General features: G+C 38.5%; 14 protein-coding genes, 2 long non-coding RNA genes and 4 pseudogenes across 23 annotated transcripts; 10 read left to right on the forward strand and 10 right to left on the reverse strand.

Annotated features, from left to right (window-relative positions):
• Positions 1-1,647: 1,647 nt before the first annotated feature.
• LOC143849920 (pentatricopeptide repeat-containing protein CRR2, chloroplastic-like) lies at positions 1,648-4,083 on the forward strand. The gene has a single exon (XM_077359217.1). It carries the CDS (start codon positions 1,831-1,833, stop codon positions 3,835-3,837), a length of 2,007 nt encoding a protein of 668 aa, XP_077215332.1. The 5' UTR covers positions 1,648-1,830; the 3' UTR covers positions 3,838-4,083.
• A 355-nt stretch (positions 4,084-4,438) lies between these two features.
• On the reverse strand, positions 4,439-7,341 carry LOC143849919 (putative receptor protein kinase ZmPK1). The gene has a single exon (XM_077359216.1). It carries the CDS (start codon positions 7,098-7,100, stop codon positions 4,677-4,679), a length of 2,424 nt encoding a protein of 807 aa, XP_077215331.1. The 5' UTR covers positions 7,101-7,341; the 3' UTR covers positions 4,439-4,676.
• Positions 7,342-14,946: 7,605 nt separating this feature from the next.
• On the forward strand, positions 14,947-21,592 carry LOC143850033 (pentatricopeptide repeat-containing protein CRR2, chloroplastic pseudogene; annotated as a pseudogene).
• A 464-nt stretch (positions 21,593-22,056) lies between these two features.
• Positions 22,057-25,015, reverse strand: LOC143850720 (putative receptor protein kinase ZmPK1). Its single transcript, XM_077359948.1, has one exon. It carries the CDS (start codon positions 24,555-24,557, stop codon positions 22,158-22,160), a length of 2,400 nt encoding a protein of 799 aa, XP_077216063.1. The 5' UTR covers positions 24,558-25,015; the 3' UTR covers positions 22,057-22,157.
• A 1,711-nt stretch (positions 25,016-26,726) lies between these two features.
• LOC143851895 (putative receptor protein kinase ZmPK1) lies at positions 26,727-29,751 on the reverse strand (annotated as a pseudogene).
• Positions 29,752-35,990: 6,239 nt separating this feature from the next.
• LOC143851119 (myosin heavy chain-like protein) lies at positions 35,991-52,350 on the reverse strand. Of its 3 annotated transcripts, XR_013236215.1 has the most exons (16): positions 52,232-52,350; positions 52,028-52,106; positions 51,877-51,914; positions 50,253-50,345; positions 50,111-50,164; positions 49,941-50,018; positions 49,632-49,700; positions 49,395-49,550; positions 49,157-49,283; positions 45,742-45,782; positions 42,069-42,158; positions 41,871-41,975; positions 39,597-39,776; positions 37,398-37,507; positions 37,133-37,297; positions 35,991-36,401 (listed from the first exon to the last, which is right to left on the reverse strand). XR_013236215.1 is itself a non-coding variant. In XM_077360448.1 (15 exons), exons 1-15 carry the CDS (start codon positions 52,265-52,267, stop codon positions 37,222-37,224), a joined length of 1,329 nt encoding a protein of 442 aa, XP_077216563.1. In that variant the 5' UTR covers positions 52,268-52,350; the 3' UTR covers positions 36,951-37,221. The 3 variants fall into 3 exon arrangements, 2 of the variants coding, with proteins under 2 accessions (XP_077216563.1, XP_077216562.1); XM_077360448.1 differs by lacking the exon at positions 35,991-36,401 and having other exon boundaries at positions 36,951-37,297; positions 50,253-50,342; XM_077360447.1 differs by lacking the exon at positions 35,991-36,401 and having other exon boundaries at positions 36,951-37,297.
• Positions 52,351-56,432: 4,082 nt separating this feature from the next.
• On the forward strand, positions 56,433-71,377 carry NEDD1 (Transducin/WD40 repeat-like superfamily protein). The gene is made up of 11 exons (XM_077360585.1): positions 56,433-56,729; positions 57,439-57,686; positions 58,780-58,892; positions 61,365-61,625; positions 61,761-61,865; positions 64,475-64,540; positions 64,924-65,145; positions 68,183-68,767; positions 69,533-70,165; positions 70,274-70,456; positions 70,982-71,377. The coding sequence occupies exons 2-11, from the start codon at positions 57,527-57,529 to the stop codon at positions 71,087-71,089; spliced, it is 2,436 nt and encodes an 811-aa protein (XP_077216700.1). The 5' UTR covers positions 56,433-56,729; positions 57,439-57,526; the 3' UTR covers positions 71,090-71,377.
• Positions 71,378-76,364: 4,987 nt separating this feature from the next.
• LOC143851528 (transcription factor ILR3-like) lies at positions 76,365-86,078 on the forward strand. 3 transcript variants are annotated; one of them, XM_077360988.1, is made up of 6 exons: positions 76,365-76,569; positions 76,642-76,764; positions 79,812-79,868; positions 82,852-82,929; positions 83,075-83,249; positions 85,647-86,078. In XM_077360988.1, exons 1-6 carry the CDS (start codon positions 76,562-76,564, stop codon positions 85,899-85,901), a joined length of 696 nt encoding a protein of 231 aa, XP_077217103.1. In that variant the 5' UTR covers positions 76,365-76,561; the 3' UTR covers positions 85,902-86,078. The 3 variants fall into 3 exon arrangements, with proteins under 3 accessions (XP_077217103.1, XP_077217104.1, XP_077217105.1); XM_077360989.1 differs by having other exon boundaries at positions 83,075-83,237; XM_077360990.1 differs by having other exon boundaries at positions 76,365-76,545.
• Positions 86,079-86,856: 778 nt separating this feature from the next.
• LOC143851529 (PRA1 family protein A1-like) lies at positions 86,857-93,493 on the forward strand. The gene is made up of 8 exons (XM_077360991.1): positions 86,857-87,302; positions 88,112-88,152; positions 88,236-88,314; positions 90,691-90,777; positions 90,856-90,944; positions 91,069-91,140; positions 91,327-91,460; positions 93,119-93,493. Exons 1-7 carry the CDS (start codon positions 87,145-87,147, stop codon positions 91,428-91,430), a joined length of 630 nt encoding a protein of 209 aa, XP_077217106.1. The 5' UTR covers positions 86,857-87,144; the 3' UTR covers positions 91,431-91,460; positions 93,119-93,493.
• A 1,996-nt stretch (positions 93,494-95,489) lies between these two features.
• LOC143850034 (cytosolic sulfotransferase 12 pseudogene) lies at positions 95,490-98,029 on the reverse strand (annotated as a pseudogene).
• Positions 98,030-98,815: 786 nt separating this feature from the next.
• UPP (uracil phosphoribosyltransferase) lies at positions 98,816-108,908 on the reverse strand. The gene is made up of 12 exons (XM_077360402.1): positions 108,712-108,908; positions 108,510-108,614; positions 108,354-108,432; positions 108,177-108,235; positions 107,210-107,287; positions 106,873-106,954; positions 106,510-106,558; positions 102,983-103,044; positions 100,634-100,701; positions 99,341-99,396; positions 99,218-99,265; positions 98,816-99,129 (listed from the first exon to the last, which is right to left on the reverse strand). Exons 1-12 carry the CDS (start codon positions 108,829-108,831, stop codon positions 99,078-99,080), a joined length of 858 nt encoding a protein of 285 aa, XP_077216517.1. The 5' UTR covers positions 108,832-108,908; the 3' UTR covers positions 98,816-99,077.
• A 1,059-nt stretch (positions 108,909-109,967) lies between these two features.
• On the forward strand, positions 109,968-119,428 carry LOC143852013 (uncharacterized). Its single transcript, XM_077361521.1, has 6 exons — positions 109,968-110,009; positions 111,965-112,001; positions 112,258-112,341; positions 115,587-115,749; positions 118,213-118,486; positions 119,204-119,428. The coding sequence occupies exons 1-6, from the start codon at positions 109,968-109,970 to the stop codon at positions 119,393-119,395; spliced, it is 792 nt and encodes a 263-aa protein (XP_077217636.1). The 3' UTR covers positions 119,396-119,428.
• Positions 119,429-145,018: 25,590 nt separating this feature from the next.
• Positions 145,019-147,020, reverse strand: LOC143850035 (zinc finger BED domain-containing protein RICESLEEPER 1-like). The gene is made up of 2 exons (XM_077359362.1): positions 145,157-147,020; positions 145,019-145,047 (listed from the first exon to the last, which is right to left on the reverse strand). The coding sequence occupies exons 1-2, from the start codon at positions 147,018-147,020 to the stop codon at positions 145,019-145,021; spliced, it is 1,893 nt and encodes a 630-aa protein (XP_077215477.1).
• A 1,048-nt stretch (positions 147,021-148,068) lies between these two features.
• Positions 148,069-153,869, reverse strand: LOC143850036 (zinc finger BED domain-containing protein RICESLEEPER 1-like). Its single transcript, XM_077359363.1, has 5 exons — positions 153,716-153,869; positions 153,060-153,124; positions 152,187-152,276; positions 148,207-150,226; positions 148,069-148,097 (listed from the first exon to the last, which is right to left on the reverse strand). Exons 1-5 carry the CDS (start codon positions 153,867-153,869, stop codon positions 148,069-148,071), a joined length of 2,358 nt encoding a protein of 785 aa, XP_077215478.1.
• Positions 153,870-174,317: 20,448 nt separating this feature from the next.
• Positions 174,318-177,235, forward strand: LOC143851409 (uncharacterized). Its single transcript, XR_013236317.1, has 2 exons — positions 174,318-174,623; positions 176,569-177,235. It is a non-coding gene; the product is annotated as an uncharacterized LOC143851409 (long non-coding RNA).
• Positions 177,236-179,831: 2,596 nt separating this feature from the next.
• On the forward strand, positions 179,832-190,161 carry LOC143851275 (uncharacterized). Of its 2 annotated transcripts, XR_013236275.1 has the most exons (4): positions 179,832-180,481; positions 184,675-184,948; positions 185,666-185,920; positions 189,512-190,161. XR_013236275.1 is itself a non-coding variant. In XM_077360629.1 (3 exons), the coding sequence occupies exons 1-3, from the start codon at positions 180,351-180,353 to the stop codon at positions 185,855-185,857; spliced, it is 597 nt and encodes a 198-aa protein (XP_077216744.1). In that variant the 5' UTR covers positions 179,832-180,350; the 3' UTR covers positions 185,858-186,027. The 2 variants fall into 2 exon arrangements, 1 of the variants encoding a protein (XP_077216744.1); XM_077360629.1 differs by lacking the exon at positions 189,512-190,161 and having other exon boundaries at positions 185,666-186,027.
• A 15,080-nt stretch (positions 190,162-205,241) lies between these two features.
• Positions 205,242-208,159, forward strand: LOC143851416 (uncharacterized). Its single transcript, XR_013236324.1, has 2 exons — positions 205,242-205,547; positions 207,493-208,159. It is a non-coding gene; the product is annotated as an uncharacterized LOC143851416 (long non-coding RNA).
• A 2,614-nt stretch (positions 208,160-210,773) lies between these two features.
• On the forward strand, positions 210,774-218,688 carry LOC143851718 (CASP-like protein 5B2). The gene is made up of 3 exons (XM_077361200.1): positions 210,774-211,405; positions 213,785-213,917; positions 218,121-218,688. Exons 1-3 carry the CDS (start codon positions 211,275-211,277, stop codon positions 218,319-218,321), a joined length of 465 nt encoding a protein of 154 aa, XP_077217315.1. The 5' UTR covers positions 210,774-211,274; the 3' UTR covers positions 218,322-218,688.
• A 5,230-nt stretch (positions 218,689-223,918) lies between these two features.
• On the reverse strand, positions 223,919-228,034 carry LOC143851023 (mannose-1-phosphate guanylyltransferase 1). 2 transcript variants are annotated; one of them, XM_077360348.1, is made up of 6 exons: positions 227,877-228,018; positions 226,503-226,622; positions 226,212-226,378; positions 225,273-225,335; positions 224,947-225,186; positions 223,919-224,859 (listed from the first exon to the last, which is right to left on the reverse strand). In XM_077360348.1, exons 3-6 carry the CDS (start codon positions 226,320-226,322, stop codon positions 224,188-224,190), a joined length of 1,086 nt encoding a protein of 361 aa, XP_077216463.1. In that variant the 5' UTR covers positions 226,323-226,378; positions 226,503-226,622; positions 227,877-228,018; the 3' UTR covers positions 223,919-224,187. The 2 variants fall into 2 exon arrangements, with proteins under 2 accessions (XP_077216463.1, XP_077216462.1); XM_077360347.1 differs by lacking the exon at positions 226,503-226,622 and having other exon boundaries at positions 227,877-228,034.
• Positions 228,035-239,221: 11,187 nt separating this feature from the next.
• LOC143850037 (metal-independent phosphoserine phosphatase pseudogene) lies at positions 239,222-240,448 on the reverse strand (annotated as a pseudogene). The gene is made up of 3 exons (XR_013235943.1): positions 240,280-240,448; positions 239,873-240,181; positions 239,222-239,531 (listed from the first exon to the last, which is right to left on the reverse strand). The product of XR_013235943.1 is annotated as a metal-independent phosphoserine phosphatase pseudogene (transcript).
• Between the last annotated feature and the right edge of the window lie 8,762 nt (positions 240,449-249,210).

Consider the following 249,210-nt stretch of genomic DNA (forward strand, 5'->3'; position numbering starts at 1 on the left):
TCCCTTCCCTTCTCTAGGTCCTCCTTTTCTTATCCTTAATAATATTGCATCGTTTCCAAAAAAAAAAAAAAAAACACTTACAACTAATCAAGCACAATCATAGGAAAACTAATTAGTCGCGGTGGAGCTGGAACTTGGAAGAGCCTCTCATAAGAAAACTAATTTAGATGTTAACAAATGGTAAAAGCAATTCATATAAGAAGGACTAACATGGTGCAGAATGCTTAGTTTTGGTGTCGATACCAATTTATTTTCAGAAAGCATATTAACTCAACTCAACTCAGCTACTAAGCCTTTGTCCCAAACTAGTTGGGGTTGGCTAATGAATCCTTCAAAAAAATTTCATGAAGAAGGTGAAAGAATCTACCTGGCTCAAAGTGACTAAGTCTAATCTGACACTAGTTGGGTTTGTCTACATGGATCATTTTCATCCATTCTCTCCTATATAAGGTCATGTTCTCTGTTATGTTCACAGCCATCAAGTATTTCCTCACTGTTTCTACTCAAGTTGTTTTCAGGTTCCCCTGACCACTTTTTACTCCAACTTGGCACGAGTCACTTCTTCTCACTGGAGCATCAAAAGGCCTACATTGGATATGCTCAAGCACTCTTAAGCGCTAGAAAGCATATTAATAATCCCTAATAATTGATACATGACAAAATCATAGTTATGCACATTCTAGCAATCGATAATTTCATTGAGTCCAAAGTTGGTACTAATTTATAATTAATGTACTCTAAAATGAGTACGAATCAAAGATGGACACCTGTAAGTGTAGCGTTTTGTTTCATATTGGGACGAATCTGACGGTGGATTTCAAAGCATCATATTTGGCGACTTAATCTAACGGTTGTCACCCGTAGTTATGTAAGGACCCACACTTAATCTATTTCTAAGTGGGTCCCCCCACATTGGCTGATTTATTGTTCTGATTGAACATGTTTGATTTATTCTTGGGGGCCCATCATCATATTGCGTGGGCGGAACTCTATTCTAGTACACGTGGCACGGGTATATAGAATCTAAACCATTCATCTTGAGATCTCTGCCATGGATGGGGCATAGCCAAGAAATCATGCCAATTCAATGATTAGAATCTAGCCATTCAACCAATGTGTAAAAGACTTGAACTATCATCTATCAATAACATGATACACCAAATTAATGGTCTGGCTCATCACATTACTCAATATGCATAGAATCAAAGAACAGTGCATAGAGTCAATCACAGAGAATTTATATGATGGGGGGCCGTGAAAACATGTGAAGTCTAAAAAAAGTAGGTACGGCCCACTTTTTTTAATGATCCGAACCGTTCATCTGTTTCGACACAACATAAATAGGTTGTGCCCCAAAAATCAGTTCAATAGGATGATCCTAACCCTCCGATCTGTAGAAGATTCCATAAAGATTTTTTGGAAATCTCCATATTCAGATCATTTCAGATGGAGGGTTAGATTCATCCTATGGAACTGATTTTTGGGGCACAACCTATTTACGTTGTGCCCAAACAGATGAACGGTTTGGATCATAAAAAAAATTGGACCATACCAACTTTTTTAGACTTCAAATGTTTTCACGGCCACCCATCATATAAATTCTCCTCAATCACATAACTTGTTTAGACAACTCTTGGAGTATGTCAATCAAAGTATAAAACACAATGGCGGGGAGGGGGGAAGCTAAAGATAAACCCTATCTTCAAAGCTTTTGTATTGGATGGTTAGGGTTTTGGAAGTCCAAACCCTCAAAAAAAAAACCCCCAGAAAACAAAAAAAAGGGGTATAAAAGCATAAGGTCATTTTACTCACCCTACTTCAATTTCTCTCATGTGGGCGTTTTGCACTACTCCATCTCTCCAACTTCCTTTCCCTCCAAAATCCCAGTCCCGCCTTTTTTCAAACACTTCTCTTCCAAAATTCTCTCTCCCCTTCTCACGCCATTCTCCTTCCAAACCAACCTCCATCAAGTCCTCCTCTCTCTCTGCCTCTTTACAACCTTCCAATAACAACCATCTAATCCAATCTCTCTGCAAAAAAGGCAACCTCAAACAAGCCCTCCAAATCCTCTCCGCCGAATCCAACCCCACCCAACAAACCTACGAACGCCTAATCCTCGCTTGCACCCAACAACAGTCGCTTTCCGATGGATTAATTGTCCACCAACACCTAATTGAAAATGGGTTCGATCAAGACCCCTTCCTTGCAACCAAACTCATCAGCATGTACTCGCAATTCGACTCCCTTTGCCACGCCCGCCAAGTGTTTGATAAAATCTCTAACAAGACTATCTTTGTATGGAATGCTCTCATTCGAGCCCTCGCTTTGGCGGGCGAAGGCGGAGAGGCTCTCGCTCTTTACCAAGAGATGTACCGAATTGGTGTTCATTTTGATCGATTCACTTATCCTCATATACTCAAGGCTTGTGTTGTTTCTTCGTCGTTAGTTTCGATTCTTCGAGACGGGAAAGAAATACATGGTCACATTTTTAAACGCGGGTTCGAGTCTCAAGTTTATGTCGCGACTACTCTAGTGGATGTTTATGCAAAATTCGGATGTGTTTCGTACGCGCGCTGCGTGTTTGATGGAATGCTTGAAAGAAATGTGGTTTCTTGGAGTGCCATGATTGGTTGTTATGCGAAGAATGAGAGACCCTTTGAAGCATTGGAGCTCTTTCTTGAGATGATGGTGGAGACCGACAATGCCGTACCTAATGCGGTTACAATGGTTAGCGTGCTTCAAGCTTGTGGAGCTTTGGCTGCTTTGGGACAAGGGAAGTTGATACACGCTTATATTCTTAGAAGAGGACTCAATTCAATCGTTTCAGTGAGCAATGCGCTTTTGACAATGTACGTGAAAAGTGGTAGTTTAGAGGCTGGGCGTCGGGTCTTTGAACAAATGTGCAAGAAGGATATTGTTTCATGGAATTCCATGATTTCAGGTTATGGAATTCACGGCTTTGGTGCGGATGCAATTCGGGTTTTTGAAGAGATGATTGATGCGGGCATTTCGCCGAATCCAATAACGTTTGTGAGTGTTTTGGGGGCTTGTAGCCATGTTGGACTTGTTGAAGAGGGAAAGAGATTGTTTGAGTTTATGGTTAGCAAATACAGGATTAGTCCTCATGCTGAACACTATGCTTGTATGGTTGATCTCCTAGGCCGTGCTGGGCAATTAGAAGAAGCGGCTAAGGTCATTGAAACGATGCGGATCGAACCGGGTCCCACGGTCTGGGGTTCACTTCTCGGTGCATGCAGGATTCATAGCAATGTTGAGCTTGCAGAAAGAGCAAGCCTTCGTCTTTTCAAGCTCGAGCCCACTAATGCAGGGAATTATGTACTTTTAGCCGATATCTACACTGAAGCTAAAATGTGGGAAGATGTAAACAGAGTGAAGAAGCTTTTGGAAGCACGGGGATTGCAAAAGGTACCCGGTTGCAGTCGGATTGAAGTGAAAAAGAAGGTCTATTCGTTTGTTTCAGTTGATGAGTTGAACCCACAGATTGTACAGCTCCATGCCTTGTTAGTCCGGTTGTCGAAAGAGATGAAGGAGAGGGGTTATATTCCTGACACCAAAGTCGTGCTCTATGAGCTCGATAGAGAAGAGAAGGAACAGATTGTGCTGGGCCACAGCGAGAAATTGGCTGTTGCCTTTGGACTCATCAATAGTAATAGTGGTGAAACCATTAGGATCACCAAGAACCTAAGGCTTTGTGAAGATTGCCATTCTGTCACAAAGTTCATTTCGGAGTTTACACATAGGGAGATCATCGTTCGAGATGTGAATCGCGTCCACCATTTCAGGGGTGGGGTATGTTCATGCGCAGATTATTGGTAACAAACATCACTTTTGTATGTAAAACAATCCGATTTGGACGTCTTGGTCATGAAATCCATTCACAGCATCTTTGTTAAATAGCTTATCTGTTTCAAAATTCTTGTAAGCAGTGAGATATTCTGTAGGTGTACAGTATCCCACACCAACTTCAAATAGAATTTAGACAGTTAAAGTTCAAAGACCGGGAAGTTACGGTTCTGTTGCATATTCACCATTTTGCTTATGATTCTACTGGCAGTTGCTTGCTATCTACTGTTAAACTAATGCAGAACATTCAGTTGAGTACAGAAGGAAAATCATTAGTTGGGTTGGGAGATATGTTTTTAACAAGCATTGGTAAGGAATGGAAAGCAATTTAGCATATTTGTGGGTTTAACTCTGACCTACTTATATAGAATATTATGTATAGAAGGCATTCTCAAAGAAATTAAACTTTTGGCATGAACATGATAATCTTACACTCTTTATTTTTGAGTGATAAAAGTAGATTTTATTAGAAGAGCAAAGAAGAGTATGTTCTTTTTGATGAAATTGTATGTAGTTTTTAATTTTGTTCTTCCTTATGGTTCAGGAGTATGCTCTTGAACAGATATGCTATGTAAATGCAAGTTGGGACCTCTGGTCCCCAATGTAATTCTCATAGTATAAATATACTTTCGTCAACTTTCAAAAAAAAAAAAAAGGCAAAGAGTAGAGGCGCTCACGACCAAGATGATCAGAGCAACAAGAAAAACAGGAAACTAAAAATAAAGAACAACTATCAGGAAACTAATATTCTTACACTTTTATGGAACAATTGCCTCTAAAATACAGTTTGTGCAGAATGAAATTTGCGTGACTTACAGGAATGCACTGTGGGGGTTGGGTTCACCTTCACAAGCAATGAGAGTTTGGACTATCATTTCCATGTTTGGTCTTTTGCTTCTGTCCTCATCCACACATGCTATGCCTATCTCCACTATCCCAAGTGCCTGCTTGAAGTTGAACTGCCCATTCAATCTGGGGTCCACAAAACCCCCAACCCATGATTCTTCTCCACTCTCCAGCTTTTCCTTTGCCATCCTAACAAATCTTCTCAGCCCCACCTCCTCTTCCCCATCCATCACCCAATTCGAAAACCTACTCCCCCTCACAATCTCTAAAAGAACAACCCCATAGCTGTAAACATCGACCTTGGCAGTGATAGGCAGACTCAAAGCCCATTCTGGAGCCATGTAACCCTTCGTTCCTCGGATACGAGAAAAATTAGAACCAGATATTCCTCTCTGAGACAACTTTGCCAGTCCAAAATCTGCTATCTTTGCCTCAAAATCACCATCTAAAAGTATGTTTTCAGGTTTCACATCACAGTGGATTACCCACTCAAGACACTCATGGTGAAGATAGGCCAGCCCCCTCGCTGCCCCTATCGCAATTTTATATCTCTGGTTCCATCCAAGTAAATTACTGCCACTGCCATCATAGAACAGGTGCTTGTCCAAAGACCCATTTTCCACATACTCATATACCAAGAGTCTGTGGAAGCCTTCCAAACAGTATCCCCACATTATCACTAGATTCATATGGTTGATCTTTCCTATCATGCTCACTTCTGCCCAGAACTCTTCTTCTCCTTGAATCACATCTCCTAATTTTTTCACAGCCACCACTCTGTCATCAGCCAAAATTCCCTTATAGACAGCCCCAGAACCTCCCCTCCCCAGCTCCTCCATGAACTTCTTAGTTGCCTTAATCAATTCTGTGTATGTAAACCTTCTGAATTGATCGTATATTGCTCGGTATCCTTCCTTCAACGACTTTGGCATCTCATGTTTCCTAAAAAGGTACCACCAACCCGACGCTATAAAGAGAATCTCAATTACACCTACAGCTAAAACAAACCAATAGAGATGAACATTATTGAATTTGTTGTTAAATATATTGAGTGAGACTCCTTTAACTTCATCTTCTCTTGTTTTGCAGATGAGCTCAGAAACTGTGTATTTGGAGGAATCTAAGGTTTCTACATTTTTGGGCAGTTTTAAATATAAGCTGCCAGGGATATTTGGAGATAAGCTGCCAGGGATATTTGGAGACCTGTAGCCATTAAACAGTTCAGTTTTGGGGTTACATGAGCCCGTGCCGTCTACTGTGTGCCAAAAAGCATCACAATCGCAATCCTCCAAGCATATCTTCTTGCAAGATTCTAATGATATATTTCTGGTGACATTGAGATCAAACCCATAGAAATTTGTGTTATGAAGCTGTATGAATTTGAGCTGCTGAGGGTCACAGGTTGGGTTGAACTTGGGTTTGCAACCTTGTTTCAAATCACTTTGGTCTCTGATTTCATATCCCGGAGGACACGAGCACTTTGGTGTTGGCATATAAACACAAATCGCATTCCTACCACACTGCCCATGTACACCACACAGCTCTGAAAGAGCTACCCACGAAATCTCCCATAACCCGGTTGACTCCTTCAAGCTATACATTCGAAGATTGCCATCATAATCCAAAGTCAATCTCCTTCTAATCCAAAAACCCATATCAGAAGCGTCAAAACTCAGTTTATCACTGGATCGAAACCGACCCATTTCATCCAGAACCGCATATCTGCTACTGTTGTAGTTTGTTCTACCATTTAACCATATATCCCTACCAACATAAGGCCAATACAGACTAGATATATCAGGCCCATCATACATCATTTTCAAAACATTATCACTATCAAAGTATAAACTGTAGTATCCTGAAGATAACACTCCTTTTCCTTTTGCAGAGATCAGAGTTTTGCCTCTGGTAATGGGTTGTGAGGGGAGAAGAGTATCAGTAGGATAATCAAAGCTCTGCCATAGAATTTTACCATGTGGGTCTTTTAGAACAAGATTTCCGCTATTCAGAAGCTCCGCCCTATCGACATTGGTCTCACTGGTATTGGTGTTCCAATTGGTCGAGCCGTCAACATCAGTTAGAACCATTTTTCCATCTTGGAGCAATGAAACTTTCGAGTTTCGCCCATTGACAGGCAGGTCTCTGTTCGCCGTCCAGACGACAGTTTTGTCAGCTGATTTTGTAAACCAAATTGAGAAATAGTAGGCATTTCTGCCTACCATGTAAAACCCACATGTGAATGAGTGATCTAAGGATATTAGTACTTGTGGCTCATCTTCTGCTGAGAGGGAAGATCCTCTTTTCAAAGAGCTTTGGGGTGTTGAAGACAGAGCAGAAGAGAGGAAGGGAAGAAGAAGAAATGGAAGCATTGAAGCAGATGAGTTTCTCATGTTTGCAAATTGAAGAGAGGTTTGGAGTCTGTACAACAATTTATTCTATAGAAATTGTTACTGGTCATATAAACAAGAAAAGAAAAGGAAGGTGCTCAAATGGACAATTTGGTTTTGGATCTCTGGTTAGAAAAGTGTCCAGATGATTGAACAAATATTGAGAAAAATTTGAATTTTTTGTGGCCTCCAAATTCTAAAAATGGCCATACAATTCGAAGTTCCTGTCATTTTTTTTTTCAAATCAAACCCGAATTTTCCAAAATAAACTAGAATTTTCTCGATTGAACACAATGTTTTTGACAAATAATTCCTCAATTTCTTATTTGTTATTAGTAAATCTCATGGGATATTCAAAATCATTGAAAGTGACATTGTTGTGAAAACTCAACTCACTTCCTACTTTTAGCAAACGCGTGCTCTCAAGTCTTAACGATCCTTTTTGTTGACTTTTCCTCTATCTCTAAATAACTCTTTTATGCCGTTTGTTGCAAATTTATTTATATCTTATTTAGAAAATTAAGCAGATATTATTGTCGATATATGTGCTGTAAATAGAAATTTTGACATAAATTTGCCAATTTTTTTCAAATATTCCAAAATATTTACCAAATTTTTCGAACAATCACCGCATCGAATTATTCTTGAATCCGAACTTAGTAACAATGGGGCAGACATGAAGTAACTGATCATTTTCCGACAGAGTTAAACGGTACCAATGGACCCAGACAGTCCGATGGATCCAAAGGATACAAATGTTAATGGACAACATTTGATAGGGCTGTTCACTATATGGTTATAACCGAAATAACCGACCGAACCGAATTCAGTCGGTTATTTCGGTTCGGTTAAATGGTAATTCGGTTCGGTTTCGGTTTCTATTACTAATAAATTTCGGTTTTCGGTTTCGGTGTCGGTTTTATTAAAATAATTCGGTTAGAACCGAAAAAACCGAATGGGGAGGAATGCCATATGCTATTTTATTTGTCCCCATCTGTCCCTTCCTATGCTCATTTGTTTTTTAGTGAATTAAAAAATGTATCACTCATCATTGCCTTTCAACAGCTTTGGACTGCTTTTGACTAAAACCACATGGTTTCCTTAAAACCATGGGCTGGTCTTCATTAAAACCAAGTAACCAACAGCTTTTTGACTACTTTTGAGCAAAACCACATGATTTCCTTCAAACCATGGGCTGGTTTTCATTAAAACCATGGGTTGTCAATTTCAAATTTTCAAGTTTGTATGGTCAAAAGACTCAAAACAGGGAAACACCCCCTTTTCAGATTTTCTAGTTTTATCAGGGCATGAGGTTTTCCACTTTTATTTTTGCCCTAACAACGCTTTTGAGTTCCCCACATGGTTTCCTTCCAACCATGGGCTGGTTTTCATTAAAACCATGTGTTGTCAAATTCAAATTTTCAAGTTCGTATGGTCAAAAGACTCAAAACAGGGAAACACCCCCTTTTCAGATTTTCTAGTTTTATTAGGGCATGAGGTTTTCCACTTTTATTTTTGCCCTAACAACGCTTTTGAGTTTCTTCCGATGGCATCTCCTCCATGGCTCCACCTCCTCTTCTCTGGTGGGATCTCCTCCTCCTCCTCTTCTCCGGCTCCCGGTAGGACTCCAATTCCATAGGTTAATCCTAATCCTCCGATCTAAATGTAGAGGGTTGATCCTACCCTCTATAGATCAGAGGGTTAGGATCAACCTATGGAAATAATTCTTAGAGCACAACATATTTAGGTTGTGGCCCATCTAATGGACGGCTTGGATCATCCTGTGGTATGGGCCGTAGGGTACTTTTTAATAAACTAAGGAAGTGACTCAAGTGAGGAGTGCCATTATAAAAAATACAGCAGTGCTGATAGCCTGAATGCCTGATACCTTTGTGACAAAGTCATAAACTTCACTTTTCGGTTTTTACCGAACTAACCGAAAAAACCGAAATATTTATTCGGTTTCAGTTATTTCGGTTGGAAGCAAATTCGGTTTCGGTTTCGGTTCTCATTTTTAACTAACCGAATTAGGGTCGGTTATTTCGGTTCGGTCTATTCGGTTCGGTTAAAACCGAATGGACACCCCTAGGATTTGGGGTTCAGCCAGTAGCTCAATGGTTGAGACTTGGGACATTGTATCTCAACCTTGAGGTCATAGGTTCTATCCCAGCTTACCTACCAAAAAAAAAAAAGGATTTGTGTACTGCAGTTGGATCCGAATTATGTCCATTGGATCCATATCATAAAATCCAAAATAATTTCTGATCGTGTCCCAGACGGAGCCACAAAATCTGATGGAGCATCCCATATCCAAATGGAGGCCGCAAATCTACGACTATACCCTCATATTTTCATTTATTTATCTCAATTCAAAAGGGGCATTTTCTTAACATTCGAAAGCCCAACAGACGTGTGCTTTTTTTATGCCAAACACCGGCAAACCACGCGGATAAGAAATTAGGAGTTGGACTGCATGCATTCATTCTGTCGTATTGACTAGGCTTTCCGCTTTTGTGTCAACCAAAGACTACATGGTTGGCTGAGAAGCTAAGACCATCAATTCTGATGACCCAAACACGGACCGAAATCTCTGATAAAAAAATAGATCGTTAGGCCTTGTTTTGTTTGTGTTGGATTTTGAGAATTGACTTTTAGTCCAAGCCCTGTTTTGGCTTGGATTTTGATTGGAGTGCTAACCCGGGTGGATATTGTTAGATTTTGGTTTTCAAAATCTTATTTTTTTGGTCAAAAGAAAGTGTTTGGAAAATGTTTTCTAAGTGTGTTTTGGAAAAGGAAAAAATTTTCTTTTGAAAGATTTGCTTTTTGCAAGAGAAAGAGAATAGTACAAAAGTAGTGTGAAAAAGATAGTCCCGTACCGACTCATAAGAAAAGAAAAATTGGGCTTATATAGCTTTACTCTTTTCTCTTCTTTATTATGGTGCACAACAGGTCTTAGCTATAGGTTGAACCGCGAGACGGTGCAACGCACCGCGAGCAAGCCCGCATAGTGGCGCTTTTTTAGGCGCACCACTAAAAGGATGCGCAGAAAGGGTGTTTTCCAACGGAAAAGGCCACCACAAGCTCTATAAAAACAGTAGAAATTGTCCATTCAAAAAGAATTCGGATTTCTACTTTGGTATACCCAAAATTGCTATTTCCAGCACAATTCTCTCTCTAATCCCCTACAAAGTTTCTGTTTTACTGTTTTAGAAGTTTTGTTCAAGTGTTATGTTTTCTGCAGAAACAGACACTTATGTCTCAAATACTTGCAAAATTCAAAGGTGATTCAAGGCTTGATTCCGTTCAGTGCAGAACGTCGTCAAGCAATCGGTTTAGAACCGCCGAACCGGGCTTCATTGTATCTTGGAGGCGAGTCCGTGGTCCCCTTTGCACACTACTTGTGGAGGTGAATATCGTCTTAAGGAGAGCGTTTACGTGCCTTGAAGCATCTTCCTATCTTCTTATCTTTTCTTAGATTGAACCAATACACAAATTTCTCCAACAGATTTTTAGGAATTCGGGTTGAGGTTTAACCTTATAATCGGGACGGGTTCGGGTTAATTCCAAATATTTTTTAGCCAAAAGCTCAATCCGACCGAGTGGCAACCTTAATTTTGCGAATCGATTTTGAGCGTCCGATGAAATTTTGAGTCCAATTATAAATTTTTGACTCAAAATCCAAAACATACACGGCCTAGAACTGATTGCTGAACCTAAACTTGCCTTTAGGGCCCGTTTGGATGCCTAGGAGATTTGGATTTGGATTTCTCACCTTTGCAGCCTACTTTGCATTGTGATTTGGATCCGGATCAAATCCTTGGATTTCCAAATCAGCAACTGGCCGTCAAACAAAAATAAAATCAGATTTCCAAATATGCTATGGAAATAAGTAAATGGAAATCCACAGATCTGGGAGTTTCCTTCACCCTCTTTGATCCTCAAACTCTTCCCTCCAATAGGAAGCACATCCTTCCATCTCCGTCTCCCTCAACATGAACTGGCGGATCTCTTCATTTTGTATTCAAAACTCAATTCCAAATCCAAATACAAAAGATGAGGTATCCAAAAGGGCCAGGGTTTAGACCTGGCTTGATTTGGGTTTTGACAACCTACTGTGAGTTTAAAACTGAATATTGGACTCAAATTCATTTAATTTTAAGTCTAATAAACAGTTTTGGACACATAATCAGTTCTCAAAGTCCAAAACAAATTGGGCCTTAATTTTGATTCCATTAATTAGTTTCCTACTCAAAATGAATTTTCAAACTCCAGTAGTCCTCGAAGTGTCAAACTTGCCGTACCGGCCCGCGGCGTGCCAGGCCTGGCACGATTTGCTACAGTGGCAGGCACCTGCGACATGATGAAATGGGCCGGGCTGGGCTGGGGTTTTAGGTAGGGCTGCAACTCGGGTCGGGCGGGTCGGGTTTTGGAGAACCCAACCCTACCCGAGAAATATCTCGGGTCGGGTCGGGTCGGGTTTTTTTTTCGGAAAACCCACGATTCCCAAACCCGGCCCTACCCATGATAAATCTCGGGTCGGTTCGGGTCGGGTCGGGTTTTTTCACGTTGACGCAATTTTTTAAGGAAAATTCTTGTTTGGCAAGGCAACTCAACTCATAGAAGCAGAAATTACACTCACATTACACTTGAATCAAACAATGATGTAATTACACTCACATCACACTTGAATCAAACAATGTTGTAATCAAACAATGTTGTAATTACAATCAAACAATGCTGAATCAAACACTGGAATCAACTCAACTCATAGAAGCAGAAATTACACTCACATACAGTAACAGTGGGTGCGTGGGTTTTCACTTTTAACTTTGGGATAATTACATTTACACCCTCTCTAGTTTCTGACACATCCACTTCCACCCCTATAGTTTAAAACGTGACAAATACACCCCTGTAGTTTCAATTTGTTTAATGTTTGCCCCCTCAGCTGAAGGTTCATCCATAGATTGAAGGGTTAGGATGATCCGATGGAGCTGATTTTTTGGGCACACCCCTATCTATGTCAGGACCCATCAAATGAACGCTTTGGATCATCCAAATAATGTGGGCCCCTACCTGAATCCAAACACTACCAAAAAATCATCCAAATAATGTGGGCCCACATTGTTTGGATGATCCAAACCGTTCATTTGATGGGTCCTGACATAGTTAGGGTGTGCCAAAAAAATCAGCTCCATCGGATCATCCTAACCCTTCAATCTATGGACGAACCTTCAGCTGAGGGGGCCTACCTTAAACAAATTGAAACTACAAGGGTGTATTTGTCACGTTTTAAACTATAGGAGTGGAAGTGGATGTGTCAGAAACTAGAGGGGGTGTAAATATAATTATCCCTTTAACTTTTAACTAACAATAGAAAAAAATGTACATACTATAACTTATGTAACTCAGGTCGGGTCGGGTCGGGCCCCTTCAAACCCGGCTCGACCCGAGATTCATGCGGGCTTTTGAATGCTGAACCCGGCTCGACCCGAAACCCATGAAACTTGAACCCGACCCAGGCTATTTTCGGGTCGGGTCGATGCGGGTCGGGTTTTACCCGGCTCGAGTTGCAGCCCTAGTTTTAGGGTAGCATGGTACGGTGTAAAAAGTAGCCGTTATTCTTGCTTTTTTTTACAAAAACAGCCCCTCAACCGTTAAAAACGGCTAGTTTGGCGAGTATTTTTATAAATTACACATTTATACCAAAAATACGCCTCAATAACTAAAAAAAAGACTAGTTTTGGAGGTATTTTCATAATTTGAACATTTTTTAACCAAACACCCCCTATCAACTAAACAACCAAATAACGTCTAGTTTTTTGGGGTAATATGGTAAGGTAGAGTAGAGAAATTATATGGTGCAAGGCCTTACAACAATAAGGCCCTTGTACGGTGGAAGTACCAACCTTGATATTTGATCCAACGGCAGCTTCTCAAAAAGTGAGCTGCTGTTGGATCAAATATCAAGGGTGGAACCCCTACCGTATTGTTGTAAGGCCTTACACCATATAAAAACACAGGTAGAGAATTCCAAATATACGCCTCCCCCAACAACTAAATAATGTCTAGTTTTGGGGGTATTGATCATCTTCTAGCCTTACAACCTCAGAGTATATTGTTGTAAGGCCTTACACCATATAAAAACTCAGGTAGAGAATTCTAAATATACGCCTCCCCATCAACTTGGCACGAGTCACTTCTTCTCACTGGATCATCCAAAGGCCTACCATCTTAAGCGCTAGAAAGCATATTAATAATCCCTAATAATTGATACATGGGAAAATCATAATTATGCACATTCTAGCTATCGATAATTTCATTGAGTCCGAAGTTGGTACTGATGAATAATTAATATACCCTAAAATGAGTACCAATCAAAGATGGACACCTGTACGCGTAGCGTTTTGTTTCATGTTGGGGCGAATCTGACGGTGGCTTTCAAAGCTTCATATTTGGTGACTTAATCTAACGGTTGTCACCCCCGTAGGTATGCAAGGACCCACACTTGATCTGTTTCTAAGTGGGTCCCCACATTGACTGATTTATTGTTCCGATTGAACATGTCTTTGATTTATTCTTATGGGCCCATCATCATATTCCACGGGCATAACTATATATTCTAGTGCATGTGACACGAGTGTATACAATCTAAACAATCAATCTTGAGATCTCTGTCATGGATGGGCCATAGCCAAGATATCATACCAATTCAATGATTAGAATCTAGTCATTCAACCAATGTATAAAAGGTTTGAATTATCATCTATCAATAACATGATACACCAAATTAACGGTCTAGCTCATCACATTACTCGATTTGCATAGAATCAAAGAAAAGTGCATAGAATCTCAATCACTTAACTTGTTTAGACAATTCTTGGAGCAGATATTAATCAAAGTATCAAACACAATGGAAGGGGGGAAAAACGCTAAAAATAAACCCTATCTTCACAGCTTTTTGTATTGGATGGTTAGGGTTTTGGGAGTCCAAACCCTCGAAATTGTTAAAGATTTTTCAAAATCAAATGTCTTATTGTCAAAACAAATTTTGAAAAATATTTTCTTTTAGTTGTTTTGGGAAAGGAAAAAGTTGCTTTTTGCTTTTGCTTTTGGAAAGAGTGTAGAAGTGCATTGAAAAGATAGTTCCACATTGCTCCAGAGAAAAGTTGGAGATGGGCATATATTAGTTCACCCATTCCTTTCTCTTGTTTGTGTGCACGTGGGGTCTTAGTCATGGGACGCACCGTCCGCTCTCGCGGCGTGGGTAATGGGCTATAGGGCGCATAGTGGCGCCTTTTTTAAGGCGCAGATCTAACGGACAGAATTCAAACTGAACTGGAAAGACACTAATTAGGGGTGCTTTTCACACTGAAAAGCCACCAGAGGCTCAATAAAAAGTGCAGAACCCAGTCATTTCAACACAGAAATGAATTTACCCATTTCTGAACAAATTCTAAAACTTTCAGTACACTTTTAACTCTCTTTTCTATCCCACCAAAGTTATTTTTCTACTGTTTCATTCTTGTTTGACTAATCACTGTTATACTACAGAAACAATAAGTAGATTGATTCTCTAAGGCTTGTTATTCTCGCATTTCGGATTTGACTCCGCTTGTACATAGCGTCGTCAAATATAGTAGGACATTCCTACTGGCTTCATTGTATCTTGGAGGCAATTTGCGGATTCCCTTTGCACACTTCTAGAGGGGGCCAAAATCTGTCTTAAGGAAAGCGATTTCGCGCCTTGAAGCAAATCGGTTTCTATTCTTTCTTCTCCAACAGATAAACCACACAAAAAACAAAAAAGGGTGCATAAGGTCATTTTACTCACCAACTTTAAATTCTCATGTGGGCGTTTTGCACTACTCCATCTCTCCAACTTCCTTTCCCTCCAAAATCCCAAACCCGCCTTTTTTCAAACACTTCTCTTCCAAAATCCTTTCTCCCCTTCTCACACCATTCTCCTTCCAAACCAACATCCATCAAGTCCTCCTCTCTCTCTCTCTCTCTCTCCCTCTTTACAACCCTCCAACAACAACCATCTAATCCAATCTCTCTGCAAAAAAGGCAACCTCAAACAAGCCCTCCAAATCCTCTCCGCCGAAACCAACCCCACTCAACAAACCTACGAACGCCTAATCCTTGCTTGCACCCAACAACAATCGCTCTCCGACGGATTAATTGTTCACCAACACCTAATCGAAAATGGGTTCGATCAAGACCCCTTCCTTGCAACCAAACTCATCACCATGTACTCGCAATTTGATTCCCTCGACCACGCCCGCCAAGTGTTTGATAAAATCTCTAACAAGACTATCTTTGTATGGAATGCTCTCATTCGAGCCCTCACTTTGGCGGGCGAAGGCGGAGAAGCTCTCGCTTTTTACCAAGAGATGTACCAAATTGGCGTTCATTTTGATCGATTTATCCTCATATACTCAAGGCTTGTGTTGTTTCTTCGTCGTTAGTTTCAATTCTTCGCGAGGGGAAAGAAATTCACGGTCACATTTTTAGACACGGGTTCGAGTCTCAAGTTCATGTCGCGACTACTCTAGTGGATGTTTATGCAAAATTCGGATGTGTTTCGTACGCGCGCCAGGTTTTTGATGGAATGCTTGAAAGAAATGTGTTTTCTTGGAGTGCCATGATTGGTTTTTTTTTTTTTTTTATAAAGATAACAGTTTATTTAATTCCTGGAAGGAAATTACACGAAGAAGGGACAAGATGTCCCTATGTAATACAGTGAATTACAAGAGATTCGCTCCCGGAGCATTAAATACAACATTCGAAATCGATAATCCCACTCCCTCCTTCGCTAAACGATCGGCCAGAGTGTTAGCCGTACGCCTTCGGTGCGTTATCAACGGACGTATGATACCCATGAGATCTCGTATCTCATCAATCTCGTTTGCAAGCCGCCAAGGTCCAGGACCTTGATTCGTCGCCCATGCAATGACGTTGGTTGAATCACCTTCCACGATTAAGGGCCCCAAATTATGATTCCTAAACCAACGAAGGCCGAATAATAATGCTCTAGCTTCCGCCTCGTTCGCATCACATACACCCGCCGGTCTAGCAAATGTCATAATGGTGGTTCCAATAAAGTCGCGAATTGCTCCCCCAAACCCCGCAGGTCCTGGATTTCCCATCGAGCTTCCATCAAAATCAAGTTTAAGAGTGCCCTCCGGCGGTGGTAACCAAATCGGCTTGATGGCCTTTACACTCAGCTTTTCCGTCATGACTGTGAATCCATTCCGCAATATATGTGATATTGAATATGGTACGCCCCCTTTACTGCTTGCCCATGTGAGGATTGCTATAATAATGGAGAGGCATAAAAATTTAGGAGCCTTGCTCCGATCATTGAAAATTCTGTTGTTACGTTCTATCCATAAAAACCATGTTATTGCGAACGGAATAGCGTTCCACATCTTCTGCCCCAAGCAGCCATGAAAAGCTCTCGTCCAGTTCATGAGCAACTCTGAAATGTTGTTTGGGAGCACCCAACACATTCCGAAGAATCTAAGAATCCCCATCCATACCTCGTAGGAGTAAGGACATAACAACAACAGATGGTCAAATGATTAATTGCTATTACAACATAGAGCACATCTGCTTGCCAACCGAACAATCCTCCTTTGAAGCCTTTCACAAGTACTAATACATCTGTATGCAACCAACCAAGCAAAAGCCGCTATCTTCGGGGGTATATAGGGTAGCCATAAGTGTTTCCATTTGCTGTCCCGTCCATCTCCCATTGTTAATTTCAGGAAAAAACTTTTTACAGTAAAACCCCCTTCAGAATCAGGTGTCCATATCCACTTGTCCGATAAAGTAGGGGATAGATAGGTGTTAGTTAAAAGATTGAGGAGAGATGTGAAAGATTTGATCTCCTCATCCTTTAAATTCCGCCGAAACCTAATATCCCAAAAAGAAACCCCTCCGTCTTCACCACGGATAACATAATCCGAAATTGTTGCTTCCCTTTTTAGAACCACTCTGAATATATCCGGAAAAGCTACAGATAGAGGAGAGTCTCCTATCCATAGATCAATCCAAAATCGGGTTTTGTTGCCCTTGCCCGGTCTAAATCTTATAAATGGTTTGAAAAGCTCCCGTGTAGAGTGAATAGAACGCCACACACCGGAACCAGTCCTGTTTGACGGTGTTCCACATTCCCAATCCCCCCAACCCTGCCCATATTTCCTTGCGATAGTATTATGCCATAAAGCATCCTTCTGAACCCCGAACCTCCATAGTCATTTCCCCAATAGAGCTTTGTTGCGCAAGCGGATTCTTCCAATACCAAGCCCACCACAATTCTTTGGTTTGCAAACCGTTCGCCAAGATAATAAGTGTTTGAGCTTCTTCGATTCGCCCTCTCTCCCTTCCCATAAAAAATCTCTTTGAATCTTTTCGATGCGGTTAGCCACTTTGGCCGGTATTTTAAATAGAGACATATAATACACCGGCATGTTGGCAAGGGCGGCTTTAATTAGAGTAATTCGACCCCCGAGAGATAAGAACTTCTTTTTCCATGTGGCTAATTTTCTTTCAATTCTTTCAACCTACATCCCACAGTCCGATTTTAGGAATGCCAAAACCCAACGGTAACTCAAGATAAGTGATAGGAAATTGACTCACCCCGCAACCAAGGATGCGAGCATGAGTCCCAATGGACTCCTCCTCCAAATTGATGCCCGCTATTGTACTTTTAAAGAAATTAATTTTAAGTCCAGATGCCATCTCGAACCAGCGAAACAACCTCTTTAAATTTGCCGCGTAAGATACCCCATCCTTGATTAAGACTAAGGTGTCATTCGCAAACTGCAGGTGATTTATGTGCTGAGAAGACCCTTGCTTTCCGCCAAAGATAATAGTTTGCTGGAGCTTCCACGACAACAATGAATAGATAAGGTGATAAGGGGTCACCTTGTCGGAGACCTCGAGTACTATTGAAGAACCCATGAGGGGATCCGTTTATAAGTATTGAAAAAGAGGCAGTTGAAACACAAGAACGCATCCATTTTCTCATTTCTCCCCAAAACCCATCTTCTCCAAGATGAAATCCAACATTCCCCAGTCAACATGATCATAAGCTTTCTCAAGATCCACCCTTGCAATGATACCACTCTCCCCATTCCTCTTCATAGAGTCAAGAACTTCATTAGCAATAAGCACCCCATCAAGTATTTGCCTTTTGTTCACAAAAGCCCCCTGAAACTTGGATATTACTATATCCATAACCTTGCAAAATCTCATAGCCAAAGTTTTCGCCAAGAGTTTATAGAGACTGTGGACTAAAATAATCGGCCGAAAGTCTTTAAGTTCAATTGCAACCTCCCGCTTAGGAATAAGCGTAATGAAAATGGTATTTATTCCCTTGTTAAGGATTCCATTTTCGTGAAATTCATTGAAGAAGCGACATACCTCCTCTTTTATCAAATCCCAGTAGCGAATATAAAACGCCATTGGAAAGCCATCCGGTCCAGGTGCCTTATCCTTTTTAAAGCGTGCACTGCAGCCTCAATTTCTTCCACCGAAAATATCCTTTCCAGCCAGCACTGCCTTTCTTCATCGATTCTGTTGAAAGAGAGACCCCCCAAACGAGGCCTCCACACATATGCCGAGGTATACAATCTCTTATAGTAATCAAGGATATAGATTTTTATACGATCCTTGTCTTCCACTAGCCCACCATTTATCAGTAAACAATTGATCGTATTAGTCCGCCTCCTTGAATTTGTCAATTTATGAAAAAAATTTGTATTCTTGTCCCCTGCATCAAGCCATAAGGCACGGGATTTCAGCCGCCATTTAATTTCCTCCCTACGAATCAATTCTTCGTATTCCAGCATTAAGTTGACCCTCAACTGACAATCGGCCTCCCCCAGTGGATTCGATTCTTCTTTTCTTTCTAGATCCTCCAGACCAGATAACACTTCTTCCTTGCGAGAATGCTTCAATCGGTGTTCCGCAGTTGCCCAAGCTTTGATCTTGCCTTTGACTTCCTTTAGTTTTTGACAGAGAACAAAACCTGCCCAGCCTTCAATCTGAGCCGATAACCACCAATCATTCACCTTTCCGTCAAACTCTGGATTTTCACAGAGAGACATATCCATCCTGAACGGGTAGGGACCACCCGCAATTTCACCGAGCTCCAGCATTAAGGGGTTATGATCGGATATCGGCCGTGGTAATGCTCATTGATAAATGTTCCGATAGGATTCGCCCCATTCCTTGGATATGAGGATTCGATCAATCCGAGATTGGACTAATCTGTCTTGATTTTTCGTCCACGTGAATTTGGCTCCCTCCATGGGTAGATCAATCAACTCACAGTAATTGATCAAATCTGAAAAACACCGCATACTTTAAGTAATACGCCCCATTCTGTCCTTTTCGTGTGTGTACCTAACCGTGTTGAAATCCCCTCCCAAAATCCAGGCCCCCGGCCATTCGTCCCGGATGGACCTTAATTCCGGCCAGAAAGCATGCCGATTCCTAGCCCTTACAGGTCCATACTCCGCCGTGAACATCCATTCATTATCATTAGAAAGAGAGGAAAAAATCAGGGATATTGAAAACTCCCCGATTGATTGCCGCACCATTCTGAATTGAGATTCTTTCCATATGACAATAATCCCCCCTGCCGATCCAGTTGCATCTTTTACACACCACTGACGGTTGACATTTCCCCAAATCGCATTTATTATGTTCTCCTGCACCCCACTTAATTTTGATTCTATAATTACAAAGAGGTCTGGTTGTCGTCTTCTACAAATCTCCTTCGCAGCCAGCTTCTTTCTATCCGACCCCAACCCCCTTACGATCCCTACCTTCCATCTCCATAAACATTCTCTTTGTGCCTTCCACATCCTCCTTATACAAAATGCCCATATCATCACCCGTTGAAGTCATTGCGGCAAACTCTTCCTCGCTTTCATTTGTCTCCAGTGAATCAACTTCATTTTGGCTGCGATTTAAACAGGACTCTAATTTGCAGTTCAATTCCATTTCCAGAGTGGTTGCCATGATTGGTTGTTATGCGAAGAATGAGAGACCCTTTGAAGCAATGGAGCTCTTTCTTGAGATGATGGTAGAGACAGACAATGCCGTAGCTAATGCGGTTACAATGGTTAGCGTGCTTCAAGCTTGTGGAGCTTTGGCTGCTTTGGGACAGGGGAAGTTGATACACGCTTATATTCTTAGAAGAGGACTCAATTCAATTGTTTCAGTGAGCAATGCGCTTGTGACAATGTACGTGAAAAGTGGTAGTTTTGAGGCTGGGCGTAAGGTCTTTGAACAAATGTGCAAGAAGGATATTGTTTCATGGAATTCCATGATTTCAGGTTATGGAATTCACGGCTTTGGTGCGGATGCAATTCGGGTTTTGAAGAGATGATTGATGCGGGCATTTCGCCGAATCCAATAACGTTTGTGAGTGTTTTGGGGGCTTGTAGCCATGTTGGACTTGTTGAAGAGGGAAAGAGATTGTTTGAGTTTATGGTTAGCAAATACATGATTAGTCCTCGTGCTGAACACTATGCTTGTATGGTTGATCTCCTAGGCCGTGCATGGCAATTAGAAGAAGCGGTTAAGGTCATTGAAACGATGAGGATCGAACTGGGTCCCACTGTCTGGGGTTCACTTCTCGGTGCATGCAGGATTCATAGCAATGTTGAGCTTGCAGAAAGAGCAAGCCTTCATCTTTTCAAGCTCGAGCCCACTAATGCAGGGAATTATGTACTTTTAGCCGATATCTACACTGAAGCTAAAATGTGGGAAGATGTAAACAGAGTGAAGAAGCTTTTGGAAGCACGGGGATTGCAAAAGGTACCCGGTTGCAGTCGGATTGAAGTGAAAAAGAAGGTCTATTCGTTTGTTTCAGTTGATGAGTTGGACCCACAGATTGTACAGCTCCATGCCTTGTTAGTCCGGTTGTCGAAAGAGATGAAGGAGAGGGGTTATATTCCTGACACCAAAGCCGTCCTCTATGAACTCGATAGAAAAGAGAAGGAACAGATTGTGCTTGGCCACAGCGAGAAATTGGCTGTTGCCTTTGGACTCATCAATAGTAATAGTGGTGAAACCATTAAGATCACCAAGAACCTAAGGCTTTTGGAAGATTGCCATTCTGTCACAAAGTTCATTTCGGAGTTTACACAAAGGGAGATCATCGTTCGAGATGTGAATCGCATCCACCATTTCAGGGGTTGGGTATGTTCGTGCGCAGATTATTGGTAACAAACATTACTTTTGTATGTAAAACAATCCGATTTGGACATCTTGGTCGTGAAATCCATTAACGGCATCTTTGTTAAATAGCTTCTCTGTTTCAAAATTCGTGTAAGCAGTGAGATATTCTGTAGGTGTACAGTATCCCACACCAACTCCAAATAGAATTTAGACAGTTAAAGTTCAAAGACCGGGAAGTTACGGTTCTGTTGCATATTCACCATTTTGCTAATGATTCTACTGGCAGTTGCTTGCAAAAACTATCTATGTTAAACTAATGCAGAACATTCAGTTGAGTACAGAAGGAAACAAGCATTGGTAAGGAATGGAAGGCAATTTAGCATATTTGTGGGTTTAACTCTGACCTACTTATATAGAATATTATGTATACAAGGCATTCTCAAAGAAATAAGACTTTTGGCATGAACATGATAATCTTACACTCTTTATTTTTGAATGGTAAAAATAGATATTATTAGAAGAGCAAAGAAGATTATGCTCTTTTTGATGAAATTGTATGTAGTTTTTAATTTTGTTTTTTCTTATGGTTCAGGAGTATGCTCTCGAACAGATATGCTATGCAAATGCAAGCTGGGACCTCTGGTCCCCAATGTAATTCTCATAGTATAAATATACTTTTGTCAATTTTCAAAAAAAAGAAAAAGAAGAGGGGCCGCTCACGACCGTGATGATCATAGCAACAAGAAAATCAGTAAACTAAAAATAAAGAACAACAACTATCTGGAAACTAATATTCTTACACTTTTATGGAACAATTGCCTCTAAAATACAGTTTGTGCAGAATGAAATTTGTGTGATTTACAGGAATGCACTGTGGGGGTTGGGTTCACCTTCACAAGCTATGAGAGTTTGGACTATCATTTCCATGTTTGGTCTTTTGCTTCTCTCCTCATCCACACATGCTATGCCTATCTCCACTATCCCAAGTGCCTGCTTCAAGTTAAACTGCCCATTCAATCTGGGGTCCACAAAACCCTCAACCCACGATTCTTCTCCACTCTCCAGCTTTTCCTTTGCCATCCTAACAAATCTTCTTAGCCCCAACTCCTCTTCCCCATCCATCACCCAATTCGAAATCCTACTCCCCCTCACAATCTCTAAAAGTACCACCCCATAGCTGTAAACATCAACCTTGGCAGTGATAGGCAGACTCAAAGCCCATTCTGGAGCCATGTAACCCTTCGTTCCTCGGATACGAGAAAAATTAGAACCAGATATTCCTCTCTGAGACAACTTTGCCAGTCCAAAATCTGCTATCTTTGCCTCAAAATCACCATCTAAAAGTATGTTTTCAGGTTTCACATCACAGTGGATTACCCACTCAAGACACTCATGGTGAAGATAGGCCAGCCCCCTCGCTGCCCCTATCGCAATTTTATATCTCTGGTTCCATCCAAGTAAATTACTGCTACTGCCATCATAGAACAGGTGCTTGTCCAAAGACCCATTTTCCACATACTCATATACCAAGAGTCTGTGGAAGCCTTCCAAACAGTATCCCCACATTCTCACTAGATTCATATGGTTGATCTTTCCTATCATGCTCACTTCTGCCCAGAACTCTTCTTCTCCTTGAATCACATCTCCTAATTTTTTCACAGCCACCACTCTGTCATCAGCCAAAATTCCCTTGTAGACAGCCCCAGAACCTCCCCTCCCTAGCTCCTCCATGAACTTCTTAGTTGTCTTATTCAGTTCTGTGTATGTAAACCTTCTGAATTGATTGTATATTGCTCGGTATCCTTCCTTCACCGACTTTGGCATCTCATCTTTCCTAAAAAGGTACCACCAACCCGACGCTATAAAGAGAATCTCAATTACACCTACAGTTAAAGCAAAAAAGTAGAGATGAACATAATTGAATTTGTTGTTATGTATATTGAGTGATACTCCTTTAACTTCATCTTCTCTAGTTTTGCAGATGAGGTCAGAAACTGTGTATTTAGAGGAATCTGAGGTTTCTACATTTTTGGGCAGTTTTAAATATAAGCTGCCAGGGATATTTGGAGACCTGTACCCATTAAACAGCTCAGTTTTGGGGTAACATGAGCCCGTGCCGTCTAATGTGTACCAAAAAGCATCACAATCGCAATCCTCCAAGCATATCTTCTTGCAAGATTCTAATGGTATATTTCTGGTGACATTGAGATCAAACCCATAGAAATCTGTGTTTAGAAGCTGTATGAATTTGAGCTGCTGAGGGTCACAGGTTGGGTTGAACTTGGGTTTGCAACCTTGTTTCAAATCACTTTGGTCTCTAATTTCATATCCCAAAGGACACGAGCACTTTGGCGTTGGCATATAAACACAAATCGCATTCCTACCACACTGCCCATGTACACCACACAGCTCTGAAAGAGCCACCCACGAAATCTCCCATAACCCGGTTGACTCCTTCAAGCTATAGATTCGAAGATTGCCATCGTAATCCAGAGTCAATCTCCTTCTAATCCAAAAGCCCATATCAGAAGCGTCAAAGCTCAGTTTATCACTGGACAAAAACCGGCCCATTTCATCAAGAACTGCATTTCTGCTACTGTTGTAGTTTGTTCTACCATTTAGCCATATATCCCTACCAACATAAGGCCAATACAGACTAGATATATCAGGCCCATCATACATCATTTTCAAGACATTATCACTATCAAAGTATAAACTATAATATCCTGAAGATAACGCTCCCTTTCCTATTGTAGAGATCAGAGTTTTGTCTCTGGTAATGGGTTGTGAGGGCAGAAGAGTGTCAGTAGGATAATCAAAGCTCTGCCATAGAATTTTACCTTGTGGGTCTTTCAGAACAAGATTTCCGCTATTCAGAAGCTCTGCCCTATCGACATTGGTCTCACTAGTATTGGTGTTCCAATTGGTAGAGCCGTCGACATCAGTTAGAACCATTTTTCCATCTTGGAGCAATGAAACTTTCGAGTTTCGCCCATTGACGGGCCGGTCTCTGTTCGCCGTCCAGACGACAGTTTTGTCAGCTGATTTTGTAAACCAAATTGAGAAATAGTAGGCATTTCTGCCTACCATGTAAAACCCACATGTGAATGATTGATCTAAGGATATTAGTACTTGTGACTTATCTTCTACTGAGAGGGAAGATCCTCTTTTCAAAGAGCTTTGGGGTGTTGAAGACAGAGCAGAAGAGAGGAAGGGAAGAAGAAGAAATGGAAGCATTGAAGCAGATGAGTTTCTCATGTTTGCAAATTGAAGAGAGGTTTGCAGTCTGAGCAACAATTTATTCTATAGAAATTGTTACTGGTCTTATAAACAAGAAAAGATAAGGAAGGTGCTCAAATGGACTTGCAGAATGGACTACACCTCAAAGGAAATTTGGTTTTGGAAAAAGTCTCCAAATATTGAGAAAAATTCGAATTTTTTGTGGCCTCCAAATTTAAAAAATGGCCATACAATTCGAAGTTCCTGTCATTTTTTTTTCTCAAATCAAACCCGAATTTTCCAAAATAAACTAGAATTTTCTAGATTGAACACAAGTTTGACAAATAATTCCTCAATTTCTTATTTATTATTAGACAGTAGCTCGATGGTTGAGACTTGGGACATTGTATCTCAACCAAAAAAATGGATTTGTGTACTGCAGTTGGATCCGAATTATGCCCATTGGATCCATATCATAAAATCCAAAATTATTTCTGATTGTGTCCCAGAGAGCCACAAAATAGGGAGTTCTTTTTTCTTTTCTTTTTTTGACATGGGGTACCCCACCCCAATTTTTAGGGCTGGACTATTCCCTACGGATGCGTGCAATCACCGGTAAACAACGCGGATAAGAAATTGGGAGTTCTTTCTATGGTTGTTATTTCCATTATTTCGGATCGAGTTAGCATTAGACTTCAGCCAACGTTGGAAAGCATACATTCATTCTGTCGTATTGACTACGGTTTTTTGTCAACCAAAGACTACATGGTTGGCCGAGAAGCTAAGACCATCAATTCTAATGACCCAAAACATTGACTGAAATCTCTTATAAAAAATAGATCCTTAGGCCTTGTTTTGTTTGTGTTGGATTTTGAGAACTGACTTTTAGTCCAAGGCCCTGTTTTGTCTTGGATTTTGACCAGGAGTGCTAACCCAGGTCGATTTTTGGCCTTATAATCGGGTCGAGCATTAGGCCTTCACCCTCTTTGATCCTAACCTCTCCCCTCAGTAGGAAGTACCCCCTTCCCTCCCTGTCTCCCTCAGCATGACCCGGCGGATCTTTTCATTTTGTACTCAAAACTCAATTCCAAATCCGAATACATAATATGAGGTATCCAAACGGGCCCTTAGGGTTTAGACCTGCTTGATTTGGATTTTGACAACCTACTGTGAGTTTAAAACTGAATATTGGACTCACTAATAAACAGTTTTGGACTCACAATCGGTTGTCAAAGTCCAAAACAAATTGGGCCTTAATTTTGATTCCATTAATCAGTTTTGTACTCATAATGAATTTTCAAATTCCAATAGTCCTCAAAGTGTCAAACGTGCTGTATCGGCCGGTGGCGCACCCGGCGTGGCACGATTTGCTACAGTGGCAGGCCATGCAAGGCACGAAAGATGAAATGGGCCGGGCCGGGGTTTAGGCATGGCATGGTGCGGCGGCACAACACAGGTCGGTGGCATGGTTTGGTGTAAAAAGTAGCCGTTGTTCTTGCTTTTTTACGAAAATAGCCCCTCAACAGTTTAAAAACGGCTAGTTTGGGGAGTATTTTTTAAAATTAAACATTTTATACAGAAAATACACCTCAGTAGCTAAAAAAACGACTAGTTTTTGGGGCAATATTAATAATTTGAACACTTTTTAACCAAAATCCCCCCTAACAACCAAACAACCAATTAACGGCTAGTTTTGGGGTATTATGGTAAGGTAGAGAATTCCAACTACATACGCACCCCCCACCTAGGGGTGGCAACGGTTTGGTTTGACCCCCAAACCGAAACCGAACCGAACTTGCTTACCTTCAAACCGAAACCGAACCGATGAAAAGGGGCACATTTATCATTTTCCTATGAAAAGGGACGCATTTATCATTGTCCAAACCGAACCGAAATTTGAATCGGTTTGGTTTAACCGATTAACCAAACCGAAACCGAATTTTAGGTCTGGCTTCGGTTCGGTTGATTTTGCCACCCTTACCACACCCCCGCGCACACACGCACCCACCCCTCAACTAAATAATGGCTAGTTTTGGGGGTATTTTGGTTAGTTAACCCCCCCTCCATTTCTCAGCACCACACACAAATCTCTCTCTCTCTCTCTCCATTCTACAACCACTAATCACCGATTGACGATCAAGAAGACGCGCTCTACAATCTACAACTGCTAAAATACAGTTTGTGTATAATAAAATACAGTTTGTGGAGCTTTGGTTCATCAGGAAACTAAAAATAAAGAACGACAACTATGAGGAAACTGATAATCTTACACTCTTATGGGACGATTGCCTCTAAAATACAGTTCGTGCATAATGAAATTTGCGTCACTTACAGGAATGCAGTATGGGGGTTTGGTTCATCCTCAATACTAGGAGAATATGGACAATAGTATTCGTGTGTGGTCATGTGCTTCTCCAATCAGTAGATGTTCACCTTCACAAGCAATGAGAGTTTGGACTATCATTTCCATGTTTGGTCTTTTGCTTCTCTCCTCATCCACACATGCTATGCCTATCTCCACTATCCCAAGTGCCTGCTTCAAGTTGAACTGCCCATTCAATCTGGGGTCCACAAAACCCCCAACCCATGATTCTTCTCCACTCTCCAGCTTTTCCTTTGCCATCCTAACAAATCTTCTCAGCCCCACCTCCTCTTCCCCATCCATCACCCAATTCGAAAACCTACTCCCCCTCACAATCTCTAAAAGTACAACCCCATAGCTGTAAACATCAACCTTGGCAGTGATAGGCAGACTCAAAGCCCATTCTGGAGCCATGTAACCCTTCGTTCCTAGGACACGAGAAAAATTAGAACCAGATATTCCTCTCTGAGACAACTTTGCCAGTTCAAAATCTGCTATCTTTGCCTCAAAATCACCATCTAAAAGTATGTTTTCAGGTTTCACATCACAGTGGATTACCCACTCAAGACACTCATAGTGAAGATAGGCCAGCCCCCTCGCCGCCCCTATCGCAATTTTATATCTCTGATTCCATCCAAGTAAATTACTGCCACTGCCATCATAGAAAAGGTGCTCGTCCAAAGACCCATTTCCCACATACTCATATACCAAGAGTCTGTGGAAGCCTTCCAGACAGTACCCCCACATTCTCACTAGATTCATATGGTTGATCTTTCCTATCATGTTCACTTCTGCCCAGAACTCTTCTCCTCCTTGAATCACATCTCCCAATTTTTTCACAGCCACCACTCTCTCATCAGCCAAAATTCCTTTATAGACAGCCCCAGAACCTCCCCGCCCTAGCTCGTCCGTGAACTTCTTAGTTGCCTTCTTAATTTCTGTGTAGGTAAACCTTCTGAATTGATCAAATATTGCTCGGTATCCTTCCTTCACCGACGACGATGGCATCTCATGTTTCCTAAAAAGGTACCACCAACCCGACGCCATAAATAGAATCTCAATTACACCTACAGCAAAAACAAACAAATAGAGGTGTTCATAACTGAATCTCTTGTTATATATATTGGAATAGTCTGCTTTAACTTCTTCTTCACTAGATTTGCAGATGGGCTCAGACACTCTGTATTTGGAGGAATCTGAGGTTTCTACACTTGTGGGCAGTTTTATATATATGCTGCCATGCAAGTTTGGATACATGTACCCATTAAACAGCTCAGATTTGGGGTAACATTCGCCTGTGCCAAATTTGTACTCAAAAGCCTCACAGGAGCAATGATCTAAGCATATCTTCCTGCAAGATTCTAAGGATATTTTTTTCGTGACATTGAGATCAAACCCATAGAAATCTGTGTGCGGAAGCTCTATGAATTTGAGCCCATGAGGGTTGCAGGATGGCTTGAACTTGGGTTTGCAACCTTGTTTCAAATCACTTTGGTCTCTGACTTCATATCCTGGTGGACACGAGCACTTCGGGGTTGGCGTATAAACACAAATCCCATTCCTACCACACTGTCCATGTCAATACATAGCTCTGAAAGAGCTGCCCATGAAATCTCCCATAACCCATTTGACTCCTTCAAGCTATACAGTCGAAGATTGCCATCATAATCCATAGTGAATCTCCTTTTAATCCCAAAACCCATATCAGAAGCATTAAATCTCAGTCGATCACTTGACAGAAACTGACCCATTAACCCGGGAGGGTGTGGCTCTTTGGCGTAAAGTCATGGGTATGCTCCCCAGTGACGAGCGTTCAAATCCCCCCTTGTTCAACCGATGCGCGTGGTATACCGGGTGCCTGAGTGCATCCCTAGGGACTAGTCCCGCCCCACGAAGTGGGGTGGGGATACCCTATGGCATCAAAAAAAAAAGAAACTGACCCATTTCATCAAGAACTGCATATCTGCTACTGTTGTAGTTTGTTCTACCATTATACCATAGTTCATTATCACTATTAGGCCAATAGTTACAAGATATATCAGGCCCATCATACATAATTTTCAAGACATTATCACTATCAAAGGAGAAAATATAATATCCTGAAGATAACACTCCTTTTTCTTTAGCAGAGATCAGCATTTTCCCTTTTGTAATGGGTTGCGAGGGGAGAAGAGTGTCAGTTGGATAATCAAAGCTCTGCCATAGAATTTTATCATGTGGGTCTTTTATAACAAGATTTCCGCTATTCAGAAGCTCCGCCCTATCGACATTGGTGTCACTGGTATTGGTGTTCCAAATGGTTGAGCGGTCGACATCAGTTAGAACCATTTTTCCGTCTCGGAGCAATGAAACTCTCGAGTTTCGCCCATGGACGGGCCGGTCTCTGTTCGCAGTCCAGATCACAGTTTTGTTGGGCAAGTTTGTTGTAAACCAAATTGAGAAACAGTAGGGATTTATGCCTACCTTGTAAAACCCACTTGTGAATGACTGGTCTGAGGAGATTAGTACTTGGGACTCATCTTCTACTGAGAGGGAATATCCTCTTTTCAAGGAGCTTTGGGGTGTTGAAGACAGAGCAGAAGAGAGGAAGGAAAGAAGAAGAAATGAAAGTATTGAAGCAGATGAGTTTCTCATGGTTGCAAACTGAAGAGAGGTTTGAAGTCTGAACCACAATTTATTCTATAGAAATTGTTGCTGGTCATATAAATAAGAAATGAAAAGGAAGGTGCTCTAATAGAGTTATAACAATTGAAGACTGATGGACCACATCTCAAAGGAAATTTGGTTTTGGATCTTGCATAGTTAGAAAAGTCTCCAAATAATTGAACAGATATTTGAAAGAAAAAAATTGTTATGCCCTGCAAATTTTAAAAATGCCCAAATAATTCATAGTTCCTCTCTTTCTTTCTTTTTTCAAATTAAACCCGAATTTTCCAAAGTAAACTAGAATTTCCCTAATTTAGCACAAGTTTGACAAATAATTCCTCAATTTCTTATATATTATTAGTAAATCTAATGAGATATTCAAAATCATTGAAGGAGACATTGTACTGAAATCTGAGCTCACTTCCTAGTTTAGCAAACACATGCACTTTATCATCCCTCTATTCCGTTCGTTGTATCTTTACTTTGTTGTATCTTTACTTATTTCTTATCTAGTTAACTAAGAAGAGATATTGTACATATATGTGTTGTAAATAGAAAAATGAGGAATGCTAAATTCACAGGCGCCCTTGCAAAAGAAGGGCAAAGGCGCCCCTATTGGTAAAATTTCATTAAAGGCAGTTAAGATCATAATTTTCTATTCTTAAATGGAATTTGACCAATGGTGGCGCCCGTTGCCCTGTTTTTTGCAAGGGCGCCTGTGAGTCTAGCATTCCTCTAGAAAATATAAATATATCTGCCAATTTTTTTCAAATATTCCAAAATATTTACCAGATTTTTCAAACATTTACCTCATCCAATACTCTTGAATCCGACCTCTTTTTAATACATTTACCTCTTCTTCCTCTTTTTTTTTTTATAAAAAAAAGGTGTTTTTGTAGGTTCTCCATTTAAAACTTTTTTGGAACTAAAACGTTTAAAACACGTTTTAAATGTATTAAATGCCTTTTTAAACCACTTTCCAACCCCTATCCTATATATATAAGTAAAGCGGAATCCTCTAAGCTGTGGTGGTGCCACGTGTCAGCCTCTATCCCGCAATTTTAAAAAGCCTTATTTTCTAGGGAAGAAAGCTATTAAATCTCCTATTAAAAGCTATTAAATCTGACTTTTACGCATGGCCTATTCCAATTAAATCTCCTATAATCTCTCTCTTCTTTATTAATTACGTTTTAAAGAGAAACAAAAAGGTTAAATGGGGTGTTTTATCCGTCTCTCTCTAGAATACGAAATGATTTTTTTTTCCAAAACCGATACGCATGGCCTATCCCAATTTAGGAAAAGAAAACCTAAAACCGGAGTCTCGAGCATCTTCTTCTTGTGGACGAAGATATTGAAGGTTTTTTTTGTGGGCTAAAGTTTTTGCTCTTTCGAGCCTTGTTTTGGTGGGTAGAAAGTTAGGCATTGAAACTCCGCCAGAAATGTATTCTTTTTTTTAAAAAAAAAAACTTCATTTTTTACAATGTTGAGAAATTTTGAAACCAATAGGTTCTTTTTTATTTTACTTCTGTGGATCAGCATCCTAAGATTTCTTCCTTTTTTTTAAATTTGATTTCCTTCCCTTTGCAGGTTCTGTTTGGAATGACATCCGGCATGGTAGCATCACCATTTAATTGGTTTCTTAGCATACTCATGCTGCATTGTTTTTAATCTTTGGACTTCTATTTGTGAATATATGTACTTAAGTAGGCAGCTTGGGTATGTCATTACTTCTATTTGTTATGATCTCTTAATTTTCGGTTGTTTCTTTGGAATAATTGAGTGGAAATTATAGTCATAAATTTAGTAATAATTGAGTGGAAATTATATAGTCATAAATTTAGTAATAAGTAAATTGTGTAATTAAAAGAGCTTTAAAATGGAAGTTTTATAGCCATAAATTTAGTAACGGCTTAGTAGCTTATTTTAATTGAGATAACATTTCCTACACACTTGTGTAGGTAAGTTACCTACACACTACCTTAAAATACAGTGGGGGCCCACATTGTTTGGGTGATCCAAACCATTCATTTGAATGGTCCTCACATAGATAGGGTGTCCACAAAAAATCAGATCCATAGGATCATCCTAACCATTCAAACTATGGAGGCAAAAAATGGACTAATTTGTGAAGGTTTATACACGTCCATTTTACCTCCACAAATCGTAGGGTTGGGATGATCCTATGGATCTGATTTTTTGCGGACACCCTATCTATGTGAGGACCATTCAAATGAATTGTTTGGATCACCCAAACAATGTAGGCCCCCACTGTATTTTAAGGTAGTGTGTAGGTCTCTCATTTTAATTATGAATGGATGTAATTTAAGAAAGACCCATGAATGGGAACTGAATCGGTCACAATGGAAATGGAAATGAATGGGTTAAATTATGGAAAAGCAAATCTTTGGGAATCGTTCGTGAAGAGGTCGTTGTACTCTTGCACTTTGGGGAGCCGAAAACGCAAAGGTTTTTTTAAACATGGAGTATGCCACGTGGCACTACCCGAATCTATATATATCTTGCAAATGTAATTTTTCTCGCCCATTAATTCCTAATTTGTTTGTACATTTAGCTTCTTCTTTTTTCTTTTTTCTTTTTTTTATAGGGTTATCAACATTTATCCTCATGGATCTCTTTTAAAATGCATCTTTATTTATAACAGTTTTAAAGCTTTTTTTTTATTTTCTCGCCCTGTGCATCACACGGGTCTGCAACTAGTTATATTTTGTAAATGACAATTTTAAATAGTATTAAACATGTATTTTCATGTTTTCATTTATTTGAGTTTTTTCACTACATGTTTTGAGCCAATACCGCATTAAACCCTGAATATTTCTAGTCCCATTCTTTTGCTGTATCACGTTTTGCTAACTAGTAATACTACTCCTGCTTGCCCAAATTGGAAGTGATGTCAACGGACCTAAGACAGTCTGATGGATCCAAAGGATACAAATATTAATGGACAGGATTTGAACACTGCAGTTGGATCCGAATTGTGTCCGTTGGATCCTTATCATAAGATCCAAAATTATTTCTGATCGTGTCCCAGACGTAACCACAAAAATCTGATGGAGCATCCCATATCCGAATGGAGGGCTCCAATGTACGAATATACCCTTCATATGTGCGTTTATTTATGTCAACATTCAAAAATCCTAACAGACGTATGCTTTTATGCCAAACAATTCAAATATTGGACGACATGCACCCCATCGTTGTATAGACATGCATTCGTTCTTTGGTATGGACTACGCTTTTGTGTCAACCAAAGGCTACTTGGTTCGTCGAGAAGCTAAGACCATCAATCCTATAGACCCAAACATTGACTGAAATCTCTGGTGAACAATAGATCCTTAGGCCTTGTTGGATGTTGAGAATTGATTTTGAGTCCAAGGCCCTCTTTGTCTTGGATTTTGAACAAGGGTGCAACCAGGGTCGATTTTTGGGAATTCGTGTTGAGCCGGCTAAAGCAATTTTGTGTCCAATGAATAGTTTTGGACTCAAAATCCAAAACAAACATGGCCTATAATGGCCTATAACTGATTGTTGAACCTGAACTTGCGTTCAGGCCCTGTTTGATTTGGATTTTTACAACCGATTGTGAATCCAAAACTGAATATTGGACTCAAATTTACATTTAATTTTAAGTCTAATAATCAGTTTTTGACTCACAATCGGTTCTCAAAATCCAAAACAAACCGGGTCTTTATTTTGAATCCAATAATCAGCTTTGCACTCAAAATGAATTCTCAAACTCCAATAGCCCCAACTTAGAACAAGCCCACATGGTCACCATTTTGCTCCCCCATTGGTCGCCCCTCGTTTATATGACATAAAAAACAAGGAGTAGCGGATAGTAGGGAATTAGGGATGCAGGGTTTTTTTTAGCAGACTCAAGGTTTATAATGATAAAGGCACTCACTTTTTCAGTTTTTCTCTTCTAACTTTCGATGCCGCCCATCAATTTTGATAATGGCATCACATTGCACTTAACTTCACATCCCTTTCACTTTTGGCAACGAAAAACTTTTAGCTCTGTTCACTTGTGTTCCTTGGAAAGCAAATCCCTGGAAAACAGCCTCTTTTTTCCTTGACAAGACAGAATTCTGGTGTTCACTTGCTTTCTAGGGAAAATAGAATCACACATGTGAAATTTCTGCAATAAGTCAAAAAATGACATGGAAAAGCCTATTTTCCCCCCTTTTAGGGATTTCATTTCCAACCAAAAACACACGGATTTCGTTTCCCTGAAAAACTAGTGCAAAAAGAAAGGCAGGCAGTTTCCTGGAAACCTTTTCCTGCACAAGTGAACAATCCAGAAACAGTCCAGGGAAACCTTTTCCTGCACAGATTCCCTGGATTCCTTTTCCTAATGCCACATCAGATTCCCGGGAAACATTTTCTTTTCCTTTCCAAGGAAAACAAGTGAACAGAGCCTTAGCGTCCCCGTGACTCTCACTTCATTAGGATGCCACGTCACATTCATAAATTGATGATGGGGCCTTCCTGATCACTTTCCACCAGAGAAAACCCTCTTTGAATAGTCTTTCAATGTGAAAATACTGTTCAAGCAAGAAATAGTAACCTCACTTTCTTTATATCAGACAACCAAGTTAAAGAAAATTCTATTGAGTTTGAACCATTGCCAAGACTTGTAATAAAGGTCCTCTTTTCATTTGATTTGATAGAACTGATTTTGGACTTGTCTAAAGACTTTGAGGTTCAATTCCTGTGCTCTTGGCATGATAAGATTTGAGGTTATTGCATGGTTTTGCCGGGTCCAACACATTTCTAGTTTGTTTTATTCAAAACTGATGCATGATCTGTTTACCAACACAATTAATTTGATAATCAAGATATAAAAATAACTTTATTTCTTATATCTTGATTCATTAGACAAAGCCCAACTATATAACTTGAACTTATTTAGGATGCAAATATTTATGCTCCTTTGTTTGGAAATAAACCCTTTTTCAATGGTATTTCGACAGTCTTCTGGATCTTTGCAAAAGGCAGGCCTCTTACGAGAGAAGGGCTTCGGTCGAAGTTGAATGACTGACCTTTTTCTTCCGGAATTGTACCAGCGACAAATTTAATTTAAAATAAGGTATACGTTAACGGTAGGATGGTTGAAGAAGAGTCATTTTTATATAAAAAAAAGGATGGTTGTAGAAAAATATAAAGTCATATTATTGGTCATATTATTAGGGCTCACTTGTTTAAGATAGGTCACTTAAAGTAGCTTATTATGTAACAATAGATCTACTGCATAGCTGGTCCTGGGCTTAACAGAGGCAAGACCTTATGGAACTTTGTGGAAAGAGAGGAATGCTCGCACATTCAAGAATGTAGTCAAAAGTGCATCTGTCTCTTTTTCAAGGATCATCTCTGTAGTTGATTCATGGGCTAAAGTTCTCTTGGAATTTTCATCTAGAAGGAGGTGAGCACTTGCAGAGGGGGTGAAAATATAGTTGCTCCTAGATGGACTGGCTAACCCTAGGTATTGGAAGTGTTCTTAGAGACGAGAACAATATCACAAAGTGAGCCGGGACCGTTAGGAACTACAGATTCAAATGAAGCAGAAGTGAGGGCAAATCCTCCAGGGAATAAGATTGATGTTGGAGAGAGATATGGATAATCTAGTAGTAGAGGGTAGATTCCCTAAATGCCATCCAATGGGTGGATCGTCGATCACCACACTCTTGGAGATTTTCAGAGCCCCTGAGGAGTTGTTTGTCTTGTTATTCGTAGCTACATTGACCGCCTTGGACATGGTCGTTTCATTTTAATAAATATCCACCATTTCAAAAACAGAACAAGCAATAGATATGGCCCATTCACCAATGGAAAGGCATTTCCTTTAGTTGCGTGTAAAATAATTGATATAAATAAACAAGTTCATGGGGTTAGCAGAACACCCACATGAACAGTTCTCTCTCCATTTGTTTTTCTCTGTTCTTCCTCTCATCTTTTATATTTCTTTACTTTCTACTTTTTGTTTCACTACTAAAGCTTCAATCCTCTTGCTTTATAATTATATAACATTTTATCAGAGTCGATCAAATCTAAATTTAAGTTAGAATGTTAAGATCAGATCTCACAGATTTTCCTTTTCGGAGTGTCAAATAGGAAGATGGATAGCATAGTAGATTACATGGTGAAAATCCAGGGTGTGTTTTTCCCCACGGTTCCATGTGCTTATGTTAATTTTGGATTAGATCATCTTTTGTTGCTGATACTCAAGTAATTCCGAAGTTAAGTAAATGATCAAATACAAATGAAGAAATTATTTAGAGTGGGAGCAGTCTACTAGAAGTAGTCAGAAGAAGTGGATTACATAACCAAATACGTTAATTAACCTCTGCATAAGCTTAACCATCCTATCAGGGTTTAGAAAGTACGAACCTTTCCACCATGGCTTGGATTTTTATTTTATTTTTTTGAGGTAACGAAATTTATTCCCAAATCAAAAACTGAAATACAACAAGCTCTCCCGAAAGCTACAAGCCATAGCCAAGCTTACAGTGTATCCATAATACTACTACCATGAAGAGATTACAAGCATTCCAAGCAAAACCAAAAACCCCTGCAGTAATTCGCTGAAGCTCCTACCAACCAGGGATATTACCCACTGCATACCAGTCCAATCCAACAACTGATCTATATGAACTTGTAGTTTGGATCTACTAGGTACATAGGGAGATTGCAAATGTGCAGAAAGGTGCTTCATCCATAGAAGAGTAACTTAGGGTTGTCAAATATCAGTCGGATCCTAGTCGGAGTATTCTTCGGATCCTACTTTTTAGTGTTGCGTCACGATCCACTTTGAATTGGACCGTCCATTGGAGTGACCTAGGTCTTACCTAAGTCGTACACTGTTAGAATTTTGGAAAAAATTTAGAATTATTTGTTGACTATTTGAAGAATTTATAAGGTGCCCGACCGTCAAGTCCCTTGTGGTTGGTACCTCAAAAGTACCACCCTTGGTGTTTGATCCTACAAACCTCTTAAAAAGTGCGCTGCTGTTGGATCAAATATCAAGGGTGGTACGGCCCACATGGGACTTGAAGGCCGGGCACCATAAAAAAAAAAAACTCGACTATTTGAGTGTGTTTATTCATTCAAATCAATCCTCATATGTGAATAATCTAAACTTCGAAATAAGTAAAAAAAAAAACTTATGCAAAAAGGAATTAATCTGAACTGCATACAAGAATATAGATTCTAAAGTTAGGTTAATGTGCAACTAATTAGTACCATCAGACAAATGATTACTACAAGTCTAGGAGACGTTAACCTAGCCATGGGATGCACCAACCGACGGCCTTGGTTATTGATTCCAGGGAGTGGGAATATCAAACCCCACATATTATTATTATGTTATATGGAAGGGTTTTTATACGGTGGCCATCTGTGTCCGTAAATGCGCAACCAAAAGTATAGTGGTGTCCATATATTTAGATGATTTGTCTCCACCATAAATATTCTGTGCCCATAAAAAAATTTCTCCATAAGATGATCCCAATCCTTCGATTTGTGGAGATTTTTAAATTGTACCTTTCATTTTACACCAAATATATGTGAAATGGATGTGTGCATGAAGTACCTGTGAGCATTGAAATTCTGTTCTTGCATATGATCATCTTTAGAGAGAGCAGCAGAGGGATGTGATTCTACTGAAAACAGCTATCCTTATCACTGGACTGTCATAAAGTTGTCCTGTTTCATTTTGATGAGGTTCTTCTCGATGTTTTGAAGTGTTGGTTTGTATCTGCAATAAGTTATTTAAACTTTTTTTAATAAGACCTTAAATGGACATATCAGCAAAAGAAACAAGAAGAACAAAAAGAAGGCTGGAGCAGAAAGATTACAAGCGTGTGAGATTGTTGTATGCTTGGATGGCGTGTTTGAGTTCAGATGAAAGATGCAAGACCTCTGCGGACAGTGCCTCTGCTCTGCTCTGCTCTTTTGCGAGTTGTCCCTACATAGAACCCACAAGTAAAGACTAGGAAAAGATGCAAGAAGATCCACTTGGATTGCTAAACATAATGAAATGCAAATATATATCAAAATTGGCAAAGAGAGAAGGTAATTAGAGAAAAAATAATACACTTGGCCCAGATGGGTCAGCCAAATTGATCATTTGGCAATTGCACGTGTGAATTCTAGTTCAGCTAAGGTTACGTTCGTTAAACATTCCCAACAGCACTCGTGCGCATTTACATTGCAGAGAACGAAAAAACCAAGGCATTCAACCGTGCTTCCTCCTCTCGATTTAGATCAAGATTCACTACCTTATGCCTTCCTGTCTTGAGATCGAACACGCCCCGGCCTGTTGTTGACATTCATGACAAGTCCATCCGCCTTGGGTTCTTCCCCGGTGGCCTTCTTTATCTTTTCACTTGCAAGGAGGGCCGGCGTTACCTCTGTTGTGACCAAGGTATCCTTCCCAAAGACAATGGTTGTAACTAAGTGGTTGTAGGACCCAAGAAGGGACGCCAAGAGAAGTAGTGCCTCATCATCCTCTTCCAGCTTGCCTCCAACGTTCAACAGTTCTGAGACCATTATGTTGAACGTGTTGAGATGTCCCAGCTAGCTTGAGTTTTCTTCCATCCGAAAAAAATTATAGTTTCTTCTTGAGAAACAACTTGTTGGCTAGCGATTTTTCTCTATAGACTCTAGCTTGTGTCAAATCTCGGTTGCAGTCTCTTCGCCAATTACGTTGTAAACAACTTCATCCGGCAAACATAGACGGATCACACTAATAAGCTTTCATACCCAACTCTTACCAATCGTCATCGCTCATCTTTTCTGGTTTCTTGTATGGGTAACAAAGCCTTCACTAGACCTTACTGCACCGAGAGATGTCTCACTCTTGTTTGCCACAGACTAAAGTTGTCTGCCCCATTGAATTTCTCTACCTCTAACTCCAACTTAGCGCTCGTCATTGTTTCAATCGCCCAAAATCTGATCGCTTTGATACCAGTTTGTAGAAAACCGAGGAATACCTCCCTCGCAAGGATCAGACACGATTTCCAGCAACCAACAAGCAAAAGATGCGAGAAACACACTCAAACGAGAAAGACAAAACTTAAGTGGTTCGGCGGTGTGCCCACGTCCACGGGAGAAGAGAGCTTCATTATTTCGGTCTAGGGTTACAAAAAATCTCCTTTGCAAAGAAACACAAAGAAAGCCCTTGCTACCCCATAACTCTAATATGTGCTTAAATATCAATGCTACCAAATCAAGAAAATGACCGAAATACCCTTTACAGTAAAAATGTTAATTAAAATTTTCCTTCTGGGGTGGTGCCCCCCCCCCCCCAAACACACACGCACACACAAGAGAGAGTTGACCGCATAGCTCGACTTGCGTGTGTGTCGCATACTCGGGTCCGTGTAATCTAGAATACAAGACATCTGAACAATAGGAAGGTTGAAATTTATATGTGCAACCGGTTCACATTGAATGCCATTGATTGAAGGGATACCATCATTCAAATGGCAAGGCATCTACACCAGGAACCATCCATGGGGTAGTCCATCCAGTGGACGTTTCTAGTTTAACAAATATGTGGCATATGTACGACTAAGAAGTGCATAATAAGATAGTTACATATTGGTCTCTCTCTCTCTCTCTCCCTCGCCCTCCCTCCCTCCCTCCCTCCCTCCTCCCCTCCCTCCCTCCCTCCCTCCCTCCCTCCCTCCCTCCCTCTCTCTCTCTCTCTCTCTCTCTCTCTCTCTCTCTCTCTCTCTCTCTCTCTCTCTCTCTCACACACACACATATACATATACATATTATAGATATCAATGAGTAGCCAAGGACGAATATTTCTGGCCTGATTCACCAATGTGTCGGGTCAAACATCGACACCTGGTTTGTTAAAGCAACATAACAAAGAAAAACTTTCTCTACACGGGCATACTTGAAACTGAAAATGAATGTATTACTCATTAAATGTAAGAAAAGGGGTGAAGAAAATATATGATTCTTTTGGTATCAAAAATTTAGGAAGTGCAGGCAACCTATAATTTATATGATAACCTTAGGTAATGGTCTAAAGAACTGACCTTGAGTGACAGAATATCAGCTGAGTACGCTTGAGCACCGAATGCATTTTTAGTATCTATCTCAGTTCCCAAGCCCATCTGATTCTCCCTACCATTTAGATGAGGCACACTAGCCTGTTCAGTTCTCAGTTTATCTAGCAAGCCACGGAGCTCCTGATTCTGCGTAAGACAGTCTTTCACCTGCAAGTATCATGGTTTACCTCATTGTTACAAAATTCTCTGAATAATTTAAAATTTCTTGAAAAAATACCGAATCTTTTATGACGTGAATTGAACTTGAAAAAACATCGAATAAATAAAAAATTATCTCATTTTTCAATTTAAATATCATTTTTTAATATAAATCCATTTTTCCAAATTAAACACGATTTTTACAAATAATTTGTCAGTTTCACATATATTATTTGTATATCACACTAGAAATTCCAAAAATCAAAAAATAAATTTCCCTTTTCTCGCTTTATCCCTGAACTCTTCTCAACCATTTCCTGAACTTTTGCCTCACAGATTTATTCCCGAATCTGAACTTTGTAACTAACTAAATCATATATACTGAAAAGAGAGAGCACAACACAGAGAAGCCAACTTGGTAGGAGAAATGAGATCACTTCCTGAATATGTAAGAGCATATGTTGAGTTAAAGGAGATTTACTCGTCTGAAATGGACACTAGAAGCAATTATACAGGTTTGAGGCTAACTAAGAGAGTTTGTATAAAGCACTTCATGATGTGGCTACTCACAGTTTTGAGCTCACTTATAGATCTCGACCGCTTGGCTATTCCCAGAACCTTCTTTTATTGTCCTCCGATGTTACTGTGGTGTCAGAATTCATTTTCAGTTTTTTTTTTTTTTTTATTTGAAAGCCAACAGATTCATTAGACAAAGCTTTAAGCTGGTTGCTACAAAGGGAGATAAACATTTACCCAACTCCCTCCGGGTTTATATTGCCAATACTAGAGCTTAGTTTGGGAACAGTGAGAGTTGGCTCCCGTTTTACAGGCTCTCCTTTTGAATGTACACTGCTATAAACAAAAAAATCCCAATATCTTTGCAAACCCGAACAAGTGATGTACTCGTCGATGCTCACCCACAAAATTAATGCCCAAATAGAATTCTGTGACAGTGATGAAGATCTTTCTCTTAAATCTGAAATTGCCTGGTGTGTTCTTCCCAAGTAGACCACAGAGAGGCCACCAAACTTAGCTTCCATAGAGCCCTTTTCCTAGCTGACAGAAGGGAACATGAACAAGATTCCAAGGATGCTGCAGTCAACCTTGGCATTAACCAAAGAACATTGGAAGGGGTGGAAATGTAAACCCAATGCTTGGAAGAATAGGGACAGCGTAACGAGAGATGGTGAGGCACGATGCATAGGACAGCGACTAGGAAGGAGCACCGTCAACAATGTATCAGGTGATCCACTGCCAAAATTAATCATGCAGTCCAACAAAACAACAATAAGCCTACGAAGACACAAGAAAAAACACAATCTACTCACAGGAGATATAACCTCGCTAGACCCTAACAAAACCAAATAAAAATTGACATAAGACGCGACTTTTGACTCCATTACCAGACCCTTCAATCCCTCCCATTCTATGAACGTAGTTACCCTCTAGTAAGAGAAGAAGCCCCTCTAAGGACTCAATTTCGCTTTTGACAAAATTCCACGTCCCTCCTTATCAGCGTTCAATCACCTTGACTCCCTTATCTCTTACCAATACCATTATATAAAACAACCATTGGAAAACTTTAAAGGGTACATTCCCACATAAAAGGTTCTCCAAGAACCTAATCTTATTGCACACTACCTACTTCGCTGTGATCCTGAGTCTGAAGTAACCGATCACCCCATCAATATGCCTTCAAATGCCCGAGCCCACTTTTCTGGTAGCCCATTTGGAGCCCAACTGCAACCTTCAACCCCGTGTTTTTTAGCAATCACTGGCTTCAAAAAGCACCTCTCCTCACAAATATCCAAATCCATTCCGCTAGCTGCATTTCTTTTAAAATTCAAAAATCCCAGCCCCCATATCATTTCAAAGAGAACCCTTCTGAAAGCGGATGCACACGCATATACACACATATGGCAAATGGTATCTAGACAGATGTACCATTTTCCACTCACTCAGGAATTTGTATGAAGTGATGATATGATTCTAATTAGAAATGATGACGGAAACTACCAAAACAATTTTGTGTACGCGGGTAGGTGGGTGGGTGGGTGGTTGCATATACAACTACAAGCAAAAATCTTCTCTTATAATGCATACCTGGTTCTCCCATTGTACCACAACCCCCATGGCATCTTCATAGGATGCTGACAGATTAGAATTTTCCTCAAACAACTTCTCTATCTCGGAAGATTGTGAGTCAATCTGCAATTAAAATATAACTTAGTCATGAGATAGCCAATGCATCCCTTAAATCATAGCCTGATAATTGAAGGAAACAGAATAAGCAAATGGTACCTCCGTCAGAAGTTTCTGTCTGCTACTTTCCAGTCTCTCAACCATCACTGCCATATCGTGCAATCGCTTCTCAAGTTTTTCCTTGTCTTTCTGCCAAAGAGAATGCAATCGTCAAAAAAATATAAAGCAAAAATGGCATTAGATGACCAGTAACATTTAGTATGATTTCTGTGAAGTAACCCTTGTGTTACTGTCATAATGTTGTTCATACTTTAACAACAAGAGGTCCATAATATGTAAGCAAAGTTCGAGTCCAAGTGAGTCAGCAGCAAGATATGGGACTTGATGATATATTTTAACAGGAAAGTCAAAGGAATAGGCGTATGGTGAGCTGAAACAAGGGATTACAACAAACAAGACCTAAAAAGAATAGAAGAAGGCAACTTATATGATGTGTATTCTTAAATTAAAGGATAAAAGACCAACGACAGGAATTCCTACTTCAACTCAACCAAACTGCAAATCATAGGGGGTTGAGCCTCTAGGTCAATTGGTAAGGATTATGTTCTTCAACCTTGAGGCCGGAGGTTCAATCTCAGTTTACCTACCAAAAAAAAAACTGCAAACCATAGAACTAGCAAGAGAGATTTCCAGTTGACAGTGACATGCGTAGTTAATTCGATTCCAGTGGGAGTTCCATTTTTCACATTGGAATGGAACATTCCTGTGTTTAGGTCGTTCCGGTGTTCCGTTCAGGAAAAGACGTTACAACCGATGGGAAATTTTTTTACATAGTTCAAAAATCAAGCTTTGGGTAGGGTTTCAGAGAAGACTTGGATTTTGCAAAAGTGTAAAAAATGAGGGATTTTGATTAGTTTTTTACCTTCAATAGTTTGGAAGGGTTAAAAGTATCAAATGCCCTTCAAATGAACATAAAACGGTCGCTAACAGGGGTATAAAAGGGAAACCCCAAAAAAATACCACAAAATGATGAATCTGGAAAATTTTCCATTTTCTCAATCTCTTCAACACAGAACAGCCAATCTTGCCCTGTTTTGTCCCAATTGGACCAGATTAGACCAGATTTTGGGCAGGAACATCGCTGATTTGTTCCATTTCCCAAAATGAAGAAGAGGGGTTACATCCATTCTGGACAAAATGGAATATATTTCATAACTAAGATGACATGCCAAACTTTAGCCTAGTAAAATAAAGGGGAAAAGGTTGTTGAAGATCTTAATGATAGAAAGCCATTCAAAAAAACTGATAGAATCAGCAAAATGAGCCAACTTCATCATGCTTACTCCAATCCACTTGGTAATAAGAATACTTTAACATACAGCCATTGACATTGATAGAAATGAGATTACGGTTAGAAGAGAGGAAGAAGAAGAGGAGTGAAGGATGGAGAGTCTCCACTAGGGAGCTCCTCATGAATATGATGTATACATAGGCCCAAACTAGGGCAACAACATACAATGACTACAATACCCCTAACTAATACAAGTAATGTCTAAACTAACCTAATACATTATTCAACACTCCCCCTCAAGCTGGACTGTATATACTATGAAGCTCCAACTTGCTACAAAGAACTACGTCAACAACTAAAAAAGTACAAGAAGCTCATGCACATCCAGCTTGGTATAACATGCACATCCAGCTTGGTATAACACTCATCCTTAAGCTGGTGTGGTACATACATAATGAAAAACATAAACAAAAAAACAAAGGCCACCATGAACAACATCGAGATCAATGTCCATAAAAAAAGTAGCTCCCCTGAAGTAGCACAACAACGAGAGCGATCAAATAGGGCCTCTCCCTGAATGAGAGCACGGCGAACATATCCGCATATCGAGGGCAATGGAGGCGCCATGGCAAAAACAGTTACAATCCAGCAAGCAAAAGGGGCACACCAAAGGTGCGCAAAACGAACATCGGCGAAACAGCACAACGCCAAGTGAAGAGGATAGCAATTGATGGGGAAACCATCGAAGACAAGGTTGACGGAGAAACCGTTGCCTGGAGAGAAGGGATAGAGAGAAAGAGGATAACCAACCAACAATGGGGAAACCATCATCTGGAGACTAGGTCAACGGCATGAACATCGTCACCTGAAAAGATAAGAAGATAGGAAGAGGATAACCAACCAGCGATGGGGAAACCATCGTCTAGTGATAACGTCGACGGCATGAACATCGACGCCTGAAGATAAAGAAGAGGAAGATAACCAACCAACGATGGGGACATCATCGCCTGGAGACAAGGTCGACGGTATGAACATCGTCGCCTGTAAGAGAGCCGACCAACGATGGATATGAAAGCCATCGCCCGGAAAAGAGGGAAGAAGATAACATGAAGGGATAAGGCATAAGGCCGAACAACACGAAGAGACATGAAAAACAAGATATGAAAATAAGACAACACTCCCTCAAGAAGACAAAGACAACACTGACAACACTCCCCCTCAAGAAAAGAAAACAAAGTGGACAACACTCCTAAGAAAAGACACAAAGAACTACATGAAAACACTCCCCCTCATGCAATGAAAAGAAGACAAACAAGGCACTACACCGCTTTCGGACATATGATCAAACACTTTGTGTGGGCCGTAGAGAAGAAGAAAAAATGAAAGATAACAAACAAGGCACTACACCTCTCGTAAACATTTTATCAAATACTTGGTGCGCGCCTTGAAGAACTACATAAAAGACATAGAAGGTAATAGAAAGAAAGAGATGATAAGAAGACGACAACAAGACAAGCACAAACAAAAAGAACACTTTCAAGGCACAAAACCCCTTTGAGACATTTCATCAAACACTTGGGGTGCACCTTGAAGATGAGATGAGAAAGACAAAGGCCATAGGCCAAAAAAGCTATAGAGAAGAGAAAATAAAGAGAGCTTTGGAGTGGAGGAGAACCCAAAATGGGTTTACACAAGTAATACAAACATGATTTTTGTTTTGTTTTGAGATATACGATAGAGGGAAAATGGGTTAAAAATGAAATGGGTTTGACGAAATGAAAGAGAAAGAGTAAGATTTCTAGGGTATAGAAATGGTTTTTTTTTTTTAATTTGGGTATTGTAGCGGGTACTGTAGCGGGTTACTGTAGTGGGTTACTGTAGCAGGGAATGGAGGGGTTGGGGGAAAGGGAAGAGGGACAGTGGGACAGTGGGAGGAGGAGGAGAAGAGAAGGACACGAGCGCGAGAGAGATTTTCTTCAAAAAAAAAGGGTTTTAAAGACAAGGAAAGAGAGACACTACGACAGAGATATTTGAGGGATTTGAGATTTGAGGGAGAAACTATAGAGAGATAAAGAGAGGAAAATGAGATACGAGAGAAAGGGATGATGGCATGGAGGGAGATACTCTTCTTCTTTCCTTCTTGAAGGATCAGCCCATTGGCTTTGATATCATGTTAGAAGTAATCTAGGGTTAGAGAAGAGAGGAAGAAGAAGAGGAGTGAAGGTTGGAAAGACTCCACTGGGGAGCTCCTCATGAATATGATGTATATATAGGCCCAAACTAGGGCAACATACAATGACTACAATACCCCTAACTAATACAAGTAATGTCTAAACTAACCTAATACATTATTCAACAGACATGTAATTGCAGTAATGTCACACGAATTCCTTAAGATACAGCTATTTTCATGTGCTTATCAAGAAATAATGTAGAGAAGGAACAAGAGCGACAAGTGTGAATATGGAACTAAGATTTTACCATTGAATATGCCTTCCAAGTGGCTTCTTCTAAGGCTTCTTCTGCAATAAAGAAAGATAACACACAGCGCATGCAAATCAATCATAAAAAAAATACATCTTATTTGACAGATATAAGTTATTCATAATGAGCAGAAATCAGTGGCATGCATGATCCATAGAGAAAGCAAGAAAGAACAAGGCACCGATATAAGTAGATCCTACTGCAAGATGAAAAGTATCAATAATTTCAATAGACATGGTTGAAGTGTCTAATCCAAAATGTAAAATAAAATAAAGGTGTCTGATCCAAAATAAATTAAAATGAATTAATGAACAATAAAATAAGAAAAATGATTGACCATGAAGCCGTAAACATGCAGAAGCCTCTGCGGAAAGCACACCAAGCAAATTGTGATATCAGAAACTAACACCATAGGTGGCCCCTCCCTAATAGCAACATATTACTGTTTTAACTTGCAACTCATTTGAATGATCCTTTAAAATAGATATCGAGGTTTGCAGTCAAATATTGACTGCCAAATCATCCTAGCTTTTTTTTTTGAAACGTAACAACTTTATTAGTGAAGTGATAACAGGATTACATCTACGGGGACAAGATGTCTCACCGACGATAACAGTGGCTACGCCAAGCCCAGAGTACAGACATCAACACAACCCCCCAGCCCAAAATCACTAATGCCCTGTTCGTTTCAGATTATGACAACCGATTGTCAGCCCTAAACCTATTATTGGACTCAAATTTAAATTTGAGTCCAATAATAGGTTTAGGGCTGACAATCGGTTGTCATAATCTGAAACGAGCATGGCCTAAATTTGAGTCCAATAATAGGTTTAGTGCTGACAATCGGTTGTCATAATCTGAAACGAGCACGGCCTAAATCGTGAGCAAATTACAAGTGTTTTCCCCACCCCGCTAGGCTCAATCACTGATTGTTGCTAGGACTCATCTGAGATTGAATAGATTCAGCAGTTTCCTGCACTCTTCTAGCATGTTAACTGTGAGTTCCCATAGGATTACATTCAAATGCTGTCAGGCTTTCCAAATACTCTGCAAGTGACTATCTAGCTTCATCAATCCTCAGATAAGCCCCAACGTTTTGAAAGGTAACAGAAATGCATGCCTACCCCCTCTCATAGACATCTAGACACGTGACACATTATACATGCATTTATCCACAGATCATGATCTTCTAGCTGAGAAGATCCATCGACCTGAGACGAAGAGAAAGGTCTATCTATTTTATTTAGTTATTCACTATGATTTGTGGACACGGACACGGAGTGTCGGACACGGCAAACCCCCAAACTTTAGAAACGGAGACACGGCTAAAATAGAAAGTATATGTGATCATGATTTGTGGATATGGTTTTGTGTGTCCATTATCGACATGGATACAAGTTGTCTAAATGAGGTAAACACAGTATTCAATAAAAAAAACATAATGTCACACTTGACACGGTACAAAAACATGTCCACACACCCACATTAAGTCTAGCGCTTCCAGCAATACAAGTAAAAGTGTCCAAAGGAGTGTCGACACGTGTGGACACGGCAGGACACGAGAGTCAGCAATAAATTCGAAGTGTCGGCCAAATCATAGGTTATTCAGTTAAACCTACTTCAAGATCCATTACGTGTCCAAGGGTTGTTGTTCTTTTTGGCATCTGTTATTCTGGCACAAATCTTTTTGGTTCTTAAAAAGAAACAGTTTGAGAAGGTTCAATTTGTTCGACAACGCGTGATTCCATCAGAGCTATCTTCTGTAGGTGAATAGTTCTATGAGATTTCAGGTATTCGATAGTTCCTTCCTGCGTTAATTACCAATTCTTGGTCATTGAGATTCATGGGTGATTCGGATTAATATTGACCTCAACAAAAAACTGAAGAGTAACGGCAGCAAGTGATCGAGTTCAGTAGTTCCTCATATAAAATTATTGACTCTAGAGATATGGTAATATGGAGAAAACAAAATTGTTTTGGCACCAGATATCCGGAGGTGTGGAAAGAGCCCCTCTCAAAACTGCACCACACAGCCGGCATTTGAAGAAACTAGAATTGGACCATATTCCACCTCTGTTGGATAGCCCCTCATTTCAGCATTGAATTAGTCTGTCCGCATATTACTGGATCAACTGCCCTCAGCTGACCTGGAACAGTTCAACACTCTAATGGATAGGAATCCAGTAGTGAAGAGGCAGGATATATATATAAACGAGGAGATGTTGAAATGACCAAACAATGATGAACTTCGGATCGTCGATTTTGAGCTCTCTACCTCGCTCGCTCTACTTGTTAGGAAATCATTGTCCATTCCTACCTAGGGCCTTTTATTGCTATCTGTATTGGGGCTTCACTCCCCACCACAGCTCTCCTTTCTTCACCTCACTGCCAGGGAATGCAAATCAGATTTGAGTCCAGCAAGAGCTTAAATGATCTAAGACAGCCAGCACAATAAGATTAGAAAACTGATCTGTCATGTCAACACAGTGATCGGATTTTTCCACAAGTCCATAGGCATTAGACAGCAGAAGTCAATCTGAAACTAGGATTTCCATATACAGAGGTTCTTGCTCTGTATCCGCAACACGGCTCCAGCGAGAAATGTGATCCGGCTTCCCTTGGGCATGAAATATCCCACGTCAGATGGTACTCTTCAAACCAAGCTCCTAGATCATCCCACTATGTTGGGGGTTGCAAACATTTCTAACACTACAACTATATGACTAACCATGAAGTTTTATGCAGTATCCAGGTAATGTAGGACTTCTCAGTGCATTGAATGTATACTTTCCTCATGATTAATGCATAATCACTTGAACGAAATAGATTGACGAAACAAATGGATAGGCATACTTATGTGCAATGTTTAGCATTTTAGGCTGTACAATGGGTAAAAGTTTCAAGTTATTTTCTGAGAACTTGATTTGTCGAGGAATTCCATCTGAAGAATGTAATGGAGATTGATAGGATGTGTCTGCTTTGAGAATATTATAGTTTTCGTATCTTTTTTTCCTTACTTCTCATATATTGATATTATTATTTTAATATGTTAGACAACTTCAACATATTGGAATTAACCATGCATTTCTACAAACCGCTTATTTAATTTCTAGACAATCATCATTCAAAAACATATTTAATTTCAACATGACAGTTTCAGGTTGCCCATTTTGAAACTACCTTCCCATGGTCAAAACCGTGAGAAAGATATTCTGTCCAATGACTAGGAGGCAGAACGGAAGATCAATTAAATCATAAAATCGGCAAAAAAATGAGAACATCTGATGTGAATCAGACAACAATTTCAGGGAAAATTCAATATTTGAAGCCTTTACTGTGCAACCCATTACAGATCCTTCTTGACACTAGCTAATTGATGCCAAATGCAAATCACATTCTTTATGGGCAGTACCTGAGGCCTTTTTGGACAAAGCAGCTAATCTTGCTTCCAGCTCTTCCTTTTCACCCACAAGATTAGAAGTTCGGGATTTCTCCTCCACTAATCTATGTTGTTCCTGTTGTCTCAATAGTGACTCTTGCTGTGCAGTTACCAGCGACAATGAAGAAACACATAAATAAAACATTCACAGGGATTTTACAATAATATAAGCATACACCTATCATTCAAACAAAAAAACCAAGTTATGCACCTGTAACAACGACTTCAAATCTGCTATTTCCTTTTCCATGGCTTGGACTTGATCTTGTGATTTACCAATAGAGGCAATGCCACCGAGTGGATTCCCCATTACTTGTTCCTGCAGAGAATTCACTTCTGCTCTCAACGATGCTGCATCTTCTTCGGCCTATTCAGATATTACCCGTCAGAAATAAAAGCTTCCTAAGAGTTGTTTTGGAAACTCAAAGCAAAAATAAAACTTACATACTCTGTACTGTTCCTCTTCTGCCTCCTTTAGACGTTTCTTAACTGAACGGAGTTGGGCGAGCAGATCTTCCTATACTAAAAGATCAGATAATGTGATTGTAGTAAAGAAGCAAATTGATGTGGAACCCATAAGGCTTAGGCCCTATTCATTTAAGATTATGACAACCGATTGTAAGTCCAAAACCTATTATTGGACTCAAAATGTAATTTTGAGTCCAATAATAGGTTTTGGGCTCACCATTGGTTGCGATAATCTAAAACGAACAGGGCCTTAGGTAACTCTAATCAAGGCAGCAAAAACAATACGTACCCGTGCTACAACTGCAGCATCTTTCTCCATTTGAACATCCCTAAGAGCTTTCTGCAGTGATGGCAAACTGTTCTCTTCCTGCAATGTATAAACAACAATCATATTTACATAAACAAGTTACCAAATTTGTTGTCTCAGACAACTGGCATAAATAAGAGCCGTCCATTTACCACATCATGTAAACGCTTTCGCAAGGTATCGTTCCCAACCTCCTTCCCCTCAAGCTGAAATAAAAAAGAAAGCAATTATTCATAACAAAATGATCAAGACACAGAAAATCATTTTGCGTAAGTGTAAAAAGAATCACAGTACCTTCAAGACTAATTTTTTGTTTTCATCTTCCAATTCCGCATTCTTCTTCTCAAGGTCATCCACTCGAGATAACAGACCATTAAAATCCTTCTGCTGTCAGAAAGAAATCCCATTATTTACTTGGATTCGGGTATAAATATCCTTCTGCTGTCAGAAAGAAATCCCATTATTTACTTGGATTCAGGTATAAATATACCTATGATTTGGCCGACACTCCGAATTTATTGCCGACTCACATGTTCTGCTGTGTCCGACACGACACGCGTGTCCACACGTGTCGACACTCCTTTGAACACTTTTACTTGTATTGCTGGAAGTGTTAGGCTTTATGTGGGTGTGTGGACATGATTTTGTACCGTGTCAAGTGTGACATTCTGTTTTTTATTGAATATTGTGTTTACCTCATTTAGACAACTCATATCCATGTCGAAACTGGACACATGAATCCATATCCACAAATCATGATTACATATACTTTCTATTTTAGCCGTGTCCCCGTTTCTAAAGTTTGGATGTTTGCCATGTCAGACACTCCGTGTCCGTGTCGACACACGACACTCGTGTCCGTGTCCACAAATCATAGAAAAATACATGTTGATTAATAATAAAGTTACATTAAGGCTTCCTATTTCTATCTCCCATCAAGACACATTTCAAGATCATCATAGCCAACAACTTTGAATGAATGGTTAATCAGAAGGATAAGAAAAATGCATTCCTAGATGGACACCTAAATGAAGAAGTATATATGAAGAGGGTTTTGACAAAGCCGATAGAGATGTGTATGTACGTAGGCTTAAGAAAGACATTTATGGCCTTAAGCGCCCGAGAGTTTGGTTTGAGAGGCTACATCAAGCTTCTCATGCCAGAGGATACAGAAGAAGAGTATGCAACACTTCACTATTCTTCAAACACAAGTCATGTACAGTTCTCATATTGACACTATTATTATTGGGAGCGATAATGCATAACAACCCCCGGTGAGGGTTGCTATGATTGTCCCCTAGTGGCCAATACTATTATGTGTGTTTTCATTTCATTTTTTTTTTCTTTCGCTTTTATATATTGTATTGACCATCACGGTCGCAGGGTAGACCCCCGTTTTCTTCCTAATCAATATATTCTTGTCATTCGAAAATAAAACCTATGAAAAGGATTTGACCAAAAGCACCCTTCAGAATCCCATCAACATACTAACCAAAACCCAATCTGCCCACTACTAGACACAGACCTCTTTTTCTTTTTTTTTATTTTGAGAGAGAGAGGTTAGACACAGACCTCTTTAACCTCCTAACTCTCTGCTGAACAAGTGAATTCCTCCTTAAAATTTCTTCTAAACACAAACTCCATACTACCCAATCACCACGACTCTCATGCCACTCTCCAATAATTATCCTTCATTCTTAAGCATCCTATATAAGCTCAATCACATAAATCCTCATTCCTCAACCAAAGAGGATTAAAAGGCACAATTCTTATACTAGAGAAAAAATTTAAAATTGGTAGAAGGAAATAGAAGGTAGAAGTGACATTTTATTTTAACATTTTCAACAAATAGTCAATAATTAGTAAAACAAATAAAACACCATAGTCTGATATTTGTATACAAATACTGAAACCGTACCTCGGTGATACGATTCGCGCTATCTGATTTTTTCATCCCTACGATAATTAAGAAATTATGAAAAATTAATAAAAGGAGGGAAAAGAAATAACAAATTCAATGTACAGAATAATTCAATCGAAACGAAATACAAAAGATAATTCAAACAAACCGTGCAGATTTGACAGATCTGATCCTGAAGAAACCTTGTTCACCTTTTCAGCTGCTCTTTTCTGACGAATTTCTTCTAACTGGATAAATATTCAAACATATTATAGGATATTAAGAATTCAGATACCGAAATATTAACAGAAAAAAAAAAAACCTAGATCGAAGGGTTGGATGTAGATAGATGGAGAGATGAAGAAATCTATACCGTTCGTCGACCTAGAGATGCGTGGCGCGAATCCATGTTTTGGAGAAGGAGAAAAAAAAATTTCCGATCTGTGATGGGAAGAAGGAAGACGCGTTTCGCACACAAATAGAGCGCGTGAGGTGACATAAAAACGGCCTGAATTTTTTCTTGGAAAATAGTTTACTGGAAAAGCTAGTAAACGAAAAACTTTTCCAAAATTTCTTAGGGATCAATTACCAATGGGGGACAAAAATTAGGTGGAATTATCAACAGGACCCATACTTTTCAGAAATTATCAACGAGGGACAAAAGAGGTCTTTGTCATTAAAAGCCGGACAAAAATGCCCTTTCATTAAGCAACACGTTTTGCTTTTCCACTTTTCCCTCTTCTCTTCGTTTCCCATCTATCAATATCTAGATTTTGTTTTTCATTTGGTTTTGGGTTTTGCATTTCTCCTTCTCCCTTTCAATGGAGGATGAGGAAGATGAATCGTACGGTAGAAAGAAAAAAAATATGAAAATGAACGAGTGAAAAAAAAAAACAGGAAGTAAAAACGTGTTCATAAGGGACTTAATAAGCCCATTCGGAATTTGGTAACCCCATTTTGATACTGGATAACCCCAACTCCAGAGACTTGAAAACTCCCTTCCAAAACTCCAGTACCCCTGGGCAATTTTAAGGGACTTGATAAGTCCATTCGTAAATTGGTAACCCCATTTTGATACTAGATAACCCGAATCCCAAATACTTGAAAACCCATTTCCAAAACTCTAGTGCCCTCGGCCAATTTTGAGGGACTTGATAAGCCCATTTCTGAAATTGGTAACCCCATTTTAATACTTGATAATCTCAATCCTAGAGACTTGAAAATCCCCTTCCAAAACTCCAGTACCCTCGACCAATTTTCAAGGACTTGATAAGCCCATTTAGAAATTGGTAACCCCATTTTTTATACTCGATAACCCCAATCTCAGAGACTTGAAAACCTCCTTCCAAAACTCTAGTACCCTTGGCCAATTTTGAAGGACTTGATCACCCCATTCGGAAATTAGTAACCCCATTTTGTATACTAGATAACCCCATTCCTAGATATTTGAAAACTCTCTTCGAAAACTCCAGTACTCTCGGCCAAGTTTCAAGCACTTGACAACCCATTCGAAAATTGGTAACCCTACTTTTGAGAGTTACTAACCCCCTTCCAGGGAGATGATAAACCCCTAATGCTACAAAACCCCCCTGCCTATAGCAACTCTTCTAATGGCATTACAATTATGCTCATGATAGAAATAACAAAAGAAATGGATGTTGTTTTCATTAAATGTGCTTCATATATTACATCCCAATTTGCGTATTACAAAAAATATATATATAAGTAAATCAAAAAATGTGTAGCCTCCATTCATGTATTACATCAACTTTTTTTAATACAACCACTTGTCTTCCAAAAAAGTGAGTGAAGCCATCCATGCATTATTTCCATAACTCTCCTTAAAAAAATAGCTTAAACCCTAAACAAGATAAATCAGAAACAGAGAAATGAAAAATAATGCAAAACCCTAAAAAAAAAAAGAAAAACAAAACCCAAATACAAAGAGATAGATGGTAAGAACTCAACATTCAAGTTTTCAAGATTTGCCAACAACAATGGTGGCTTGAACAAGGAGGAAGATGACTGGTAAGGTAAAAAAAAAAGGTGATAATGGAAAAGTAAAAGAAGAGGGAAGAAGGAAAAACCAAGGTCTAAACGTGTTGTGAGTGCCAAAGGGCATTTTCGTCCAGCTTTTACTGACAAGACCTCTTTTGTCCCCCATTGATAATTTTTGAAAAGCATGGGTCATGTTGATAATTTTGCCTAATGTTTGTCCCCCATTGGTAATTGGTCCATTTCTTAGTTGTCCATTGTTTGATAGTAAAGGGATTTGCTAGGCCATGTCGGTAAAATCCATTTCGCGGTTGACTTGTGCAAAAGAGAACAGCCACCTGGATGAATTGAATGAATAAGACAAAACCTGCTAAAAATTGAGCCTGTGTGGCTATTCACCTATGCAAAAGTCAGCCACGAAATAGATTTCTACGAAATTGCCTAACAATTCCCAATATGGTTTTTTTTAAGTGCGATGATCAAATTTAGGGAAAATTCTCAAAAAAAATATGATGTTTATATGAAATTCTAAAAAAAGGGTGAAACGCATCCCAATGAGTGCTTTTAGACAAAAATGCCCTTGTATTGGCTTTCCCTCCAAGAAAGTAAGCAACAAATCCCAATGCATTTCGTAGTAATTCCAAGCTATAAATAGTGATTCCAAGGTATAAATAGTTGTTCCAGAGTATAAATATTGCTTCACACAATCTAACAGTGCTTCATTGGGTGTCAATGTTGCAATGAATTTATGAACAATGGGTCAAATAGTTTTCTAAACACTCGGATGTTATGGTGGTTCATAGTTTAGATGGCCTAATACTTGTGAGAATGACTGTATTTATAGGGTTTTAAACACTCAAAATCTACCTAGGAAGCACCAAATTATACTTAGGAACTACTAATTATACCTAGGAACCACTATTTGCCATCATGTAGTGGTTCCAAGTTATAGATAGTGGTTCCAAGTTATAAATAGTGGTTCCAGAGTAGAAATATTGCTTCACACAATCTAATAGTGCTTCATTGGGTGTCAATGTTGCAATGAATTTATGAACAATTGGTTCAATAGTTTTCTAAACACTCGGATGTTATTGTGGTTCATAGTTTAGATCGCCTAATACTTGTGAGAATAACTGTCCAATGTATAAATAGTGGTTCCAGAGTAGAAATATTGCTTCGCACAATCTAATAGTACTTCATTGGGTGTTAATTATTGCAATGAATTTATGAACAATGGGTTAAATAGTTTTATATACACTCGGATGTTATAGTGGTTCATAGTTTATATTGCCTGATACTTGTGAGAATGACTGTATTTATAGGGTTTTAAACACTCAAAAGCACTTATTATACCGATGAACCACTAATTATACATAGGAACCACTATTTACCATTATGTAGTGGTTCCAAGGTATAAATAATGGTTCGAGTAGAAATATTGCTTCACACAATCTAATAGTACTTCATCGGGTGTCAATGTTGCAATGAATTTATGAACACCTATATGACGGAATGGTGGAAAGGTCGACCTGTAATTGGTCTTCCTACTTGTTTGGTCAAATGATGAAAAGGTCAACCTATAAAGGCAAATTCCCACATGTTTGTACATATGCTATAAAGGTTGACTCGCAGGTCGACCTATTATGGCAAATTCGCACCTGTTTGCGAAGAATGTAAAAAGGCCGACCTTCAGGTGTGACCCATACAGTACTATTTGCATTGTATTTCATTAGATCACCCTGTGGAAATGATTTTTTAAGCACAACCTATTTGCATTATGGCTCATCTAATGGACGGTTTGGATCATCTTTTTTGAAAAATGCTAGAGTATATAGGTTTACACCATATAAAAACTTTTTCTCATGAAGAAACAATATAGGTCTTCCCTACCACTAAGTCAAAAGCCAAAAGTACTTATGTAATTGAACACAATTTGTAGAAGGGCAGTGAAAAATTCACCTCGTATTTTTCAAAATGGACTATACAGCCCACACCATAGGATGATCCAAACCGCCCAATTGATGGGCCACAACATAAATAGGTTCTGCCCCAAAAATTATTTACATAGATGATCCCAACTGTCCAATCTATAGAAGTTTCCATAATCTAAGTCCCTCTTTATATCGGATGGTTAGAATCATCCTATGGAAATGATTTTTGAGGCACAACCTATTTACGTTGTGGCCCATCAATTGGGCGGTTTGGATCATCCTATGGTATGGGCTGTATAGTCTATTTTGAAAAATATGGGCTGAATTCATCCTAGAAGGGGGTTGTACAGTGGAGTTTTACCAAAGGCAAGACTTTCAACACTTCGCATGGGGAAGAAGAATCTAGAAAGGTAAATAGGGTTTATGAAATGCATTGGGATCCGTTTCTCAAAAAGGTGGAGGGAAAAGCAACTTAAGGGCATTTCTGTCTTTAAACATGCCCAGGTTGCGTTTCACCCATTTTTTAGAATTTAGCCAGCTCAACCCTTATTTTGAGATTTTCAAGTTAAAAATCACATTTTTTTGAGAATTTTCCTTAAAATTTATCACCCCAATTTTCTCCTCTTTCCCCCCTTTGAAGCCAAAATTCGGTAAAATCTCTCTCTCTCTCTCTCATTCCTTGTTTCTTTTTGTTGGCGTTTCAAAAGAGATCGCCGAGGTGGGAAAAGGAAAGAAAGAGAGAAAACCTAATCTTTGCTTATACTGATAGGAGAAAGAGCTTCGTCTCTCCTTGCTGATCGGAGGTGTGCCATAGTGGGTTCCACTATTGATTGATCTTAACCGTCCATTTTAAGGGCTTGTTTTGGAGGAGTAAGCCCTAAGCTCCACCGTACCGAATCTGACTATTTCCGTCCATTTTACAGTGTGGAATTTGAAAATATTGAGGTACATTTTTCGTTATTTGTATTAGGTTTTCATTTAGATGAGTCTCTTTTTTGAAGAATTTTTCATCATTTCTTTGATCGCAAGGTTTGTGCATTTTGAAAATTTCAGAAATGATAATTTTGGTTAGCAAGCTCGTAAAATCTAATTCCTCTTTTGATCATTTTGTTATAAGTAATTACTGTTTTTTCCAGTGTCATTATCTTGGATTGTTGTACTCTTTGCGAAAACTAGGGCATCCCATTGTCTGTAATTCTTTCATTTTCTTTTGAGAGGGAATTATCGATAGAAAATCACGCCTTTTGATTGTTGTCAGAACTATTTAATTTCCTCAAATCTATAATCTTCCTCTTTGCAAATCTCTGATCATGGTGTTTCTTTTATATTTTTTATAAATTGGAGCATTTTAATTCACCTGTCCAGAGTATTCTTAAAAAGGTTTGTAAAATCTGTGTAGTTTATTGTCTATTATGCTTAAATCATGTATTGTGCTATCATTATTTCAATTTCTTGTCACGTTTTCCTTGAATTTCCAACATTTCAGGAGCAAAATTGCAGGCTTTAATTGTTTGAGTCTTTGAGAGCTATTTAATTTTAGCAAAACAATCATTTGGACATGTCTAATCACATTACTTTTTTTTTTTTGCAATTCATTTGCTGAGAATACTCGACCGTTTGTGAATGTTGATGACTTATTGTCTATTGTGCACAGATAATATGTTTTTTTTCACATTGGCCCCATTGAGTGTATATTAAGACGGATCCAAAGAGGAACAGAGGTGCAGAACTTGTAAAAACCAATGATGAGCTCTGTGGATCCATCGACGGCTCTTTTGGCTGCTTGTGGTGGTGACACTGTCAAGCTGTTTGACATTTCTGTGGAGCCGAATGATCCCTGCACCTTAAGCTATTCACCTTCACCTGGATGCCAAGTTAACTCTATTAAATGGAATCACACTAGTAAGTTATGATGAATTCAATTTCCTTGTTCCCTATGGTTGGTTCTCTTGGTGGATTCAGAAGGGTATGGATTTTATTGTTCTTCTTTCTTCCTCCCTTTTTTCTTCCTATATTCTTCTCCTTATTCGTCTGCATTTGTCTTGCTGTTGTTAGATTAGATTGTGTTTTGTGTTTGCAAACCACGAGTTTGCAACTCATGGAAGTAGACAGACTGTCCTTTTCTTTTTTCTTTCATTAAACCTTTTGAATTAGTTGTTTAACTGTTTCCTTCTTTATTTGGGTACTTATCGAAACAAGTGCACAGAAGTTGTGTTGGGAGTTAAATATTTGGGTCAACTGAACGCAGACTTGAGCTAATGTGTTCTATACAAAGTTGGCGGTTTGTTGGAGTACTTAGTCCATGTTCAGGCTCATGGCATTCAGTTATCTACTAGAGACATAGCCAGTATTAGTTCAACACTCTTAATTGGTTCGTTTTCAGATTATGAATCTGAATTGCACAATTAGTCCTGTTCACTAATCTAAATCACTCTGGTGAGACTCCTAGCTCGTGTAATGCTAAAAAGGGTTAGATAGTCTAGTCTCTACTCTTCTGTCTTGGACCTAGTCTGCTGTGTGTGATCCAACTTTGAACTTGGAGCCAAAATATAAGGTTTGAGCATGGTACCCAAGGGTCTGGGATTGGCTTATTTATATAGATGAGTATGATAATGCAATTTATATTCTCCAAAGTCATTTGTGAAGATGAATCATGCCATTGGTCACTTTGCACTTGGACTCCACTCAATGTTTCTCTCCTCGCTCTCATTTGAATTTTTATGTCACTTTATGACAATGAGAAATATCAGTGCAGTGGAGCACCTTTTGCAACAATTCTACAGGTCACTTTTCCTAAGAGAAGAAATGCGTAGAGTTTATGTGATGCATTTCTACCTCTTTTGGGGAAAAAGGCCAACCATGGTTCTGGGCCACTATTACATTACTAATAGAAGAAATATAATGGTTCTGTTTGCTCATTGGCATGGTATATTTGATCTCAGAAACCATGGGATATTTCATCTGTTAGTTGCTTGAAGCTATGCTACCTTTGCAGATTTAGTTGTGGCCAGTGCAGGAGATGACAAGAAGATTTCTCTGTGGCGGAAAAATGGGCAAAGTATGGGGACAGTACCGCTTTCAGGGAGTGACATCAGAGAGAACATTGATGTAAGTTTTCTGGCAAGCAATAAAACTAAATTTTGATCAATGGTTTCCCCTCGAAATGTTAAACTTCTACTGTTGATGTATGTTTTCCTCGGAAGTGAATTAATAACAGCCTTCTCTCAATGTTAGTTTAACTCTATAATGTTGCGCTGAATGGTGCTTTGTATCAAAGCTGTAAGGTTGAGGCTGACAACCCACCTAACCTCCCCCACCATCTACACAGACGACGCACACACACAACATTTCAAGTGGAATCTATTTCATAGTGCTAAATAGAAACTATGGCGTCCTATGCTGATCGTTTGTTGATTACAATTAGTTCATGTTATTTATATATTGGCTAGCTTACCTAAACACATGCCCATGTCAACATTCATTGTAAAATCCTTGTCATATACTTTCCAGCATAAGTGTATTGACTGAAGTTTTTATGCATGTATCCTTTCATGTACAAAAAATTAAGCTGGTGTATGTCAGTGACTACTTTTACTGATATATTGCTATGCAATTGGTATATATAGTATAATTCAGAGACAGTTCAAGATGGGTGTAATGCTCATGTCAGTAAGTTCAGCATGAACACCATATTTCCCATGCTTTCCAGGGCACTAGTGTTTTGGCCGATATGTATGTGCATGCATAAAATCATGGTTTTAAATTTCGGCCGAAACGAAATGAACTGGCTGAAATATTTTGGTAACGAAATTTTCATGAAGTCGTTTCTTTTCTAGATTTCGGCGAAATTTCCCCCAAATATTGCCGAAATTCGGTTGAAATTTCCTTTTTAGCCTTTTTTTACAAAATTTCCACCGAAATTTCAAATATATCCACCGAAATTTATGAAATTTCTACCGAAATAGCCGAAATTTCCGCCAAAATTTACACTAAAATTTTAGACATTTTGGTTGATTTTTTTTTTAAAATCGAAATCATTATCATATTTTTTACATGATTTCGGCCGAAACCGACACCAAAACCAAAATTTAAAACCTTGCATAAAATTGAGTTGGGTTATATAACTGGCTCCTGTTATTGATATATTTTGGATACAATTGGTATATATTGTATACTTTGTGTTGCATGGATTCGGATTCGCGTGTCGGGATCTGCGTGTCGGGATCTGACACGGATTCGAGGTGTCGGATTCGGCAAACCCCAAAAAGTAGGATTCGTGGATTCGGTAATTTTTAAATAAAATTTTAAATTTTAAATTATATATAGTAAAATGGCATTGGGGACCAGGAGTCCCGTCCTGATTACAATATATCAATGGAAGATGGACCGGGAGTACCCGTGACCAGATTAAGGAAAGACAAAATATAATAACGTCTTGATTTCTTCCCTCCATCGATCTACGAAGGATGTCTTCTTCCACAAAATCCCAGCACCGCCCTTACCCCGTGATCCTCAATTAGGAGGAGCATTTTTCCAGTTCCTCCATTAGGTGTTGGAGGTGGGAAGAAGACAATTTTTGTCAATTCCCTATCAACAATATGAACTAATCTTATTTTTCTCAATTCATATTATCTGTTTTCTATGATGAAACAATGAATCATCCCACTGCATTACTGAACATGGAGAGCTGCCACATGTCTAGGTTGTTTTTTGAAGCAAATAGCTCCGCCCCTCCCCCCCCCCCCCCCTTTTTTTTTGAATGGTATTCCCCATTTTTTTTTTCTTAACAAAATAGCCATTTTGCCTTCTCTGTTCTGTTGATGACTACTGTAATTGCCGTATCCGTTTAGCCTTCATGTGTGGAATCATCCACTTCAACCTGCCTTCCAAGTGAGACAAGAACGAAAGCTGGTAGCTTTCATGATCCAAGGGTGGTGGTTTATGGTGTCTGCGTCCTTCCTGATTATGTCATTGGACAGGTGACATAGATCTTTGCCATCTACTCAAAAGACATTGTTGGGTTATGAACAGCAGACCCTCAACACCCTCGGTTCTTCAAGGATTTTGGCTCCAACGTTTGAATCCTTTCTAGAATCATCAATGAGGTCACCAGCCATGGGTTATCCTCATCATGGGCACTGCCATGAACCTTGGAGTTACCTCATGATCTGGCCCACTGACCAGATTGCCAGTTCCCACATCTTGCAGACGAGCCTTTACATCTGCATTGTCGCCAAAACTGGTACCCTCATCACCTATGTCAAGAACTTCACGGAGAGCTGTGGCATCATGGCAAGCCTCCTAAGGACTTCAGTGGCCTCATGGAGTTGCTAAATGGAGAAGATAACGGTTTTCCTTTTTTAGTTTAATTTCTTTTTCCTTAAAAGATAAAAGAAGAAGAAAACCTGAGGCATCCAGTTTTATAATTGCTTCAAAAAACAACCTGGACGCATCGCATTCTGGTATCATTATTCTATCCGTCATGTGTGCATTTTTACTCTAGGACATCACGTTTTGAGTTTTGACCTGGATTTATGATTCCATTCCTTTTTCTTATGGTCATTTCTTATGCCCTTTCAGGAGTCCATATTCACTATCAGCTTTACGAACAAAAGTTCTAGATACCTTTGCTCAGGGGGAACTGGTCAAGTTGTACGGGTATGGGATTTGCAGAGGAAGCGCTGTATCAAATGGTTGAGAGGTCATACTGATACAATTACTGGTGTTATGTGCAATTGCAAAGATGAGTATTTGGCATCCATCAGTCTAAAGGGGGATCTTATCCTTCACAACCTTGCTTCTGGAGCACGAGCTGCTGAACTCAAGGACCCAAATGAACAGGTTGACTGTTTCTACCTTGCCACTAATAAGCTCCAGCTAATTTTTATGCATTTCAGTGTCTGTTTTTATGTTCGTTTCTAGATTCATATTATTTGATTTTCTGATGCCATATTTCTTTCAATGCTTTAAGGACAGGTGTTGAGAGTGATTGATTATTCTCGAATTAGTCGGCATGTTTTAGTGACAGCGGGTGATGATGGATCTGTACATGTTTGGGACACAACTGGGCGAAGTCCAAAGGTTAGTAGTAATTTCTGAAGCCCCATGGTGTAAAGTTACAGAAGCAATAAGATAATACTTACTACATCACTTAGAGTAGAGATCAATCCCATTAATTTATAGCTTCAAGCAACTTACTTGAAACTTCTCATTACCATCCAAAAAAAAACTTGAAACACACTGGTTTCAGCCAGCCCAGTCAGTTGTAGCAAGTAATCAAACTTCAGAAGTTGGCCCCCATGAAAGTGGAAGTATTTTGTGGAAACTCATGGAAGGCCATGTAACTCTTACAAATATTATGGAAGTTCATGGAAATAATGAAAATTTAAAATGAAACTTCAAGAAATGTTAGAATAAGCACAAATACATACTTAGATACCATCACACAGGCAAGACAACCGTTAATAATAGTTTAACAAGCTCAAACACCTAGTGACATACATTGTTAGACCTGTTTGGTTGGGGACACAATGACTAATGCTTCTAAGATCTCGATGGCTAGTTGAAAACGGAGTGTTGGTGTGTGCACATATAAGGTCTCTTTTGCAGTTGGTGCATAGACGAGTTTCCAGGTTGTAGACGATGGTGAGGAAGTGACAATTCCTGCTATAGGGGAGGACCTCTTCTAGGTTGACTGGGTGAGTCAATCATTTGGTAGCTACACATCTGCATTGGCCTTGTTGATCAAGTCAGGTAGAATCAGAACCAGGATGATTCAATGGTTTGTAGCTGGTACATTGGAAGGCCAATGGCGGTTTGCGCCAACAACGGCTAAACGGAAAATCTTGATGTGGTTGGGAAACAAGCCAAGCTGGAGATTGTCTGAGTAATTAGGGTTGTAGATGGAAGAAGAATAGAGTATATGTCTAAGGCCTTAGATCTGATAGTAGAAGGGAGTGCCAAAAGACAACAAGAGGGGAATTAGGGCTTCAAATAGATGGAAGAGGATAATAGAGAATAGCTAGTGTTTTAAAAAATTGAGAGATACTTCTTCTGAAGAATATGAGATCTCCTCTTAAGTCTTTGATCACCTTGGTGAATAAGCGAGCAAGAGAGTAAAATAGGAAGTGGAGAGAACATGAGAGAACCCAAGCAATTCGTCTGGTTTGTATTGTGGTTGTATGATCAATTTACAGTTAGGGATGGAGTGCCATCAAAGAAGCTTTTTAGAGCGTGGAGAAATATGGAGTAACGGGAAAGAAACTTTCCATCGAAGGGTTGAGGCGGCGGAGACAGAAACTAGGGTTGTCAGGGATGAGGAAGACACCAAGTGGGAACCAAGCCTTCGGAAGAGGAGATCCATCCCAAAGCTGCCACCAAACAAGGGCAAAGTCGGTATGGGTTCACTTTGATCGTATCCCACTCCATGCCTGGGTTAGGAAGAAGGTGGAAGGGTTGGGCGGCATCTTCGAGTTGGTGCTGGAGATGGAGCTGGTATCAATGACGGGGCACTCTGGAGTTTGCGTGGGCCTTGATCTTTGCGTCTGACTTGGCCTTATTGCTCTCCACGGTGAGATTGAAGGTCTTGAACCGATGGTCTTCCATCGAGGTTTGTGGTGAATGTGGGGTGGAGTTGAAACTCGCGGCAAAGAGCCTGACAAAAGAAGAGCCAGTAACCCGCTTGCCGAAAGAATTGGGGGCAAGAAGGAAAGGTAGAGGCCGTGGGGGAGTTGGCAAAGATGGCCGAGTCTGGAAGGAGAAGGGAAGCTTTCTTCATGCCAGAGAAACTAGAATTCAACTGCCTTTCTCTTTGTCACCAACCAGCGTATCTAGTCCGTATAGAGAGGCGGGGATGGAGAGTTTGTCAAGGGTTGGCCGGAGTTATAGTGCTGGACTTTCAACATCATGAGTGCAGAAGGCAACATGGAAAAAAATAAAGTTAAGTCAATTACAGAACTTGCACTAAAGAAATGCATCATAACATAAGAATGTACTTAAAATCATGTGACTTATTTATCTTTCAAAAAAAAATCATGTGACTTATTGTTATTTCAAACAAATCAATGGGTTCCACACTTCTGCATCTAGACTTGCATGTAGGTCATAGAAGTAACTTCTAAAATGTTGGGAATGGAGATATTGTCCTCAAGTGCTGACTTCTATGGGGGTTGGCCCGCATGTTTTACGTGATGGGTTGGTTGGGTTAACTGGGACCCATTTTCTTTGTGTGGGGCGAGTGTTTGAGGGGATGGGTCTGGTGGTGATGTATGTAATTGTTGTTTTCCAAGCTGTTAAACACTCGCAATCAACTTGGCTGATTTTATTGAGAGGTGTGTAGCTAGTTTAGTATACAAGTCTGATGGAGTTTTTTCCTTTTGCTTTTGTTTATGGATCTTCTTTTTTGTTCTTATTTTCTACACGTTACTTAAAAATTTTAATTTTTTATTATATAATAATTTTATGTGCACCAAATCTGTGTTTTCAGTCATTCTCTGAATGCCGGACACCTAGACTTGCTTTCAATTATGATTATTTTTATGTTCATCTCAGATGATCATGTTTCTTTACGCAAAACTGATCTATGACAATTCTATCAGTTTTTTTATATTCTGCCTGATTGTGATTTTATTGATTTCCACTTTAGATTTACGATTAGAAGGTATTTAGCTCTATACCTAATCTCGTTGCAGGTTTCTTGGCCAAAGCAGCATTCTGCCCCGACAACTGGCATTTGCTTCTCTCCAACAAATGACAAGGTCTTCTCTTTGTTTTATTAGCTTTCTGTTTCGTCATTTGTTTAGGCAGAAAGGACAGCATTTATTGATCATACATGGTGGCAACACATTTACTTAAAAGGGGAAGTAAGTGCCTTGGAATAACTTGGGTAACTAGGTATCGAGCTCCCCATTATGGGTTTATGGTGTTTGGCCCTTCTTAGGAAGGATTCAGACGCTAATGAACTGCCCTAATTCAATTTTTTCTGAATTCATAAAATTAGTAGTTGCTTAACATGGTGAGGCACTCTTTTTTTCCTTTTTTTGATAATGGTAGCCAAAACATGGTGAGGCGTCTTAAAATCTGAAAGCTGTGAATAACGAATTAACAATTACTGAAGCCCATGTCTTTCCTCTTGCAACAGATGATTGCTAGTGTTGGTCTGGATAAAAAGTTATATACTTATGATTCAGGGATTCGGAGACCAACATTTTGTGTTCCCTATGAGGCACCGTTTTCTTCTCTGGCTTTTAGAGATGATGGATGGATATTGGCTGCTGGAACAAATAGTGGTCGTGTGGTATTCTATGACGTTCGAGGAAAACCACAACCTTTCACTGTACTTCGTGCTTATAATAGTTCAGAGGTGAATGTCTTTTTCCTTCTATCTTCTAAAAAATGTGTTATCACTTGAACGCTATTTAATCATGGGATGAAATCTCTGTTTCTTATGTAAATAAGTATGCATATGTATATGCTTGTTTTTGGTATATATAATCGCTGTCTAAAAGCTCTCCTCGTCAATGATTGGCCTACCTGATTTAACTCTGTTTTGCTCCTACGTAGTCAATACAGAACTCATTTGACTCTCCGAGTCAATAAAAAACGTACCCCGCCAATTATCGACTCTTTGGGTTTTAACCTTGGGCAAGTTCTTGTCTGAGTACAAGGTTTTAAACACTGTAATTTGATTATAATTGTTCAGCATTCTATAATTCTTTGAGAAGGTTGTTCTATTTTATTGTGGATGCTTATATACAAGGCTTTAAATTTCGGTTTCAGTACGAAATTTTGGCCGAATTCTTGTAAAATCACAGAAACAACATGGCCGAAATGGTTTTTCTTTTAAATTTTTGCTATTATGTTAGAAATATCTTTAAAAAAATCTCGTGGTTCTTCTCTTTTCTATGAGTGGAGTTGATTTATGTCAGGGTTTCTGTCTAAATGTCTTTGTTTTTTATCTGAAAAGTTGCCTGTTTCGCATATTTCGACCGAAACATTAATGAAATCATGAAATTTCAGGCAAAATTTTGTATTTTTCCGAATCCAAGTGGATTTCATTTCGGTAGGAGCCGAAATCGAAATCTTTCGGCCGAAATCGAAATATTTCGGATGAAATTTAAAACCATGCTTATATATAAGCTATTGATATTGGGACTATCATGCTTTGATAATTGCACAAACTCAACTTGTCTTTTCCTTTTTAATTGGCTTCTGAGAGCTTTTGGGGAACTGTAATAACATCTAACAGCTGTATAAATGATAAAATACAAGATTAGTTCGGGCAATTAGCAAAATTGGCTACTGATATTGGCACTATCATTATTTAGTGTGTTTATCCATTTATTTTTATCTTTAATTTCTTGGGTTTGTGCTCTAATTCAAAGCTCTTCCAACCTTGCCCCAATTTCATTTTGAAGCCATCTACTTAAGCCACAAGTTCTCAAATTCGAAAGTAGGATCCAATCTTACTCTCAAAAAATCATAAATCATCATTCTATGATCTGACAACAGTCTAGGGAGCACTCTGATTGATCCATTAAAGTTTCCTTTCCTACTCCAATCTAGCCCATCATCGGATCATCCTAGTTATTGGTCAAGGTGAAGAGTGCCCCTTCCAATCGATGGTGGATGAATACATGCTAATAAATAAACTCCGTGAATCACTTCATATTCGTCTTAGTTCTCTCTTCCGTTTCCTCATGAATGAAACGAATGTTGTTAGTCTCCTCCATGCATCTACTATCGTTGACCTATTTCATTACTGAATTTTTTGCAAAACTTTGGATTGTGCATCTTCAAGTACTTTTTGGGGCCTATTCTCCTGTTGTTTCCGGCATAAAGAAAAGCCATAATCCTATTGTGGTGTGTACTGTAATGATTGAAGACTTGCATTGAAGTCTATCTGTGTTTCCTAACTAGTGACTTATATTTGCTATCCAGTCTTGTTAGTAGACTATAAGGACTCACTTTTATCTTTCATTTAACTTGAGATCTATGATTTGTCTGACACTTTGAATTTATTGCCGACACACGTGTCCTGTCGTGTCCGACACGACACCCATGTCCACACATGTCAACACTCCTTTAGACACTTTTAAATATATTCTAGAAGTGTTAATAACTTTATATGTCAGTATGTATATGAGTGTGACACTATTCCTAGATTTTTAGGGGTTTCCTTGTCAGATACCTCGTATCCGTGTTGAAACTTGACACACGAAACTGTGTCCACAAATCATGAGTATACGTACTTTCTATTTTAGCCGTGTCTCCGTTTCTAAATTTTGGGAGTTTGCCGTGTCCGACACTCCGTGTCCGTGTCCACAAATCATAGCTTGAGATCATGTTCAACTTGTATGAATGGATGGATGATTCGGAGTCTTTAGTATGTGTAGGTAGCTATTTTAATCTTGTTAAAGATAGGTGAGTTGATAATATGTTAAGCATTTTACGTTGGAGGTTGGTAGTGATGTCGTAGTCGACACTCGTAGTCATACCTCAGTAATGTACTGCGTTTTCCCATCTCAGTTGCAGATTACACTGACATTCCAAACTAAATCTTCCACAGTGACTCATGGATCCCCTTGCAGCATCAATGGTTACCTTATTTATCATTTTTCGACTTTCGAGCCACAGTGGATTCGTTCCTAGGACCCGTATTGTGCATGTCATCTCTCTCAATTTTGCTCACTGTGGGTGCCGTTGGCCATTTTACTTGCTTGGAATTTTACAGATCTTTAATGTGGTGATGTCCAAGGCATATGAATCCGATCACTTCTTGGAAATACTTGCCAATTATGAATTATTTTTATTGTGTTTCTATATGTTTCTACTTTCTGCTTTCTGTGCTTTTTCTTCATGAAATTTTTCTAAAGGATTCATTTAGCCGACCCCTACTAGTTTGGGACAAAGGCTTTGTTGAGTTGACTTGAGTTGCTTTCTGTGCTTTATTATCTGGAGGTCTTCTTGGGGTTGATTTTGAGGCATAATTGTAGGAAAAATAAAGACTGGTCTTCTTTATGTTTGACTAGTTACCATAACTGTGTAGTTGCTAATGTTGTATTTCATGCTAGTTTTTACTAGAAGCTGCTGAAGTGATGGCCTTGTTATTTAATGTCACCCACTGTTTAGATCTTTTTGTATTTGGTACTTAAGTTGAGAACCTTTTTTTTTTGAAAGATACTTTAGTTGGAACTTGAGATGGCATATTGCTGGAAATTTTCAAAAATGTTTTTTTTTTTATCTCATACCTATTAGTTACTGTCGGAAGTAGGTATTACTAGCACTTTTACCTGACCAATTATTTATTTGGAACTTTGGTCCATGCAGGATTGCTGGGTTCATTGCTTTTAGTTATTGATTTTGTCTTGATTTTTGCTAAAGATTTCTGTTTTAGTCAGGCTGTTTCAAGTTTATGCTGGCAAAGATCAAAGCCTATGATCGTAAATGAGAGTACTTGTACTGCTGAGACTGCCCTTCTGGGAGTCACTGGAGAAGATTCAATCCTTATGCCGGACCCACTTCCTTCCGTGACATCATCGGGCCTTTCATCAACAACATCAATCACTGGGTCCCGTAATTCTGGGCGCTCAGTTTCAGCCGTTGATATGTCTCCACTTACAACTACCAGCAGTGGGTCGATGCCCGCCACATCATACCTATCAATGGCAGAGGAGACTCCAAATCGGAATCATTTATGGACAGGTGGCAGTTTGTCAAGGTTACAGGCCACTCGTACTAGTCACGACTTCAATGATGATATGGAAGTGTTTTCCCCACTTGTGGATGTTCAGCCAATTACTCCCTCACTTAGCAATTGGTGGGTTGATCATGAGGAAGCGAGAAAAGATCATGTGACTGTTGATAAGAAGTCTGTATCGCTGTTGTTTCCTCCATCTGTCAGGAGATTTCCTTACACAGATGAAGGGAGTACAGATCCTCATCCAATTTCAGATTCGAAATCCAATTCATCCTCCTCCAGACAGGTTCTATTCTCATTTTATGGACTCCATTTGAATCATTACACTAATCATGTATATGTGATGGGGATCGTAGACATCCATTGCGAGTTTATTCTAGGCGGGGCCGCACTCATGGGGGGGCCGTAGGGTTCTTTTTATTGTTCGTAGGGATATTTTATTGTTCATATGATATTTTGGGGATTATTTGACATTATTAGGGGTATTTAGTCTTTTGATGATTAATTGAGATTATTGCTTGAGTTCTCTTTCCCCTGCAGATTTCTTTCATCCTTTTGTACTTCTTCTCTCCTCCTTTCTTCTTGTTTTTTATCCCTAGCCTACATCAATATGTAAATCCAGAAACCCCTGATTTTCAAACCCTATGATGTTTCTCTATTTTCAGTCACCACACGGTTTTAAATTTCGGTTTCGGGGTTAATTTCGGACCTCACTGAAACCAAAATTTCAGGCGAAATCCCGAAATTTGGTAGTGGGGCTCGAAATTTCATTTTTTGGGCCGAAATCGGCCAAAATTTCTGTAATTTAAGTCGAAATTTGGTAAAGGATTAAAAAATTAATATTTTTTTTAATATTTCGACCGAAATCCAAATTTCCGAAATTTCGACCGAAATTTTGGACATTTCGTCAATTTCGGTTTCGGTCTTGACCGAAATCCTTCAGCCGAAATTTAAAACCTTGGTTTTATGGGTATCATTTATTTTTATTTTTATTTTTGAAAGATGGGTTTTATGTGTATCAAGTTTGCTGATATCCTTGTGATCACTGCAGGACGATACTCAATCTGTTTTGTCGCAGACAAGTGCCACACCCGCTACATCTTTAAAGAGTGATCAATCTTTCCCCCTAACTCCTCCTGAAGCTTGGGGTGGCAATGGATTGCCCGATAAATTCTCCCAACTCCGTCAGCCACTTTCCAAGTCATCGCGCTTCATGCCTGGTGGATCATTGACATCCACCGCGCTTCTATCTGGTTCCATATTCGCTGGCATACAAGATTCTTCCGCATCCACAAGCCATACCAGTATCAGCTATCTGACAAATACAAGCCTATATTCTACAAACCTACTCAGCAAAGACGTGTCTAATCTTGATAATCATTCTGGGTTTTCAGAACCATCTTTTTCAGGTTTTAGTTCTACATCCTTGGGAAGCAAAACCATATCAGGGCTGGTCAATCCAGAGTTTCCAGGATCGCTAAATTTGACACTCCCTCGAAGATTTTCCACGTACGCCGAGAGAATAAGTACCACGTCTTCCACGAATGATTTAGGAAGTCCCGTGTCTGGTTCACCAAAACCGAAGAAAACAGGAGCAGAAACAAGGGAAGAGCTTGTAAATAGCTTGTTAGCAAGGTCGGATACATCTGCTGCCACGGGAATGGGTTTCCTTCCAACGATCAATGTATAACGGGATGGTTAAATTTTTTTTATTACCTTCTTTATTAATTTCTCCATTGCTGCATTTTATTGATTTATCTGTTTGTTTCTGTATAATTTTTTCATGTAACAGGGACCCACATTGCAAACCCAAAGGGGCTTAGCTCAGCCAGACCAGCAGCAGGGAACTTCATCATTTACGCATCAGTTGTTTCAGCGCACTCTGGAAGAGAGTCTTGCATCTGTACAGAAATCCATGCACGAGGAGTTGCGGAACCTTCATATCGAAGTACTAAGACAGTCTCATATACAAGAGGTAGACACGGTGCTCATTCCCGCGCCATACTGATTCACACTCCTCTCTTCTTCTTCTTTTTTGCTTTTTTTTCTTTTTTTTTTCTAAATGGCGACAATTTACAAATAGTCTTCACAGTTAAGTGAATTTTGCAAATCCCGTCATGCCATCAATTTGACCAAAATACAGATGGTAGATTTTTTTTTTACTCATAAAAAGACCAATCAATCTGTGACCAAACTACACAAGGTAGATATTTTTACCCATAAAAAGAACAGAATGTCCTTATATGTGAAAATATGAAAATTATGTTGTAAAAAGACCAAGGTATCCATGGAGCTCAATAAAATGTTTTGAATCAAGGGTGTGGGAATATCATTTCGGTATATATCTATATATACTAGCATATTCTTGGTCCATGCTATGCATTGGTGTAAATTGTCAAACAGAAAACTGTTTTTGCAAATAAAGCAGAGTAGAAGACTGACTTTGCAAAACCCCCCTTTTCCCCCTAGCTTTTCTCATGAAACTTTCTTATTTTTACAGACAAAAATGTCGACATTGTTGAATTCTGTTCTAGAAAACCAAGCTGAGCTGATGAAGGAAGTTAAGTCTCTTCGAAAAGAAAACCAACAGCTTCGGCAGTTACTTTAAGTCTTACTTAAAGCTCATCATCCGACCCCAATTCTTCGTCCTTTTTGCCTTCTGTGGGCATCATTTTAGTAAGGTTTCCAATTTACGTACTATGGGAGTGTTTGTATTGAATATGGCAGCCAAGATTGATAATCATTTGTGTTCAGATGTACAGATAGTTTGTTTAACCAGCTCCAATTATGGAGCTTAGCATTGATTTTGTTGTTTTGTTCCTGTGTTTAAATATGTTTTTATATAGAAATGTATCGATATTGGTTTGCATCAGTAATTAGAAGTTGTTTTCTTAGAGATGCATCATTCGGAAGCCGACGCAGTAGGTAGTAAATTGAATTTACATGTCTGTCTTCAACGTCTTGTGATTATATTGAAAGGAAATCTAAAAAGCAGTGGATACATGGATTTACATTCATTGATTATAAAAGCCAGGTTTTAGCTTAAAAATAGTGTTTGGATAGATAAAATCCTGGATTTTACAATCCAGCAACTTGGATTTTAAGTGAAAAAAAAAACCTAGATTTAGAAATCTCTCTCCCATCCAAAGGTTTCTAATTACCTGTTTTAAAAAACAGGCGACGCATTTAGTGGCGAGTCTGGTGACAGAGATGAACATCCTCCATTTTTAAGCCTTGAAAAGTGATAAATATAAACATGACATAGGAGTGGTGTTTATCTCCTCAACTCAAACTTTTAATTCTACACCTTGGTTATCTCCCAAAAGAGTTGTTTTAGCAAAACATTAATTTATACTATTGATCTCAAACTCTACCTTAGTCCAAATATTAGTTTCTTTTAATTCCACATTAAAAAATCCCCAACTCAGACCCTATGACCGAATGGGATAAAATCAACGGACTGAAGAAAATTCTTAGCTAGTTACTATGTTGATTCCGCAACTGAACAACAATTCTCATTCCAAACCTCTTTGCGAGAGCCAAATATATCTGCCAAGCAATTAGAGAGCGAGTCCAATAGCACAGGAAAAGCTCAGGATTCTTGCTTCGATTTAAGCATAAAAGGGAGGCCTTTTATTTAATACATTTTTTTGAAGGTTATATCTTATACTGTTATACAGTATATAATTGATTTCTAGTTTCATTTCAGGTTTATATTTAATTAGGGCCCGTTTGGATACCTCAGATTTTGTATTTGGATTTGGAATTGAGTTTTCAGTACAAAATGGATAGATCTGCTAGCTCATGCTGAGGGAGACAGAGAGGGAAGGGGGTAATTCCTGCTGCAGGGGAGAGGTTGAGGAGCCAAGAGGGTGAAGGAAACTGTCAGATCTATGAATTTCCAATTTCTTATTTCCACAGCTTATTTGGAAATCTGATTTTTGTCACGACCAGTCAGCTGAATTGGAAATTCAAGGATTTGATCGGGATCCAAATGTCAACTCAAAAGGAGCTGCAAATGTGAGAATTTCAAATCAAAATCTTCTCGGCATCCAAACAGACCCGTAGGGAAGTTTCAAATCAATGGTCTCTATAATTTCCTCCACATAATAGAAGGGAAAAAAACATAAAAGTTTATATAAGAAAGTTCCCGCGAACCTCCTATAGTGCGGAAACTCCTCCTAAACTTAAAAATAATAACTAAATCCCTTTTTGTTACAGAATTTCAAAAATATCCCTATCATTAATAACTACCCTCTTTGTTTCACATACAAAATATATGAGATTGGTAATTTATTCTTTTTTTTTCTCTTTCTTACTAGTATATACATAAAAGTTTTTTTTTTTTTTTGGGTGCAAAATGGCTTTTTTTTTTTGCAACCCAAACATTTTTCTTAGATTAAAGACTTCATCTCTTTTTTAAATAAAAGTATTTTGTAACTATGTACAAATTAGGGCTTTGTTGCAATTTCTAAATTTAAGAGGATATTGTTACAACATAGAAGGTCATGGGGGCTTCCTAAAAACAACAACATATGACTCTAGGCCTTATGCATGTTTCAATATGGCTGGCCTTCCATGAGTAACTTACCTCCTTAAAGCTAAGTCATAAAAGCATTTTTTTTTTTTTGTTTTTTTTGTGCATAACAATGTATGTTTGGAAGGGGAAATAGTAATCCCACTTCACACCCATAAGCCTGATCGGAGATATTCATCATAACATGTAATTTTTCAACTGAAATTCCAATATTTGATTCTTTCAATCTCTATCCACACCATTAACAGTACCCCTTTTGTTTCATTTAACTGGGAAGTCAATTGATTGGGACCTCCAATAATGGCATCTCTTTTGTTTCACTTTATTGGGAAGTCAATTGATTGAGACCTTTAAGGTGCACCTTTCTTTTCAAGTCAGTCACTCTTTCGAAATGATGCTTTAATGACACACTTTCAAGGAAGCAATTGAGAGAGAGAGAGAGAGTTATAAGTCTAGAAACAGTGGACTTCACCTAGTGGGACTATGATAACGAGCCAGGTTTATCTTATCCTACAGTCCTTTGATCATTTACTACTATAATATTAAAGAAATGTTGCTTCCCAAATTACCCATATAAGTTGAGCATGATCATTTTTTCCAATGAAACTTGGGCAGTTCTTTCCAAGAAATTTCACAGGGGTAATTCAGTCCGATTAAACCTGTGTAATTTCTAAAAAAAAAACATGGGTATTTGGGTAAAATGACTTAGGAAAAACCTAAAAAGCATTCATTTAAATAGGAAAATGATAACCAGTCACCAAGCAAATGTCAGCTTCTCAGAATTACAAGATGGGAAATGATACATTAGCCCCCTTCTTACTTGGGCCAGGGAAGAAAAGGGTTGAATTTATCATTTTCCTTACAAGAATTACAACAGTAATAGAAAATTAATTTTTTTATGCAAATGGAGGTAGGGGTGGAACTAAGGCTGGGTTGGGTTGGGGCCAGCCCGACTTAAATTTATCTCAACCCTAATCAGACCCAACCCATACCTTAGGTTCAGGAGGGTCAACCCTGATCCAGCCCGTAGTTAGCAAAACATGATATGACAAAAAACAGGACGGGGAAAATTCAAGTTTAATATGGTACTGGCTCAAAAAAAAAAAACTTTGTAAAAAATAGTTAAATAAATGAAAACACGGAAATGTGTTTAATACGTTTAAAATTCTGTCATTTACAAAATATACAAGGTGAAATTGGAAAGTTGGTTAAAATGCATTTAATAGGTTTAAAGCGTGTTTAAAATGCATTTTAAACTTTTCATAAAAATATTTAAACGAAGAATTAAACATCAAACATACAAAATGTGTTTTTTTTCGTTTGAAAAAAAGTTTTGCTAACTATGATCCAGCGAGCCCACCTTTAACGCTCTCAACCCGTCCAAGCCGTTTTCCAAATTGAGATAGGATGGGTTAAATTGGCCTGGGATAAAAAGAAAGAAATACAAAAAGGAAACGAATATGGGATTTAGGGTTGGGTCGGATTAAGCTTGAAATAAAGTCAAGATAAATGTAGTTAGTAAAATGTGATTCGGCAAAAAAAAAAAAAAAAAAGCATGACGAAAAAAATTCAAGTTTAGTACGGTATTGGTTCAAAAAAAAAGGGAAATGATAAATGAGCCCCTTTTCATCACTTGGGACACCCAACTGCAGTGTACGTGGCAATCTAATCCGTTGAATTTTTCTGACGTGAAGTACATCAGCCCCTTTGCAGTCATTGATACACTGCTGCTAGGTAGGGGTGCAACTCGGGTTGGGTCGGGTTGAGGCCAACCCTAACCCAACCCGAGATAGCATTCTCTCAACCCTAACCCAACCCAACCCGAGCCTCGAGTTGAGGATGTCAACGCTAACCCAACCCGCCTCCAACTCGGGTTGGGTTGGGTTGGGTTCGGGTTGAGTAAGGTTCATCTCGGACCAAACAAAAAAAATACAAGGAAAAAAGCATAATCCTGAGAAAACTAGAGGATAGAGGTCGGGTTCGAGTCGGGTTGCCAAGGCCTCAACCCTAACCCAACCCGAAATTAAATCGGGTTGGCTTTTCCCAACCCTAACCCAACCCAACCTGAGAAAATGCCAACCCAACCCGACCCAAGTTGCACCCCTATTGCTGGGTGTCCAATTGGTGAAAAGGGGCACATTCACCCAAAAATGCATTTAAAACCGGGAAATGATTTAAGCACAAACATATTTTGACACATGCCCTCACTTGCTTGTCTTTTAGTATTTAAAGAGCTGTAAAAAGGTTATCATGATTCCCAAAAAACACTTTCAAGCCAATAAAATGCTAAACGACAAGCAAGGTGCGCGCATGTATCAAAACTTGATTGTGCGCTTGAGCGCATATAAGCTTATATGCGCTCGAGGGCCCAAACACATGGATCCCACATTTTTTGTGGTGATCCAAACCATTCATTTGCAAGCCCCCATCAAAGATAGGGTGTGTGCAAAAAATCAGCTCCATTGGATCATCCTAACTCCAAAAGTAGAGGAAAAAAATGGGCAGATTTGTGGCAAAATGGTGTCTGTCCATTTTGCCCTCCGCTTTTGGAGGAGTTAGGATGATCCTATGGAGCTGATTTTTTGTACACACCCTTTCTATATAAGAGTCTTTCAAATGAATGCTTTGGATCATCCTAACAATGTGGGCCCACATGAGTTTTGTGCCCTCGAGCACATATAAGCTATATGGGCCGGAGCGCACAATTATATTCCTCTAAAATTTTATCATTTACAAAATATAACAGGTGCAAAGTTGGAAAGTTGGCCGAAAAAACATGGCATTTTAAACATGTCTTAAACGTCTTGCTGAAAAAAACTTCTTATGATAAAAGTTTTTAAGAGGAATGCTAGATTTACAGGTGCCCTTGCAAAATAAGGAGCAAAAGACGCCCCTAATGGTAAAAAAACCATTAGAGATGGTTATGATTGCAAATCTGTGCCATCTTTTATGATATTCGACCAATGGGGATGGGCGCCCTTTGCCCCTATTTTGCAAGGGCGCCTGTCAATCTAGCATTCCTCAAGCTTTAAACGTAAAACAAGTTTGCTAACTATGGGCCCAACCCAACCCAACCCGGGAAGGCAAACCTAACCCGAGCCGAGTTCGGGTTAAATCCGATTGGGTCCGACCCAAGTTGCACCCCTTAAATGGATCATGTATGTCTGACTTTGTACTGTGTGTGGCTCAATAACATAAAAATAAAAGGGAAGTGATATCCCCCCCTGAAGGATAAAATCCCTTCCTTTAACGTTATCCGTTAAGTTTAAGGGAAAAGAAAAACGTTACAGGGGATGAATTTATCCTCAAGCACTGAACCATTGTCACAGAAACCGTCCAAAGGGGGTGGGCGGGGGGGATATCATATCCCAGATAAAAAATTCTGGACCCAGTTGGGAAACGAGATCATTTTGTGTGTGAAAACGTCATAATCATAGCTTCTGTTTTAGCATGACGTGATCTCATTCGCTCGTTTTTACTTTTTCTAAAGACCCAATCTCTCAATCTGGGAAAGTTATATTATTTTGGTTTGAGTTCTAGCCCATGTACATGTAAATCTCTCGATTCATTGAACTGGGTTCTTTGCATTTCAACCATCTCTTGTTTGATTTGTTGAATTCTAGGGTCATGGGTTCTGCCCAGAACGGTGGTTGGATTCTAGATTACAATTTCAATCTCATGGATGATGTACAAGCTGCTGATTTTTTATGGGCTCCTCAGCTTATCAATGATCAAACGGTTGGAAGGTAATTTGTTTTGTTTCTATCTTAATTTCAAGTTTGTTGACTTTGATTTTTATTTGTTTTTTCTGAATTGGGTTTCTGTGAGTTTGTTTTGTTTTGGTCAATTTATCTTAATTTGAAGTTTGTTTAATTGGTTTTTTATTTATGTTTCTGAATTGGGTTTCTGTGGTTTTCAGAGGTCTGCATTATGTTGCTAGGGTTATGAGTTTGAGATGAGTAGGAAGGACTCTAAGCTGATTTTTTTAATGTTGTATTGACCCTTTTTTATGTGAGTGTCTATATTGTTTCAAGTGATTGGTTAGGAATTATTATGGGTTCTGTTTATTTTTATGGAACAATTTTTTTTCTCTTGATTTATTGATTTCCGTGATTCTCCCTTTCTTGTTTTGGCCCCTTTATGCTTCTTTTCAGAGTCTCAAGATTCTTTAGTTAGTTTGTTTTTCTCTTGATTGGTTAACTTGGATTGAATTCCCGTCCTGAACTTTGCAGCTGGACATCCTAGATGCTTGGAAATTATGGTCAGCTCCTACTGGGTTCTATTAGAACTTAGGAGGGCTGTTTATGTATCCATCGAAGTCCTTTAGATTTTGAAAGAATTAAAATTTTTTTTGTTGACCTTCCCTATGATTATGTTTGTAAAACATTTCTCTCCACATTAAGATTTTTTTTTTCTATTAAGAACTACATCTTTTTATGTTGATCTCCACTATTATTACATTTGTAAAACATTCCTCTTCATATTTAGATTCTTTTCTGTTTGTAAATTCTGAGTACCGGATTAACAAATATTAGAGTCTGGCTTCACTTAAACATTTTTGCTGATAAGTTTGAGACTTAACTGATCTAGAAGGATTTTTCAGTAGAGTCTGGCTGGAGGAACGGGTAATTTTATTCCCGTACACAGATGTGGGACAGTTCAGTGGCCCGAGTAATGGCTTTGACATAAGTTTTAACAGTCTGAACCTCCCAATCCTTAGCTAAATCCTACTCTCCTTGGATAATCTGACAATTCTCTACATATTGTTTCCTTTGTCAGCACATTGTACAACATTTAGGGTCCCTCAATAATCCACTTAGAAGCCCTATTGTTGACGCACTATGAATAACTAAGTGATGCGGCGCAAATCCATAGATTCTTTGAACCAAAATTTGACAGGGGAGGATAGAAAGGAGTTTTTATGAATTTTGTTAACTCTTTTTGAGCTTTCAGAATACTTTTCTTGGGTTTTTGAAAGTCCCTGCTTTGGGAGAAGATGGGGCTGTTTGAAGCTTCCAACATTTATACTTTGAATTGAGTGGAAGTAAGACTGAATTATGATCATAATTAAACTGCTTGGGATATAAAGTAATATTCTTAAAGCAGATTGGGAGTGTTATCTTTGGAAGTTTATGTTGTTGTTATAAAAGAATTCTAGCTTGTTTAGGACCATCGTAGAAGTGCTTTGAAGTTAAGAAAGTATATAGGGAAGGTCTAGAATGTTTTTGTCCAAGAGGAAAATGTTTCACAAGTGGGAAAAGGCTATCGATATGATTTAGCACTCTCTTGGGAGAGTTTTTGATTAATCAGGTATTTGAAGTTTATTCAAGGAGTTTCACTCTTTTCCATGTTGTCTTCTCTTTGAGGCAACACCATATCCTACTCTTATTCTTTTCTTTGATTAAGGTGTGTACTTGGTTTTGTTTTGGGTTTAAAGTTAGTTTGAAACTTGTGGTATTCCTTTTTTTGCACCATTTAGGCCCATCCCAACGCTTTGGTTATGGTCATAATAGAATCCATCTCACAAAGCGTGTCTGATATAATCCCACTTGAGTCTTTGGAGTAGGTTGCCTTGAGTAAGGCCATCAAACTTTAGTTTAAGCTCAACATTTGGCAGATTTCCTTGAGTAAGTTTGCAAAAGGCTGATGGATTGACGACTAGGCATGACATCTTTCAACTTGCAAGCATATTTTCATAATAGCAGTTAAAGAAAAACACCTAATTTAGCAAGAGTAAAGGCAGTTCGTCTACTTACTCTGCAGTTGTCACATAGTGAAGTTTTGCGTGGAATTTTCCAACTCATATTGAAAGACCAACATAAAACTTGCACACCCATTAAGAGAAGTGTGCACGATTCGTTTAAAATAGTCTCGTCCACTAAGCTGGAAGGGGGAAACTGTTAGGATGTGGGAGATTAGTGTTGAAGGGGGTCAGCCATAGGTATCCTTTTAGTTGCATCCTTCATTGTGGAACTAAGCACGCTCTGGCCTGTGATTCCCAAGGCCTTTTACAAATAAACAAGGGACCCGATTTTTGTCTCCTACAAGGTTATGCAGAAAGACTTGGTTGAAAAGATCTTTTAGAGCTACCAAACCCAAACCACTGCATCTCAAACTCGCCAATTTGGATTGGAGATCTTATTAACATCTCCTATGACAAAACAAACTCTATAAAATCTTTGCTCAGCATGACCTTTTGCACCTTGGTAATAGTCAACTAACTTACTGGCCTTACATGTCTCTTGTTTGTTTTTTTTTTTTTTTGAAAAGTAACCTTACATGTCTCTTGAAATTGTTGCCCTAAAAGAACTTCCTTGCTCAATTGCTCCAAGGGTAGAGTCAAAATCGGATGTGCCTCCCATCCTCCAGCCTTAACCCCCTAAACCATATTTTGAAGATGGTTCTCTTACTAATCAAAGGCAGAAACTTCCTCTTCCACCTTGTGGGCCCTCCCTAACATCCTTCTCTCTTAAAATGGTGAATCCTTATCGTGCACTAACAACCTCGCTTTATTGAAACCCATATCTAGAGTTTCTCCTAACTTGAACTTCCATATCTTGCTCTACCACCATCTTATCTATTTCATTTAAGTTTTGGCTTACTCTTGAAGGCCTTTGGTATGAAGAAAATTGTCTGATGCATGTTATTTAATTGATATTCTACATCTACAAGAGACTTTATAAGTGACACATATACCACAGATACTTCCTTCTCTTTTATAAGTAACTATGCTGCCAGAATATATTATTCTCATCGAAATATCATATTATGATTTTTAAGTGTTTATCTGCAGCGTGAGTGTTGGGTGTGACATTTCAAGCAAGGACAAGCAAGCATTCTCAAATAAAAGGTGTCATATCTACTTTAATTTTCATTAAATTTAGTAGAATTATTATTTTATCAATAAACTCCCTTTCCTGCTTTCCAAGTTGATGGAATAAAAACTAGAAGAAATGACGTTATTTATCATTTTTATATGCATTATTTCTTTCTTTCCATATGTTCACCCTATGTTCATTTTTTTGAACAAGTGATATACTAATCTAAGAAGGTCTGAGACAAAAATGAGAACTTAATCTAATACAATCTTACAGAATTCGCATGTAATGCCACACAACAGGATCCTACAACTACAAGACACTCCACTATTAGCTAAGAAGTTAGCCTTAGGAGACTGTAAATAACCACTTAAATCCCCTAAAACAACCCATATAACCCTATGGCTACGCCCATGGGTTTTTGGTTTACAATTTCAATTGTTTGAACTTGGGTTCCCTTAAGATTCCTAGGAGGTGCTTTATGAATTGAAACAAAGTCCACAATGGAAGGTAATGCCACACAACAGGATCCTACAACTACAAGACACTCCACTATTAGCTAATAAGTTAGCCTTAGGAGACTGTAAATAACCACTTAAATCCCCTAAAACAACCCATATAACCCTATGGCTACCCCCATGGGTTTTTGGTTTACAGTTTCAATTGTTTGAACTTGGGTTCCCTTATGATTCTTAGGAGGTGCTTTATGAATTGAAACAAAGTCCACAATGGAAGGACTTTTCCAGCTAACTTAAAATGTTGATTATTTTATTTTCTCAACATGTGTTTCTGCTTCTACCATTTCAAACTGCCTTCTGTCTTCGTGACTATCAGGAATATCCCCATTCATAGGTCTGAGATCCGCATTTATGAATTGAAAAGTCTGAATGATTAACTCCGCAATAAGTTGTTAGAATCAATAGTTGTTAATAATAATGATGTCAAAGTAAGTAATTCTTGAAACCATTTTCGTGATTCCTTTATCAATCCTTAGATACTCGAAGAAGTGTGAGATTGTCTCTTTTTGCTCCAGCTGATAAAACTTGTTGTTTGGGACGATTCATAGGTCCGAGAGCAAGAACCATGTTGTGGTGGAAAGATCAAGTGTTGAGGCTGAATACAAGGCTATTGCACATGCCACTTGTGAGCTTTTGTGGCTTAAGATACTCTTCACAGAGATGGGAATTGGAGTGGACAGTCCTATGAATCTTTATTGTGAAGTAGTTATTCACATTATCTCTAATCCAATTTTTCATGAGAGAGAGGTCCACTTCCACTTTGTTAAGGAGAAGGCGGAAACTAAGACCATTAAAGTTCTTTATGTCAGGTCAGAAGATCAGACTGCCGACATTATTACCAAAAGATGTTTCCTCATATTCATTTTCAAAATATTCTTTGCAATCTGGACATGTTCGACATTCATGCGCCAGCTTGAGGGAAGAATCATTCTTGCCATGAAGAATCTATTGATAAATTTACGATTTTGTAAGAAGAGCCCATGAGGGAAAAATCATTCTGGCCACGGAGAATCTATTGATAAATTTGGGATTTTGTTAGAGAATTTTGTGCAGTGTTGATCCAAGACCTTTTTAGGAATTGGCCAATACTTACTGGGGCAGGGATTTAATAATAGTGTATACTGTATAGCTACTTGGAGATCACCACCAAACTCGATCAAGCTCAATTTTGATGGAGTTCCCTTCGGAAACCAAGCTTGTTGGAGTGGGGTGTGTCTTAAGGAATGATAAAGGGTAGGTTCTTAAGGCGTTTTATGGATCAATTGGCTTGTCAGACACAAGGAAGCCGAAGGGAGAGCATTAGCTACCGGCCTTTGATTTTTCTTTGACGAGATTGGAGGGAAGCTTTGGGTTGAGGGGAGTCTCCGTTTTTTTTTTTTTTTGAATGGTGGTTGAGGGTAGTTTCTCTACTAAAATATTGTGGACAATGCATACCCCATCTTACCCTAGGTCTTTGGAGATTAGAGCACATCACAGTAAAATCCTAGATGTAGATTGAAATGCTGATATGTCATTTTTGCGTTTTTTGAAAGATGTGAACAAAGTGGCTTACTGTGTTGCGTTTTCGGAAAATTTCGGTTTCGGTCCGAAATTTCGGATTTCGGTCGAAATTTAAAACCATGGGCACTACCATGTTTTAATAATTGCAGACTCATCATGTCTTTTCTTTTTTAATTTGCTTAGACCTTTTTGGAGCAGTAATAACCTTTTACAGCTGTTCAGATAATAAAAGAAAAAAATTGATTTGGTGCAATTACCAAACCATGGTAGCCCCAACATCTGTAGCCTTCTATTATTGCTATGATTCTTTCTAAAACTCATTATAATGTTTCCAAATGATAGGAAAATCAAATTAATAAAATATGTTCCGTGTTTGTTTACCATTTTAGATATTTACAAATTTCAATATTATGTTTTATGAACAAAAGGACTGAAAACAAGAACTGCTCTTGTCCTTAACTTCAATTTCTTTGGTTCAAACTTTGATTCAATATGTCTTAAAAGTATGCAGTCTGGTAATATATCAACAATTAATGGTAGAATTTGATGTTCTATAAAAATAATTCTTGACCTCAGTGGTCGATTGTATTTATCATTTTTTCATCAGAAACAAATTGCTGAATACATACCTTTTCTGACTGTTCACTCATTGGATGCATATCAGGATTTGGTCCTTTTAAATTTTACAGTAGTGAATACTGGATTTATTGATACCTTTTATCACTTAGTAGTTTTGAGACATAAGTAATCAGACAATAATGCCCTTGCATCTGCCAGTTGCTATGTTTTTCTTTTCTTTTCTTTTCTTTTTTCTTTAAAAAAAAAAAATAATAACGGGAAGAATCTCGTAGAAAAAAAAATACAAGAGAGCGACCGATATGATCAACCAGGATATAAGCAAACACCTCTAGTCACCATGTTTTTATAGGCACTTTTACAGATAGTTGCTTTTAACTATCCAATGATTGTCTGATTATTTTAATTCTCTGTTATACAGAGCTCGTGTGGAGTCATGTGCTGGCCCAGGAACTAAAGCTTGCCGTGAAAAACTTCGAAGAGACAAGCTCAATGATAGGCATGGATGTGTTTGTGCATGCATGCATGCATGGATAGATGAATACATGAGGACATGCATGCTCACATCTGTTTATTTTCCCAGTTTTTTTCTTTATGCACCAGAAATTAATTGCATAACTGATGGGTGATTTCTTTATTTTCAGGTTTGTGGAGTTATGTTCTGTTTTGGAACCTGGGAGGCCTCCAAAAACTGACAAAGTCGTTATTCTGAGTGATGCGGTTCGTCTTTTGAACCAGTTACGTATGGAAGCACAGAAGCTTAAAGAAACAAATGAAACACTTCAAGATTCGATAAAGAACCTCAAGGTCACTATCCCGGTAGCTTGTGCTGTATACCATTTTGCTTTGTTACTAAGCTTGGTTTTCAAGATTTGTTTTACATGACTTACAATCTTAAGATTTTCCTTTCTAAGGTGCGACTAATTTTTGTTGGATCTGTTTGTTTCCCTGGAAATCTTATCTAATCAGCAGTGTTACCTAGACACATGACAGGGGTGGCAAGTGCCAAAGTGTCTGGCATGGCTAATTTTAAAACTCAAGACGTGTACACGTCATACAGTAATAGTAAAGGAGTAGTATAAAGTCAAACAGAAAAAAAGTAAGGAAAAAGAAAAATTCTGAAAATATCATTTCAATTTCAATCATTATCAATTAAAAAAATTCAAACTAATAAATATTCATCTTATTCTACTATGTCGACTCAACTCAACTCAACTCAACACAAAAAACCCTTTGTCCCAAACTAGTTGGGGTAGGCTAAATGAATCCTTTAGAAAAATTTCATGAAGAAGGTGAAAGAAATCTACCCGGCTCTAATCCTGGCTCTAGTTGGGTTCTTCTACGTGGATCATTTTCTTCCATTCTATCCTATCGAAGGTCATGTTCTCTGTTATGTTCCTAACTATCAAGTCTTTCCTCACTGTTTCTTCCATTCTGTCCTATTCAAGGTCACGTTCTCTGTTATTTTACTATGTCGACGCATACATGCCTGGGAGTGTTGTGTCATGTCGTGAAGTACTATAGTCTCCCCAAGTGTTAGCAGGAAAAAAAACGAGAAGTAGAAGTGTCCCGGTATTACATCTAATCCGAGAAAGACAATGTTTCTGTGCCTTTATTTTTCTTAATCCTGGGTCACATTTCCTGCAAGAAAGCATAGTGTCTTTGTTTTTCTGTAGCTTTTCTTTTGAAGGAGTTACACAATGAATCAGTGGCATCTAATACACACACTGTGTATTTGTAGTGTGCGTAAATATTTGACTTATGTGTATGCATTCTTTCCTTCAAGTTGCATAATCCTTGAACCCTCAAATCACAGGTCATGTTTATTTTTTGTTTTTCTTGTCCTGTCTGTGTCCTAATCTGTTATTTTCTCTCCTATTCCGTTACTAACTTTTCTCTGTTTAGGCTTGAGAAATATGGCTTGTGTTTTGACACTTGTATATTTTGTAGTATTAAAGTGACCAAATAAATTCATAACAGACCCCTTTTAGGCACTCCTGAGTCCTGACAGGCATCAGACACCTCATTGGTTCCTGTATTCGATTTTGGACATATTTGTGGCATGGGGTAAATGTCCAGTTAGTAACAAAGATGGGATTCCTTATAGAATTATTCAGTTTGTGGTTCTATGGGGATTGTGGAACGAAACAAATATCAGAGTCCTCCTCGAAATTGGTGATGGAAAGTAGGTAGTTATTATCAAATGGGTTTTAGTTGGAGAGGAACTTCGAGGGATTAAAGGGAGAGTTCTTTGTAAATGATAAGAAATTGCTTGGAATTCTTTTAAAATGGACAAGGTTGTTGCCAGATGGATTCGTGGAAGCCATTTGTCACTAATATGATCGAGTTGGATTTTCACGAAAGCACTTGTAGAGCACAGGTTCTGCAGTACTGGATGCTTGTTCAAGAATAACATAGAAGAGTTATTGAAGGTATTTTTCAGGACAACCAGTACTTAGAATTCTAATGTTGCAGACGTTCATGCGCTTCTCATGGGGCTCCACATCTTTAAATCAAAATTTTTTTATTTTTTATTTTTTTTGAAAGATGACTTTATTAATTGGTGTAAAGGGGACAAGACGTCCCCCTTACCCAGAAATTACAACGGCCATATCATGCAATACCGCTAAGATGATGCATTTAGCATCTCCAGATAACCTGGATCTACAAAAGTGAACATCTCATGCAATAATACACCGGCTTTCGCAAGCTCATCCGCCTTCACATTTGCAGATCTTCTCCTCTGTTCAATAACGGGCTTCACCGCCTACACCTAGTCTTTAAATCAAATTTATCAATAACCCATTGACTCTTATTGTTTGGACATTTAGATTGAGCTTAGCCCCTTGGGGATTAGTGATTAACATTTAGAAAATTGTGACTTTGGTAGAGTTTTATCCCAAGTTCATGCATATCCCTTGTACTAAAATGATGTGGCTGACTCTGTTGCTAGAGCATTAGATAGGAATGCGTTGAATGTTCCCATTTGTTGCGGGGTGCATCTCTTCCTTACTCAGGAGACTTGCCCCCCTTTTCTGTAATTTTTCATTTAATATTTATCACCCTTATCCTCCTCTTTGTCAAGAAAATCAGGAAAAAAAAATGCAATTAACACGAACGACAGATACTCATCTGTCGTTTAATCGTTTTGATGTACCTGGATATCACAGTGTATACATATTTGTGCATGACTTGGTCTACTTCCGGGACTTGCAGGCGGAAAAGATGGAACTGCGGGACGAGAAAGTAAAGCTTAAGGCTGAAAAGGAGAAGATGGAGAAAATATTGAAAGGCATGAGTGTTCCCTCTCCTTTCATGCCTCACCCTGCTGCATTCCAGGCTGCGGCTTTTGCCGCCAACAACAAGACCACCCCATATTCGAATTACCCCCCAATGGCAATGTGGCAATGGTTGCCCCCAGCGTCTTTGGATACCTCTCAAGATCATGTGCTCAGGCCTCCTGTTGCTTAGGCTTTTGATAATCGCCTTTCTTCACTTAAATTTCATGTCACTATTCGCTGTCTGCCTATATTTATGTTGTGTGATAGAACAATGCTGGTTACTGTTTTTCTTGTATCAATGGATGTAATGCTCAATAGAGTGAATGCTAATTATGTTTGTTTTCGAGTAATTTGGGTTGTTTTTGTTTATCATGAAGCAAATGGAACTGTTGAAATCCAACACTCTGATCATGTTTTGCAGTATCATTGGTAACCGACACGGAACATTTCCGTTGTATAGCTTGATACTAATTAAATAACAATCTAGGAGTGGTTGACTGGTAAGAGGTTTTAGAAAGATGATTGAATTGAACTTTCAGCATTGCACATCACTGAGAAACTATTGGGTTGATTTCTGGTTGATTCAAGAATCCCAGTTGGGTTTCAACATGATTCGCCTTATGGAAGTGTGGTACTGTTAGTGTAAGAAGTCATATAATTTTCTCTAAACAGTGAAAGGAAGAAATTATAGAAAAAAAAAAAAAAAATCTTAAAAAGAAATTTCTCCCAGAAATGTTTTTCTTCAATCCAAAAAGGAAGTTATGTTTGGCAAAAATGAAATTTGTTTTCCTTAAAATGATTTATCCAAGGTTTGCCAACCCATGTTAGGGTAAACACTATGTTAATGAAAGATTTAGATGAAATAACTTTTACCAAAATGAAGCCATTAACAAGCCTTGTAATTTCAGGATTTTTTTTCCCATAAATTATTTTCTCATTTGTCCTGAGAAAAGAAAAGGACAGCTCCAGGAATGATTTTTTCCCTAGTCTTACGGAAATATTTTTTCTGGAAAAGAAAAAGACAGCTATAAAATCAAACACCTCCCTACCCTAGAGATTCCATTGATCACTAGGATGGAGGGCCAAGGCCCAAAACCCAATGAGACCTACATATATATAGGTGGGGACCACCATTTTACACGGGGTTACTGCCATTATTAACGTCCAACGTGACTCGTGAATTTGATAGGCACCGTCTTATTCTTCTCTTGGCTCCTTCTTCCCAGATAAATTAGATAAGTAAAGAAGAGAAGATCATCAGAATCGAAATTCCCGTTGTGATTAAAGAGATTAAGAAAAAGAAGATCATCGAAATCGAAATTCCTCTCTGTGATTTTACTTTCTAGACTATCATTCAGTCTTAATTTTTTTTTCTAGGGCAAGACCAAGGAACAAACAATCGCCTAGGGTTTTGCAGAGAGAGAGAGAGAGAGATGGATTGGGGAAACGTAACGGCAGAAGATCTGTTGGATGCCCTTCGAGAAGTAGAGTGGTCCTCTCCTCCTCGCCCTCTCACCGAATTCTTCTCTAAATTCACCATCCCAAGATCCTATTCTAAATGGAACAGTCGCCTCAAATGCAATCTCTACTAGTAAGATTTTTTTTCTCAATTCCTTTTTACTTCCACCTTTTTGTAGGTTTATTAGCCGATTAGAAACCCCCTTAATTCTCATATGTATTCTCTACTAGTAAGATATTTTCTCAATTCTTTTCCTTCCGTCTGTTGTTTATAAGGTTAGTTAGCCGATTAGAAACCCTAATTCTAATATGCAATCTTTACTAGTAAGATGTTTTCTCAATTCTTTTCCTTCCGCCTGTCTATAAGGCTAATTAGCCGATTAGAAACCCTAATTCTCAGATTCTGACTGCTGCTCTTCTCATTTTCCTATTTATTTTTGGTTTCTTGTTGGGGTTTTAGAAGAATTGTGGTATTCTGTACATTTTCAAAAAAAAATAAAAAATAAAAATTGTGGTATTCTGTACTATATTTCACAATTCTTTTCCTTCTCCCTGTTTATATGGTTAATTAGCTGATTAGAAACCCTAATTCTCATATTCTGGCCGTATATTTTCTCTATTCTTTTCCTTACACCTGTTTATAAGGTTGATTAGCCTATTAGAAACCCTAATTCTCATATTCCGACGGCTGGCCTTCACCCTAATCTTCAAATTCTGACTGAAGCTCTTCTCATTTTCCTATTTATTTTTGGTTTCTTGTTCAGATTTTAGCAGAATATTGGTAGTCTTGTGAGATTTTTTACATGTTTTTTTTTTTTGGATTTTCTCATCTCCATGTCTTGTAGATTGGTTTTATTTGCCGATATTTTTGTTTGCTGAGTTCTAATTTCCGTATGCCGACGGATCAGCTTTTATTCACTCGGATTCGTTGTGTGTTTGCAGCTATCGGACGAACTATTTCATCATGATTGTCTTCATTCTCGGTCAGTGTCTTCTTCTCTCTCTAGCAAATGTTATATGAATGGATTGGGATTCTGACTACTTTGTTGGGTTTTGTGTACTGTAGGAATGGGATTTATTCGGAAGCCACTTGCTATTGTCGCAGCTCTTTTAACAGCTCTGAGTATTGCTTTCCTTAATGATAGGTAAACTGTCTTACCCTTTTATAGATAGGTTTCTTTGTGACATTATTTTGGCTGAATATACCATACGGATGTGTGGTATTGTTAGTTGATGAAGTCCCTGATGCATTTGATGCAATTCTATATTATTATTGGATGCTTCTCGTTAAAAGAGATGTTCAGTTCAAATGGTTTCGAATCTTCCTGTACATTTGAGTTCCTTGTTATTTGATGATCCTCTGAGAAGAAGCATTCTCAGTCAACAATGGAAATGACAATTAATGGATGATAAATTTAATTATTCTGGAATGAAACTGATTTTTTGGAATAAAGTATCAAAATGCTATGATTTTTGGACATGGACATGAGTGTCGCATGTCGACACTGACACGGAGTGTCGGACACAGCAAACCCCCAACATTTGGAAACGGGGACACGGCTAAAATAGAAAGTATTTATAATCATAATTTGTCAATATGGATTCGTATGTTGAGTTTAGACACGGATATGAGTTGTATGACATGGAAGCATCTAAAAATCTAGAAATGGTGACACATACATACAAATAAAATTATTGATTATTACACAAATACGTGTCCATAAGCCCACATTAACTCTAACACTCCTAGCAATAGGTTTAAAAGTGTCCATACGGCCACAACGTGCGTGCGATCTCCCATGTTGTCTGACTCATCCAACTTGTTCATTCTATAGGACCTAACATAGGTAGGGTGTCCCTAAGAAATCATCTCCATCGGATCATGGTATGTGTTGATTTTTGGAGTTTTAGAATGGACGGCTAGAAAGTGGGCTTCTACAGATCGAGTATGGACACTGTTCTATATATATAGGGGACAAAAGCTCAAGCTCATGAAGTGCCCCCCCCCCCTCTCTCTCTCTCTCTCTATATATATATATATATATATATATTTTTTTTTGTGGAGTTTTGGTACACACCCTATCCATATAAAGGCCTTCGAATGCTTTGGATCACCCCAAAAAATGTGGGACCCATGTATTTGTGGCACTCTAGCTCATATAAGCTATATGAGCTCAAGCTCACGAACAGAGAGAGAGAGAGAGAGAGAGAGAGAGAGAGAGAGAGAGAGAGAGAGAGAGAGAGAGAGAGAGAGAGAGAGAGAGAGAGAGACTTAGTAAAATTCGAAAAAAAAAGAATCAACATGTATATGAAATTCATAACATGTTGGACTATTTTTTTCAGGTCAAATTCTTGTCACTTTAAACAATATCCATGTTTTAGTTACCTTACAGTCTGAGTACATGAGCCTAGGAGACACTCCACATTTTTTCATGTTTACGTAATAGCCTCCTATGATTTTAAACCATAGTGACCACATGTCTTCGAAGGTAAACATGTATCATAGGAGGGTTTTTATGCAAACATGACAAAATGTGGGATTCTTATTAGAATAAAGATTGACAAACATGTCTTCTGCTGTTAGAGAAACAGTTTCTCAAACAGCAGAAACATGGGCAGCGAAAACTCCTGCAGGTGTGCCTCATGCATTTCCAAGCCTCTCCTTAATTGTGACTCTATTGTTTGAAAAAATTCCCATGTTGAATGCTGATATCGAATGCCTGACAATATAATTAGTGTAACAAACGTTACTATATTTCGTCTTTTTATTTATTTGTTTTATTATTTTCTGAAGTAAGCTCTGAACAAATCGATGACCCTAATGTTTCTTTTGTTTTTTATTTACTAATTTATAGTTTTAGTGTATTTATAATATTTAGATATGATTTAATATATTCTATGTGTGCACGAACTAATATACTCTTGGCATCCTACGTTATTTGTTTTTTGTTTACTTGATTGAAGAATTACTATCCTTCCTTTCTGTGCAAATTTTGTCTTTATACTGGAACGAACTAATGTCTTCTAGTAATGTATTTTTCAATACTAGCTTTCAAAAACAAAAAAAGTATTTTTCAATACTATGTTATAACTGTACAGTTGTGTCGACCTTCACTGATATCTTCGGGTAATGTATTTTTCAATACAATCATATTACTGTACAGTTGTGTCAACCTTTCATTCTTTTATAGGTTTGCCATATTGACACTGATATATTGTCTATCTCTGGTACATAAATAATATTGCTAAACATATAAATAGAATAACATGCTTCCTTTCTCCATTTCCTATGGACATGATATTCTGATTAATTTTTTTTTGAATGGTCATAATATTCTGATTCATGCTTTTCCATTTTGCTTTTCTCTGGTATCCGCAATTTCTAGCTCCAATCTTTCTCTCTGCCATCAGGACGTGTTTTCTTCTACATTGTTCCTTGTGGATGAGTGACTTAAGTCTGTAAATATAATTGCTAGCAACAGTTTGGCATTATATATTATTTCTGAAGATTTGAGTTACAGCTTTGCAGTTACTTTTAACGAGAAGGTAACAAGAACTGTGAGACAGTTTTCTCCACATTTAGCTGCGAAAATGCGGGCCCCTATAACGTAAGAGCTGTTACCTCCTTTTATTTTACTCATGATTATATTATTAGCAGAAATTGATTAGAGCATCATTATTTGCAGGCCTGTTATTCGTGGGCGTCCATCGGCGAAAAAGGCAATTCATATATGTGGGCGGCCTCGTTGGATGTTTGTCTTGATATTCTCAGCAGGTATCAGAGCTCTTTGAGAATGCTGTTTCCATAACAGAAATTGGGACAAAGCTTTAATCCGTTAGAGCAGAAAAAATATAGATTGATCATCATTGCCTGATCTATGCTTGTTTTCTTTCTGTAGCCAGTTGTATCCTGTGGTTCACCTCCTGTGGTCTCCTTGTTGTCCTATGGGCATTTGTCATCGGTCTTCTTGGTAAATACCGTACCCAGCTTATTTTTGAATTATTCCACTTTTTTTCCTCAACTATTGTGATGTGAGGGATTGAGCCTCCAGCTCAATGGTCAAGGCTTTGTTCTTCAACCTCGAGGTCGGAGGTTCGATCCGAGCTTACCTACCGGAAAAAACTATTGTGATGTGTTCTTTGTATTTTTTTTTCAGCAACCGTTCTTCATGCAAGCTTTAGAACACCTAATCTGAAAGCTCGTCTGAACACATTTCGTGAGGAGTTTCGTGACGTGTGGCGAAATTATAGTGAGCTGTGATGCCATATATTCCTGTGGAGTTTGTCCAATGTAAGTAATTCTAGACCGTCTCATTATCTATAGTTGTTTTTTTTTTTTTTTGAATAGTTTCATTATCTTTAGTTTGAAGAGAAGTGTTTAGAAACCATAGATTCATTTTTTTGAGACACTTTCATTTTCTTCATCTAGTTCTCGTCAGATAATTAAGTGATTGCATAAGATGTTCTCTCATTTTGGAAGTCAATTTTTATTTTGTGGCCATAGTTGCTTATAATGGATATATTATAACTTTTTTATTCTAAACTTGCTTTGGCAATTGAGATGGTAGCATCTGTAAAACAATTTTGTGCAACAATGTAAGTGCCGAGGACCATCTACGACCAACACCTTATTCTCTACAATCTCCTTCAACCTTAGATCTCCTCTTCACAACTTCGAATCTCAGTTTTCATAAATACTGAGTGGGGACTGTTGTTATAGTCCTTTTGGGAAGATGGGTCATTCCTTATGGCCCCCTATGCGATTACTTAGCATACATGGCAAGAGAGGAACAGAAGAATCTTTGACGACAAAGAAAGATGTTTCAACATAATATTGTCAGATATCAAGGTTGATATGGTGACATGGGCTAAATCGGAGGATGTCATTTCCTCATACACGGCGGATATAATCCGCAGCTGGCGGTCGATCATATGAGAAAGAGGTATCGAAAGCCCAAGCACCACCACCCCTCCCCCCCCCCCCCCCCCCCCCCCCCCCCCCCCCCGCCCGCCCACACACACACACACACACACAAAATGCACGCGCACACACCCAAAAAAAAAAAAAACCATCGGATGGCAGAAAGTTAACTTTGATTGTAGTGCCAAAAAAACTGGGATCTGCAGGGATCAGAGGGCTTATCCGTGACTCAATTGGCCACTTTGATGTCTTACTCCGTTCGAATTGGCATGTGCAATTCTAACGAAGCGGAGGCTAGAGCCCTGTTGTGGGGTCTAAGGTAAGGTTCAATGCGCACTTATCTGAACCATTGCTAGTCGAGGGCTACTCCTCTAACGTGATAGGGTGTGGGCAAGCTGCCTGGCATCCGGTCCTTGGAAATTGACAAGCGTCATCACGGATATTCAAGATTGTTGCATGACCATTTGTCCCCGTTTCTTTCACATGCTCTGATCTGAACGAGGAAGCGGATAAACTTGCCAAAGCAAGACTGGACAACTTGGAGATGGAGGTGATGTCAGGAAGCATCGAGTAGCGGCTGGTATTGTTGCTGTAGGTGCGACACTGGGTTGTACACTGATTTTAATCAAATTGGCGGACATCTTGTACCCAGTACCGGGGATAAATCAGCTGTGTATTGAATGTTGGAAATTAATGAAGTTACCTTTAAAAAACAAGCTCATCTCCTTTCATTTGCTGCTTTGGCTTCCCACCTATTCTAAAAAATCAGCCTGCACAGTGATGAAGAATATTGGTATGTGCAATGGATTAATTTGATGTTGAATATGTTGCACATGGTGCTTCCCACCTTTATCAAGACCTGGGCATTACGTGTTGATATAAAGTCCTATTGGTTTAGCTAGCTGTGGTTTCTACTTTTAAATTTAATTTTTTATGTACGCGAAGTGTTCTAGTATTACCTGCATTGATTTTTTTTTTTTTTGGGTAACTGAACGCCCTGGGTTTCATGTCTTTGGGTTTTTGCACAGGGCGACTACTGTTAAGCCTCTGCATGGTGTTCTTCCTTCTGCTGGTCTCAGAAGGCTGCTACTCTGCACAGAGACTGCTTTGTAAATTCTTAGTAGTTTCTCTAATTTCTATAAAACTGTTTTGCTCCGGTATCCCATTTAATCTTATGAAGCGTTTTGCAATAAAGCTAAATCTTGGAGTGGACTATTCAATTGCTTTACTGGCAGAGGTGCTCTTCAATCACACTAGAAATGACATGATATATGTGGCAATGATCTTACTAAGCCAATAATCTAAAACTGCATCTTGTAATAAAGTATATGATCGTATTCTATGGCTGCATTGCTCATCTACAGTGGGCCCCATCTTTTCTTCTTCTTCAGGTTATCTTGCAATTTTGAACCACACCATTGTTTCTCACATGAATACAAGGGGAAATGATATCAGAACAACAACCATGTTTTAATAATTGCACGGTCTCAGCTTTTCTTTTCTTTTTAAAATTTAAATTGGCTTGTGAGAGAGCCTTTTGGCAACTGTAATAGCCTGTTAACAGCTCTTTAAATAATAAAAGACAAGGGTTAATCCAAATATCAAACCATGGTTGTGCCGATATCATTAACCAGAGCCAGCATCTGTAAAAAAATAATAATGGAAAAATAAATTGCTACTTTTTTATTTGAAGAATCTCGATTTGCCTTCATAATATTTGAAACTTGGTAGTTGAGGAAAATCTCTCATTTTTTTTTACCATATTCGTGCTGTTAAATTTCATATCTCTATTGGATCTTGGAAATATATTTTCATTTCCGGACATCTGATGCCAAATGCTATAGAAGGAAAAGGAATAAAATTTCTAATATGGGTTTGATCACCCACACCATAAAAACGAATAGAAGAAAAGAAAAGTGAAGTTTTCTTATTAAATATCTCAATGTATTGACTACCCATCATGTCCAAAATCTCTTTAAATAGAGTTCCTTGCTTAGCCTTTAAGCAAAGTAACTTTCTATAAATAAAAAATTACCAAGGATGAAAGGTCGAATTATAAACTTTTGTCAAATTAAGATACTCCTAGACAAGAAAATTGAACAAAAAAATAAACTATTTCTAAATTATAAACTCAAAAAATAAAAAAAAATCATAACAAAAAACATAGAGAGAGTTTCTATTTTCCATCAGAAAAGTAGTCAATAGGAAGTCAAAGAGGGTTTAGTGCCCCATTTGCAAATAAAATCAACTTTAAATTTCTGATGGAACGTGATATATTTGCCCCCCTTTTCTTCCCCAGGACACCCCTTCTAGTGTATTTATGATTAGGGTTGCAACTTGGGACCCGAAAATACCATGGGTCGGGTTTAGAAATCATGGGTCTTGGGTAGGGTCGGGTTCTAGAGTGAAAAACCCGACTCAATCTTGGGTAGGGTCGGGTTTAAAGAAAAAAAAATCTGAAACCCAACCTGACTCGTATCAGTGTACTGTTACTTTCTTAAATATCTCTTGAATAACATTGCAATTTTTTTCCAATGTATTTATATAATTGCCTAGTGCTCAGTTCTATTTGATGCTCGGTAAAATCCCTGAAGTTGCCATTTGAATTGTGAAAAGTTAAGTGAAAAAAAGGCTACACATGGTAGAGAGAATTTGTCCTCATTCGTTCACTACTATGCTCACTTCCCTACTCATGTGGTTGTTATGCTGATGATAGTGTCATCTGGATGCTAATGATCTAATCACTTAGAAACCTAAGCTCGTCAAACTCAATGAAGTATGTTTCTGCATCAACAAATATTTGCCAGAATTATATGTTCAGTTGTAAGCACACTTTTTTATTTTATCATGCCAGGGCATTCTTCAAATAAATTTAAAACAATGCGTCAGCGTGAAAAAACCCGACCGACCCGACCGAGAATTATCATGGATAGGGTCGGGTTTGGGAATCCTGGGTTTTCCAAAAAAACCCAACCTGAGATATTTCTCAGGTAGGGTAGGGTTCTCCAAAACCCGACCCGAGTTGCAGCCCTATTTATGACTACTCTTTGTAGGTTTCTCCTAATTCTCCATATTGTTAGTTTTCTAAAGGCTTTTAATTGGAATCTAATAATCGATTTGCGGCCTACAATCGCTTGTCAAAATCTAAAACGAATTGGGCCTTTGTGTGATTTTGAGTGCAATAATCGGTTTTGACACACAATCGGTTGTCAAAATCTACTACTGTTGCCCTTCACAGTGACATCCTCGACAAGCCAAAGCTTTGGTGATCACTGCCGGAAAATGTAACTGCAACCAAGAATTATATAGTACCAATTCAAAGGAAAAGAACAAGATAGCTTGAATATCGTTCATCTTTAGAAAAATGTAACAACCTACAATAATAGATTTTAAAAGTCTCAATCAAAGAAAACTGTTATATCTTAAAGAAGAAGATAGCCCAATTTCAATTTCACAAAACTAAGTGAAATTGAAACACTACATATGATGATGAAGAAACTCCACAACCACTTTATTTCTTGAGCAGCAGAAAAAGATCGGCCAACATAATGGCTAGTAGGAGATCATAACACTAATGATACTTAGATGGTGAGACCAGTACCATAGAACTTTTTTTCGGTAATCTGATCTAAGAGCTCTATCATCTCCAGTGACAGATGATTCACCGAATCTCCAACCTCACCTTGCCTAAAGTAGATGCTGCTATCTATACTCTGAAAGACTTTTCCTGTCTTGTTCACTTCCAAATTGCTCAAATTCTTAAAACTACATAGCTTTGATATTTCCTCTACCACCATTTCCCTCTCTTCCTCTGCGGAGAAAGGACACCCCAAGAACTCAGCCAAACTCTTCAAATGCAATGTTGGGTCTTTTTTCATTTCATCATAGTTTAAGAACAGGACCCTCTCAGGCCTTTCCAAGCTCTCCTTCCAATACCCCAAAACATGATCCCAAAAGGGACCAAATATAGAAACACCATTGCAAAACAACTCAAGGGCCTCTTGCAAAGAAAGTGATGGTCCTAGACTCTTGGGTCTAACCTTGTTCGCGAAATGCCACATGGAAATGAAGGTATCTCTAGGATTCCTGCATAAATAAACCATACGACATTTCGAATTGATTACGGATTCGGGCAACGCGGGACAAGGCATGTGTGTTGCCAAGAGCCTTGGGGAAGGAATATTGATAAGTTCAGAAATGCGATTTTCTGTGATGTATTCAAACACGAAGAAAGGGACGAGATCATGTGGGTTTTTATTGAGCAAAGGATGCTGATTGAGAGGGTAACAAGTTCGATTCACCACAGAGAAAACGAGCGCCTTCAACCAAGTGGTGCCTGATTTGGGAGTGGTGATGAGTAATACATCACTATCTTGGGCTTGAAAATGTTCTCTACATAACAATGTTCCATGTAAGTACTTTGGAGGATACCAGAAACCTCGGTATTGGTAGACATAAGGATTGAACCACCCATTCCCTCTTGGAAGGGAGGAGACTATTTCTTTCTCTTCTTTGGTTGTTGTTTCAATTTCCAAGTCTAGGGAGGAATTTTGAGATGTGGCCAGGGAGAGAAGATCGGAGTGGAGGGCTCTTGATCAAGCTATCAATGGTGTTCTCAATATAATTTTGAGAACTTGGATGCATAGCTACATAGTTTTATACTACACTTCTAGGGATTTAATTAAAAAGTCCATCTACAAATCTATTGCTTTTTAATTAAAGCATCTTTTATGAAAATTAGTTGTTTTTAAGATTCTTGTATTGAAACTTAATGTAAACTCTAAATAAATTGGAGGCTGAAGGGAGCCCTTGCAAACATCAAGTGAAAGGGCTCCCCTATTGGCTGGAAGCCACCATCCATCATTAGTAATGATTTCTAGCCAATGGGGGAGCCCTTTCACTTGATTTTTGCAAGGGCTCCCTTCAGTCTAGCATTCCTCATAAAGTTGTTATGCAGTCTTAAAATGAATATAAAACTTCTAATTCAAATATGCAATGGGTTTTCTGATTTCACTTGTCGACCTATCTTTGGTGGTTATGTGGATGACAACTTGGTCTTCCCTATTTATTTATTTGGGATAATTACATTTACACCCCCTCTAGTTTCTGACACATCCACTTCAACCCCTATAGTTTAAAAAGTGACAAAGACATCCCCTCTAGTTTCGTTTCGTTTAAGGTTTGCCCAATCAGCTGAAGGTTCGTCCATAGATTGAAGGGTTAGGATGATCCGATGGAGCTGATTTTTTGGGCACACCCTATCTATGTCAGGACCCATCAAATGAACGCTTTGGATCATCCAAGCGTTTGGTAACACTTTGGATTCGGGTATGGGCCCACATTATTTGGATGATCCAAAGCGTTCATTTGATGGGTCCTGACATAGATAGGGTGTGCCCAAAAAATCAGCTCCATCGGATCATCCTAACCCTTCAATCTATGGACGAACCTTCAGCTGAGGGGGGCAAACCTTAAACAAAACGAAACTAGAGGGGATGTCTTTGTCACTTTTTAAACTACAGGGGTTGGAGTGGATGTGTCAGAAACTAGAGGGGGTGTAAATGTAATTATCCCTTTAATTTGATTGACATTAAATATCCTCATGTTGCCCATGGCAACATACTTTTCTATTCATATAATATACTATAATATAGAGGAATGCTAAACTGAATGGCATGCTTGGGAAGACCAGACACAAGGTTACCCCTCTTGAATAGTCATTGACTTTTATAGTTTTCAGTGCCATTAATACATTATAATATAACATGGTTGGAGAGCTTTACATTTAAAAAGTTTAAATGACCTAGGGCCACTCGTGACAACAAATACTTTCTAACAGCAACCGACAGTCTTCTATCTGTACCGGCCTTTGGATAAGATTGATTTAGGATTTGGGACTTGGCAAGGATTTTGTAATGTTTTGAATAGCAGAGGGCCATTTACATGACGCCCATGTGTTAATATTATATAAAATTAAGAGGAATGCTAAATTCACAGGCGGCCTTACAAATAAAGGGGCAAAGGGCGCCCCTATTCCCATTTAAGACAGTTATGATCTTAATTTTTCGGTGCCTTCTTAAATGGGATTTGACCAATAGGGACGCCCTTTGTCCCTTTATTTGGAAGGGCGCCTGTGAATCTAGCACTCCTAAAAAATTAAATGATAGCTAGTGTGTTGGTTTGCTGTACCTTTTTTAAAAGGGAAAAATACAATTGGACCCCTGCGGTTTCTGACACATTCAACTTAACCCATAATGTTTAAAAAGTTAGGGATCGACCCTTGTGGTTTCAACTTGTGTAAGGTAGATCCCCTCAGTTGACGGTTCATTCACAGATTAAAGGGTTAGGATGATCCTATGTAGCTGATTTTTTGGGCACACCCTATCTATGTCAGGGCTCATCAAATGAACGCTTTGGATCATCCAAACAATGTGGGCACACTGTGTTTTTGGTAGTGTGGGCCAGAATCCAAACACTACCAAAAACAGTGGGCCACATTGTTTGGATGATCCAAAGCGTTCATTTGATGGGCCTTGACATAGATAGAGTGTGCCAAAAAAATCAGCTCCATAGGATCAACCTAACACTGAGTGGGTCTACCTTAGATAAATTGAAACCACATGGGTTCTATTTGTAACTTTTTATACATCACGGGTTGAGTTGAATGTGACAGAAACCACAAGGGGGTCTAAGTTTTCCGACAGAATTAAAGTGTGTATCTGAAAGTAAAATTGTGGCCTTGTCTCAAATAAAATTTCTGTGATTTTACAATCTAATTTCTAACTGGGTTTTCCCTTAAGCAATGAAGACTACAACAACCGATGAAAAGAGTTGAAACTCTCACCATCAGAAAAATAATAGATGGAGATGCTAATCAACTACGGAACATCAAAAGCTTACCAAGAAAAATCTCGCCAACCAGATTATAATCCCCCAGAAAACAACAAATACCAAAATTTTCATAAATTTTGCTCGGCAGGGCATGACTTAAGTGCCGAAGCTCCGATCTCCTGCATCTCCCAACCCCGGGATTATAAATCTGAAAACAAAAACAAAATTATTTAACATTGATGGGAAATAGATGGTGCAGATGTGTCTATGTATATGCATATTGGTCAGTGAAGTACCCTTTGTCATTTACAGTGGGATCAATGGTTCCTGTGTATACATGAAGCCTGCAAATATCACAATACAAGTATTAGTTTAGAGGTCATGCCTTAAAATGGTAGTTGGGTTTAGAAATATCCTACCCTGGGAACTTCTCACTGAGCTTTTGAAGAGCTGGAGGGGCAGCCACAGCAGATATCTGAAATTTTAAAATCCATGTAAGTCTAATGAAACACGAGAAATTACATTTTTTTTAATGGTAACACGAGAAATTAGATTAGGAAAAAAAAGAAGATATAACAAAATTGAAAATTACGCCGGAGCAGTTTTTGCTAGTCAATTTTTATTTTTGAAAATAAAAATACAGCCCAAAAATCAGATTGATAAGTTTTGCCTGAATCTTTCAAGTCTCAAGTGTCAACACTATTATAAGGGAAGTGATATATCCGCCATTTTGATCACCATGAACACCCCTTGTCAGTGTTTGTGGCAATCAGGGGCATTGAATTCTTCTGACAAAAGTACAACAGCCCCTCTTCAGTCATTGATACACTGACAGGAGGTGTTCCTGGTGATCAAAAGGGGCGGATATATCACTTCCCTATTAAAATTGCTTTTCTAACCCCCAAATACCCAGAGTTGACAATCTAAAAAGTTTTTGTGAATGGTAAAATCATGATTTTATTTCATTTACTAGTGTATTTATTGTTAGTTTGTTAGATAGGATAAATTTAAGACTTAAAGCTTTCTTATTCTTATGACAACTAAAAATGACCAAATGCAGTCCATGACTTCGGCTGAAAATGTTCTCTTAGATAGACAATGAATAACACAGCAACAATATTAGAAACATAGTTTTGTCTAATGCACAAACCAGAAAAAATATTTAGGACAGTGGAGGAAAAGTATCTACCTCCCTGTCCTCTTTTCCACTCACACCAATTCTATTCAACGATGGAAATGTTAAGCCACTAGGGTAATCTTTCAGAAAATTTCAAGAATGCTCTCTTTCGGATGAGTGAAATATACCAGAAGGAAATCTTCAAGCTAGCCCTGTTCAAAGACATTAGCCAATAGCCTAATACAATGAATTCCTAAGGACATCCTATAAACCTAGAAGTATTACCGTAAGGCATAGTGAAAGTGTGAAACTGCATAAGGCAGGCTGGAAGGGGATTACCAATTGGGTTTATGTCAAAAACAACATTTTGGGCCCATTTGCACATGAACATTAGAGAAACTGAGGCCAAATGATGAAGAAATTGTTGCGTGGATAACAGACCACTTGCAATACTGGGTTCCGGTAACTATGTGTGTGGAAGTGTGCTCCAAAGAAAAAAAAATGTTTCAGAGAGTAAACACCTTCCAGGTTTTAATAACCAGTTAGCCATTAAGAAAGGTGAAAGAACTCAATATAGCGTCAATGATATAAGTACCACTTTTATATTCTTGTTGTCGGCCCCACGATCCTTCAACAGATCGATTGCTGCAACAATCGTGCCACCTGAAATCAGGTTAAAATAACATTAGAAATGCCTCTGAATTCCAATCGAGTTTTGATCATTTTGAGAAATCCTGGGTCTTTAATGCTCTGTATGGTTGCCAGGTTTTTTGTGGTCCCGGGAGTTATGTGGGAGAAAAAAATACCCTGGGAGATAGGTGGGAAAAAAAAGAGTCCTGGAAGTATCCTGGTAAAATAAAAATCCCATGTTTGGTTATGTGGGAGAAAAAAATACCCTGGGAGATATGGTGGGAAAAAAAAAACCTTTGTTTGGTTGCTTGATAGGTTGGGTAGAAAAAAATTCTTCTCAAGCTTATTTTTGGTTCCTGAGTTTATTTTTGTTCCTGGGGTTATCTTGGGATGGGATGAAAAGGCAATCATTACAAAAGTGGGATTAAAAAATTCACCCCACAAGTAATCATTACAAGAGTGGGATTAAAATAAATCTAGCGCTAAAAGGCAACCAAACATGGGATGGGACTAAAATTTAACTTACTCTCCCACAAAACTCCTAGGAACGAAAAAAACCCGGCAACCAAACAGAGCATAAAGGGATATTTTTCATATTTATCATGCAAAACACACATTAGGAGGTGGACCATCAACAAAGAAATGAAACATGCATAGTGAGATTGAGACTAACTGCAAGCACTACGCACCAAGAAGACGGATAAAAAGGGTGGCCCAGTGCACGAGGCTCCCACCATTGCGGGGTCTGGGGAGGGCTAGATGTACACAGCCTTACCCCTGCTTTGCAAAGAGGCTGTTTCCGTCACTCAGACCCGTGACCGCCAGGTCACAATGGAGCAACCTTACCCTGTTGCGCCAAGGCTCGCCCTCTATCAAGAAGACAGATGAGGTCTTAATTTTATTTTAGACGGCATTCTCACAACAGGGGACGGAAAAAGTAATTCTTAGTGGAAAAACCGTAAAACCCATCTCCTGGCAATATTTGACCTTTAAGGGGGGAATTTATTGAAGCATTATGACTCTTCAGTGTAATGGACCGCCTTCAATTCATGCATGCCATGACACAATATGGTAATCATTTTTTTAAGATAACAAAATTATTAAAATGGAAATAGGTCAATAACTATATTACAACAGGCACGAGGCATCCCACTCATGTGAATAGCAGCCATTTCACTCCAAGAAAGACGCAACATTTACATTTACATTTACATCCTAGCCGAGCCTCTTTAAGTCTTAACCCATGATCCTTTCCTTCTGTTTTACCCCACCTGTCACAAAACAGGCCACGACTGTGTCATTCATCTCAACCGCATCCTAATGATACCAAGAAGATGGATTTGCACCACGTTACAGTAGAGCACTTATGACCGCATAATGAGACTTCTTCGGGTCCATTACCTACCTGACAATATGGTAATTATTTGCTACCTATTGAGAAAATCCGCGGGGCAAATCCAATCCGATCGTGCACAAATAAACAGAAAAGTACAAAGAAACACAGATCACAAGATGAACACCGAGATTTTACGTGGTTCGGCCAAGATGCCCAAGAACACGATCTTCCAAGATGAGAAAAACAATATACAAGGATTACAATGGATTAACCCAAACCCACAAACACTCAACCCTTTCCTTGCCCTCTCTCAACCAAAACCATACACAAAGAGTAACCCGAAGAGAAAACACCTGAAAAGTAACCCCAAGAGAAAAAACCCGAGAAGAAACCCTCGAGAGAAAACTCTCTCTCTCTCTCTCTCTCTCTCTCTCTCTCAAGCCCCAAGCCCGAGCAGCCATCCACCCTCATGTGTAGCCAACACACATTTTGCAAAACCTAAAAAATCCTAGGTTTCCTATTGTTGGTCTCACACAAGAAATTTAGTTGGTCTCACTTAGTTACTATTGATACATTCATACACATCTTCGACCAAGTTCCCTAACCAAGCAAGTTATGGAAATACAATATACTGATGTGATAGTCAAACACAGATTAAACATTACTATCGTCTTCAGGGCAATAAGCTAGTTCCCCGATAACGCAAGTATATAACGGAAATGGGGTTGAACCTCTAGCTCATTGGTAAAAGGCTTTGCTCCTCAAACAAGAGGTTGGAGGTTCGATCCCAGCTTGCCTATAAAAAATATATAATGGAAATACGCTAGCATACCCATATTTAATGCAAGAAAGGACATCAGTAGGTACTTTAAGAAAAGCAAATAAATGTCAATCTAAGCTTCATATAAATTGCTGGTACAACTATACTAAGCAAAATACAGTAAATTAAAGGGCATTCAAGTCAGAAACTATATATACCTGTTGCCAGCATAGGATCTACTACAAGTACACGAGATCCCTCAGGAAGATTGTCAGGTAACCTTAAAAAAGGAGAAATTGATAAATATGAGCCCCTTAACTTGCATGCAAATGTCACTTTGGTGTCATAATAGCATTCAGTATATGATATCAACATAATCCCACAATGCCATCAAAATTAATAAAGATATAAATGTAACAGTTGTGCCACTCCAAAATGGCATGAGAATTATTTCAGTGTATGCTCTAATTTCGGATGTCATTTCAAGCGCCAAACACAAGAATGTGAAGAGAATATTTTGAACAGAAGATCATATTATTATTACAAGAAGTAGCTTTTATGGAGAAAAAAAAGAATGAATTTTACGAATAAGATCATAATTGAATACAAATCCTCTAACTGAGTGGTAACCTAAATCATAATGAAAACTTGGGTTCGAGAAAAAGAAAAAGGTGAGGAGTTTGAGCTGGTTGAGAAGAGAGACAGAGGTTTAGAATCTGTTAATGATTACACATTTAAAAAAGAATATATTAATCAACGGAGAGATGGAAATTGAAGAAAAAGTTAAAAATGGAATAAAAAGAAAATTAGGGAAATGATTATGAAAATATAAAGTACAAGTTATTTAAAAAAACAAGTTTGTTAAGTTGCTAATATTGATTCAAATGTTCCATTAGTTACATAAGATGTCTTTATAAAAAAAGGCTATCAAGTGATCCTCAGGGTCCGTTAGACCCAAACATATGCTTTCCCAGTTGAAGGTGATGAACCAGCAGAGTTGGCTAGAGTTCCAGATGAAACAGTCAGTTCAGCGCACTTATATTGAACCTGCAAATTCACACAGTTTAATGTTTTTCCTTTGGGCTAGTTTGTTTCAATTTCAGACCAGTGTCTTTTCTGTTTCTTTTTTCGGTAGAAACCCACTTATTTAATTGTCCATGAAGGCTGCACAGAAGTCAAAAATAATAATAATAATAATAAAATGAACCTGATCCTTGTAAGTACAACTTCTTTTGTTATAATTCCCCTCGTCAAACCGTAATTTCTCTATTTGGATCTTCTTTCAGTAGAATTCCCCTCATCAAACTTGCAATTTCTCTATTTAGATCTAGTCTCCAAAAATTTCATCCTATTTTCGAATTGCATGTATGTAACCATGTTTTAAGAAAGATACTTCCTGTTTTTCCTTTTCATAACAGTACTATGACTTATGTTCAATTGTTTAGATTTTTTTTTAATACTTTTATCCTTTTTTTAATGATGTTAATACTTTTATCCTTTTTAAACTAATTTATCCTACATCAAGTTAATCAAGCATTCTTTAGTTGAATATCTACGGTTTTAGTCTAGTTCATTCCAACTTTTTTATAGCTTTTTCTAATATTTTTCACCCTTTATAAAATAATTTATCCAACACCAGGTTAGTCAAGCCTCTTTAGTTGACCCTTTATGGGCTTTTCTACCTGATTTCAAATGAAAGATCATCTGCAGTTAATTAACATAGTTTTTGTTAAACTGGTATGTTTGACAGCCACCAAAACTGTTTTATTAAAAAGTAGTTATTTTTACCATACAGATATTACAAATTCGCAAGGCTCATGAAAACCAATACATTAAAACTATAGCACGCCTCAAAGATGGGCATTGGCACCATTAAAATACAAATAAGAGTGATGCTAAGCATAATTGTGCAACCAGGCCTAGTTTTTCTAGTCGCCGGCTGATGTAGTTCATTCTTTCCAAACTTTTGAAGGAAATGAAGAACCAAGGATGGAGCTCGAGCATGCAACCAGGAGGGGTTGAGTTATCAACATAACAGCAAGAGGGGACGAGTTTGAGTCCCACAAAATTGGAGGCCATTCTTCATTTTCCTGTGAGTGTTATATGGGGTTTTAATTTAATCTGATAAGTTATAGGGCCCACTTTCTTCTATATCATCTAGTTATAAATTAGTTATGTGACAGGGCCCATGTCTTCTAATTTTCTTTTAAGTCAAGTTGGTCGGCTTCATTGGGTTTGATGTTAAAGTGATTTATTTTCATTAGGATTAAAGTGGGAGGTTCTCCGTGTTGCTTGAGGAAGACTAGAAGAAATCAGCGGACATGGATAAAAGGAAATATTACTGTGGAAATTTGTGGGTTCTGATTGTTCTTTGATACTTTTGCCTCTCTTTTTGTCTTTCCATACGAGGAAAATGGAGATGGGAAGAGAGTGAAGATCTGATACTTCTGCCTGTTTTTGTCTCGCCATATGAAGATGTCCAAGTTACTCATGATTCCGTAAAACTTTTGACAAAGGAAGCAATTGGGGAAATGCACGAAGAAGTTTACAATAAAGAGGTGATGCCTTTATAGAGAAGGGTAGCTAAGAGTGTGGATGGAAAATGAGAGATAGACAGGCCACTTCTGGATCATTGGAAGGCCCTGGATTCATATGGCAGGCGCAGTGCCATCCACACTCCACCAGAGGTTCACGTACGACATGGACAAGGCTCAAGTACGACATGGAGAATCGCTTAGTAACTGTCATGGGGTGTGCATGAGAGTTATTTCCATGCCCTGGAGGCAGTATCTGCAACCTACATTGGAGAAGGTACTGAACTCATATGGCAGGCGCACCCACTCCATTTTTTTTTCCAAAAGAAAAGGTCAAGTAGCCTTATTCAGAATATACATATTATTACTAGGAATGGGGCACAAACAATTCCCGACATCTCGCCGAAAAACAGTATAAAGGAAAAAGATAAAACTTTTCATGATCTCTAGTAGGACTATGGATAGGAATAATAGATCTACATGACTCTCCTAACTTCTTGTAGAACAGAGATTTTTTCTTATAGGAGATGCTAATATCAAATATGAGTGTTATTGAAGAAGCGCCTCTCATGAGGAGGCAGTCTTTAAATAAATTGGCAAGTATGTAAAGTTGCTTACTCCTTTCTCAAGCTACTTTACCATATTGATTAAGCAAAGTTTTTCAAATTTTGTTATCATTTAGATCTATGCAATTAGAATTGACAAACAAAAAGAAAGTTGGGTATAATTTTTTCAAAATTTCAAAGAAGCATTTCCATACAGGGACGAACATTTGATTGATTTGATCCAAAAAAACTGAAATTCGAATTCATTTTCTGTCATAGCCAAACTCATTCTAATAAAAAACAGAAAAATTGATTCTGGATGTGAGTTTGCCGAATAAGATTATGTTCTCAGGAGCACTCAAAAAATACGTTCTTATTCTTGATTTTCAGAATAAGAATCAAAAGAATGGTTGCCGGACGCAACCTGAGTTACTCAATCAGACTAGTAAACAAACAGGGAATCTGACATCTGTTTGCAATCAAATCAGAACTTAGAATCCATTACCTAAGTAAAATCTTACGAATGTCCAAACCGAAGAAATGATGTTAAGTTAGGAACAGCTACTGGAGAATATTCCCAAATTATATAGTGCACAAAAAGACAACTAAAAGATCTCCACAAGAATCATAAGAAGATCAAAGGAAGCAAGAGAACAATACGCTTACTTGTTCAAATATACATGTGGCTGAAGTGTCTCCTCATTTCTGCATATCCCTTCATTTGCAAAAAGAAAAGTAAACACACCATCATATACAGAGAAATAAATGATCAAATAGAACCTCTAGAAGATACTCATGACTTCCTGCTAGGTAGATTAGCATTACATACAGAACCTTGTCAATATATGATTGACCACAGCCACCATAATAATGGCATTACATTCCAAACAAATCCAATAGTATCATTACCCAATAAATCTAACAAAATAATAATTGTGTTTTAGTAGAACAATAACAGTAGCCGTTAAATACTGTTTTCAATAAGCCCTTTATCGTTTCTGACATCATTATGCATGAGTTTTTACTTACCCAGATGATAAGTTTTTGTTGCTGGCAAGATTGACGATGCATGCTCTACTAGAGCAAGACCAGCTCTCAGGATGGGGACAATCTGCCAGGCTAAAACCGCCATGAATAAGTTGATGACCGAATATATTTTTAAAGTAACAAAGAAACATAATCTACCCTGTATAGTTCATTACTTTTAAACAAACCAAATCTTTCCATATAACCAACCTAAAATGAAAGAAAGTGGACACTTTGAATGAGATAATATAAAGGCATAGTTGAAATTTAACTACCCCTGCCTGGGGTAAGAATAGCACATAGACCAAAAACAAAAATGAGAAGAACATTAGACACTAACCGTCACAGGCTCCCTTGGATCAATAAATTCAACAGAAGCAACACCCATTGGTGACTGAATCTCTCCACTAATGGTAGGCTGCAAACAGTCAAATCATGTGGCAGTGAATAACACAAGTGTAGCCATAATGAAAAAGAATTCAAAAGTACGAGATAAGGGCGGGGCAGAAGTGTTTGTGCGTGGGTGGGATTCAACAAGATTAATTTGTGTTGCAATATAATCCATTGAGTGACAAGGTGCATAAAAATTACAATCAGCAAGGGTCAAACAGTTATGGATCAAGATAATATATAGAATAAACTATCTTGACGTTCAAACTACAGAAATAAATTTTCGCTCGACAAGGATAAAGTTTCGTCCAAACCTTATAATTTGACTCTACAATCTTTATTAAGGTGTCAGTTACACCATGCTTTAGACTAATAGACATCCACCAGTCTCTACCAGAATCAAAACTAGAGCAATTTGTACAGAAATTGACCAGATAGTAGTACAATGAGTGGGAAGGTAGCCCAGGTCTACTTCCTAAAGAGGGTATGTAGAAAGCGTATAGCCAATTAAATTCCCCTATGAGAGTCAGTTTGATGCGTAGGTTGATTAATGGAGGCACATATTGGTTTTTAATCCATGTGTGATTAATGCATCGATGTTAACATATGAAGCACATATTGGTTTTTAATCCATGATTGATTAATGCATTGATGATAACATATGAGGTGGCTGTTCTTTGCTGAAAAAGTGAGCTGCGAAATGTTTTTCTGCGAAACTCACCCCACCCCGCGCGGGCGCGCGCGCACACACACACACACATTATATTCGTTGGACAGTGAACCATCTCCCGTGTTTAAAAAAATTGTGGAACATGAAAACAAATCACAATTTACGAACACCATCTATGACTCGCATAAATTGACTTATATTTCATCCTTTTTAACAGAAACTTGCATAGACAGAAATATGAACTTACCAACCAATCCCTCGAAGCTTCATACATCAGTAGCCTCCCAAGCTCTGCCATTGCGTTCTCTACAGCAACAGAACAGGAAAATTTTAACAGCATCCCATAAGCCCATATTACGCGCAGAAAAAGAAAACAACAAGCAAACCAGAAGTGCATGATACAAGTAGTCCAATATTTACTTACTAAAAACAGGGCAAGGAGTCTGGTCGTTCCGAAGAACCGAAACCCAGTGTTTGATTAACGCGTGTGGCGGTACAAACACCTGCACCCGATCAAAATCTCAAAATCATAACTTGAAGAATAATCCATACGTCAAAAAAAAAAAAAAAAAAACCCTACAAGCATCTTTTCTTCTGAAATCGGCTGTTTCTCCATTGTAGCTTGGGAGTTTGTAGCGCGGATCGGTTGCCGTACGATGGTAGACAGAGATCGAGATCGAGAGATCTGGTCATAGATAAAGATCGAATATCATAGATTAGGGTTATTGGATCGAATAAGAAGAACTAGACCCATATAGAAAGAAGATAGAGAGAGAGATTGCCTTTTCGGAGCGAAATTGAGAGGAACCGATACGGTAAAAACGGGTTGTAATAACGTTTCGGCGAGAAAAGATCGCCAAATCGGTCGGAAAATGTGTCGGAGAGGTGATGACACGCGCCATGAAACCGAGAGAATGGGAGACGAGAAAGGAAATTTTGGGGGATAAGAAAGACAGGTGGAAATCAAAATGTGAAGTTACTAAATCACCCTGAGATTTTATATGGTCTAAGCCCCTTTATAGTCCCTCTATTATAAGCCCTGATTATAAGGGCTTACGCCGTATAAAATATCCTATTATTGGTAGAAACTAGAAACAAATGTGTGCGCGTGAAGTCCAGTATTTTTAAAAGAGCACTGTGGGGCCAGATGATCCAAACCGTTAAATTTTTTTCTCCCACAGCATAAATAGGCTGATCACATATGTCATTTCCATAGGATGATCCTAACCCTCTGATCTATAGAAAGGACTGCACATTATAGAAACCGCTATAGATAGGAGGGTTTGGATCATCCTACGGAGATGATCTACGGGATGAAAACCTATTTACATTGTTGGCCGACAAATAAACAGTTTGGATCGTCCTAGGAACTGGGCCCCACTACTTTTATAAAAATACTAGACTCACGCTCACAGAACATATAAAAACTTTGGAAAAAGGTATTGGAGTTGGGTCCTCATGTGGGCACCCAAATGAATCACCGTCATGGTGACTAGGGCTGTTGATTTGGTGGGCCATCATGAGTCCTATCTGACCCCACTGGTCCCACCATAAACAGATGACCATCCTATGGAAATATAATTTTTGGGTGCACAACCTATTTACGTGGTGGCCCAACAAATGAACGGTTTAGATCATCCTGTGAAGTGGGCCGTACAGTAGTTTTTAAAAAGTATTGGGCTATATGGCCACACACACACACACCATATAAATTCTCAAGCCATAGCATAGGATGGTTTTTGTGTCTTCTCAAAAAATATCTAACATCTTGACCATTGATTTTTATCTGTGATCTAACAGACTGGATCTTTTATCAAGCATGAGTAGGGCCTAACTATATGGCCTAGTGGTGGCCCACTAGATCCATGGTCTTGATCGCCAAATTTATATTCATACATGAGAATAGCTAGGTCTACTGAGTTGTCATTTTCACATTTCTTCACCATTCGAAGTCTCGCGTTCAGTGCTTCTTAATCAGAAAACGAGGGAGATGCATTTTTGTTGCGTAGATTCTCCACCAATCCGCTGATATTTGGCCATGGACGAATCTTACACCAGTCGTTTGCTCGGTTCCGTCCCCGTACGTCTCTCTCGCTCTCTTTCTCTCTTTGTGATTTTGCCCTAGGAATTTAAATTTACTGTTTTGTTAGGTTCTTACATTTGATGCAACCAAACACAAGCAGAGCCTTCTTAGTCTGAAAAAGTTAATGCAACCATGTATAAGGTCGAGAGTTAGTAAGCAATATAACACGGCCTATGCAATTTTGTAAAGTAAAAACGGATGCTATAATCAGACTATATAAACTATATAAATTCACTGGGAATATATCACCGGATGTGCAGACACTAATGCATTACAATCACAATATCAAAGTACAAATCATGTTTTACATTGCATCCCTCGCAGTCCGATATCTGATATAAGTCAACTATTTTGCCTCCATTGATTTAAAAGTGCCAATGCATTTTTATCCCATTGGTGGGGCTTCAAAGACTTACCATCCATCATGAACCAAACCAAGAGCGGCATTCACAAATGCCAACGTCGTGCAATTACATATATACCCAGCAATCCATAAAAAATAGTTTATCATTACTACTACAAGCATATTCAAATGAATCGTGCTGAAAGACAATGCAAGTTTTTGCAATTTCAATATGAAATGCACAAGCAGAACATGCTAAATGTGTTGTATCACTTACCGGCCACGGCCTTACCCTTCCCTTTTCGCACAGGACCACACTCACCTACACCTCAAAACACAAAAGGAACAAGCAACACATTCAACATGCTTCCGATGGAAGAAAAAGTATTCAATAAACACTCAAAAATAAGGAAGAAACAGGCAAATCCCAGCTGGACGGTCAACCGTTCAACCATGGTACCTTTCCCTCTCTCTACAGTAGAAAAAGAGAGCTACACGAAGCAAAAAAATGCTAATAAATTGCAGTCGCATGTTTTGAAGGCCAAGTGTAACGAGAAAAAAAAAGTTAGTTATGGTGGACGGCGGAAACAAGAGAAAATCTCACTTTTCGCCAAAATAACTACCCTACATGTAAATGGATGGAATTAATGCAGCTAAAACTATGGCCTAATCACATTCTGACCTTCAATCGAATTTTTCGGCGCCTCCTCTCTCTCTCTCCGCCCCAGCTTTTTTGTCTAAAACCAGTAACCAAACAAAGATAAGGCAAAAGCCTTATTTATACCCTTTTTCACCGACTTACAAAACCCATATGACCGATCTAACCCTCGTGTTTTCACCGACTTATGGTAACACGTATGGGGCCAGTGGGTGTTGGGTAATACAGGTCCAGTGAGAGTTTTTACATCTACAGATTTGGTAATTTGGTAACAGTAGAGTGCTCTATATTCTACTCCCTTGTTTATCCTAAGTGCTCTTCCCCCATCCTTTTGGCATATCGTCTTCACTTTTGAGAAGGGAGGATGAGTGATATATGTATGGCTGAATTATTAATTGTTATCATGATCAATGTTCCATTTGCACTGTCACTTTTCGGATATATGAGGTTCTGGGAAAACATTCTTGGAGAGAGAAAATGTGGAAGAATCTAATGCACGATTGTTGTAGAGAGTAATGGATGCCTAAGAGGATTCTTCTTCAATTTTACTCTAGACATTAATAGCTGGTGTCATTTAGAGAAAATGATCAATTGCAAAGGGTGTGATTTGACTAGGACCCAAGTTTTTAATGACCCAAGTTGGCCTCACTTGAATGGAGTTTAAATAGAAACTAGTTACCAAGTTTTTAATTATGTGATGTTTCTATACCATGGTATGTGCCATTTTTCTGGATCTAGCACGTTTCAATGAAAATTTAGGTATGATTTTCCTCGACAAATACATCTTAGGAATATGGGGTCTTCATACCTACATCTTGCAAGTATTACAAGCTAGAAAATGTCCTTTTTTAAGGCATATTCTTTATTCTCCCATGCTTGGTGTTAAATCTGTTTCTCGTTAATTGTGGAGCTCTTTATTTGTTTTCTTGATCCATTGCAACTTGTGCTCAGGCTGCAGTTTCCGAAGATAAGAAAGCTAATTACTACGATGGTATGTGTATTAGTTTTTTGAATATCTTCTTATAATATATATATATATATATATATATATATATATATATATATATATATATATATATATATATATAATCTAGTATTTTTAAAATCTTCTTATGCTTCCATGATGTTCTTATTCATGTTCAGTGCTTTGCGCATTCTCATTCCTATCTCAGTTCTTATATGCAAATTGACTTCTGCAGTTTAATCACTCAATTTCTTTGAAATGTTTGTTGAATATTGTATAATTCCAGAGGCAAACTTGCAAATATTTCCTCCAATTAATGGAGGGGATAGAGAGTGGGGATATCAAGCTCTAGGAAGTTCACAGGGTATGTTAATGTAATTTTCTATGTTTTCTTTATTAATGAGAAATACAAGGTTTTTTGAAGATAATTGTTACATGTGAGAAAATGGTTTGAAGATTGGTGTATGGTTTTAAACTTACACCAACATCTGTCGACTTACGTGGGAACCAATGTCAAAGTCGGGACCAAAGTTCAAAGTTTGATTCTTTTCGGTGCAAACACATAGCCACCCCATATATCTAGGAAATATTAATAAAGATGAGTCAGTTGAAAAGTTAAAGACATGATCATCTATGCTTAGATTCAATGTCACAATTCCAGACATGCGTGACAGTGCATGTCACTAGGTGTTTTAAACCGTTATGGATTATTATCTTGCTTATGTGATGGTTTCTATGTGTGTATTTATGCTTATTCTAGCAGTTCTTGAAGTTTTATCTTTATTTTTTATTGTTTCCATGGTCTTTTATAAGCTTCCATGATTTTTACAGGATTTTCGTGGACTTCCATAGACTTCCACACAGTGCTTACACTTTCGTTGGGACTGAAGTCCATACCGAAATCGACATTTGAAATCTTCGTGTGCACTGAAGCAATGTTACTAAGGATATGTTTATAAATTCTTAGTTTTTGGTTGTTCAGGTGTGTTTAAACAAACGCATCCAATCTGAAGTTTGTAGTTTTTAATGCAAGTCTTAATGTTTGTTGTTTTTTGTATACCCTTTATCATTCCAATATAAGTTTTTTCCACTGATAACTTTGTACCTGTAATATCTCTGAAGCTAATAAATCTTAAATCTTATTTGTGTAACACTGCTCCATGCTACTCAAATCAGTGTAGGATTTTTTAATGAAAAAACACCCCTACCTTATACACATATCTCAAACCCACTCTTGTTTAGAATTTCAATGCATTCCCTGTATAATCACCCTCTGTTCAAATAGAGATAGTTCTGATGGGTTGTAATCTAAAATTAAAAAAGACATTTTTATGAAATATTGCAATCAAATATGGAAAGGATGCTTGCATTTTGGGTGAGAAACCACAGTTTGTTGGGAAGTAAGATTTCTCTTGTTAAAGTGTTGCTTGCTGACCTTTGGATGTACTTTATGTCCCTTTTCAAGGTCTCGGCATATGTAGGTAGGAGGGTGATAAAAAGCTTCAACATCTAATAAAATTTGGAGGATACGAATCTAGAGAGGGAAAGAATGTGATCGAGAACTATTACATTGTGCTATACAACTATGGAGAGCACTATAAATGTGTGCATCTATTCACACCTGTATGTGGATAGGGAGTCTCAATCACGTGCTTGAGAACTATTACATTGTGCTATACAACTATCCCACATGCAACGACCACACAACTGAGTTGTCTCGAATCGCCCATAGACATGGTACTTTATTGGTCTACATGTAACTGGATAATCAATTCTCAGAGTGTTGTCCATAACAACATATTCTCTGTTATGTTTCCAAAAGTTACAATCTATCTAATAAGAAGAGTACTTGCAACCGTGCATTTCAGAGGGAGAGATTGAGTAGTTCAGATTCCATTGAAGGCAACGTTTTAAATTTCGGTTTCGATTTTGGTCGGCACGGAAATGGAAACATTTCAGTTTCGGTGGAAATCTTGTAAAATCACGGAAACGTATGGAAACATATGCAAATGATGAAATTTAAATCTTTTAAAAAACTTATGCAAATTATGAAATTTTAAGATGAAACTTTGGAAAATACTAGAATAAGTACAAATACATACTTAGAAACCATCACATAAGCAACAAAGCCATCCATAATGGCTTAATCATATCAAACACCTAGTGACATGCGTTGTCTCACATGTCCGGAAAAAGGAAGTCAATAAAGAAGCACAATGCAATGAAGTATAAGAAAGAACAATGACCACCCTCTACAAACCCAACTCTATGTCATACCACATAGAGTTACGGGTATTATTGGTCCCATGCCGATTTGACATCTTGTGCATAAGATACAATTACTTTGCTATGCAGTTCAAAGATGTTGCCTACCAAATATCATTATCTACATTAATGAAATGCAAATAATAATATCTTTCAATTTTTGTGTTGTTCCGACTATTTCGGTCGAAATTTCTGGAATTCCAATCGAATTTCAAAAATTTCGGTCGAATTTCGATCAAAATTTCTGGGAAATAATGACATAAAAGAAAATCATGTGAATTTCATTTCAGTGGCAATGGAAATGGAAACATTTCGGTCAATTCAGGGAAATTTTGGGGAAATTTAAAACCATGATTGAAGGAGGCTAAGTGATCTTAATCTACTTAAGGAGACACTCCACACCCACATGACCACAATCCTATTAGAAGAGATCTCAATATGTGATAGAATTTCAACAGGATATTTAACATGAATGACCAATCAATTAGTCAAACTATTTGCTTTCCATGGGCACATTTTCCTAACATGGCTTTTGGTTAATTTATTGTCTGAACATGGCAAAACTTGGAGTTTGAAATTATCTTAGCATGCATGTTCTGGGAGAAAAATGATTGGCAGGCAAGATAAAGGTTGGACCAGTACCATCTTCATTGTCGAAATCTTCTTGCGGATGAGTGTATTTTGTTGTAATAACATATTACACACGCCGGGTCTAAAAAAATAAATAAATTATACACACTAAACATTGCTATTCACTCTACCTCTCATGCAGATTAGAGGATTTTCTCATTCAGAGATTTGATTCAGTAGGAAGGAGTAGCCTTTTAATTTGAATGTTAAGGCGTTGCACACATCTGTTTGAAATTAGCAAATTAAGGCCTTTTTGAACTTTATTTTTGTTGGAATGAAAGAATATTCTTTTTAAGGATTAGGCATTTACAAAACCACTCAATGTGTTTTGTAGGCTTGTCTATTTTATCATGTGCATATATGTTTGTCATATGTGTTATGTTTCTTCTTTTCATTTTTTATGTTTGGAAGTGCATCACGTTATAGAATCGTATAGAATGTTGTGTTATGTTTCCTTATTTTGAGCTTGATTGCATCGTTTGAGTTGTACAGTGAGTTTCACTCCGTGTAAATTTTTGAATATTCTAGATCGAGAGACATCATGATTTTGAATAGTATTATTTTATTTTTCATTTTCTGTTTTGCCCGCCATATTTTGCAAATTTGTTGTTGTGCAAGTAAATGAGGTCATATGGTTTTAATGTGTTTGTTGAAGTTTCTTCTGTTATCCTCATCGGTTCTTTCCTTAATTTTTATGGTCTCCTTTCTTTACAGGAGGAGAGGATCATCCTCCAACCCATTGGAAGGGAGTATTTAGCATCTCATCATACACTCAGTATTTCAATGTGGATGCTGATATTGTCCTTGATAGAGTTAAGAGTTCACTGAATCCCATCCGTGGAGATTTTTTTGCAAAGATTGAGGGCAATCCTGATCTGTGAGTTTTTTCTTTAACCAATTTCTTCAAATTCATAGCATATATTTTGGCTAAAAAATCAATGCTACAAAAAAACACTGGTTTCCATTTATTAAATTTCCCTTTATGCATCTTTATATTTTACCTTGAATTTCTGAACTGTTAGTGTAAGATATTAAACTATGGATGCCTATCACATTGCCAATTTATTCTTCAAAGAAGTGGTTCGTGTATAGGATGTTCCAAAGTCCCTTCCATCAGATCGCGATACAAAATTTATTTGCCACTTTTGGAGGAACTTTTGGAAAAGGGTAGGCACTACTTTGTCTTTCAGCAGTGCCTACCACCCTCAAATTGATGGACACACGGAGGTGGTAAATAGGAGCCTTGGAAATTTATTGAGTAGTTTAGTGGGATGCAATTCTAAGCAAAGGGATCTAATGTTATTTCAAGCTGAATTTGCTTTCAATAGATCAAAAATAGATTTACATGATTTAGTCCTTATGTAATGGCGCCGACCCCAACTAGTTTGGGACAAAGGTTTAGTTGAGTTGAGTCCTTTTGAAATGGCGAATGGCATGAATCCAAGGTGTGCTCTTGATCTTGCACCTGTCCCAAACTATAGTCGACCAAACACGAAGCCAGAAGCCATGATCTCTTGCCTCCAACAAATTCATACTGTTGTCCGTGAAAAGCTTGATGAAAACATAGCAAAATACAAATATGCGGTTGATAAATATCGTCGAAAACTTATATCCGGGGTTGGCAAGTTCGTTTGGGCAGTCCTCACTAAAGACCATTTTCGGGCGAGCGAATACAACAAAGGAAAATTGGTCCATGTGAGACCATTGAGAAAAATGATAATGCATATAAGTTGAAACAAACAAAAGTCACATTAGGGCCCATTATTTTTTTTTTAACTGCCAAACACCTTGTGCTCTAGCATGGTGATTCTTTTGAGGATGATACCTTGAACTCGGTTTCGAGTTCTCTTTGGCCAGCGTAGGATGATGTAATGCGTCAAGCCCATGAGTATTTCGACAAGATGGACTGGGCCAAAACATTACGGAGAAGTTCAAGATTCAAAATCAACATTTAGCACATGTGGGCTTCATCTTTGCTCATCCTAGACCAACCTTCAGTCATTTAGGTTAGATTTGTGTTGTCCAACGGTTAGGTTTTCACTCTTTGAATTCTTCATTCGCCTAGAATATTGCACCCACTTAGAAGAAATTAGTCATCTCAAATAGGCATACTCTATGCTCAAGATTCGGATTTACAAACTGTTTGTTGTGTTGAAAAGCTCATTTCAAGCCCTTTAAAAGCTATGTTTAACATATTTCCGGATGCCAACGTATTGTAGAGCAAAAATGCGTTGGAAGTTGACTCATTATTTTGCAGCGAGAATTGTAGTGTTCTTGATAGTGTAAAAGTTTGTTGACTTCTTTTGGTATATAACCCTATATAAGGCTACTTGGACGAATTTGTGAGGAGATTTTGATTATAATTTAGTAGAATTTCAGAGCTCCTTAGAGCTCTTGGATTGTACTCTTGCTTTGACATTTGATTTTTGCTACTTTGTATGCGAATTCTTGCTTTGAATTCTAGGAGAAAAGATAACCCTATGTATAATGTTTACCTAAATGATAATACTCACTTTGTAAAGTGGTAACAAACTCAAGACCGGGAATTGATAACTCTAATTTTCAAAGAGATGGATGACCAATGTGATAGTGACATGCATTGTTGCGTATGTCTGATAATTAAGTACATACCAAACTTCTCATGTAATTCATATAAATATTTATTCAAAATACATGCATACCATTCCACATGCAATTCATATAATTCGAATTATGTAACACGGGCTGATCTAGTATGCCACTATTACACTCACAATTTTGGTTTATGCATTTTGGTCGTTTCGGTTTCGGTTTGGGTGCGGATTGAAACAAAAACATTTCGGTTGTTTCATGTCAGTTTTGGCGGAAATTTAAAACCATGGTTGATGCACAACCATCCTTCACTACTAGTTTGCATCATTCACTGGTATTCTTTATTCTAGCTTGGCGTTGATTGGCTTGGTAAAGGTTGTGGTATCACTGTATAAAAGTTGATGAAAAACCCTATTTAATAAAGTGATGATTGTAACGTAACGCTAAAATTGATGAAAACATGCTTGAATTGCTACATTGGATTTTTTTGATAAAGGTGAATTTCCTTTAGCCCCACACCCATGTTTAAATTGCTACATTGTTTTTTGGGGCACACCCATCTCTAAGGCACTTTCGTTTTAATTTATAAGTTAGATTCTTTTTTCCCCGATCTTTAAATTGCTACATTGTGTTTGGCACACCCATCTCTAAGGCACTTTCGTTTCAATTTATAAATTAGTTTCTTTTTTCTTGCTATGTGTGATGTCCCTTAGTTTTCCTATTCCGCACACTTATATGGTTTATTAATGCAAACATTGGTGATTTTTAGGTATGGACCCTTTTGGATCTCCACTACGTTGGTCTTCATGCTTGCTGCCCTCGGAAACTGTGCCACATACCTTATGAACAAACGGAACAACCAGAAAACGGAGTGGAGCTTTGATGTCAACTATGTAAAGTTGGCAGCATGCATTGTTTATGGTTATCTACTTGTGGTACCAGTTGCATTTTACTTCCTGCTTCAGTATTTTGGATCAAATACAAGCTTGATACGCCTTTGGTGTATGTGGGGTTACTCTCTCTTCATAGTAGCACTCAGCTCTGTAAGTATCCATGCATGTGTCTGGTTTCACAAAATTATTTTGATTGAGTTGCTTCTGGACATAATTAATATTTCATCCTGTTAAAGTATAAAAGATAAACAACGCCTTTCTCCAACAGCATAAGCTTTTGGAGAAGTTGGTAAGTTAACATGGTATCAAAGCCAAAGGTCTCAAGTCCGGATAGCAAAAATCTACATGCGATGGTCGGCCCAAAGTGGGACCAGATGTGCCACGTGTTTGCCAAGTGGGCCACACGTGCGGAGGAGTGTTAAAGTATAAAAGATAAATAACGCCTTTCTCCAACAGCATAAGCTTTTGGAGAAGTTGGTAAGTTAACACATTTCAATGTTGATAACCGTCCTCATCTTATGACGAAATCATGTTCTTTACATACCAAGCTGATGATTTTTGACATATATTCGGTCAAATAATTGACCTTCTACCCTAAAATTCTGATGTGGAATTCATATCTATGAGTTTCTCGATGTCTTAATATACCTGAAGTTCACAAGTTTCTGAAGACCCGACTCTAAACGCCCTCTTTGTTTTGTATTCTGAGAACCGATTGTGAATCCAAAACTGATTGTTGGACTCACATTCAGTTATCAAAATTTCAAACAAACAGGGCACAAGTAATTAATTTTATGGGAGTATAGATTTTCCCATTATCATCTCATGTTTAACCTTGTAGTATGGATTCAACTGAACGATTTGCAGTTTCTGTTGGTTATTCCGGTTGAGTTTCTCCGTTGGATCATGATAATACTTGTGGGTTCAGCGTCAGCTTGCTTTGTTGCTCTGAATATAAAGACCCACTTGGAGGGGAGCAATCTAACGGCGGTGGTTATTAGCTCCTTGGTGTTGCAATTTGCTTTGGCAATTTTCATCAAGATCTACTTCTTCCCATAAGTATGTATGAACAAGGTGTCTCTATATGCCTGATGTACAGTTTACAGGTCTGGACATGTAAAGCTGAGTTTTTTATTGTCATGTTTTCTGTGTTCTTGCATTGATTCACTCCCATGGACAGATATGTATATTTTTTGTAAATTTCTATTGCAGAATCTGGTTTTGATTGTGAGTTCCATTGTTTGGTTTAAACATGGAAAAAAATTGAACTAGCGCAGTTCAAGTTTTATTCAGAGTGACCTTCAATGTATGATGATCTCCCTCTAAATAAGGCTGAAATCTATGAGAATCTCATGTAAAGATCCAACAAGCTACTTCTTAAATGAGAGCCTTATTTGCTTGAGTTGTCTTTTAAAAAAGGAGGTGGAACTTGGAAACTTGTTCAAGTAGAGCTCTAAAAAAAAGCTAGAAGCTTTAACGTCAATTGGAATTCCATTTGGTCCCAAGCAAAAGAACTGATGAAGTTCTGCTAACTACTTTCTATTATGAACCAATAGTGGCAAAGATTTACTGAGGGTGCACAAAGTAATACATTGTCATCATACTAAGTACCAGAATCTAAAGACATGCATTTGAAGGCTTCATGTGGTGTAAGTCATTTGAATTTGTTTAAAGCAAATACCACACATGCGGTTGACCATTATCTATAAGTAGAGGATTAATCCAAAATCTGTTACAATGCGAGTAGTTAATTCTTTGGCTGACCCTTGTTTCTTCAGCAACCCTTCACCTTGTTAGGAAGTTAAAGTTTGGTAATTCTTCATTTGGCATGCTAACGTATTGTTATAATTTGATCCGATCGGTTGAGACAATGTAGGGAAAAAAAAATCTAGACTTAGATGGAATGACATGCATGATTGGGAAATTTCCATGCTATTATGTTCTAAACTTGTAGAACTGATCATTAGACAAAATTCTTGATTATAATCATATGGTAATGGCACGCACTTATGTTTTCTTATGTGTCAATGTTGTCTATTTCATAAGTAGGAGTTTATGAAATATCCGTGTCCTCTTGGAGGGATTATACCCGATTCACTTCAATGTATGCATTGTGGGTCTAGATCACGATAGATAGAGTTGAGATGTCGTCATGATCAGGTGAAAATTTGGTATGATGAACTGGGTGTTGAAAAGACCCTCAATACCAATGGTCTCACATATTTAGGTTTCAATATAAAAGTTAGATGTTTAATCGGTAGCTTCTTAAGGATGGTCCCTAGCAAATCCCTAATTTTTAATATAGGTAAGATAATGCCATTATTGCAAATATATTAAATATTAAGGGAATTTTATTCACTAATGGCTCAACCATAATAATGAAAATCTCAAATTGAGTGTGGTTAGTAGTCACTTTTTACTTATAGTTAAATTGAGATTAAAAAAACCCTAGTGTGTGTTGACATAAACCTATCTAGAGTTTCACTTTTTCAACAAGTGAGAAAACACTAACCTCTTCCTTTTCTCTTTAATAAGCTCCTACGTGCATAGCTTCTATCGCGACCGTCTATTTTCATCCCCGACAAATCTCGCCCAATTTCATCCGGATCCTTTGAATCCATCGGGCTATCGATGTCCACTAACACCCTTGTACTAAATGAGGAAATGGCATCTTTGAAGATAACATCATACCGAGTGTAGTGCCACGTTTCAATGCATGCCAATACTTTTGCATGATATTGTTTGGTTGTCATATTTATTAGCACCACGTCTTTCGCTCGTATTAGCACACGTCTATGTATCAGCAATTTCCACTAACACCCATATACTAATATGAGGAAATGGCATCTTAGAAGATAACGTCATACAGAGTGTAGTGCCACGTTTCAATGCATGCCAATAATTTTGGATGATATTGTTTGGTTGTCATATTTATTAGCACCATGTCTTTCGCTCGTATTAGCACAGGTCTATGTATCGGCAATTTCCACTAATACCCCTATACTAATATGAGGAAATGGCATCTTAGAAGATAACGTCATACAGAGTGTAGTGCCACGTTTCAATGCATGCCGATACTTTTGCATGATATTGTTTGGTTGTCATATTTATTAGCGCCACGTCTTTCGCTCGTATTAGCACACTCATATTAGCACACGTCCATGTATCGGCAATTTCCACTAACACCCCTATACTAATATGAGGAAATGTCATCTTAGAAGATAACGTCATACAGAGTGTAGTGCCACGTTTCAATGCATGCTGATACTTTGGCATGATATTGTTTGGTTGTCATATTTATTAGCGCCACGTCTTTCGCTCGTATTAGCACACGTCTATGTATCGGCAATTTCCACTAACACCCATATACTAATATGAGGAAATGGCATCTTAGAAGATAACATCATATAGAGTGTAGTGCCACGTTTCAACGCATGCCGATACTTTTGCATGATATTGTTTGGTTGTCATATTTATTAGCGCCACGTCTTTCGCTCATATTAGCACACGTCTATGTATCGGCAATTTCCACTAACACCCCTATACTAATATGATGAAATGGCATCTTAGAAGATAACGTCATATAGAGTGTAGTGCCACGTTTCAACGCATGCCGATACTTTTGCATGATATTGTTTGGTTGTTATATTTATTAGCGCCACGTCTTTCGCTCGTATTAGCACGCGTCTATGTATCGGCAATTTCCACTAACACCCCTATTCTAATATGAGGAAATGGCATCTTAGAAGATAACGTCATACAGAGTGTAGTGCCACGTTTCAATGCATGCCGATACTTTTGCATGATATTGTTGGTTGTCATATTTATTAGAGCCACGTCTTTCGCTCGTATTAGCACACGTCTATGTATCGACAATTTCGAGGCCATTTTTTCCTTTAAAAGGAGACCCCTTGCCCTACCTCTACCTAAGCGTTTTCTACTATCTTTGGATAGCTGCCATGGCAAGGCCCAAAACCAAGCCTTTCTTGGTACCTTGGTCTATTGCCATAAAAACCATGGAAGTTGAGAAGCTATGGGAAGACCCTTTCATAAGAGGTTCTTGTAATGATCAGGCTCGAGAGATGGTCCTTACCAATCAATACTATGGAACAGGTGATATAGGAAAAGCAAAGATGGGGATGTTGGAAGCAAGCTTAATTTCAAATGATTTGGCCAATGGTCTGCTTGTCACAGCTGGGAGCTAATCAACTCGAGGGTAATCACAAAAACTCCATCCATGATTTGTCTATGCATACATATCTTTATCTTTGTGTGGGCATTAACATGTGTGCATACGTTCAAAATGGGATTTTATTTGCAAGTCTATAATTTATAAAATATACTCTACTTAGTCTATAATTTGGCTAAAGCATGATTTAGCCAAAAAAAAAAAAATAGTTTTTCAAAAAACAATTCTAAAAGTATTCATCCAGTAATGGGCTATCAGATCAACGGTCCTGGTCATCGAGAATGCATACCACATGCACATTGGATTCAATGCAAGAGATCACCATTGGGTCCCACATGGTACACTTGTGTGCGGTTGGGATTTGATCTAGTGGCCCATCAAGAGGCAAACCATATGTCTTTGTCCGATGCCGGAACAAACATCTCATCCATCAGATTAAACACTACAAATGTCATAATTTTAGTATCTCTTGATAGAACCCTAAAGATGAAGGGCTGTAATCATCCTATCACAACATCAATCTCTAACATTTTTTTTTTTGTTTCCATTTTGCAGATTAATGGGGACAATTAATTCTTCTCTCTCTTGGAAAATAAGAAAAGTTGCAGGTGGATAGAGAAGAGTGATAGATAAGAGTACATATAGAGGTCAATGAGAATTGAAAAATCTCTGATGCTAGATAGAGGAGTCCCTGGAGTTTGGTTCTGGGTCTCTTGTAACATTTCCCAATCCCCATTGTTGAAATTGTGAGATGATGAGGACATACACCAAAACACAATATACATAGGATTCTTTCTCTGAAAAGGAGTCCTTATGGCATACTCTATGAATGCAGAGGAAATGTGGATTGAATCCAATGCCAGAATCGGAAAGGTCTTCAGAGTGTAATCCAAGAAAGAAGACCCATAAGAGCTCCTTTCTTGATCTGTTCTCCTCAACTCAACTCAACTCAACTCAACTCAACAAAGCCTTTGCCCCAAACTAGTTGGCGTCGGCTAAATGAATCCTCCCTTCCATTCTGATGTTGATTTTTGTAAGTCTTTTCAGGCAATTTTTGATTTGGGTATTTTTTATTTGGGTTTTTAGGGTTCTCTGTACAGGGGGTGAATTTATCCCATAAGGGGATGAATTTATCACTGCCCCTTTTAAAAGATGTTTGGTTCAATCTTTTAGGCCCTATTTGGATTGCAAGAATTTTCTGTAAAAGTTTGTAAAGAAATTTTTTTATAGAATTTTCTGTTTTTCCATTGTTTGTTAGAAATTAAAAAATGTGATTTGTAAATTACTGCAATTCAAGTTTTATTTAGAAGGAACTGGAGTTTACAGTTGTATCCCTCTAAATAAGCTATAATCAGATCAATTCCAAATAAATTGTGGAAACGAAAAAAATAATTTTTTCTCTATTTTCTCTAGTTTTTTAGAGAAAAATTTAAAGCAAGACTGAAAAACACCCTGAAAAATGAAGCTAAATGAGAAAAGTGTTTCTGTGCAAGTGTGCGGGGAGCTCCTTGTGCACAAGTGGCTTAAAAAGCGACCACAAAAGCCACCGATTGGTCGCTTTTTTGGGCCCCGCAGAGCTGGACCTGCTATACGAACCAATCGATGGCTATTTAAGCCACTTGTGCGCAGGCTCCCTGCGCACGTGCTCAAAAACACTTTTCTCTAGCCAAATAGTGGAAAATTTATTTTTCCAGAGAAATTTTATTTTTTGAGAAAATAAAATCCAAACGTCCAAACATGCCTTAAAAGTAGGATGTTTTTATTCAGAAGATTTGTTCTTGAATTCCTGTGATATTTTTAATCATTTTCCTTTAAAAAAATGGTGTACATATGCGTCATGTGTCAAGAGAGGAGAAAAATAAGTGGTGTGACTTGTCACAGCTACTATTCCCCTTGATTTTTCACTAAATTAGAAAAATACACCTTTATTAAATGATTGTCATAAGTTATATCGAAATCTAAGGTTTGGATTGCAAAAGAGAACTTGAACCAACCTTATTCTCGAAATGTTTGGAAGGAAAAAATAATTCTAAAATCTCCTATACACTAAAAAAGATAACCTGAACCAACCTTATTCATTTTTTATTTAGAGGTGTAAACCTTCTTTGGTGTTTAGGAAGAAAGAGAAAATTGGAACTAACTAGAGGAGAGAAGAAGTTGCTCTGCAAAAGCAAGAAACTGTAAAAGCCAGAACTTTACAAACCGAATTGCAAAATCGTGGAACCACAAACTATAAAATTCTAAACACCTACAGAGAGAGAGAGACTCATACTCATAAAACCAACTATGATTCAAATCCGTGGGCCTGTCCCCCCACACCATGCACGAGTCTGTAGTGATTCTAGCACTCCCCCTCACTATCTATTGGTCACGCCAAGCAATTCCTTTCTAAACTATGCAACTTATTGTAGCTCTGTCATTCGAAAGCAATAAGGGCTACGATCCAATGAACTATCATAACTTTGGCTGTTGGATTGGACGTCATAATCAAGCCCGTACTTCTACAAGAATTTCCAAGCAACAAATCTCGCCTTGAACTTCTCTACCGATCCATCCGCTTTGGTCTTTTACCGTGTAGACCCACTTACATGAAATAAGTGAAACTACTGAAGGTAGTGGAACTATATTCCATGTTTCATTCTGCTTCAAGGCTAGAATATTTGATTGTCATGTTTTCTGTATTCTTGCATTGATTCGTTCCCATGGAAAGATCTATATATTTTTGTAAATTTCTATTGCAGACTCTGGTTTTGATTGCGAGTTCTTTTTTATCCCAAAACAAGATCATTTTATAATGGATGGTAGAGTCGCCATCTATCTGGTGTCATTTGTAATATTGAGGAGGCCTATTTTTGGAAGTGCTGCAAGGTGGAAAAAAATGTGAAAAAGCCATCTCTCTTCCTTAGATGGATGGTTGGGTTGAATCCAGGGCATTGACTATGGGCAGGAATCTTTTTTACCAATGGCGTGACCATAATAATTAAGAAAAAAAGAGCTAATTAATAACCCTTTGTCATAATGAAAATCTCAAATTGAGAGTAGTAATCACTTTTTACTCATAGTTAAATTGAGATTAAGAAACCCTAGTGTGTGTTTATATAAACATATCTATAGTTTCTCTTTTGCAACAAGTGAGAACACACTAACCTCTTCTTCTTCTCTTTTCTAAGCACCTAAGTGCATATCTTCCATCTTAACCTCTTCCATCTTGGGATGAAAACACTAACAAGGAAATGATATATCCGCCCCCTTTTCTTCCCGGGGCCACCTCCTTTGTTGATGAACTCATCCACCTTAATTGCTCTTTGGTTGCCACGTGTAAGGTCAAGATTGATGGAGTACTAAACAATTGTGGTCCCGAGGAATACTAAACCATTTTACATATTTTTTACTGAAAAGTATACGCTCTCAAACCCTTGCTCAGTCTCCCATCATTCCCAACACCGACACAAGGAAAAGTTCAAAAAAGGGGAACAAAGGCAACTGAAACACGAAACAAGCTTGAATTGCTACATTGGATTTTTTTAGTAAAGGCGATCAATTTCCTTTAGCCACAACCACCTTTAAATTTGCCACGCGCCTTGACCCCACTGAGTAAATATTGTCTAGTTCTCGGTCTTTCAACCTCCCCGGTTTTGTTTTCCAGCAGTGCTAACCATGCCCAACCCACTCCGCGGGGCCTGTCCCTGGAGATGCGCATCTACACACAGGGAGAAGGAGGGTTCACATATAAAGCCTAGAAATTGCCACATTGTGTTTGGGGCACACCCATCTCTAAGGCACTTCGTTTCAATTTATAAATTAATTAACATTCTACCCTAATATAATGACATGGAATTCATATCTATGATTTTCTCGATGTCTAAATATACCTCAAGTTCACAAGTTCCTGAACACCCGACTCTAACGCTCCCAGTTTGTTTTGTATTTCGAGAACAGATTGTGAATCCAAAACTAATTATTGGACTTAAAATCAAAGGTAATTTTGAGTCCAACAACTAGTTTTCGACTCACAATCGGATCTCAAAATTTAAAACAAACAGGGCATGAGTAATTAATTTTATGGGACTATGGATTTTCCCATTATCATCTCATGTTTAACCTTGTAATAGATTCAACTGAACAATTTGCAGTTTCTGTTGGTTATCCCGGTTGAGTTTTTCCGGTGGATCATGATAATCCTCGCCGGTTCAGCATCAGCTTGCTTCGTTGCTTTGAATATAAAGACCTACTTGGAGGAGAGCGATCTAACAGTGGGGTTCATTAGCTCCTTGGTGTTGCAATTTGCTTTGGAAATTTTCATCAAGATCTACTTCTTCCAATAAGTATGTATGAACAAGGTGTCTCTATATGCCTGATGTACAGTTTACAGGCCTGGACATGTAAAGGTGAGTTTCTGATTGTCATGTTTTCTGTATTCTTGCATTGATTCGCTCCAATTGTGTATGTTTTTGTAAATTTCTATTGCAGAATCTGGTTTTGATTGCGAGTTCCATTGTTTGGTTCATATGTATCTTACCCCTACTGGGGTTGTTCTCTCTTTTTTCTTTATATTGCGAGACCCCCTCGGCCTTTTTCTTTTAATGAAATTTATTCTTACCATTCAAAAAAAAAAGAAAGAAAGAAAGAAAAGAAATTGAACTAGCGCGGTTCAAGTTTTATTCAGAGAATCAGAGTGACCTTCAATTTATGAGCTTGTTCAGGTAGAGCTCTGAAAATGCTAGAAGCTTTAACATCAATTGGAATTCCATTTGGTCCCGAGCAAAAGAACTGATGATGTTTTGCTAAGTACGTTGCTATTATGAACCAATAGTGGCAAAGATCTACTGGGGGTGCACAAAGTAATACATTGTCATCATACTTACAATAGGTACAAGGTAATCTGGCTTAGGTTGTTCTTAAATATATGGAAAGGGACTAAGTACCAGAATATAAAGACATGCGTGTGAAGCATCTGAATTTGTTTAAAGCACATACCACACGTGCAGTATACCATTATCTATAAGTAAAGTTTGATCCCTAATCCGTTACAATGCAAGAAGTTAATAGTGTAGGTGACCCTTGTTTCTTCAGTAACCCTTCATCTTGTTAGGAAGTTAAAGTTTGGTGATTCCCATTTTGGCATGCAAACCTATTGTTATAATCTGATCCGATCGGTTGAGACATTGTAGGGAAAACATCTAGACTTGAATAAAATGACATCCATGATTGAGAAATTTCCATGATATTATATACTGAACTGGTAGATCGATCATTATACAATATTCTTGATTATAATCATATGGTCGATGGTGTCGAGTATTTAATTGAAAATTTTTAAATTATTTTTCAAACATATTTATTTCAAAAGTTGGAGTTTATGAAATATCCTTTTACTCTTCGGGGGATTATACGCGATTCACTTCAATGATAGATAGAGTTGAGATGTCCTGGTTAGGTGAAATTTTGGTGAAATTCGGTATGATGAACTGGGTGTTGAAAAGACCCTTAATACCAATGGTCTCACATATCTAGGTTTCAATATAATAGATTGAAGTTAGATGTTTAATCGTTAGCTTCTTAAGGACGGTCCCTAGCAAATCCCTAATATTTAATATAGGTAAGATAATGCCAATATTGCAAATATCAAGGGAATTTTATTCACTAATGGCTCAACCATAATAATTGAGAAAAAAGAGTTAATTAATAACCCTTTGTCATAATGAAAATCTCAAATTGAGTCTGGTTAGTAGTCACTTTTTACTTATAGTTAAATTGATAGTAAAAAACCCTAGTGTGTGTTTATATAAACATATCTAGAGTTTCACTTTTTCAACAAGTGATGAGAAAACACTAACCTCTTCCTTTTCTCTTTTCTAAGCTCCTATGTGCATAGCTTCAATCTCGACCGTCCATTTTCATCTATCCCAGGATTTATTAGGTTTAATATCCACTTGCTTTGCATAAATCCTGCCAAATTACATTCGGATCCTTTGAATCCATCGGGCTGTTGGTGTCCACTAACACCCCTATACTAATATGAGGAAATGGCATCTTAGAAGATAACATCATACCGAGTGTAATGCCACGTTTCAATGCATGCCAATAATTTTGCATGATATTGTTTGGTTGTCATATTTATTAGAGCCACGTCTTTTGCTAGTATTAGCACACGTCTATGTATCGGCAATTTCCTCTAACACCCCTATAGTCATATGAGGAAATGGCATATTAGAAGATAACATCATACCGAGTGTAATGCCACATTTCAATGCATGCCAATAATTTTGCATGATATTGTTTGGTTGTCATATTTATTAGCGCCACGTCTTTCGCTCGTATTAGCACACGTCTATGTATCGGCAATTTCCACTAACACCCCTATAGTCATATGAGGAAATGGCATCTTTGAAGATAACATCATACCGAGTGTAATGCCACGTTTCAATGCATATATGCCAATAATTCTGCATGATCTTGTTTGGTTGTCATATTTATTAGCGCCACGTCTTTCGCTCGTATTAGCACACGTCCATATATCGGCTATTTCCACTAACATTCAATAGTCATATGAGGAAATGGCATCTTTGAAGATAACATCATACCGAGTGTAGTGCCACGTTTCAATGCATGCCAATAATTTTGCATGATATTGTTTGGTTGTCATATTTATTAGCGCCACGTCTTTCGTTCGTATTAGCACACGTCTATGTATCGGCAATTTCCACTAACACCCATATAATCATATGAGGAAATGGCATCTTTGAAGATAACATCATACCGTGTGTAACGCCACGTTTCAATGCATATATGCCAATAATTCTGCATGATATTGTTTGGTTGTCATATTTATTAGCGCCACGTCTTTCGCTCGTATTAGCACACATCCATGTATCGGCTATTTCCACTAACATTCAATAGTCATATGAGGAAATGACATCTTTGAAGATAACATCATACTGAGTGTAGAGCCACGTTTCAATGCATGCCAATAATTTTGCATGATATTGTTTGGTTGTCATATTTATTAGCGCCACGTCTTTCGCTCGTATTAGCACACGTCTATGTAACGGCAATTTCGAGGCCATTTTTTCCTTTAAAACAAGACCCCTTACCCTACCTCTACCCAAGCGTTTTCTACTATATTTGGATAGCTGCCATGGCAAGGCCCAGAACCAAGCCTTTTTTGGTACCTTGGTCATTTGCCATCAAAACCATGGAAGTTGAGAAGCTATGGGAAGACCCTTTCATAAGAGGTTCTTGTAATGATCAGGCTCAAGAGATGGTCCTTACCAATCAATACTATGGAACAGGTAATATAGGAAAAGCAACGATGGGGATGTTGCAAGCAAGCTCGATTTCAGAAGATATTTTCAATCGCCTGCTTGCCACAGTTGGGAGCTCCTCGATTTGGGGGGTAATCACAAAAACTCCATCCATAATCTGTCTATGTGTACATATCCATGTCTTTGTGTACGCATTCACATGTGTGCATGTATGCATAAGTTCAAAAAAATTCTAAAAGTATTGATTAGCATGCTTTAGACATTGAACTTGTTTTCCTTCAAAATGCCCTTCGACTAAAGTGAGATGTTTTTTGTCCAAAGATTTTGTTGTATTCCTAACATTTTTAATTACTTTCTTTTAAAAAATTGTGTAGACTATATGTGCCACATGTTCGGGAGAAGAGAAAAATAAGCGGCAAGTATTGCTGTGACATTTATTATTTCTTTTGATTTTTTACTAATAACCAATTTGAGCCGGGTAGACTGTTTCGCCTTCTTCATGAAAATTTTCTAAAGAATTCATTAGCCGACCCCAACTAGTTTGGGAAAAAGGCTTAGTCGAGTTGAACCAAAATTTACCTATTTTAGTGGTTAATTTTCAAATGAATCTAATTTTGATATGAATCTCAACCTTGAAACTCTTGCACAAATATGTCCATACAATAACAAAGATTTAATATAAATATCTTATATTATTTCTAAAAAAGAAATGACTTTTCACACTGGCATAATTTTTGTTTAGGCCTTGTTTGTTTTGGATTTTGAGTAAAAAACTGATTGTTAGCTCAGAAGTAAATGCAATTTTGATTCCAATAATCAGTTTTGGATTCAAAATCAATTAATAGAATCCAAAACAAAGAGACTAAAGGAAATGACCATCACAAGCCCGTCCTATCGCCCTCGATTTTAATGTCAAATGATTCTAGACCTTTGATTCAGCATGATATAAATCCTACAGATGCCTCTAAGCCGTTGTGAGTCTCAATATTTCAAATGTGATATTCATTCGACATCAAATGTGGGCCCACTTTTCATCCAGTAATGGGCTATTAGATCAACGGTCCTTATCATCTAGAATATATACCACATGCGCATTGGATTCAATGCTAGAGATCACCATTGGGTCCCACATGGCACACTTGTGTGCGGTTGGGATTTGATCAATGTGGGACCAATCAACATCAATCTCTAACATATAATTTTTTCGTTTCCATTTTGCAGATTAATGGGGATAATGAATTCTTCTCTCTCTTGGAAAAGAATTAAAGTTGCAGGTGAATAGAGTGACTTAGCCAATGAGAATTGGAATTTTTTCATTTTTTCATGGCAACTTCCAGTCTCAATCCAGTACTTATTCCTGTCTCTTCCATCTCTTGTATTTGGCCTTTGTACACATATCCGAAGCCTCCTTCTCCTAGTTGGTCACAAAAGTTTCTGGTTGCAATTCTAAGCTCCTCATAGGTGAAATCTCTAAGTTTAGAAGAGTCAAGCATTCTTCAAGCTGATGTTGGCAAATCAAGGCCACTCATCTACCCCATTGCTTGTCTGGTGTCCAAAGCTGAATAATCTCTAATGTTAGATAGTGGAATCCCTGGAGTTTGGTTCTGGGTCTGTTGTGACATTTACCAATCCCCATTGATGAAATTGTAACATGCATTTGGTCCAAACCTCAACCTGGAATCGTCAAGATAAATACAGATGCCTCACCAAGCTGCTATTGGAGGAATTCTCTTGGGTGCTTCTCCATTGAAATAAATACACCTTCCTATCTGATGTTGATTTTTTTTTTTTGAGTTTTTTCAGGGAATTTCTGATTTGGGTTTTTATGGTTCTTTGTAAAGTGGGTGAATTTATACTGTAAGGGGGTGAATTTATCACCGCCTCTTTTTTTAAGATGTTTGGTTCAATCTTTTAAGTAGGATGTTTTTATTCAGAAGATTTGTTCTTGAATTCCTATGATATTTTTAACCATTTTCCTTTAAAGAAAATTGTGTACATATGTGTCATGTGTCAAGAGAAAAGAAAAATAATTGGTATAACTTGTCACAATTACTATTCCACTTGATTTTTCACTAAATTAGAAAATACACCTTTATTAGGGTCTAATTTTTAAATGAATGTCTTAAGTTATATCGAAATCTATGACCGTACGAAATGAGACCAGCAATGGTGAAGACATTGTCCCATCATTATGGCACAAGTGGCCGAACTGAAAAAGATGTTCCATATTACAAAAAAAAAAAGGAAAAATACAGATACACCCCCTCAACTTTATGACACATTCAACAAAGACACCTTCTTGCTTTTCACCGTCTATTAAGTAGACCCCCTCACTTTTCATCCTATAGTTCAAAAGTCATCAAAGACACCCCTTGACAATTCATCGTTTCCGTCCACCCCATCACGTTAACAAGCATTATTGAAAAGTCAAGGAGTGTTGTTGATGACTTTGAAACTATAGGGTTGTTGTTGAATGTGTTAGAAAGTTGAGGGGGCGTATCTGTATTTTTCCCCAAAAAAGAACCCAATTTAAATGTATTTTTATTTTTCTAAAGGGCAATGCATGGTCTGCTATAAGATCCTTACAATGATCCAATGTAAAAGTCGTACATAATAAAACCCCAAAGCCATGTTCCTTTTGGCTTATGTAATTGATTTTGAGTCCAAAACTGATTATTAGACTCCAAATTAAACTCAATTTAATTTGGAAGTAGGAAGTGGTGAAGAGAGACTCAGATAAATCTCATTTTCGTTGCTCAGCATCAGAAACTCGATCGATCAACCTAATTTCACAGGAAAAAAACCCTTTGTTTCCTTTCCATGCCAAAGATGAAAAATGAAGGCACCCTTAGGCCTTGTTTGGATTGCAGTAATTCTCTGGAAATGTTAGAAAGGAAAAAATATTTCTAAAATCTCTTATATTTTCAGACACTAAAAAAAGATAACTTGAACCAACCTTATTCAATTTTTATTTAGAGGTGTAAACCTTCTTTGGTGTCTAGAAAGAAAGAGAAAATTGAAACTAACAAGAGAAAGAGAAGAAGTTGCTCTGCAAAAGCAAGAAACTGTAAAAAAAGAACATTACAAACCGAATTGCAAAATCGTGGAAACCATTGTCCATGTTCACTTTTACTTCTTTTTATACATCAAGTAGTTTATTATACGTGGCAACCACGACCAAGCTGAAATCAAACTCTTCAACCTTAACTAATAGAAGTCTTATATAATACCAACTCATACTCATGAAACCAAACTCAGCACCGACTCATACTCGTAAAACCAACTATGATTCAAATCCATGCGCAACCCCCCAGCGCGGACACCATGCACGAGTCAGTGGTGACTCTAACACTCCCCCTCACTCTCTACTGGTCACGCCAAGTACCTTTCTAAACTTCGCAAACTTATTGTAGCTCTGCCATTCGAAAGCAACAAGGGCCACAAACACATGAACTATCGTAACTTTGGCTACTAGAGTGAACGTCTTGTCGTAATCACGCCTGTACTTCTGCAAGAATTTCCGAGCAATAAGTATCATCTTGAACCTCTCTTCTTGTCGTAATCACGCCTGTACTTCTGCAAGAATTTCCGAGCAATAAGTATCATCTTGAACCTCTCTACCGATCCATTACCATATACACCCAATTACACGAAATAAGTGACACTACAGTAGTTACTTGAACTAAATTCCATGTTTCATTCTGCTTCAAAGCTAGAATCTCCGAATGTCTTCTTTATTCTTGCATTGATTCATTCCCATGGCTGTATCTGTATATTTTTGTAAATTTCTATCGCAGAATCTGGTCTTGATTGCCATTTCTTTTTAAATCCCAAGAGAAGATCATTTTACAATGGACGGCAGAGTCTCCATCTACCCGGTGTCATTTGTAATACAGAGGAGGCGTATTTTTAGAAGAGCTGCAAGCAAGAAAAAAATGTGATAAAGCCATCCCTTTTTATTAGATGGAGGGCTGGGTTGAATCCATGGCATTGACTATGGGCAGGAATCTATTCACTAATGGCGCGACCATAATAATTAAGAAAAAAGAGCTAATTGATAACCCTTTGTCATAAAGAAAATCTCAAATTGTGTGTGATTAGTAGTCACTTTTTACTTACAGTTAAGTTGAGATTAAGAAACCCTAGTTTGTGTTTATATAAACATATCTAGAGTTTCACTTTTGCAATAAGTGAGAAAACACTAACCTCTTCCTCATCTCTTTTCTAAGCTCCTACGTGCATAGCTTTGATCTTGACCGTCCATTTTCATCTATCCTGAGATCTAATAGGTGTAATATCCATTTTCTTTGCACAAATCCTGCCCAATTACATTTCAGATCCTTTGGATCAATCGGGCCATCGATGTCCACTGACACCCCTACTGGAAATGACATCCTAGAAGAGAATCTCATACCGAGTATATCGCCACGTTCAATGGATGCCAAAAGTTTTGCAAGATATTGTTTGGTTTTCATATTTATTATTGCCACGTCTTTCACTCGTATTAGTAAATGTCTCGTCAATGCATTGGCAATTTCGAGGTCCCTTTTCCTATAAAACAAGGCCCTATACCCTACCTCTACCTAAGCGTTTTCTACTATCTTTGGATAGCTACCATGGCAGGCCGCCCAAAAACAAGCCTCTCTTGGTACCTTGGTCCTTCGCCATTAAAATCATGGAAGTTGAGAAGCTATGGGAAGACCCTTTCATAAGAGGTTCTTTTAATGATTTGACTCGAGAGGTAGTCCTTACAAAGGTTTTAAATTTCGACCGAAATCCGAAATTTTGGGTTTCGGTCGAGAGCGAAACCGAAATGGCGTAAAGTCGAAACATTACAAAATTTCGATAGAAATTTCGTTTTCCCTGAAATTTCGGTCGAAATTACCGAAATTTCAATTCGTCGAAATTTGGAACGTTACAAAATATTACGTCATCTGATTTCGATGGATTTTGTCTGAAATTTCGGTTTCGGTGAGGACCGAAACACATCCCGAAACCGAAATTTAAAACCTTTGTCCTTACCAATCAACGCTACGGAATAGGTGATATAGGAAAAGCAAAGATGGGGATGTTGCAAGCAAGCCTGATTTCAAAAGTATTTTTCAATCATCTGATTGTCACAGTTGGGAGCTGATCAATTTGGGGGTAATCACAAAAACTTCATCCATGATTTGGGTACGCACACATATCTGTGTCTTTGTCTGTGTTCGCATTAACATATGTGTGCATGTACACCTAAGTTCAAAAAGGGATTTATTTGTAAGTCTATAATTTATAAAATCATAGCCATTCTAAAGCATGATTTAGCCATAAAAGTACTTATTTTTGCTGGCGTGCTTTACTGTTAAGATATATCATATCAGATATGTAAGATCTGAAAGTCGATCATCTTGGAGGTAGATTGGCAAGTGGGTTAGGAGAGTTAAACTATCTAGATTAGGCAATTTAGATTAGGATAATCAATATCTCTTTATCTATTTTTTGTGCTTATCTGTAAGTGCTTTATTTAAGCACCCATTATTGTTAATGGAAAACATGTCATATTACTGAAAATCACAAATTTTATCATGGTATTGTGATGTGTGAAGGAAAGCCATTGCCACTGTACTTGAAGAGTTGAAGGATAATCAGGAGGCTTCATCGTCACTGCCAAGAAGGTTTTCATTTTGAAGTTCTTGACTGAAATTCTTTCGGCATATGCTTCATCGCCAGCTTGCTTTGTTGTTCTGAATAAGGGGAGCGATCTAACCGCGGTGGTCATTAGATCCTTGGTTTTGCAATTTTCTTTGTAAATTTTCATCAAGATTTACTTCTTCCCATAAGTTTCTATGAACAAGGTGTTTCTATATTCCTGATGTACAGTTTACAGACCTGGACAAGTGGAGGTGAGTGTCCGATTCTCATGTTTTCTGTATTCTTTAATTGATTCACTCCCTTGGACAGATCTGTATATTTTTTGTAAATTTCTATTATAGACTCTGTCAGTAAGGTCATGAAATATTGACTTTCTTTCTCTCTCTCATTTTATACATAATGAAATTACATGACCAACTGCGCTCTCCAAGCGTGCTTGTTCTCCCCTTCTTCCTTACTCCTTAATTACCATGGCAAGTCTTTGTGAAATAACTCCGATCATAAGAAAAAGAAGGCGTTAAGAGACCCTCTACTTGATACACCTGTGGACCCCGATCCCGAGGACGGCTGGGCGAGGGACACGAGATCCCGCGCCGATCCTCTAAGATCTCCACAATGTGAAGGAGTGCTCTACCAAGGAACTCTCGAAATGGTGCCACTCACAGCATGTGTGGCGATATAAATGAGATACCTCTCGATTCAAGGACTAGCCCGGAACCAAGATGTACCTATAACAAAGAAGAGTCGCCATCCAGGGAAGTAGGCCCTGGATCCCATGAAATACTCTGTTTGCAACGGATAACCAGAGATACAAAAGTCCGTGCCTGATGACGAATGGGGAAGGTGTTAAGCGCCCCCAATTCGCCCAAGTGCAAGCACCTGGTCTCTTATGTCATTTTTAATTAATTTTGAAGAGTTTTGGGCTAAAATCATGTGAAATGGGAACGAGTATCCCCGAAGAGACGTCTATCTAAGCATGCATGACCCGGGGATGGGCAAAAGAAAATAGACATCCAAATCCTAACTCACCGCATCTACTCCTAACCCATCACATCTAGGAAAGCAGTAACATCCGCATGCACAGCTACAGCTAAGCAAGCAATATCAGATATGGTAAGCAGAAAAGCAGTAAACATCTACAGCTAAGCATATGATCATGATAAATAAGCAAATAAATGTCACAGCTAAGCATGTAAATAAGCATGTGAAACTAAACGCACAAGGAATAAGCAAGCTGAAAGTAAATACACAAGGAATCAAAGACAAACACACGATAAGCTAAAAGATGCGACGAAATAAAGGAATCAGAAAATAGACGGTATGCGCAGGCCCCAAAATGCCAGGGAAAATAAAAGGGAGCGTAGGATAAGCTCAGGGAGCGATTCTAATTAATCAAGCTCAGCGATCCTGATCCGCTGAAGATCGGATAAGTCTCACGATCATCATAGCCTACCGTTGGGCTCAGCGAGGACAATCCCTGTAAAGGGGCCACGCTACGTCATCGCCCATCCCAAAAACCCGATAAAACGTCGGAAAACCGATAAAACCGGCAAACCACGATGAAAATCGGAAATGAAATGAAAAGAAGGCTCCGAGTGACCTGGCAATCACCATCCTTGCCCATTTTGGTTTTTGTATTTTCGGGAAAAGCTTGAAATATATTTTTGGATGCTGAAATGATTTTTTGAAGGGTTTAAATGATTTTATTGAAAGGTTTGACTGAACTTGGGATGACGATCCCAAGCTGCCTACGTACCCTGTAGAAAGGGATCAAGCCAACGTAGTTCGAAACAGCTTTTCGAAAAACGCTTTGAGTGTTTTTTTTTTTTTTTTTATGTTATTTGATTTTTGTTATTTGATTTTTATGTATTTTTGTCCCTTTTGATCGAAAGGGGGTTTTTGGCTCAAGAGGTTGCCGTCCGTCATAGCCTAAACCCGACGATGTACTCCCAAAATCGATGGGATCTCGAAATGCAAAGAGAATCCCGAGGAATGTATGAAGAGAAGACCCGAAACTGAGGAAAGGAAAGAAACCCCTAACCCGGTAAGAAGCAATGATCCTGAAGAAGGTGGAATACCTAAACCCTCTAGAAAATCCTAGGACAAGAAAGGGGATAAGAAGGGAAAGGGGTTGGCTCAGGAAACATTCTGTCATTGCCTGACCCGAAAGCTAGAAACCAAAGGAACCTCAATCCCCTTAGAGATCTCAAGAAGAGGAAGAAGGAAAGATGGAAATGGGTAATTGCTTACTCAAACTCTACAAACAATCAATTGATTATGAGAGCACCATGTCGGCATGACTTGACAATACCCTCGAGGATTTCAAGATGACCCAATTACTCTTATGACTAACCACACGAGTGCCTTCAATAAATCAAAAAGGGGGGCACCGAAGTTTAGGAAAATTATCTTGGAAATTACATCCATGATGGGCCCCCTTTGGTAGCCCTCGGTTTCCTATTCAGTTAAGAGAGTTTAATTCCCAAGATCCCAAACCCATTGCATGAAAGGGCCTACCATTTTATCATCCATGATCTTCACAGCCCCAAAAGAAATTACAGCCACATAATAAGAAAAAGAACAACATAATTTTGTGCAGTTGCTAAAATAGGATAGCGACAATATCAATAATTGGAAACCAACTTTGGCATTATCGCATTTTAATAACGGCGCTACCGGCTTCGTCATACATTAATTCAATCGAAATTGATTATGCCCGTAACATTCCATGCATGTAATGTAATTGTTACATGTAGGGGATGAGAGCCACAGCAGTACCATTGTTAGGAGATAATAGTGCAAATACTGGTTGCCCAGGGAATGATATTACCCCAATCCTATTCAACCCATGGCACAAACGCACATTGTCCTTTGCCCATTATAAGAGTCGAATGCTGCAAACAGTGCATACAAATCCTCTATGAGAATGGGGGGAACAGATTTATTACTCTGATTGATTCTTTGTACTACACCCAGCTCAAACCATTGGACTAACAATCATCAAAACTATTTCAATTCTCGAAATCCATAAGAAAACAATTAAAAAAAATCAAAACAGGCTGATCCTGTACAATGATCAAAACATAATATTGCTAAGATTAGCTACTAAAAGTACCCTGATTTGATCATTGCCTCAATCCCATTCAGATTCTTATTGTCATGAAGGAAGAAAAGCAGATAAGAATGAGAAGCCATCACAATTTTCACACAATTTTCTGAAAATCAGCTTGACACAGGGAATACGAATTACTACTTAATGAGCTAGCATTCACAGATCATGAAGGTCAAAACCACGATTGAAGCCAATTCGAATCATGGAAAGGACATCGAAGAAAATATGAAGATATGTAATACTAAAAACATGACCACCATGGGAAAAAAAAAGTTTAACTGGAATTACCTGGGCTGAAGGAATCCCCTTTAAAATCCAGTTGGAATGCCTTCCTCTCTGCTTTTACATCAAAACCCAAGTGGAACTTTCCACAGCTGTATGAGACGAGGTAAAAGGGAAGGATGAATCGGAAATAGGATTCCAATAGGGTCTGAAATTTAGAAAGGGAGGGAGTTGGTGGCCGCTAGGACGGTGGCGGTGGTGGAAATGGCGATGGTGGAGGTGGAATTGGAGAGGGTTTCGACAGCGAGTGGGGTGGGTGATGATAGGATTTGGGTTGTTGGTGGATGACGGTGGTGGTGGAGATGATGGCTGGAGAAGGGTGGAAGAGGAAGAGGGTTTGGGTTCGGTAATGGAGTACGGTGGCTGAGGGAAGAGGGTTTGGGGGTAGAAGAAGGGGTTGATCAGAGATGGTGAGCGGAGGTGGAAATAGGGGGTGAGGGTGAAGATTGGCCGGCCGGATTCCGGGTGGAGACGACAGGGAGGTTGGGGAAGATGATTGACCTTCCTCTCTCTCTCTCTCTCTCTCTCTCTCTCTCTCTCTCTCTCTCTCTTCGTTGCTCTGTTTTTTTCTTTTAAAAAAAAAATAAATGAAGAAGAAGTTGGAGGTGGGGTGGAGGAGATGGTGGTTGCTGTTGGTGGAGGTATGGTTGGTGGTGGTGGATGATGGCCGAGGGAGGGGTCGGCTGGAGGAGTAGTGGCCGGAGATGGGTTTGTAAAGGGTTTGAGGCCGGATTCCGGCAAGGACGGCCGGAGAAGATGGGCTCTAAGGAGAGGGTTTTGGGGTTAAGGTGATGGTGATGGTGGTGCCGAATGATGGTGGTGGAGAAGTTGAGGATGGAGGTGAAGAGAGGCCGGAGAAGATGGCCGGTGGTAGCTTGGTGAAATAAATGGTGGAAATGGAGGTTGGACAAGGGAAGAAAATGAGGTTATGGTGGCCAGTGGTGGCTGGTGGTCGGAGAAGGGTAGTGGCTGTTGGAGTTGGTGGAGAAGGTTGAAGATGGTGGTGGTATTAGGCAAGGAAGAGGGTTTTGGTTGCCCAGCTCTCTCTCTATTTCTCCCTCTTTCACTCCTCTGCTGCCCCTTTTTTTGGAAAATTGGGCTCCCCCTCCTCCTCTACCTACGAGACTCATATTTTTTTTATAGCAAGGGTTGAAACCCTCTTTCAATCTTAGCCATCCATTTCCTTTTTTGATGAATTGGATCATCCCCACCCTTGATTCCTTATCCCTCTTGCCCTAATTCTATCTTAGAAACCCTAAAACCTAGAGTGCCTAGCTGATCCAAACCCTACACCTAATCTCTTTAATCTAATGGCCTATGTTTGTGGCTTGTAGAGAAAGAAATGCAAGCTTCCAAAAATGCCCTCCTGAGAGGAGGATTTTACACTTTTATCAACATCCCTATTACCCCCTTTTTCTTTTTCTTCTTTTGCTTTAATGGGCACCCATGCTCGGCTATCCCACCCCTTTTTTTATAAAGAGCAACATATATTTGCCCTCTCTTTCTTCCATGGACAACCTTTTTTAGCGTACTTTCTACGCTTAAAGGGGGGAAATGATATTGACAAAACCATATTTTGATTTTTGCACAACTCGACTTGTCTTTTCTTCATGATATCCTCTTACAGGGCACCTTGGGAACTGTGATGACCATTGACGAATTTTTTTTGAACACCGAGATGAGAAACAAGATGGGCTAGCGAAAATGCTATTTGGAGCTTAGTGGAACAAATGGGAGAACGCTAATACCAAAACTCACGGGTATTTTGTAACTCTTTCAATTTTTTGCGAAAATGAGATAGAGGATCAGGGCAATTGAACAGAGGATGCCGATGGGGTTCAGAGATCACCCAGGCTTTCAAACGATTTCCAAAATATATGGAAATGGGCATTTTTAGGGTTTTCGGGTTCAATTTTTCGAAAATTTTGAGATTCGGTTCCGGGATCTTGACTCAACTTCGGGATTGGGATTTTATTCGATTTCGATAATTTATTCGATTTTGGGGAAAATGGTCCGGTCAAAATGGGGTGTCTACAACACCTTAAAGCTCATCTGACAAAAAAAGGGTTATTTTGGGGTCCATATACTCGTTATGCTTAGCATTGAATGGACTACGTATTCACCTTATCAATTATCAAATCAATGATGGGTTCCGTATCTAGCACATAAATTGGCATTTCTATTGGTAAATAGGGGTTTCCAAGTCCACGCCCAAGTACTCATCACTTCTTGGGACGTCGTAATTGCTATCTTTTTAGGATCAGATTTTGATCTCCAGTTCTTTTTTAATCCCAAGGCAACATCATTTTACAATGGACGGCAGAGTCTCCATCTACCTGATATCATTCTTAATACAGAAATTGGGCTTTTCTCTTTCATTTTGCATCTAAGGAGCTAGCTACAACTAGAATTGCTTTAGCTTGCATGATGATGGAAGCATGGTTTACATATCCTGAAAAAGTTCTATAAGAAGATTGTTGATCAACAAAAGCTCTTTTCTAATTATTTGCAAATTTTCTTATAAGGATCTCCTTTTTTCCCAATAATTTGTGAATATTTGAAAATAATGTTAGAATTGTTATGTGACCTTTTTATAAGATTCTTAGAGTTTTTCTTATTATTATTTGGTCAAAACTCAAAAGAATACTTGCCTCACTGAAAAGCAGATAATTTTTTTTATACTGAAAGGGGGTGACTCGAGGAAGAAAAGAGGACAAATATATCATTTCCCTATTATTATTATCTTCTATTGTTATTGTTCCTCTCTTTGGTGAATCAACTAGACAGTTCAAAGTTCTAACTTATGAGAAAGAGAGAGCCAACCTAGGTTTCCTTCCTTCGAAGGAAGAAAATAATTTTGATTAGAAATTTTATATGATGAAAATACCTGTCATAAATACTCTTTCATTTACAATATGAACAGTATTTTCATACATTAAAAGCAGCCAATTGGATCTAGGACGTTCCAATGAATTTTGTGGATATGTCCAAGTATGATTCCACACGATTTTGGACCTTAGGATATGGATCCAAACCATAGAGTTTCTAAGAAAAAGGGGTATGTGCCTGGTGGACCATTGTTCGCTTTGTTTGGAAGATGGAGAATCGATTGATCACCTTTTTATCCATTGCAAGGTAACGAGGGAGGTGTGGGGTTTCATTCTGAAAAAGTTTGGTATTTTATGGGTCTTTCCAAAGTCTCTAGCAGATCTATTCTCGAGTTGGGATTTCGTGCCCTGGAAAAATAAAGGAAAGGTGCTGTGGAGATTATGTTTAATTGCCTTGTGGTTGGTCATATGGAAGGAAAGGGAGTAGATAAGCCATCGTCCTGGCTGTTTAACAAAATTATCGACTTGGTTATTTTTTGGGTGAAGAGCATCCCTCTGTTCAAATTTGTATCAGCATTCGATCTGTGGGAGGGGTGGAGCATTGTGTGCGCTGAAGATTTGAGGCGAGAGAAGAGAAGTCAAAAATGGGAAGCTCCTCCTGAAGGTTTCAGTAAATTAAATTTTGATGGGTCCTGCTTGGGTAATCTGGGACCAGCTGGGGTTGGAGGACTATGTCGGGATTATCAAGGGGAGGTTTCGTGGGCTTTTGCAGGTCCCATTGGAAGGTGTGACTCATCTGAAGCTGAAGTTCGGGCGGCATATCAGGGAATAAAGCACCTGAGTGCTGAAGCTTATGACAGGGTGATTATGGAAGGGTACTCTTCAAATGTTATTAGTTGGTTATCGGGGAAAGTGGTTCCCCCGTGGAGATTCCGTAGTTACTTTGAGGAAATTTTTGATCTCATTTCAGGGGCGTCTATGGTTTTTAAGCATGTTCGTCGGGAAGCAAATGGCGAGGCGGATTCTCTCGCTCGATCTGGAGTACACAAAGAGGGGTTTGAGTGGTTTGATTTCCTTCCCCCGTGAGAAGTTTTGGCTCTGTTTTCCATTGCATTTTTGTTGTCCCTTGCTGTTTTTTCCCTTTTGTAATTCTGGTGACCTTCTTGGTTTCCTTCTTCAATATATATTGCCATTTCAAAAAAAAAAAGGAGAAAAGATAACCCTATGTATAATGTTTACCTAAATGATAATACTCACTTTGTAAAGTGGTAACAAACTCAAGACTGGGAATTGATAACTCTAATTTTCAAAGAGATGGATGACCAATGTGATAGTGACATGCATTGTTGCGTAGGTCTGATAATTAAGTACATACCAAACTTCTCATGTAATTCATATAAATATTTATTCAAAATACATGCATACCATTCCACATGCAATTCATATAATTCGAATTATGTAACACGTGCTGATCTAGTATGCCACTATTACACTCACAATTTTGGTTTATGCATTTGGTCGTTTTGGTTTCGGTTTGGGTGCGGATAGAAACAAAAACATTTCGGTCGTTTCATGTCAGTTTTGGCGGAAATTTAAAACCATGGCTGATGCACACCCATCCTTCACTACTCGTTTGCATCATTCACTGGTATTCTTTATTCTAGCTTGGCGTTGATTGGCTTGGTAAAGGTTGTGGTATCACTGTATAAAAGTTGATGAAAACCCCTATTTAATAAAGTGATGATTGTAACGCTACGCTAAAATTGATGAAAACATGCTTGAATTGCTACATTGGATTTTTTTGATAAAGGTGAATTTCCTTTAGCCACACCCATGTTTAAATTGCTACATTGTTTTTTGGGGCACACCCATCTCTAAGGCACTTTCGTTTTAATTTATAAGTTAGTTTCTTTTTTCCCCAATCTTTAAATTGCTACGTTGTGTTTGGCACACCCATCCCTAAGGCACTTTCGTTTCAATTTATAAATTAGTTTTTTTTTTCTTGCTATGCGTGATGTCCCTTAGTTTTCCTATTCCTCACACTTATATGGTTTATTAATGCAAACATTGATGATTTTTAGGTATGGACCCTTTTGGATCTCCACTACGTTGGTCTTCATGCTTCTTGCCCTCGGAAACTGTGCCACATACCTTATGACCAAACGGAACAACCAGAAAACGGAGTGGAGCTTTGATGTCAACTATGTAAAGTTGGCAGCATGCATTGTTTATGGTTATCTACTTGTGGTACCAGCTGCATTTTACTTCCTGCTTCAGTATTTTGGATCAAATACAAGCTTGATACGCCTTTGGTGTATGTGGGGTTACTCTCTCTTCATAGTAGCACTCAGCTCTGTAAGTATTAGGGGTGGACATGGTTCGGTTCGGTTCGGTTCTGGGATAAACCCAGAACCGAACCACCAACGGTCGGTTCCCAGGTTCTGGAACCAGAACCGAACCAGGTGAACCTGGAACCGAACCGAACCAGAACCGAATTTAATCGGTTCGGTTCGGTTCGGTTCTGGTTCTGCAACAGTAGCAAAAAGAGACCATGTCACTTAGACAATGAAGACTTGTAGTCTTGCTGCGGTTATCATTTGTAATAGTAATACAGTTTAGACATATTGAAAGAGACCATGTCATTGAAAGGTTAAAAAGGTTAAAAGAGACCAACCATGTCAAATGCCACATTTATACAAATACAAACCTATTAGAATTCAAGAGATAAGCCATGTATATCTAAACCACCTTCAGGTTTGATTAATGTACAAACCTGTTAAAGAATAGAAACCAACCATGTAAAAGAGTCAATGACCAACCAAAGGCCACCTTTATACAAATACAAACCTGTTAGAATTCAAGAGACCAACCATACAAATACAAACCTGTGAGAAGTACAACAAAATCCAAACCATCCAATTTCCAAACCACTTAAGACCCAAAAATAAAACAAGATACAACACCACCACCTCTTCTCCACCTAAAAGAATAGTCAAGACTCAAGATATAGTCACAACCCAACATAGCATCTAAAGTCTAAGCATCCCAAGCATCAAACTTCAAACTTCAAAGTTGAAACTTGAAACCACAAAAAGATATAACATGCACATGATCCAAATCGAAAAGAGGGAAAAATAAAAAGAAATTCCATCCAATCCTCCAATGTCCAAGCTCACACTTCTTTGCATCATTTTTTCCTCGGATCCATAGATATTCTGAAAAAAATAACATAAATTTAGTATATTAGTATCTGAATAATAAATTAAATAGTGCAAGATAAACTTTCTGAAGCAATAAAATTATTTAAATTTAGTTATGTTGAAGCCATTTACCATAAAAAACATGAGTGAAGTGGCATTTCGACTTTCAAGGTCAATCCAAAGAAACTTCCGTACTATCAACTGCAAAGGTATAATATAAATCAAATTTTGATGAAAATGAAAATTTTTGTGAGCTTCCTACAATTAATTATAACATAATAATTGAGTTAACATTAAAAAAAAATGTTACCTAATTCAAATTCTTCAAGTTCATCTAGTTGTTCTTCTATTTCAATAGGGAGTGGCGAAGCCCGTAACCAATCCTGTCCACAAATCAAGCACTCCACTAACTTAGGGGTTAGAGAACTGCGAAACTGATCAAGAATACGACCTCCGGTGCTGAAAGCAGACTCTGAGGCAACAGTGGATACGGGAATAGCTAGAACATCTCTTGCTATTTGGGAAAGAATTTTGTATCTAGAACTATTCACTTTCCACCAATTCAATATTTCAAATTTTGGGTCTTGAGTTTCACATCCTTCCTCTAAGTATCTATCCACCTCAGACTTAGAATCCTCACTCTCCTCTTCTTTTAAGAATGCAACAAACTCTGAGTCAACAATCTCCGATTCAACAACCTCCATGTCATTTACATTCTGAACTGTACTAGTAGTGGGCGGTGAGGAAATAGATTTGTAATGCACAAAGAGACGATGTAATGCTCCACCTACTCTATTAGTGAGTGCACTAACCTTATCCGAAGTATAAAGTTTAGAATAACAAAATTTAACATACTTCAATTTAAATCGAGGATCCAACACCACAGCAAGCAATAACATCATGTTTACTTTATCAATGTTTCCCCAATACTTATCAAATTTTTCCTTCATTTTGAAAGCCATATTGCTCAAAAAAACATCTTCACTTTTCAACAACTCATACAACTGACGTTCAATTTTAAAAACTTCATGAAAGTATGAGTTAGATGTAACATGCAAAGATCCAGATAATCGTAGAGTAGCATCGTAGAAAGTTTTCAAAAAATGAGTCAACACTCGAGCATTATCCCAATCTTCAAAAGTAGGAGACCCATCTTTCAACTCTGTCACAAAAAGTACATCTTCATCTTCAAGCCTTTCAAAAGCTTTTCTAAATTTCAATGCAGTTTCCAACATAAGATAAGTAGAGTTCCATCTAGTTGGGACATCTAGGCAAAGAGAACTCTTACATGTGATTCTCTCTTTCTCCACACAAGACTTGAATCTTCCCAATCTAGATGGAGAACTCCTAATGTACCTTACTGCCCCACGAATTCGAGAAATCGATTCGATGACCTCATTTATCCCATCTTTGACAATCAAATTTAATATGTGTGCACAACATCTCATGTGAAAGAACTCACCATCTAAAATGAAACCATTTCTATTAGAAATTTTTTTCTTCAAATATCCAACAGCTGTATCGTTTGAACTTGCATTATCTACTGTAATTGTGCACACATTTTCTATACCCCATTGTATCATGCATGACTCGACAGCTTGTCCTATTGCCTCACCCTTATGACTAGAAATGATACAAAAGTTTATTATTCTCTTATGCAATTTCCAATCATGATCAATGAAATGGGCTGTAAGGCACATATAGGAAAGATTTTGTAAAGAAGTCCATGCATCTGTTGTCAGGGAAACTCTTTGGTTTGTTTTATGCAACAAGTCCTTCATTTTTTTTTTCTCACTGGCATACAATGCCAAACAATCTCTAGCCACTGTTCGACGGCCAACTAACTTAAATCTAGGTTGCATGACACTACAAAAATACCGGAAACCCTCTCGTTCCACAAACCTAAAAGGTAATTCATCAATTATGATCATCCTAGTGAGTGCCTCTCTACACAATTCTTGATCGAATTTCCATGCAACAAGACTACTATCTCCTCCCTCTTGTGACACTGATTGATATGAGGAAAGAAGCTTTTGCCTCTTGTCTTGAAAATTGGGATACTTAGGACAATTTCTAAAATGCTTCCATAATGTACTAGTCCCATAACTACTACTATATGTATAAGCACTTTTGCAATAATTACATATTGCCTTTTCAGGTTTCCCCTCTTCCATATTCAGGACTTTAGTAAAGTGCACCCACACCTCAGATATTAGGGGTGGACATGGTTCGGTTCGGTTCGGTTCTGGGATAAACCCAGAACCGAACCACCAACGGTCGGTTCCCAGGTTCTGGAACCAGAACCGAACCAGGTGAACCTGGAACCGAACCGAACCAGAACCGAATTTAATCGGTTCGGTTCGGTTCGGTTCTGGTTCTGCAACAGTAGCAAAAAGAGACCATGTCACTTAGACAATGAAGACTTGTAGTCTTGCTGCGGTTATCATTTGTAATAGTAATACAGTTTAGACATATTGAAAGAGACCATGTCATTGAAAGGTTAAAAAGGTTAAAAGAGACCAACCATGTCAAATGCCACATTTATACAAATACAAACCTATTAGAATTCAAGAGATAAGCCATGTATATCTAAACCACCTTCAGGTTTGATTAATGTACAAACCTGTTAAAGAATAGAAACCAACCATGTAAAAGAGTCAATGACCAACCAAAGGCCACCTTTATACAAATACAAACCTGTTAGAATTCAAGAGACCAACCATACAAATACAAACCTGTGAGAAGTACAACAAAATCCAAACCATCCAATTTCCAAACCACTTAAGACCCAAAAATAAAACAAGATACAACACCACCACCTCTTCTCCACCTAAAAGAATAGTCAAGACTCAAGATATAGTCACAACCCAACATAGCATCTAAAGTCTAAGCATCCCAAGCATCAAACTTCAAACTTCAAAGTTGAAACTTGAAACCACAAAAAGATATAACATGCACATGATCCAAATCGAAAAGAGGGAAAAATAAAAAGAAATTCCATCCAATCCTCCAATGTCCAAGCTCACACTTCTTTGCATCATTTTTTCCTCGGATCCATAGATATTCTGAAAAAAATAACATAAATTTAGTATATTAGTATCTGAATAATAAATTAAATAGTGCAAGATAAACTTTCTGAAGCAATAAAATTATTTAAATTTAGTTATGTTGAAGCCATTTACCATAAAAAACATGAGTGAAGTGGCATTTCGACTTTCAAGGTCAATCCAAAGAAACTTCCGTACTATCAACTGCAAAGGTATAATATAAATCAAATTTTGATGAAAATGAAAATTTTTGTGAGCTTCCTACAATTAATTATAACATAATAATTGAGTTAACATTAAAAAAAAATGTTACCTAATTCAAATTCTTCAAGTTCATCTAGTTGTTCTTCTATTTCAATAGGGAGTGGCGAAGCCCGTAACCAATCCTGTCCACAAATCAAGCACTCCACTAACTTAGGGGTTAGAGAACTGCGAAACTGATCAAGAATACGACCTCCGGTGCTGAAAGCAGACTCTGAGGCAACAGTGGATACGGGAATAGCTAGAACATCTCTTGCTATTTGGGAAAGAATTTTGTATCTAGAACTATTCACTTTCCACCAATTCAATATTTCAAATTTTGGGTCTTGAGTTTCACATCCTTCCTCTAAGTATCTATCCACCTCAGACTTAGAATCCTCACTCTCCTCTTCTTTTAAGAATGCAACAAACTCTGAGTCAACAATCTCCGATTCAACAACCTCCATGTCATTTACATTCTGAACTGTACTAGTAGTGGGCGGTGAGGAAATAGATTTGTAATGCACAAAGAGACGATGTAATGCTCCACCTACTCTATTAGTGAGTGCACTAACCTTATCCGAAGTATAAAGTTTAGAATAACAAAATTTAACATACTTCAATTTAAATCGAGGATCCAACACCACAGCAAGCAATAACATCATGTTTACTTTATCAATGTTTCCCCAATACTTATCAAATTTTTCCTTCATTTTGAAAGCCATATTGCTCAAAAAAACATCTTCACTTTTCAACAACTCATACAACTGACGTTCAATTTTAAAAACTTCATGAAAGTATGAGTTAGATGTAACATGCAAAGATCCAGATAATCGTAGAGTAGCATCGTAGAAAGTTTTCAAAAAATGAGTCAACACTCGAGCATTATCCCAATCTTCAAAAGTAGGAGACCCATCTTTCAACTCTGTCACAAAAAGTACATCTTCATCTTCAAGCCTTTCAAAAGCTTTTCTAAATTTCAATGCAGTTTCCAACATAAGATAAGTAGAGTTCCATCTAGTTGGGACATCTAGGCAAAGAGAACTCTTACATGTGATTCTCTCTTTCTCCACACAAGACTTGAATCTTCCCAATCTAGATGGAGAACTCCTAATGTACCTTACTGCCCCACGAATTCGAGAAATCGATTCGATGACCTCATTTATCCCATCTTTGACAATCAAATTTAATATGTGTGCACAACATCTCATGTGAAAGAACTCACCATCTAAAATGAAACCATTTCTATTAGAAATTTTTTTCTTCAAATATCCAACAGCTGTATCGTTTGAACTTGCATTATCTACTGTAATTGTGCACACATTTTCTATACCCCATTGTATCATGCATGACTCGACAGCTTGTCCTATTGCCTCACCCTTATGACTAGAAATGATACAAAAGTTTATTATTCTCTTATGCAATTTCCAATCATGATCAATGAAATGGGCTGTAAGGCACATATAGGAAAGATTTTGTAAAGAAGTCCATGCATCTGTTGTCAGGGAAACTCTTTGGTTTGTTTTATGCAACAAGTCCTTCATTTTTTTTTTCTCACTGGCATACAATGCCAAACAATCTCTAGCCACTGTTCGACGGCCAACTAACTTAAATCTAGGTTGCATGACACTACAAAAATACCAGAAACCCTCTCGTTCCACAAACCTAAAAGGTAATTCATCAATTATGATCATCCTAGTGAGTGCCTCTCTACACAATTCTTGATCGAATTTCCATGCAACAAGACTACTATCTCCTCCCTCTTGTGACACTGATTGATATGAGGAAAGAAGCTTTTGCCTCTTGTCTTGAAAATTGGGATACTTAGGACAATTTCTAAAATGCTTCCATAATGTACTAGTCCCATAACTACTACTATATGTATAAGCACTTTTGCAATAATTACATATTGCCTTTTCAGGTTTCCCCTCTTCCATATTCAGGACTTTAGTAAAGTGCACCCACACCTCAGATATAATAGCCTTTTTTTTAGTGGGGCATACCTTTGTAGATTGAGAGCTGACTTCCTCAGTAGGATTTGAACCTCCACCAACTTCGGCATTAGGATTGTAGGTGTCTCCCATACTTGACATCTAATAAGAAATAAAAACAATAAAAAAATTAATATCCCATACATGGGTAGTTGGGTACTACATAGTACATACAATGCTACACTTTTTTCTGCAAGCATCACTTATAAAACCCTAAACTAGGATTAATAATGGTGTGACCTCAACACAAAACCCTTTTAGATTAGATGCAAAAGGGTTTGCAAAAGGCCCTGTTTGTTTCAGATTGATGAAAATAGAGATGTCTCATATTCCAAAAGGCCCTGTTTGTTTCAGATTTTTGCAACTGAGTGTTGCCCCAAAACTGATTATTGGACTCCAAATTACGTTTAATTTGGAGTCCATTAATCGGTTTATGCCTTTGTGGTCCACAAACAGCTGCAAAAATCAAACACGAACAGGGCCTCCATAGTAGTCCAAGCAATTATTTGATTGCTGCTTACACACGTCAAAAGAGTATACTACTTGTGTCAACAGTCCAATTTTAAATTCTAAGGGCTGTACCCATGCCAAAAAAAAGTAGCTTTGATTCTCTACATCCTTTTCAGGACTGTGCAAACAGAACATGGTAGGAAATTTGCATGACAATGGAACAGTAAATTTGGTAATCTTTTGCCAACTTCTCTCTAAATAATTACATAAAAAGTATAACTCCTTTCTAATTAATTCAAATTATTTTCATCATATGGGTGAAGGCGTGAAACCAGTCTTTATCAAGGGGGTATACCTATTTTCTGAGGCACAAGGCCAACCAAAGAGAGTCATATCATATAGATCTATACCACTAAGACAGATGTATCCTATTACATACAGTATGTTCCATAGAACCACAATATAGCGGGGTACTACTATGCATAATCCACCCGCATTACCTGAATATCACAACCATGCCACTGTGCATACGTCTAAGATGTAGGTACTCAACAAAGCTCCAAATGCTGATACTAATAAAGTAATAATGACTGGTTTGCCAATGGCTCTCTATGAATTAATAATTATGATTGCGCCTATATATGGATAATTACGATTACCATAACTGATGTTGATTTATTTGTGGGAAAATGATAAAACCTTCTTACTTTTTAAAGTAATTAACACAAACTATTTAAAAATTCATCATGTAAAAAACAGACTTACTTTTCAAAGACTTAGGGAACATTTGGATGGCCGGAATTGGGAAGCAGAAACAGTACCACATTCCGTTTCTGCCAATTCCGACTTTTGGTTCAAATTTTTCCGTGGGATGAGAGATACTGGGCGAAAATAAAGGGGTAATTTTTGGCGGAACGTAACCCACCTAAGAGGTGGTATTCTGATTCCAACGCGCCTCTCTCTCCCCCGATAGTCTTCCTCTATCCCTAACATCTCTCTCTCTCTCTCTCTCTCTCTCTCTCTCTAGCTACATGGGAGGGAATTGAAAAGATGAAGAAAACAAATAGGGCATGAATAAAAACGACACATACCTTCCTCTTCTTCTTCTTCTTCTTCTTTTTCGTCTTCACCACGCCGGTCGGACGGACGGACGGAGGTGGGTGCCGGTGGACCGATGGAGGCGCAGCAGAAAGTCGAAACAGGAAAGGGATGGGTTTTGCAAAAAAGCAAATCTAGGGTTTTCATTTGTCTAACTTAATTCCTTTTGAATGATATTAGCCTCAGTCAAAATTGATATCAACAACCCCTTTTTTTGTTAAAGAATTAACAAATTCTTAGCCTAAAAAATGATATCAACACCCCCCTTTTTGTTAATATTACAAAATGATATAATGAAGTGCCGGTTCGGTTCGGTTCTCGGTTCCCGGTCCCCAGACCCAGAACCGAACCGAAATCCATCGGTTCCCAGTTCTGGGAACCAGAACCGAACCATCATTTCGCAGAACCGAACCGAACCGAACCGAAGCTGCCGGTTCGGTTCGGTTCTTCGGTTAAAACCGGAACCATGTCCACCCCTATCAGATATAATAGCCTTTTTTTTAGTGGGGCATACCTTTGTAGATTGAGAGCTGACTTCCTCAGTAGGATTTGAACCTCCACCAACTTCGGCATTAGGATTGTAGGTGTCTCCCATACTTGACATCTAATAAGAAATAAAAACAATAAAAAAATTAATATCCCATACATGGGTAGTTGGGTACTACATAGTACATACAATGCTACACTTTTTTCTGCAAGCATCACTTATAAAACCCTAAACTAGGATTAATAATGGTGTGACCTCAACACAAAACCCTTTTAGATTAGATGCAAAAGGGTTTGCAAAAGGCCCTGTTTGTTTCAGATTGATGAAAATAGAGATGTCTCATATTCCAAAAGGCCCTGTTTGTTTCAGATTTTTGCAACTGAGTGTTGCCCCAAAACTGATTATTGGACTCCAAATTACGTTTAATTTGGAGTCCATTAATCGGTTTATGCCTTTGTGGTCCACAAACAGCTGCAAAAATCAAACACGAACAGGGCCTCCATAGTAGTCCAAGCAATTATTTGATTGCTGCTTACACACGTCAAAAGAGTATACTACTTGTGTCAACAGTCCAATTTTAAATTCTAAGGGCTGTACCCATGCCAAAAAAAAGTAGCTTTGATTCTCTACATCCTTTTCAGGACTGTGCAAACAGAACATGGTAGGAAATTTGCATGACAATGGAACAGTAAATTTGGTAATCTTTTGCCAACTTCTCTCTAAATAATTACATAAAAAGTATAACTCCTTTCTAATTAATTCAAATTATTTTCATCATATGGGTGAAGGCGTGAAACCAGTCTTTATCAAGGGGGTATACCTATTTTCTGAGGCACAAGGCCAACCAAAGAGAGTCATATCATATAGATCTATACCACTAAGACAGATGTATCCTATTACATACAGTATGTTCCATAGAACCACAATATAGCGGGGTACTACTATGCATAATCCACCCGCATTACCTGAATATCACAACCATGCCACTGTGCATACGTCTAAGATGTAGGTACTCAACAAAGCTCCAAATGCTGATACTAATAAAGTAATAATGACTGGTTTGCCAATGGCTCTCTATGAATTAATAATTATGATTGCGCCTATATATGGATAATTACGATTACCATAACTGATGTTGATTTATTTGTGGGAAAATGATAAAACCTTCTTACTTTTTAAAGTAATTAACACAAACTATTTAAAAATTCATCATGTAAAAAACAGACTTACTTTTCAAAGACTTAGGGAACATTTGGATGGCCGGAATTGGGAAGCAGAAACAGTACCACATTCCGTTTCTGCCAATTCCGACTTTTGGTTCAAATTTTTCCGTGGGATGAGAGATACTGGGCGAAAATAAAGGGGTAATTTTTGGCGGAACGTAACCCACCTAAGAGGTGGTATTCTGATTCCAACGCGCCTCTCTCTCCCCCGATAGTCTTCCTCTATCCCTAACATCTCTCTCTCTCTCTCTCTCTCTCTCTCTCTCTAGCTACATGGGAGGGAATTGAAAAGATGAAGAAAACAAATAGGGCATGAATAAAAACGACACATACCTTCCTCTTCTTCTTCTTCTTCTTCTTTTTCGTCTTCACCACGCCGGTCGGACGGACGGACGGAGGTGGGTGCCGGTGGACCGATGGAGGCGCAGCAGAAAGTCGAAACAGGAAAGGGATGGGTTTTGCAAAAAAGCAAATCTAGGGTTTTCATTTGTCTAACTTAATTCCTTTTGAATGATATTAGCCTCAGTCAAAATTGATATCAACAACCCCTTTTTTTGTTAAAGAATTAACAAATTCTTAGCCTAAAAAATGATATCAACACCCCCCTTTTTGTTAATATTACAAAATGATATAATGAAGTGCCGGTTCGGTTCGGTTCTCGGTTCCCGGTCCCCAGACCCAGAACCGAACCGAAATCCATCGGTTCCCAGTTCTGGGAACCAGAACCGAACCATCATTTCGCAGAACCGAACCGAACCGAACCGAAGCTGCCGGTTCGGTTCGGTTCTTCGGTTAAAACCGGAACCATGTCCACCCCTAGTAAGTATCCATGCATGTGTCTGGTTTCACAAAATTATTTTGATTGAGTTGCTTCTGGACATAATTAATATTTCATCCTGTTAAAGTATAAAAGATAAACAACGCCTTTCTCCAACAGCATAAGCTTTTGGAGAAGTTGGTAAGTTAACATGGTATCAAAGTCAAAGGTCTCAAGTCCGGATAGCAAAATTCTACATACGATGGTCGGCCCAAAGTGGGACCAGATGTGCCACGTGTTTACCAAGTGGGCCACACGTGTGGGGGAGTGTTAAAGTATAAAAGATAAATAACGCCTTTCTCCAACAGCATAAGCTTTTGGAGAAGTTGGTAAGTTAACACATTTCAATGTTGATAACCGTCCTCATCTTATGACGAAATCATGTTCTTCACATACCAAGCTGATGATTTTTGACATATATTCGGTCAAATAATTGACCTTCTACCCTAAAATTCTGATGTGGAATTCATATCTATGAGTTTCTCGATGTCTTAATATACCTGAAGTTCACAAGTTTCTGAAGACCCGACTCTAAACGCCCTCTTTATTTTGTATTCTGAGAACCGATTGTGAATCCAAAACTGATTGTTGGACTCACAACCGGTTATCAAAATTTCAAACAAACAGGGCACAAGTAATTAATTTTATGGGACTATGGATTTTCCCATTATCATCTCATGTTTAACCTTGTAGTATGGATTCAACTGAACGATTTGCAGTTTCTGTTGGTTATTCCGGTTGAGTTTCTCCGTTGGATCATGATAATACTTGTGGGTTCAGCGTCAGCTTGCTTTGTTGCTCTGAATATAAAGACCCACTTGGAGGGGAGCGATCTAACGGTGGTGGTTATTAGCTCCTTGGTGTTGCAATTTGCTTTGGCAATTTTCATCAAGATCTACTTCTTCCCATAAGTATGTATGAACAAGGTGTCTCTATATGCCTGATGTACAGTTTACAGGCCTGGACATGTAAAGGTGAGTTTTTTATTGTCATGTTTTCCGTGTTCTTGCATTGATTCACTCCCATGGACAGATATCTATATTTTTTGTAAATTTCTATTGCAGAATCTGGTTTTGATTGTGAGTTCCATTGTTTGGTTTAAACATGGAAAAAAATTGAACTAGCGCAGTTCAAGTTTTATTCAGAGTGACCTTCAATGTATGATGATCTCCCTCTAAATAAGCCTGAAATCTATGAGAATCTCATGTAAAGATCCAACAAGCTACTTCTTAAATGAGAGCCTTATTTGCTTGAGTTGTCTTTTAAAAAAGGAGGTGGAACTTGGAAACTTGTTCAAGTAGAGCTCTAAAAAAAAGCTAGAAGCTTTAACGTCAATTGGAATTCCATTTGGTCCCAGGCAAAAGAACTGATGAAGTTCTGCTAACTACTTTCTATTATGAACCAATAGTGGCAAAGTAATACATTGTCATCATACTAAGTACCAGAATATAAAGACACATGCATTTGAAGGCTTCATGTGGTGTAAGTCATTTGAATTTGTTTAAAGCAAATACCACACATGCGGTTGACCATTATCTATAAGTAGAGGATTAATCCAAAATCTGTTACAATGCGAGTAGTTAATTCTTTGGCTGACCCTTGTTTCTTCAGCAACCCTTCACCTTGTTAGGAAGTTAAAGTTTGGTGATTCTTCATTTGGCATGCTAACGTATTGTTATAATTTGATCCGATCGGTTGAGAAAATGTAGGGAAAAAAAAATCTAGACTTAGATGGAATGACATGCATGATTGGGAAATTTCCATGCTATTATGTTCTGAACTTGTAGAACTGATCATTAGACAAAATTCTTGATTATAATCATATGGTAATGGCACGCACTTATGTTTTCTTAGGTGTCAATGTTGTCTATTTCATAAGTAGGAGTTTATGAAATATCCGTGTCCTCTTGGAGGGATTATACCCGATTCACTTCAATGTATGCATTGTGGGTCTAGATCACGATAGATAGAGTTGAGATGTCGTCATGATCAGGTGAAAATTTGGTATGATGAACTGGGTGTTGAAAAGACCCTCAATACCAATGGTCTCACATATTTAGGTTTCAATATAAAAGTTAGATGTTTAATCGGTAGCTTCTTAAGGATGGTCCCTAGCAAATCCCTAATTTTTAATATAGGTAAGATAATGCCGTTAATGCAAATATATTAAATATTAAGGGAATTTTATTCACTAATGGCTCAACCATAATAATGAAAATCTCAAATTGAGTGTGGTTAGTAGTCACTTTTTACTTATAGTTAAATTGAGATTGAAAAAACCCTAGTGTGTGTTGACATAAACCTATCTAGAGTTTCACTTTTTCAACTAGTGAGAAAACACTAACCTCTTTCTTTTCTCTTTAATAAGCTCCTACATGCATAGCTTCTATCGCGACAGTCCATTTTCATCCCCGACAAATCTTGCCCAATTACATTCGGATCCTTTGAATCCATCGGGCTATCGATGTCCACTAACACCCTTGTACTAAATGAGGAAATGGCATCTTTGAAGATAACGTCATACCGAGTGTAATGTTACATTTCAATGCATGCCAATAATTTTGGATGATATTGTTTGGTTGTCATATTTATTAGCACCATATCTTTCGCTCGTATTAGCACAGGTCTATGTATCGGCAATTTCCACTAATACCCCTATACTAATATGAGGAAATGGCATCTTAGAAGATAACGTCATACAGAGTGTAGTGCCACGTTTCAATGCATGCCGATACTTTTGCATGATATTGTTTGGTTGTCATATTTATTAGCGCCACGTCTTTCGCTCGTATTAGCACACGTCTATATGTATCGGCAATTTCCACTAACACCCATATACTAATATGAGGAAATGGCATCTTAGAAGATAACGTCATATAGAGTGTAGTGCCACGTTTCAACGCATGCCGATACTTTTGCATGATACTGTTTGGTTGTCATATTTATCAGTGCCACGTCTTTCGCTCGTATTAGCACACGTCTATGTATCGGCAATTTTCACTAACACCCCTATACTAATATGAGGAAATGGCATCTTAGAAGATAACGTCATATAGAGTGTAGTGCCACGTTTCAACGCACGCCGATACTTTTGCATGATACTGTTTGGTTGTCATATTTATTAGCGCCACGTCTTTCGCTCGTATTAGCACACGTCTATGTATCGGCAATTTCCACTAACACCCCTATACTAATATGAGGAAATGGCATCATAGAAGATAACGTCATATAGAGTGTAGTGCCACGTTTCAACGCATGCCTATACTTTTGCATGATACTGTTTGGTTGTCATATTTATTAGCGCCACGTCTTTCGCTCGTATTAGCACACGTCTATGTATCGGCAATTTCCACTAACACCCCTATACTAATATGAGGAAATGGCATCTTAGAAGATAACGTCATATAGAGTGTAGTGCCACGTTTCAACGCATGCCGATACTTTTGCATGATATTGTTTGGTTGTCATATTTATTAGCGCCACGTCTTTCGCTCGTATTAGCACACGTCTATGTATCGGCAATTTCCACTAACACCCCTATACTAATATAAGGAAATAGCATCTTAGAAGATAACGTCATACAGAGTGTAGTGCCACGTTTCAATGCATGCCGCTACTTTTGCATGATATTGTTTGGTTGTCATATTTATTAGAGCCACGTCTTTCGCTCGTATTAGCACACGTCTATGTATCGGCAATTTCGAGGCCATTTTTTCCTTTAAAAGGAGACCCCTTGCCCTACCTCTACCTAAGCGTTTTCTATTATCTTTGGATAGCTGCCATGGCAAGGCCCAAAACTAAGCCTTTCTTGGTACCTTGGTGTATTGCCATCAAAACCATGGAAGTTGAGAAGCTATGGGAAGACGCTTTCATAAGAGGTTCTTGTAATGATCAGGCTCGAGAGATGGTCCTTACCAATCAATACTATGGAACAGGTGATATAGGAAAAGCAAAGATGGGGATGTTGGAAGCAAGCTTAATTTCAAATGATTTGGCCAATGGTCTGCTTGTCACAGCTGGGAGCTCATCAACTCGGGGGTAATCACAAAAACTCCATCCATGATTTGTCTATGCATACATATCTTTATCTTTGTGTGGGCATTAACATGTGTGCATACGTTCAAAATGGGATTTTATTTGCAAGTCTATAATTTATAAAATATACTCTACTTAGTCTATAATTTGGCTAAAGCATGATTTAGCCAAAAAAAAAAAAAGGTTTTCAAAAAACAATTCTAAAAGTATTCATCCAGTAATGGAATATCAGATCAACGGTCCTGGTCATCGAGAATGCATACCACATGCACATTGGATTCAATGCTAGAGATCATCATTGGGTCCCACATGGTACACTTGTGTGCGGTTGGGATTTGATCTATGGCCCATCAAGAGGCAAACCATATGTCTTTGTCCGATGCCGGAACAAACATCTCATCCATCAGATTAAACACTACAAATGTCATAATTTTAGTATCTCTTGATAGAACCCTAAAGATGAAGGGCTGTAATCATCCTATCACAACATCAATCTCTAACATTTTTTTTTTTTTGTTTCCATTTTGCAGATTAATGGGGACAATTAATTCTTCTCTCTCTTGGAAAATAAGAAAAGTTGCAGGTGGATAGAGAAGAGTGATAGATAAGAGTACATATAGAGGTCAATGAGAATTGAAAAATCTCTGATGCTAGATAGAGGAATCCCTGGAGTTTGGTTCTGGGTCTCTTGTAACATTTCCCAATCCCCATTGTTGAAATTGTGAGATGATGAGGACATACACCAAAACACAATATATATAGGATTCTTTCTCTGAAAAGGAGTCCTTATGGCATACTCTATGAATGCAGAGGAAATATGGATTGAATCCAATGCTAGAATCGGAAAGGTCTTCAGAGTGTAATCCAAGAAAGAAGACCCATAAGAGCTCCTTTCTTGATCTGTTCTCCTCAACTCAACTCAACTCAACAAAGCCTTTGTCCCAAACTAGTTGGCGTCGGCTAAATGAATCCTCCCTTCCAGTCTGATGTTGATTTTTTTAAGTCTTTTCAGGCAATTTTTGATTTGGGTATTTTTTATTTGGGTTTTTAGGGTTCTCTGTAAAGGGGGTGAATTTATCCCATAAGGGGATGAATTTATCACTGCCCTTTTTAAAAGATGTTTGGTTCAATCTTTTAGGCCCTATTTGGATTGCAAGAATTTTCTGTAAGAGTTTGTAAAGAAAATTTTTTTATAGAATTTTCTGTTTTTCCATTGTTTGTTAGAAATTAAAAAATGTGATTTGAATTACTGCAATTCAAGTTTTATTTAGAAGGAACTGGAGTTTACAGTTGTATCCCTCTAAATAAGCTATAATCAGATCAATTCCAAATAAATTGTGGAAACGAAAAAAATTTGGGAAAAAATAATTTTTTCTCTATTTTCTCTAGTTTTTTGGAGAAAAATTTAAAGCAAGACTGAAAAACACCCTGAAAAATGAAGCTAAATGAGAAAAGTGTTTCTGTGCAAGTGCGCAGGGAGCTCTTTGTGCACAAGTGGCTTAAAAAGCAACCACAAAAGCCACCGATTGGTCGCTTTTTTGGACCCCGCAGAGCTGGACCTGCCATATGAACCAATCGATGGCTATTTAAGCCACTTGTGCGCAGGCTCCCTGCGCACGTGCTCAAAAACACTTTTCTCTAGCCAAATAGTGGAAAATTTATTTTCCAGAGAAATTTTAGTTTTTGAGAAAATAAAATCCAAACGTCCAAACATGCCTTAAAAGTAGGATGTTTTTATTCAGAAGATTTGTTCTTGAATTCCTGTGATATTTTTAATCATTTTCCTTAAAAAAAATGGTGTACATATGTGTCATGTGTCAAGAGAGGAGAAAAATAAGTGGTGTGACTTGTCACAGCTACTATTCCCCTTGATTTTTCACCAAATTAGAAAAATACACCTTTATTAAATGAATGTCATAAGTTATATCGAAATCTAAGGTTTGGATTGCAAAAGAGATGGCAGAGTATGTTAGATGGGATCCAATGGTAGAGATACAAAGGTGTGAATAAAGGACATTTGAAAGTTCAAAATAAATGACAGTGTGGATCCATAAAAGCAAGGGGTGTATAGGATAAACAGATCTAAATTGAATCAACATACAGTAAAAATGTAATAGTATTTACCTTGCGAGTGAAAAATAGAAAAAATTCTCCCGTTCACTAAAAGAAAGAGGAAGAAATTAACTCTCAGTTTAGAATTCAAAGTAAATAAAAGTACAAATTGATCCATAAATTCAAGTTATTAGTTTACATGTTGCTGATATTTGTAAGTTCATACAGTTTCTTATAGCTATTCCTGTAGAGTAATTTCATTAATAAGGAGGAAATTAAAAACAAAACAACCTTATTCTCGAAATGTTTGGAAGGAAAAAATAATTCTAAAATCTCCTATACACTAAAAAAGATAACTTGAACCAACCTTATTCATTTTTTATTTAGAGGTGTAAACCTTCTTTGGTGTTTAGGAAGAAAGAGAAAATTGGAACTAACTAGAGGAGAGAAGAAGTTGCTCTGCAAAAGCAAGAAACTGTAAAAAACAGAACTTTACAAACCGAATTGCAAAATCGTGGAACCACAAACTATAAAATTCTAAACACCTACAGAGAGAGAGAGACTCATACTCATAAAACCAACTATGATTCAAATCCGTGGGCCTGTCCCCCCACACCATGCACGAGTCTGTAGTGATTCTAGCACTCCCCCTCACTATCTATTGGTCACGCCAAGCAATTCCTTTCTAAACTATGCAACTTATTGTAGCTCTGTCATTCGAAAGCAATAAGGGCTACGATCCAATGAACTATCATAACTTTGGCTGTTGGATTGGACGTCATAATCAAGCCCGTACTTCTACAAGAATTTCCAAGCAACAAATCTCGCCTTGAACTTCTCTACCGATCCATCCGCTTTGGTCTTTTACCGTGTAGACCCACTTACATGAAATAAGTGAAACTACTGAAGGTAGTGGAACTATATTCCATGTTTCATTCTGCTTCAAGGCTAGAATATTTGATTGTCATGTTTTCTGTATTCTTGCATTGATTCGTTCCCATGGAAAGATCTATATATTTTTGTAAATTTCTATTGCAGACTCTGGTTTTGATTGCGAGTTCTTTTTTATCCCAAAACAAGATCATTTTATAATGGATGGTAGAGTCGCCATCTATCTGGTGTCATTTGTAATATTGAGGAGGCCTATTTTTGGAAGTGCTGCAAGGTGGAAAAAAATGTGAAAAAGCCATCTCTCTTCCTTAGATGGATGGTTGGGTTGAATCCAGGGCATTGACTATGGGCAGGAATCTTTTTTACCAATGGCGTGACCATAATAATTAAGAAAAAAAGAGCTAATTAATAACCCTTTGTCATAATGAAAATCTCAAATTGAGAGTAGTAATCACTTTTTACTCATAGTTAAATTGAGATTAAGAAACCCTAGTGTGTGTTTATATAAACATATCTATAGTTTCTCTTTTGCAACAAGTGAGAACACACTAACCTCTTCTTCTTCTCTTTTCTAAGCACCTAAGTGCATATCTTCCATCTTAACCTCTTCCATCTTGGGATGAAAACACTAACAAGGAAATGATATATCCGCCCCCTTTTCTTCCCGGGGCCACCTCCTTTGTTGATGAACTCATCCACCTTAATTGCTCTTTGGTTGCCACGTGTAAGGTCAAGATTGATGGAGTACTAAACAATTGTGGTCCCGAGGAATACTAAACCATTTTACATATTTTTTACTGAAAAGTATACGCTCTCAAACCCTTGCTCAGTCTCCCATCATTCCCAACACCGACACAAGGAAAAGTTCAAAAAAGGGGAACAAAGGCAACTGAAACACGAAACAAGCTTGAATTGCTACATTGGATTTTTTTAGTAAAGGCGATCAATTTCCTTTAGCCACAACCACCTTTAAATTTGCCACGCGCCTTGACCCCACTGAGTAAATATTGTCTAGTTCTCGGTCTTTCAACCTCCCCGGTTTTGTTTTCCAGCAGTGCTAACCATGCCCAACCCACTCCGCGGGGCCTGTCCCTGGAGATGCGCATCTACACACAGGGAGAAGGAGGGTTCACATATAAAGCCTAGAAATTGCCACATTGTGTTTGGGGCACACCCATCTCTAAGGCACTTCGTTTCAATTTATAAATTAATTAACATTCTACCCTAATATAATGACATGGAATTCATATCTATGATTTTCTCGATGTCTAAATATACCTCAAGTTCACAAGTTCCTGAACACCCGACTCTAACGCTCCCAGTTTGTTTTGTATTTCGAGAACAGATTGTGAATCCAAAACTAATTATTGGACTTAAAATCAAAGGTAATTTTGAGTCCAACAACTAGTTTTCGACTCACAATCGGATCTCAAAATTTAAAACAAACAGGGCATGAGTAATTAATTTTATGGGACTATGGATTTTCCCATTATCATCTCATGTTTAACCTTGTAATAGATTCAACTGAACAATTTGCAGTTTCTGTTGGTTATCCCGGTTGAGTTTTTCCGGTGGATCATGATAATCCTCGCCGGTTCAGCATCAGCTTGCTTCGTTGCTTTGAATATAAAGACCTACGTGGAGGGGAGCGATCTAACAGTGGGGTTCATTAGCTCCTTGGTGTTGCAATTTGCTTTGGAAATTTTCATCAAGATCTACTTCTTCCCATAAGTATGTATGAACAAGGTGTCTCTATATGCCTGATGTACAGTTTACAGGCCTGGACATGTAAAGGTGAGTTTCTGATTGTCATGTTTTCTGTATTCTTGCATTGATTCGCTCCAATTGTGTATGTTTTTGTAAATTTCTATTGCAGAATCTGGTTTTGATTGCGAGTTCCATTGTTTGGTTCATATGTATCTTACCCCTACTGGGGTTGTTCTCTCTTTTTTCTTTATATTGCGAGACCCCCTCGGCCTTTTTCTTTTAATGAAATTTATTCTTACCATTCAAAAAAAAAAAAAAAAAAAAGAAAAGAAATTGAACTAGCGCGGTTCAAGTTTTATTCAGAGAATAAGAGTGACCTTCAATTTATGAGCTTGTTCAGGTAGAGCTCTGAAAATGCTAGAAGCTTTAACATCAATTGGAATTCCATTTGGTCCCGAGCAAAAGAACTGATGATGTTTTGCTAAGTACGTTGCTATTATGAACCAATAGTGGCAAAGATCTACTGGGGGTGCACAAAGTAATACATTGTCATCATACTTACAATAGGTACAAGGTAATCTGGCTTAGGTTGTTCTTAAATATATGGAAAGGGACTAAGTACCAGAATATAAAGACATGCGTGTGAAGCATCTGAATTTGTTTAAAGCACATACCACACGTGCAGTACACCATTATCTATAAGTAAAGTTTGATCCCTAATCCGTTACAATGCAAGAAGTTAATAGTGTAGGTGACCCTTGTTTCTTCAGTAACCCTTCATCTTGTTAGGAAGTTAAAGTTTGGTGATTCCCATTTTGGCATGCAAACCTATTGTTATAATCTGATCCGATCGGTTGAGACATTGTAGGGAAAACATCTAGACTTGAATAAAATGACATCCATGATTGAGAAATTTCCATGATATTATATACTGAACTGGTAGATCGATCATTATACAATATTCTTGATTATAATCATATGGTCGATGGTGTCGAGTATTTAATTGAAAATTTTTAAATTATTTTTCAAACATATTTATTTCAAAAGTTGGAGTTTATGAAATATCCTTTTACTCTTCGGGGGATTATACGCGATTCACTTCAATGATAGATAGAGTTGAGATGTCCTGGTTAGGTGAAATTTTGGTGAAATTTGGTATGATGAACTGGGTGTTGAAAAGACCCTTAATACCAATGGTCTCACATATCTAGGTTTCAATATAATAGATTGAAGTTAGATGTTTAATCGTTAGCTTCTTAAGGACGGTCCCTAGCAAATCCCTAATATTTAATATAGGTAAGATAATGCCAATATTGCAAATATCAAGGGAATTTTATTCACTAATGGCTCAACCATAATAATTGAGAAAAAAGAGTTAATTAATAACCCTTTGTCATAATGAAAATCTCAAATTGAGTCGGGTTAGTAGTCACTTTTTACTTATAGTTAAATTGATAGTAAAAAACCCTAGCGTGTGTTTATATAAACATATCTAGAGTTTCACTTTTTCAACAAGTGATGAGAAAACACTAACCTCTTCCTTTTCTCTTTTCTAAGCTCCTATGTGCATAGCTTCAATCTCGACCGTCCATTTTCATCTACCCCAGGATTTATTAGGTTTAATATCCACTTGCTTTGCATAAATCCTGCCAAATTACATTCGGATCCTTTGAATCCATCGGGCTGTTGGTGTCCACTAACACCCCTATACTAATATGAGGAAATGGCATCTTAGAAGATAACATCATACCGAGTGTAATGCCGCGTTTCAATGCATGCCAATAATTTTGCATGATATTGTTTGGTTGTCATATTTATTAGAGCCACGTCTTTTGCTAGTATTAGCACACGTCTATGTATCGGCAATTTCCTCTAACACCCCTATAGTCATATGAGGAAATAGCATATTAGAAGATAACATCATACCGAGTGTAATGCCACATTTAGGCAACTCGAGCCGGGTAAAACCCGACCCGCATCGACCCGACCCGAAAATAGCCTGGGTCGGGTTCAGGTTTCATGGGTTTCGGGTCGAGCCGGGTTCAGCATTCAAAAGCCCGCATGAATCTCGGGTCGAGCCGGGTTTGAAGGGGCCCGACCCGACCCGACCCGAGTTACATAAATTATAGTATGTACATTTTTTTCTATTGTTAGTTAAAAGTTAAAGGGATAATTACATTTACACCCCCTCTAGTTTCTGACACATCCACTTCCACCCCTATAGTTTAAAACGTGACAAATACACCCTTGTAGTTTCAATTTGTTTAAGGTAGGCCCCCTCAGCTGAGGGTTCGTCCATAGATTGAAGGGTTAGGATGATCCGATGGAGCTGATTTTTTTGGCACACCCTAACTATGTCAGGACCCATCAAATGAACGCTTTGGATCATCCAAACAATGTGGGCCCACATTATTTGGATGATTTTTTGGTAGTGTTTGGATTCGGGTAGGGGCCCACATTATTTGGATGATCCAAAGCGTTCATTTGATGGGTCCTGACATAGATATGGTGTGCCCAAAAAATCAGCTTCATCGGATCATCCTAACCCTTCAATCTATGGACGAACCTTCAGGTGAGGGGGCAAACCTTAAACAAATTGAAACTACAGGGGTGTATTTGTCACGTTTTAAACTATAGGGGTGGAAGTGGATGTGTCAGAAACTAGAGGGGGTGTAAATGTAATTATCCCAAAGTTAAAAGTGAAAACCCACGCACCCACTGTTACTGTATGTGAGTGTAATTTCTGCTTCTATGAGTTGAGTTGATTCAAGTGTTTGATTCAGCATTGTTTGATTGTAATTACAACATTGTTTGATTACAGCATTGTTTGATTCAAGTGTGATGTGAGTGTAATTACATCATTGATTGATTCAAGTGTAATGTGAGTGTAATTTCTGCTTCTATGAGTTGAGTTGCCTTGCCAAACAAGAATTTTCCTTAAAAATTTGCGTCAACGTGGAAAAACCCGACCCGACCCGAACCGACCCGAGATTTATCATGGGTAGGGCCGGGTTTGGGAATCGTGGGTTTTCCGAAAAAAAACCCGACCCGAGATATTTCTCGGGTAGGGTTGGGTTCTCCAAAACCCGACCCGCCCGACCCGAGTTGCAGCCCTAGCCACATTTCAATGCATGCCAATAATTTTGCATGATATTGTTTGGTTGTCATATTTATTAGCGCCACGTCTTTCGCTCGTATTAGCACACGTCTATGTATCGGCAATTTCCACTAACACCCCTATAGTCATATGAGGAAATGGCATCTTTGAAGATAACATCATACCGAGTGTAATGCCACGTTTCAATGCATATATGCCAATAATTCTGCATGATATTGTTTGGTTGTCATATTTATTAGCGCCACGTCTTTCGCTCGTATTAGCACACGTCCATGTATCGGCTATTTCCACTAACATTCAATAGTCATATGAGGAAATGGCATCTTTGAAGATAACATCATACCGAGTGTAGTGCCACGTTTCAATGCATGCCAATAATTTTGCATGATATTGTTTGGTTGTCATATTTATTAGCGCCACGTCTTTCGTTCGTATTAGCACACGTCTATGTATCGGCAATTTCCACTAACACCCATATAATCATATGAGGAAATGGCATCTTTGAAGATAACATCATACCGTGTGTAACGCCGCGTTTCAATGCATATATGCCAATAATTCTGCATGATATTGTTTGGTTGTCATATTTATTAGCGCCACATCTTTCGCTCGTATTAGCACACATCCATGTATCGGCTATTTCCACTAACATTCAATAGTCATATGAGGAAATGGCATCTTTGAAGATAACATCATACCGAGTGTAGTGCCACGTTTCAATGCATGCTAATAATTTTGCATGATATTGTTTGGTTGTCATATTTATTAGCGCCACGTCTTTCGCTCGTATTAGCACACGTCTATGTAACGGCAATTTCGAGGCCATTTTTTCCTTTAAAACAAGACCCCTTACCCTACCTCTACCCAAGCGTTTTCTACTATATTTGGATAGCTGCCATGGCAAGGCCCAGAACCAAGCCTTTTTTGGTACCTTGGTCATTTGCCATCAAAACCATGGAAGTTGAGAAGCTATGGGAAGACCCTTTCATAAGAGGTTCTTGTAATGATCAGGCTCAAGAGATGGTCCTTACCAATCAATACTATGGAACAGGTGATATAGGAAAAGCAACGATGGGGATGTTGCAAGCAAGCTCGATTTCAGAAGATATTTTCAATCGCCTGCTTGCCACAGTTGGGAGCTCCTCGATTTGGGGGGTAATCACAAAAACTCCATCCATAATCTGTCTATGTGTACATATCCATGTCTTTGTGTACGCATTCACATGTGTGCATGTATGCATAAGTTCAAAAAAATTCTAAAAGTATTGATTAGCATGCTTTAGACATTGAACTTGTTTTCCTTCAAAATGCCCTTCGACTAAAGTGAGATGTTTTTTGTCCAAAGATTTTGTTGTATTCCTAACATTTTTAATTACTTTCTTTTAAAAAATTGTGTATACTATATGTGCCACATGTTCGGGAGAAGAGAAAAATAAGCGGCAAGTATTGCTGTGACATTTATTATTTCTTTTGATTTTTTACTAATAACCAATTTGAGCCGGGTAGACTGTTTCGCCTTCTTCATGAAAATTTTCTAAAGAATTCATTAGCCGACCCCAACTAGTTTGGGAAAAAGGCTTAGTCGAGTTGAACCAAAATTTTCCTATTTTAGTGGTTAATTTTCAAATGAATCTAATTTTGATATGAATCTCAACCTTGAAACTCTTGCACAAATATGTCCATACAATAACAAAGATTTAATATAAATATCTTATATTATTTCTAAAAAAGAAATGACTTTTCACACTGGCATAATTTTTGTTTAGGCCTTGTTTGTTTTGGATTTTGAGTAAAAAACTGATTGTTAGCTCAAAAGTAAATGCAATTTTGATTCCAATAATCAGTTTTGGATTCAAAATCAATTAATAGAATCCAAAACAAAGAGACTAAAGGAAATGACCATCACAAGCCCGTCCTATCGCCCTCGATCTCAATGTCAAATGATTCTAGACCTTTGATTCAGCATGATATAAATCCTACAGATGCCTCTAAGCCGTTGTGAGTCTCAATATTTCAAATGTGATATTCATTCGACATCAAATGTGGGCCCACTTTTCATCCAGTAATGGGCTATTAGATCAACGGTCCTTATCATCTAGAATATATACCACATGCGCATTGGATTCAATGCTAGAGATCACCATTGGGTCCCACATGGCACACTTGTGTGCGGTTGGGATTTGATCAATGTGGGACCAATCAACATCAATCTCTAACATATAATTTTTTTGTTTCCATTTTGCAGATTAATGGGGATAATGAATTCTTCTCTCTCTTGGAAAAGAATTAAAGTTGCAGGTGAATAGAGTGACTTAGCCAATGAGAATTGGAATTTTTTCATTTTTTCATGGCAACTTCCAGTCTCAATCCAGTACTTATTCCTGTCTCTTCCATCTCTTGTATTTGGCCTTTGTACACATATCCGAAGCCTCCTTTTCCTAGTTGGTCACAAAAGTTTCTGGTTGCAATTCTAAGCTCCTCATAGGTGAAATCTCTAAGTTTAGAAGAGTCAAGCATTCTTCAAGCTGATGTTGGCAAATCAAGGCCACTCATCTACCCCATTGCTTGTCTGGAGTCCAAAGCTGAAAAATCTCTAATGTTAGATAGTGGAATCCCTGGAGTTTGGTTCTGGGTCTGTTGTGACATTTACCAATCCCCATTGATGAAATTGTAACATGCATTTGGTCCAAACCTCAACCTGGAATCGTCAAGATAAATACAGATGCCTCACCAAGCTGCTATTGGAGGAATTCTCTTGGGTGCTTCTCCATTGAAATAAATACACCTTCCTATCTGATGTTGATTTTTTTTTTTTGAGTTTTTTCAGGGAATTTCTGATTTGGGTTTTTATGGTTCTTTGTAAAGTGGGTGAATTTATACTGTAAGGGGGTGAATTTATCACCGCCTCTTTTTTTAAGATGTTTGGTTCAATCTTTTAAGTAGGATGTTTTTATTCAGAAGATTTGTTCTTGAATTCCTATGATATTTTTAACCATTTTCCTTTAAAGAAAATTGTGTACATATGTGTCATGTGTCAAGAGAAAAGAAAAATAATTGGTATAACTTGTCACAATTACTATTCCACTTGATTTTTCACTAAATTAGAAAATACACCTTTATTAGGGTCTAATTTTGAGTCCAAAACTGATTATTAGACTCCAAATTAAACTCAATTTAATTTGGAAGTAGGAAGTGGTGAAGAGAGACTCAGATAAATCTCATTTTCGTTGCTCAGCATCAGAAACTCGATCGATCAACCTAATTTCACAGGAAAAAAACCCTTTGTTTCCTTTCCATGCCAAAGATGAAAAATGAAGGCACCCTTAGGCCTTGTTTGGATTGCAGTAATTCTCTGGAAATGTTAGAAAGGAAAAAATATTTCTAAAATCTCTTATATTTTCAGACACTAAAAAAAGATAACTTGAACCAACCTTATTCAATTTTTATTTAGAGGTGTAAACCTTCTTTGGTGTCTAGAAAGAAAGAGAAAATTGAAACTAACAAGAGAAAGAGAAGAAGTTGCTCTGCAAAAGCAAGAAACTGTAAAAAAAGAACATTACAAACCGAATTGCAAAATCGTGGAAACCATTGTCCATGTTCACTTTTACTTCTTTTTATACATCAAGTAGTTTATTATACGTGGCAACCACGACCAAGCTGAAATCAAACTCTTCAACCTTAACTAATAGAAGTCTTATATAATACCAACTCATACTCATGAAACCAAACTCAGCACCGACTCATACTCGTAAAACCAACTATGATTCAAATCCATGCGCAACCCCCCAGCGCGGACACCATGCACGAGTCAGTGGTGACTCTAACACTCCCCCTCACTCTCTACTGGTCACGCCAAGTACCTTTCTAAACTTCGCAAACTTATTGTAGCTCTGCCATTCGAAAGCAACAAGGGCCACAAACACATGAACTATCGTAACTTTGGCTACTAGAGTGAACGTCTTGTCGTAATCACGTAGTTCACTTTTACTTCTTTTTATACATCAAGTAGTTTATTATACGTGGCAACCACGACCAAGCTGAAATCAAACTCTTCAACCTTAACTAATAGATGTCTTATATAATACCAACTCATACTCATGAAACCAAACTCAGCACCGACTCATACTCGTAAAACCAACTATGATTCAAATCCATGCGCAACCCCCCAGCGCGGACACCATGCACGAGTCAGTGGTGACTCTAACACTCCCCCTCACTCTCTACTGGTCACGCCAAGTACCTTTCTAAACTTCGCAAACTTATTGTAGCTCTGCCATTCGAAAGCAACAAGGGCCACGAACACATGAACTATCGTAACTTTGGCTACTAGAGTGAACGTCTTGTCGTAATCACTCCTGTACTTCTGCAAGAATTTCCGAGCAATAAGTATCATCTTGAACCTCTCTTCTTGTCGTAATCACGCCTGTACTTCTGCAAGAATTTCCGAGCAATAAGTATCATCTTGAACCTCTCTACCGATCCATTACCATATACACCCAATTACACGAAATAAGTGACACTACACTAGTTACTTGAACTAAATTCCATGTTTCATTCTGCTTCAAAGCTAGAATCTCCGAATGTCTTCTTTATTCTTGCATTGATTCATTCCCATGGCTGTATCTGTATATTTTTGTAAATTTCTATCGCAGAATCTGGTCTTGATTGCCAGTTCTTTTTAAATCCCAAGACAAGCTCATTTTACAATGGACGGTAGAGTCTCCATCTACCCGGTGTCATTTGTAATACAGAGGAGGCGTATTTTTAGAAGAGCTGCAAGCAAGAAAAAAATGTGATAAAGCCATCCCTTTTTATTAGATGGAGGGCTGGGTTGAATCCAGGGCATTGACTATGGGCAGGAATCTATTCACTAATGGCGCGACCATAATAATTAAGAAAAAAGAGCTAATTGATAACCCTTTGTCATAAAGAAAATCTCAAATTGTGTGTGATTAGTAGTCACTTTTTACTTACAGTTAAGTTGAGATTAAGAAACCCTAGTTTGTGTTTATATAAACATATCTAGAGTTTCACTTTTGCAATAAGTGAGAAAACACTAACCTCTTCCTCATCTCTTTTCTAAGCTCCTACGTGCATAGCTTTGATCTTGACCGTCCACTTTCATCTATCCTGAGATCTAATAGGTGTAATATCCATTTTCTTTGCACAAATCCTGCCCAATTACATTTCGGTTCCTTTGGATCAATCGGGCCGTCGATGTCCACTGACACCCCTACTGGAAATGACATCCTAGAAGAGAATCTCTTACCGAGTATATCGCCACGTTCAATGGATGCCAAAAGTTTTGCAAGATATTGTTTGGTTTTCATATTTATTATTGCCACATCTTTCACTCGTATTAGTAAATGTCTCGTCAATGCATTGGCAATTTCGAGGTCCTTTTTCCTATAAAACAAGGCCCTATACCCTACCTCTACCAAAGCGTTTTCTACTATCTTTGGATAGCTACCATGGCAAGGCCCAAAAACAAGCCTCTCTTGGTACCTTGGTCCTTCGCCATTAAAATCATGGAAGTTGAGAAGCTATGGGAAGACCCTTTCATAAGAGGTTCTTTTAATGATTTGACTCGAGAGGTAGTCCTTGCCAAGGTTTTAAATTTCGACCGAAATCCGAAATTTTGGGTTTCAGTCGAGAGCGAAACCGAAATGGCGTAAAGTCGAAACATTACAAAATTTCGATAGAAATTTCGTTTTCCCCGAAATTTCGGTCGAAATTACCGAAATTTCAATTCGTCGAAATTTGGAACGTTACAAAATATTACGTCATCTGATTTCGATGGATTTTGTCTGAAATTTTGGTTTCGGTGAGGACCGAAACACATCCCGAAACCGAAATTTAAAACCTTTGTCCTTACCAATCAACGCTATGGAATAGGTGATATAGGAAAAGCAAAGATGAGGATGTTGCAAGCAAGCCTGATTTCAAAAGTATTTTTCAATCATCTGATTGTCACAGTTGGGAGCTGATCAATTTGGGGGTAATCACAAAAACTTCATCCATGATTTGGGTACGCACACATATCTGTGTCTTTCTCTGTGTTCGCATTAACATATGTGTGCATGTACACCTAAGTTCAAAAAGGGATTTATTTGTAAGTCTATAATTTATAAAATCATAGCCATTCTAAAGCATGATTTAGCCATAAAAGTACTTATTTTTGCTGGCGTGCTTTACTGTTAAGATATATCATATCAGATATGTAAGATCTGAAAGTCGATCATCTTGGAGGTAGATTGGCAAGTGGGTTAGGAGAGTTAAACTATCTAGATTAGGCAATTTAGATTAGGATAATCAATATCTCTTTATCTATTTTCTGTGCTTATCTGTAAGTGCTTTATTTAAGCACCCATTATTGTTAATGGAAAACGTTGTCATATTACTGAAAATCACAAATTTTATCATGGTATTGTGATGTGTGAAGGAAAAGCCATTGCCACTGTACTTGAAGAGTGGAAGGATAATCAGGAGGCTTCATCGTCACTGCCAAGAAGGTTTTCATTTTGAAGTTCTTGACTGAAATTCTTTCGGCATATGCTTCATCGCCAGCTTGCTTTGTTGCTCTGAATAAGGGGAGCGATCTAACCGCGGTGGTCATTAGATACTTGGTTTTGCAATTTTCTTTGTAAATTTTCATCAAGATTTACTTCTTCCCATAAGTTTCTATGAACAAGGTGTTTCTATATTCCTGATGTATAGTTTACAGAGCTGGGCAAGTGGAGGTGAGTGTCCGATTCTCATGTTTTCTGTATTCTTTCATTGATTCACTCCCTTGGACAGATCTGTATATTTTTTGTAAATTTCTATTATAGACTCTGTCAGTAAGGTCATGAAATATTGACTTTCTTTCTCTCTCTCATTTTATACATAATGAAATTACATGACCAACTGCGCTCTCCAAGCGTGCTTGTTCTCCCCTTCTTCCTTATTCCTTAATTATCATGGCAAGTCTTTGTGAAATAACTCCGATCATAAGAAAAAGAAGGCGTTAAGAGACCCTCTACTTCATACACCTTAAAGCTCATGTGACAAAAAAGGGTTATTTTGGGGTCCTTATGCTCGTTATGCTTAGCATTGAATGGACTACGTATTCACCTTATCAATTATCAAATCAATGATGGGTTCCGTTTCTGGCACATAAATTGGCGTTTCTATTGGTAAATAGGGGTACTCATCACTTCTTGGGATGTCGTAATTGCTATCTTTTTAGGTTCAGATTTTGATCTCCAGTTCTTTTTTAATCCCAAGGCAACATCATTTTACAATGGACGGCAGAGTCTCCATCTACCTGATATCATTCTTAATACAGAAATTGGGCTTTTCTCTTTCATTTTGCATATAAGGAGCTAGCTACTACTAGAATTGCTTTAGCTTGCATGATGATGGAAGCATGGTTTACATATCCTGGAAAAGTTCTATAAGAAGATTGTTCATCAACAAAAGCTCTTTTCTAATTATTTGCAAATTTTCTTATAAGGATCTCCTTTTTTCCCAATAATTTGTGAATATTTGAAAATAATGTTAGAATTGTTATGTGACCTTTTTATAAGATTCTTAGAGTTTTTCTTATTATTATTTGGTCAAAACTCAAAAGAATACTTGCCTCACTGAAAAGCAGATAATTTTTTTTATACTGAAAGGGGGTGATTCGAGGAAGAAAAGAGGACAAATATATCATTTCCCTATTATTATTATCTTCTATTGTTATTGTTCCTCTCTTTGGTGAATCAACTAGACAGTTCAAAGTTCTAACTTATGAGAAAGAGAGAGCGAGAGAGAGCCAACCTATGTTTCCTTCCTTCGAAGGAAGAAAATAATTTTGATTAGAAATTTTATATGATGAAAATACCTGTCATAAATACTCTTTCATTTACAATATGAACGGTGTTTTAATACATTAAAAGCGGCCAATTGGATCTAGGACGTTCCAATGAATTTTGTGGATATGTCCAAGTATGATTCCACACGATTTTGGACCTTAGGATATGGATCCAAACCTGGTCCAACATATCCATTTGTTTTGCACAAATCGTGTCCAATTACGTTCGGATCTCGTGGATACATCGGGCCGTCGATGTCCACTAACACCCCTACTAAATATGAAGAAATGACATCCTAGAAGATAATGTCATACAGAATACAATGCCACGCATCAATGCATGCCTATAATTTTGTAAGATATTGTTTGGCTGTCATATTTATTAGTGCCACGGGTCTTTCGCTCATAACATACTAGTACGCGTCTCATCAATGTATCGACAATTTCGAGGTCCTTTTTCCCATAAAACAAAGCACCTAACCCTACCTCTACCTCTACCTAAGCGTTTTCTACTTCTTTGGATAGCCACCATGGCAAGGCCCAAAACCAAGCCTTTCTTGTTACCATGGTCTTTCGCTATTAAAACCATGGAAGTTGAGAAGCTATGGGAAGACCCTTTCATAAGAGGTTTTTGTAATGATCTGATTGGAGAGATGGTCCTTACCAGTCAACACTATGGAATGGGTGATCTAGGAAAAGCAAAGATGGGGATGTTGCATAAGCTTGATTTCAGATGTTTCTTCAAACGTCTGATTGTCACATTTGGGAGCTGATCAATTTGAAGGTAATCACAAAACCTCTATCCATGATCTGCATACACGCACATATCTATATCTTTGTCTGTCTGCACATTCACATGTGTGTGCATGTACGCGTAAGTTCGAAAAGGGATTTTCTTTGTAAGTCTATAATTTGTAAAATATACTACACTTAGCCATTGTAAAGAATGACTTACCCAAAAAATTAGCTTTCAAAAAAAAAAAAAAAAAAACTTCTGAAAGTATTTATTTTGCTAGGCTAGCATGCTTTAGACATTGAACTTGTTTTCTTCAAAATGCCAATATTTTTTGGGGAAATGATAAATGCGCCCCTTTTCATCACTTGGGACACCCAACAGCAGTGTATCAATGACTGCAGAGGGGCTGATGTACCGCACGTAAGAAGGATTCAATGGATTTGATTGCCACGTACACTGCAGTTGGGTGTCCCATGTGATGTGTGATGAATAGGGGCGCATTTATCATTTCCCTGTTTTTCGTCCAAAGAATTTGTCGTATTCCTGACATTTTAAATAATTTTCCTTTTAAAATCTGCGTACACCTGTGCCACGTGTCCGGAGAAGAGAAAAATAAGTGGCAAGTCTCGCTGTCACATTTATTATTTCTTTTGATTTTTCACTAAATTATCAAAATATACCTATTTTAAGGGTTAATTTTCAAATGAAAGTAGTTTTGATATGAATCTCTCAACCTTGAAACTCTTGCACAAATATGTCCATCCAATAACAAAATTTTAATATAAATCTCTTATTTTATTTCTAAAAAAGAAATATCTTTTAACACAGGCTTTATTTTTGTTAAGGCCTTGTTTGTTCTGGATTTTGAGAATCGATTTTGAGTCCAAAACTGATTATTAGCTCAAAATTAAATGCAATTGTGATCCCAATAATCAGTTTGGGACTCAAAATTCAAAATAAACAGTTCCTAAAGGAAATGGTCATCACAAGCCCATCCAATCGCCCTTGATCTCAACTTCATGGGATGGTTCTAGGCCTTTGACTCAGCATGATAAAAAAAATCCTAATGATATCTTTAAGCCGTTGATTCTTGCACGTGTCAATCTTGCATATGTGATATTCATTTGGCATCAAACTTGAACCACTCTTTCATCCAGTAGTGGGCCATCAGATCAACGGTCCCGATTAAGGGTGTCAATTTTGGCTCGGGCTCGGAAGCTCGCTCGAGCTCGGCTCGAAAAAAGCTCGGCTTGAGCTCGGCTCGAATCCTTAACGAGCTGAGCCAAGCCGGCTTGCCAGGCTCGTTAAGCTTAACGAGCCGAGCCCGATTTAGGCCAGGCTCGGCTCGTTAAGGCTCGTTAAGAATTTAATATATTTAAATATATATATTATATATTAATATATACACTAAAAGGGTTATCCATGAGTGAAAGGGGGAGGCAAAATATGTCACTTCATTTTTGGAACCCCATTTATTACTTGGACCACCCCCATAGTGTAAAAAAAGTAGTCAAATTACACTAGATAGGGCTGTCCAGAGAAGATGAGGGGTGTGAACTTAATATCACCCGAGCTCGGTAAGGCTCGCGAGCCTGGCCGAGCCTGACCGAGCCGAGCCTGGTTCGAGCCCGAGCCGAGCTTTTGAGCTTAACGAGCCGAGCCGAGCCTGGCCAAGCTCGGCTCGGCTCGGCTCGTTTACACCCCTAGTCCCGATCATCAAGCACATGTACCTGATACGCATTGGATTCAATGCTAAAGATCACCATATTGGATCCCCCACGGCACACAGGTGCGGTTGGGATTTGTTCTAGTGGCCCCCATCAAGAGACAGACAACATTTCATAGTAAAAAAAACAAACATCTAATCTGTAAGATTAATCAATTTAGCTTCTCTTAATAGAACCTACAGATCAAGGGCTGTAATCATCCGATCAAGGTGGGACCACCCAACAACAATTTCTCTAAAAAAATTTCTTTCTTTTTAATTTTGCAGATCATGGGGCCTTAAAAAGGAGCTGACCTAGGCAACCTTAAACTGGGTCACGAAGGAGCATGTCGGCCTAGTAGACTAGGGAATTCACCCCCTCATCCACAAACTATTCTACCATTTTCTTAGAATTTTTTAAGATGTTTGGTTCAATCTTTTAGTTAAAAACTCCAATTATCTTCGACCGATGATAAATTCGCACCCCTCTAGGATAATTCGCACCCTTTCACATCAAAAAGCATTGAAGTCTGCCACATATCCTCCTTTAAGGGATGCGAATTAGCCTACAGGGGTTGCGAATATATCATTGCCATTTCCTTCTATGCTATTATTTTCCTCATTTCTTTCCCGATCGCACATCGGAGCATTACCCAAGGATGTACATGGTGATGCTGAGATTTTGTTACTATGAAAACTCAGATCAGACACAGCTGAGATCCATCTGGAGCTGCCTCAACTGGTTTTGTAAAAGGAGATGACAAGTATTCGACTATTTTCCTGAATTGTTTTTAAAGATGTTTGGTTCAATCTTTTAGGAGGTGTTTGGATTGTATGAATTTTCTGGAAAAGAAATTTTTAATAGAAGTGTCTGATTTTTCATTGTTTGATTGCAAATTTTAAAAAAAAAAATGTAATTTGAATTTGAATTACTGGGGTGCAAGTTTCATTTAGACGGACCTTCATCTTATTATAGTATCCCTGTAAATAAGCTATAATCACATCAGTTCCCTATTAAGACCCTGTTCGTTTGAGATTATTGCAACTGATTGTGATCCCAAAACCAATTATTGGACTCAAATTTATGTTTATTTTTTAATCCAATATTGGTTTTGGACTCACAATCAGCTGGCATAATCCCTAATTGTGGAAATGTTTCGGTTGAAATGCCGCCGAAGTGGTTGGTTAGTGCTGGGTGTGTGAGGTCAGTGGCAGGTTCATAGACGTGCTAGTTCTAAAGAACAATTTGAAATTCAATTCGAAGGGTTGACGATCGAAATTTCCATCACCCAGGATTAGATTTCTTGCGATTGAGAAGAAGAGTGGAACATCACTTCTTTCGTGGGCTCTAATGGCTTTATTATTTTATTTTTTTGAATGTTGGGAGTTTTATTTGAAAATGAGCAAGAGGACCCAGAAGGTTAACAGGACAAAGAAGACCAAAAGAACAAACAATAACTACAAAGTCATGGAGGTAAGAAATTGAAGATATCTAACGAAAAGCGATGAATTTCTCCTGCCCAAGTGAGACGATCCGCCTCTACCTTAGCCATTTGCCGAGTGTGATGGAAAGTAACCAGGTGGCCCTCCAAAAAGGAAAGAATCCCGTCAATCATCTCAGCGAAACTCCAAGGATGCGAGAGCTGTTGGGGATTCCACACAAAAGCAAGAGGGTCCCAACAAGAGCCTCCTATCAAGCTATCTGATTACATCAAGCGAGTCTCCTTCTATTGTAATATTATTCCACTACCCTCTAGCCTGCAATCTTGCCCCCTGAAGAATAGTCTAAACTTCAGCCTCATCAGAGTCCTTAAATCCAATTGGACATGAGAAGGCCCAAATGGTTTCTCTAGCATCATCTCTAAGAATGCCCTCAATACCTGTCAAACCAGGGTTCCCAAGGCCGGAGTTGTCGAAGTTTAGTTTACACCATCCATGGGCCGGAGTGATCCATCCAGGCGCAATCACCACCTCATAATCCTTACTAGCACAACTCTCCTTCCAAGAACGTCTGATGTCCGTTGTTGAAAGCACGGAAGGATCATAGTCCAAGTCTCTAAGAAATGGTTAGGATTAGGACCCATGAGAAGTAGTAAGAGGACGATGTTCTTGAAGGTATGTCATTCTGCTCTTTCCAAAGAATTCACAATGCGGCTAAAATGATAAGCTTCCAAAAGATCGGATAAGTGGGCAAGGAGCACTCAAGAAATGCCAAACCGGTCGAGAATTTTAGCCTACGCAATTCTGTATTACTTACAATGAATAACCATGTGATCTATTGATTCACTTGCTTCTACGCACAGGCACAATGATCTACGATAAGCATGTGACAATAGCGGAAGTATCCAATGCAGTCCCCCCTAAGCTTTTTTATCTGTCTAAAGGGCAATGCACGGTCTGTTATAAGATCCTTACAATGACCCAATGTAAAAACCTTATATAGTAAAACCCCAAAGCCATGAACCTCTTGGCTTTTGGTAATTGATTGAATTGATTTTTAGTCCAAAATTGAGCAAAATACATAGATCTCATCTCGTTAGACTCCAAATAAAATCTCTAACGAGCAAAATGAACCTATTATTAGATGGTCCATATGCATAATTGATTTTGCTCAGTCCGCCCAACTGAGCAAAATATACCTAATATTAGACTCCAAATTAAACTTAATTTTGAGACCATAACAAACAATTAACATAAACCTACGACTTTAAGAAATAATAGAAGAAGGTGGCTCTTGCTTGCTAAATATTAGGGCTGCAACTCGAGCCGGGTTTTACCCGACCCGCATCGACCCGACCCGAAAATAGCCTGGGTTGGGTTCAGGTTTAATGGGTTTCGAGTCGAGCCGGGTTGAGCATTCAAAAGCCCGCATGAATCTCGGGTCGAGCCGGGTTTGAAGGGGCCCGACCCGACCCGACCCGAGTTACATAAGTTATAGTATGTGCATTTTTTTCTATTGTTAGTTAAAAGTTAAAAGTGAAAACCCACGCATCCACTGTTATTGTATGTGAGTGTAATTTCTGCTTCTATGAATTGAGTTGATTCAAGTGTTTGATTCAGCATTGTTTGATTGTAATTACAACATTGTTTGATTACAACATTGTTTGATTCAAGTGTAATGTGAGTGTAATTACATCATTGTTTGATTCAAGTGTCATGTGAGTGTAATTTCTGCTTCTATGAGTTGAGTTGCCTTGCCAAACAAGAATTTTACTTAAAAAATTGCGTCAACGTGAAAAAACCCGACCCGAACCGACCCGACCCGAGATTTATCATGGGTAGGGCCGGGTTTGGGAATCGTGGGTTTTCCAGAAAAAACCCGACCCGACCCGACCCGACCGACCCGAGTTGCAGCCCTACTAAATATGATTACTATCAGAGAGAAAATATATTCGCCCCCTTTTCTTCCAAGGATCACCTCCTTGAATGATGGACTCTTCTAATCGAATTGCACTTTGATTACCACGTGTAGGGTCAAGATTGATGGAGTACTAAACAATTGTGGTCCGGAGGAGTCCAAAACCCCGTGACTTTTTACCGACAAAGGAAGGCTCTCAAAACCTTGCCCAGGCTTCCATCATTCCGAACACAAACACAAGGAAAAGTTAAACACGAAAAAACAAGGGAGATGATAAATTCGCACCCACTATATGATAATTCGCACCCTTCTTGACATAAATTGTTGCACTTTTTTACGTAAGTACACTTTAGAGGGTAGCGAATTATCCTACAGGGGGTGCGAATTTATCGTCGGCCCAAAAAGCAAAAGAAAAGCGAAAAACGCTCCGAAGATTTTAAAATTCATACGAGGCAGAATTTCTAGGGTTTTACAGAACCCAACGTTCCAGTGGAAAGATTTCTCTCCTGCATCTGATTTCATCAACGTTAAACCCTAATCGGTCTTCTGCCTATTCGAAATCGGTAGCTAGATTGGTGAAAATGGTGGAGATTCAGATGGGAAGGGATTGAAATCTGGTTTCTAGGGTTTTACAGTGCCTTAGGGTTTGAAATCTGATATCTAGGGTTTTACAGGGCCTTTCATTTTAGAGGAAAGGCCCTTAGAAGGGGAAATGAAGAGCTTAGTTGGGGGACCTGGTACGGTAACAGGGCTTCTGTTAAGGACAGGACAGTGTCTGTTCGCTGCAGCTTCGATCGGAGCCATGGTTTCATCTTCTGGATTTTCAAATTACTCTGCTTTTTGGTATCATTCTTTGTCTTTTCAATTCTTTCTATTGTTATATGTTCAGTTTCTTGATATTTCTTCCAATAAATTGACTATACAATCCTTTATATGTTCAGTTTCTTGATATTTGTTCGTATAAATTGAATGTACTATCTTTCTTCTTCTTTTCTAACTGTAATTAGTAGTTTCTTTTTGTTTTCTTTTTAATGTTTTAGTGTTCTATATGGTTTTGTAGGAATTTGATATTTATGGTGTATTTTTATTTTATTTTTTTTGCTTTTGTTGGTGCGTGCTCTTTAGCTTATGTGAGCAAATGGCCCAAATCCTTTTGTCTTAAATTAATGGCTAATGCAACAAGTAATCAAAATAATGGCAATAGTGGCATTACTTGGGAAGATCATCTCACCTACGTTACGGATAAAAAGACGCAAAAGCCTTTTACGTAAAAAGGGCTTGTCATGATAGTAAATGACATACCCAGATGCTGCAGACAAAGTGGGCCCTTTCAGTAGAGGTTTATACCGATGGCGTTTTTCTCAAAGATAACAAGTTTGTCCTTGATTTTCAATTTGTGTATTCCTTGCTCACCCCTTGTTAGCATAGAGGGGTTGTGAGGCCCTCGTCGACAGATAGGAAAGATCTTTTCTAACACATTGCTAAAAATGGTAGACAGGCGGGAGTGTAAACTGGGCTCGTCAATCTGTTGAATTTGCTTCAAGGTTAGGTGAAGGCAGGTAGGTGTAGTAGAAGCTCCCATAGTCATCATGCCTTGTAGTACTCATAAGTCCCTTCAGATACAATTGAAGTTGAGTTCTGGATCTTATTCTTTGGCTTTGGGCTAATTGTCTTATGCCCAAATTCCTTCAAATTGTTTGGTATACCGTATACTAGAAGAAGTTCCTCTGTCAAGAATTCAAGGTCCATCTTAAAAGTTTTATTTGAGTAGTGTAGTGACCGTTTCAAAAGAAAGGTGGAAGTAACTCTTTGGATGCTAGGTAAGCTTAGTGGAACAAATGGGAGAACGCTAATACCAAAACTCACGGGTATTTTGTAACTCTTTCAATTTTTTGCGAAAATGAGATAGAGGATCAGGGCAATTGAACAGAGGATGCCGATGGGGTTCAGAGATCACCCAGGCTTTCAAACGATTTCCAAAATATATGGAAATGGGCATTTTTAGGGTTTTCGGGTTCAATTTTTCGAAAATTTTGAGATTCGGTTCCGGGATCTTGACTCAACTTCGGGATTGGGATTTTATTCGATTTCGATAATTTATTCGATTTTGGGGAAAATGGTCCGGTCAAAATGGGGTGTCTACAACACCTTAAAGCTCATCTGACAAAAAAAGGGTTATTTTGGGGTCCATATACTCGTTATGCTTAGCATTGAATGGACTACGTATTCACCTTATCAATTATCAAATCAATGATGGGTTCCGTATCTAGCACATAAATTGGCATTTCTATTGGTAAATAGGGGTTTCCAAGTCCACGCCCAAGTACTCATCACTTCTTGGGACGTCGTAATTGCTATCTTTTTAGGTTCAGATTTTGATCTCCAGTTCTTTTTTAATCCCAAGGCAACATCATTTTACAATGGACGGCAGAGTCTCCATCTACCTGATATCATTCTTAATACAGAAATTGGGCTTTTCTCTTTCATTTTGCATCTAAGGAGCTAGCTACAACTAGAATTGCTTTAGCTTGCATGATGATGGAAGCATGGTTTACATATCCTGAAAAAGTTCTATAAGAAGATTGTTGATCAACAAAAGCTCTTTTCTAATTATTTGCAAATTTTCTTATAAGGATCTCCTTTTTTCCCAATAATTTGTGAATATTTGAAAATAATGTTAGAATTGTTATGTGACCTTTTTATAAGATTCTTAGAGTTTTTCTTATTATTATTTGGTCAAAACTCAAAAGAATACTTGCCTCACTGAAAAGCAGATAATTTTTTTTATACTGAAAGGGGGTGACTCGAGGAAGAAAAGAGGACAAATATATCATTTCCCTATTATTATTATCTTCTATTGTTATTGTTCCTCTCTTTGGTGAATCAACTAGACAGTTCAAAGTTCTAACTTATGAGAAAGAGAGAGCCAACCTAGGTTTCCTTCCTTCGAAGGAAGAAAATAATTTTGATTAGAAATTTTATATGATGAAAATACCTGTCATAAATACTCTTTCATTTACAATATGAACAGTATTTTCATACATTAAAAGCAGCCAATTGGATCTAGGACATTCCAATGAATTTTGTGGATATGTCCAAGTATGATTCCACACGATTTTGGACCTTAGGATATGGATCCAAACCATAGAGTTTCTAAGAAAAAGGGGTATGTGCCTGGTGGACCATTGTTCGCTTTGTTTGGAAGATGGAGAATCGATTGATCACCTTTTTATCCATTGCAAGGTAACGAGGGAGGTGTGGGGTTTCATTCTGAAAAAGTTTGGTATTTTATGGGTCTTTCCAAAGTCTCTAGCAGATCTATTCTCGAGTTGGGATTTCGTGCCCTGGAAAAATAAAGGAAAGGTGCTGTGGAGATTATGTTTAATTGCCTTGTGGTTGGTCATATGGAAGGAAAGAAATCAAAGAGTTTTCGAAGGAGTAGATAAGCCATCGTCCTGGCTGTTTAACAAAATTATCGACTTGGTTATTTTTTGGGTGAAGAGCATCCCTCTGTTCAAATTTGTATCAGCATTCGATCTGTGGGAGGGGTGGAGCATTGTGTGCGCTGAAGATTTGAGGCGAGAGAAGAGAAGTCAAAAATGGGAAGCTCCTCCTGAAGGTTTCAGTAAATTAAATTTTGATGGGTCCTGCTTGGGTAATCTGGGACCAGCTGGGGTTGGAGGACTATGTCGGGATTATCAAGGGGAGGTTTCGTGGGCTTTTGCAGGTCCCATTGGAAGGTGTGACTCATCTGAAGCTGAAGTTCGGGCGGCATATCAGGGAATAAAGCACCTGAGTGCTGAAGCTTATGACAGGGTGATTATGGAAGGGTACTCTTCAAATGTTATTAGTTGGTTATCGGGGAAAGTGGTTCCCCCGTGGAGATTCCGTAGTTACTTTGAGGAAATTTTTGATCTCATTTCAGGGGCGTCTATGGTTTTTAAGCATGTTCGTCGGGAAGCAAATGGCGAGGCGGATTCTCTCGCTCGATCTGGAGTACACAAAGAGGGGTTTGAGTGGTTTGATTTCCTTCCCCCGTGAGAAGTTTTGGCTCTGTTTTCCATTGCATTTTTGTTGTCCCTTGCTGTTTTTTCCCTTTTGTAATTCTGGTGACCTTCTTGGTTTCCTTCTTCAATATATATTGCCATTTCAAAAAAAAAAAGGAGAAAAGATAACCCTATGTATAATGTTTACCTAAATGATAATACTCACTTTGTAAAGTGGTAACAAACTCAAGACTGGGAATTGATAACTCTAATTTTCAAAGAGATGGATGACCAATGTGATAGTGACATGCATTGTTGCGTAGGTCTGATAATTAAGTACATACCAAACTTCTCATGTAATTCATATAAATATTTATTCAAAATACATGCATACCATTCCACATGCAATTCATATAATTCGAATTATGTAACACGTGCTGATCTAGTATGCCACTATTACACTCACAATTTTGGTTTATGCATTTGGTCGTTTTGGTTTCGGTTTGGGTGCGGATAGAAACAAAAACATTTCGGTCGTTTCATGTCAGTTTTGGCGGAAATTTAAAACCATGGCTGATGCACACCCATCCTTCACTACTCGTTTGCATCATTCACTGGTATTCTTTATTCTAGCTTGGCGTTGATTGGCTTGGTAAAGGTTGTGGTATCACTGTATAAAAGTTGATGAAAACCCCTATTTAATAAAGTGATGATTGTAACGCTACGCTAAAATTGATGAAAACATGCTTGAATTGCTACATTGGATTTTTTTGATAAAGGTGAATTTCCTTTAGCCACACCCATGTTTAAATTGCTACATTGTTTTTTGGGGCACACCCATCTCTAAGGCACTTTCGTTTTAATTTATAAGTTAGTTTCTTTTTTCCCCAATCTTTAAATTGCTACGTTGTGTTTGGCACACCCATCCCTAAGGCACTTTCGTTTCAATTTATAAATTAGTTTTTTTTTTCTTGCTATGCGTGATGTCCCTTAGTTTTCCTATTCCTCACACTTATATGGTTTATTAATGCAAACATTGATGATTTTTAGGTATGGACCCTTTTGGATCTCCACTACGTTGGTCTTCATGCTTCTTGCCCTCGGAAACTGTGCCACATACCTTATGACCAAACGGAACAACCAGAAAACGGAGTGGAGCTTTGATGTCAACTATGTAAAGTTGGCAGCATGCATTGTTTATGGTTATCTACTTGTGGTACCAGCTGCATTTTACTTCCTGCTTCAGTATTTTGGATCAAATACAAGCTTGATACGCCTTTGGTGTATGTGGGGTTACTCTCTCTTCATAGTAGCACTCAGCTCTGTAAGTATCCATGCATGTGTCTGGTTTCACAAAATTATTTTGATTGAGTTGCTTCTGGACATAATTAATATTTCATCCTGTTAAAGTATAAAAGATAAACAACGCCTTTCTCCAACAGCATAAGCTTTTGGAGAAGTTGGTAAGTTAACATGGTATCAAAGTCAAAGGTCTCAAGTCCGGATAGCAAAATTCTACATACGATGGTCGGCCCAAAGTGGGACCAGATGTGCCACGTGTTTACCAAGTGGGCCACACGTGTGGGGGAGTGTTAAAGTATAAAAGATAAATAACGCCTTTCTCCAACAGCATAAGCTTTTGGAGAAGTTGGTAAGTTAACACATTTCAATGTTGATAACCGTCCTCATCTTATGACGAAATCATGTTCTTCACATACCAAGCTGATGATTTTTGACATATATTCGGTCAAATAATTGACCTTCTACCCTAAAATTCTGATGTGGAATTCATATCTATGAGTTTCTCGATGTCTTAATATACCTGAAGTTCACAAGTTTCTGAAGACCCGACTCTAAACGCCCTCTTTATTTTGTATTCTGAGAACCGATTGTGAATCCAAAACTGATTGTTGGACTCACAACCGGTTATCAAAATTTCAAACAAACAGGGCACAAGTAATTAATTTTATGGGACTATGGATTTTCCCATTATCATCTCATGTTTAACCTTGTAGTATGGATTCAACTGAACGATTTGCAGTTTCTGTTGGTTATTCCGGTTGAGTTTCTCCGTTGGATCATGATAATACTTGTGGGTTCAGCGTCAGCTTGCTTTGTTGCTCTGAATATAAAGACCCACTTGGAGGGGAGCGATCTAACGGTGGTGGTTATTAGCTCCTTGGTGTTGCAATTTGCTTTGGCAATTTTCATCAAGATCTACTTCTTCCCATAAGTATGTATGAACAAGGTGTCTCTATATGCCTGATGTACAGTTTACAGGCCTGGACATGTAAAGGTGAGTTTTTTATTGTCATGTTTTCCGTGTTCTTGCATTGATTCACTCCCATGGACAGATATCTATATTTTTTGTAAATTTCTATTGCAGAATCTGGTTTTGATTGTGAGTTCCATTGTTTGGTTTAAACATGGAAAAAAATTGAACTAGCGCAGTTCAAGTTTTATTCAGAGTGACCTTCAATGTATGATGATCTCCCTCTAAATAAGCCTGAAATCTATGAGAATCTCATGTAAAGATCCAACAAGCTACTTCTTAAATGAGAGCCTTATTTGCTTGAGTTGTCTTTTAAAAAAGGAGGTGGAACTTGGAAACTTGTTCAAGTAGAGCTCTAAAAAAAAGCTAGAAGCTTTAACGTCAATTGGAATTCCATTTGGTCCCAGGCAAAAGAACTGATGAAGTTCTGCTAACTACTTTCTATTATGAACCAATAGTGGCAAAGTAATACATTGTCATCATACTAAGTACCAGAATATAAAGACACATGCATTTGAAGGCTTCATGTGGTGTAAGTCATTTGAATTTGTTTAAAGCAAATACCACACATGCGGTTGACCATTATCTATAAGTAGAGGATTAATCCAAAATCTGTTACAATGCGAGTAGTTAATTCTTTGGCTGACCCTTGTTTCTTCAGCAACCCTTCACCTTGTTAGGAAGTTAAAGTTTGGTGATTCTTCATTTGGCATGCTAACGTATTGTTATAATTTGATCCGATCGGTTGAGAAAATGTAGGGAAAAAAAAATCTAGACTTAGATGGAATGACATGCATGATTGGGAAATTTCCATGCTATTATGTTCTGAACTTGTAGAACTGATCATTAGACAAAATTCTTGATTATAATCATATGGTAATGGCACGCACTTATGTTTTCTTAGGTGTCAATGTTGTCTATTTCATAAGTAGGAGTTTATGAAATATCCGTGTCCTCTTGGAGGGATTATACCCGATTCACTTCAATGTATGCATTGTGGGTCTAGATCACGATAGATAGAGTTGAGATGTCGTCATGATCAGGTGAAAATTTGGTATGATGAACTGGGTGTTGAAAAGACCCTCAATACCAATGGTCTCACATATTTAGGTTTCAATATAAAAGTTAGATGTTTAATCGGTAGCTTCTTAAGGATGGTCCCTAGCAAATCCCTAATTTTTAATATAGGTAAGATAATGCCGTTAATGCAAATATATTAAATATTAAGGGAATTTTATTCACTAATGGCTCAACCATAATAATGAAAATCTCAAATTGAGTGTGGTTAGTAGTCACTTTTTACTTATAGTTAAATTGAGATTGAAAAAACCCTAGTGTGTGTTGACATAAACCTATCTAGAGTTTCACTTTTTCAACTAGTGAGAAAACACTAACCTCTTTCTTTTCTCTTTAATAAGCTCCTACATGCATAGCTTCTATCGCGACAGTCCATTTTCATCCCCGACAAATCTTGCCCAATTACATTCGGATCCTTTGAATCCATCGGGCTATCGATGTCCACTAACACCCTTGTACTAAATGAGGAAATGGCATCTTTGAAGATAACGTCATACCGAGTGTAATGTTACATTTCAATGCATGCCAATAATTTTGGATGATATTGTTTGGTTGTCATATTTATTAGCACCATATCTTTCGCTCGTATTAGCACAGGTCTATGTATCGGCAATTTCCACTAATACCCCTATACTAATATGAGGAAATGGCATCTTAGAAGATAACGTCATACAGAGTGTAGTGCCACGTTTCAATGCATGCCGATACTTTTGCATGATATTGTTTGGTTGTCATATTTATTAGCGCCACGTCTTTCGCTCGTATTAGCACACGTCTATATGTATCGGCAATTTCCACTAACACCCATATACTAATATGAGGAAATGGCATCTTAGAAGATAACGTCATATAGAGTGTAGTGCCACGTTTCAACGCATGCCGATACTTTTGCATGATACTGTTTGGTTGTCATATTTATCAGTGCCACGTCTTTCGCTCGTATTAGCACACGTCTATGTATCGGCAATTTTCACTAACACCCCTATACTAATATGAGGAAATGGCATCTTAGAAGATAACGTCATATAGAGTGTAGTGCCACGTTTCAACGCACGCCGATACTTTTGCATGATACTGTTTGGTTGTCATATTTATTAGCGCCACGTCTTTCGCTCGTATTAGCACACGTCTATGTATCGGCAATTTCCACTAACACCCCTATACTAATATGAGGAAATGGCATCATAGAAGATAACGTCATATAGAGTGTAGTGCCACGTTTCAACGCATGCCTATACTTTTGCATGATACTGTTTGGTTGTCATATTTATTAGCGCCACGTCTTTCGCTCGTATTAGCACACGTCTATGTATCGGCAATTTCCACTAACACCCCTATACTAATATGAGGAAATGGCATCTTAGAAGATAACGTCATATAGAGTGTAGTGCCACGTTTCAACGCATGCCGATACTTTTGCATGATATTGTTTGGTTGTCATATTTATTAGCGCCACGTCTTTCGCTCGTATTAGCACACGTCTATGTATCGGCAATTTCCACTAACACCCCTATACTAATATAAGGAAATAGCATCTTAGAAGATAACGTCATACAGAGTGTAGTGCCACGTTTCAATGCATGCCGCTACTTTTGCATGATATTGTTTGGTTGTCATATTTATTAGAGCCACGTCTTTCGCTCGTATTAGCACACGTCTATGTATCGGCAATTTCGAGGCCATTTTTTCCTTTAAAAGGAGACCCCTTGCCCTACCTCTACCTAAGCGTTTTCTATTATCTTTGGATAGCTGCCATGGCAAGGCCCAAAACTAAGCCTTTCTTGGTACCTTGGTGTATTGCCATCAAAACCATGGAAGTTGAGAAGCTATGGGAAGACGCTTTCATAAGAGGTTCTTGTAATGATCAGGCTCGAGAGATGGTCCTTACCAATCAATACTATGGAACAGGTGATATAGGAAAAGCAAAGATGGGGATGTTGGAAGCAAGCTTAATTTCAAATGATTTGGCCAATGGTCTGCTTGTCACAGCTGGGAGCTCATCAACTCGGGGGTAATCACAAAAACTCCATCCATGATTTGTCTATGCATACATATCTTTATCTTTGTGTGGGCATTAACATGTGTGCATACGTTCAAAATGGGATTTTATTTGCAAGTCTATAATTTATAAAATATACTCTACTTAGTCTATAATTTGGCTAAAGCATGATTTAGCCAAAAAAAAAAAAAGGTTTTCAAAAAACAATTCTAAAAGTATTCATCCAGTAATGGAATATCAGATCAACGGTCCTGGTCATCGAGAATGCATACCACATGCACATTGGATTCAATGCTAGAGATCATCATTGGGTCCCACATGGTACACTTGTGTGCGGTTGGGATTTGATCTATGGCCCATCAAGAGGCAAACCATATGTCTTTGTCCGATGCCGGAACAAACATCTCATCCATCAGATTAAACACTACAAATGTCATAATTTTAGTATCTCTTGATAGAACCCTAAAGATGAAGGGCTGTAATCATCCTATCACAACATCAATCTCTAACATTTTTTTTTTTTTGTTTCCATTTTGCAGATTAATGGGGACAATTAATTCTTCTCTCTCTTGGAAAATAAGAAAAGTTGCAGGTGGATAGAGAAGAGTGATAGATAAGAGTACATATAGAGGTCAATGAGAATTGAAAAATCTCTGATGCTAGATAGAGGAATCCCTGGAGTTTGGTTCTGGGTCTCTTGTAACATTTCCCAATCCCCATTGTTGAAATTGTGAGATGATGAGGACATACACCAAAACACAATATATATAGGATTCTTTCTCTGAAAAGGAGTCCTTATGGCATACTCTATGAATGCAGAGGAAATATGGATTGAATCCAATGCTAGAATCGGAAAGGTCTTCAGAGTGTAATCCAAGAAAGAAGACCCATAAGAGCTCCTTTCTTGATCTGTTCTCCTCAACTCAACTCAACTCAACAAAGCCTTTGTCCCAAACTAGTTGGCGTCGGCTAAATGAATCCTCCCTTCCAGTCTGATGTTGATTTTTTTAAGTCTTTTCAGGCAATTTTTGATTTGGGTATTTTTTATTTGGGTTTTTAGGGTTCTCTGTAAAGGGGGTGAATTTATCCCATAAGGGGATGAATTTATCACTGCCCTTTTTAAAAGATGTTTGGTTCAATCTTTTAGGCCCTATTTGGATTGCAAGAATTTTCTGTAAGAGTTTGTAAAGAAAATTTTTTTATAGAATTTTCTGTTTTTCCATTGTTTGTTAGAAATTAAAAAATGTGATTTGAATTACTGCAATTCAAGTTTTATTTAGAAGGAACTGGAGTTTACAGTTGTATCCCTCTAAATAAGCTATAATCAGATCAATTCCAAATAAATTGTGGAAACGAAAAAATTTTGGGAAAAAATAATTTTTTCTCTATTTTCTCTAGTTTTTTGGAGAAAAATTTAAAGCAAGACTGAAAAACACCCTGAAAAATGAAGCTAAATGAGAAAAGTGTTTCTGTGCAAGTGCGCAGGGAGCTCTTTGTGCACAAGTGGCTTAAAAAGCAACCACAAAAGCCACCGATTGGTCGCTTTTTTGGACCCCGCAGAGCTGGACCTGCCATATGAACCAATCGATGGCTATTTAAGCCACTTGTGCGCAGGCTCCCTGCGCACGTGCTCAAAAACACTTTTCTCTAGCCAAATAGTGGAAAATTTATTTTCCAGAGAAATTTTAGTTTTTGAGAAAATAAAATCCAAACGTCCAAACATGCCTTAAAAGTAGGATGTTTTTATTCAGAAGATTTGTTCTTGAATTCCTGTGATATTTTTAATCATTTTCCTTAAAAAAAATGGTGTACATATGTGTCATGTGTCAAGAGAGGAGAAAAATAAGTGGTGTGACTTGTCACAGCTACTATTCCCCTTGATTTTTCACCAAATTAGAAAAATACACCTTTATTAAATGAATGTCATAAGTTATATCGAAATCTAAGGTTTGGATTGCAAAAGAGATGGCAGAGTATGTTAGATGGGATCCAATGGTAGAGATACAAAGGTGTGAATAAAGGACATTTGAAAGTTCAAAATAAATGACAGTGTGGATCCATAAAAGCAAGGGGTGTATAGGATAAACAGATCTAAATTGAATCAACATACAGTAAAAATGTAATAGTATTTACCTTGCGAGTGAAAAATAGAAAAAATTCTCCCGTTCACTAAAAGAAAGAGGAAGAAATTAACTCTCAGTTTAGAATTCAAAGTAAATAAAAGTACAAATTGATCCATAAATTCAAGTTATTAGTTTACATGTTGCTGATATTTGTAAGTTCATACAGTTTCTTATAGCTATTCCTGTAGAGTAATTTCATTAATAAGGAGGAAATTAAAAACAAAACAACCTTATTCTCGAAATGTTTGGAAGGAAAAAATAATTCTAAAATCTCCTATACACTAAAAAAGATAACTTGAACCAACCTTATTCATTTTTTATTTAGAGGTGTAAACCTTCTTCGGTTTTTTAGGAAGAAAGAGAAAATTGGAACTAACTAGAGGAGAGAAGAAGTTGCTCTGCAAAAGCAAGAAACTGTAAAAAAACAGAACTTTACAAACCGAATTGCAAAATCGTGGAACCACTGTCCACGTTCACTTTTACTTTTTTTTTATACATCAAGTAATTTATTTTACTTGGCAACCACGGCTAAGCTAAAATCAAACTCTTCAACCTTAACTAATAGAATTCTTAGATAAACATAACCCCTTTCTAATAGCTACCTACTTAAAGCAAACTCTCCTAAAATATATTCAAACGGTTTAAGCAAACCACAAACTATAAAATTCTAAACACCTACAGAGAGAGAGAGAGAGAGACTCATACTCATAAAACCAACTATGATTCAAATCCGTGGGCCTGTCCCCCCACACCATGCACGAGTCTGTAGTGATTCTAGCACTCCCCCTCACTATCTATTGGTCACGCGAAGTAATTCCTTTCTAAACTATGCAACTTATTGTAGCTCTGTCATTCGAAAGCAATAAGGGCTACGATCATAACTTTGGCTGTTGGATTGGACGTCATAATCAAGCCCGTACTTCTACAAGAATTTCCAAGCAACAAATGTCGCCTTGAACCTCTCTACCGATCCATCCGCTTTGGTCTTTTACCGTGTAGACCCACTTACATGAAATAAGTGAAACTACTGAAGGTAGTGGAACTATATTCCATGTTTCATTCTGCTTCAAGGCTAGAATATTTGATTGTCATGTTTTCTGTATTCTTGCATTGATTCGTTCCCATGGAAAGATCTATATATTTTTCTATTGCAGACTCTGGTTTTGACTGCGAATTCTTTTTTATCCCAAAACAAGATCATTTTATAATGGATGGTAGAGTCGCCATCTATCTGGTGTCATTTGTAATATTGAGGAGGCCTATTTTTGGAAGTGCTGCAAGGTGGAAAAAAATGTGAAAAAGCCATCTCTCTTCCTTAGATGGATGGTTGGGTTGAATCCAGGGCATTGACTATGGGCAGGAATCTTTTTTACCAATGGCGTGACCATAATAATTAAGAAAAAAAGAGCTAATTAATAACCCTTTGTCATAATGAAAATCTCAAATTGAGAGTAGTAATCACTTTTTACTCATAGTTAAATTGAGATTAAGAAACCCTAGTGTGTGTTTATATAAACATATCTATAGTTTCTCTTTTGCAACAAGTGAGAACACACTAACCTCTTCTTCTTCTCTTTTCTAAGCACCTAAGTGCATATCTTCCATCTTAACCTCTTCCATCTTGGGATGAAAACACTAACAAGGAAATGATATATCCGCCCCCTTTTCTTCCCGGGGCCACCTCCTTTGTTGATGAACTCATCCACCTTAATTGCTCTTTGGTTGCCACGTGTAAGGTCAAGATTGATGGAGTACTAAACAATTGTGGTCCCGAGGAATACTAAACCATTTTACATATTTTTTACTGAAAAGTATACGCTCTCAAACCCTTGCTCAGTCTCCCATCATTCCCAACACCGACACAAGGAAAAGTTCAAAAAAGGGGAACAAAGGCAACTGAAACACGAAACAAGCTTGAATTGCCACATTGGATTTTTTTAGTAAAGGCGATCAATTTCCTTTAGCCACAACCACCTTTAAATTTGCCACGCGCCTTGACCCCACTGAGTAAATATTGTCTAGTTCTCGGTCTTTCAACCTCCCCGGTTTTGTTTTCCAGCAGTGCTAACCATGCCCAACCCACTCCGCGGGGCCCGTCCCTGGAGATGCGCATCTACACACAGGGAGAAGGAGGGTTCACATATAAAGCCTAGAAATTGCCACATTGTGTTTGGGGCACACCCATCTCTAAGGCACTTCGTTTCAATTTATAAATTAATTAACATTCTACCCTAATATAATGACATGGAATTCATATCTATGATTTTCTCGATGTCTAAATATACCTCAAGTTCACAAGTTCCTGAACACCCGACTCTAACGCTCCCAGTTTGTTTTGTATTTCGAGAACAGATTGTGAATCCAAAACTAATTATTGGACTTAAAATCAAAGGTAATTTTGAGTCCAACAACTAGTTTTCGACTCACAATCGGATCTCAAAATTTAAAACAAACAGGGCATGAGTAATTAATTTTATGGGAGTATGGATTTTCCCATTATCATCTCATGTTTAACCTTGTAATAGATTCAACTGAACAATTTGCAGTTTCTGTTGGTTATCCCGGTTGAGTTTTTCCGGTGGATCATGATAATCCTCGCCGGTTCAGCATCAGCTTGCTTCGTTGCTTTGAATATAAAGACCTACGTGGAGGGGAGCGATCTAACAGTGGGGTTCATTAGCTCCTTGGTGTTGCAATTTGCTTTGGAAATTTTCATCAAGATCTACTTCTTCCCATAAGTATGTATGAACAAGGTGTCTCTATATGCCTGATGTACAGTTTACAGGCCTGGACATGTAAAGGTGAGTTTCTGATTGTCATGTTTTCTGTATTCTTGCATTGATTCGCTCCAATTGTGTATGTTTTTGTAAATTTCTATTGCAGAATCTGGTTTTGATTGCGAGTTCCATTGTTTGGTTCATATGTATCTTACCCCTACTGGGGTTGTTCTCTCTTTTTTCTTTATATTGCGAGACCCCCTCGGCCTTTTTCTTTTAATGAAATTTATTCTTACCATTCAAAAAAAAAGAAAAAAAAAAAAAAGAAATTGAACTAGCGCGGTTCAAGTTTTATTCAGAGAATAAGAGTGACCTTCAATTTATGAGCTTGTTCAGGTAGAGCTCTGAAAATGCTAGAAGCTTTAACATCAATTGGAATTCCATTTGGTCCCGAGCAAAAGAACTGATGATGTTTTGCTAAGTACGTTGCTATTATGAACCAATAGTGGCAAAGATCTACTGGGGGTGCACAAAGTAATACATTGTCATCATACTTACAATAGGTACAAGGTAATCTGGCTTAGGTTGTTCTTAAATATATGGAAAGGGACTAAGTACCAGAATATAAAGACATGCGTGTGAAGCATCTGAATTTGTTTAAAGCACATACCACACGTGCAGTACACCATTATCTATAAGTAAAGTTTGATCCCTAATCCGTTACAATGCAAGAAGTTAATAGTGTAGGTGACCCTTGTTTCTTCAGTAACCCTTCATCTTGTTAGGAAGTTAAAGTTTGGTGATTCCCATTTTGGCATGCAAACCTATTGTTATAATCTGATCCGATCGGTTGAGACATTGTAGGGAAAACATCTAGACTTGAATAAAATGACATCCATGATTGAGAAATTTCCATGATATTATATACTGAACTGGTAGATCGATCATTATACAATATTCTTGATTATAATCATATGGTCGATGGTGTCGAGTATTTAATTGAAAATTTTTAAATTATTTTTCAAACATATTTATTTCAAAAGTTGGAGTTTATGAAATATCCTTTTACTCTTCGGGGGATTATACGCGATTCACTTCAATGATAGATAGAGTTGAGATGTCCTGGTTAGGTGAAATTTTGGTGAAATTTGGTATGATGAACTGGGTGTTGAAAAGACCCTTAATACCAATGGTCTCACATATCTAGGTTTCAATATAATAGATTGAAGTTAGATGTTTAATCGTTAGCTTCTTAAGGACGGTCCCTAGCAAATCCCTAATATTTAATATAGGTAAGATAATGCCAATATTGCAAATATCAAGGGAATTTTATTCACTAATGGCTCAACCATAATAATTGAGAAAAAAGAGTTAATTAATAACCCTTTGTCATAATGAAAATCTCAAATTGAGTCGGGTTAGTAGTCACTTTTTACTTATAGTTAAATTGATAGTAAAAAACCCTAGCGTGTGTTTATATAAACATATCTAGAGTTTCACTTTTTCAACAAGTGATGAGAAAACACTAACCTCTTCCTTTTCTCTTTTCTAAGCTCCTATGTGCATAGCTTCAATCTCGACCGTCCATTTTCATCTACCCCAGGATTTATTAGGTTTAATATCCACTTGCTTTGCATAAATCCTGCCAAATTACATTCGGATCCTTTGAATCCATCGGGCTGTTGGTGTCCACTAACACCCCTATACTAATATGAGGAAATGGCATCTTAGAAGATAACATCATACCGAGTGTAATGCCGCGTTTCAATGCATGCCAATAATTTTGCATGATATTGTTTGGTTGTCATATTTATTAGAGCCACGTCTTTTGCTAGTATTAGCACACGTCTATGTATCGGCAATTTCCTCTAACACCCCTATAGTCATATGAGGAAATAGCATATTAGAAGATAACATCATACCGAGTGTAATGCCACATTTAGGCAACTCGAGCCGGGTAAAACCCGACCCGCATCGACCCGACCCGAAAATAGCCTGGGTCGGGTTCAGGTTTCATGGGTTTCGGGTCGAGCCGGGTTCAGCATTCAAAAGCCCGCATGAATCTCGGGTCGAGCCGGGTTTGAAGGGGCCCGACCCGACCCGACCCGAGTTACATAAATTATAGTATGTACATTTTTTTCTATTGTTAGTTAAAAGTTAAAGGGATAATTACATTTACACCCCCTCTAGTTTCTGACACATCCACTTCCACCCCTATAGTTTAAAACGTGACAAATACACCCTTGTAGTTTCAATTTGTTTAAGGTAGGCCCCCTCAGCTGAGGGTTCGTCCATAGATTGAAGGGTTAGGATGATCCGATGGAGCTGATTTTTTTGGCACACCCTAACTATGTCAGGACCCATCAAATGAACGCTTTGGATCATCCAAACAATGTGGGCCCACATTATTTGGATGATTTTTTGGTAGTGTTTGGATTCGGGTAGGGGCCCACATTATTTGGATGATCCAAAGCGTTCATTTGATGGGTCCTGACATAGATATGGTGTGCCCAAAAAATCAGCTTCATCGGATCATCCTAACCCTTCAATCTATGGACGAACCTTCAGGTGAGGGGGCAAACCTTAAACAAATTGAAACTACAGGGGTGTATTTGTCACGTTTTAAACTATAGGGGTGGAAGTGGATGTGTCAGAAACTAGAGGGGGTGTAAATGTAATTATCCCAAAGTTAAAAGTGAAAACCCACGCACCCACTGTCACTGTATGTGAGTGTAATTTCTGCTTCTATGAGTTGAGTTGATTCAAGTGTTTGATTCAGCATTGTTTGATTGTAATTACAACATTGTTTGATTACAGCATTGTTTGATTCAAGTGTGATGTGAGTGTAATTACATCATTGATTGATTCAAGTGTAATGTGAGTGTAATTTCTGCTTCTATGAGTTGAGTTGCCTTGCCAAACAAGAATTTTCCTTAAAAATTTGCGTCAACGTGGAAAAACCCGACCCGACCCGAACCGACCCGAGATTTATCATGGGTAGGGCCGGGTTTGGGAATCGTGGGTTTTCCGAAAAAAAACCCGACCCGAGATATTTCTCGGGTAGGGTTGGGTTCTCCAAAACCCGACCCGCCCGACCCGAGTTGCAGCCCTAGCCACATTTCAATGCATGCCAATAATTTTGCATGATATTGTTTGGTTGTCATATTTATTAGCGCCACGTCTTTCGCTCGTATTAGCACACGTCTATGTATCGGCAATTTCCACTAACACCCCTATAGTCATATGAGGAAATGGCATCTTTGAAGATAACATCATACCGAGTGTAATGCCACGTTTCAATGCATATATGCCAATAATTCTGCATGATATTGTTTGGTTGTCATATTTATTAGCGCCACGTCTTTCGCTCGTATTAGCACACGTCCATGTATCGGCTATTTCCACTAACATTCAATAGTCATATGAGGAAATGGCATCTTTGAAGATAACATCATACCGAGTGTAGTGCCACGTTTCAATGCATGCCAATAATTTTGCATGATATTGTTTGGTTGTCATATTTATTAGCGCCACGTCTTTCGTTCGTATTAGCACACGTCTATGTATCGGCAATTTCCACTAACACCCATATAATCATATGAGGAAATGGCATCTTTGAAGATAACATCATACCGTGTGTAACGCCGCGTTTCAATGCATATATGCCAATAATTCTGCATGATATTGTTTGGTTGTCATATTTATTAGCGCCACATCTTTCGCTCGTATTAGCACACATCCATGTATCGGCTATTTCCACTAACATTCAATAGTCATATGAGGAAATGGCATCTTTGAAGATAACATCATACCGAGTGTAGTGCCACGTTTCAATGCATGCTAATAATTTTGCATGATATTGTTTGGTTGTCATATTTATTAGCGCCACGTCTTTCGCTCGTATTAGCACACGTCTATGTAACGGCAATTTCGAGGCCATTTTTTCCTTTAAAACAAGACCCCTTACCCTACCTCTACCCAAGCGTTTTCTACTATATTTGGATAGCTGCCATGGCAAGGCCCAGAACCAAGCCTTTTTTGGTACCTTGGTCATTTGCCATCAAAACCATGGAAGTTGAGAAGCTATGGGAAGACCCTTTCATAAGAGGTTCTTGTAATGATCAGGCTCAAGAGATGGTCCTTACCAATCAATACTATGGAACAGGTGATATAGGAAAAGCAACGATGGGGATGTTGCAAGCAAGCTCGATTTCAGAAGATATTTTCAATCGCCTGCTTGCCACAGTTGGGAGCTCCTCGATTTGGGGGGTAATCACAAAAACTCCATCCATAATCTGTCTATGTGTACATATCCATGTCTTTGTGTACGCATTCACATGTGTGCATGTATGCATAAGTTCAAAAAAATTCTAAAAGTATTGATTAGCATGCTTTAGACATTGAACTTGTTTTCCTTCAAAATGCCCTTCGACTAAAGTGAGATGTTTTTTGTCCAAAGATTTTGTTGTATTCCTAACATTTTTAATTACTTTCTTTTAAAAAATTGTGTATACTATATGTGCCACATGTTCGGGAGAAGAGAAAAATAAGCGGCAAGTATTGCTGTGACATTTATTATTTCTTTTGATTTTTTACTAATAACCAATTTGAGCCGGGTAGACTGTTTCGCCTTCTTCATGAAAATTTTCTAAAGAATTCATTAGCCGACCCCAACTAGTTTGGGAAAAAGGCTTAGTCGAGTTGAACCAAAATTTTCCTATTTTAGTGGTTAATTTTCAAATGAATCTAATTTTGATATGAATCTCAACCTTGAAACTCTTGCACAAATATGTCCATACAATAACAAAGATTTAATATAAATATCTTATATTATTTCTAAAAAAGAAATGACTTTTCACACTGGCATAATTTTTGTTTAGGCCTTGTTTGTTTTGGATTTTGAGTAAAAAACTGATTGTTAGCTCAAAAGTAAATGCAATTTTGATTCCAATAATCAGTTTTGGATTCAAAATCAATTAATAGAATCCAAAACAAAGAGACTAAAGGAAATGACCATCACAAGCCCGTCCTATCGCCCTCGATCTCAATGTCAAATGATTCTAGACCTTTGATTCAGCATGATATAAATCCTACAGATGCCTCTAAGCCGTTGTGAGTCTCAATATTTCAAATGTGATATTCATTCGACATCAAATGTGGGCCCACTTTTCATCCAGTAATGGGCTATTAGATCAACGGTCCTTATCATCTAGAATATATACCACATGCGCATTGGATTCAATGCTAGAGATCACCATTGGGTCCCACATGGCACACTTGTGTGCGGTTGGGATTTGATCAATGTGGGACCAATCAACATCAATCTCTAACATATAATTTTTTTGTTTCCATTTTGCAGATTAATGGGGATAATGAATTCTTCTCTCTCTTGGAAAAGAATTAAAGTTGCAGGTGAATAGAGTGACTTAGCCAATGAGAATTGGAATTTTTTCATTTTTTCATGGCAACTTCCAGTCTCAATCCAGTACTTATTCCTGTCTCTTCCATCTCTTGTATTTGGCCTTTGTACACATATCCGAAGCCTCCTTTTCCTAGTTGGTCACAAAAGTTTCTGGTTGCAATTCTAAGCTCCTCATAGGTGAAATCTCTAAGTTTAGAAGAGTCAAGCATTCTTCAAGCTGATGTTGGCAAATCAAGGCCACTCATCTACCCCATTGCTTGTCTGGAGTCCAAAGCTGAAAAATCTCTAATGTTAGATAGTGGAATCCCTGGAGTTTGGTTCTGGGTCTGTTGTGACATTTACCAATCCCCATTGATGAAATTGTAACATGCATTTGGTCCAAACCTCAACCTGGAATCGTCAAGATAAATACAGATGCCTCACCAAGCTGCTATTGGAGGAATTCTCTTGGGTGCTTCTCCATTGAAATAAATACACCTTCCTATCTGATGTTGATTTTTTTTTTTTGAGTTTTTTCAGGGAATTTCTGATTTGGGTTTTTATGGTTCTTTGTAAAGTGGGTGAATTTATACTGTAAGGGGGTGAATTTATCACCGCCTCTTTTTTTAAGATGTTTGGTTCAATCTTTTAAGTAGGATGTTTTTATTCAGAAGATTTGTTCTTGAATTCCTATGATATTTTTAACCATTTTCCTTTAAAGAAAATTGTGTACATATGTGTCATGTGTCAAGAGAAAAGAAAAATAATTGGTATAACTTGTCACAATTACTATTCCACTTGATTTTTCACTAAATTAGAAAATACACCTTTATTAGGGTCTAATTTTGAGTCCAAAACTGATTATTAGACTCCAAATTAAACTCAATTTAATTTGGAAGTAGGAAGTGGTGAAGAGAGACTCAGATAAATCTCATTTTCGTTGCTCAGCATCAGAAACTCGATCGATCAACCTAATTTCACAGGAAAAAAACCCTTTGTTTCCTTTCCATGCCAAAGATGAAAAATGAAGGCACCCTTAGGCCTTGTTTGGATTGCAGTAATTCTCTGGAAATGTTAGAAAGGAAAAAATATTTCTAAAATCTCTTATATTTTCAGACACTAAAAAAAGATAACTTGAACCAACCTTATTCAATTTTTATTTAGAGGTGTAAACCTTCTTTGGTGTCTAGAAAGAAAGAGAAAATTGAAACTAACAAGAGAAAGAGAAGAAGTTGCTCTGCAAAAGCAAGAAACTGTAAAAAAAGAACATTACAAACCGAATTGCAAAATCGTGGAAACCATTGTCCATGTTCACTTTTACTTCTTTTTATACATCAAGTAGTTTATTATACGTGGCAACCACGACCAAGCTGAAATCAAACTCTTCAACCTTAACTAATAGAAGTCTTATATAATACCAACTCATACTCATGAAACCAAACTCAGCACCGACTCATACTCGTAAAACCAACTATGATTCAAATCCATGCGCAACCCCCCAGCGCGGACACCATGCACGAGTCAGTGGTGACTCTAACACTCCCCCTCACTCTCTACTGGTCACGCCAAGTACCTTTCTAAACTTCGCAAACTTATTGTAGCTCTGCCATTCGAAAGCAACAAGGGCCACAAACACATGAACTATCGTAACTTTGGCTACTAGAGTGAACGTCTTGTCGTAATCACGTAGTTCACTTTTACTTCTTTTTATACATCAAGTAGTTTATTATACGTGGCAACCACGACCAAGCTGAAATCAAACTCTTCAACCTTAACTAATAGATGTCTTATATAATACCAACTCATACTCATGAAACCAAACTCAGCACCGACTCATACTCGTAAAACCAACTATGATTCAAATCCATGCGCAACCCCCCAGCGCGGACACCATGCACGAGTCAGTGGTGACTCTAACACTCCCCCTCACTCTCTACTGGTCACGCCAAGTACCTTTCTAAACTTCGCAAACTTATTGTAGCTCTGCCATTCGAAAGCAACAAGGGCCACGAACACATGAACTATCGTAACTTTGGCTACTAGAGTGAACGTCTTGTCGTAATCACTCCTGTACTTCTGCAAGAATTTCCGAGCAATAAGTATCATCTTGAACCTCTCTTCTTGTCGTAATCACGCCTGTACTTCTGCAAGAATTTCCGAGCAATAAGTATCATCTTGAACCTCTCTACCGATCCATTACCATATACACCCAATTACACGAAATAAGTGACACTACACTAGTTACTTGAACTAAATTCCATGTTTCATTCTGCTTCAAAGCTAGAATCTCCGAATGTCTTCTTTATTCTTGCATTGATTCATTCCCATGGCTGTATCTGTATATTTTTGTAAATTTCTATCGCAGAATCTGGTCTTGATTGCCAGTTCTTTTTAAATCCCAAGACAAGCTCATTTTACAATGGACGGTAGAGTCTCCATCTACCCGGTGTCATTTGTAATACAGAGGAGGCGTATTTTTAGAAGAGCTGCAAGCAAGAAAAAAATGTGATAAAGCCATCCCTTTTTATTAGATGGAGGGCTGGGTTGAATCCAGGGCATTGACTATGGGCAGGAATCTATTCACTAATGGCGCGACCATAATAATTAAGAAAAAAGAGCTAATTGATAACCCTTTGTCATAAAGAAAATCTCAAATTGTGTGTGATTAGTAGTCACTTTTTACTTACAGTTAAGTTGAGATTAAGAAACCCTAGTTTGTGTTTATATAAACATATCTAGAGTTTCACTTTTGCAATAAGTGAGAAAACACTAACCTCTTCCTCATCTCTTTTCTAAGCTCCTACGTGCATAGCTTTGATCTTGACCGTCCACTTTCATCTATCCTGAGATCTAATAGGTGTAATATCCATTTTCTTTGCACAAATCCTGCCCAATTACATTTCGGTTCCTTTGGATCAATCGGGCCGTCGATGTCCACTGACACCCCTACTGGAAATGACATCCTAGAAGAGAATCTCTTACCGAGTATATCGCCACGTTCAATGGATGCCAAAAGTTTTGCAAGATATTGTTTGGTTTTCATATTTATTATTGCCACATCTTTCACTCGTATTAGTAAATGTCTCGTCAATGCATTGGCAATTTCGAGGTCCTTTTTCCTATAAAACAAGGCCCTATACCCTACCTCTACCAAAGCGTTTTCTACTATCTTTGGATAGCTACCATGGCAAGGCCCAAAAACAAGCCTCTCTTGGTACCTTGGTCCTTCGCCATTAAAATCATGGAAGTTGAGAAGCTATGGGAAGACCCTTTCATAAGAGGTTCTTTTAATGATTTGACTCGAGAGGTAGTCCTTGCCAAGGTTTTAAATTTCGACCGAAATCCGAAATTTTGGGTTTCAGTCGAGAGCGAAACCGAAATGGCGTAAAGTCGAAACATTACAAAATTTCGATAGAAATTTCGTTTTCCCCGAAATTTCGGTCGAAATTACCGAAATTTCAATTCGTCGAAATTTGGAACGTTACAAAATATTACGTCATCTGATTTCGATGGATTTTGTCTGAAATTTTGGTTTCGGTGAGGACCGAAACACATCCCGAAACCGAAATTTAAAACCTTTGTCCTTACCAATCAACGCTATGGAATAGGTGATATAGGAAAAGCAAAGATGAGGATGTTGCAAGCAAGCCTGATTTCAAAAGTATTTTTCAATCATCTGATTGTCACAGTTGGGAGCTGATCAATTTGGGGGTAATCACAAAAACTTCATCCATGATTTGGGTACGCACACATATCTGTGTCTTTCTCTGTGTTCGCATTAACATATGTGTGCATGTACACCTAAGTTCAAAAAGGGATTTATTTGTAAGTCTATAATTTATAAAATCATAGCCATTCTAAAGCATGATTTAGCCATAAAAGTACTTATTTTTGCTGGCGTGCTTTACTGTTAAGATATATCATATCAGATATGTAAGATCTGAAAGTCGATCATCTTGGAGGTAGATTGGCAAGTGGGTTAGGAGAGTTAAACTATCTAGATTAGGCAATTTAGATTAGGATAATCAATATCTCTTTATCTATTTTCTGTGCTTATCTGTAAGTGCTTTATTTAAGCACCCATTATTGTTAATGGAAAACGTTGTCATATTACTGAAAATCACAAATTTTATCATGGTATTGTGATGTGTGAAGGAAAAGCCATTGCCACTGTACTTGAAGAGTGGAAGGATAATCAGGAGGCTTCATCGTCACTGCCAAGAAGGTTTTCATTTTGAAGTTCTTGACTGAAATTCTTTCGGCATATGCTTCATCGCCAGCTTGCTTTGTTGCTCTGAATAAGGGGAGCGATCTAACCGCGGTGGTCATTAGATACTTGGTTTTGCAATTTTCTTTGTAAATTTTCATCAAGATTTACTTCTTCCCATAAGTTTCTATGAACAAGGTGTTTCTATATTCCTGATGTATAGTTTACAGAGCTGGGCAAGTGGAGGTGAGTGTCCGATTCTCATGTTTTCTGTATTCTTTCATTGATTCACTCCCTTGGACAGATCTGTATATTTTTTGTAAATTTCTATTATAGACTCTGTCAGTAAGGTCATGAAATATTGACTTTCTTTCTCTCTCTCATTTTATACATAATGAAATTACATGACCAACTGCGCTCTCCAAGCGTGCTTGTTCTCCCCTTCTTCCTTATTCCTTAATTATCATGGCAAGTCTTTGTGAAATAACTCCGATCATAAGAAAAAGAAGGCGTTAAGAGACCCTCTACTTCATACACCTTAAAGCTCATGTGACAAAAAAGGGTTATTTTGGGGTCCTTATGCTCGTTATGCTTAGCATTGAATGGACTACGTATTCACCTTATCAATTATCAAATCAATGATGGGTTCCGTTTCTGGCACATAAATTGGCGTTTCTATTGGTAAATAGGGGTACTCATCACTTCTTGGGATGTCGTAATTGCTATCTTTTTAGGTTCAGATTTTGATCTCCAGTTCTTTTTTAATCCCAAGGCAACATCATTTTACAATGGACGGCAGAGTCTCCATCTACCTGATATCATTCTTAATACAGAAATTGGGCTTTTCTCTTTCATTTTGCATATAAGGAGCTAGCTACTACTAGAATTGCTTTAGCTTGCATGATGATGGAAGCATGGTTTACATATCCTGGAAAAGTTCTATAAGAAGATTGTTCATCAACAAAAGCTCTTTTCTAATTATTTGCAAATTTTCTTATAAGGATCTCCTTTTTTCCCAATAATTTGTGAATATTTGAAAATAATGTTAGAATTGTTATGTGACCTTTTTATAAGATTCTTAGAGTTTTTCTTATTATTATTTGGTCAAAACTCAAAAGAATACTTGCCTCACTGAAAAGCAGATAATTTTTTTTATACTGAAAGGGGGTGATTCGAGGAAGAAAAGAGGACAAATATATCATTTCCCTATTATTATTATCTTCTATTGTTATTGTTCCTCTCTTTGGTGAATCAACTAGACAGTTCAAAGTTCTAACTTATGAGAAAGAGAGAGCGAGAGAGAGCCAACCTATGTTTCCTTCCTTCGAAGGAAGAAAATAATTTTGATTAGAAATTTTATATGATGAAAATACCTGTCATAAATACTCTTTCATTTACAATATGAACGGTGTTTTAATACATTAAAAGCGGCCAATTGGATCTAGGACGTTCCAATGAATTTTGTGGATATGTCCAAGTATGATTCCACACGATTTTGGACCTTAGGATATGGATCCAAACCTGGTCCAACATATCCATTTGTTTTGCACAAATCGTGTCCAATTACGTTCGGATCTCGTGGATACATCGGGCCGTCGATGTCCACTAACACCCCTACTAAATATGAAGAAATGACATCCTAGAAGATAATGTCATACAGAATACAATGCCACGCATCAATGCATGCCTATAATTTTGTAAGATATTGTTTGGCTGTCATATTTATTAGTGCCACGGGTCTTTCGCTCATAACATACTAGTACGCGTCTCATCAATGTATCGACAATTTCGAGGTCCTTTTTCCCATAAAACAAAGCACCTAACCCTACCTCTACCTCTACCTAAGCGTTTTCTACTTCTTTGGATAGCCACCATGGCAAGGCCCAAAACCAAGCCTTTCTTGTTACCATGGTCTTTCGCTATTAAAACCATGGAAGTTGAGAAGCTATGGGAAGACCCTTTCATAAGAGGTTTTTGTAATGATCTGATTGGAGAGATGGTCCTTACCAGTCAACACTATGGAATGGGTGATCTAGGAAAAGCAAAGATGGGGATGTTGCATAAGCTTGATTTCAGATGTTTCTTCAAACGTCTGATTGTCACATTTGGGAGCTGATCAATTTGAAGGTAATCACAAAACCTCTATCCATGATCTGCATACACGCACATATCTATATCTTTGTCTGTCTGCACATTCACATGTGTGTGCATGTACGCGTAAGTTCGAAAAGGGATTTTCTTTGTAAGTCTATAATTTGTAAAATATACTACACTTAGCCATTGTAAAGAATGACTTACCCAAAAAATTAGCTTTCAAAAAAAAAAAAAAAAAAACTTCTGAAAGTATTTATTTTGCTAGGCTAGCATGCTTTAGACATTGAACTTGTTTTCTTCAAAATGCCAATATTTTTTGGGGAAATGATAAATGCGCCCCTTTTCATCACTTGGGACACCCAACAGCAGTGTATCAATGACTGCAGAGGGGCTGATGTACCGCACGTAAGAAGGATTCAATGGATTTGATTGCCACGTACACTGCAGTTGGGTGTCCCATGTGATGTGTGATGAATAGGGGCGCATTTATCATTTCCCTGTTTTTCGTCCAAAGAATTTGTCGTATTCCTGACATTTTAAATAATTTTCCTTTTAAAATCTGCGTACACCTGTGCCACGTGTCCGGAGAAGAGAAAAATAAGTGGCAAGTCTCGCTGTCACATTTATTATTTCTTTTGATTTTTCACTAAATTATCAAAATATACCTATTTTAAGGGTTAATTTTCAAATGAAAGTAGTTTTGATATGAATCTCTCAACCTTGAAACTCTTGCACAAATATGTCCATCCAATAACAAAATTTTAATATAAATCTCTTATTTTATTTCTAAAAAAGAAATATCTTTTAACACAGGCTTTATTTTTGTTAAGGCCTTGTTTGTTCTGGATTTTGAGAATCGATTTTGAGTCCAAAACTGATTATTAGCTCAAAATTAAATGCAATTGTGATCCCAATAATCAGTTTGGGACTCAAAATTCAAAATAAACAGTTCCTAAAGGAAATGGTCATCACAAGCCCATCCAATCGCCCTTGATCTCAACTTCATGGGATGGTTCTAGGCCTTTGACTCAGCATGATAAAAAAAATCCTAATGATATCTTTAAGCCGTTGATTCTTGCACGTGTCAATCTTGCATATGTGATATTCATTTGGCATCAAACTTGAACCACTCTTTCATCCAGTAGTGGGCCATCAGATCAACGGTCCCGATTAAGGGTGTCAATTTTGGCTCGGGCTCGGAAGCTCGCTCGAGCTCGGCTCGAAAAAAGCTCGGCTTGAGCTCGGCTCGAATCCTTAACGAGCTGAGCCAAGCCGGCTTGCCAGGCTCGTTAAGCTTAACGAGCCGAGCCCGATTTAGGCCAGGCTCGGCTCGTTAAGGCTCGTTAAGAATTTAATATATTTAAATATATATATTATATATTAATATATACACTAAAAGGGTTATCCATGAGTGAAAGGGGGAGGCAAAATATGTCACTTCATTTTTGGAACCCCATTTATTACTTGGACCACCCCCATAGTGTAAAAAAAGTAGTCAAATTACACTAGATAGGGCTGTCCAGAGAAGATGAGGGGTGTGAACTTAATATCACCCGAGCTCGGTAAGGCTCGCGAGCCTGGCCGAGCCTGACCGAGCCGAGCCTGGTTCGAGCCCGAGCCGAGCTTTTGAGCTTAACGAGCCGAGCCGAGCCTGGCCAAGCTCGGCTCGGCTCGGCTCGTTTACACCCCTAGTCCCGATCATCAAGCACATGTACCTGATACGCATTGGATTCAATGCTAAAGATCACCATATTGGATCCCCCACGGCACACAGGTGCGGTTGGGATTTGTTCTAGTGGCCCCCATCAAGAGACAGACAACATTTCATAGTAAAAAAAACAAACATCTAATCTGTAAGATTAATCAATTTAGCTTCTCTTAATAGAACCTACAGATCAAGGGCTGTAATCATCCGATCAAGGTGGGACCACCCAACAACAATTTCTCTAAAAAAATTTCTTTCTTTTTAATTTTGCAGATCATGGGGCCTTAAAAAGGAGCTGACCTAGGCAACCTTAAACTGGGTCACGAAGGAGCATGTCGGCCTAGTAGACTAGGGAATTCACCCCCTCATCCACAAACTATTCTACCATTTTCTTAGAATTTTTTAAGATGTTTGGTTCAATCTTTTAGTTAAAAACTCCAATTATCTTCGACCGATGATAAATTCGCACCCCTCTAGGATAATTCGCACCCTTTCACATCAAAAAGCATTGAAGTCTGCCACATATCCTCCTTTAAGGGATGCGAATTAGCCTACAGGGGTTGCGAATATATCATTGCCATTTCCTTCTATGCTATTATTTTCCTCATTTCTTTCCCGATCGCACATCGGAGCATTACCCAAGGATGTACATGGTGATGCTGAGATTTTGTTACTATGAAAACTCAGATCAGACACAGCTGAGATCCATCTGGAGCTGCCTCAACTGGTTTTGTAAAAGGAGATGACAAGTATTCGACTATTTTCCTGAATTGTTTTTAAAGATGTTTGGTTCAATCTTTTAGGAGGTGTTTGGATTGTATGAATTTTCTGGAAAAGAAATTTTTAATAGAAGTGTCTGATTTTTCATTGTTTGATTGCAAATTTTAAAAAAAAAAATGTAATTTGAATTTGAATTACTGGGGTGCAAGTTTCATTTAGACGGACCTTCATCTTATTATAGTATCCCTGTAAATAAGCTATAATCACATCAGTTCCCTATTAAGACCCTGTTCGTTTGAGATTATTGCAACTGATTGTGATCCCAAAACCAATTATTGGACTCAAATTTATGTTTATTTTTTAATCCAATATTGGTTTTGGACTCACAATCAGCTGGCATAATCCCTAATTGTGGAAATGTTTCGGTTGAAATGCCGCCGAAGTGGTTGGTTAGTGCTGGGTGTGTGAGGTCAGTGGCAGGTTCATAGACGTGCTAGTTCTAAAGAACAATTTGAAATTCAATTCGAAGGGTTGACGATCGAAATTTCCATCACCCAGGATTAGATTTCTTGCGATTGAGAAGAAGAGTGGAACATCACTTCTTTCGTGGGCTCTAATGGCTTTATTATTTTATTTTTTTGAATGTTGGGAGTTTTATTTGAAAATGAGCAAGAGGACCCAGAAGGTTAACAGGACAAAGAAGACCAAAAGAACAAACAATAACTACAAAGTCATGGAGGTAAGAAATTGAAGATATCTAACGAAAAGCGATGAATTTCTCCTGCCCAAGTGAGACGATCCGCCTCTACCTTAGCCATTTGCCGAGTGTGATGGAAAGTAACCAGGTGGCCCTCCAAAAAGGAAAGAATCCCGTCAATCATCTCAGCGAAACTCCAAGGATGCGAGAGCTGTTGGGGATTCCACACAAAAGCAAGAGGGTCCCAACAAGAGCCTCCTATCAAGCTATCTGATTACATCAAGCGAGTCTCCTTCTATTGTAATATTATTCCACTACCCTCTAGCCTGCAATCTTGCCCCCTGAAGAATAGTCTAAACTTCAGCCTCATCAGAGTCCTTAAATCCAATTGGACATGAGAAGGCCCAAATGGTTTCTCTAGCATCATCTCTAAGAATGCCCTCAATACCTGTCAAACCAGGGTTCCCAAGGCCGGAGTTGTCGAAGTTTAGTTTACACCATCCATGGGCCGGAGTGATCCATCCAGGCGCAATCACCACCTCATAATCCTTACTAGCACAACTCTCCTTCCAAGAACGTCTGATGTCCGTTGTTGAAAGCACGGAAGGATCATAGTCCAAGTCTCTAAGAAATGGTTAGGATTAGGACCCATGAGAAGTAGTAAGAGGACGATGTTCTTGAAGGTATGTCATTCTGCTCTTTCCAAAGAATTCACAATGCGGCTAAAATGATAAGCTTCCAAAAGATCGGATAAGTGGGCAAGGAGCACTCAAGAAATGCCAAACCGGTCGAGAATTTTAGCCTACGCAATTCTGTATTACTTACAATGAATAACCATGTGATCTATTGATTCACTTGCTTCTACGCACAGGCACAATGATCTACGATAAGCATGTGACAATAGCGGAAGTATCCAATGCAGTCCCCCCTAAGCTTTTTTATCTGTCTAAAGGGCAATGCACGGTCTGTTATAAGATCCTTACAATGACCCAATGTAAAAACCTTATATAGTAAAACCCCAAAGCCATGAACCTCTTGGCTTTTGGTAATTGATTGAATTGATTTTTAGTCCAAAATTGAGCAAAATACATAGATCTCATCTCGTTAGACTCCAAATAAAATCTCTAACGAGCAAAATGAACCTATTATTAGATGGTCCATATGCATAATTGATTTTGCTCAGTCCGCCCAACTGAGCAAAATATACCTAATATTAGACTCCAAATTAAACTTAATTTTGAGACCATAACAAACAATTAACATAAACCTACGACTTTAAGAAATAATAGAAGAAGGTGGCTCTTGCTTGCTAAATATTAGGGCTGCAACTCGAGCCGGGTTTTACCCGACCCGCATCGACCCGACCCGAAAATAGCCTGGGTTGGGTTCAGGTTTAATGGGTTTCGAGTCGAGCCGGGTTGAGCATTCAAAAGCCCGCATGAATCTCGGGTCGAGCCGGGTTTGAAGGGGCCCGACCCGACCCGACCCGAGTTACATAAGTTATAGTATGTGCATTTTTTTCTATTGTTAGTTAAAAGTTAAAAGTGAAAACCCACGCATCCACTGTTATTGTATGTGAGTGTAATTTCTGCTTCTATGAATTGAGTTGATTCAAGTGTTTGATTCAGCATTGTTTGATTGTAATTACAACATTGTTTGATTACAACATTGTTTGATTCAAGTGTAATGTGAGTGTAATTACATCATTGTTTGATTCAAGTGTCATGTGAGTGTAATTTCTGCTTCTATGAGTTGAGTTGCCTTGCCAAACAAGAATTTTACTTAAAAAATTGCGTCAACGTGAAAAAACCCGACCCGAACCGACCCGACCCGAGATTTATCATGGGTAGGGCCGGGTTTGGGAATCGTGGGTTTTCCAGAAAAAACCCGACCCGACCCGACCCGACCGACCCGAGTTGCAGCCCTACTAAATATGATTACTATCAGAGAGAAAATATATTCGCCCCCTTTTCTTCCAAGGATCACCTCCTTGAATGATGGACTCTTCTAATCGAATTGCACTTTGATTACCACGTGTAGGGTCAAGATTGATGGAGTACTAAACAATTGTGGTCCGGAGGAGTCCAAAACCCCGTGACTTTTTACCGACAAAGGAAGGCTCTCAAAACCTTGCCCAGGCTTCCATCATTCCGAACACAAACACAAGGAAAAGTTAAACACGAAAAAACAAGGGAGATGATAAATTCGCACCCACTATATGATAATTCGCACCCTTCTTGACATAAATTGTTGCACTTTTTTACGTAAGTACACTTTAGAGGGTAGCGAATTATCCTACAGGGGGTGCGAATTTATCGTCGGCCCAAAAAGCAAAAGAAAAGCGAAAAACGCTCCGAAGATTTTAAAATTCATACGAGGCAGAATTTCTAGGGTTTTACAGAACCCAACGTTCCAGTGGAAAGATTTCTCTCCTGCATCTGATTTCATCAACGTTAAACCCTAATCGGTCTTCTGCCTATTCGAAATCGGTAGCTAGATTGGTGAAAATGGTGGAGATTCAGATGGGAAGGGATTGAAATCTGGTTTCTAGGGTTTTACAGTGCCTTAGGGTTTGAAATCTGATATCTAGGGTTTTACAGGGCCTTTCATTTTAGAGGAAAGGCCCTTAGAAGGGGAAATGAAGAGCTTAGTTGGGGGACCTGGTACGGTAACAGGGCTTCTGTTAAGGACAGGACAGTGTCTGTTCGCTGCAGCTTCGATCGGAGCCATGGTTTCATCTTCTGGATTTTCAAATTACTCTGCTTTTTGGTATCATTCTTTGTCTTTTCAATTCTTTCTATTGTTATATGTTCAGTTTCTTGATATTTCTTCCAATAAATTGACTATACAATCCTTTATATGTTCAGTTTCTTGATATTTGTTCGTATAAATTGAATGTACTATCTTTCTTCTTCTTTTCTAACTGTAATTAGTAGTTTCTTTTTGTTTTCTTTTTAATGTTTTAGTGTTCTATATGGTTTTGTAGGAATTTGATATTTATGGTGTATTTTTATTTTATTTTTTTTGCTTTTGTTGGTGCGTGCTCTTTAGCTTATGTGAGCAAATGGCCCAAATCCTTTTGTCTTAAATTAATGGCTAATGCAACAAGTAATCAAAATAATGGCAATAGTGGCATTACTTGGGAAGATCATCTCACCTACGTTACGGATAAAAAGACGCAAAAGCCTTTTACGTAAAAAGGGCTTGTCATGATAGTAAATGACATACCCAGATGCTGCAGACAAAGTGGGCCCTTTCAGTAGAGGTTTATACCGATGGCGTTTTTCTCAAAGATAACAAGTTTGTCCTTGATTTTCAATTTGTGTATTCCTTGCTCACCCCTTGTTAGCATAGAGGGGTTGTGAGGCCCTCGTCGACAGATAGGAAAGATCTTTTCTAACACATTGCTAAAAATGGTAGACAGGCGGGAGTGTAAACTGGGCTCGTCAATCTGTTGAATTTGCTTCAAGGTTAGGTGAAGGCAGGTAGGTGTAGTAGAAGCTCCCATAGTCATCATGCCTTGTAGTACTCATAAGTCCCTTCAGATACAATTGAAGTTGAGTTCTGGATCTTATTCTTTGGCTTTGGGCTAATTGTCTTATGCCCAAATTCCTTCAAATTGTTTGGTATACCGTATACTAGAAGAAGTTCCTCTGTCAAGAATTCAAGGTCCATCTTAAAAGTTTTATTTGAGTAGTGTAGTGACCGTTTCAAAAGAAAGGTGGAAGTAACTCTTTGGATGCTAGGTAAGTTTGTACTGGCATAAGTTCAAACAAAGCATCATCAATGTTCGAAAGAGTTGATTGATGCAAAATCCATGCCTGAATTTGCTCAAGCTCTAGACGTATGACCTTTCATGTTTCAATAGCCAACCATTGTACTATGATGTTTAAACATAATGGAATTGCTTAATGGAGGATCCATGTGCACAAATTGATCCAAATAGCTTAAGTAGAGGAAGAAAAAATTTATATTCTTGTTGGATGGAGCACATCTCCTCCTTTAACTGTTTGTAGGTTTTAGTGGGGCTGTTGCATTGTATGTTCTAGAACTTGTCTCTAAGAAGAAATTGTCTACATCGGTTCTTTTTTCTTGTTCCCAGTATGCAAAGAACAGCAAAACACTGGATATCCTACCTGAAATTTTCGTTGTTTTGTAAAGCCACACAGGAGTAGTCATTAATTGCTGAATTTGTGATTCATGCACTTGGATCCAGGAGGAGGGTAGCCCCAATATATAGCTGCCTGCTACGCCTCGGAGTTAGGGCCTGTTTGGACAGCCACCAATTCGTGAATTAAGGCATACTTAAATCATCTCATTTGTGGGTTGGGTCATCGGTCCATCCGTGAAAACAGAATCAGAGAAATGTCATTTAATGTGAATTCCCATTCCAATTTGCAAATAAAATGATCTTTCCAGAGAAGTGTTTTTCTCCTCATTCACAAATTAGGCAGCAATGAATTGGGTCATTTTTTAATTGTGCAGGTGTCGAAACAGGCTATTATTTTATTCAAGATTGTGTCATGGAATGGCATTTTATCTTAAGCTTTGGTTCTTATGACTTGAGACACTAGAACACATGAATACATGGTGAATAAACCTTGATCTCAACCATAGTTAGCAAAACGTCATTTGGCAATAAAACAGGACGGCAAAAAGTTTAATACGGTTTTGGTTCAAAAAAACGTAGTCAAAAAATGGAAACACATAAAAATGCATTCAAAACTTTGTAATTTACAAAAATAGTAGGGTTAAAGTTGGAAAGTTGCCCCAAAAACGTGTTTAATACGTTTAAAACGTGTTTAATATTTTTTATTGTAAAAGTTTTAAACGGCAAAAAAATGCCGTTTTTGCTAACTATGACTCAACTAGTAGCATCTTTGATTGTTCGTACAAACACCCTTAAGCTCAAAATAATTCATTTTATGGGCTTAAAAGTGAGCATATCGGACGCTCTGCAGATCAGATGCCCTTTGCTACTCAAATAATGTTGAATGTGATATTTGTTCTGTTCTTGCTGACCTTCTTAAGCTCCTCATGTGTTTCAGATTTTCTTTCTAATAAGTTAGTTTATACATGCAAGAAACTGTTAAGGTGTTGTTGCTTCCATTCAGCCATATGCTTTGACATTGTTATACTTTGCATCAGCTATTTGATTGCTTCTATGGGGCTCCAAGTGCTGTGGAGCCTGGGACTAGCAGGTCTTGACGTCTATGCTCTGAGGATTAAGAGAGACCTTCAAAATCCTGTCTTAGTGAGCCTGTTTGTGGTTGGGGACTGGGTAATTAATTGTCCTTTCTAAGCTCTCATTTATTTTGCCCTTATGAACTGCACAACTCACATGAACATGCTCTTACAGAAGTTAGGCAGATGCATTCTTGAGAAAAGAGCGATTCATTTACCAAAATTTTTTTTGATAGTCAAATTTGGAAAAATGTTCATTCATATATTTTGTGCCTTACAATTTAGTATAAAATGGCAGGAAATATGTTCTAACAAAAGAGGCCTCCAGCACAACCTGATTTGCTCCTTACAGCATGGCATTCCTACGTGATAGCCTATTTGTTTGCTTGTGCGTGGGCACTTGCTGTTAGATGCCGATCAGGGCCAGTGGAACATATTTTGTTGCAGCACATCTCCTGACATTATTTTGTTTCTCATGACATACAAATCGGAACACTTTTTTTTCTCTTATAAATAATAATACCTGACTATTCTACAAGTGACTAGTTGATGAAAATGGCCGTGGAAGCGATTTACCGGTGATCTTGCGGATCGGATCTCCGATTGTGTAGGGATGAAAATACTGACCAGATCTTCATTTTTTTTGTGTGTGTTTTCTTCTTCAATTTGATTTAGGATCTTGCAAGGGGCTGCAATATCTTCAAGAAAACCAAAATATCCTTGATTCACAAGGAGAAAATAGCTTGGATTAGAAGAATAAGCTGAAAATTCCAGCTTTAAACCCTCAATTCCATGAGAAAAACACAAGAAAACCTTCTCCTTACATGGAGAAATTTCCCTTCAATTTCTTAAATCTGAGATTCCTTTTTCAAATTTCAAATTCAAATCGAAGCTATTACAAAATGAGAGGGAAATGCCTTTTATAGGCTGCTCAGACAATGTGAAAGACAACTATGCCCCTACTTAAGCTAAAATGACTAAAAAGGACAATTATAACACAAAATAACCAAACTACCCCTACTAGTTCAAAATGACATAAAAGCACATGAAAACCAATAAAATAACCAAACTACCACTAAACAAAAGAAAATCCTATACTAATGAGAAAATATGGTCCGATGTAGTAAATCCAAAGGGGATGCTCCTGCATCAAACTCCTTTTCTTGAAAGAACTCATCCTCAAGTTCCCCATCAGCCTTGCTGTCGTGGTAGTCCGCCCGGGTCAAATACGTAAATGACCCACCCTCGCAGTAGGAGTTGAAGGCCATCAAAGACAATCCACCACACGTAACTCAGCAAAAGTGGCCCATCCTGGCAAGCGTGGTGGAATGGAAGAGTAGTATCTTATATCAAATCAAAGATCGACCGACAATAGCGGAGAAGTAGTAGACCACCATACGCATCAATGGTCTCGTCTGCAATGACTATGGGCAGGATCATCTCAACATGTGGCACATCTGCTGGTATCTACCCTGCGAATATAGGAGAACTAGGCTCAATTGCAACTGTCGCATCTCGACGCTCCTCATCTTCATCTATAAGTGTCAAGGCACCTACATGATCAGTCACAATGCTCACCATGGCCTCTATGTCTGCAATAGGCTCTGAATCGGCATGCTCTACCACAATATCAATGCCACTATCGGCCTCATCATCATCAACAATTGGCGCATCACCAGCATCATCATCGTCACTAATGCTAAGCTCATCACCGTCCGTGAGTGGCTCTAGAAAAATGGTCTTCTCTACCACATCCTGACACTCTTCTCATCATCAGCATCAGTAGTAGTGGCAATAGGTGGAGATAGACATCGAGTGGGACAGCTCCACATATCATGGTCAAACATACCACACCAAATACATCTCACTGGTGCTCTAACAGTAGTGGATGGAATGACAACATGTCGAACTGGTGGTGAAGGTAATGGAATCGTCTCCTGCATCCTAGACCTCTGTCGCGTCAAATGCGGATAATAGTATGGAATCAACTCGAGCTCAAGTGCCTTCTTCATCTCATCCCATGTCCGAATCGGCGGATTGTCAATCTCCTGTCGACGATGTAGTAAGCTACTCCACCATGCACGCGCCTCACCTCGGAATCGGGAAGCGACCAAAGGTACCTGATGATATGGACGAACTCTCTAGATCCAGAAAACCTCCTCAACAATGCTCATCCAATCAAAGATCTCATCATCTTCCATTTCCCGATGGAACTCAGGGATCTTCATCCATCTATCACCATACAAGTGCGAAGAATATCTAGAGACTAGTAGGTATGTAAAATCCTGCTCATAATCATCTTTCATATACCCATCCCACTCTCGTTCTTGAAAAGATATCCTACTTAAGGGAAGGGACTTGGTGTTCTTTGCAGCCATGTCTCCAATGTACTCCTAGGCTATGAAATCTTTGACTGGCAATGGACGATCAGTCAGCCATATTAACTAATCAGCTAAAAACTATACAATTGAGCCAGAGACTCTCTACACTGTATTCTAGCCTATGATTTGGCCGACACTTTGAATTTATTGCCCACACACGTGTCGTGTCGGACACGACACCTGTGTCCACACGTGTTGACACTCCTTTAGACACTTTTAAGTGTACTGGTAGAAGTGACTGTAACTTTATATTTATGTATGTGTTTGAGTGTGACACTATTTATAGATTTTTAGGGTTTGCCATGTTAGATGCCTCATACCTTGTCGAAACTCGGCACACGAATCAGTGTCCACAAATCATGATTATATGTAACCTTATATTTTAGGCGTATCCCCGTTTCTAAATTTTGGGAGTTCGCCGTGTCAGACACTCCGTGTCCGTGTCCACAAATCATAGATTCTAGCACACCACCACCTAGACTATTCAACTTACAAGACAGCTTCAAGCAAGGGCCTTAACAAGCGTCAGCACAAGACCAAGTGAAACATGTGCAAAAAACTGAGTCTAATGAAGACCAGTTGGCATTCTGGACATGCAATTGAAGAACTCGTGGAAGAAGCTATTTTCACTCAATCCATAACCAGTTGACATCACTCTTGGTATCTGAAAGCACCAACAATGGTTCTACAGAACAGCGTTGTGGTTGCAATTTAAGGCCATCTGAGGTGGCTCTTGATGATCTTTAATTTAAAGGGTATCCTGTTCCCATAATTTTCATTTACATGATCTGAGTTGGTTATTTGATGGTTGAGAACCATAACTCCATAATAGTCACCTATTCGCAGCAATGCCCATGGTACTCTAGAAGGGCATTGGTACTCTGGAAGTGGATCTGAGGTGGTGGTGGAATAGAAATATGAAAACCACATTCGAAGAATAATGGAAGCGCAAATCCCTCATAAAGATAAAAGTAGTTGGAAATATCTCGATATACTGCTCTTGGACTGGCACGATAGCAATGGGCCGCTCCAGTCCAAGATCCTCATCTGCGAAGTCATCCTCTACCAAGTAGTCCTCTGATATCCCTCTGCTAAAAGTCTCAATAATATCCTCCTCATCTGGCACAATTGGAATTATGGGAAAATCATACCCATTTTCTCTCCATACATATATAAACCCTATTTCCTCTACCCACAACCACAACTAAGGGAGCGAATTGTTCTACTTTTTTTTTCTGAAAGATTTTTACATTCCTCTACAAATGTTCTACTTTATCTTCACAACAAATTGTGTTATTTGTTTAAGGGATACTAATTAAATTAGTTTCCATTATATTATATATGCAAAGTGAGCCCTTAAACCATGACCTGATGACAAGTGGTTCTGCTATGTCATCTTACCTTTTGTGTCAGAATACTTCTTTGTGGGGATATAGGTTCTCAAACTTGCAAACCAACCAATACCTTTTCTTGGGGGGTTCAGAACCTCTTTGATAACACTGATTGTCCACCAGGATTTCCCCCTTGGCATCCCATGTCGGAACTAGCCTGGTATCGTCCTTTTCATATTGCCCTGAACTCAATCATCAGTTACTTCAGCAATAGGTAATTTGTATGAAAGCACCCATAGTCTTTATAGTTATGACAATAGGAGCATACTAGACTTATGAGACACCCATCCTAGTTTTTCACCCCTTACATCTCTTCTTCGAGTGTCAGTCACTCTGTTATGTATACTATACTGGTTGTAGAGTGCAATCTTGTGGTGGTCTTTCTTATTTGTTTTTATTGAATGTGACTTCCGGACAGTGAGATTGAGAATTGTTCAACTATAATATCCTTGTTTTGGATTCGAATACATATTATTCTTTCTTATTGTTTAGAAAATTGTTTAACTAAACTGATATTATTTACGGCAGGTGACCGCAACCCTATCACTTGCAGCAGCATGCTCGTCGGCCGGGGTGTCGGTTCTGTTTGCGAGAGACACAAACTACTGCAGAACTATTCTCTTCCTCCCTTGTAACAGGTTCCAAATCTCCGTAGCTTTAGGTTTCATCACTTGGTTGCTTATTGCCTTGTCTTCTTTAGTCATGTTTTGGCTCTTGGCCTCTATTTAGTGACTCAGTTTGTGGATTCCCCATTACTTTTTGTATATGTTATGTCTGTAACATTCTCTTTGTTTGTCAACAATGACCAAATTAACTAACGGTGAACAGTGGAACACATAGTAATGCTTGTTCATGCTTGGGATTTTTGCCATTAAGTCCCTAGTTAGTAAAATATTTTGTCGGGTAAAAGGCAGCTTTTGTTTGTGGCTCTTTTGAACATTTCTTGGGTGATGTGCAGTGTCATGGATATTATGATCTGGCAAACAAGCGCTTTGTAGATGCTTTGGTTATCTTGTATATGAGGTGATGCAGGTGCAATTGATCTCTCATAATGTTTTACCAGGGTGACATGCCTATTAAAATTTTATCTCTTTAATTTGTTTTGGGATCGACTCCGAGAGTTTTTTCAATATTTATGAAGCTCTTGATCAATAGTCTGATCAACCTGCAATTGCGATTGGAATATCTGCATCATCTTAACAACCAATCCTAGCATCTTAACAACCAATCCTAGCAAATTTCCTAAAGTTGTGAAGATCCAACAGTTGTCGATTCTAGGCAAGTTTCGCAATGGCGGGAGCCTCGTGCACTGGGCCACCTTTTTTGTCTAATTTTGAGAATTTCTTTGTTTCCCATTAAAACCCTATTTTTGAGTTCAATAAAAAAAAAAATTTAGAAAGCCCAATTAACACTTCTGACCACCTTTTAGCTGTCCAGCCTTCGCTAGAAGTTTCTACCTCAATTTGATTGCTCCTATCTCATCTTAGTTTCAGATGCAATAGTTGGATCAGCCTAAAATTTGAGTTTAGGAGAACAATCTTAAAAAAGAGGGAATTCCTCAATTGTAGGTCAAATTCGCCTTTTAGATCAATGACTAGAATTCTGTGAAATTGACTGATTGCAGGAAGTTTAATGGTAAGGGAAACAGATGTAGAGGTATTTTAAGATCAAAAGGGTATGAAGAAACTTATGTCGGATAGGAGCTAAGACATCGTACCCAGAAGATGGAATATCACATCCATTAGCTGCAAGGGCAAACACATATTCTTCATTCAATTTCTCTCTTTAGAATGGCCAAAGACCTACAATAGACTTTCCACCCTAGATAACTCCACTTTTTCCACATCTCCAAGACATAAACCCCAACTATATGTTCACTAACATGGAGTCTTAAGTTCACTAAAGCATGGACTCTTAATTGAGTAAAATATAGGCTCGCAAATGAAAACTCCAAACATAACTTAAGACTCCCTATCGGGAAAGTTGCCTTGTTTCCCACTACCACTTTCCTATTTGACTAGGTTTGTGAATTCCATGTGGTCGGAAGGTAAAACATGAAAGTTGTGTTTTTTAGGTTTTGTAAAACCTAAGGTATAAAAATGCGGAGGCTTTTTTCTCTTGAGAGGCCCTTTGTGTGGCGGCTGCACAGAAGTGTGGGCGTGAGAGTGAAAAAGAGAAAAAGAGAAAAAGAGAAAAAGAGAAGGGAGAGAGAGAGAGAGAGAGAGAGAGAGAGAGAGAGAGAGATTCTTCTCGGGTTTCTTTTGTTTGCGGTCTTGATTGAGAAGGCAAAGGTTGGCGGTTTGCGGGTTTTCGGGTTTGGGCGAACCCGTTGTGGTCTTTGTAATTTTGCTTTCTCATAGTGGAAGATTGTGTTCTCGCCCGTTGACATAGGCATCTTGGCCGAACCACGTAAACTCTCGGTATTCATCTTGTGGTCTATATTTATTTTACTTTTCTGTACTTGTGCACAATCGGATCGGATTTGGAGTGGGCGTGAGAGAGAGAGAGAGAGAGAGAGAGAGAGAGAGAGAGGAGTGATTCTTCTCAGGTTTCTTTTGTTTGCGGTCTTGATTGATAAGGCATAGGTTGGCGGTTGGCGGTTGGCGGTTGGCGGTTGGCGGTTTGCGGGTTTTTGGGTTTGGGTTAACCCGTTGTGGTCTTTGTAATTTTGCTTTCTCATAGTGGAAGATTGCGTTCTCGCCCATTGACATAGGTGTCTTGGCCGAACCACGTAAACTCTTGGTGTTCATCTTATGGCTTATATTTATTTTACTTTTCCGTACTTGTGCACAATCGGATCAGATTTGGACTGGTGAATTTCTCAACAAGTGATATCGAAGTGAGGTTGGAACAATCGTTGTGCATAGGTGAAACGTTCGTGGGTGTTGTGGTTACAACGATTTTTTAGGGTAGAAAGATTGTCCGAGAAATTCTCGTTTGAGGTCTTCACATTGAGAGTGATATGAGATGACAGTAAAATTGAGTTTTACCTCATTCAACATTGACATGTTCAACAAAGGGGCAATTTCACCTTATGGGAGATGACGGTGAAGGACATCCTTGTTCAATAGGGCCTGATTAAGGCGTTGAATGAAAATGATGAGAAGTCGGAAAAGATGATGAATACCGAGTGTATAGGATTATATCGTCTAGTGAGGGACATGGTAACTAGTGTTCCTAACATCTCGATGGCTGGATGGAAATGGAGTGGCGTGCACATGCGTATGGTCTCTTTTGTAGTTGGTGTAGAGATGGGTATCTAGGTTGCATACGATGGCGAACCATGTAAACTGTCGGTATTCATCTTGTGGTTTGTGTTTATTTTACTTTTCCATTTACATGTGCACGATCGAATCATATTTGGATTGGCAGATTTTCTCAACAATTGATATCAGAGCGACGTTGGGGCTATCGTTGTGGTTGTATCGTAGTTAGAGTAATCCTTGAGGGTAGAAAGGTTGTTCGAGAAATTCTCATTTGACGTAGAACTTCGCATCGAGGGTGATATGAGATGACAGTAAAATCGAGTTCTACATAGACATAGTTCAACACTTACAGATTTGACATAAAGGACAATTTATGAGGATGAAGGACATCCTTGTTCAATAATGCCTGATTAAGGAATCGAAGGGAAAGGATGTGAAGCTGGAGAAGATATAGGATCCACTCGACACGGTCTAGCATTCCTAAGATCTCGATTGTCGGTTGAAAACGGAACAGTAGAAAACCTCAGTGATAAGATATTAGAGTACTAGACAACTATTTTCCCTTGGTACAAAAGAATAGATATTATACGATATTAGCATAAGAATAAGAGTTGGTAGACAACCTTGGTGATAAAATATTATAGTACATAGTTATTTATAAAGTATTTTAAGTCTACTACGTAGATAATCTTTGATATATAATTATCAAGCATCATCTTATAAAATCTGATGCTTGCAGAATCTGCAGTGAGTAATGATATTATAATATGGGATTTGCTAGGCCATTTCAAGGAAAGCCAATTTTACGGTACAATTGCAGGAGACAAGAGCCACAGAGGCTCACTTTTTAGCAAATTTTGTCGTATTCATTTAATTAATCTGAGGTGGCTTCATTCTCCTGCAAAAGTGAGCTTGCAGATGGCAATTTCCAATTTCCTGGAAATTGCCTAGCAAATCCCATCCCATATAATATATACACATCGTTATCCCTAATAACCCATGATTACTCTCTCTCTCTCTCTCTCTCTCTCTCTCTCGGGCCCCATGTCTTAGGCTAGTGGGTTTCCAATTTGAAATTTGTCCTATAGCAAAGAAATGCTCTTCATGTGTTTCCCTTTGAAAAAAGGTTATAAAGAAATACACGTAGCACAGCAAAAGTAGTCATCTCCTTGTTCATTGCCGATAGAAACTTTGTTTCATTCAAAAATAAAAAAATATTCATCTCCTGCCCTCCCACGTGGTTGGCATGTGCTGTCCGTACTGTCAACAGAAGAGAAAGGTCGTTAGACGTGGCTTTGATTGCTCCCATTATGGAGAGTAAATGGAAATTTAATGTGGATGTGGAGGTATTTGGATTGCTACCACACAAACCACAAATCAAAGCCAGAAATTTAAAGGCAGGTAATAGGACAAGGAACAAGGCATTCCTTAGAGCTGCTGCCTTTCCACATTCATGCGTCTTTCCTATCACTACATTACAAACCACTTATATGGCAGTTTCCTTCACCCTCTTCCCTCCGGTTGGAAGTACCCTCTTTTCTCTCTCTCTCTCTCATTTTATATTCAAAACTCAATTTCAAATCCAAATACAAAATATGAAGTATCCAAACGGGCCCTAAGTGTTCTCCGGACCAAAAAAGGACGGTGGTGATAGACTATTCTCTAATATTTTATATAAAAAGATGCCATGGGAATATAAAATATAACGGAAAAGTGAGCGTACTCATCGGTCGAGCTACAAACAGTGCGGGCCCACATTGTTTGGGTGATCCAAACTATTCATTTGAAAGGCCCTTACCTACATAGAGTGTCCACAAAAAATCAGATACATAGGATCATCCTAACTCATTTTCCCTCCACATTTGGATAGGTTAGGATGATCCTATGAGGCTGATTTTTTGTGGACACCCTATCTAGGTAAGGACTTTTCAAATGAATGGTTTGGATCACCCAAAAAATGTGGGCCTCCACTGTTTTAGCCGACCGAGTAGATAAGCTTATCTACTCGACCCAGTACGCTCACTTTTCCCAATAAGAGCTCCAACTGCTCACTTTTCCCAATAAGAGCTCCGACTGGAGTGTAAATGGGATTTTAACCAAAAGAAGTGTACAACAAGGCTGAAATTTTATTTGATAATACATGCTTAAGTGTGGCCAAAGCAAACCCTAGTTGTCGGTGTGGCAAGATCGTGCCCTCTGTTGATATAGTCATAACTATGAGAGAGTCAAAGGAATTTTGAGCGACTTTTTTTAGGCAAAAAGCAAACATGAATAAAAACTCAACCTCGGGTGAGTCAAACAATGACACAAGAGAGTTGAAACTATGGGTTTTAGGGTTTAATACATTGGCGTGTAAATCTGTGTAGGTTGAAACTATGGGTTTTAGGGTTTAATACATTGGAGTGCAGATCTAGGGCTGCAACTCGGGTCGGGCGGGTCGGGTTTTGGAGAACCCAACCCTACCCGAGAAATATCTCGGTTCGGGTCGGGTTGGGTTTTTTTTCGGAAAACCCACGATTCCCAAACCCGGCCCTACCCATGATAAATCTCGGGGTCAGGTCGGGTCGTGTTTTTTCACGTTGACGCAATTTTTTAAGGAAAATTCTTGTTTGGCAAGGCAACTCAACTCATAGAAGTAGAAATTACACTTGAATCAAACAATGATGTAATTACACTCACATTACACTTGAATCAAACAATGCTATAATCAAACAATGTTGTAATTACAATCAAACAATGCTGAATCAAACACTTTAATCAACTCAACTCATAGAAGCAGAAATTACACTCACATACAATAACAGTGGGTGCGTGAGTTTTCACTTTTAACTTTTAACTAACAATAGAAAAAAATGTACATACTATAACTTATGTAACTCGGGTCGGGTCGGGCCCCTTCAAACCCGGCTCGACCCGAGATTCATGCGGGCTTTTGAATGCTCAACCCGGCTCGACCCGAAACCCATGAAACCTGAACCCAACCCAGGCTATTTTCAGGTCGGGTCGATGCGGGTCGGGTAAAACCCGGCTCGAGTTGCAGCCCTACGCAAATCCATGAAGTTCCACATCAACAAAAATTAAAGTGGGAGACCAAAAAAACACTATCATAAGCATTGCATATACACAAAGTTTTCCAATTAATATCAACACAACAACTAACCAATATACATATCCGAAAAAGGAAACATGGATATAAATTATTCTTTCCACCTCAAAGCTTCTCTCTTCAAACTGAGAAATACTAAAGACAGACATAAGTTTTACACTTGCAAACAAGACCGAAAATGAAAAGACAAAACAAACCTACCATGTTTACAATCACACTCTCAAGCAGACCTCTTTGCATTCAACACCACAAATGAACTGAACCATCATAGTGTTTTGGAGCTTCACATAACGATTTCGGGCTTCAAGATGCTGGATTTTATCTCCTTGTGAGGGAGGACAACACCTCCATTGCTGTATATCTCATCACAAACATGAACATCTTCTCCGAGGATAGTCATATTCTCAACACGGGCCCATTGCCCGACCGTCGAGTGCCAACCGATGATACTGCTGGAGATGCACGCGTGCTTCTTGATACGGACCCCGCGCATCACGGTGCATCGTGAAAGCCTCACTCCAGACTCGACCACGCAGCCTGGACCAATAGCGACGTCGGGCCCGATCAGACACCCCTCCCCAATCACTGCACTCTCATGAACCAAGACGTTTCCAACAATGTGTGGGCCAATGGCCAATTGAGAGGAGGATTTCTTGCGCAATGAAGCCAAATACAGTCTCAAGCCTGTGATGTAGTCCCTTGGCTGTCCAATATCCATCCAGAATCCTGGTAAGACCATGCCGTAGAGCTTTTGCTCCTTGGCAATATTAGGGAATACTTCTTTCTCAATCGAGGTCGGTCTCAGTTGGATCCGATCAAGAACAGAGGGGTTCAGAAGGTAGATCCCTGCGTTGATTTTGTTACCAACGAATATTTTTGGTTTTTCAACGAATTTTTCCACCTTTCCAGTTGCCTCCTCCATGACCACGACACCATATTTGGATGGCTCATCCACCTATCAATATAGAAACTTGTTTAGAAGCTTTTTTCATGGAAGAGCGTACTCGAGAAACAGAGCAAAGGGCAATAAATTTTGAATTACCTTGGTTACCATGATGGAGGCCTCTCCACCATGAGCTTTGTGGAATTGAATCATTTCTTTAAGTGGGTAGTCGCTGATGACATCACTGTTGAGGACGAAAAACGGCTCACCAGAATCATCAATCAGCTTGTCTCTTGCGAGAGCTAGTGGACCTGCAGTGCCGAGAGGCTCAGTCTCTCGTGAGCAGGTAATCTTGATCCCAAGTTTAGCCTCAAATTCCTTCAAGAAATTCATCATCACCTGCAAAAACACAAATTTAGCTACAAAGTGATCTAATTGAGTATTGATAGTTTGATGGGATGGCATGGGTGTTTCGTTTGTTATACCTCTGGTTGGTAATTGATGGCTAAAACCACTTCAGTTACGCCTATTGCTTTTAGAGCTTCGATCTGACAAAAAGTAATATACACAAATGACTCATTGTTAGTACATTGAACAAGATTCATCTATGAAAATAAACAGAGAAATAAAAGAAGAGCATTCATTTTTGCAAAACATAAGGCTAAAACTGCAAGAACCTTGTTATCCAATAGGATATAGAATCTATGTAAGCGAAGAACAAAGGGTAGTATAAGAAGGTTGGATTCATCTCCTGAAATTAGAATTCATTAAAGTAGATGAGAATAATTTGTTCTTTCTTCTACAGTGGGCAATAAAAAACAGTTTTTTCAAGCTAATGGTGGTTTGACCTGACTTACAATTAATAAAGGAATTAGATCCAAGAGACGAAGATTGAATACTCAAAAATCTATTCAAAAGGAAATTTACCCATGAACTTAAATGGTAAATATGGAGTACTTTCATACTGTTGACAGAAAACTTGTTTCTAAAAAAAATCTCATGGAGAATTTAGAGAAGTAAGCAACTCTTGCATAAATATAGGGCTTGGACTCAAGCAATTTGAGTATCAACACCTCAAAACAAGGCTTGAACTCAAGCAACTTAGAGTATCAACGCATCAAAAGACTCAAGCAACTTAGAGTATCAATGCATCAAACGACTCAGGCAACTTAGAGTATCAACGCATCAAAAGACTCAAACAACTTAGAGTAACAACGCCTCAAATCCAATACACAGCGATTGAAAGAGATCTAGCCATTCAAAATCCTTCTCAAAAAAATAGACCCAATTGAATATTATTGAAAGAAATAAGAGTATAACAAGATTCAACATGTTCAAGAGAAAATAAAAAGAATCTTCCCACTTAGCATCCAGAAAAAGGCTATCTCTTCGTTAAATACAAACACAATCGTTATGAAATATACCTGATGCAGGATCATGGGCTTGTTGGCAAAATCAACAAGTGGCTTGGGGACACTGAGTGTCAATGGACGCAACCGTGTACCAAATCCTCCGACGAGAATGAGCGCCTTCATGGTGAAAATATAAGCCCCTAATTCTCCGGTAGATCGAACAGTCAAACCTAATTCTCCTGTAGATCGAAAAATCAAATGCTCAGAAAGCAATGCAACATAAGGGAAACATTGGCCAACCTGTAGTAACCAAGCCTATCCTTATCTAGATATCACAAAAGATACTCCTTTACGGAACTCTACCCTAATGCCTGTTATTTCTAATCATGACAAGGAACTAGTTATCGGTGTTAGCAGCCGGGTGTCCATCTGAACTTGACACGGATTCTACCAGCCGCTTTATGAAGGAGAGAACACCAAATTCTGCCATAGGAATACAAGAAAACCAGGGAGATTTAAAGCCAGAGAGTCAAAAAAGGGTTCCAAAAGAGAGTACCAGGTGTTGAAACAAGAGCTAATGTGCTAATTAGTAAGGAAATACGTAGTATATTTTAGATGGAACAAGGATACAAATTCCAGCCAACATACAGACTGGATTTTGGCCAGCCAAATCCTGAAATTTAAAGCCTAGTCGAGAAAGGGTTCCAAAAGAGGGCACCAGGTGTTGAAACAAAGGCCAATGTGCCAAATTAGTACGGAAATATGTCACTATATATTACATGGAACAAGGAAACAAATTCCAGCTAACATACATAATGGATTTTCGCCAGAGCGTTGAATTTCCCAAAGCTTCCAAATCGAAACAATTTGCAGATATAAATATGATTTGTAATCTTTCGCCTAAATTTGGGATTGCATTTAGAACAACGAAATAATCGAAATTTCAAATGTCATTAAATTATGACTGTCCTTTTTTAGACAGTAGAAACAACTGCAGATAAATTTAAAAGAAAGAATGACCAAAAGCATGCCCTAATTTAAAACCTACAAAAAACTACTAAAGCGCTCATCATGGTTTTTTTTTTTTTACCTTGAAATGGTGCTGAAAGGAAGATGAAAGGGATATAGTAGTAAAAATAAGGAATTTTAAGGGCCTATTAAAGAAAATCACAGAATCAAAGGTCAGATCTGAGAATTAGGTCGAAATTAACCACTGCTTTCTGTAAAATACAACTCTGAAGAATCAAAGTAGTGAAAAATCAAAAGGAATAGCAGGTCTTCTCAAAAGAACAAACAGACAAAAACGTTAAAGGATCATAACAGCTGTTGAAAACCAAAGCTCGTTAAAAACAACGAATTGAGTCGAAGAAACATCCGAAACTGACCCGAAATCTCGTGAAATTCATAGAATACGTGGCGGAAAAACCAGATCTACATAAAACAGATGAATTTCGAACAATATAAGCAAAAATTGAATCTTTTTAGCAAAACAAAGAAACTACTCGAAGAATCTAAGGCAACAGATCCGGATCGCGCGAAATTCAAAGCAACACATCACAAAAACAAGATCTTACCTACATTACCGAAATCCTTTCGAGATCTACATTAAAATGTCCGGAAAAAAATAGGAAAACATCGTCAGGTGTCTAAAAAGCTACCGAAAGCTCCGATCTGGCGTAAAATCTCACGTAGAACAGAAAAAAAAACAGAGAATCGATGACAATCTCCAAATCTTACCGGAAACTGGTCAGATTCTTGCCGGAAAACGAGATTCCGGCGGCTAGTCACCGTGCGATCTGAATTTTCCGATCGGAATTTTTGGCGCCCTAAAACGGATCGTTATATTCGTGGTTGGAGCAGCGAGGGAGAATTTAGTAGGCAGAAACCCTTTATATAAAGTCCTTTTCTCGGACTCTAAATTAATTATTTTTTAAATTTGGGCTTTCCTTTCTCTTGTTTAAGAAATCGAGTCACGTCCGCATACGGCAAGGCTTTTCGCGTTTTTTTTGAGTTTGCCACTTTGCCAGCGATGAGACCTCTTCTAATTACATTTCAAAAGGAAAATGTTATCAGCACTACCATATTTTGATGATTGTACTCCTCACTTTATTAAAAAGTAAGGTATGGCCCGTACCATAGGATGATCCAAACCGTCCATTAGATGGGCCATAGCCTAAATATGTTGTGCCCTAAAAATCATTTCCATAGGTTGATCCTATCCCTCCGATCTATACAGGGACGGAGTCTTAGAGGGTTGATCCTAATCCTCTCTAGATTGGAGGGTTAGGATCAACCTATGGAAATGATTTTTGGGGCACAACTTATTTAGGCTGTGGCTCATCTAATAGACGGTTTGGATCATCCTACGGTGCTGACCATACCTTACTTTTTAATAAAGTGAGGAGTGCGATCATCAAAATATGGTAGTGCTGATAACATCTCCCTTAAAAAAAGGAGTTGATTTTTTCACCCCCGTTGTAGCAAATACGCCCCCTTGGCCCTTCTTGACGCAAGAAGCTTTAAAAGTCTGCCCACAATTCAGGCTAACAAGGGGCGCTAACAGGGGGCACAGTAGCGCATTATCCTTCGGGGGTGGGGGGGCGAAAAAATCATCTCCCTTAAAAAATGCCCATGTATAATTTATTTGTATTGTCGATTTAATAGGTGAGAAATTTACGATTTCTAAATTGTTTTCACTTTTCAGGGATATTTTGGTAAGATTGCGGTCACATGCAGTGAAAGCGATGGGTAAAGAGGGAAAATAGGGAATAGATAAAAACTAGATTGCATAAGAAGATTAGAGGTTTACAAAGTCACAACATACAAAATCTATTAATAAAATACAAAAAAATAAGATAAATTCTAATAACAATGTGGAAATAATCAAAACAAGTATATATATTAACAGTGGCAGAGCCAGGATTTATACATAAGGGGGCAAGTTTATACAGGCTTGTGCGTAAGGGGGGCAGGCCTTCAAATTTTAAAGGGAGCTGGGTCCAATTGAGTTCGGCCTATTAAGGATTTGGCCCAACTCAAGAGGGGAAACTGCCCCCCTACTGCTACATGTAGCTCCGCCCTTGTATATTAACAAAGGGAAATGATATCAGCACAACCATGCTTTAATTGCACAAACTCAGCTTGTCTTTTCCTTAACAAAATGGAAAAAGTTCAGATGTAGAGAAGCCTAGATAAAATAAAATAATATTTTTGAGAATAAGAGAGGGGTGGGGAACTTCCCCGGGATTTTGAGAATTGATTGTGAGTCTAAAACTGATTATTGGACTCAAAATTAAGACCATGTTCATTTAAGATTATGGCAATCAATTGTGAGTCCAAAACCAATTACTGTACTCAAAATTAAACATAATTTGGGTCCATTACTTTTGGACTCACAATTGGTTGCCATGTCTTAAACGTGCAAGGCCTAAAGGTAAATTTGAGTCCAACAATCTGTTGTATACTCACAACCGGTTCTCATAATCTAAGTGTGAGAAATCAGATATAAATAAACACAATTGAGAAAACAAGAGATTCTACTGGGTTACACACTTTGGTGTGACAACATTCGGCAGCAAAGGTAATCCAAGAGGTTCCACAGTGGGGGAAGATTACTCATGTACTCAAAATGCTTATATTCGTGTAGTTTGCCCTCGGAATTCAAATTGAGTAGAGACTCTGTTTTCTACATGAAAAAAATAATTTCATAAAATAATGAGTGTATTTTGATAAAGGCTACTGATATTTGCACTAATATATTTTGATAATGAGACGAACTCACCTTGTCCTTTTTAATTGGCCGCTGAGACCTTTTTGGGAATTATAACAGCTTTTGATAACGGGTCAAATAACAAAAAAAAAAAAAAAAGGTGAGCTTGTCTCAGTATATATCAAAACATGGTAGTTGGCCTTTCAAGTTTCAACATCCTTTCACAAATAATGAGTCTTACCATTGTAGATTGGAAATCTTAATATGATAGATATGTGATACCATGATACATGAATGATGTGAATGCGTGCATTCTTATTTTTTTCTGTGTTTGCGTAGATACAGTTTGTCATTTACCAATCTGATACTTGTTGTCCCACGGCCCAGATGAGTGCTACTGACAATGTGCTGAGAGATGAAAACTTGAAAGGGCATGACTTTGTAATCAACAATAATGCTTCAAAGTACCCAGAGTTTTCAAAACCTTGTGAATCTCCTAGACCCCCAAAAAACTCTAAAAACCCTACAAATCATAGAACCCTACAATGAAATAAAAGTTATTTTTAAACTAAAATATGGGCTATTTGTAGCCAATATGAAAATTGCAGAATAAAATAAACAAAAATAAATTAAGGGAAATGATTTCAGCGCTCCAATGTTTTGATAAACATGCGCTCACTTGTTTGTCCTGTAGTATTTAGAGGGTTTAAAGAGCTTTTTTGAGAACCGTAATATCCTCTGACATCCCTTTAAATACTACACGATAAACAAGTGGAGCGCATGTTCATCAAAACACTGGAGCGTAGAAATCATTTCCCTAAATTAAATTTGAACCCTTAAAGAAACAAGGGCCGCTAATTCGATCGGCGCTTTGATCTTCGATGGATGTAAGACGATCGGTATGCGGAATATATTCTTCGGTCATACATGGACTTGATTGACAATTTGAATTGTCGGATTGGTGATCCGAGGGTCATGAGCAGTCCAATCAAGCATTTGACAATCTTGGCCATTAGTCATCGCAATCCAGAGGGATGCACATGCATCACCCTAGAAGCCTTAGAAATAAACCTTAGAAGCCCCAAGAATTCCATAAGAAGCCCTATGAACTTTCAAAAACCTAAAGAAAGGGCTCACCTGACTGATTGGAAGCATGTCCAATCACTCACTCATCGAATGATCATTCATGAATGGATGCAACCCGTCAAATCAAAATTTAGCATTTTTTTAAAATACCTCATCAATGTTTCAAAGCAATTCTCTCTCAATTTTACATATCCTCTGAGCTAAATAATGTGATAAAATTTGTTTTAAGCTAATGTTTTTCACTCTAACATCTAACTTTTAATACCAACCATTGATCTTGATCCCTAAAACTCTCCTAAAGTATAGTTTTAGAACCATGCTCCTCTTCAAACCCGAGTTGAAAACTTTAGGGCCTAATATCTATATAAGGTCAAATCCCAACACAAGATTATAGGAATAAGAAGCGAGACATTAGGTAATTAACCACTCTAAAAGTGATTTTCTGAAAATGCCATTTTCCTTCCTACCACAGTACCACTGTTCAATTGTTCTTCGAACAATGGCTAGAGTGCGGGTTTTTGGGTGTTTGCAAGGAAAAGCTAAGGACACCTGCTCCATTTTGCACTTACAAAGAAAGAAGGCTTTACTTTTTTGCTTAGATTATTATTTACATGGTAGGATAGTTTTTCATGGGGTTCTTGTTTTGTTTTTTATTTTTTGGTTTCTTTTCAATTGTATAATTAGGAAAGTTTTGATTCAACACTCTCCTTCTAGCTAGTTCAGACTGACATATGCTTGTCTAAAGCATACTTAAAGATTATCTGCCAAACTTATCACGATGTAAAACGTCGGATCGATAACAGCATGCCTAGGATGCTTACTGATCGGTGGATTGTATGAAAAGCTTAAGGAAGGAAAAGGAGGGAAAAGTAAGGGATATTGGATGGTTGTGATGTGGATTCGTGTGGGGGGTTTTGGGCTGATTTGTATAGGGTGTTCTGGAGTAGTTGTTTCTAGTGCAGGAAATTGGTGAGTATAGGCTAATAGATGGGTGGCTGATGTTGGGCTGAAATAAGATGGATTCGTGGTGGACCTGGTGGTGATTTTGGGTGGACTTAGCGCTGGTTTTAGGGGCTGTTAGGACGCTTTCTAGGCTGATAATTTCACTTCAAACAGTATCTAAAACTAAGGAGAAAAAGCACAGAAGGTGGTCGGCTACTTACCTCACGTTGGTGTAGGTGGAAAAGGGCTGAAAATCGTGCAAAAAACTTAGAATCTTCGAAGCGACAATTGGGGGACTTTTGCAACTTTTTCCCCAAAACAATTCAATTAAGAGAGAGATGAAAAATGATTAGAAAGAACAATATTTATAGGCTTCTCAGTTCTCACATCCAAATCCGAGTCTTCTCTCTACTAAACTCTCAATCCTCCATGCAATTTTGACGTCCAAGACATTCCTAACTCAAACTTCTAACTTACCTAGATATTCAAAAAGAAAGGGAAAATTACAATGAAACCAGTTTCTTTACTCCAACTAAATTAGGGAAATGATATTTCCCCCCTCTTATGGATAAAAATATAAAATCCCCCCTTTAACGACGGCCCTTAAGTTTTAAAGGCAAAGAAAAATGTTTAGGGTGAATTTATCCTCAAGCAGTGAACCATTCTCACATAAACCTGCTCTGTTTGGTTGCCAGGTTTTTTTTGTTCGTGGGAGTTATGTGGGAGAAAAAAATACCTTGGGAGATAGGTGGGAAAAAAAGTCCTAGAAGTATCCTGGTAAAATAAAAATTTCATGTTTGGTTGACCGGATTATGGTGGGAAAAAAAAAAAACCTTTGTTTGGTTGCTTGAACTGTTGGGTAGAAAAAAATTCTTCTCAAGCTTATTTTTGGTTCCTGAGTTTATTTTTGTTCCTGGGGTTATCTTGGGATGGGATGAAAAGGCAATCATTACAAAAGTGAGATTAAAAAATTCACCCCGCAAGCAATCATTACAAGAGTAGGATTAAAATAAACCTAGTGCTAAAGGCAAACAAACATGGGATGGGACCAAAATTTAACTAACTCTTCCTGTGACAAAAATTTAACTGGCAACCAAACGGAGCCTACGGGGGATTTTATCCGTTTAAAGGGGGAAATATCATTTTCCCTAAATAATCAAATGAATTAATCCAAACTGTTCATTTGTTGGGCCACAACATAAATAACTCGGGTCTCAAAGATCATTTCCATTAGATGAACCTAGTCGTCTGATCAATAGAGGCATTGCACTTTGTGAAAACCTCTATAGATCTGAGGGTTAGGATCATCATATGGAAATGATTTTTTGGGTACTACCTATTTAAGTTGTGGCCCATCAAATGGACGGTTCGGATCATCCTATGCATTGGGCCGCACAGTACATGTTGAAAATACTGGAGCACACCATAAAACACTATTGATCACCTGAGAGATTATATGATGTGTGGCTGTACAAGCCACTATTTTTTTAAAAAGTATGGTATGGCCCACATAGGATGATCAAAACCGTCCATTTGATAGGCCACATTGTAAATAGGTTGTGCTCCAAAAATCATTTCTTTAGGATGATCCTAACCCTCGGATCTATACAGGGACTGCACATTATGAAACCCTATAGATCCGAGGGTGAGGATCATCCTATGGCCTATTTAAGTTGTGGCCCAACAAATAAACGGTTTGGATCATCCTATGGAATGGGCCGTACCAGTTTCAAAGAAAATACTAGACTATAGGCCCATATACCATAAACCACACTGCACTCTTTTCAAACCTAGAAAGACTCTCTCTCTTGCAAAGGATCCGAGACTATGTTGATGAACTCAGTTCCCGACCGCCGGCATCTGGATCTGGACCCAACAAGGTCCGATGGGGACAGCTGGAAGAGGACGACGGAGAGAATTTGGACTTCCTGCTCGTAATCGGACCGGACGATAACGAGGTGAAGAACCCGGTTCGTTCTCTCTCTCTCTCTCTCTCTCTCTCTCTCTCTCTCTCTCTCTCTCTCTCTCTCTCTCTCTCTTTTGAGTTTAGTTTTCTTCCTTTGTCCGGCACGAATGGAGTAGATATGTTCTTGCGTTTCTAGACCACAATTTGGAAACACCCTTAATACTCCTTTTCTGAGTTGTGAAACCTCATTGATAAAATATAGAAATCTATTTGTCATTTCTTAGGACTTGTTTGTTTTGGATTTTGACAATCAATTGTGAATCCAAAACTGATTATTGGTCTCAAATCCACGTTTATTATTATTTAGTCCAATAATCAGTTTTGGACCAACAATCAGCTCTCAAAATCCAAAACAGACAGGGCCTGGTGGTGAAAGAAACTCTAATCGTTTCTTATCTGAGCGATGTTAACTTACCAACTTCTTCAAAAGCTTAAACTGTTGCACAAAGGCGTTATTTATCTTTTATACTTTAAAACTCCCCTGCACGTGTGGCCCACTTGGCAAACACGTGGCACATGTGGTCCCACTTTGGGCTGACCATCGCATGTGGATTTTTGCTATCCGGGAAGTTCAAATCCGGGAGGTTTGAACTTGAGACCTTTGGCTCTAATACCATGTTAACTTACCAACTTCTCCAAAAGCTTAAGGAAAGGCGTTATTTATCTTTTATACTAACCTATTTCTTTAACTGACCGATAAAACTCTAATTGGTAAAAAAACAAAAAAAAAAAACCACTAATTCTGTTCATCGTACCATACACCCACTCAGCAGCTATCCGCACAAGCATATGATGTGTAAGTGTGAATGAATAGAGGCCAAGAACTACAAAATCTGAGGGTTCAACCCCCGCTGTAATACAATTGTAAACGTTACCATGCAGAATGTCATGTAATTGACCAGCTTTGAGATCAAAAGAGAATCATTTTCTCTTTCCTTTCAAGTACTGAGACACAACAGTTGCCTTATAAGCCCATCCACATCGTTACACTTTTCCGATGCGGGACTATTTTGCTTTCACGTGAAACCCCCAGCTTTGATACCAATTGTTCGGACCCTGGTAGAACTCGCCCTCAAAAGCTAGCTGCTAAGGGAAGGGAATCCATTCCCGTATAAGCCCATCCACATCGTTACACTTTTCTGATGTGGGACTATTTTGCTTTCACGTGGAACCCCCAACAGCTAAAACGGTCATGGCCCAATCATGTATAGGCCGCACCAAGGCCTGATGCAAGGGTGAGCCAATAGCGAATAACCTTATCTTCCGTATTCCCTCGACCTTAACTCCAAGCAAGCAACAAGCACTTGCCCCTTACTAATAGGGCCAAACTCTTCTCAAATCTGCGTTATTATTTCACTTGTGTTGAGATACCCAAAAAACAAAATCACTATTTTGGTTGAACGAAATTCCTTTTTTTCCTCTGAATTGTTTGGAGCCTTTATGCCAAGTAAAATTTCTCTCGCATGCATTAATCACTTATAAGATGCATTTTTTTAAAACTCTAGTGATGCAAGCAAAGATCATGAACTGGCCCATATTCAACAAAGAAAATTTGTGGGAAGAGGAGGGTTGAAGAAGACCCAAATATGGGGGCGCCAAGGATATCATCGTTAGATCACACCGATATCAAAAGTGAGACCTAGAGAGCTCCACTGATCACAGAAATCTACAGGCTGGTTGTTATGATGGTACTTAGTGTTGTTAATTTTTTGGGGGGTAAATTTTTAAGTGGGAAAATTGTAGACCCTACCAGTAAAAAATAAATAAATAATGTGCTGTTTAGGGACCGTGTGTGCAATTAAAACTAAAACTACAAGTAAAAATTCACAAGCATAATGGATGCCTGAAGCAAGCACTTGTTTTTGCCATAGGGTGATACACATACCAATTTAGATTTGTAAGATCTTACTCGAACTAGACAACCCGATGCTTTCTTATTGAATGGGGTGAGTTCTTGATTTTGTAGGGCCAAAATCAATTTGATTGATCTGTGAGACATTAAACATCGGTAAAGGCTATATGGTCTCCAGAGCATGTGGCACAAGAGTGCATATAGTCAAGTTCTGTTGGAGGGTGGATAATGATAAAGAAGAAAAAGGAAAATAATCCCGAATCCTTAGAAACTTTATGAATTCAAACCCCTTTCTAGTACCAACCTTGATAACGTGGTGAAGTTGGTGCATACACGTGAAAATTGCACCCTCTCAAGCGCTCATGTCTCACAACTGGTCCCTTAAATATTCGGTGGAATATATTTTCAATGTTGCCTAAATCTTCAAAAATTAGGCGCCCCAAGTCGTGGTGTTTTGTAGCGAATTTAAGTTTCAACAACCATTTATATTAAGTAGAAAAATGCTAAAGCACTATGGAGGTTAGGCTCTTTCCTAACAGCCACTTTCTAGGCCCCACATGTGCCACATGGACATGATCAGATTCGTTGATCGGACTGGTGAGTAGAATTCTGGCTCATTCCTGCTGACCTTACCTTGATAAGATGATTTTGGCCCTCTGATCCATCAAGCGTTTTTTGGTGTTCTACGGAGAAATGTTATGCAGTCAAATTTTCTCCATCTAAGTTAAAAAAAAAACAACCAATTAAAAAGCTTCCTACTCAGATATATATGTTGACCAACCACCATTTCAATGTCTTATCCTTCCCATGCCTGACTGGTTCAAAGGTTGTTTCATTGCAAGACCACCCCCACCCTTCCGCAACTCTCTCTCTCTCTCTCTCTCTCTCTCTCTCTCTCTCTCTCCATTTTTTCAAATTCAAAAAACTTCCTGTGATTCAAACATAAAAAGTGCACCATCGAACTCAAATGGGGTCTAACCCAAAACCAAAGAAGCTTTTAAGAAAATCCATTGCATAGTTGCAATGACCAGACATTGGGACATTACATTCTCAGTTAGACATGCAATAAATAAAAGGCCCCATTTGGCCATATATAGAACAGGATTTCCTAAGAGAAACACATCTTCACCCACTAATTCAATACTATTTCAATAACAACACCTTGGTGTATGGCTCCTTCGGTGGCCCTTACACTTATTCACCAGCTTAGCTGTAAAGAAACAGAAGAAAACACAAGATTATCATACATTTTGACTATAACCTATGTAGTGATCAAATTCACACAACCTATGGCAAACCATGGAGAACACATGTCACATTTGTGACCACTAGAGAGCTCGGCGAGTGGTGGAACGACGTCGTGGGGATGATTGAGAGGTGGTGGAGCTGATGAGATGAGAAGTAGAGGAAGGAGCCATGGATGAAGGAGAAGATGATGAGAAGGCGCGATCTGACCGGAAAAGTTGAATCTCCGACACCTGGAACCGGCCGGAGTCACCTGGTAGCCTCACGTACGAAGCCGAAGGCGAGTCATTGAGCCACGACCCTACCATTGGTGCTTGGCCATTAGCCCTGTATTGGACTATGGCTCTGTAGACAAAAGGAATGAGACCTTCCATGAGAGAGAGGTCTTTTCTCTGTGTAGGAGGTTCTTGAAGGGGAGCAAGGTTGAGAGAGAGAGAGAGAGAGAGAGAGAGAGAGAGAAAGAGAGAGTTTGTATGCCTGTCAAGGTTTAAAAAGAGCGGTGGGTAGAGAGGGGGGGGGGGGGGGGGGGGGGGGAATTGTTTTGAGGGGTTCAAGGTTTAAAAAAGAGATGGGGTGCAAGGTTTAGAGAGAGAGAGATGTTTGGTGGGGTGCAAGGTTGAGAGAGAGAGAGAGAGACTCTGTATGACTTGCTTGAAGGGGTGCAAGGTTTAAAAAGAGGGGGAGGGGTACAGTAATAAGTTATAATTAAATATAGTTATTATTGGCTTACACGAGACTTTTTGCCTATTTTTATAGCTAACAAGTTGTTGTCAAGCGTCTTGCACGAAAAAAAGTGGAATTAAATAAATCACATGGGGTTTAGAAATGAGCTTGTTTTTCTCATTTGCAAATTATAGGCAACAATCATTTAGGTTAGATGTACTACTTTTTAACAAAACTTTCATAGATGTACTACTTTTTAGGGGATTTGCTGGGGTCCATCGCAAAAGGCATTTCGCGGACGTCCGTCGCATGAGAGAACATCCAGCTCGTGAATAATGACATAATCTGTTGGAAAGTGAGCCTATGTGGCTGCTCTCTCATGCAACGGACATTCCGCAAAATGCCCTTTGCGATGGACCCTAGCAAATCCCATTTTTTAGTTTAGTCCAATAATTGTTAGGGTTTGCCAAAACAACGTTTTGAACAAAAATGTTAGGAATCAGTACATTTTCTTCCTGAGGTTGTTTCACACCCGTCTAACTAAGTGCATCGTCCAAAATGAAACATTTTTTTTTTTGGGGGTGAACTACTGAGATTAGTCTCACTAAAAAAACATGTTTTTTTTTTTTAATCTTAGCCATTCACAAAAAAGAAAAGTGAAACGTTTATTTCTGGTTCGATGGACTTAGCCGTGAGTCTTGACTGAGGTGAAACAATCTCTTTCATCTCTTCCTAGGTTCTCTTTCTCTCCCCTCTTCCAGGTACATATATACAAGTCAGCTCTCTCTCAACTTAAAAGGAGCTCTGTTTGGTTGCTTGTTTTGGGGGGATTGTAGGAGTTTCAAATGCATGAAATCTCCCAGAGATCTCCCCAAAGCATGTTTGGTTGTCATTTACACCTTTGACCACTAGACAACTTCTAGACATCATTATTGGTTTTTATCTTAGGTGTGGCGCCTACATGGCGGAGATGTTCCCCCTCATAATCTTCTTCCATTTTTTCACCAAAATGGAGAAATTTGTTGGGGGAATTGGGAGAAATTCTTGTCTTATTCTTTTTCTCTCTTTCTCTCTCTTACTTTTCTCTCTCTTCCACCTATATTTTGATAATGACACCCTACATCTTTCGCTAATTTCCTAGCGCAAACAAACACTACTCGCAAATCTCCCTCCTAATAGGCAAGGATGGCCTACAACGGCCAACAACGGGAAACTACGGTCCGGAATCCGCCTCTTTAGCAAACAAGCAAGGGATGAGACTTTCTTTATGATCTAATTAAAGTTTCTTAATTAGAATCTCTCCACACTCATGAATATAGACACAGAGTTGAGCTCTCTTTCCCTCACTTTCTCTCTCTAATTATTTCCCCTTCTCCCTCTATTTCATATTAGGAAGGGTTTAAATTGTTTTTTTTTAATCAATTAATAAAGATTCTTTTTAGAAAAATGTTATATCATCCCGCGCTTTCCAAATGGCCTTAAGGATTCACCATATCAATGGTCTCAAAATATGCTATTCATAACAAACCAATGACCATATATAGTAGACATGAAACATCAAGCAATATAGCAATTCCACAGCTCTTCTTTATTAATAAATGTCTAATAGAGAAGCTCTTCACATGCACACATGCATTTAGAATTGGAAGGAATCACCATTGAATCCCCTCTGGAGGAAACCGATTTGGTTAAGGTGGCTCACATCACTCCATGTCTTGAATACACACTTGTTGTGAGAGAGATGAAGGACATTAACGGACGCATTATGCACCTTCCCAGCCGATGGCTCCTGTGTCATGGCCATGTATATCGCTCTCAGAATACCCCCATGAGTCACAACTATGACACGTTCGCCCTTGTGCTTTGAAGCGATTTGTTGGAGAGCAACAACGGACCTCTCACATAGTTGAATAAAGCTCTCTCCCCCACCTGTTAAAACATAAAAGATTAAATAACGCCATGTCCAACAGCTTAAGCTTTTAGAGTAATTGGTTGTTTCACATGGCATCAGAGCAAATTCATTGATATTAAAAAATCCACATGTAATCGCCAAAAGAGGGGTAATATGTGCCACATGTAGGCCAACCCTTGAAAAGGCTCCTCACGTGAGGATTAAATAACGCCAACCGATTGTGAGCCAAAAGCAGTTATTGGACTAAAAAATATAACTAACTTTGAGTTCAATAATTGGTTTTGGGCTCACAATCAGTTGGCATCTTCTTAAATGAATGGGCCATAAGCTTTTGGAGTAACTGGTTGTTTCACTTCACCTGGGATTTCTAGGTCATTTTGTGGTGAGAAAAATGCATGATAAGCCTCAGGCTCTTTCTCTTGAATCTCACTCCAAAACAAACCTTGCAAGCTCCCTGTATGTCTTTCCTTTAATTCAGGCACTACAATGACCTGATCATGGTAATGACACTTGTTGGCAATCATTTCTGCGGTGTCTTTGGCGCGCTTGAGATCAGATGAGTACACAGCTATGGGTTTCCTTTCCTTTCCCAATCTCTCTGCAATCGCCACTGCCTGCTTCCACCCGACCTCGTTCAGCTCCGATTCTAACTGACCCTGAATTCTTCCTGTTAAATCATAAAAAGATTTGTTAAACTATAAAAGATTAGATAACCCATCTCGAAGGGCTTAAGCTTTTGGAGTAACTGATTGTTTGACACTATACCAGAAGCATTCCATGTGGTCTCTCCATGACGAACGAGAACAATCTCACAAACATCGTTTGGGATTTCATCCTGGCATTCGGCATCAATGGTAATGGAGTTGATTGTTGGTGTGGCTGTGGGCATGGGCATGGGCATGGTGAAAGTTGCTGTGGATGACAAGAAAGCCATGGAGGAGACGCTTTAATCGAACAAGAAACGATACTTCTTGGGTTAACTTCAACAAGGTAAACAGAACTACTCACAACTGGTTTAAAAAGGTTAAGCTCTTTCCCTAATTAGATTTGTAACGTAAATGTTTTCAATTAGATTCTTAGGGTATGCATTTTCAATTAAATTTGTAACGTAAGCATAATTGTCTTTCTCTTTTTAGAGAAGTATGCATTAATTAGTGAGAGATTTTGAAGACAGAGAGGAATGTATATGGACGGTATTATTTGCTCGTGTATTTATCACTACTCTTTTACACTTAGAGGGGGCTGTCCCAAGTAAAGCAAAGCTGCAAATATATCACTTCCCATTGTATTATTCATTCAATTCATCTGAGGTGGTTGTTCTCTCCTGCAAAATTGAGCCACGAAATGGCTCTCCGCGAAATTGCCTAGTGAATCTCCTGTATCTTGTAATAGAGGATGATTTGTTAGGACAAGATCCATCCATTATCAGGCCCACAAGATGAACGGCTTTGATTATCTAAAAGTGGGCCCACTTATTCCCCCTATGCCATCTCTCGTTATTAAAAAAATAGCACTTTTCCTTCTTCCCTACTTAACTGGGCGTTCGAATTTCCCCTACATTTGCCTCTGTCCCTCTCCAGGAAAAAAAAAACTTTTCGTTCTTCCATCAGAACCCCATAAGAATACTGTAGAGAAGATGCAATACCCAGAATGTAATTTCATTTAAACTTAAGAGTATCTCGGTTAAATTACCAAAAATCTGTATTAGGGCTACTTAATAACAGTATAGATACTAATGACAAGTTTATTTCACTACCAAAAACCCTAAACTAAGGAAGAGAAAACATCCCTGGAAAGAACTGTGAGCCGCCAGAGATTCTCCCACCACCGGAGGGAATCAAATCAAGGTAAGAATAGGGTGTAGACTATGATTGTGCATAAACTGTGATGGTATATTGCTTGTTTGTATCAATTATGGTTTGTGTGGAGGAATACTCTTTCATTAGTATCATGTGATTTGATTGGGTTCTGTGGAAACCTTCCATCACGAGCTTTCCAACGAACCCAACCTCGCAGGGTTTCGATGAAGAACGAAGAAGTCAAGGCCCTCCAAAATTTGGTGAAAATCGGAGAAAAATCGCCAATGGAAAGAAATCTCCATTCGTCTATTCGGTTCGGACGCCAGAATGGCTTAGTCGGGTGAATGAACTGTCTTCGGACGTCCAAAGGAAAAACCTCGCGGCCAAACGTGAATGAGATTTTTTGGGGCCTCTGGTTCGGATTGGCTCGGGCGCCCCTAAGAAATGTCTTGAATCCCAAACTGACTTGCTCGGGCGTCCGAACCATGAATTTCTAGGGACTTTATTTTTAAGGTACGAGCGACCCAACCTCCAGAGCATCTTACATACCCTTTCTAATACTAATAACCCTGGCGGGACTTATTAGGGTGTGCATGTGCAACTAAATGTAGGTAATCAAAGTGCAAACATGTGAAAGACACCTTGACTTCAAATCAGGGTGAGTGATAGGGGACTTCTTTAGTAATTCGATATCAAATTCTCCGGACTTATCAAATTGATATTCGTAACCCTAATTGTACGAGATTTGATCTTTCCGTTGACCAACCTTGGGTGTAGCATGAATATGTACGTCATGATTTGCAGTGCACACATTGCAAGATTTGATCCATCATTGACTGCTTAACACATATTGTTCATGCACGTCTTATTCTATGCTTTGATAAACTTTTGTAAGAGTATTGTAGAGAAATGAAATACCCATAATGTACTTCCACTTAAACTTAAGGGTAGTTCATTCAAATTACCAAAAATCTGTATTAGGACTACTTAATATCAGTATAGATACTAATGACAAGTTTATTTCTCCACCAAAAACCCTAAACTAAGGAGGAGAAAACATCCCTAAAAAGAATCGTGAGCCATAGGAGATTCTCCCATTAACAGTGGGAATCAAATCAAGGTAAGAATAGGGTTTCCCTTTTCAAAAAAAAAGGTAAGAATAGGGTTTAGATTGTGATTGTGCATTAACGGTGATGATATATTGCCTCTTTGCATTAGTTAGGGTTTGTGTGGAGGGATTCTCTTTCTTTTTTCATCGTCCGGAGAAGATTCGATGAGTATCCTGCTATTTGATTGGGTTCTGTGGAAACCTTCCACCACAAGCTTTCCAACAAACCCAACCTTCCAGGGTTTCAATGAAGAACGAAGAAGTCAAGGCCCTCCAAAGTTTGGTGAAAATCGGAGAAAAATAGTCATGGAAAGAAATCTTTGTTCGTCTATTCGGGCACCTGAAGGGCTTAGTCGAGTGTTCGAACTGTCTTCGGACGTCCGAAGGAAAACCCTCAGGCCCTCTAACAAACGTGACTGAGATTTTTTGGGGCCTCTGGTTCGGATTGGCTCGGGTGCCTGGAGAAATGTTCTGAATCCCGAACCGACTTGCATGGGCGTCCGAACCATGAATTTTTGGGGACTTTATTTTTAAGGTACGGGGGACCCAGCCTCCACTAGGGCGCCCGAATTCCCCCTGATAAAGGTTCTCATGTATGGCTCTAATGATATTTTGCCTCATATCCTCCGGTTTCATCCAATCTCATATTGATCTACCGTGAGCATCTTACATACGCTGATACTGATAATCCTCCAGGGATTTTATTAGTGTGAACTTGTGAAACTAAATGTAGGCAATCAAAGTGCAAACTTCTGATGTACCTGTCATTGACGAACCTTGGGTCTAGCATGCATCTGTACGTCGGTGATTTGCAGTGCACACATTGCAAGATTTGATCCATCATTGTTCTTGACCATGAATATATTTGATTGCTCACCACATATTGTTCATGCACATCTTATTACATGCTTTTGATGAACTTTTGTATGGATATGCTGCCATCATTATAGTGATATTATGTTTTGACACTCTCGTGAGGCTTAGGTTATTCTGTACCATCCGCCAATGGGGCATTAATGCGTTGGCTTTTGTATCCTGCCAATGGGATTAATACGTTGGTTTTTGGGTCTCTGGCGGTGGGGGAATGTATAATACATTGGCACTGTTGACAGTAAATTTTATAGAAATGAGTTCCGACACCGTGGGATCTTGGTGATAAAATAACGACCTATTTTGTTTCTGGACTAACCCTATGACCTTGAGGTGTTCATATCTCTATTTCTATTCTGTTTTGCCTTTGTTTTAGATTCAATCTTAGTTTTCGTTTCAGAATGTGATCTACGCATGATCTCTTCTGGATTGTACCGAGCATGGATTTCTGACCGTTATGAATATGGTTCATGTGATACTTTGGATTACCTGGTTATTCTATTACAAACCTTTGTTCCATTAGCATGCTTAGACCCTGCTAGAATAATACCTTATAATCGCATGGAGCATTAGCTGACCCGTGGTGTACATTTACAGATCCTGAGGTTTGACTCCTGTGAAAAGTTGGGAGAAAGCGGGAGCGAAGATTACCGTCTGAGATATTTTAGTATCATCTGTTTTTATTTTGAGTGAGTATTGGCGTTGAGCAATATTAAAGACTATAGATGATTATTTTATTATTTTGGGATGGGGGTGTCAAGTGTGGTGGTGACTTTTACTCATTCTATTATGGTGATTGAACTTTAGTATATAAAATAAAGTTCAGCATGGTTCTGATATCTGCTTAGCCTTGCACGCTTGTAGAGTTTACTTTGCAAGTATATGACGTTGTTACATACCAGATCGAGGTGTTGATTCGGGACGTGACAGAAAAGTGATATCAGAGCCAAGGCTTTAGATATCTAGGACATCCATCCGAAGAATATGAGAGTGGGGAAATTGAAGATGTTGGTAGTTAGCAAATTAGGAAGCGCTGGATGGAGTTGTGGGTACCGGGGGACGCCTGGATAGAACATGGGCTAGTCAAACGAATAATATATATATATATATATATATATATATATATATATATATATATATATATATATATATATATATCTGTGTGTGTGTGTGATAATATTGATTTTCATGTGTAAACTAGCTAACTTAGTCATTTGGTCTAATTTTAGAATGGCGCCTCATGAACGTGGAACTCGCACTGGGGCTCTTCAATAGGTAGTTGACCGCAATCAGATCACAACACAGAATGAGCAGCTCGAGGGAGAGACTTGGAATCCCGAATTCCATTTCTTCTCAAGATTGTTTCACACCTGTCCTAACTAGGTGCTTCACCCAAAATCAACCATTCACTTTTTTGTGAGTGACTGAGAATAATTTCACTGAAGAACATGTTATTTTAATCTCATCCCTTCACAAAAAAGTAAAAAAGGTTGATCTCTAGGCTGAAGAATTTAGCCACGACGAACTTGAAACAATCGGTTTCTTCTCTCCCCAGACATTTTCTCTCTCCCCTCTTTTAGGTACATATACACAAGTCAAGCTCTCTCGCTCTCTCTAAACTTTCTTAGATTCACAAAGTTGGGCTCTATTCCTAATTGTGTCTCATTTCCTCTCTTTTTTTTGAAATGGCAATAATAATATATAGCAAATTTAGGAGGCCGAGATGGACCACCCATATCTACAATAGGAAGCAAGAAAGAAACAGGAACGAAGAAAAAACAAAATACAGAGAAAACCCCTTTTCAGGGAGGAAGGTGGTCGAACCACAGAATAGAACCACCGGAGACACCACACTTAGCTAGCGCATCTGCCTTATCATTTGCCGATCTTCTAACATGTTTAAAGCCGATAGCGGACCCCGCAGTTAAGTCCTCAATCTCATCAAAAATGGAAAGAAATCTTCACGGAGGAGCCACCCCACCTTTCAACCAACGAATCACATTTAACGAATCTCCCTCAACAATGGTCTGATCCATCAACCTTCTATCAATATTCAAAATGCCAAAATGTGCCACCCTCACTTCCGCATCTGAGGAATCAGACACACCAATAGAGCCGTAGTATGCCCACATAACATCCCCCTTATCATTGTGACAAACCCCTCCCACTCCTGCCGGACCCGGATTGCCGGAACTCGCACCATCGAAATTAACCTTATACATGTTTTGAGCAGGGGGCTTCCACCTATGCAAAATAAGATCTCTGCGCTCAACACTAAAGCACACCTCCAGCCAACCTTTCCAAAGATCAAAAGCCGATACAAACCGAAAGGATGGGAGGCATCTCGCCCAAGATATAACCAAGGTGATGATCTTCAAGTAAATCCAATGAGGATTCATGGCTTTCCCCTCAAAAACTCTAGAGTTCCTCTCCTTCCATATAGACCACCACGTAGCAAGTAAACAAAAATTCCACAAGGTTTTTCCTTTTTCCTTCCAAGGAACCCCTCCCCATTGGTGCAATAGCGACGGAATAGATTTTGGAAAAACCCAACAAATCTCAAATCTCATGAAGATGAATTGCCATATGAGCCTAGTGAACGAACAATGCATAAACAAGTGATCCACAGATTCCCCATCATGCAGACATAGTGGGCAATGATCCATACCTTTGCCGAACATGAAGGGTTAGAAATGGGCATAATACTGTTATAGAAAGATTTAACCGAGAAAGTCCCAGAAGGTTCCTCAATCCAAAGCCTTTTATCCTCCCCATTCCTTTTAATGTAACAACCCTCAAGAAGGGCCCGCAGGCTAGAGACCAATTCCACCTCCCACTCAAAAAATGATCTTCTAAACCTAGGGTTCCACACAAGAACACCCTCATTCCACTCAAAGAAATCCCTAACGAAGGCCTCCCTATTTGAAGCCATATTGAATAATCTCGGAAATCGACACTTAAAGGACACATCCCCACACCACACATCCTGCCAGAAAGATATTCTATCACCCTTATACACTCTAAATCTAACCTTTAACTTGAAAAGAGAAGAGATTTTTAGAATGTCTCTCCAAACCGACAACCCTTTTTTTTCAAACAAGTCCAAGGATTCCCATCTCCCCACATCACATCCATACTTACTTCTAATGACCTTGACCCACCAACGATCATGCTCATCCCCAAATCTCCATAACCATTTACCCAAGAGCGCATGATTAAAATCTCTAATTCTCCTGATACCCAAACCACCCAACTTGATGGGGACACAAACCTCCTCCCATTTTACCAAAGCAATTCCTCTCTTATCCTCATTCCCACCCCACAAAAATCTCCTCTGGATCTGTTCAATCCTAAGGGAGACACTAACAGGGCATTTAAATAAAGACATGAAGTATATAGGTATATTGGACAATACCGCCTTAACCAGCACAAGCCTACCACCATGAGAAACAAGATTCCTTTTCCATGAACCTAATCTTCTCTCGATCCTCTCAACTATAGGAACCCACAGATCTTTATTCGGTCTACCAACCCCTAACGGAAGGCCCAAATATGAGGAAGGCAACACGTCCAGCTGACATCCCAGAATCACAGCAATTTCCAGAGCCCTCTCCTCAGGAATATTCAAAGTAAAAATTTTAGACTTGTGAAAATTAGATTTTTGGCCTGAAATGAGCTCATAGCATCTCAAAATGGCTTTTAAGTTTCTCACTTGCCCAATCTCTGGCTCACAAAATAATAATGTATCATCAGCAAATTACAAGTGGGAGACCTCCACCTCCTCCAAGCCGATCCTGAATCCTCTAAAAAGATCAAGGCCGCTTCCCTTCGCCAGTAACCTACTAAGGATTTCCGCCACAATGATAAACAAGAAAGGGGATAAAGGATCCCCTTGTCTAAGCCCTCTAGACGACTTGAAGAAACCCTTTGGAGATCCATTAATGAGAATAGAAAACCAAGCAGATGACACACAACTCTTCATCCACGAACGCCATAGACATCCGAATCCCATAAGCTGAAGAGAGTAATCCAGACATCCCCAATCCACTTTATCATAAGCTTTCTCCATGTCCAACTTACACAAGATGCCTTGCTTACAAAGTTTGCGATATGAGTCTATAGCCTCATTTGCAATCAAGGAGCAATCTAAAATTTGTCTTTTTTCTACGAAAGCACATTGATAATCCAATATGATTGATGGAAGAACCCTTTTTAAGCGATCCGATAAAACTTTAGCCAAAACCTTATAAAGGCATCCCACAAGACTGATAGGCCTAAACTCCGATATCCTACTAGCACCTTCCACCTTAGGAATTAGAGTAATGAAAGTAGCCCCCGAACCTCTATCCAACTCCATACCTTGATGGAACTCATGAAAAAACACCACTAGGTCACCCTTGACATATTCCCAACAAGATTGGAAAAATGCCAAACAAAAGCCATCCGGCCCGGGAGCCTTATCTCTACTCAAAGAGAAAACAGCCCTCTCAATCTCGTCGACCTCAAACGGATCCTCCAGTTTCCTACTCTGATCACATTCTAAATTATTAAAATCCACCCCATCCGGAATAGGCTTCAATATACCATCTGATGTATATAAGGCATTATAAAAGCTCAATATAGCATTCGAAATATCTTCCTTTCCGGAAACCACTGCCCCGTCCACCATCAATGAGACAATCATATTACCCCTTCTTCTAGCACTAGCCATAGCATGAAAGTAAGCTGTATTTTTATCACCTTCCTTCAGCCACTTGACCCTCGACTTTTGCCTCCAGGATATCTCTTTATGTAGAAGAATACTTTTATGTTCTTCTCGAAAACGCCCCAATTCTTCCCTAGAAATAATGTTCCCCAATCCCTCTTCCTCTAAATCTCCTAGATCTACAATCCTACTTTCCAACCAATTCTTTCTTCAAGAGTCAGACCCTCTTTTCTCCTTAATCCATTCCTTCAACATCTTCTTAACAAATCTCAATTTTCTCCCTATTCTAACGTCTGCAGGCCCCTCAAAATTTTCAGAGGCCCACCATTTTCCCATCCTTTCTTCCATATTCGGATCCTGGAGCCATGCAATCTCAAATCGAAAAGGTGGGGACCCCAAGATTCTAACCTCGGATCCAGAAGAATATGACAGTGATCTGAAACCGAATGAACCAGGGATTTTTTTATCACCTCAGGAGTCAAGCACATCCACAACGGACATACAAGGAAGTGGTCAATCCTACTATGACTCTCCCCTCTATTCCACGTGAACCGAGCCCCAGATAACGGAAGATCGATTAACTCATGCTTAGAAATGAAATCAGCGAACAAGACCATATTTCTATTAGACCTCGTGCAAGCCACCCTTTCACACGCAAATCTAATTTCATTAAAGTCTCCACCTAAACACCAAGGATGGGCCCATCGCACCCTAATCCCATCTAACTCCCCCCATAACAACCTTTTCTCCACCCTTTGAGAAGGCCCATTGACCCCAGAGAAAACAACCCTCACCGTGTCTTCCACCCTTTCCAGAACAACAGACAAGGAGAACCTACCCTTCCATTCCTCGACCACATTCCAATAAGACTCCTCCCAAGCAACCAAAATCCCCCCAGAAAGGCCAATTGAACCCACAAAAGAATAGCTCCACTGACCTGTGAGACCAATACTCTGAACAGTAACCTTATCAATAACCTCTAATTTGGTTTCTTATAGACATACAAGACTCGGTTTACATCTTTTAACCATTTCCTTCACTTGAGCTCTCTTCGCCAAAGAACCCAATCCATTTACATTCCATGATAACGTCTTCATAAGGAAACAATTTTCACGTACTTTCTCCCCTTTCTCCCTGACTTGACACTACTCAATGGAGAACTCTTCTTACCTCCCTCACTCTTCTTATCCCCATAGTTAACACCCGATTTCAAT

Source organism: Tasmannia lanceolata, unplaced genomic scaffold (assembly GCF_043159265.1).
Source record: "Tasmannia lanceolata isolate RefF3 unplaced genomic scaffold, GAP_Taslan_0.1 ptg000018l, whole genome shotgun sequence".
Classification (NCBI taxonomy): Eukaryota; Viridiplantae; Streptophyta; class Magnoliopsida; order Canellales; family Winteraceae; genus Tasmannia; species Tasmannia lanceolata.

Coding starts and splice junctions, on each gene's coding strand:
- LOC143849919 (XM_077359216.1), bottom strand. CDS start 7,100: ATGAGAAACTCATCTGCTTCAATGCTTCCATTTCTTCTTCTTCCCTTC.
- LOC143850720 (XM_077359948.1), bottom strand. CDS start 24,557: ATGAGAAACTCATCTGCTTCAATGCTTCCATTTCTTCTTCTTCCCTTC.
- LOC143849920 (XM_077359217.1), top strand. CDS start 1,831: ATGTGGGCGTTTTGCACTACTCCATCTCTCCAACTTCCTTTCCCTCCA.
- LOC143851718 (XM_077361200.1), top strand. CDS start 211,275: ATGAAGAGCTTAGTTGGGGGACCTGGTACGGTAACAGGGCTTCTGTTA. Junction 211,406..213,784: donor TCAAATTACTCTGCTTTTTG/GTATCATTCTTT, acceptor ACTTTGCATCAG/CTATTTGATTGCTTCTATGG. Junction 213,918..218,120: donor TGTTTGTGGTTGGGGACTGG/GTAATTAATTGT, acceptor TATTTACGGCAG/GTGACCGCAACCCTATCACT.
- LOC143851529 (XM_077360991.1), top strand. CDS start 87,145: ATGGATTGGGGAAACGTAACGGCAGAAGATCTGTTGGATGCCCTTCGA. Junction 88,315..90,690: donor ATTGCTTTCCTTAATGATAG/GTAAACTGTCTT, acceptor TTTGAGTTACAG/CTTTGCAGTTACTTTTAACG. Junction 90,945..91,068: donor TGTCTTGATATTCTCAGCAG/GTATCAGAGCTC, acceptor TTCTTTCTGTAG/CCAGTTGTATCCTGTGGTTC.
- LOC143851023 (XM_077360347.1), bottom strand. CDS start 226,322: ATGAAGGCGCTCATTCTCGTCGGAGGATTTGGTACACGGTTGCGTCCA. Junction 225,336..226,211: donor AGCCCATGATCCTGCATCAG/GTATATTTCATA, acceptor ACTTTTTGTCAG/ATCGAAGCTCTAAAAGCAAT. Junction 224,860..224,946: donor CCTCCATCATGGTAACCAAG/GTAATTCAAAAT, acceptor CTATATTGATAG/GTGGATGAGCCATCCAAATA.
- LOC143850035 (XM_077359362.1), bottom strand. CDS start 147,020: ATGGAAGAGGGGAAACCTGAAAAGGCAATATGTAATTATTGCAAAAGT. Junction 145,048..145,156: donor ACTTGAAGAATTTGAATTAG/GTAACATTTTTT, acceptor ATACCTTTGCAG/TTGATAGTACGGAAGTTTCT.
- LOC143852013 (XM_077361521.1), top strand. CDS start 109,968: ATGGACGAATCTTACACCAGTCGTTTGCTCGGTTCCGTCCCC. Junction 110,010..111,964: donor GTTTGCTCGGTTCCGTCCCC/GTACGTCTCTCT, acceptor ACTTGTGCTCAG/GCTGCAGTTTCCGAAGATAA. Junction 115,750..118,212: donor ATTGAGGGCAATCCTGATCT/GTGAGTTTTTTC, acceptor GGTGATTTTTAG/GTATGGACCCTTTTGGATCT.
- LOC143851528 (XM_077360988.1), top strand. Junction 76,765..79,811: donor AATGATCAAACGGTTGGAAG/GTAATTTGTTTT, acceptor GTTTATCTGCAG/CGTGAGTGTTGGGTGTGACA. Junction 82,930..83,074: donor AGAGACAAGCTCAATGATAG/GCATGGATGTGT, acceptor CTTTATTTTCAG/GTTTGTGGAGTTATGTTCTG.
- LOC143851119 (XM_077360447.1), bottom strand. CDS start 52,267: ATGGATTCGCGCCACGCATCTCTAGGTCGACGAACG. Junction 50,346..51,876: donor GCGCGAATCGTATCACCGAG/GTACGGTTTCAG, acceptor TCTTTCTGACAG/CAGAAGGATTTTAATGGTCT. Junction 37,508..39,596: donor CTGATATTCTGTCACTCAAG/GTCAGTTCTTTA, acceptor GGTTCTATGTAG/GGACAACTCGCAAAAGAGCA.
- LOC143850036 (XM_077359363.1), bottom strand. CDS start 153,869: ATGAAAACCCTAGATTTGCTTTTTTGCAAAACCCATCCCTTTCCTGTT. Junction 152,277..153,059: donor TTCTATGGAACATACTGTAT/GTAATAGGATAC, acceptor ATTTCTTATTAG/ATGTCAAGTATGGGAGACAC. Junction 148,098..148,206: donor ACTTGAAGAATTTGAATTAG/GTAACATTTTTT, acceptor ATACCTTTGCAG/TTGATAGTACGGAAGTTTCT.
- UPP (XM_077360402.1), bottom strand. CDS start 108,831: ATGGCGCGTGTCATCACCTCTCCGACACATTTTCCGACCGATTTGGCG. Junction 108,615..108,711: donor CTCAATTTCGCTCCGAAAAG/GCAATCTCTCTC, acceptor ATCTATGACCAG/ATCTCTCGATCTCGATCTCT. Junction 99,130..99,217: donor CCCACTGTAAATGACAAAGG/GTACTTCACTGA, acceptor TTTTGTTTTCAG/ATTTATAATCCCGGGGTTGG.
- LOC143851275 (XM_077360629.1), top strand. CDS start 180,351: ATGAAGAGCTTAGTTGGGGGACCTGGTACGGTAACAGGGCTTCTGTTA. Junction 180,482..184,674: donor TCAAATTACTCTGCTTTTTG/GTATCATTCTTT, acceptor GATGATTTTTAG/GTATGGACCCTTTTGGATCT. Junction 184,949..185,665: donor TCATAGTAGCACTCAGCTCT/GTAAGTATCCAT, acceptor AACGATTTGCAG/TTTCTGTTGGTTATTCCGGT.
- NEDD1 (XM_077360585.1), top strand. CDS start 57,527: ATGATGAGCTCTGTGGATCCATCGACGGCTCTTTTGGCTGCTTGTGGT. Junction 61,866..64,474: donor CAACTGGGCGAAGTCCAAAG/GTTAGTAGTAAT, acceptor ATCTCGTTGCAG/GTTTCTTGGCCAAAGCAGCA. Junction 68,768..69,532: donor ATTCATCCTCCTCCAGACAG/GTTCTATTCTCA, acceptor TGATCACTGCAG/GACGATACTCAATCTGTTTT.